Here is a 288,358-nt window from a genome sequence, read left to right on the forward strand (position 1 = left end):
AGATTCTTCATTAGCAAGGGATGAATGAATGTTCGGGGGTATGAAGGAATGTAGAGATGAGATTAAAATCAGATCGCACACGGTTTTATTAAATGATGGAGCAGGCTCGAAGGGTGTGTTGCCTACTCTTGTTTCTTGTTCATATACTTCTATGTTCAAAAACTTACAGTAAAAAGTTGGAGCTTGCATGACTAAAAGGTAATATCACCTCCTAATGGTGCAGGTCCAAAAACCAAGGCTAATATTCCTGCAATTTTCCAAAATTTTTGGGCAAGAACTGTAGCTCTTCAACTTAGACAGTTTGTACAAACATCTCACCCTGACCCTTAAGGGGGACACAAATTAAAATTGAGATCAGGAGGAACATGAGAGGAGATCATTGTCAACTTAAAAATGGTGGAATTATTTAATTAGCACTTCATATCAGGTTTCCTGAAGAGGAGAACAATGAGAAGTTTGGAACAGTAGTCAGTGAGGAAGGAAACATTGTCTCCATTTATACTGAATAAATCTGTTGTGATCGTGAACCAAGAGACTGATTAAATCTTATAAGAATGTTATCATTGTTCTTTGTTTGTGTTGTGTTTGAGGATTCTAATACATCTTGCAAACCTTCATTGTCTTCTTAATATCATTGTTGATCCCTGATCAATATATAGTCTCCAATGTGTTTCAATGACAGAAAATATGGTCAGTGGAATTTTAACTTGCATCACCCCCTGATAGTTATATATTAGACCTTTCATGACCAAAATGGTTTTGAATAAGTAAGAAACTTGGACCTAAAGTGGCTACAGTGACACCTAATCACAGAATAAGACATTTTCATGAGACCCATGTGGGATAAACTAAACAGTCTGAATTAAAAGTACCCCTTTTATTTAAATGCATTAAAACTAGCCCACTTTAATCCATATCTGAATGATAATTTCACATATTGGGAGATGAATGGTTTGTCCAGCAGTTAGCCAATCTCAAAGACAATGGAGCCAGACTCTGGGAAATGTATTGCACTGTAATTCAACAGTTTCTTTGAAGGGCTTTTGCCCGAAACATTGATTTTCCTGCTCCTCAGATGCTGCCTGACCTGCTGTGCTTTTCCAGCACCACTCTGATCTAAACTCTGGTTTCCAGCATCTGCAGTCCTCACTTTTGCCTAGTTTCTTTTAAACAGCAGAGCAGAATGAAGGAAAGTCAAATCTGGAATAGCAAGAGCTGGAACTCTCTCTCCCTGCCTGTTTCTGTGATCTTGGAAAACAATACCTGATACAAAAGCAGCTTGGGAAAACAATCATTCACCAAGAAATCAAGGTATCTACAGATTTTGTTACTATTATAAATTTGAGTCAACAATTAATCAATAATGTTTTAAAATATAATAGCACGGGGATCCAAGATGGCGGCGACCCAGTAAGACTGAGTCTATAGTGCTCCTCCCAAGACTTGGGCACAGTGGGTCACCTACCCCCTACCAAGCTCACTAAATCATTTATAAATCATTTATAATAGTTTAGTAACTCAATTAGTTGTGTAATATTACATTTAAGCAACTTTATCCTAAGTTAAAATGACTAAAGGGAAGGGAGCCCGCAGCTCTCAGCAAGCAGGAACCCCTCCCCCACACTCTCCAGCTGCAGCAGAGGCGTCCACAGCCGCCCCGGGGGACTTACCTACAGTAGCAAGTCTTGCAGAAATGCTTTCCAAGCTTGACTCGAAGATCGATGCCTTTATCGTCGAATCCAGGAATCGTTGGGAGTCGCTCTCGGCCGCGCTGCAGAAGCACGACCGTGAAATTGAAGAAATTCAACGCCGAGTCGGAGGGACGGAGCTAAAGGCCGCGACCTCGGAGACAACCGCTCAATCGGCCGTGGATCAGGTCCGGACTCTCGAGCAGCGAGTCCGGACCTTGGAAAATCATATTGACGACCTCGATAATCGAGGTCGTCGAAAAAATATTCGTTTGCTGGGCCTTCCCGAACAGGAAGAGGAAGGCCAGCTTACAGCATTCCTGGAGCAGTGGCTGCCACAACTTTTAAATCTGCAAGCTGGATCAGGCCAGGTAAGGGTGGAATGGGCCTACCGGGTAGCAATACGCGGGCCCGACTCGAACCAGCGCCCACGCCCGGTCCTGTTCCGGCTGCAGAGCTACAGGGAGAGGCAGATACTCCTAGAAGCCTCTAGAAATCTCGGAAAAGACCCCCAAGCTATGATCTACAAAGGATCCAAGATCATGCTATTTCAGGACTTTTCCCCGGATCTGGTTCGAAAGAGGAAGGCATTCGACGAGGCGAAGAAGCATTTAAGGGACTTAAATGTACAGTACTCCTTACGCTACCCAGCGATGTTACGCTTTAACCATGAAGGATCTGTATATAACTTTGGATCACCAGAAAAGGCTAAGGAATTCTTGGACTCTCTTAGATAAACTGTAGGACATAATGGATGTTGGTCTGCCATCCCCCCCCGCCGTTTTGGTTTATATCCCCTCCCTTTTTTTTTCTTACCTTATTGCTTAATATTATTATGGGGGGTGGGGAGAGGGATTTGATTTTCTCCCCCCCCCCTCCTTGGAGTTGTTTTCTGTTATTATTTTATGTATATATGAGGGGTGTATGTATATGTGTGTGTGTGTGTGTATGTATGTGTATATATATATATATATGTATGTGTATGTATATATATGTATATATAAGCTGGGGGATTTGGTTAATGTTGGTGGGGGGAGGTGGTTACCTTATTCGATTTTACCTCTGTCTTTAGGAGCGGGGTTGTTTTTCCCTTCGTTATTTTGTATTATCATATTTAATTATTATTTGTTGAACTGGTAATTTTATAGTTATATGTTTATATATGGTATTAACATTACCAAATATACCCAGGTGTTGGTAGGGGTGGGGGTGGGGTGCTCACTGTTAACTCTAGCTTTGTATTATATTTGAATTTTCCTCATTTTATTGAGGAGTGCCTGGGTCAAGGGTGGGGCATTGGTTGGGAGAGGATATGAGGGATTTTTGGAGAGGAAGTGATGCCCCCTGGGAACAAGGGGGAAAGTCTCCACTTAGATACGTTTTATATTTTTTCTATTTAGAAATAGTTTTTTACTGTATTGTTGTGGGTGTATTAAAGAGGGTTTATTTTTGTAAATTTTACATGTTCCATGCTCGGGATGTTCTGGATAGGGTTCCCCCTCCCGAGGGGTCTCGGATTGGCCCAGAGGATTATGGTTGATCAATCGGTTAAGTGGTGCACCTGGAATGTCAAGGGGAGTAATTCGCCACTTAAAAGGAAGAAAATATTATCAAATCTTAAGAAGGAAAGAGTTGATATAGCTCTCCTACAGGAGACACACCTGTCAGATAAAGAACACTTGAAATTACGACAGGGCGGATTTGATCAGGCCTTTTTTTCTTCTTTTAGCTCAAAAAGCAGGGGAGTTGTTATTCTTGTTCGGAAGAATTTCCCTTTCAAAATCCTAAAGCAGATAAAAGACGAATCTGGACGATATATCTTGATTAAAGCTCTCATAAATGGAGAGGAATATGGGATTTTAAATTTGTACTGCCCCCCGGCACACCCCTTTAAATTTATAACGGAAGCCTTTTCAAAATTGATGGCTTTTGATGCCCGTCATATAATTATAGGGGGAGACTTTAATTGTATTATGGATCCGGAAATAGACAGGATTCCCAAGAGTACTGTAGGAGTATCTCCCAGATCTAGACAATTGATGGATCTGAACAAAGAATTAGGATTAGTAGATGTATGGAGATGTCTTCATCCACAGGGTAGAGATTTTTCTTTCTACTCTAATCCACATAAATGTCATACCAGAATTGATATGTTTTTTGCCCCCTCAATTTTTTTAAATTCCATATCATCCTGTAAAATAGGTAATATAGCAATTTCTGACCACGCTGCTGTATATATGGAAACTAAGGCGAAGAACAGTGGGACATCCCCTCGGCATTGGCGTATGGACCCCTTCTTAATGAAAGATAGTAAATTTGTAAAGTACTTCTCTCAAGAATTTAAAACTTTTTTAGAAATTAATTCAGGTACAGCTAGCAACCCGTCAATGATGTGGGAGACCGTCAAAGCTTACACGCAAGGCTTGATCATCTCCTACTCAGCGACCCAGAAGAAATTAAAGGGAGAACAACAGCGTCTGCTTGAAGCCCGCTTAAAAGCGGCTGAAACAGCATACACTGATAGACCCTCTATTATTAAATTGCAAAGGATTACAGCTCTTAGGACAGCTCTAAATACTACACTCACTCAAACGGCTAAGAGGGAAATATTATTTGCAAAGCAAAGGTTATATGAATATGGCGACAAACCGGGTAGATACTTAGCATTTCTTGCAAAGAAAAAAAAGGCCCCTCAGACTATTATGTCTATCAAGGAAAGTACGGGTATTTTGACTCATGATCATAAAAAGATTAATGCGACCTTTAGAAAATTCTATTCTGAGTTATATAAATCACAGGATTGTGAAGATAGGACGAAGAGGATGCAGTCATTTTTTAAAAATTTGACTTTTCCAGACCTAACTCCGGAACAAGTATCGGTCCTAAATGCTCCTCTTACACCCCAAGAAATAGTTGATGCAATTAGGCGCCTTCAAAATGGTAAGACGCCGGGCCCAGATGGCTTTCAAGCTGAATTCTATAAAGAATTTACAGAAATACTGGTTGGTCCACTTATGGACATGTATAACTATGCATATAGTCAGGGCTGTCTCCCGCCTTCGCTGAAAGAGGCAAATATCTCTCTTATCCTTAAAAAAGGAAAGGACCCAGAAGATTGTACATCATACAGACCAATATCCTTGCTAAATGTAGATTTTAAAATCCTCTCTAAAACGTTAGCACTGAGATTAGAAAGGATACTGCCACATATTATAAAGGAGGATCAGACGGGGTTTATTAAGGGCCGTAGATCATCCAATAATGTTAGAAGGGCTCTGAATATGATTCAAGCTTGTCATCAGGGAAAGATACCAGGAGTAGTGGTTTCATTAGACGCGGAAAAGGCATTTGATAGGGTCGAATGGTCATATTTGTTTTACACATTGGAGAGGTTTGGTGTTGGACAGGTGTTTACCAAATGGATCTCAACATTGTATAGTGATCCCAAAGCAGTTGTGGTTACCAATGGATTAGGCTCGGATAGCTTCAGTGTGGGTAGGGGCTGCCATCAGGGATGTCCCCTCTCGCCATTGTTATTCACGCTAATAATTGAACCACTAGCAGAAGCTATACGAGCTGATCCTAATATAGTGGCCCCAAGGATTGGTACAGGTAAACATAAAATTACCCTTTATGCAGATGATGTTCTTCTATTCCTCAGTAACCCTTTGATGTCCATACCTCGCTTAATCCAAGTTATTAATACATTTAGTGCATTCTCAGGCTATAAAATTAATTTTTCAAAATCGGAGGCTATGCCAATGGGTGGCTTTGCTGTGATACCCCGCTTAGCGGACGGTTCCCTTTTTCCCTTTCGCTGGTCCCTGGAGGGTTTCTTATATTTAGGCATTTTTATTACTCCAGTATTTGGTCAGTTGTATAAGGCTAATTTTGTGTATTTATTGGAAAGGATAAGGCAGGACCTCCAGCGATGGGGAGACCTGCCAATTTCCTGGTTGGGTAGAATAGCATTAATCAAAATGAATATCCTGCCCCGTCTCCTATATCCTATGAGAATGCTTCCGGTGATGCTGCCGAGGACAGCTTTATGTAAATTATACGGCTGGCTGAGTTCCTTTATCTGGAACCATAGGCGGCCCCTCATTAAGCTGAAGAAGCTACAGCTTCCACAGGCAAGGGGTGGATTGGACTTCCCAGATTTTAGGAAATATCAATTAAGTTCCCTATTAAGTTATATAGCTGATTGGGTCTTGTCTGATCCACAATCAATCTGGTTGGACATCGAGGCTTCTCAAGTAAAATACCCACTTATTAACCTTTTATTCTCAGACAAGAGGAAAATCATTACAGATCACTGTAAAAACCCTATAATACTGAATACAATCAAGGCTTGGAATATAATGCGGCAAAATGGCGGGCACAGTGGTTAGCACTGCTGCCTCGCAGCGCCAGAGACCCGGGTTCAATTCCCGACTCAGGCGACTGACTGTGTGGAGTTTGCACATTCTCCCCGTGTCTGCGTGGGTTTCCTCCGGGGGCTCCGGTTTCCTCCCACAGTCCAAAGATGTGCAAGTCAGGTGAATTGGCCATGCTAAATTGCCCGTAGTGTTAGGTAAAGGGGTAAATGTAGGGATATGGGTGGGTTACGCTTCGGCGGGTCGGTGTGGACTTGTTGGGCCGAAGGGCCTGTTTCCACACTATAAGTAATCTAATCTAATCTAATCTAAAAATGAGGGTAATTCACATAAAACATCCCCCTATGCACCGATAGTGGGAGCATGGGGATTCCAACCGGGGTTAACAGATGCCACTTTTAAACTCTGGAGATCCAGGGGTATCTCATGTCTCGGGGATTTATTTAAAGATGGGGTCCTGATGTCTTTCGGACAGCTGCGTCAGAAATTCGGATTACCCAATGGAGATCTCTTTCGATACTTCCAAATTCGAGATTTTATACAGAAGAAGACTACGTTATTAGATAGTCTTTATAAATCCGATAGAGAATGTAGTGTCCTACGACCAGTGGGGGTATCTTCCGTCAGTAATATTTATCATTTGCTACATGATGAAGTATCGGGAGATATGGATAATCTGCTTAAAACATGGGATCAAGATCTGGGACTAGAAATCTCCACAGAAACGTGGAATGATATCTGGGAAAATGCTAGAAGAATTACTATTTGTAACAGAACCCAGGCTATCCAGCTGAAGATACTTCATAGGGCCCATATAGCACCGGTTCGATTGGCAAAATTTAAGGCAGGAGCATCTCCAATGTGTCCTAAATGCAAAATAGAGGTGGGCACTCTTGTACATTGCTTATGGACCTGTCATAAGATCCGTAGATATTGGACTAACGTAGCAAGTACCCTGACAGAAATTTTAGGAACAGAAATAAAAGTGGACCCCGTATCTCTCCTCTTGGGCTTTTCGAACTTTCCCTCCCTGGACACGTACGGGAAGAGACTATTTTCTATTCTTTCTTTCTGTGCAAGGAAAAATATTTTGATGAACTGGGTGGCGGAGGGCCCCCCTGGACTTTCAAATTGGCACAGACTAATTATGGAATGTATTCCCCTTGACTTCCTTACAAATATGGTGCACCGAAAGACCGAATTATTTTATAAAATATGGCAGCCCTTTTTGAATTACATAAATACAGATATTTCGGCTATCCTAACAAGGGCTTTTATTTAATTGAGACTACGAGCCTGGCTGGTCCGCGGCCCCTCGGGGGAGGAATCCCGCACGAATACGGGTTTTGTCATATCTGATGTTAACACATCCCGAGCATGTAAGAGACTTAAATATACACCCTGGTTAGTTGTAGGTTAGATTAGTAGATAGTTGAGTTTTGTTTGTTTGTTTTTTTTTCTTTTCGGTTTTTTTTTTGTTATTTTGTTTTTTTTTTGTCAAATTTTGGCTATTGTATATTTGAGCTAATTGTATATCAATGTTTATATCTGAGAGTTTTGTTTATTTTTGTAAACTTGTAAAAATGTTAAATTTCTAATAAAAATATCTATAAAAAAAAATATAATAGCACAAGGATTCTAAAGATTCTTAAACTGCACAGTCTTATTTCTCCCTAACCATATCACCCTCATTTTAAAGTCACTAACTGTGTTTGTATATCTGTGTTGGATGATGTATTTTTATTACGTTTTTCTCCGTGTGAGTGGATAATAAAATTATTTCTTCCGCCAGTCAAGAAATCCTTGATAATTGGCTCCTACATTTTTGTGCAAACTATATTTCAATTGAAATGCGATAACCACATGCCAAAAAATAAATGAAAACTAATTGTTGCAACGGACCGAGAGGGGCTCACAAAAGAGAAAAGACAATTTCTTTTCTTTACCAGGTCATAACGTGTGTGGCACAGTGGCTTGATGGTTAACATTGCTACCTCAAAGCACCAGGGACCCGGGTTTGATTCCCGCCTCAGGTGACTGTCTGTGTGGAGTTTGCACATTCTCCCTGTGTCTGTGGGGGTTTCCTCCGGGTGCTCTGGTTTCCTCCCACAATCCAAAGATGTGCAGGTTAGATTAATTGCCCGTAACATTTAGGGATGGGTAGGTTAGGTGCTTAGTCAGGAGTAAATTTAGAGTAACAGTGTTGGGGAATGGGTCTGGGTGGGTTACTCTTCAGAGGATCAGTGTGGACTTGATGGGCCTGTTTCCACACTTTTGGGATTCTATGTTCCAAGCGTCTTGTTTACTCCATACCTTTAATAACTCTTAGGAATAGCTTTAAATATATTAAATTGTTTCTCTTTATGTTTAACACCTCTTGACATACCTACATGAACAAAAACATCTGAGAGTGGATGGCACATCCTGTATTGTGTCTGGCTATCCTATCACGGTAACTTTGCATGGGATCTTCAATCGTGATTCATAGCTTTTGCTTCCGAAATTCAGTCACATTTACATCGACTGGAATTTATCAGATCAGCCTTCACTAGCCAAACTATCCATTTGCACTTGCAACACAATATCCATACGGTCTATTTGAAACTCTAGAGGAATTTCTACACATACACGTGGGCTTGTGCTGTGAAAAGGTTTGAACCATATGGAAGGGGTTGGTGAAAATGGGTAAGTATAATTGATTTCTGAACAGGACAAGTTGCAGAATTGAATGCCGCTCCCTGATCCTAGGTGTGCACATGAAGAAGGGGCAGGACGTTTAAATGAATAGCAAGGTGCAAGAATCGCACCACTTTCCAGATGACCACCAGTGACGCTGAGGTCAACCTTCCCACCCTTAGGCCAATTGCCTTTGCATGACCAATTAAGTGCTGGATAGAGGCCTCACCCTGTCTCCCCAGTGATGGTGGAAGGGCTGCTTGTAGATATGTCAGTTCACCACAAGATATGTCCTGGCAGTATGTGTGCAGATTCTGAGGGGCAGAAACCACCCCACCTCCCAAATTGTGCCTCAAAGAGGGCCATGTTAGCTGCAAGAACTCCCCTCGTTTAAAGTACCCTGTGCACCAGAAGTCCACATTGAGCTCCTACTCCTGTCTCTGCTGTGGCCAACAGTTCCAAAACTGGTCACAGGTCCAAATGCCTAGGATTCCCAGGAGAAGGCAGGTACATACATGACGGGGATTTAATCAAATCATGCGGGGCTTGTGTTTATAAGAGAAGCAAAGTTGTCATTGGCTCTCCAGCCAGTAGATGGGACCAGTGCCATTAACGTCAGTTAAAAATATATTAGGACCATGTGGTTTTTCCCTAAAAAATGCTTGCTTCTTTACACACCTCCCAAGTGTTCTGTAAAACATAAGGTTCTTGTGACTATGTGCTACATTGTTCTTTGTTGTGGTCTGATCCCTGGAGCAAGCTACAAAGCTCTTCAGTTTAAGAACAGACAAGCAGTTGCTTCAGCTACCACAAACTAAGTTGTCATTTTGCATCTTTTGTGTGTCACTCAAAATGTATATTGTCAGTGCACTGAACAAAGGTTTCACTCAAACTTATCACAACATAAATGAATTGAAATGAAAGCTACTAATCAGTGAAGAATGAACTTTATATGAAAATGAATCAACTTCTGTTGTAATATAGAATGGAATATGTCACACTGAACAACGTGCCTATTATGGTAAGATTTGAAAGACTTTTCAATCTGCAGCAGAGCTCATTTTACCAGTAAATTATACTGTCAGGGTATAGGTAATATCAAACTAAACTGAGTTGTCATTACATCAGCATCATTATAAAGAAAGTTAATACTTAATTAATCAAATTATTGTATTGAAATTGTAAGGGAGATGGAAAGAGAAATTGTAGTGTCCATTCCCAACTTTATTTCAAACTGTGGTGACAATTTAGAAGCTGATAAAGAGTTTAAACTCTAAAACAAGTTCGGGGTCATTTTGTAACTTTATAAAATCCTGTGGCCAGACAGGCGTATTGTATGTGTGCCCTGCTTTTATGCCCATCTTTAAGAAATCCTTGCGCATTCTGACTGACACTTTGTCTTCAAAAGATTTGCAAGCTGCACCCACAGAAAACATTGTTTTGCTGTAATTTCTGCGTCAAAACTTATAAAGTGTTTGACTGTTTTAAATAAACTAACTTAAATGAGCAATCAATGATCATCATTAACATGACATAGCAAACAGCAATGGAAAACAATGTGTTCCTGAGGCCGAATGTATTTGAACAGTAAGAAAGCACAAAAAATCTAGAGGTAAACCACATTGTTGACATGCTAAATTATAGAAGGCAACTTTTGATGTCTTTGTTAGTAGCAGTGTCAAAGAGTGTTGAAAACACAGCTTACTGGTAAGCAGACAAATTATGTTCCAGAGCCCAATTCAACTCACTTGAGAAATGCAAATGATCAGTTTATGCAAAATCAAGAGCAGGCCAAAGGCATATCATAGGAATATCCACAAAATGCCCTAGTTTAAATTGGGATACAGCAGACTCCAAAAAGAATTTAAAATATTTAAACAACATCCTAGCTATGGTTTCTAGGTTGGGGAGTGTTCAATACAGAAAAATTAGCTATAAAGATTGGCTTAGCAATTGGGAACAAAGGTCTCCAAAGACTTAACAAATCAGGATTAGCCCAAGAGATGAAAGATATGGATCACATTTGGAAACTAATTCAAGCCAGATCAAACTTCTGTCTTTACCAACTCAAATTCATGTGCGTTTAGAGAGAAGGCATGGACCATTTCATGAACAACGGCAGAGAAAAATAACTCATTCTCTGATTTTTCAGACAGGGGAGCTAGCAAGTAGAATTATTGAGTTGGTGATCTTACCCACTCCCATGGAAAGGATTTACTGAAAGGTGAAGACAGAATATCAAAAAGCAACTGAAGAATGAATGTAAGTACAAAGCGATCCTTTAAGGTTAATAAAGATTACAGATTGGAAATCCTGTGTAATAATAGACACAATCTCTGTAATAACCAAAGATCATAGATGTACGCAAGGTGTGATCTACTGCACGTAGCAAGAAAATGCCCAGTTTCCAATCAATTTTTCAGGCACGTGGAAGAAGAAGCCATTGTGAGTGGTAATGCACTAAAGTAAAGACCAATGCAGCTACATAGAACTCTGCACCTACACAAACAGGCTAGATAAAAGGAGTAGAAAAAGCAAAATACTATGGTTGCTGGAAATCTGAAATATAGAGAATGCTGGAAAAATTCAGCAGGTCTGACCGCATCTGTGGAAAGAGAAATTTGGTATTACTCTTCCTCACTTTCAGTTCTGAAGAAGAGTAATGCCAGAATTGAAATGTTAACTTCTGAGGAAAAAAACGCATTCTGAGGCTTTTGGCAGCTCTTCAACTGAAACCCTGATTGCCTCTACAAGATTCTGACATGTGAACCTGCATTCTTTGATGCATGTCCCTTCATTTTGTCAAGTGGTTGCTGCACTTATTTATGAGAAACACCTGCCCTCTAGATTAACCACTGTACCTTACTCTAAGGCCAGGATCTTGATAGGTGAGCTAACTGCATTTATGCCTGATATGTATCAGTTATGGCTCCTGCATGTGACAATATGGTAAAAAAAAGTTAGACCTGTGCAAGCTCATCCATTGTGTGCACTGGCTGACAGCTAGGAGCTATTGAAAGAATAATGCCATTGTTCAGGCTTACTGCCGTGCGAGCTGTCCTGTCATCAATGGAATTTGTTTTGTAAAAGAACTTCTGACAGTCCTTTGCACAAAGCAGAAATGCTGAAAGATAAGGTGTAAAGCTGAGAAACTAAAGCGAACTCAGCGATTATGAAAAACATTTAAAGGTAAAGGAGGCAGTGTTTATATCATTTTACACCACATAGCTTTGTGACCTTCACAATTTTTGTGAATCATTATATGAATAAAAGGATTAATGGAGTTCAGAGACATGTGCTGAGTGACAAGTTTGCAGGAATGGGGTAAACTGAGATTCAATCATTACAGTGATTATTTATTTTGTCTTTTAAAGTTATTTAAGTTTTTCACCAGGCAAATGCACTCATCATTTATGATCTACGCAAATATGTTATTTAGAAAAGGATAAAGTTGGAACAGTAAGTGATCCAGAGGATTCATTACCGATTTTTAAAATTTAAAATAGAAGCACAATCCAAATGGATTTGTGTTTACACAAAGATGATGGATACAAAACAAACATGTACTATTTCTTATCTGGAGCTACTTTCAATGACAGGAAATGTCTGTTCAGGCAGTGTTGAATAAGCGTTCTGTTCAGAATCCAAAGGATGAGGTTCCATTGATGTGCTCTCACTGATCCTGGAGCAGATTACATTCCCTTTAATCAGTTTTGTGCCTCAGTTAATATACAAGCTGCTCCACAAAGAATGAAGTGCACACTCATTAGTCCGCCTTATGTCTATCTACAATATGGAATTACCTTTAATCAAGTTAAAAACGGAAATTTATAGCATTCCTCCAGTGTAGAAGCAGGCCACTCAGCCTATCAAGTACACATTGACCCCTCCAAAGAGCAGCCTAACCCATCCCCCCATCCCGCCCACCAACCCTGCATTTCCCATGGCTACTTTATCTAGCGTACACCTCCCTGGACACTATGGGCAATTTAGCATGATCAATCCAACTCACCTGCACATCTTTGGACGGAAACCAGAGCACCCAGAGGAAACCAATGCAGACATGGGGAGGATGTGCAAACTCCAACAGTCACCCAAGGGTGGAATTGAAACTGCATCCCTGGTGCTATGAGGCAGCAGCACTAACCACTGAGCCACTGTGCCACCCAACACTCTCAATGCTTTTATACTCTCCATTAAAGATAAAATGTCAACGTTCATACTTGGTCAGTGTTTTGCTGTAACAAAGCCCATTTCACAGTTTCACAACCACTTCAGGGCCACTGCAGCTTTTCAGTTCCTAAATCTACTAAATCAAAGTCATTTGTTTTAGATTGGAATTTGAATTCACATCCATCCTGACCTCAGAATTACTCATCCTGACCTCCAATACTAGTCCATAAATTACCATTCTCCAGTATAATTCAAAATGTTGGCACAGTGCTAACAGATACAGGCCACTAGCAACTGCAAAGAGTAGGACCCTGATTTTCAACATGATGAAGGACGGCTCCATTACAGTGAAATGCATTAGAAAGTCGGGTGTCCTTGTCTACCCTAAACCTGGCATTACTATTTTCACTGAAAAGGATAAAGTTGGAATAGTAAGTGGATTCCAGGGGTTGGGGGAAGGGGCATGGGATAGAGGCAGTCTGTGGTTTGTGCATGAATGGTTTCCAAAGCCATCCCACGAGAATCAGATTTTGTGTTGGTACATAAAATGCGGAAATTAGATAAGGTCAGTGAATGTTTGTTCTCTCTTGGTAACCTTTGAAGTACTGATATACCACTGTGGTTAGGGTCGCAGATAACTCAGGGGTGGAAGTAAGTAATCTTTGTGGGGGAAGTGGTTTCAGGTATCCTTTGCAATGTGGGGCCTAGGACCCTTCTGGTGATCCTGTGTCCTTTGGAACTATTAACTGCTGAGGTGATTGTTTGTAAATGGTGCATAAGTCTTGTGGAACTGTCCAACTGTCAATCCATCAAGAAGTATCTTATAGTCTCAAAAGCTGAAAATAGTCAGAAAAGCAAATCAAATGCCGCCCTTTATATCTAGAGAACTGGAGTACAAGGATGCAGAAGTGAAGCTGCAGTTATACAAAACCCGGGTTACACTTGGCATACTGTGAACGGATCTGGGCACTGCACCTTAGAAAGAATATGTTGGCCTTGGAAGGAGTACAAGAATGATGCTTGGGACTTCAGGGGTTGAATAATGATAAGAGATTGTACAAATTAGGCCTGTTTTCTTGAGAACTTAGAAGGTTAATGGGTGATCTGATTGAAGTCTTCAAGATATTTCCAGGAAAAGATTGGGTAGCTAAAGATAAACTATTTCCATCAGTTGGGGATTAATTAAAGGGCTTAGATTGAGAATTAGGGCATTACCATCCAGGAGAAATGTTAAGCAGCATTTCTGCACAAAAAGGGAGATAGATATTTGAAACTCTTCTACAAATGGCAGTGAATTCTGGATCAGTTGTTAATTTTAAATCTGAGATTGATCATTTTTGTTAAGCAAAAGTACTAAGGGCTAAAAGCCCATCTCCATGACACTGTTCACTGTATCACTGGACTCCTTTGGCTATAAATTCGGTCAGCACGATCTTAACATCCACATCCACCTGATGAAAGAGCGGCACTCTGAAAGCTGGTGCTTCCAAATAAACCTCTTAGACTATAACCTTGTATTGTGTGATTTTTAACTAAGGACCAAAAGCAGGGTATGGTATTAGGCTGCAAATCAGCCAATGATCTCATTGAATGACAGAACAGGCCGAAGGGACTGAAGGCATATTTCTGTTCCCAGGTTCCTATGTTCCTAAAATATGTATTTACGAATGAAAAATCTTTTTTCAATAAGGCAGCATCTAAAAACGTGAAGAACTAGAACTTTACTTGTTCTCCTGTGTACGTGGGTACTTGTCGATACTCAATGAGTTGGCATGTAGGTGAATGGGAGAAAGGCTCGCAGGTGGAGATAGACACTAAGTTAGCGTAGAGGTTTGAGGGGTTGTGGAGAATGGGTAGATGGCTGTGGGTTGAACGGGTTGGCATGCATGGGACATGAGGGGGTGGGAGGGGTAATGGTTAAAAGAATGTTTTATATTTCCTCCCCTTTTGAGAAGGAAGATTCCCTTTGGATCTGTCCCTAAGGCACCTCTATTGGAGGTAAAGAACTGTACAATTGCGAGAAGTGTGTGCAAGAGTGTAAGTGCTGAAGGTGTAAAATGTGCTTAAGTGTAAAATGTGCTTAAGTGTAAAATGTGCTTAAGTGTAAAATGTGCTTAAGCTGGGGCTGCAAAAGTTGTCAAGAAACTATCCAAAAAATGTGAATTGACGGAAAGAAATGGCGTTAGCTATTTCAGAGTAGCTGTTCATGTAAAACCAATTTAGGATTTGTGTGGTGGGGTGGATTTTCCAAACTTCCATTTCCCAATGAGTACCTCGTGATGAACAGCTCCAATTACTTATTGAATGAAAATGTTTGTTTTCATAAGAAATGAAGCACTGTTTGCATTACTTACCTAGCTTCTCCCATAGCCCAGCTCCGTATTTTGGTGCCCAACAATGCCTTTTTTCTACCTTTTATCTGGTGGAGGGATTCTCTCTTAATGCAGCCTTGGGATATTTTTATATTCCCACAGTGACAAAATCTTTTAATGACATAACTTTATTGACTTTCTACAGAATATCCACTATATTGGTGAGGCATGATCTATTGCTTCTAACAACACCTTACATCCCCAATTCCCTTTCAATGTACATCCTTTCTAACTCTGTCAAATAATTTCTCCACAGTGAAATCTGTATTAACAGTTTTATGACTGTGGTTTCCATCTTTCTCCCATGTTAGATATCGGAGTAGTGTTTATTGTCTGTGGCCCTCAGCTGCACCTATGTTATGAATGGAGCTTCTAACAACCTTGCCTACAGTCACAGCTATGAGAGTGACAGCAGTTAGTCCAGGATCCTTGCAGATTTTGCAAGTCACAGAATTGCATTTGTACTTTGCTGAATGTGCCTTTTAAAGTAATTCTTGGTTATTTAAGAAGTGAATTATTCCCGTTCAGTGAATTTCTGTCTGTGCTTGACTCTTTTATTGTCCAGGTTTTCCAATAGGCCTCTGTTTTTGTTCTGCTGATATATATATATATAGTTTGGTACATTGAGGCAATGAGATCCTGTGCCATTCCAAATTGCTAACTCATTTGGTTTATTTGTCTGGCACATTGTAAAAATCTCAGCAATCCCTACTATTTTCAGTTGCAACACTAGCAATTTGTATTTATGCAATTTATGTCTTTCATATTGTAAAATACTCCAAGACATCTTACAGTAGCATATTCAGATAAAACGTGTGGCTCACAATGGTGAGACATGAAAATTGGGCTGCTCAAGAATCTAGAACTAGAGGAACGTGGTGCTGTCAGAGACTCATCAGGATTATACAATCTATGGCTGCCGCATGGAAGGAAAATAAGATTTTGAGAAGATTTGTAGTTCAGGTTGAGGTTCTGGATGTAGGTTTGCTCACTGAGCTGGAAGGTTAGTTTCACAATGAAAATGAACCTTCCAGCTCAGGGAGCAAACCTACATCCAGAAAATAAGGTATTGTGTTCTGACCATCTGTTCTTCCGTATAGAGGCAGATGCTAAAGTTTAAAAGTTAAATAATCGATTTCTGGGTGCCAATGAATTTTAAATTCTGATTGCAATAGTTGTCATTGTATTGTAAGAAGGATTAATGTTTCATTCGCAAGTATTCAGCCTTTTGACCATATGCTATCCAAAACAAGATATCTGATTCCATCAGTATTTTCTTTACATTTGCAAGATTGTGTTTTTGCAGGATTTATGTCTATATTTGCAAATGTATCAACATCTACTCCTAACTCGGGGTTGTTTCCTTAACAAAAGCACTTTTAGCTAACCAGACCTCGAGCCTAATTCACAATCCCCTATAGCGAGACCCATTTTATTTACTCCTACCTTGTCTGCTGTTTGGCTGGCTGACTCTATCAAGAGTTAGACTTCAGCTTGGCTCTTGGAGTCATTGGAAATAATTCTACCTTCTGTGTATGTCAAGGGGAAGTCCGAAGAGAATGAAAGAGGGAGAAAAAAGAATGATTTGAGATATCAGCAATTTAGTTTATGAGGAATGGTTCAGAAAATTGAGTTTTCTTTAAGAAAAGTAGATGTATTATCATACTATTCTGAAATAACATTTGAGTATAGTGTTCACTTGCAACTGCCTTACAGAATGACACCAGCTGATAGAGTTACAGGAAGATGTGGGACAAAGCACTGAACTGACTGTGTTAATAAAAGCAGTTATTATTCAGTGCTGTTTTGTCTTTGGTTGTTTCTAAGTCCCAAGAACCTCACACTCAGCTATAAATCTCACAGGAGGAAGTTCTTGAAGAAATGAAGGACTTTGTTTTTGTGCCCATGGTAGCATTGATGACATAGTGGAAGAAATGGGTTTCATGCACCAAATGGGCTGTGCCCTGGTCTATATTTAATCCTCAGGCAAAAAATCACTAAAATCGTTCCATTTCTGCTTATGACTGCCACTTCCTCTGTTCAAACATGATGAGACTTCAAAAACATTTTATTGACTCCGTGAAATATGGAGGCTCAGTATAAATAAAAGTTCTTTCTTTAATGTTTGACCTATTGTGTAAGTTTGTGAAAGAAAATGCTGGGATAAGAAAGGAGAGAGATGATTATTGTGTAATTTTCACAACGACGCAAGTCGTTTCAAAGCTAATGATTCGGTTGGAGTTTGTTCTGAATGCATCGGGAAATGAATTAAAGTAGGTCTGGCATCCACTCTTAAGTGTGCTTTTAACAGTAATAGCTATTCTTCTGCAGCTCATTTAATATAAAACACATCACAAACAGCAATAGCCAAGTTTTAAGAAAAAACCTGGAATGAGAAAAGGGCATTTAACGCAGTAAAGCGAACACCGCCGGCCTGCCTTCTATAACAATCAAACAAACCAGTCAATTGTGGTGTAGCTGGAAATGTCGTCAGGGTTACAACATAAAATAATAACAAACCCTAAGCCTGTATTGGCCCGTTAAACAAAGCAATGTCATTTAGGCTCCGCGTTCCTTTAGATCGAAAGAAATATGAGAATATTCAGTGTTTTATACCAAATTGTGCTTATTTAAGTGTATCTGATTTTCACAAGTACAATGATTGAATACAGATGCTTTTGTTGCAGAGCAAAGCTAATTAAAACTAACCCATGTACAGCGAGTCTGTGTGAAACAGAGTGCCGTGACATTGTACCTCTTTATCAATTAGGTTCGGTCACTCAGGTCTTAATCTGTGTTTGTTAGTGCACAGAGTTGCTACTTTATTTGCACCTTTTAAGATTAGCATGGACTACGTCCAATGAACAGGATCAAATGATTATACAAATAATTAATTGCAGAACGTTATGGCTCACCTTTTACTGCAGCGAGTATATCAGAAACATGGCGGGGATTTTACTGGGTCCTTGGGGTTAGGGTGGAGAGGTGTGAGTGAGGAAAATTGGGCAAGAACTGATGGTTTTGTGTGCTGTTGGCATTCTGCCCGGTGACGGTGGGAAACCAAACAAGGTCGCTAATGAAGCAATCAGCAGCCATTTTCCAATGGTTAATGTCATTTTACTGGTGGTTCAGGGACCCCCACAGTGTACGCTGCTCATCAGCTCTCAGCATCTGACTGGCAGCAGGTGGCCGGAGCGCCAAGGCATTCATATATGATCTCCACATTAAATCGACAAAGTTTACATGCTCCCTGAGCAGAGGTTTGCAATTCAATGATCCTCACCCGGAGATTCATGTTACGGGGCTTGCTGTGTCTTTTGCTTCCTATAATAATCAAACTTTAAACTGAACATGCTGGAGTTCCATCAAGTGTATTTCTTGCTTTTGTTCATGTGACTGATGGACAGGTTGCTACATCGTTGACAAGATTAGAGTGGTGCTGGAAAAGCACAGCAGGTCAAGCAGCATCCGAGGAGCACGAAAATCGACATTTCAGGCAGGAACCCTTCGTCAGGAAGGGCTTTTGCCCGAAACGTCGACTTTCCTTGCTCCTTGGATGTTGCCTGACTTGCTGTGCTTTCCCAGAACCACTCTAATCTTGACTCTGAATTCCAGCATCTGCAGTCCTCACTTTCGCCTGCTACATCATTGATATGATGACAAGATTACAATGCGATTGTGATAGTGACAGCTGTGATATATATATTCAAATAACAATTAGGTCATAGCTCTTCACACATTCTATGAATATTGGAATACTGTGAAGAGTTTTGCACCCTTTATCTAAGGGAAGATACACTTAGTATTGGTCCAGAGAAGATTCATGGAGGGATTTCTTATGAGGAAAGGTTGAGTAGGTTGGACATATAAAAGAATGAGAGGAGAACTTGTTGAACAGAGGACTTGACAGGGTAAATGTGGAAAGGTTATTTCCCTTTCTGGGACAGTCTAGGAGTGGAGGACATATCATAGAATAATGAGTGACAGATTTAAGACCGAGATGAAGTTTGTGAATCTGTGGAATTCTTTACCACAGAGAGCTGTTGAGGTCGGGTCATTAAGTTTGTTCAAGGCTGAGATAGACAGATTTTTAATCAGTAATCAGTAAGGATTATAGGACAAAGGCAGGAAAGTGGAGTTGGGATTATCAGATCAACATTATCTCACCGAATGGCAGAGCAGACTCGATGGACTGAATGGCCTCTTTCTGCTCCGATGTCTCATGGTGTTATTACAAACTTATAACATCATATTCCTCTTTCTTTAATACAATTGTGCCTCAATATCAATATAAATGTTTTAATCATTTTTAATATAAATAGTGACCATGAATCAATATTTATGAATAAATGAAATCCCTAGGAATCTTCTACAGCTCATTTTCTTTTCTCAGAACATTATTTACATCTTCACTCAGATGGCAGGATGGTGTGATTTTGTAGATTTGGTATTTGTTACTCTTATTAGGGAATTGGCTCGCTGTCTTGGCAAAGCTCGGCTCACTGCTTGTGTAGATTTGTAGGAATTATGCTTGATGTTGCCAGTGTTGTGGCACTTACTGGTGATGCTCTTGCTATTGAACTATTTGGTGAATGTTGTTCATGGTTTCTTGCTGCTAAGTAATGATGCTGAAGTTGTTGGTCATCACTTTTGCTTTTCCAGCTCAGACACTGGTTAAATATAGAATCTGTGACTGAAACTGAAACGCAAATGAAAATGAACAAAGATATATGATTTTGGCTTACCAACAACTTCTGCTGGCTTTCATAATTTGATCCTGTACATGGACTTTGTCCTTTCAATGACTCAAGCAGGGAATTGTCATGCTTCTTAAAGTGTTGGTTGCTTTCTACCTGTGCATCAATGAGCTGCTTTCTTACACCCACCTGGTCTCTTGGAGGAAGAATCCTGCTTTGCAGATTTTGTCTTATACTTTATTTCACAATTTTGCAGGCAGTTTTGTGTTAACACTGAGAGGTATATATCAGGGTTTGAACAAGGCAAGAGTTTGGACTTCCTTTGCCCCTAGGTTTCCTTGTCCATCTGAACATGTTTTTCTAACAATCCATGTCCCCTTCGGTAATGATGAGGTGATCATAATGTTGAATTCATATTCTTCAGTGAATTCTTCAATTCCCTGAAGGTAGATTGGATCCCTTTTTCCCTTAATTTATCAGAAATGTCTCGATCTCGAGCCTGGATGATTGTTGTGTGTCTCAAACTTTTCACTTTTCAAATAAAAGGGAATTTAGAGTCATACACCAAAACTACGAGATACCATTCTTGATTGTGTGAGACTAAATGAGCTCCCACAGTATACCGTTATCTATGTATTTCAGTAGCTACCACTTCGTCTTTCTGCTGTCTGTTTCAGTAGCTATACATTGCACGTCTACAGGCAGGAGGCTGAAAGAGCACAAGCCCGGCAGTATCAAGAGGTGTACAAATCGACATTTTGGGTGTAACCGTTCTTCATCCTGATGCTGCCTGACTTGTGCTCTTTCAGCCTCCTGCCGGTCTACTTTGGATCCCAGCATCTGCAGTTTTTTTGCCTCTGTGCATTGCCCATAGGCACCTTTCTCTTAATATCCTTGTGGATGCATAGTCAGTACACAACTGATCTGGCTCTGACCTTTCAAGTTGCCAATTTCATATGACCCTTGTATCTTCTGGAGTAGTTATTTCTGTATTATTTTAGATCTGACTATTCTTTAGCAACACTACCCTTGAGGAAGAAGCCATCTCTGGTAAATTAGTATTGTTGTATTACTGGCTATGATTGCTGCAACTTAATCATCTATTCTCCAATCATTTGCTAAGGGGACATCAGTAAATCTATCAGTAATTCTTTGCTGATCCTGTCTCTAGTTTGACTCAGTTTTGTTGGTTTTGCATCCACGAATTGGTGGATCTTTATATCAAGTTCTTTTATGTTTCTCTTATGGCACTGACAAAGATAGGGCATATGCCAGCAGAATTTCACTTTTTGCTGAATATTTCAATGTAAAATCATAAGTCTGAAACTCAAGAGTAATCTTTGGATTTGTTGGTGCATTCCACAGAGTTTCCATGCAGATCTACTCCAATGAATGACAATCATGCTCCATTATTAATTTTCTCCCATTGAAACACCTGTGTGCATGACATTTCTCAGAACCAAAAGCAACTGCCAACTACCGTCCTTCCATATTGACATATCCAGCCTGAGTGAATCTCATTGTCTTTCTTTTTCTTGTAATAGGACTGCTTCCAGTCCTTTTCTGATGTATCCACATGCAAAGTGATCCATTTCTTTCTGTTAGAGAATGATAGTCTTGTCTCCTTGCAAACTACCTCTGCTCTGTCTAGAGCTGAAAGAACGATCCCATTCACTGACTCCGTAATCAGTGTGTTGTTGTGGAAGATGATGGCTGGGTTTCCTAAGCCTAAAGTGTAAGGTCAATAATCAGCAGCATGCTTTTGTGGTTTTAAATCGAGGAACTATTTATTCAAATATTCATCAGTCACCCACCGCTCAACAATACTCAAGGAAGAAAGAACAATTAAAGAGGATTGTGTGCCTTTATTAGTTAAAATACAGGAAAAGTTTGTAGGTCCTACAATTGGCTTATTGAGGTGCAGGGCTGATACAGAAAATATTCTTTTCCACTCTTGAAACATGGCTTAATAATCAAAGGCATTGTACCTTCCCTAGTCGTCCAGCAGCTACAAACTTAGTTGCTTATTTCAGTAATTATTGGCAGGTCAGTTTTTTTTAGTACAGGTGGACTTAGAAAGGACCAGGTTCGAAGAGAGAATGATGTTGCAGTCTCGAGCTTTAAGATGGATATGTTGTTGCCTTTGCTGATGCTGTTCTTTCTTGCTATGTTGTTTGGAAACTGGCTAGTTTCTCCCTAGTGCTGATGAGTAAGAAGGATTGGCTATCTGAAGACAGTTTCAATCAGGTGACCAGATGATGAATGTCCCAGTTGCCACCCAAGAACAATTTTGAAGTTCAAAGCATTTATTAAACAATGGGGAAATGGGAATGGAGGTGGCCATTCGCACCTAGCTAATGACTTAATTGGTTTCCCTATAGATGCTTTTGTTAAGTTTTAAACTGAGAGACAGTAAGTCGAGGAATATTTACATCTTGAGCTTTAGCAAGTCCACAAGCAATAGGGTGTATAAATTCCATAAATGGTCTTGTCTTGGTATGCCTATTTAAGGGAGACACTCTACTCATAGCTATTAAATAAATAAGGTATTAAATCAAAAAAATTAAAACCTTTGTGGAAACTTGAGACACTTCCAAACCTATGCAGGAATTGCAAAAGCCACCTGACCTTTTGCCTTCCTATTAGTAAACTTTTACTGTCTATTCTTAAAAAGAAATGTCTCTACTTAATACAGTCCATGTTTAAAGTTAGGGGTTTTACATGGCTCTTTGAGTTTGTTAAATTGTACTTTTGTGACAATTGGTTCTTGTTAAAAGATCCTGTCACCAAGCCACCCTTTATTTAAACATGGAGAGTCCTTGACAGTGATCCAGCTCCCTCAGAGCCAGCTCTCCGAGTGACAGGATGTCTGACACTCCTGTTCTTATCTGTCAGCCAGGACTCCCTGATTGGACAAGATTAACAACCCCAATTGCAGAACTCATCACTGCACTCATCTTCTCTGAATACAACTTTGTGTTTTCTCTGTGTTCTGACATATGATCTATGAAAGGACTCATGTACTGGACCAAGTGTCTCAGCACTTTCTAGTCTTTTAGATGTTCTACCTCAGAGATAGCTGTGACCTATCCAGATCCTGGCTTGACTCTGTCAGGCATGTCCAACATTCCAAAGAATTAGCATTCTCTCACTTTCACAATGCATTTGTCTTCACTGACCTTGATCCCAGCATCCCTAGTTCTTTCCAGTGCTTTGTGTGGATGGTGGTCATGAACATTTTTATTGACATCATGCTATGATGTTACCTGCAATACTGACAGCTCTGTTACAACCTCAGTGTGTTTCCTCTAATTTTGCTGGGACATATCCTTGGTTAGAGACAAAACATATCCTAGGAGAAAGTGAGGACTGCAGGTGCTGGGGATCAGAGCTTAAAAATGTGTTGCTGGAAAAGTGCAGCAGGTCAGGCAGCATCAAAGGAGAAGGAGAATCGACGTTTGGGGCATAAGCCCTTCTTCAGGAAGCCTGAAGAAGGGCTCAGGAAGCCTGAAGAAGGTCTTATGCCCAAAATGTCGATTCTCCTTCTCCTTTGATGCTGCCTGACCTGCTGCACTTTTCCAGCAACACATTTTTAAGAAAAACATATCCTGGTTCACTTTCAGGTCAAATGATAGATGTAGGAATTTGTACTGGACCAAAGGATATGTTGAGTGTTGTCAACAGCAAAGATTTCTCATCGAGTCATTTTTCAGTACCTATTCTTGACATGAAGCTTACTGAAAAAGGTTGCCCCTGCCGGTGCTGATGTGATCTCTTCCAGTTTTGGAAAAGAATAGTGATTCCTCTTTATTGTTTGAATAAAGGGGCAGTTTTGAAATAAGGGGCGATTTGTATACACAGAGAGTGATCAAAGTTTGTGAGAAGATTTGTAGCTCGGGTGCTCGTTGTTGTGATTCTGTTCGCCGAGCTGGGAATTTGTGTTGCAGACGTTTCGTCCCCTGCCTAGGTGACATCCTCAGTGCTTGGGAGCCTCCTGTGAAGCTCTTCTGTGATGTTTCCTCCGGCATTTATAGTGGCATCCCACTATAAATGCCGGAGGAAACATCACAGAAGCACTTCACAGGAGGCTCCCAAGCACTGAGGATGTCACCTAGACGGGGGACGAAACGTCTGCAACACAAATTCCCAGCTCGGCGAACAGAACCACAACAGAGAGTGATTCGTATGTGGAATGAACTTCCAGAGGAACTGGTGGAAGTGAGTACAGTTACAACGTACAAAAGTCAATTGGATAAGTACAAGAAGAGGAAAGGTTTGGAGGGATATGGGCCAAGCGCAGGCAAGTGGGACTAGTTTAGTTTGGGATTATGTTCAGCATGGACTGGTTGGACCAAAAGGTCTGTTTTCGTGGCTGTATGACTATGACCTAGAAGAAGAAGGGTTATACCTGAAACATTGATTTCTTCACCTCCTGATGCTGCCTTGCTTGCTGTGTTCTTCCAGCCACAGCTTGTCTATAAGATATTTGACATCCAGTTACATTCCTAGCCATTGAGCATCTCTCTCACCACAATGGAATTTACCCGAATCTCTGGGAGTCTGGCGATCACTTTCTTCCATTGCTTTGAGCTCTCTTTCAAACTTTCATTTTTGTTCTATTGATTAGATTAGATTACATTAGATTACATTACAGTGTGGAAACAGGCCCTTCGGCCCAACAAGTCCACACCGACCCGCCAAAGCGAAACCCACCCATACCCATAAGACCATAAGACCATAAGACATAGGAGTGGAAGTAAGGCCATTCGGCCCATCGAGTCCACTCCGCCATTCAATCATGGCTGATGCGCATTTCAGCTCCACTTACCAGCGTTCTCCCCGTAGCCCTTAATTCCTCTAGACAACAAGAATCTATCAATCTCGGCCTTGAAGACATTTAGCGTCCCGGCTTCCACTGCACTCCGTGGCAATGAATTCCAATAATTCCACTAATTCCACTAATACCCCTACATTTACCCCTTACCTAACACTACGGGCAATTTAGTATGGCCAATTCACCTGGCCCTGCACATCTTTGGACTGTGGGAGGAAACCGGAGCACCCGGAGGAAACCCACGCAGACACGGGGAGAACGTGCAAACTCCACACAGTCAGTCGCCTGAGGCGGAAATTGAACCCGGGTCTCTGGCGCTGTGAGGCAGCAGTGCTAACCACTGTGCCACCGTGCCGCCCAATGGTACTTTAGTTGAAGAGATGGAGGTGTGGGGTGCTTCGTAGTAAATCATTAGTTTCACCGCTGGATCAGCTGTGAAGTATTATTCAAGATCTTCAAAACATTCACTGTCACATGGAAACACTTCACCTGGGGAGGCAATGGCCTAGTGGTATTATCGCTAGACAGTTAATCCAGAGATCCACATAATGTTCTGGGGACCTGGCTTCAATTCCTGTCACAGCAGATGTTGGAATGTGAATTCAGTTTAAAAAACCTCGGATTAAGAGACCGATGATCATGCGCCAATTGTTGGGGAAAACCTATCTGGTTCACGAATGACCTTTAAGGAGGGAAGCTTCTATCCTTATCTGGTCTGGCCTACATGTGACTCCAGACCCACAGTAGTGTGGTTCATTCCTAACTGTCCTCTGGACAATAAAAATGCTGGCCTAACCATGATGCCCTTATCCTGTGTATGAATAAAAAAAACACTTGTACCAGATTTTTTTTTCTTCTGATTGGAGGGTGCACTACCTTTGATTCTCTGTGTCACCTTTTTCACCAAGCTAAGCTGCAGCTCTTCTTAATGCCCAGCAGAGCAGCAGTGACATGTAGAGCTGCCATCTTTTCCTTCATCTAGCCTTGTGATTTGGATTGTATCTAGCTGTTGTATCTCAGTGCAACCTCCCCCCACTTCCCTGTGCAAACTCCACACAGACAGTCAAACCTGGATCCTTGACGGTGTGACGCAGTGCTAACCACTGACCCACCGTGCCACCATCACTGCACACACAGAAGAGGCTGCCTTTCCAGTCGCATGTGCTGAATCACCTTTTGTATCTCCTCAACTTGCCCACTGCCCTGAATCAGATGGTGTTGCCTTCCAAACACCTTCTGAACTGAATGCCTCTGGGTCATCCTGCTGCTGCAATGAACACGCACGTGACATGAAAATGGTCCTGTCATAAAGATAAAAATGTTTCACGTTCTGCTGCTCGTCAAAGGTGGGGAGCAAAGGTTGGCCAGGCACTTCAAACAGATAGAAAATGCCCGTTAACAATGGTCTAGCCCATCCCCTTCCTCCTGCCCACCGGTAAAGCCGTCATGATTTGCTGGTTGACCACTGGGCATCAAAGGAGCCTTATGCGAGTCCCACTTAATCCCGAAATTCTGGTGGGCTCAGGGATAATGATGGCAAGTACCTCACTGATTATCATAATCGACATTCTACTATGAACAGGCAGGACATTAGCATCAGTTCCTTTTTTTCAGTTCAACTGAGGGACATCATTGGCTGGCCAGCATTTATTGCCTGTCTTTAGCTGCTCTTGAACTGAGTGGCTTGCTCAGCCATTTCAGAGGGCAGTTGAGAATCAACCACATTGCTGTGGGCCCAGAGTCACGTGTAGGCCAGATGAGGTGAGGATGACAATTTCCTTCCTTGAAGGACGTTGGTGAGCCAGATGGGGGTTCTTTTCCCCCAGCAACTGGCAATGGCTTCACAGTCAAGAGTAGATTCTTACTACCAGATTGTATTTTTTTAATGAATTCAAATTCTGCCAACTTCCATGGTCGCTTTTGAATTCAGATTCCCCAGAACCTCCGCTGAGTTTCTGGATTTATAGTCAAACAATAATACCACTAGGCCATTCCGTCCCCTGCCCACAACTTAAGTGTTTTCCATTCACCCATCCGATTCTCCGCCATTACCTCTGATATTCCCAACCACCTCCAAAGCCATTGTGTCCCCTCCAGTGGTTGCAATAAAATTCAACCTGTTAACACCCTTTCTCCACAGATACTTCCAGATCTGCTGAGCATTTCCTTCATTATCTGTTTTCTTTCAAATTTCCTGCATTTGCTTTAGGTGTCAGACATTTTGGCCATTTCAGGATGTATGGTCCACTCAGTGGAGTGGAGTGCTTCTGAAGAGATAAGATTGGATCTTCATTCAGTCTGCATATCTATGACAAGAGCATCACATTTAGTTGCGATAGATGCATGCTTTCCTTCAACATTCTAGATCCTGTGATGGTCCCGCATGTCAGAGATTAGCAAATGCAACACCGTTTTTCAAGAAAGGACAGTGAGAGAAACAGTGAACCAATTGCCTTTTAGTCTGATGTCAGAGCCATGATTCTATAGCTTTACGAGGTGCTTTTTTGCCCTGGGGCTTTTGTTATGAAGAGTGATGAGTGGTCTGCTTAAAGCCAATAAAGTAAACAATTTGTGAGGCCTTTTTTTTAAAGATTGCCACAATAAAAGCAGCCTGAATGGGTAGAGTCAAGCTCCCACAGAACCAGGATGTTTAGCTTAGCTTTCAGTAGTAGCTGCTGTGGTATTGAAGCTGGATGTGGAAGCTGTTACTTGCTCTCTCTTTTACAGCTAAAGTCGGCTGTTCTCACATTGCATGTGAGATCATCTATTTGACTAACATTGCAGATACCAAGGGTGTGCTTATGGGATGCTATGATATTGGAACAGTTAACGAATAGCTTATTATTTTAAGTATTTCGAATAAGTTACAATTAATTGAATTCTTTTCTTTTTGTTTTGTCTGTATTTTAACTATAGTCATAGAGTCATAGAGATATACAGCACGGAAACAGACCCTTCGGTCCAACTCACCCATGTTGACCAGATATCCCAACCCAATATAGTCCCACCTGCCAGCACCTGGCTCATATCCCTCCAAACCCTTCCTATTCATATACCCATCCAGATGCCTTTTAAATGTTGCAATTGTACCAACCTCCACCACTTCCTCTGGCAGGTCATTCCATACACATACCATCCTCTGTTTGAAAACGTTGCCCCTTAGGTCTCTTTTATATCTTTCCCCTCTCACATTAAACCTTTGCCCTCAAGTTCTGGACTCCCCCACCCCAGGGAAAAGACTTTGTCTATTTATCCTATCCATGCCCCTCATGATTTTGCAAACCTCCGACACTCCAGGGAAAACAGCCCCAGCCTGTTCAGCCTCTCCCTATAGCTCAAATGCTCCAACCCTGGCAACATCCTTGTAAATCTTTTCTGAACCTTTTCAAGTTTGGCAACATCTTTCCAATAGGAAGGAGACCAGAATTGCATGCAACATTCCAAACGTGGCCAAACCAATGTCCTGTAGCCATAACATGACTTCCCAACTCCTGTACTCAATACTCTGACCAATAAAGGAAAGCATACCAAACACCTTCTTCACTATCCTATCTACCTGTGACTCCACTTTCAAGGAGCTATGAACCTGCACTCCAAGGTCTCTGTTCAGCAATACTCCCTAGGACCTTACCATTAAGTGTATAAGTCCTGCTAAGATTTGCTTTCCCAAAATGCAGCACCTCACATTTATCTAAATTAAACTCCATCTTCCACTTCTCAGCCCATTGGCCTACCTGATTGAGATCCCATTGTAATCTGAGGTAACCCTCTTCGCTGACCACTACACCTCCAATTTTGGTGTCATCTGCAAACATACTACTTATACTTCGTATGTTCACATCCAAATTATTTATGTAAATGACGAAAAGTAGCGGACCCAGCACTGATCCTTGTGGCACTCCACTGGTCACAGGCCTCCAGTCTGAAAAACAACCCTCCATCACCACCCTCTGTCTTCTATCTTAGAACCAGTTCTGTATCCAAATGGTTAGTTCTCCCGGTATTCCGTGAGATCTAACCTTGCTAACCAGTCTCCCATGGGGAACTTTGTCTTACGCCTTACTGAAGTCCATATAGATCATGTCCACATCAATCCTCTTTGTTACTTCTTCAAAAAACTCAATCAAGTTTGTGAGACATGATTTTCCACGCACAAAGCCATGTTGACTATCCCTAATCAATCCTTGCCTTTCCAAATATAGAGGAACCTCGATTATCCGAATGAGATGGGCGGGCAATATTTTGTTCAGATAATTGATTATTTGGTTAATCGATTCAATGCCTCGCCCTCTGGGGCTCAGAGTTTTCTATTAATTCTGCTCCCCATTCAGGAAACTAGCAGCAACACAAGCCCTTGCCCGACTCAAAGCCCGTCCAACACTGCGCCCCCCACCCAACCCCAACACTGCCCCCTCCCGCCAGCCCACAAACCCCGTCCAACACCACCCAACCCAAAGCCCAGGCCAACACTGCTCCCCTGCCTGACCCTAAACCCCATCCAACATCGCCCCCCCCGCTCGCCCCCAACACTGCCCCCCCTGCCAGCCCCCCAAACCCTGTCCAACACCGCCCCCGCCCACCCCAACACTGCCCCCCCTGCCAGTCCCCCAAACCCCGTCCAACACCGCCTCCCCGCCCACCCCCAACACTGCCCCCCTGTCAGGCCCCCAAACCCCATCCAACACCGCCCAACCCAAAACCCAATCCAACACCGCTCAACCCCCAAACTCCGTCCAACCCCGCCCACCCCCAAAACCCAGTCCAACACCACTGCTCCACCCACCCCCAAACTCTGTCCAACACTACCCAACCCCCAAAACCCAGTCCAATACCGTCCAACCCCACCCACCCCAAACCCTGTCCAACACTGCCCCCTGCTCCTGCCCGCCCGCACCCCCACCCGCCCCCAACATCAACCCCACGCACATCCCAAACACCACCCATCCATGACTGACCCCACACCAATCCCCTGTGCGACCCCTGATCACCTCCTCCCTCCCCCTCCCGGGGCAGCTGAACTGGACACGAACAACAACACTACTTGTGCTGCTACTGCTTTTTGGGGGGGGTGAATCTCTAAATAGCGCACACACACGCACACACACAACTTCTTGACAGATTCCACCTTTGCCTGGAATAGGACAATGATAGAGAGATTATCAGGGGAAGGGGGGTTTAGGGTACACCCCTGTGTAGAACTCCAGGGAAAGTGTGGGAAGAGAGAGAGAGTGGTGTGGAAGGTCAGTCATTTAGAGATGATGCCTGCAGTCCCAGCAGTCCTGGACTGTTCTCAGCAGCACTTTTAATCACTGTAACCAAAAGACGCGATCAGATTTGACACACATCTTTGATATAATGTTTCTGTTGGGACCTTGAGATCTCCATCGGATTATCTGATTTTCGGATAATTGGTATTCAGATAATCAATGTTCCCCTGGACATGTACATCCTGTCTTTCAGGATTGCCCCCAACAACTTGCCCACCACCTATGTCAGGGTCACTGTATAGTTCCCTGGCTTGTCCTTACCACCTTTCTTAAACAGTGGCACCACGTTAGCCAACCTCCAGTCTTCTGGCATCTCACCTGTGACTATCGCTGATACAAATACCTCAGCAAGCACTTCTCTAGCTTCCCACAGAGTTCTGGGGTACACCTGATCAGGTCCTGGGGATTTATACATCTTTATACGTTTCAAGATGTCTAGCACTTCCTCCTCTACAAAATGGACATTTTTCAGTATGTCATCGCTTTTGTCCATGGTATCTCTTGGAACTGCCAGATTGAGAAGATCATGTTTACTGTAAGACTTCCAGTTCTGATAATACGCTGTGCTTCAAATCTTCAGGCAGCCAAATCTGGATTTAAATCGCTATTACATTTCAATGCCTCCAGGTATTTTGGCATATACTCTTCTAAAATTGCCTGGAATGGTTGAAATTTTGATGGGTTGATTTCCACTACCTGGACTTGGGAATGTCTCCAAAACTGAGCTCAGTGTCAGAGACTTGGGTCAGATCTGTGGGACTTTGTTGCATAATTACCCTGGAAAAGTTATACTAGTTAAGACCTCATCTAACTCAGTGAGTAGCCAATGTTACTGATCCGAGCATCTCAACCAAATACCCAAATCTTGCTCTCCAGACCACTTCCTAAAGCCAATTATCCCCAACACAATGACACACTGACCCACCAACAATGCACACAACCTGACTACTACCCCAACCCAACAAATTCCCAAGCCAACTATAATCCTGACCTGACTAAATCTGACTATCCCCTAGTTACAAAAGATAGGTTGAGTGAGAATGATTTATTATTAATTACTTCATTTCGGGCTTATGCCCGAAACGTCGATTCTCCTGTTCCCTGGATGCTGCCTGACCTGCTGCGCTTTTCCAGCAACACATTTTCAGCTCTGACCTCCAGCATCTGCAGACCTCACTTTCTCCTCCTAGCTCAACTACACTGGCTGACCTGACAACTGAAAAAACAGTAGGAACCACAGGAATATTTCATAAACTAAATGAAATAGTTAATAATAAATCATTCTCACTCAACCTATCTTTTGTAATTAGCTGTCAAAATAAAAGTCTGGTTAAGGTGAACAGTTTGAGGACATTGAGGAGAAAACATTAGAAAGTGTGCAGTTAGTAAATTATAGTTTTAAAAGCTGTGCATCCAGCTTCGTAAGAAAAGTAGTAAACCCGCAAAGCTGCATATTGAAAGAATCTAGTCACAAATCCTTTCAATTATTTGCATGAGACAACCATAGTGATGTCTTATTCCGAAATGGGTTACAGCTGTTAAAGTCCTGTCAGGTAAACATTTCCGTTGAGGTATTCAAAGTTAAGTGCAACCATACCTAAGTACATTCACAATTTCACCCTGTGACACTTCTAAGTGATGCTACAACAGTACTTGGTGTGCCTACCATGCCTGGAAATGACTGCGTCTCTCAAATGTCCCCATTAAAACTTTTGGTTTGAATCTGTGTGTAGTTGTAGACTCTGGCCACCAGATGTCACTGTGGAGCAGGTATGCGGTCCTCCACTTAATTTGTCCTTTGAATTCAATGGGTCTGATGTGGTGCAGTGGTACTGTCCCCACCTGTAGGGCTGGTGGTTCTATGAGTGTGTGTCAAAACATATCTGAATAACTTGTTTAAAATTAATTTCTTGACTCTTGCAACAATGTGGTAATGTACATACCTCTGGGCCAGAAGATCCAGGTTGAAGTCCTCCCTACCACAGAGGCCTGAACAGGTTGACTAAAAGTCTGTTGAATTGGAGGCTCTTCTGGCACAGTGTCAAGGACTGAGTTCAAGTTCTACTTGCCCCAGAGGCATATCATTAATAGTGTCACCAAAAGTTATATTTATTTTACCTATTGGATTGCCTATTGATTCTTTTTAGTGCCTGTGCTAAACTTGCTACTTGTAGGCCTCAGCCTCGCCCAAGATCCTAGGCCTAGAATTAAGGACTGAGACAATTGATGGGGCCTCCACCCCAGCTTTTATACTGCGCTTGTGGCTCACTCTGAATCGCTGTTGCTGACCCTGGGATCATTAGAAGGACTGTCCAGTGGCAGGCACATGTAAAGGACCCTTCTGGTGAAGGTGGTCAGATTTCTCCTCCTTTCTGCCTCTCCAGCAGTACTACCTGGCTCTCTTCATGACCCTTCACAAAAGGCTTTGAAACATAGATAAAGGACAGGTCTCTTCTGATCTGTGGGGTTGGGGGGGGGCGGGATATGATGGGAGATGGATCTTTGATCCTTAGGCAGGGTTTAACTATTGCTAGTTTTGATGAGGCCACAAGGGGAGACCTAGAAGATCTGATCCACCCCTCACTGGCCGCTGAACCTTATTGGGCAATGTATTCACTGAATACCACCATCTCCTCCCAACTTTAAAGTCAGTCAGGACCCTGCCCACTTCAAATCCAGCTTCTCCGCAGCCATTTTACACTCTGAATATTTTTAATTATCGAAAGGTGAAGGTCCACCCTCATTTGGGTAAGAAGCCCTTGTCAAAAAAATTACTGAAGGTTAACATGTAGGTGCAGCAAGCTATTAGGAAGGCTAATAGAATGTTAATCTTTATTATAAAGGTACAGGAATAGTAAAGCCATGCTGTAAATATACAGGAGCTTGGTTAGATCACACCTGGGATACCATGCACAGATTTTTGATTTCCTTACCATGTGGAAGATATTATTGAAATAGAGGGAGCGCAATAAAAGTTCGGCGAACTTGTTCCTGGGTTGGCAGGACTGTCCTATGAAGAGAGATTGGACAAATTGGACCTGTATTCTCGAGAGTTTTGAAGAATGAGGTGATCTCATTGAGTCTTACAAAATTCTTAAAGGAGTAGACAGTGTGGATGCAAGTAAGAAGTTTCCCCTGGTTGGGGGGGGGGTCTAGAACCAGGGGAAACAATTTAAGAAGAATGCAAATACCATTTAAAGCTGAAATGAGAGAAATGATTGGTGGTGAACGTTTTGAATTCTCTGACGAATTATTATTCCTTAAAGAATAGGGATGTCAAAGCTCAGTCTTTGAGTAGATTTAGAGATTGATAAATTTTTGATTATCAATAGTGCAAAGGATTATGGGAACAATATGGGTAAAGGTATTGGAGGATTCGATTAGTCTTAATGATATTAAATATTAGGGCAGGCTTGATGGCCTGCTTCTGTTCCTGTATTCCTATGTCCCCATGTCCCACCTTGGTGAACTGTCAGCTGTGTGTGACAAAGTCAGGAACAGGTAAGAAGCCAGTGGGAAGGTCACACACTGCCCCTTGTCTGAAATGCATTAGCAATGAGCTGTCAAATCAAGGCCTAGATTTTGGCTGAGGGCTGAGGTGTAGGAACAGCAGAGCTAGAGAGTTGTTGCCCTCAGCCCTGACCACTCTGACCTCAATGGTCTTTTATGGATAAACACAAGAAACGCTGAACTTAAGGGTTGGGAGCCAGTCTATATGGATCCAGACCATGTCTTCCAATGTCCTCACTGGATCCAAGTTGGTGGGAAGATCACCAGAATCACTGAGCAACTTTTAGGCTGAAATTTTTCCCCTGCATTCTGATCTGAATTCTAATAGTGCCATCTGAACATGTGTTTAATTACCCACAACGTATCTGAAAATGCCGTCGGGCACAGGGGTAGGAGGCTATAAATATCAAGGCAGGGCCCCCCTAGCTTTTTGGCCTCTCATCATGGCTCCTACCCCTTGTTGAAAAAACTCCAGCCATGGCGTGTCAACAAGCAAAGGCCATGGCTCAAGTCCAGTAAATTTAGACATATTTAATCTATGAACAGGCATGTTTATGCCGGGCCTGACTCATATTGAAAATAAAAGCGTGAAAATTGTTGTGAGTGCTGATGTTTTCTCTGTAGCAGATGTATGATCTGCTACAGCTAGAGCCTTTATCACAGCTCCCGAGACTGATCCATTTCTAAACTTACTGTCAGCAACTGCATTTCTGTCACAATCCACTGAATACAAATTCATTTCAAACGAAATAGGACATCTATTGCCGAATTCGTCTCCTCTGTCTCTCCCTGTCTCTGTCTCTCTCTCTCTCTATATCAAGGCCACACATTTTTTCCACTGCTTTTACCTCAAGGGGAATGTGCTTTCAGTTCTTTTCTTTTTAGTTGGATGGGCTGACACACAATTTCCGAGCAGGAGAACCGACAGGGTGAAATGGGGCTTGACACTCCACCCGTGCCAGACGCAAATACCCTGCTGGATGTACTTGGAGGTGGAAATGCTGTCTACCACGTGCCAGGACTGTCTCAATGATCAAAGGAAGGGACAATACCACTGAGCCATAGCTCACTAACCATGTAGCTGTCAAGATGTGATATTGTGAGGCAGACAGCACTCAGCATCTGGGAAAAGGCTCACTGGAAGGGGCTCACTGTATGTACATCACTTCAGGTCCAAATACCAACTGCATCACAGCACCAGGGTTCCGGGTTCAATTCCCGCCTCAGGCGACTGTCTGTGTGGAGTTTGCACATTCTCCCTGTGTCTGCGTGGGTTTCCTCTGGGTGCTCTGGTTTCCTCCCACAATCCAAAGATGTGCACTTAGGTGAATTGGCCTGGCTAAATTTTCCACAGTGGTCAGGGATTTGTAGGTTAGGTGCATTAGTCTGGGGAAATGTAGAGTAATAGGGTGGGGGAAATGGATCTGGGTATGTTACTCTCTGGATGGTTGGTGTGGACTTGTTGGGCCAAAGGGCCTGTTTCCACTTGCTAGGGATTCTATGAAAACAATCAAGTGAGTAAGTTTTCAAGTTAAAAGCCAAAAGAACTGTGGATGCTGGGAATCAGAAGCAAAACCAGAAATTGCTGGAAAATCTCAGCAGGTTCTGGCAGCATCTGGGGAGAGAAATCAGAGTTAACGTTTCACATCCAGTTCTGAGAAAATGCTCCTGGACTCTCAGTTCAGAAGAAGGGTCACTGGACCCCGAAACGTTAACTGTGATTTCTCTCCACAGATGCTGCCAGACCTGCCGAGTTTTTCCAGCACTTCCTGTTTTTGTGAGTAAATTTTCAAGAATCATTTTCTTTTTGCAAATTTTTGCCATATTATGTTTACATTTTATATTTTACATTTTATTATTCACAACCACATGACATCTGTGACCACCAGCAAAGTTGTTTGATTATAAAAGTTTACCGGGACGCAGCCAAGAGGAATATCTAGCTGCGCCATGCAGAGATGGAGAGAAATAGTAAATGGCCCAAGTGAAATGCGAGAAACTGAGAGAAGAAAAGGTCCATTTGTATTTGGACAAGAGAACCTGAACAATGTAATAAAATCTTGCTAGATAACATAAAAGCTGTGCAATCCTCTCTATCAGATAGTAGACATCTATCATCATCTGATTTGCCCAGAAACCTCTTTGGGAATTAAGTGGTCAACTTTGGGCTTAGTCCATTTTCAGTGTAAGGCAATCTTCTAGAGTCAAGATTTGGAGATGCCAGTGTTGGACTGGGGTGGACAAAGTTAAAAATCATTAGAGTCAAAGAGCTTTTACAGCATTGAAACAGGCCCTTCAGCCCATCACTCCTGTATTCTAATCTCATTTTTTCAGCACTTTCAGCACTTGGCTTGTAGCCTTGTAGGTTATGGCATTACAAGTGTTTATCTAAATAGTTTCTAAATGATTTGAGGACTTCCACCTTTAAAAAAGGTTTCTCCCACCCTTTTAAGCAGTGAGTTCCAGATACCCACAACACTCTGGGTGAAAAATTGTTTTCCTCAAATTCCCTCGAAATCTCCTGCTCCTTACCTTAAAACTGTGCTCCCTAGTTGTTGACCCCTCTAGTAAAGGGAAGAGTTTCTCCCTATCTATCCTCTCTGTACTTCTTAGAAATCTGTACAGCTCAGTCTGATTTCTCCTTCAGCCTTCTCTGTTCTGAGGAAAACATATTGGTGAAGGAGCTGAAGCACACACTATGAACAGTGCCCAGAGGTTTATTAAGGGTCAGATATTCAACTGAAATGCCTTCTAGTATAGAATTTTGGTGGTCACCGACTCAATGAACAATCTCTCCTGACAGTTCACCCAAGGTCAAATCCTTCTTTGACCACCACATAAAGTCATATCTAGTTTTCCCCATATATTTGCCAATGTAAATCTGTAGAGGTTGTTTAAGAAATACTTCCGTCAACATCTTACCTGGAAATTCTGTGAGACTTCAACTAAATAAAGGGAATATTGTACTACTGCATTTTGTCAGAAAATGTATTGGAATTGTGAGAAAGGATTATTATAATGCCAATTAGAATGTGATTTGATTCTCCTTCAGCCCAACAAGTCCATACCGACCCTCCAAAGAGCAAGCCATCCAGACCCATTTACCCCTGACTAATGTACCTTATACCATGGCCAATTCACCTGACCTGCACATCTTTAGATTGTGGTAGGAAACCTAAGCACCCAGAGGAAACCCATACAGACACAGGGAGAATGTGCAGACTCCACACTGACAGTCTCCCAAGATGGGAATTGAACCCAGGTCCCTGGTGCTGTGAGGCAGCAGTGCTAACCACTAAGCCACTGTGCTACCCATGCATGTAGATAGTTCAGTATGCACCATCCGAGGAAGTGTTGCAAGCTAAATTGTTGAATCATATTTGGAGCGGTGTTAGCTAGCAGGGTGGTGTGTCTAAATGTGAAGAACACTTCACACAGTTTTTCAATTATCATTACAGTACTTGATATGTTTGTATCATTAACACAACAGGGATCTTGTGAGGGGACTCTTTGGTGTTGAGGAGGAATGCCAAGAGGAGACATTGTCCATGATGGCAGAGCTTACTGGAGGAGTAAGAACCCAAACGGAGAGGTGGACTTTCTGCCAGCCCTTTAGGGGGACAGGTCATCCCCCTGTCGTCTGGGCCTCGTCCTCTTCAATTGCGGTGACCAGAATATTTTATATCGCCCCCATTGGTGCCTGAGACAACCTGCAACTTCCTGTTGTGTCTTAGCCCACATACTCCACACCTTCTGTACGTGCAGCAACATTTATTGCTCCAGAAAATCATTCCTCGTCAATGGTTTGGTACAAAATGAGTAAGTGTCCATTTTAGTGTCTCCAGGCACTTTTTCAGTCACAAGAAATCAGCAAGTAACTTCAATATTTTCAGGCTAAATCGGGATTGTTACCTCAGCACCTGCTTTTTCTCTGGGCCTGACTTTGACCCATTCAATTAAATCGCATTCACTAAACTAACCAAGATCTCTCTCTCTCTCTCTCTCTGTCTTCCATACTTTTCATAGATCCACAGATTCATCCAACCCAAACAAGGCTTTTTGGCCCATTAAGTTTGCACTGGCATACCTACCACTAAAAGTGTTCGAATCCCAATTTCCTACACTTGTCCCATATCTGACTTATCACCTCCATGTTAAACCTGGTATTAACTTTTGAAGGGGGCTGGATTCTGTCCAGAGTTTGAAAATCTAATTTCTGGGTTTAATCTGCACTGGGTCAATCTGTCAGTCTCCCATCAAAATAGATGGAAAGCGAAAGATGGAAACAGAGGAAGTTTAAAAGGAAGAGTCCTTAAAACCCTGGGAAAGACATTCTAGGAGTGCTTATAACTGGGGAGACCCTGGGAAAAACCTTAACTTTTCTTTTGAGGAGAAATTCGGCTGCTTTGGCCCTCACTCAAGAGGTCAAAAAACTTCACCTTCCACAGGTGCCCTCTGGCCTTGCCTTCTCTTCATGGAAAGGCTTCAGCGGTTTCACAGCCGAGGCATCTGTTAAAATAGCAGCCAGGTCCTGGAGGTACCATCCAAGCCCTATCTGTGTATTTATGAAAGATCCTGAGGTGGCAATCTCTGTTATCAGTTCTGGTTCGAATTCAGAATTGAGTGTGTGTCATATCAGGAAGGATCCACAGGTTGATTTTAAATGCCTACGCCCCCTGCCTTTACATGAAATGAGAGGTGATTAAAATCACCTTTTCAGAAAGCTTAGATTTGCAGCAGGGGCTCGCATACTGACCACTGCTGAACGTTGGAATGCTGTTGGAGTGTCATGATTATATTCTAACTCTGCAGATGATGGCCATCCATGCTCATCTTGAAGCCAGTTGGCTGGAGACACATCTCTCAGATATGTGATCCAACAGGCGCTTTGTACAGCCAGAACCTCACCCTGGCAGGCTTCCATCAGACTGATTTCACACTGACAAACCAGACTGAGCTCTCGAACCTCAATGGCACAGAGAGACACACACACACACACACACACACACAGCCCGGGAAGCAAGCTGCCATTTTGTTGCTGTCCCGTTTTGGCTTCGTGGGTGTGACACTTAGCCTTTCCCAATCTCTCAAGGAAGAAACATTTTTCATTTTCTTTATTCTTTCTGAACCAGCAACAATTACAGCATCAAAGAGCCCTTCAACTTTTGTGTGATCAGCCAAAGCTTGTGGCTTGTGCTTTATAGTTAAAGGAATTTTATTATAATCACAGAGATTTGCTATAAAATCTTGAATTGCTCTTTGTGTTAAGCTGTTAAACAAGGTTATCACTGGTCCTTATTCTCTAGTTTAGTTTTCATGAACAGGTAATTACCAGAGTGTAGATTGCACCTTGCACTTAACATCTTTGCTAATTAAGTTATGATCTTCCTCCCTTTTAAAGATCATACTTGGTGCTACACAGTTTCTTGGAACTATTAGTATCTGGCATCATACTACTCTGTGGAGTCTATTGAGTGTGCCAGTCAGTGTGTACATTTCTCCGATGAAGTATCGAATACCATCTTTTTCTCCATCCAACCTCAAAATTCCTAAATTCTAAAGTATATCTTGGTCAAGGTGAAGTTTCAGAATGCCGTTTGAACTTTAAAAATAAGTTCAGATGCCAGGATATAAATCAGAGAATGTGAATGCACTGTAAGAGAAGGGTTAAGATGTTGATGACAAGACACTGACATCCATTTTAATGAATGGTTTTATTACTGATGCAGATGATTTGGAGGTGCCAGTGTTGGACTGGGGTGGACAAAGTTAAAAATCACAGAGCACCAGGTTATAGTCCAACAGGTTTACTTTGAAGAACTAGCTTTCGAAGCGCGGCTCCTTCATCAGGTGGTTGTGGAGCATACGATCATGTGTCCTACGATCTTATACTCCACAACCACCTGATGAAGGAGCAGCTCTCCGAAAGCTAGTGCTTCCAAATAAACCTGTTGGACTATAACCTTGATGCAGATGAGAAACTGAGATTATCACTTGATAGTCTTCTGATCTCCTACAGTGTATACGCTAATAGAATAACAAATACTCTCTACCAATGTTACAGTAGGACATCAGGGGAATTCTAATTGTAAATGTTCATTCACTAATGTTACCAGTAGCAAATTGGAGTCTTATATCTGTTTTCAGTTGTGTACTTCAACAAGTTCATTACAGAATCTTTATGCAATCTCTTGTGCATGGATCCTGCAGTTTCCCATTATAATTTTTGAAGTCACTGAGTAAATGCTTTGAAGAAATGGTGTGAGGTTTGAGTGGGATATTAGACCATAGGATCTAAGAGCAGGACTAGATCATTTGGTGCTTCAATCTTGCATCATCATTCAATAAGATCATGGGTTATCGGAATATTAGACAAATACTCTCAGAATTTCCAAACACTACATGTTTCCCTCATTCTGACTATCCATTATAGCATTAACACTGATTGGTACAGATTCTGGATTATCACTCAAGCAATTGAAAAGTAGAAGTTTTTTCACATGTACAGGCAAGAAAGGAACATTAATGTGATAAGAATAGAATGCTCTCATGAAGATTTAGTGCTAACAGAGGGAGGAATAGTGTACATATTAACTTCTTTATGGTTCATTAAATCGACCTTCTTAAGTGCACTGTCTAGACATTGACATTTTAAGTTAACTCCATTCAAAGTTTAACATATCCACTGTCCAAATAGTCTCCCAATAACTAAATGCTCACCATGTTGTTCAGGAAACATTTGTGTTCTTGTTTTTTTTCCCCCGTTTCTCTGTTTAGGCCTTAATAGTTTTTCCATTCTACTTCAAAAATTCCAGCAAATTCCCAGTTTGGCAGCATAACCTGAGGTGTAATTGTTCAAGAGTTTTGACCCTTGTGTCTTTCTATTGTCTCATGGGATCTGCCTCCATTTACAAATGAACGTAATGTGCTGTTTGGATTATAGAAAAATACAGCAACCATACAGTTTCGAAAACAGGTTGTGCCAAAGTACTGCAGCAGATAATTTTAATTACTTCAGGAAGATTGTGTCCAATTTCAGATAATCTGATCAGGATGCATGAAAATAAGCACTAATGTGAATTCATAAAATCTACTCAGCTTTTTCCCTCTAGCTCTCTTATTAATACTGATAAAACTTTCACGCCACTTTCTCCCACTAATCAACTTCTGAATTTGACACTCGCTGACATCTACTTCTGCGGTATTAAAAATGATTGCTTACCTCCCACTGCTAGCTACGTGACCCTAGATTCCAGGAGGACTGGATTTTGTTCTGAGCAAGTTATTGTTAGACTCACATATGCCCAGGGATTTCCTTTGGGGATCTGCATGGCATATTACTGTCCCCCCAAATATCCAGTGTAATGCCCTCTCCAGGTTATATAGGATCTGTGTGAATAGGACGAGAAACAGTGCATCCCTTCACCCATCATAAGGATGAAGCAACATGTGTGAACATTGTACGGCCTGACTCAAGTATTATCAGTTTGAATGATAAGTTGAATGCTAACACAGGTATGGAAAGCAAAATAAATAGACAGGAAGAAAGATTAGTTGAAGTAAAGAGACAAATAGAGGGAAAGGAAAATAAGTAGAATACATATTATTTAAAAAATCTTGGAATCTCAATCAATTGTTAAAATTTGATGGGATGAACCGGCATAAGTGAAGAGTTAATTTTCACCACTAGAGAGTTTTTTTTGACAGTAGATAAGAAGTACATACTATTTAAAAAAAACATATAAACTGAAAAGAACAAGCTCTAAGTTTTTTGTTTGATAATTTTAGCTTGTCCCTGGTTCTAGCAGTTCACATTGTTCTGTTCATCTAAACAATGCGTCAGACAATGCAATGTCATTTTTGAGACAGTAGAGGCACATTTTATGTAGTAACATCTGGATTTCAGTACTTAACTGCGCACATGTAGTCATAGGAGGTTACTGTCTGATTTGCACATAAAATACAGTCAGCATTCTTACAATCACCAAAATTGGTCCAAATGTGATGAAGCTGATCAATGGGAAGTTGGGATTCCTAGATAGTGGGACAAATGTTCCCAGATGTGAGAAATGTTGTGCTATACAAAGAGAAAGAGGCATCACTTTTAAACCCAATTTTGCTGTCAGCTAGAAGCTATGATTTTCTGTTTTGTTCCAAACCAAGGGCCAACTGTCAGGATCCAATGAGTTCAGCACCCTCCTGTTCCAAGTGGCTCAGATTCACTGAAAGCTACACATGAAAGGTCTAAAATTAAAAGGTGAGTATCCAACCATACTCACCAACCCATTGTAATTTTTTTTTGCTTATTGCTTGTATATCTCTTCTCTACTTTTATCAACTTCTGGAGGTTTCTGAACAGTTCATGGTCAACATGAACTTAGCCATCAGATTCTAAAGAACATTCACAGAGTGTAAGCAAGTTAAAAAAAAGCTGTTCTGTTTATGGCCAGGTATTGTCAGACTATAATATTTGCATCACAAATAATATACAACATTCTTGGAATCATCATTAATATTTCTTTTCATTGGGTGCATCTCAGCACTGGAATTCTGGTGAAACATGCCACTGACAACAATTCAATTCTTTAGACAGAGTGAAGGAAAAGGAATTCTTCTCGATGATGGACAAAGTCTCCAAAAACATTTGTGTCTGTTGTCTCCGCAATCCAGAGGGAAGTAACTATGGTGGAAGAAGACCTGCAGAGGAACCTTCCACTTTTCACAGAGAGAGTGAATGAGGAAGAGATGGCTCAGAGAAAATGTGCTCGGGGGACTTGTGCCAATCAGTAGGTGACAGGACTTTCACTAAGCTTATAAATGAGGGCCTGCATGAACAGTCCTCATCACAATACAGTGGCCTTCTGAACACCATGCCCTTCATTGTAAGCTTCTCACTATTAACAGACTTAAAGGAAACAAAGAGCTGATGGCTTTGGCTTGAACTACAATAACAGAAGTTGATGCTGTTGTTTTAATGTCATGAAAGTACCTGCTGACTCCAACCAATAATAAATTACAACTGAGCATGCTCAGCACCAACGTTCAATATGAAGGTGATTGTTAATTTATAAAACGTCTAAATTATTTAAGTTTTTCCTCTTTACCTGTATATTTTTACATTTTGTTTTCATTTTGAAGGACTTGTTAAGTTTTTAATCATTCTTTATTTCAGAGAATCTGCTGGTACTGGCTGGTAGTTAAGATGGCTTCATTTATATCCTGTTCACTGTTCGATATTTACTCAAGTGATGGTTTGTGATGTTATACTCATTATGATGTCTGGACTTTTAATATTTAACATGAGTGGCAGAGTATGAGTTCATTTTCCTTGGCACAGTGTCTATTAAGGTGAGAGTGAATGGATGGTAGTTTAGTCCAGTATCTATTTATTGCTCATCACAACTTCTCATTCCTCCCTTCTTGAATAGTGTGACACACATAGACATTTAGGACAACATTGAACCATTCTGCCCCTCGATTCTGTTCTGCCATTTAATTAGATCATGGTGGATCTGGACCTCAACCCCATTTCCCTCACCATTTTTCCATATCTGGCAAATACTCTTATCTAATGAAGACTGCTGATCTCAATCTTGGAACTTTCAATTGAGCCAATATCTGCATTCTTCTGTGGAGAATATATGAATTTTCCACAACAGCTTGTGTGAAAAATCTCTCCTAATCTCATTCTTAAATGGGCCTGCTCTCATTTTAAGATGATACTCTTTTATCTTGGATTCTGTCACGTGGCGAAAAGGCCACCCGGTATCCACTCTATCAAATCCTTTCAAAAACCTTAATTAGATCACCTCTCAATCTTCTGAGTTCAGTCTGGGTTCATGCAACTTGCTGTCACAACCCAGCCCCTGTAAACTCTGGTGTAATTTCATCTGAATCTGTAACATACCCCTCAAGCTCAATTTATGTATTTCTGAAGGTGCGGAACTAACTGAAAGCATTATTCTCAATGTGGTCTGACCAAGAGTCTGCAAAAATAAGCACAAATTCATTCTCTCTGTGTTCCAGCTCTCCTGAGAGACAGGTCACAGAATCCCTGCAGTGTGGAAACAGGCCCTTTGGCCCAACAAGTTCACACCGACCCTCCAAGACCCATTCCCCCTATCATATATTTACCCCGATCAATGCACCTAACCTACGTATCCCTGAACGCTACGGACAATTTAGCATGGCCAATTCACCTAAGCTGCACATCTTTGGACTGTGGGAAGAAACCGGAGCACCCGGAGGAAACCCACACAGACACGGAGAGAATGTGCAAACTCCACACAGTCAGTCACCCGAGGCTGAAATGGAACCTTGGGTTCCTGGCGCTGTGAGGCAGCAGTGCTAACCAGTGAGCCACCGTGCCGCCACATGTACATCTGAGCGATGTACATACAGTGAGGCCCTTCTCGGATGCTGAGTGCTGTCTGCCTCACAATATAGCATCTTGACAGGCTACATGGTTAGTGAGCTTTTGCTCAGTGTTTTGTCCCTTCCTTTGATCATTGAGACAGTCCTGGCATGTGGTAGACAGCATTTCCACCTCCAATTACATCCAGCAGGGTACTTGTATCTGGCATGAGTGGAACATCAAGTCCCATTTCACCCTTTCGGTTCTCCTGCTAGGAAATTGTGTGTCAGACTATCCAAATAAAAAGCAATGAAAGCACATTCCCTTTGAGGCAAAAGCAATGGGAAAAAATGTGTGGCCTCGTGAAAGAGAGAGAGAGAGAGGAGAGAGAGAGAGAGAGAAGAAGAACGCCTAAGATTACCAGTCCTGGTCAGTCACACAAAGCCCATGAAGATTTGTCAGATAGATCATGGAATCTCCCTACATGTGGAAACAGGCCCTTTGGCCCAACAAGTTCACACCGACCCTCTGAAGAGTAATCCACCCAGACCCATTCCCCTACCCTTCTATCCTATATTTGCCCCTGACCATTGCATCTAACCTACACATCCCTGAACACTAGGGTCAATTTAGAATGGCCAATTCACCTAACCTGCACATCTTTGGACAGCGGGGGGAAACCAGAACACCCAGAGGAAATCCCCACAGACACGGCGAGAATGTGTAAACTCCATATAAACAGTCGTCCAAGGCTGGAATCGAACCAGGGTCCCTGGCACTGTGAGGCAGTAGTGCTAACCACTGAGCTGCCTTTCTGTCATCATTCTATTAATCACCATTCATTATTTATTGTAGCTGGTGACTAATAGGAGATTTGGGGTGTAATGGTAATGTCTCTGAGCCAGGTAGTCCAAAAGTTCAGGACCTGGGTTCAAATCTCACCAGGGCAGCTAATGGAATATGAATATATGAATCTAGAATATAAAGCCAGACTCCGCAATGGACAGTGTGTCAATGGTTATTCATCAAGTTTACTAAGTCTTCTTTCGATAAGGAAATCTGCCACTCCTTCTTGACCTGGCTTGTGTGTGACCCCACACCAATGTAGTTAACAGCTCTCCGACATGAGCTAGCTTACCATTTGTTGCAAGGACAATTAGGAGTGAGGAGGAAACACTGACCTGGCTAGTGATGCTGACATAACAACAAGAAGAAAGGAATTAAATCAAATGGTAATAGAAAAGTTTGCAGCCCATGACTGACAATGATGGAGGAGCTCCTCCCAAGACGATCACCTTTTTACCAGCCAGGAAGGTGGCTAATACTCTTTAACAGAAGGGTTTTTACAAGTTCCTTTTATCCTCACAGTGACAATGGGTGCAACCTATGCTCATCAGATGCAGCTAATGGCTGGACGTCTGCCTAGAGTTCTGAGCTATGATCTCCACATGGCTGGGACTGTCTGGAATGACTTCAAACCCAACATTCTTTGATTCAGAGGCTGGAATGCTGTCACTAAGCCTAAGGCACTGTCCTACTCCAATCGTATTTTTGGGAAATACAATACATCACATTCTGTGTGATTTTATAAGGTCTCATGTTTCAGTGGAGAGGATCTGATTTAATTTTACATTCAGTTGCTGAATGTTGTAACACTAGAATCTCTTGGAAAATCCAAACCCCCTGCCCCCCCCCCCCCCAACTTTCAACAGGTTATGCAACAAAAAACTGCAGAAAGAAACACGGGAGTTAAATTGAAACAATTTCTTTATTATTTTACTCTCCATTTTGAGAACAACACAAGTTTGGGATGCAGAGCTCTGGCTTAAAGGACATAAATTACAGATCAGCAACTGTGCTTACAACAGAGATAATTTCATTTTGAATAAATGGGATTAGTTTTATTAAACTATTCATTTAAGGAGGATACAACCCACTCAGTTTTACACTTCCGTTTAGGATAGAAAGCTATCGTGACCTTTAAATTTGGTGCAAAATGGCAAAAGAATTTAGCTAAAAGGAAATTAAGATTAAGAGATATTGTGAAGAAAGGGAATAGGGGAGGCTTACAGAATTTGGTGAGAGACACTATGAAGGCTGGATGACCTGTGAGGAAGGCAACTCAGTCTGAGCTTTCTACTCGGTGAATTCATAGGCATGGAGAGAGAGCATGAGTGAGAGAAAAGACAAAACAAGCAATCTGTGCTGATATATGAAATTAGGGAGATTCTGTGGAGGAAGGCGATGTGGAGGAAGGAATCACATCCTGAATGGACTAAGGCCAATAATTTTCTAATGTACTCCCCAAACTATCTGGCCTTCAATTTCATTTAATTACTGGCGCAGTTATCTATAAAGAAGGTCAGGTTTAGAACTGTCAATCAGCCATCTAACAGCAAATAAATGTAAATAAAATCACATCATTAGTGAAAGAGTGATTTGTGTTATAGAAAACATTTTAGTATTAAATCATTGAATTTACAGGCAAATTTAATGGGATTTACTCTCTATATTCATTCTATTACACTGAGAGAGTACTCCTGGTTTAAATTTTACTAAGTACAAAAGACGATGCAAAATTTAATTGTTCTTTCCTCCCTCATATAATCATGTAGTTCATCATTCAGGAACAGCTGTGTACTTTAGAGAATTCAGCTCGTGCTAAACTAAAGGAGGATGACTGGATTTCCAGTGTTTGAAGATGGATTTTTGGCTTGAATTAGTTTTAAAAAAGGACAAGTCCTGGGACAATTTTCAGAGAGGTCAAATCTCCCAATAAACTGAGTTCAGGGATTTGCGGTAACAGTTAACCAGCATTTAGTTGCACTGGAAAATGTGATTTACAGAATTAAGTTTCATTATTTATGTGTCCCCACTCTGCAAATATAACACTTAGCACCACAGTGCACAGCTCCACCACCATTACTGTCACGATGAGGTCGTGTCATGTTTCTGTCTCTCTCTGTTAATGACGAAAGACAGAGAGAGGGAGACAGGTAACTCCTTGTAATCTGCAATGTAATACAAAACACTTCCATCTGCCACGTGGATATTAGCCGATCTCACATAGTTTGTGCACCATTTGTGATTGACAATTTGCAAAACTCTTCATCTATTTTCAGTTTCTTTTGTGCATTTTTGTGCTCATCAAGGTAAATATTGTGACCTACGATTAGAACTAGGTTATGTTCCTTTTCCTGCACACACTGGCAGTTTTGAGCCAGCAACAAAATTGAACTCCTTCTATCCTGCGCTAATAATCTATTCTGATCAATAAATGGTTAAAAATGATCAATTTTCAAAGTAAAGCAGGCAAAACTTGTGTCTTTCCATTACAACACTGTTGAACCTTAGTTATATTGTTTCAGTCTAAGAGTGAGACTTAACATGCAGTACTGCTGGGTCTTGGTTGAGCAACAGGTTTTTGGAAAATTCTGGATGAACCGCCTATGATTTTCTGCCTATAGATTAAATAATAGGGACAAGTAAATAGCGTCTTGTAACATCTGCACATGATGTAGCCAAAGGCTAAGTTTGCATTCTTTCTTACTGTATCTAAGAAAAGAATTTCCATTAATCCTCAGAGCATACACTTCGCAATAAATAGATTAGTTTTTGGAATGCACTTCTCTTGTTCTGCAGGCATGTGTGGTTGCCAAAGTGTGCACAGCAAGAGCCCACACAAGCAAATGAATTAAACGGCTCAATAATCAGTTTTACTTTTGTGTTTTGAAGTAGTCGCTTGAAGGATGAAGGGCATCCAGGACATTTCTTGCTTTTCTCTGAATGTTGGCTTTGGCATCTTATATTCGCAACTGAGCCAATGGGTCTCCATTTGACATTTTGGGGTGAAGATTTTTCTGGCATGTTTCCAGGTCTGCAATGGGAAATGTGCATTGAGCATGTGCCCAAACAACAGGCCTGGGAACCTCCAGAATTGGGCCTGAGCCTTGTAAAGGTTTCCTCAGCAAAGCTGTTCTTGTCCACACTGATATCTCATCCATTATTTAAAGATCAACATAAGACAGTAATACTGACAGCAAACCAAAGGCAATTCCTGCGATTGTTCCAACCCTATGCTGACAGTGACTATCAGGAGCCGGGGAATTTCTTGACAAACAGGTTTGAACAAAATTACATTTCTGATGGCAACCACCTGTTAAACTACATCCACCCTTGGAAAACTTCCATGGAGCAGATCTCTGCACTTGGAAAATGGTCTATGCCGATATCGGGTCCTTACGGTGTGGGACTTCAGTCCCTGAAGTTAGGTCTCTTTGCTCCCTCGACAACATCATTAACAATGTAACGCTACCTTAGCAGTAAAGGGTTAATGCAAATCAGCCGGCCATTGGACACTCAGAGAGAAGCCCATTCTCCGTACTAGACTTCAGCAATGTAAGTTGTGTGAACCGAGTTGGAATCATTTCACCATGTCTATGCTCAGTTTACTGGGGGCAGATAACCGTGTCAACACCAAGGGACCGGGGATAACCAGAATGACTGAATTGTTATGGTAGGCAAAAGTGAGGACTGCAGATGCTGGAAATCAGAGTATAGATTAGAGTGGTGCTGGAAAAGCACAGCAAGTCAGGCAGCATCCGAAGAGCAGGAAAATTGACGTTTCGGGCAAAAGCCCCTTTCATCAGGAATGAAGGCAGGGAGCCTCCGGGGTGGAGAGATAAATGGGAGGGGGGGTGGGGCTGGGGAGAAGGTAGCAAAGAGTACAATGGGTGGATGGAGGTGGGGATGAAGGTGCTAGGTCAGAGGGGAGAATGGAGTAGATAGGTGGAAAGGAAGATTGGCAGGTAGGGCAGGTCATGAGGACAGTGCTGAGCTGGAAGGTTGGAATTGGGGTAAGGTGGGGGAGGGAAAATGAGGAAACTGGTGAAGTCCACTTTGATGCCCTGGTTGAAGTGTTCTGAGGCAGAAGATCAGGCGTTCTTCCTCCAAGTGTCGGGTGGTGAGGAGGTGGCGGTGGAGGAGGCCCAGGACCTGCAAGTCCTCCGCAGAGTGAGAGAGGGAATTGAAATGTTGGGCCACGGGGCAATGGGGTTGATTGGTGCGGGTGTTTCGGAGATGTTCCCTAAAGCGCTCTGCAAAAAGGCGTCCAGTCTTCCCAATGTAGAGGATTTACTGCTCCTCAGATTCTGCCTGACCTGCTGTGCATTTCAAGCACCACTCTAATCTAGATTCTGAATTGTTACAGTGCTGAACAGAGGCCATTCTGCCCATTGTGATTGCACCAGCTCTTTTGTCCATTCTGGCTTTAATATCATTGACCAATCTCCTGCCTTTTCCCCATATCCCAGCACACTATTATGATTTGAAAGAAAACATTCATTGCCCTCTTAGATAACTCAATTGAACTTGCCTCAATGCCTAGAAGAAGGACAGACTGGACTATGGTATAGAGTTCCAACCAATGGCACTCCTCATGCCCTGCCTCCCATTCCAAAGCAAGGTACAGCTGAAATAGCCTAGGATCCAATACCCCTATAGAGCAATCAATGGAAATCAAGTACAGGCAAGTCCTGACAAAGTGCAGCCAGTGGAGCCATCACCCAGAAGTAATGGTTCCCTTTATGTAGAGGATTTGGGTTCAGAAAAGATTTACAAGGATGTTGCCAGGGTTGGAGGATTTGATCTATAGGGAGAGGCTGAATAGACTAGGGCTGTTTTCCCTGGAGCGTCGGAGGCTGAGGGGTGACCTTATAGAGGTTTATAAAATCATGAAGGGCATGGTTAGGATAAATAGACAATGTGTTTTCCCTGCAGAGGGAAGTCCAGAATGAGACGGCATAGGTTTAGGGTGAGAGGGGAAAGATATAAAAGGGACCTAAGGGGCAAATGTTTCAAGCAGAGGGTGATGCGTGTGTGGAATGAGCTGCCTGAGGAAATGGTGGAGGCTGGTACAATTACAGCATTTAAAAGGCATCTGGATGGGCATGTGAATAGGAAGGTTTAGAGGGATATGGACTGGGTGCTAGCAGGTGGGACTAGATTAAGTTAGGATATCTGGTCGGCATGGACAGGTTGGACCGAAGGGTCTGTTTCCATGCCGTGCATCTCTATGACTCTATGCTTCTAAATGCAGTGTTAGCATCCATTTCAAATGGCTAGAGTGCAAGAGCAGAGACGTACTGCTGAGGCTGCATAAGGCTCTGGTCAGACCACACTTGGAATATTGTGAGCAGTTTCGGGCTACGATTCTAAGAAAGAATATGCTGGCGTTAGAGAGAGTCCAGAGGAAATTTCCAAGAATGATCCCAGGGATGAAAGGCTTGTTAATTGAGGAAATAAGTTGTCTCTCTCGCTTAACGGAGTCTTGCATCTGGCATTGGCATTCCTGATACCATTTCACCCTCCCACCCCAGGTCCAGGAAGATCAGATTTAACTTGGTGCAGAGTCTTCTCCCCATCAGCAACTCTGCTGGGGCTATCCCTATAGTTGCATGAGGGATGGTCCCTTTATCAAATAACAACTGAGACACTTTGGTATCCAGTAAAGTTCAAGGCTCTTTCTTTTAAGCCTGCCTTCAAAGTTTGAACTGCTCTTTCTGCTGGATCATTGGATGATGGATGGTATAGTTTACACCACTACTTTTTTCTCCCTAAGTGCACAACCTTACAGTTACCCATATTGTATTCCATCTACTACTTCTTTACTCACCCTCCTAGCCTGTCCAAGTCCTTCTGCAGGCTACTTGCCTCCTCAACATTACCCGTCCCTTGAACTGTCTTGTATATCATGAATAGTTATGATCCCGACACTGACCCTGCAGAACTCCAATGATCACAGGCTGCCATCCCTTTATCCCCACTCTCTGCCTTCTATCAGTCAGCCAATCTTCTATTCATGTCTGTATCTTGCCTATAACATCATGGACTCTTATCTTATTTAGCAGCCTCCTGTGCCTGGTACATCAGATATACAAAATCTAAGGTCCATTCTCAAATTTTTCAACCTGCCTTTCCATCTTCAACAATTTATTCACAACTACCCCCAGGGTCTCTCTGTTCTTGCACCCCCTTTAGAGTTCTACCCTTTATTTTGTATTTTAACTCCAAGTTCATTTGAAAAAAAATGAATCTCTTTTGTATTTCCCTGCATTAAATTTAATTTGCTACCTTTCTGTCCATTGCACCAACCTTACCTCTTGAACTCTCTCACTATCCTCCTCACAATTCACAATTCTTGCAAGATTTTCAACATTGTAATTTAAAAAACCTTTATCTCCACTCTGTTTCCTATCATTCAGCCAAAACTATATCCAGGCAAAAGTGAGGACTGATTCCTGATAAAGGGCTTTTGCCTGAAACGTCGATTTTCCTGCTCCTCGAATGCTGCCTGACCTGTTGTGCTTTTCCAGCACCACACTCTAAACTATATCCAGGCCACAATTGTCACTTTTATTCCAGGATACTCAACTTGGCTGACACTATTTCTCTTAACCGATCTGTGCTCAGTTTCATTAATTAGTCCAATCTTAATTCATTAATCTCGTGGAGCAATGTATTCACACATGACCAAAGTGGGCACCAGTACATTTGAGCAACTGGCAATCAAGTGAGAAGAGGGGAAACTATCAGTTTTCTGTACAGATGAGTAGGAAGGAAAAACATTCTCTGCTCTGGCCTGGGTAGTTCCACTTCTGCCTTCACCATAGAAGCCAGATAATGCCGGGAAGGGGAGGACAATGTCTCCTTGAATTCCTGAGATTGTTCCATCCCAAGTACCAAATGGACCAGAGGCTGAAAATAAGTACAGGTATTTCTCATATAAAGCGGGTTTCGGGTGTGTGATTTGGCTATAATGCTGCTGAAGAATTAGGGAACAGTATTTTCGAGAACACTTACCTCTGTTCACAATAGCGCGATTCCAGTGGCTAACATTTTGCATGCTTCGTTCTATGCGTGCACCGATATCAGCTGCCATCACAGTATGTGAGAGGCAGTGTATTATATACAGAGGGACCTTGATTATCCAGCATTTGGTTATCTGAATTTCAGATTATCCGGCAAGATTGCAAGGTCCCGGTGCTTGGCTAAACTATGTTATCTGACATTTGATTAACCGAACGAAAAACTCTCTGTCCATGTCTTTCTGATAATCAAGGTTCCTTGGTATTGGGCAGCTTCATCTCAAAAATTAAACCAATGAATGTTCTTTACTCTCCCTCTGAGACAAGAATATTTTTGTTTAATTCCTGTATAAGTAGAAGGTGAGGACTGCAGATGCTGGAGATCAGAGTCGAGAGTGTGATGCTTGAAAAGCACAGCAGGTCAGGCAGCATCCAAGGGGCAAGAGAATTGACGTTTCGGGGCGTAAGCCGTTTATCAGGATTATTCCTGATGAAGGACTAATGCCTGAAACATCGATTCTCCGCTCCTCGGACGCTGCCTGACCTGCTGTGCTTTTCCAGCACCACACTCTTGACCCTAGATACTGTATAAGCCCTGCGTAATTCCTGCAGGACTGCATTACTTTTATATATATACCAATTGCCTTTCTAATTTGTTCTTATACCTGCATTTCACGCAATCTACTCCTAGATTATCCTTTTCTTTGCAGAAATGGACAAGAGTGCAATATTAGCCTTTAAAGCTTATTAAGACGCACGTTCAAGAGGCTGATTGCAGCTACTGACGGGGATTATAAGGACAGTGTTCTTCAATTTTGGAAGAGCTTTAATATCAAGAATGCTATTGACATTATTGTGGAGGCCTGGGGAGATATCAGTAAGGACTGACTACATGCAGTTTGGCGGCAGCTTCTCCCGGACTTTTTTCAAGATGTTAAAGGATGTGAACCATCAGAGGAGCTCCCAAAAATCAAAGAGCATTGTGTTGCCCTTGCAAAGCAGGGTTGGCTCTGAAGAAGTGGTAAGTGAGGATGTTGAAGAGCAGCTTCAGTTCCACTGTGAAGACCTCTCTACAGCTGATCTATAACAGCTTGTCACTTAAGGGAAGTGGAAGCTGGAGATGATAAAGATGAAGTCCAGGATGCAGCACCACAAGAACTTTCCACTTGTCTTTTGTCTTCTCTCCTGAGGGGAATTGAGAGGCAGTTGCAGCTCTTACAGGACAATGATTACAATGCTGAACACAGCAGGGTAGCACTTCATTCAATAAGATATCATCTGGCACCCTGTGAACAGCTTCTTCAAGACAGAAGCATAAGGGCAAAACATCAACAACTGGATATCTTTTTTAAACCAACACCCAAGATACAGTCAGAAGACCATCAGCCACAGCTGTCCACTTCTGCAACCATAACTGCACCTGAAGGCGGTGAGGATGATCACCCTCTGCCCCTGCATTAACAATACTTTTTCAATGTAATGTGTTAAATTTACTTTTGTTTCATCAATAAATATGGATTTAAACTTCCAATTAGACTGTGCTATATTTTGTGTTAGGCTTCTGAGTGTTTTTTGAGTGATCATGAGTGATATTTTACTGGTCTGCCCCAACCCCACTTTTCCCATAGTCTCCATTATTTCTATGAAGCAATTTTCTAATAAGCGAGGTTTCTCTGGAATGCAACCACAGTGTTATAGGAGAACTACCTGTGCTGGTGATTGCCCAGATCCAAGATCAAGTAGGTTTTGCTTGGACTAATCATTGATAAGGGCTTTCTACTTCCTTATCAAACTTGCACTATGCCCTTCACTTGGCAATTAATGATTCAAACACTAAAATTAACCCACTTGATTTGGTGCCCATGTAAATGTGATCACCCAACACAATAAGACTTAATGAAAGACCCAACAAGCCCTCCTTTCTGCTGGTTGTTGTTTTCTTCTGTTCATTGCAGATGTAACAATCATAAAAGAAGAACTGATGAAACAATAACGTGGGTTCTTTATTTGAAGATATGATAATATTAACTGGGAGGCTAATTAAACATGGCCGACCTGTGGGACAGCTGCTGTAGCAATGGTGAAGTCACAACAGTCCGACTGGACTATTAGCTGCTATCTCATTAGAGACAGACGACTGGTGGTGACTTAACCAGTGGGTCACCGTGCCTCAGGCAAGTGGAAAGGTTGAGAAAGGGAGGTTACCATGGAGCCATCAGCAAGTGCAGGAAGAGAACCCATACTGTTAGCATTACTCTGCATTGCAAACCAGCTTCTGGATTAGTGGTGCTGGAAGAGCACAGCAGTTCAGGCAGCATCCAAGGAGCAGCGAAATCGATGTTTCGGGCAAAAGCCCTTTATCAGGAATAAAGGCAGTGAGCCTGAAGCGTGGAGAGATAAGCTAGAGGAGGGTGGGGGTGGGGAGAAAGTAACATAGAGTACAATGGGTGAGTGGGGGAGGGGATGAAGGTGATAGGTCAGGGAGGAAAGGGTGGAGTGGATAGGTGGAAAAGGAAATAGGCAGGTAGGACAAGTCCGGACAAGTCATGGGGACAGTGCTGAAGAGCTTCAGGGCAGAGGAAATGACCTGGGAGTTGCAGTGGGAGAGGGACTCCCTGAGATTCTTGTAGAGAGAGGAGGAAAACTTCTTCAAGGCAGGCATCCTTGCAAGAGGATTCGCAGATTGCAAACCAGCTGTCTAGCCAACCAAACTAACTGACACTGCAACTGTATCAAGTCTGCAGGGATCTGGGATTATGGACAACATCCTGCTTTGTGATGGATTAAAGTAATTAAGTAATTTAATTAATTTAAGATATGCTCCCTAGAAGGTACATACAGCCTCAATACTCTTGAAAGTTTTTCTAAGTCTGAATTTTTATGACACCCTTTCTTTAATGCCAGCATTTTGCAGTGGCAGATGTTTAGTGCAAGACCAACAAATATGGAATAATTGATTCTATCCCAATTGACTGTAAAATCTGAATTAAATGTTTTAGCCTACACTTGAACTATTCTTAGAGAGAAATTGCAATCTAGCTCATGGGCTGTCAATGTGGAAATGTTACCATTTTCTACGTGTCCACAAAGCACCTTTCCTAATACACACTGATATCAGCCATGATCATAATGAATGGTGGTGCTGGCTCAAAGGGCCGAAGAGCCTACTCCTGCACCTATTGTCTATTGATAGATGACATCAGATGTGAAGATTGCTCTTTGCAAAACAAGGAATACAATACCGTCCAGGACAAAGCAGCTGACTTGATCAGCACCCCATCCAACATCTTCAACATTCACTTCACATACACCGATGGACAGTGGCTGTGGTGTGCGTAAGATCCATTGCAACAACTCATCGACGCTCTGCTGACTGCAGCTTCCAACCTGTCACTGCTAACACGTAGAAGGGCAAGGGCAGCTGGTGTATGAGAATGCCATGTACGCTCTTGCATTGTCTCTGTCCTCCCCTCCACCATCAGCCCTGCTCCCTTCTGAAATATCTGCACGGCTCAAATGCTGGCCTTGTCATTTGAACCCTTCCACGATTGGCAGGGGCCTTCAGCAGCTGAGGCGCTAGGTTCCGGGATTCCCTCCAAAAACCTCTTAGCCTCTCCACTTCCTTTTCAGAGGCTCCTTAAAACCTGCCTCTTCGATGGTGTCCTTTTGTGATCTAATCTGGTATTCCCTTTTGCAGCTTAGTGTCAAAGTTTGCCCAATCACATTAGAAGATGGGGAGATGGAGCAGAAGGAGGGTGCTCGGATAAAGAATGGAGTTGACAAGAGGTGGTGGTGAAGATGCTGAGGATGCCAAGGCAATAGTGCTATGAGGCAGACAGATCTGCAAGCAGCTGATAGTGACTGGACTTGAGGCCCAGCATGATCATTTTCTGGACATTCCAAAGTATTAATCAATTGCAGTGCACTAACATTTCTGCCTTCAAAGGCATTCTTGTTTCTTAAATATTAACCACCAAGATACTTTGATTGTAAATGTGTTTAGTTTGTTCTTGTGGCACCAACAATCTCCTGACCTGCTTCCAGGCCAAGACATCAATTGTAGAGTATCACAAACTTACATGGGACTGTGCTTGTATGACTCAAACATTTGTTTGCAAGTGGCATCAATCTATTCCTGAGATGTAGATGGTCTGAAATATGCTGATTGATTGCTGAAACCCAACCATGTAACTTAACTTCCTGCTTGCCAGATGTTATGTCCCTCCCAAGGGACAATAGTGAATAAGAGCCTTAATGCCCTTCGCACTGCTGCAGATATTGAGCATGTGAGGGACACGGGGAATCATTTCCCATTAAGGATGGTCTCCAAGGAAAACGCGGAACAGTCAGGAGTCTTGAACGACTGAAATATACCACGGCAATTTGGACTTGTTCAAGTGTGCTGCACAGAAGCTGACACCCACGCGTCCAAAGTGACCTCAATGTTTATACTCTTGCTTTTCCTGCTGCTGCAGGGCGCTGCCACCTCTGCAGCTTGAGGAAGCCTGCTAACTGCATTGCCACTGCCTTTGGCAGAAATCCTCTGGTGGTCTGGGGCCAGATGAGCTCCAGCTTGCTGGGGGTGGGTGGGGGAGGGGGTTTTGGTCTTCTGCAACCTCCTCAGCCTGACCTGATGGAGATGTCTGTGTCCCAGGTGTGGAGGAGAGGTGATGCAGTCACTCTCTGAAGTAGCCCAAGATGACAAGCCCTGGGTGTCCACCTGTTGTCCTGCTCTGTGCCCATGAGCAATGGCGTGTCCTTTATCCCTTGAGACAATTGGGCACCTAGAGGAAAATCAAGGTCCTTCAACACCCCCTCCTCCACCCTTGCTAAGCCAGTGAATGAAATCATCCACAGCTCAAATGATGGACTGAAGCTCACTGTGCAGTTACAGTAGATAGTCCTGCCGAACCTGGCTCTCCATTGTAACTGCCACCAGATCCATGGAGCAGCCCCTCACTTGCATTCTGGAGCCATACCATCAGATGGAACTTGGGCAGATCTCCCCACCCTTCACTCCAATCTGTGCATGATCTTCGTCACCTCCGCCAGACATTCCCCTGCTTGCCTTAGTTTATCCATCGGCTCATTAATGGCCAAGTCCAGAAGCTCATCATCTGCACCTGGGGCCAATAGGAAACCTGTTTCGCAGCAGGCCTCCAAGGTATGTTCCACCTCCAGCTGCAGGCCTGTGTAAGTACTGTGTCAGTGCTGCAGGCCTGTGTAAGTGCTGTATCAGTGCTGCAAGCCTGTGTCAGTGCTGCAGGCCTGTGTCAGTGCTGCAGGCCTGTGTAAGTGCTGTGTCAGTGCTTCAGGCCTGTCAGTGCTGCGTCAGTGCTTCAGACCTGTGTCAGTGCTCCGTCAGTGCTTCAGGCCTGTGTAAGTGCTGTATCAGTGCTACAGGCCTGTGTCAGTGCTGCATGCCTGTGTCAGTGCTTCAGGCCTGTGTCAGTACTGTGAGAGTGCTGCAGGCCTATGTCAGTACTGTGTCAGTGCTGCAGGCCTGTGTAAGTGCTGTATCAGTGCTGCAGGCCTGTGTAAGTGCTGTGTCAGTGCTGCAGGCCTGTGTAAGTGCTGTGTCAGTGCTGCAGGCCTGTGTCAGTGCTGCGGGCCTGTGTAAGTGCTGTGTCAGTGCTGTATGCCTGTGTCAGTGCTTCAGGCCTGTGTCAGTGCTGCAGGCCTGTGTCAGTGCTGCAGGCCTGTGTTTGTACTGTGTCAGTGCTTCAGGCCTGTGCCAGTACTGTGTCAGTGTTTCAGGCCTGTGTCAGTGCTTCAGGCCTGTGTCAGTGTTGCAGGCCTCTGTCAGTACAGAATGCACCCTTGAGCCTACTCTAGACATGACACCCACTGACCTTGATACTGCTTCCTCTGAGGGCCCTGCCTGTTCCTCCTCTCAGGTATGCTACCAGAGCGAGGACTTTTCTTGATCTCTTTAACCTGGGAGTGGGAAATGGAGGCTGCAAAGAGGAAAATAGGGGTATTTTTATACCCTGTATTGCCACCATTACCCAAGTTTTATTAAGATGCTTCATGTTGAATATGTAGCTGGGAGCAGCTGCGTGGAAGTCCTCTCACTAGATAGCTATAGACTTATCCCCTTCAGCTCAGGCACCTTCCCAATGATCTTCTGCCATATTACAGGCCTTTTCCTTGCTGGGGAAGGAGGAACATTATGTCAGGACCCCTCTCCCTCTGTACACATGTTGATTGTGCAGGGTTTCTCTTGCGGAATACGGTCAGCATTACAAATCATTAGCCTGGATACATGAGTACTTTGCCTGCTTTTCAAATACAGATTAAGAGATCCCAGGCCATGTATGTCACTTGTAAACATAATTTGGTATGTGGCACATAAAGGGTTAAAAGGTTCTGATTGAAGGAAGGTTCAGTATCACCAGAGAGTTGGCGGCACGATGGCTCAGTGGTTAGCACTGTGTTCAATTTCAGCCTCAGTTGACTGTCTGTGTGGAGTTTGCACATTCTCCCCCATGTCTGCATTGGTTTCCTCCGGGTGCTGCAGTTTCCTCCCACAATCCAAAAATGTGCAGGTTAGGTGAATTGGACGTGCTAACTTGCCCATGGTGTTCAGGATGTGTGGGTTAGGTGCATGAGTCAGGGGTAAATGTAGGGGAATGGGTCTGGGTGGGATACTGTTTGGAGGGTCAGTGCGGACTTGTTGGGCCGAAGGGCCTGTTTCCACACTGTAGTTGGAATTGACAGGATCCAGCAAAGCTTCACGTATGTGTGTGCCTGGTACTCCTGTGACATGTTCATTCTGAAGGTACCTTTTGTGGTGGTGTCTTTGTCTCATTAACACCATTGCTAAACAGGCTATCAGATTCTCCTAGTAATGATGATGGAAGGACAACAAGTTGGTGATGCATGAGTTGCTAAGTGTTGTAGCAGCACGAAGCGTAGATCAGCAGCAGGGCATACCCTTGGTGGTGAACAGCAGTTTGTTTAGTCTCTGGATCTGGTCTCCCTGAGGTGCCCACAGGCACGGCCCTCTGCAGCCACCTCAGTCCAAGCTGTCTTCATCATGCACGTGGCCTCCTGTTGGTCAGCCCTCAGAAACAGTGCAATGCTTTGATCCTGGTTGGCCTGCAGGAGAATGTGTAAGGAGGCATAGATAAACCATGGGGCTATCCTTTTGGAGAGGGTTTCCTGTGCTAGTGTGTTTCATGAGCAGAGGATGAACGATGGTCCTGGGTAACAGAGGGAGAATTGCTATCTGTGTTCCTTTTAAATTTGGCGCCTGGAAAGTGGAGCCCAGAAACTTCCAGAGGGCTTCAGGAATTTCTGCGTGCCTGGCTACCCATAATGCTCAGCATTTTACCTGTGTGGGTCTGAACTAAGAAGAACGTAATCAGAAGAGTTAGTCAGCTCGCTTGTCCCTGAGTAGAGATCTCTTTTGTTTTCTCACACAACTCCGCACTCGGTTTAAAAACAACAACATTCCATTGTGAGTTTCTGTGTCTATGTGGTTATGGTGGAGATGTGTACTCCCGGCTGTAAAATGTTAGTGATTCTGATTTATGAAAACAAGACAGCTAAGAGTGGAAGCTAACAATATAAGAAGCTATTTGAAAAATGGTCAAAATTACCCACAGTCAAGTATTTCCTGCATTCTCTTATTGAAGTTACAGCATTTTTTTGCCACCTTCCTGTCGGACACAACTTTCAACCTCCCAATTCTGCCTTCACTTTCCATCACTCTCTTTCTGTCTGTTTTCCTTGGCATCTCTGCCTCTCACCACTCAATCCATTCTTCCTTTCCTTTTTGTCTGCACTCTCGTTCTGCTCTTTTGCTTTGCTTTTCTCCCCAATGAACGGTTTTACACAAACGACTGCCAGTGTAAACAAGTCAGCTGTTACTCACTCCCGATGCCTGATGTTGAATGTGACATATGGGGATGGAAAGCTGCTTAACCTGATACAAAGCCAACAACACTTACATTTCTTGCTGTTTCTGTACATGCAGTTAAAAACATTTTCAGACAGGCAGGGGTTTCTTTATTAATTTACAATCAAATCGCACAATCATATTGCACCTTTAACATGAAGCATCAGTTGAAGCATTTTGCTCTGGGAACATTGACCACGTCTACTGGTGGTACTCCCTTCTCAATCGTGAACAAGACCTGGAGATGGTATGGTGTGGGACAAACATTTGAAGAAGTTGTGCAGAATATAAGTGTCATGACTGCTCACTGGATAGCTGGTGCACACTCGCAGGAATAGTTGCCATGCTCATGACCGAGCTGGATAATGAGAGAGTGAAATCCCTTCCTGTTTAGGAACCTGGCTGGAGGATGTCTTGGAGCAGTCGATGGACCTTTGTACCTGAGGGATACCAACGATGGCTAAAAATCCATTGGCTTGAGCATCTTGGCTCTTTGGGTCCATGGTGAACTGGGCAAACTATATTGCTCTCTTATACATGTTACCAATTAAGGTTTGAAATGAATCAAGTTGCGTGGTTGCTGAAATCTTTATGAGCACAGGCATAGTGCTACCTACCAAGGTGTGTGGCTGTCGATCAAGCTGCAGCAGGTTGCAGATGTTGGTGGTGACTTTTCTAGTTATGTGAAGATGCCTCCGACCCTCGCTCTCACTCCTCTGCAAATAGCTTGAATATCCACCCTTTCTCTGTAGGCCGGTCAATATTGCTGAAGTGTCTGGTGGCCCTCTTCATGTGCTGTTTGCTTACCGATAGCTGCAATCCCATGTCTCTTCTCCCCCTCTTGTCTTTGATTCACTTGTTATTGCTCTTCTCTTCTCCTCCTTGTCCTTCTCTTCAATCCCAGGAAAGCTAAGACAGCTGCTGGGTTAAGTAGGTTAAACATGTGGCATGGGGATCATTGAAGGAACATTAGGAACATTAGGAATGAGATGTATGCTCTCCATTTGAAATGTTGACATAGTCAATGTAACGCTTAGGGACTTTTCAAGCAGCTCATGTGTTGGCTAAAAGCCTGTGCTACCTCTAAATGACTGATATTTGTGTTTTTAACTTTCATAGTGATTTCCATGCATGTGGCAGTTGCCCTACATTATGCCCTGTATTGCAGCACTGCAATCTTGGAAACAACAGTCTGTGTAACAATGGTTTAAGGCTGACGATCTTCACCTTCATTAGCCTGGCTCTGTGAATGATCCAGCACAATTGAATAGGCAATAAGCCTAGCAGCACTCACCACTGCTGGTGATTATTTGGTGCCGTTCTTGTTAAAGTTTAAATGGATAACAGGACATAGTTCATCTTCATTCTGCTGTGAGTTCTTCCTTTCGGTGCATAGACCCTAGCCGAGTGCTCGCTCAACAGTATTTTGCAGGTTTTGTTTGGATTTCTCCATTTTTATGTGTTTGTGTTATGCAGGAACACATGCAAATAGAGCTGCGTCCCTCCTATTTACAATGTATATTGTCGGCAAGTCCTCAAGTTGAAGACCAATTCAGAGAAAGATGGTATATTAAACATTTCCCATGAGGAGCTCATCCATTGTCATTTCCCTTTAGATTACACTTTTACCCCATGACTGTACGTGATCTTTTCCTTTCCTCCGACTTCTCTCTCTGTCCTTCGTCAGTCTCCCATGTGACTAGCAGCCCATTACTATCTCCTTGGATTTTTCTACGTTTCCTCCAATCACCCTCCCATTCAGATCCCCGTATTCAGCCTTACCCTTACAGCTTTCTCAGTTCCATTGTGCTTTCTTTCTCCAAAACACAGCTATTTATCCCATTGTATCCCCATTATTAATATCCAGCTTTCTTGTTTCCATTGCACCTATAACTTTCACTCTCTCCTCTGTATCCCACTTCGCTCCCTTAATTATCTTTCCAATGTGCCCTATAAGTTCCATTTCCAACATTCCTTTCCAGCCAGTCTCCTTTCTAACTATCTTCTCTGTCAAACCCTCTTTTGAGTTGATCCTCTTTTCAGGCTGTAGGCCTTGCCTGCCCTGGTCAGGTTTACAGGCATGAGCCAGTGTGGCTGCCTCATTTGGGCAGGGGAATGATGTGTTACCATGTTATAAGCCGTTACCTTCAACACGGCATTTGTACTTGCTGAGGCAATACTTATGTCAGCTCCTGTAACACAAGAACTCGATGTAGGTAACGTTGTAATGACAGCTTCAACACATGGTTATTACAGCTCCTCCCATCTACATGTATTACAACTACAGACACCTCAGCGTTTGGGCTAATGCTAATATATCCTTTGACAAACACTAGCACGTTTCCATTAGTGGACTGTGTTTCAAGTGGCCCCAGCTGAGATGGAAACAGATCTTTATACCCTTAGATCACACACTATGATATAACATAACATGATAGGGACATCACATCCACCTTTTTCCAAAACAAAGAAAGAAATCTCAAATAGATATATATGTTTGTACATAGACATGTGTAGTCAATTTCATAATTATACAAGAGGTAAAACTAGAAATAGGAAGATTAATAATTCAACTGCAAAGTAATGCTTTGGAAGTTTGATCATTCTTCCTGATCTGGTGATTGTATATGTCTCCAGATAGGAACGTATTGTCTCGTTTGCTATTGATCAATATTTTGGTCGTCTTGGTGCTGGTTGCTGTCACTGAACTTCATTGCACAATCATTACCGGAGCTTTCTGTCTTACTGTCCTGGCGTGTGCTTGGCATATCATTGCTTGGTCTGAGTTGGCTTCTGTCCCTTGGCAATGTAGCAGAGTGATCAATAATTACTTTGTATAATCTGGGCAGGTTGCATATTTTGGTAAAATTGCTGGTATTCACGTGTTTGTATCTGGGTTTCTCTCCCTCCCACTCTGCCCAATGCACAGTTGGGATCATTCTCTACCTGTTTGCTGGCATGATATTGCTTTCATTCTCCTCTGTCTGTGAAGAAGAATGCCTGTGCCTTCGAACGGGTAGATAACTGATTGCTGGGCAATGTCGAGTGCACTTGTTTTCTGAGCATAAATTGTGCTGAAGAAGGTAATTCTTTCTCCATTGGTGTTGCTTTAAAAGACAGCAACACAATGTGAGAATCTAGTTTTGTTGCTCAACACTTGATGATGTTGATGTCTTTGATAGGATGTACCATATGTTTTGCTGGATTGTTTGAACAGGTGAAAATGTGATATAGGCCTCTCTCCACTCAACACATACGGCTTGAAATACTTTCCAGTGAACTGTGGTCTGTTGTGAGGCCATATGTTGAATAAACGGAAAATGATGCTCATTATTTCCTGAGAGTTGAACTTATTTTGTTGCTAAGTTGTCAAACAATGGGAAATCTGGAGGAATGCTCCATCAAAGGATGACAAATTGGGAATGTGGGAATTTAGTTTAATTTAATTAAAGTCCAAGGAGTGAAAGGGATATTGTGTCCAAGTAGAGGATCCCTCCACTGCAAGGGTTGATACATTCGGCATGCTTTACATGCAATCACAAATCATTGAATATCCTGATTCGCCCCTGGCAAGTACAGTACATGTGCTAACTATCTCGTGTGTCCCTAATGTAGCATGGATATGATATCCTGGCAGAATGCTTTCAGGATTAGGACTTGTTAGCTCTTGAAAATTATTTGCTGTGATTACTTATTCCCCATGTTCTCAGGAACTTTTTTCAGTATTGTCAGGATCATCTTAGATAATGGTGTTTATCAACTGCTAATGTTAATGGGGCATTCTGGTTAAAATGGAACTGATTAATCATAAGGATGTAGTCAAGAGCTCCAATGGTTAGATCAAATGGATACCTTTGCTTTTATTGTGGGTTGGGCAATTTGCTCAGCATGTCTGCTCTAATCCCTGGCTTAGTGAGCACTTTCTGTGGTGTGGCTTAACTTTTGGAACCAGATTTTATGTGCATGCTCAATATCCTTGGGTGCCATCCACATTGCAGATCTGAAGAAAAGCTAGACATCTTTTGGGGAGGTGTGACAAATTGTATCCATGCCCAAACTTGTCAGCACTTCACTGACCATAACAATAGTGATGGTTGTTCCTAAAGCAGGTTATTGATGTTGGCCTGCTACTATAGCTTTACACTGGCATCCATCTTAAAACAAGGTGTCAATGGTATAGCCCTTTTCCTTGTTCATTGGATAATTCCTGAAAGCTTTAATTCATGTAAAGGTGATTACCAATGAACATCTCTGAGAATTCTTCTCAGGAAAAATCATATTTATGCCCTTTTCAGTGACATCTTGTGACAAACTAGCAATGGACTCCTGGATTTCAGTCTTTAACACATATTTTGGAGTCTGTTAATCTAGCAATTAATTCTTACTTGGATCTGATCTTTGAGTACTGTACAGATCTTTTCTAGGAGAAAGTGAGGACTGCAGGTGCTGTAGATCAGAGCTGATAATGTGTTGCTGGAAAAGCGCAGCAGGTCAGGCAGCATCCAAGGAGCAGGAGCATGAGCTTTGGGCATGAGCCCTTCTTGAATCCAAGGACCTGCATGTCCTTGGTGGAGTTCTATCCCGGGCGACCGAATAAACACGGACATTTACTATAAACTGACCGACTCCCACAGCTACCTAGACTACACCTTCTCCCACCCTGCACCCTGTAAAAACACCATCCCATATTCCCAATTCCTTCGTCTCCGCCGCATCTGCTCCCAGAAGGACCAGTTCCAATACCATACAACCCAGATGGCCTCTTTCTTCAAAGACTGCAATTTTCCCCCAGACGTGATCGACGATGCCCTCCACCGCATCTTCTCCACTTCCCGTTCCTCCGCCTGTGAGCCCCGCCCCTCCAATCGCCACCAGGACAGAACCCCACTGGTCCTCACCTACCACCCTACCAACCTCCATATACATCGTATCATCCGTCGTCATTTCCACCACCTCCAAACGGACCCCACCATCAGGGATATATTTCCCTCCCCTCCCCTATCAGCATTCCGAAAAGACCACTCCCTCCGTGACTCCCTCGTCAGGTCCACACCCCCCACCAACCCAACCTCCACTCCCGGCACCTTCCCCTGCAACCGCAAGAAATACAAAACTTGCGCCCACACCTCCCCCCTTACTTCCCTCCAAGGCCCCAAGGGATCCGTCCATATCCGCCACAAATTCACCTGCACCTCCACACACATCATTTGCTGCATCCGCTGCACCCGATGTGGCCTCCTCTACATTGGGGAGACAGGCCGCCTACTTGCGGAACGTTTCAGAGAACACCTCTGGGACACCTGGACCAACCAACCCAACCATCCCGTAGCTCAACACTTCAACTCCCCCTCCAACTCCACCAAGGACATGCAGGTCCTTGGACTCCTCCATCGCCAGACCATAGCAACACGACGGCTGGAGAAAGAGAGCCTCATCTTCCACCTAGGAACCCTCCAACCACAAGGGATGAACTCAGATTTCTCCAGTTTCCTCATTTCCCCTCCCCCAACTTGTCTCAGTCAAATCCCTCGAACTCAGCACCGCCGTCCTAACCTGCAATCTTCTTCCTGACCTCTCCGCCCCCACCCGCACTCCGGCCTATCACCCTCACCTTGACCTCCTGCCACCTATCGCATTTCCAACGCCTCTCCCCCAAGTCCCTCCTCCCTACCTTTTATCTTAGCCTGCTGGACACACTTTCCTCATTCCTGAAGAAGGGCTCATGCCCGAAACGTCGATTCTCCTGCTCCTTGGATGCTGCCTGACTTGCTGCGCTTTTCCAGCAACACATTATCAGCACAGATCTTTTCTAGACCTTTCTGATATTTCAGAGAAATTTTGTGAAGTCCCTCTATGCCAATAGCAAGTAAGATTTCTACTTGCAAAATAAAGCCACATATGTTCCTTGAATAGCTGTAATTCAGTAACAATATCATTTACTGCCCAATCTGTAAGTAACTGTTTACCTTCCATTGTTTGTTGAGAATCTTTCTTTTCAACGGAAGTGCAGTGCAGGGTTTGTTTCTTTCTTTAACTTGTTTTCCTTTGGTCTCTTTATTTTTCCATTTTTTTTCGCTTCTTTTTCACTTTACTTTTCACTGTTGCTGTCCCTTTCTTGAGTTGCAATCACTTTGGGATTATGCTTTAAGAAATACAATTTGGTGGTAGCAAGTTTCAGCCACTCCATGGTATTGATGTCAAATAAGGTATGATGACATCACACAGGCTTCCCTCTGTTTTGCTGTTGAACTGAAGGCACAAAATGACAGAACCAACTGACCTCTGCACACAGGTGAGCTGCCTTAATGTGAGAAAATACTTTTTAATATCTAGTGGTTATTTTTTATTCAGATAGGCTCTGTATCTAAAGTAGAAGTAGCCTTTGACTGCTGTTTTGTTTTATAAAACGATTTAATGTTGTAAGAAGCCTTTGACTTCTAGATAGAAAATTATGCAGGTACTTTTTATTTTAAGAATAGAGAGAGAACTTCTGACTTTATAAAGTAGATATATTGAGAAGAAAACCTACTGGCCACTTAATTTGTGGGTCTGTATTTGGAGAAATTGGTGCTGGTAGTTTTCTAGGAGAAAGTGAGAACTGGAGACACTGGAGATCAGAGTCGAGAGTGCGGCGCTGGAAAAGCACAGCAGATCAGGCAGCACTTGAGGAGCAGGAGAATCAATGTTTTGGGCATAAGCAACTCCTGATGAATTATGCTGGAAACGTCAATTCTCCTGCTCCTCACATGCTGCCTGACCGGCTATGCATTTCCAGCACCACACTCTCGACACTGGCAGTTTTTGAAAGCTTTGGAGTCCAGAGTTGTCAATCTTCATTGAGGATTCCAAGTGTCTATCATCAAGAACTCTATGATAAGTGGTAACTTCTGCTCGCCAGCATGTTGTCATCAAGATCTGCCACCATATTGTGGTCTTTTACCTTCAACTGGTTAATTACACCCAATGAAGCAATACTTTTGCTGGTTCCAGGAACATAATAATTAAACGTGGGTAACCTCATACTGAAGATTAATGGACATTAATGACAGGACCTTGTTTATACAGCAAATTTTATTTTAACAGGCACCTTATGAATTGGTACTCTTGATAAACCAACAGAAATTATATGTCTCAAATACTGCAAAGTTTACTGTATTATTCTGTCCAATTATGATAGCTTTAAAATTTATTTATCTCAATGTAAACATACTTATTGTTCAATCGAATGGCCACATAAAATATCAACAGTTGATTCAATTTCAAGTCAATTTGTCCTCAAATGCTGCAATCTACTGCAGGTCTGAGTAATCAGTTGAGGGTGTGAGTGAGAAGGCTCTCTGCCAATAAGTTTTACTTAAATCAAAGTTGCATTATGGTTTATGCTGTAATCAAAGTATAACAGTGATGTGTATACTCCTTACATTACTTAGTGTGTGTTTTTACATTGATTATGTGGACCTCTTAATTATCTGGAATGTTTGATCAACCAGCACACTTATGGTCCCATTGGTGCAGCTTAATAAAAAAGATTGCTGTACATATATTCGTGACAGGCATTTCAGTGCTTACTCACAAGAAGGCAGACAACATATGGATAAGTCTTCCCATGAACTATTTAACATGGAGAGACTACATTGCTTGCATTATAAGTGGTTAACTATAAGAAAGCAGATTGCTTATGACTGAGGTTTCTCCTGAGCTGCTTGACATGGAAAGGCTTCACCACTAACATTCAAAGTGTCTATGCAAAGGAACACTTGTTTGTGAAGAGCCAAAGTTCTTGGAGAAGTTTATATTGACTGGAACTTGGAAGATGGAGTCTACCTCAATGGGTACACACCTCATGGATTTAGCTGGGTTTGGGAACACATGTGTTTCCTACTTTTAGCTAATAAAATGGTGTTGGTGAGAGCTATTCCAGTGGTTGTGTTGTTAACAAATATTCATGATGTCCTAATGAAGTTCCCATTGATGTAGGTTGGATGACCAAACCTACCTGAATGTTTCTGTGACCTTATCAGCAAAAATGTAACTGTCTGCCAGGAAACTGAATTTTTGCCTCCTGCCCAACTAAGTTCCCCGTCCCACTTTCTAAGAGCTCTGAGCAGTCTTGAAAGATTCCAACTCATAGGGTTTCTCAAATCCCAGAGAAAATGGTCATCTCCAAATGATAAAGATACTGCCCAAAGACCCAGGCATGGATGAGAAATAGAAATCGGTGAGAAATTGATGAGAAATGTCAGCAAACCAAAGGAGCTGGTCATTGAATTCAGGAAGCAGAGTGGAGGGAATGCCCCTGTCAACATCAATGGTGCTGAGATGGGAATGGTCAAGAGCTTTAACTTCCTAGGAGTAATATCACCAACAACCTGTCCTTGTTCATCTGTCTTTGTTGACACTATAGATAACAAAGCACACCAACGCCTCTACTTCCTCAGAATGCTAAGGAAATTCGGCATGTCCACAATGACTCTCACCAACTATTGTACAGGCACCATAGAAAGCACCCGATCTGGATGTATCACACCATGGTTTGCCTACTGCTCTCTTCAAAACTGCAAGAAATTACAGAAAGTTGTGAATGCAGCCCAGTCCATCACGAAAAACAGTCTACCTTCCGTAGACTCTGTCTACACTTCCAGCTGCCTTGGGAACGCAGCTAACATCATCAAAGGGTCCTCCCACTCCGGTCATATTCTCTTCCACCCTCTTCCATTGGGCAGAAGATACAAAAGTTTGAAAACATGTGCCAACAGAATTAAGAAGCTTCTTCCCTGCTGTTATCAGACTAATGAATGGACCTCTTACATGTTAGAGTTGATCTTTCTCTGCACCTTCTCTGTAGCTATAACACTATGTTCTGCATTCTATCCTATTATCCTGATGTACTTGTGTAAGGTATGATCTGTCTGGTTAGCACGCTGTATCTCCATACATGTGACAATAATAAATTAAATCAAATCAAAACAAATCAAAAGGATAAATATTGTTCAAGGCCAAAGTGTCCAATTCAAGGTCATTTCTGCCAGTTAAGCATAATTTGGACTGCACTGTGCTAACTTTCTTCAATACTGATAAAAAAACAGAAATTGTGTTCGGGGAGGCTGTGTCTGCTGCATTCTTTGTTTCTTCCATTATGATGCATTGTCCAAATTTTTTGCAAGAACATTAAACATTTTATTAGGTGTCTCTGGGGATTCTCGTGAATTCCTGGGCCTTACATCTGCTGAAATCAGGTGTAGATTCCATTCTTAGGCTTAACCTGCAGCTTCAAACAGCAAACCAGCTGAATCCCAGAAGGATCAAAAGGCAATACATTGTTCCTTCAAATTTAAATTTCATATTACAGGCTCCTTTATCTTCAACCCATTCTGGTCTTTCAGATTGCTAACCTGGAAATTGAACCGCAGATTAAAGATGAAATGTAACTGTACTGTATTTCTGAAAGCAGCAAAGGGTCCTAGTGTAAATCTTCTGCGCTTTAAATGTTACCAATGTACTCTTCCAATGCCAGACCCCTTAACCAATATAACAATTATTACATATCCTGCTCTTAGACTATTATCTGAGCACTGCTGGGTTTTCTATCTAATTAATTGCAATTCTGCCCTCTATACTGTTAACAGAGACAATTTTAAAGTAAGTTGCAAACATGATTCCATTTTGGGAAAGGTTCTCAAATCACTTACATTTTCCAAATGGTTCCCTGTGCTGGTTAACCCTGTTGGCTAGCCGCAAAGTTGGAAGTTATATGGAGTCATAGAGTTGTGCAGCAAGTCTGCCATACATGAGAAAGGGCACCAATCTTCCAAGGAAACTCAGCAACCCAGGCTGTCCCTCCAGGATGGAGGATGACTTGCTTCCATTCCTGTTGATGGGGTTCTTAGACAGTGGAGAAGTCTGGTGTTTCTATCTGTCAACTCTGCCTCATGATGGTGCTTGAACATAAGAACATCAGAACTAGGAGCAGGAGTAGGCCGTCTGGCCCACTCCGCCATTCAATAAGATCATGGCTAATCTTTTCGTGGACTCACATTTTCACCATATCCCTTAATAAGAATTATTAAGGGATATTGAGGGATGGGGTTGGTGAATTATTTGGCGGGTTTAACCGTACCCTCACTCAGGTGACTTGATTTTTTTTTACCTCAGTGCGTTCTGGATTAAATCTTTCGGTGCTTTTGCTTTCTTCCTGAATAAACTTCTTTCATTTCAGTCAGTTAAAAGCTGGGAACGCTTGAGACCAGATGCTGCCATTTCCCCCCCTTGACTACTGCAGCCAAGAATCCACACCCCCACCCATCCACCCCTGTTCCCCCTACCCCACTTCACTGGAGTCATTGTCCCATGAAGCGTTTGGTCTCTCCCAGCCGCTGATGAAGGTGCAAATGAAGGCAAGAAAATGACTGAATTGGCCACTTAAATGACGTAGAAACATAGAAAAGAGGAGCAGAAGTAGGTCACTCAGCCCTTCGAGCCTGCTCTATCATTCAAAATGATTGTGGCTGAACATCCAACTCAATACCCCGTTCCTTCTTTCGCTCCATACCTTTAGATCCCTTTCGCCCTAAGAACTATATCCATCTCCTTCTGGGAGCCTTAAATGGGTTATTGGCAAAAGGGTTGTCCCCATCTTCTCTGCTGCTGGGGTGCTCTGCTCAAGGTGGCATGAGCAGAGCACTCCATCCGCTGCCTACCCATGACCCTAAACCCTCTGCCCCATTCCCCCAACTAACACCAGGGCCTCTCTCCCCAGGGGCTCCTGTTACTCTCTCCACAGATGCAGTCAGTAGTTTCCAACACTCTCTGTTTTCAAATAATTTTTCTGGTCTTTTTTTTCTGACAGTCTTCGCTCTGACCTCCATGGCATCACAGCTCAAGGATGGTTTATTACAGTCAAGGCTCCTCCAAGTTTCTCACTCAGTGGCAGCTTTAACTGTCAAATTTTCGAACCTGTAAATGCCAAATATGGCAGTTACAGAGTGTAGAAGCAGATTTACAGCAGCTGTGACTATGTGGCACACTGGGTTCTGGATTAATGCAAAGCTGTAGGATTTGTGGAATGAAGTTGTGCAAATAAGACGATAGGTGATAAAAAATGGAGTTAAAAGAATTTCAATTTATTATGCTCTCATGAGATAAAGGCCAATTAAATTTGGTACAAATGGCAAATAAATGCAGAAATGATAAAGAAAGTGTTTTGAGATTGAGGTTTTACAGAATAAGCAAAAAAAAACCCACCTGTTTAATATTATTTTTGATTTGTGGGAGTGAAATTTGGGCTTGACCGAATCCAAGCTGCTTCAAGTTGATACAATATTTCCTCATGAAATGTGAGCTTTTGTGGTGCAGTGGTAGTGTCCCTACCTCTAGACCAGGTTCACATCCTGGCTGCTCTCAATGTATGTAATAACATCTCTGACAGGTTGGTTAGAAAATACCTTCCCTTATGAAGTGGATGTACAGGGTACTATTCTCTTGTTGATAGGGTGTTCTGAAGGGCTGCAATCTTTTAGCTCCTCTGACAGCCCCTATCTGGTAAGATAGGTCAGGATCTCCTTAAGTCTCTACGATGGGTTCCTGATAGGATCCCTGTCACCAAGAGAGAGCCTGCCATTGTCTGACCATGAGTGTACAGATGGTGTTGGTGTAACAGAAGAAAAGGTGGGAAGCCCTGTGACATGTAGGACTTGAGTCAAGATTAGAGTGGTGCTGGAAAAGCACAGCAGGTCAGGCAGCATCCGAGGAGCAGGAAAATCGATGTTTCGGGCAAAAGCTTTTCATCAGGCATGTGGGACTTGGCAGAGCCAGAGGGCTGATCAAGATAAGATGAGGGGAGCCAGAGGGAATAAATGAAGGCCATTTCATGGTCCTAATTTATCACCGGGAATGTAGGCACTTTAAAATCACTTCCCAGGTAGTTTAATAGTTACGTTACTGCACTAGGAATCAAGATGACTTCACTCATGTCCACACTCCACCGAGCTGATTGAGGGATTGAGTTCACTTTTAAACATCAGGAAGCAAAAAGCTGCAACTAGTGAAAGTGACCGTAAAGCATTAGGGAAGGTAACACGTACAGTGACAGCAGAGATGTTTGGAAATTCAGATTGAAACACATTAGTCTGGCTCCTCGATATGTTCCCAGCTCTGTATCCTTTTCCCAGCAGCAACACACCCATGGTGACAGTGGCCTGTCGTCAAAGCAAATTATTTTAAAAAGCATTTTGTTCCCATCTTAATAGTTCAATAAATGTTGTAGAGTCATACAGCATGGAAACTGACCATTTGGTCCAACCAGTCCATCCAACCATAATCCCAAACTAAGCTAGTCCCATTTGCCTGAACTTGGCTCATATCCCTTTAATCATTCTAATTCATGTATTTATTGAAACGTCTTTTAAATGTTGTAAATGTACCCACATACACTACTTCCTCTGGAAGCTCATTCCACACTTGAACCACTCTCAAACTTAAAAAATATGCTCCTAGTCTTGAAATCCCCCACCCTAGGAAAAAGACACCTTATCTATACCCTTTATGACTTTATAAACAACAATTGGGTCACCTGTCAACCTCTTACACTCCAGTGAAAAATGTCTCAGCCTATCCAGTCTCTCTCAACCCCTCCATTCCTGGCAACATCCTGGTAAGTCTCTTCTGAACCCTCTTCAGCTTAATAATATCCTTCCTATAACAGGGCGAACAGAACTGCAGACTGTATTCCAGAAGAGGCCTTACCAATGTCCTGGACAACCTCAACATAACGTCTGGCTCCTGTACTCAAACTAAGACTTTTTTCTTTAGAGCGTAGGAGACTGAGGTGGATCTTGTAGAGGTGCATAAGACTTTGAGACACTGAATGCACTCAGTCTTTTCCCAGAGTTGGGGAATCAAGGACTAGAGAGCATCCGTTTAAGGTTAGAGGGGAAAGAATAAAAAGGGATCTGAGGGGCAACTTTTTTTAAACTGAATATGGTACGCATATGGAATGAGCTGCCAGTGGGAGTGGTTGAGGTGGATACATTAACAACATTCAAAAGGCATTTGGAGAAGTACATGGATAGGAAAGGTTTAGAAGGATATGGGCCAAGTGCAGGGAAATGGGGTTAGTGTGGATGGACATTTTTGGTGGCATGGACCAATTTAGGTTAAGGGACCTGCCTCCTTGCTGGAAGACTATCAGACTCTATGAGATATATTGGAGCACATCATTGAACAACCAAGAAAAGGCAGGTGATGCTGTTTTGGCAAAAATGACTCCCAGTTGGGAAGATCTGCTGCAATGTAAGGCTTGAAAGAGTCTGGGGCTTACACAGGGAAGGAGACAGATAGGTGATTCTTCATTGATGGCAGGATTTGTACCATCACTTCCCAGCTCATGTAGTGTTGGTAACTCTACAGTACATGGGAGAGCATTTTTTTACACCATTATTGCTCAGTGTGTGTGATCAGGAAATTGGGCTTTGAGCCTCATCCTCAAGCTTCTTACCCTGCTGTGTACCTCAGTAAAGATATGTTATCATTGGAGGCGCTGAAGCAGTGTGATACCAGAGCTAAAATAGCAACTTAATGAGGAAAGGTTGTGTGGAAAAGGCTGGTACTCTCTCCAGCAGAGAATGGGTGCTCTACTTGAGGTGTTTTAATGAGTAATGGAGTACATAGTGTCGATGAACTAATTCCTCTGGTGGGAGAGTTCAGAATGGAGGGGGGATTACCTTAAAATTTGAGCTAGATGATTCAGGGTGATGGTATTTATCTACACATTTATTTAGAGAGTGAGAGCACTTAATTAGATGAGCAAGAATCTGAAATATCATTCCAGGAACATACCTCCCCACCCCTCCTCAGTCCCCAGCAATCCACTGCTTTATTAGGGCAGTACGGTGACTCAGTTGTTAGCACTGCTGCTTCATAGTGCCAGGGATTTGGGCTTGGTTCCAGCTCTGGGTGTGTATCTGTGAGGAGGTTGCACATTCTCCCCACATCTGCATGGATTACCATCAGCGCTCTGGTTTCCTCCCACAGTCCGTGGATTGACCATGCTAAATTGCCCTGTCATGTCCAGGGATGTGTAGGTAAAGTTGGGGGAATAGCTATGGTAAATGGTGGGTGAGGGCTAGGTCTGGGTGGAATGCTCCTTGGTGCAGAATCAATAGGTTGAATGGACATTGTAGGGATTCTACGATTATGATCATTGGTTGCTTCTGCATTCAACATGTTACTTGAAATCACCACAATGCTGCACCTTCTGTTCAACCATCACTTTTTAGGATTTGGCAGGATATCCTTCTTATCATTAACCACCCCCATTTCTCCAGGCTGGGCACTGGCACCGCTACCCACCAGTTTGCTTACACCAGTGGCTGGGCCAGATCTTTATTATATTATTAAAGTGAAATGAATCAAGCTACTCATGAAAACACGTGGCATTCTCACCTGACAGTTCTGAGCACTAATGTTACGTGTAGAAACATTGCAGAGAGGTTCTCTTCAACATGGACAAGGTGATAAGCTTTAAATGGAACCCAAAATTTCATTTGAGGTAGAAAATTGTGGAGCATATTTTCACTGGTGTGTTTTTGTCAGGTTACCTTCACGGGTTTGGATATCCAGTTGTCTGAGATTATTTTGGACTGCATCACATGAACATCTGATGGGACCATGATATCTCAGTGTTGTCTGGAGGAAGGAAAGATGTGCTGCTCAGCTGAGTAATCATACCTGAAAGGCATTGCCTATATAACTATATCAGCAGTTAGAAATACACTTACCTTGTCATATATGGGGACACTACAAGCTGCACTTCTTACCTTAAAAAGTGAGAGAGTAAATCATTTTGAACTCAACAGCTGCTGCCTGAGCTGATGAGCATCTCCTGTGTTTTCTGTTTTTATTTCAGATCTCTAACACCCACAATCCCCCAGAGATATACCACTTTTGGGAAGATCCTACAGTTGTCCGATTGCACACATAATCTAAATGGACATTTCAGTTACATCCTGATTGTATATGAATTGTGGGATGGCAACATGGTATCAAGAAAAGTCATATTCTAAACTTTATTTATATAAATGCCAATAATGATGAAAAACAGACAGCTTTTAACAAAATTTTACAAACAAGTTTTGTTGACAGAATTTTATTTTACCAAACATTTAATGTCAATAAAAGTATGTTTTTAAAGAATAAAATTACCAACAAAATAGGTTTGATCAAACAATTGGCAAGGCAAATCCGATCAGGATGTATACACTTAATGGTAAGATCCTGGGGAGTGTCATCAAACAAAGAGACAGTGGAGTGCAGGTTCATGGTTCCTTGAAAATGGAGTCGTAGGTAGACAGGATAATGAAGAAGGTGTTTAGCTGCCTTCATTGGTCAGTGCATTGAGTATAGGAATTGGGAGGTCATATTGCAGCTGTACAGGTCATTAATTAGGCCACTTTTGGAATACTGTGTTCAATTCTGGTCTCCCAGCTATAGGAAAGATGTTGTGAAACTTGGAAGGGTTCAGAAAAGATTTATAAGGATGTTGCCAGGGTTGGAGGGTTGAGATATAGGGGATACAGTATAAGCTGGAGTTATTTTCCCTGGAGCGTCAGAGGCTGAGGGGTGACTTTATAGAAGCTTATAAAATCATGAGGAAAATGGATAGGGTGAACAGCCAAGGTATTTCCCCCAGGATGGGGGAGTGCAAAACTAGAGTATTTAAAGTGAGAGGGGAAAGATTTAACAGGGACCTAAAAGGCAACTTTTTCACACAGAGGGTGGTGCATGTATGGAATAAGCTGCCAGAGGACGTTGTGGAGGCTGGTACAATTACAACATTTAAAAGGCATCTGGATGGGTACATGAATAGGAAGTGATCAGAGGGATATGGGCCAAATGCTGGCAAATGGGTCTAGATTAATTTAAGATGTCTGGTCGGCATGGACAAGTTGTAATGAAGGGTCCGTTTCCATGTTGTATGTTTCTATGATGCGACAACCATAAGACCAAGTCCTTAATGAGCTGCAAATGACTTTGCAACTGAAGTTTGCAGATCCCTGTAAAACAGAAGCCATGTTTGCCTAGTCAGATGGATGAAAATGATCCTGTGCCACTATTTGAAGAATAGGAACATTCTCTCAAATTTCTAGCAAGCATTTATCCATTGATCAACAACTCCAAGAACAGATGTACATGTTATTTATATCATTTCTCTTTACAATGCCTTGCTACACACAAATTAGCTGTCATGCATGCTTCCACATAGAGACTCCCCTATTACCCTTCAAAAGTACTCCATTCGCTGTGAAGAACTTTGCATAGTTCTTCAGACAGAGCTGGGTTTATATAAATCTTTATTCTAATGAAAAATTGTGCTGGCAAGAATCAGGAACAAAGCGTCTAAAAATAAACAAACTGGAACACCTCAGAGAAAAAACAAATCTTGAAAACATTAGCTACGATGAACTCAAAGATAAAACCAACTTTTTGAAACATGCTAACTAAAAATATCCAATTTGAAATTCTTCCAACTTTCATTCCTCATTTACATGGGTGAGCACATTCCCAGTGACTAGATCGTGCCTGGATCCATTTTGTCTCATTACTATTCCCTGACATATTGACAGATAGCACTTGAAAATCTTATGCATGAGCACTTCAGAGCTGCATTAGAGGGCTGAGTGGAACGTTACATGTGGACATCCAAGCAGAGTAATTTTGCTTGAATTTCTGGATCCCAAATAGTTCTTGCAGCACCAGCCATGTGATGATTGAAAGATTTACCCATTCTTATAGATGCCTGAAAAAGAGGAAATCTCACATTTAGTCTTTCTGTGAGTAATATGTAGTGTTGGTCAGTATTGATATGGATCTGTGTGGGTAGTCCTTCAAGGTGGGAACGATGCTCGTTTGTGGCAAAATGCTGTGTGAGGAATCTTTTAACATGAGAGAGATTGTTGCACTGTAGTTACCTGTTCCCATCCGCCATGGGCAAACCAGGGAGATTTACAGGTTGTTAATCAAAACAAAAGCTCTTAATCAAACTATTATGGCACACCAGTGGACCCTGATCCCAGGCCTTCTTGCTCAGAGATAGGGACACTGCCATTGTGCCACTGAAAACAGTGAAAGGAGTGCATTGTCATATCTCGTCCCACCCATCCCTTCCTGCGACCATCTTCTGCCCCTAGCGTAACAGAGCCTGCGGTATCGGTCTGTGCAGCTACCTACAGACTCATTCTCAGAGGGGCTGGGGCTGGGGAGAAGATAGCCAAGAGTACAATAGGTGGATGGAGGTGGGGATGAAGGTGATAGGTCAGAGAGGAGGGTGGAGCAGATAGGTGGGAAGGAAGATTGGCAGGTAGGACAGGTCATGAGGACAGTGCTGAGCTGGAAGGTTGGTGAGTCTGTTTCAGGACATGGTTGAAGAGCTTCGAGACAGAGGAGATGACTTGGGGGTTGCAGTGAGAGGGAGACTCACTGAGATTCTTGTAGAGAGAGGAGGAGAACTTTGTCAAGGTAGGCATCCTTGCAAGAGGATTCGCAGTAAGGTTAAAATCAACTAGGCAAGAGTGAGGGCTGCAGATGCTGGAAATCAGAGTCTAGATTAGAGTGGTGCTGGAAAAGCACAGCAGGTCAGGCAGTATCCAAGGAGCAGGATGCTCTCCACCTCCATCCCCTTCATCCCCTCCACCTTCATCCCCACCTCCATCCACCTATTGTACTCTTGGCTTCCTTCTCCCCAGCCCCACCCCCCTTCCCATTTATCTCTCCATCCCGGAGGCTCCTTGCTTTCACTCCTGATGAAGGGCTTTTGCCCGAAACGTCGATTTTCCTGCTCCTTGGATGCTGCCTGACCTGCTGTGCTTTTACAGCACCACTCTAATCTAGACTCTGATTTCCAGCATCTGCAGTCCTCACTTTTGCCTCGTTCTGAGAGTGGAAGAGAGTCATCTTCGTCTGCAAGGGACCACCGATAATGATGATGATGATGATGGTGGTGGTCACAAGAGCTTTAACCACATTTAATAAAATATATTTTTTCAAATCAACCTGTTCAAGAATTATTATGTACGTATGGAACAGGTGGGATTTAGAATCCAGGTCACCTAGTTCAAAGGTAGTAACACTACCACTGCATCACAAGAACCCCTCAGATTGATTACTAACCCATGTGTGTTTACAGAACTTCACTTTTACAAGGAGTTAACTGAACCCAGAGGTCTGTGACTACCACAACACTTTCTGGCAGAGCTCCCAAAGTAAGGGGTTGACATTTCAGGCAGGAATTGGGAGGTGGAAATTTAGGATTGTGCCCCTGTGCTAACAATGGCCAACCTACCTTCTCACTTCAATCAAAATGGGGTCACAGTGGGTAAAAATTTGGGGAATTCTGGATCAGTGGTGCTGGAAGAGCACAGCAATTCAGGCAGCATCTGACAAGCAGCAAAATCGACGTTTCGGGCAAAAGCCCTTCATCAGGACCTGATGAAGGGCTTTTGCCCGAAATGTCGATTTTGCTGCTCGTCGGATGCTGCCTGAATTGCTGTGCTCTTCCAGCACCACTGATCCAGATTCTGGTTTCCAGCATCTGCAGTCATTGTTTTTACCTCAAAAATTTGGGGAAGCCTCACCATCGGAGCCGAAGGTATTTAGGAGTCCAAACCAAAAATGCTGGAAATAATCAACATTTAATAGTCAATAATTAAGCTAGACAGGGCTCAGAAGAGATTTAACAGGATGTGGCCAGGAATGGAAGGTTTGAGTTGGAAAGAGAGTCTAGATAGGCTGGGACTTTTATCGCTGGAGTATAGGAGGTTGAGAGGTGATCTAATAGAGGTTTATAAAATAATGAGGGATATAGATAAGATGGATGGTAGCTGTCTTTTCCCTACGATGGGGGATTTGAAGATTAGGGGACATATTTTAAGGTGAGAGGAGAGAGATTTTAAAAAGACATGAGGGGCATGTTTTTTACACAGATATTGGTTCGTGTGTGGAATGAACTTCTAGAGGAAGTGGTATGCCTGGGTACAATGTTTAAAAGACATTTGGATAAGTACATGAATAAGAAATGTTTGGAGGGATATGGGCCAAGAGCAGGGAGGTGGGACTCGTTTAGATTGGGATTGTGGTCAGCATGGACTGGTTGGACCGAAGGGTGTGTACCCTCTTTGTATGACTCTATAACAGGTCAGGCACCTAGAGAGAAACAGAGTTTCAGGTCCAAGGAATGGACTTTTTCTGACATGGTTCAGGTGGGGCTAGGTTGGACCTGATCTGAAAGCAATAGAAGCTTGCCTCTGGCTTGATTATCAAACCAGAAATGAAGAATGTTTGGCTTCTGTCTGTGTGTGTGTGTGTGTGTGTGCTAGAATTGACTGGATCTATGTTCGATCACCCGAAGACATGTGCAAGTAACCCAGACACCAGCAGTGTGTCTGGGGAGGGTTAGGGTCACTGAGGTACCGTTAAGGCAGCAGGGCAGGTACAGGAAGTGGACTGGAGCTGATACCATGAATGAGAGTCGCTCGAATCAAGGAGTGGGTTAGTTTTCCGGCGCAGTGCGGTTCAGGTACAGAGCTGCAGACCTCGTGTCTGTGTGTGTGAGAGAGAGACAGAGTTACTCCAGTTCTTTCTGGATGTGGGCTTCATGTACTGTGGGGATTTGCTTGTCTGGAGTTTCTTTGTGGACACTTCTGCCTTTTTGGACCAGTGAAAGGTCGGGGTGGAGAGTAAACAGCCTTTCGGGAACCTGCGGCGCGCACTCAGGGCTTTTTTTTCCCCTGCTGGACATGATCAGGTAAACTTGCACTCTGACTTTCCGGGTGTTAAGCTGCTGGTTTATTTAAAGAGGGGCGGGTAAGTGAACCGAGGAATCAATGCTGTTTCTTTTCGCACAGTTTGGAAAACAAGTTCCTGTTATTTCTCAGTAACTAGTTTCTCTCCCCTCGCGTTGCGCTCCTTTTACATTGTAAAGTTAATTTGGTGCAGCGTGTGTCACTTGGGGTCTGCCATCTACTGGTTACTGGACGGTGGGGAAAGGCACTGAAGCAGAATGGAATTTTGTAGCTGTCTTTATTCACAGGGGGTGAATGAGTGCGTGAGGTCCAAACCGAATGCAGATTTTTACAGGGATGAGAAGGGAATGAGGTAATTTCTAAATAGACATGTTCAGCAGATTTGAGCTATTTTAAAAATAGATTCAGTGGTTATTTATTACAGTAGTTGGCATGTGGAGATGCCCACGTTTTATTGCATGTTATAATATCGACGTTGCTCTAAACTACAGCCTGTAACTAAGGACTACACAGTTTTCTGCACTTTTTCTGACTAAACAACAATTAAACTCTGACTTATCACAGGCTGTGTGTGCTTACAGCAGTTAGACTCTGTAAAGTAACAGGTCCCCTAGATTTTTATAACTTACATTAGTGTAGTCTGTTAATCTGTTTTAGTGCCTGCAAAACAAAATACACATCATCTGATTTACCAAGAATGAGAGATCCATTTTTACATGAATCACCTATGAACAGAGTTGAGTTGAATTTAGTTTGCGGACAGTGTGAATTTGAAAGATCTTGCTTTTTGGAGAGTTCCAAAACCCTTCACAACTAATTAAGCATTTTTTGAAGTGTTGCCTCTGTTTTAATGTAAGGAAATTGAAAATGAAGCACATATTTGTTTGGACTTTTTAAGAGCGGTCCTTAATTATGAAGGTCTTCTGGTGCAGTACCCATGAGTTTAGCACTTAAACACAGGCCCCCTTGGATTTGGCATCTTCTAGTGTTACAAATGGTTCTGAATTTTCATACACTCAAAATGGAACTTTGAATTTGTCAGTATCCATGAACACATGTGAGTACTTGGTGAGTTTTGGGTGTTTATCAAGAATGTCTTGTGAAAATGTTTTCATTAGAGATGTTTATTTGCTCTGGAGAGTTTTACAGAGGGTTGGGGGAAGTATACCCTGAAAAGTGGAGGAAAATATTTGGAATACTGTTGACTTTTTTAAAAAAGTATCCATCATCTTGCTTTTGGTTAATGGAGCAGATGAGTGCATTGTGAATTTCAGAGCTGGGTAACCCACTGTGGTCAAATTACTAGAGGCTTTTTGGAGTTGTTGTTTGTTTGAACAAAGACAGTGTTGTCCATTTTTAAGGAAATAATTCAGATAATAGACTGAGAGGCAAGTTACTCGTACAGTTCATGGAGAACAAAGAATAAGTAACCAGGTATCAGACAAAACAAGAGAGAATGAGGTCAATCTTTTTAAAGTTAAACATGTCAACATCAAAACTTGTCTTGCATTCTTGACCAACCAGCAGTAAAGCACAGAGGCAGATTTGAAAATAAAGTTATCTTTGCTTCCTGGGAGAATTTAAATGTGCAGAATTTAGAGATGGTCAGTAATTATATTCCAAAAGACTCCTTTGACATCAACGGAATGTAAAATAAAAACAGAAAATGTTGGGAATACTCTGCGGGTCTGCAACATTTGTGGAGGAGATGTTCCACTGGTTTGTGAATCACTGGAATGCATCTGCTTTGGTGACAAGTTGGGTAAGCAGCATTTCATCCATTGGCAGGTAAAGGTGTCTTCCTCAGTCAGGCTCTGACCACAGACTGAATATAAAAAATGTATTCACTTAAACTTTTTTTTCCATAACTCTGCTATTACCTTGCAAATATGACACCATAAACAAATTTTAAACACATTATGCATTTTTAATTGCAGTCAATACATTTTAAGTTCTGTTTAAAGACTACTGATTTACTTGGTCAATTTTAAACTTCAGTATTTTCCATATGTTTTCATCAATAAAGGAATTTAACACAGAGCAGTCTATCCTTTGCGTCTGCATTTATGTAAGACAAAGTAAGAGATTAATCATATCTGCTCAGAATATATTCTCACATGTGCATCACTTTGTCAGTGGAACTAAATTAGCTCAAAAGGTGTCATTGAAAATACTCAAATGTGATTGCGATTTTAAAACTTCTCTTTTTACAAGTGTGTTTTGTTCTAAGTAAGGAGGTTATGAACTTGCATTGCTTTATCAAAAAAATGTTAACTATTTTAGGAAAAACTATTAGAGCTTGGAAAATTACCAACTGGCACATTTCACATTCCAGTCAGTCAGACAAAACTATCTTATGAGTCAGGGATTGATGCATTCAGAAAATGCAAAGATGATTGTTTTTAAATTATTTTGTGCCTTATAATTTTAATGTTCTCTTCCTGCATCCTTCTCAAGCAGCTGTCATCAGTTTTGACCCAAGGGTTTCTTTGTTTAACAGGTGCTGATACCTTAAGCTCAATTTCCCTTGTCCGAGGATCATGGTCCTGTTGAAATGTGTCGATAGATTTTCATATCTGTCAGGTGCTAAGCCATGTGTTGTGTTTAATGTTTTCCTGCCTAAAGTCAGCTTGTTGATGGTTCAAATCATCAGAGTAGTGTCTGTTCAAAGGAGGATTAATTTTCTTTAAACTTGGAGGTGAGGGTGCTGAAATCATTAGACTCAGTGGCTGATATTCAACCTTCTATACACCATTCTGCAGAACGGGCAGTTTGTGACACAGGATCATCAATTTAAAGTGTCACTGTAAGTGAGTGGATGGGTCAAGTGAAAGCTCTCTCCAGATAGATTTGTTGGAACATGGAATGTTGTGCCACAGGGAGTGGTTGTGGCAGAGCCCTTTGCATTTTTCAAGGGAAAGTTGGACAAATATATGAAATAGGGCAAAATACAAGACCGGGGGAGAAGGAACAGTGGGATTAGTTTGAATTACTCTGGCAGTGATTTAACACAAATATCATGGGATGAATGATACTTTCCAATGTTACAAACTATGAAGGGGTCTAAGTGTTCTTGACCCATTTATCCACCAGCAAAGCAAGTAGCCAGACAAAGTGGAATTGGTTGTGATAGATAAGGAAACGGGCAGTGGTTGTAAAATGACACTGTCTTTCTATCATTGGCAGGCTACTGTTGAAGTCAGATTTATTGGTCTCTGAGTAGGATATCAGTTTTAAAGATATATTGCCTACCTTTTATGTTTTGAAAAAAACAGGAGATATGTCTGTTTTTTATAGTTAATGTATCTTTGGTGACATTGTGAAGTAAGTGGTTGTAAAACTTAATCTTTTCTAAGCTTTGCTCATCCTTAATTTGTTTTACATTGATATTTGGTGGATCTTCACAAATTCTTTTCAAACATATGTGATTAAAATGTAGAATTTTAAGTACTATTTTCATCGCTAAAACAGCAGAGGACTGCCCAGTGGTTATTTCTCAAAGTTAAAGCTATGAACTCTGAGAGGGGATGAGTGAGGCTTTACGAAATGCATGTTGTTGGAAAGCTCAGTTAGTTTGGGATTGCAGCCTCTTTCACAGTTTAGGGATCAAACTTCTGTGTCACGTATGAAGTGGAACCAGTTAGCCAGATGGCTACTGGAGGCGTTTCATAACATCTCTCAACGGGTTAATTAGAAAAAATCCAATCGTGGAGTCTATTGCCTCACCCTGTCCATAGTTTTTAAAAAAAAGACAAACAAAGGCCAAGATTGCTGGAAAAGCTCAGCTGGGCCAGGCAATATCTGTGGAGAGAAATCAGGGTTAGTGTTTCGGGTCAACCTAAATCATTAATTGTAATTTTTCTCCACAGATGCTGCCAGATCAGTTGAGTGTTTCCAGCAACTTCTGTTTTAGTTTCTGATTTACAGCATCCCCAGTTCTTTCACTTTTTCTTAAAAAAAGAGATTTGGTTTGTCTGTAGGCAGAAAATTGAAGAAGAAACATGTAAAGAGTGGTCAGTACCTTAATTGATTAGTGTGTCAAGGATAACAATGAAATGTACAATTCCTTGCTTTCAACGATACAATGCTCATCTACTTGTTTCATTCAATTAAATCATTTATTGGCTTAGAGCCTGAGTCTTGTTTCCGTAGTGTATATATTCAATTCACTTTCAGGAAGAGCGGGATCATACAGTGCCATATGATACATTCCAGCTGTGCCTGTATAGCGTAAAGATTGTCCATTATGCTCCCTACGTCTGTATCTCTTACCTAATGTATCCTAGATCATAGGACAAGCACGTCTTTACTGCAGGAGCTGGTGATGTCAGTCCCAAAGGATAAGGAATTGCAGTTATGAAGACAGGCTGGAGAAGCTGAGATTGTACTCACTGAAGAGCAGGCTGAAAGGAAATTTGATAGAGCTATTCAAAACCAGGGCAGGAGTTCTGGACCAAGTAGATGGGGAGAAGCTGTTCCCACACGTGAAAGGATTGAGAATCAGAAGGCACATTTTGAAAGTAATTAGCAAAAGAAGCAAAAGTGACATGAGGAAAATGTTTTTACATGTACTGAGTGGTTAAGAAATTCCATGCTTGAGAATGTGGTGGGGGAGGTTTAATTGAGGCATTGAAATCCTTTCACTTCTCTTCAGTGAAAACAGTTTCAGTTTCTGCAGTCTGTCTTCATAACTGAAGCTCATTATCCCTTGGGACTGATATCACCAGCCCCTCCAGCTATGTAAGGTTATAGGTAGGAGGTGGAAGAGTGAATGACTCAGTCAAAGAGCCAATTCGGATATGATAGGCCAAAGTGCTATAATAATTTTGTCGTTCTGTGATGCTTCTGCAATATTTAGCACGAGATCCCAAAACTATATAATAAAATGGATCTCTGGGTGACCAAACTAGACAAAACATTTGAAGTCTGATCAGATTGGACAATGTTGGTTCAACATAGCCTCTGTTGACATTGCTTTTCAGTTACAGCCACACAATCTTAGCATTCTATTAGTTTTCCAAGTGAAATTATTAATGATAGACTGAAAGTACTGATTACACAATCACCAGGTTTACACGTCTTCAGGACAACAAGTAATGGTGAACAATGTTATGGCATTTAAAAGAAGATCTTTTAGGAAATTTGACCAACACATGGCAAATAAAGGTTAACTAATGATTTTCTAAACTAATTCATATATGACAAGAAGCCTAAGAGAGAACGAGTGTTAATTGGAAAAATGAAGCAACTCATTTTCAGGAGGGGGATTTGGGGTAATATTACAGTTATATTAAATGTATCACAAGGACAGGGTGCGAATCAGTAGATATATGTCGAGATAATAACCTGTGTTAAACATGCCTGTTGCCACTTTCTAATTTAATAACAGTGGTATTTAAGGCTATAGTGCTACTTTCTATATAGTTAAAAATCACACCACCAGGTTATAGTCCAACAGGTTTAATTGGAAGCACGAGCTTTTGGAGCACTGCTCCTTCATCACCTTTGATTTTGTAAAAGAACCCTACACATTATCAATAACCTATTGCCTAATTATCGAATTACAGACTGTACCAATGAGGGGCAGTGTAAGAAAACCCAGCTCTCTCTTCAACCAAGTTATCTAATCACCCAATTAAAGACACCAGCTCTTTTCAATTTAAAAAAAACTTTGGAAACCAACCATCAATCACCCAAAGAACACCAAGACAGTACAACAATAATTAAAATCAAGAAGGAATTGAGAAAAAGGCTCAATCAAAATGTGGTTGTAAAGGGAAGTAAGGCACTACAACCCCAGCTGTGCCCACCCCCATCTAAAAACCTTCAGGTGTTGCATGCTCCCATTCCAAGGCCACCCAGACATGAATGTAGCTGTGGAAGAGAGGCATTTTGACTCCAGCCATGGATCGCTGTCAGGACCTGTTGATAGTTTTGGAAATCTCATGTCATCTGACTTCTCTTTTATTTTCCATCAAAAGCTTAGAGACATCACTGTTTTGTTGCCTGGGCAATGACTCTAACAGATAAACAATATACAATGCCAATGTTGCATCGGTATATCTGCTACCCACATGTGACATTTGTATTGACACCAGCTTATTGTTGGCATGACAGCGCGCTCCTCACTCACTCCGTTTATCTTCACATGGCCTGGAGTAGTCACAAATGAGTGGATAACCTGGACTAACTTTTAAAAAATGCTGAAATCCATTATTATGAAAAGGAATTAAATGTCTTCAGTTGCCTCAGATGTTGCTTTGGCCACAGGTATTTATTCAGTGTTGTCTTTTAGTTGTAAACTTTGAGTAGTTAGCTTTTGGGAAACACTGTCAGTGTTCTTGAAATTTTCTGAGATTCAGCCATGTATATATTCGCTAAGGATGAAGCACTCTCACAATAGTTCTTCATTTTAAAGTTATGAATGTTCCCATATTGTCCAATTTTTGACCATACAATAACAGGATGTGCTTGTGATTTTTAACATTGTACTTGCAAATTATGCTACTGTTCTTTAGCTTTTGTTCAAATGTAGACTGAGAAAATATATAGTGAGAATGTTAAAAATATTCTTACATGCAATGAAAGGGTCACCAGCAAGGCTAACATTTGTTGTTGTTCTAAATTGTCCCTAGTACTTATTTTAATCATCTTGTACAGACCTGTTGTGACCCATATCTAGGACATGTAGGACTTGAACCCAGGCCTTTTGGCTCAGAGGTAAGGACACTACCACTGTGTCACATGACACTTCCTAATAACATTTATAGATGATGGTAGAGAGCTGAGTGTGGCGCTGGAAAAACACAGCCGGTCAGGCAACGTTGAAGAACAGGAGAATTGACATTTCAAGCATAAGGCCTTCATCAGGAATGTGAAGGGGTGGGGAAGAAATCTTTCTTGTCCTCATCCTGGCAGTTGTAATTTAATCCTCTTAGTAAGACGGCTTTTTCGGTGTCTGTTAAGGGTTGGTCAGATAAGTTTTTTTTTGATCCATGCTTCTGTGTTGTCAGTCTTGTTACTTTATAAAACGAAGCAGCATCAGAACATTATTTCAACGAGCCGCCACACACTGCAGCACAAAGGAACTACACAGAGCAGAGGAAAATCACTTATACCATGTATTCAAAAAGAATGGGTACCCAATGAACACAGTCCGCCAATTTCTCAACAACAAACCCAAACAAGTAGACAAAACACGTCCAGAAACCCCAGCCACTCTCCCCTACATCAAATGCATCTCAGAAGTGACCACCAGACCGCTCAGACCTCTTGGCATCATTGTAGCCCACAAACCCACCAACACACTAAAACAGCAACTAATGAACTTGAAAGACCCTATACAGACAACAAGCAAAACTAATATTATTCACAAAATACCATGCAAGAACTGCAACAAACAGGCAGAAAACTAGCCACCAGGATACATGAACATCAACTAGCCACAAAACAACATGACCCTCTCTCACTAGTATCCTTACATACAGATAAGGAAGGACACCAGTTCGACTGGGACAACACATCCATCCTAGGACAAGCCAAACAGAGACACGCACGAGAATTCCAACCGGAACATCGAGTTAGACCCCATCTACCACCTCCTGAGAAAAGAACAGGAAATGACATCGCCAACCCAAAGAACCCCAAACATAAATAGATCTCACTCTATAAAAGATCAACACCGACTTTACATGCTGTTTTCTCCTTTAGATGCTGAGAAAAACTCTTGCAATCTGTTATTACATTTCTAGCTAGCTTCCTCTTCTGCCCTAATTTGTTTGTTCTGATTAACCTATGGTCATTCTTTGTATTCTGCTCAGTCACCTAATTTGACACTTACCTTTGTGCAATTATATCTTCTTTCCTTAAGGTTGCTGCTTTCCCTAACTTGATTAGTTACCTATTGATAGAGTATCCTTTCTTATAAATGTTTTTAACAGTAGGCCTGAGTATTCTGAAATATCCCTTTAAATATGTGCTTCTCAATTGATATATCTCAGAGTCTACTTTTTTAGTACACTTCACTTAGCTCAGCATCCATACTCACATACATATATTCTCTGCCCTTTGTTAAGTTTAAAATACTAGTCTTAGACCCAACTGTTCTCACTTTGAAACTTGATTTAAAGTTCAAGCATATCATGATTATTGCTAGCTGTATGTGCCTTTACTTTGAGGTGATTGGTTAATCCTGTTAGCATTACATAATGCAAATTCTAGTATAGTCAATTTTGTGGTCAATTCCAGAGTGTGCTGCTCTAAGGAACTATCACAAAAGCATTCCATGAACTCCTCATCCAGGCTGCTGTCATCAATTGCATTTTTCAAGCATTCATGTCAATTGAAATCACCTCTAATTATTGTCATCACTTTATCACTGACACCCAATAGTTTTTCTTATCGACTTCTTCCTGTATCATAATTAATGTTTGGGGGCTGAGTGATTTTTCTTTACCCATACTTTTCCTTGTCTCTACCCAAACTGATTCTACATCCTGATCTCTTGAACTAAGGTAATCTGTAACTATCACACCAATGCCATAGAACATAGAACATTACAGTGCAGTACAGGCCCTACTGTCCTCGATGTTGCGCTGAACTGTGAAACCAGTCCAAAGTCCATCAAACCTACACTATTCTATTCTCATCCATATGCCTATCCAATAACCATTCATTTGTCCATTAAGTTAGCAAGTCTACTACTGTTGCAGGCAGTGCATTCCATGCCTCTACTATTCTGAGTAAAGAAGCTGCCATCTTTCATTAAGAATGCTTCCTCACCACCTTTACTGAGCATCTTATTCTTCTTAGATGCTATATACCCCTCAACATTCAGAACCCATTCCTTGTCATCCTGCAGCCACAATGGTTATTAGATCCTAGTTACTCACTCCGTGTATTATAATTTTGCATACTCCCTTGGCAGAGCTGGTTTCCTTGTCCTACCTACCTTTTGGTACTGAGGTGGACACAACCACTGGATCTTATCCTTCTGTGTTCTTCTTCAGCCTGAAGAAGCCATCCTAAACTCTGGAATCATTTTTATCCCAAATAATTTTCTCAAGAGAATTGGTCACAAAAAAAGCGTAAAACAGTTTTGTTTTTTCATGTTGAAAATTGCGTTTGATAAATAAAAAACCAAGTAGGGCAATGTCTTAACCAGGAGCTTGATCTAAGGATTATAGTGGGAATTTTATGATTCCATTTACAAATGGTTTACTGCAGTGAAAATGAGAAATGGGGTTATTGGGTGCCACATTACTGGAGTACAGGATGTTCTCTCGCTCTTTCTATCTGACACTTCTGTAAATAAGCACAGGGTCTGACTCCAATTGTGGACAGGTCACCCAGTCAGTGGAAGGATACCACCTCCAACACATCATTTCCCCCTCCCATGGCACCCTCCCATGCTAATACAGAAGATGTGATACATGTCCTCTTACCTCTCTGCCTCTTCACAGGCCAAAGCCCAAGACGTCCATGTGAAGCACTGATTTACTGTGTATCTACAACTCATAATGCAGTCTCTTCTACAGACAAGGTGAATGCTATATAGAGTACCTATGCTTAGTCCTTAAGCATAGCCCAAACTTTCCAATGCTTGCTATTTCGATACACTATCTTGATCCCATGCTACATGTGTTGCTGTGTTCCAGTAACAGGAGGGCAGCATTTTTTTTTGGGTACCAAGTGGTTAGGATCTGGAATGCACTGTTTAATGGAGACAAAATGAACTGCAGATGCTGGAATCCAAAGTAGACAAACAGGAGGTTGTAAGAACATAGCAAGCCAGGCAGCTTTAGGAGGTGGAGAAGTCAACATTTTGAGTATAACACTTCTTCAGGAATGGAGGTGGGTGGAGGAGGAACTGCAGATAAAGGGAGAGTGGGGGAGGGTTTTGGGTGTGGAGAGGGGTGGAGTGGTGAGGTAGTGATAGATGAACACAGAAAGTGGAGGCAAATTCCCTCATGGTTTTCAAAAGGGAATTCAAAAAGCACCTAAAGGGACAATATTTGGAGGGCTATTCGGAAAGGGCAGAATAGTACAAATTGCCATAGTCGTCTTGTAGAAAACTGGGTTGAACACAATAGTCCAAATGGCTTCCTTTTGAGCTATAATCATTAAGTAACTCTGGTCAAGGTACATCCTTTTGCATTTTGCCTGACCTCAAAGTTTTCATAACATTGGATACCTGACGTGTAAAAGTACCATACTTGGTACTGACATCCTCTTCCTTGATGATTTTTTTTGATTTTACTCTTGTGATGAGAAAAGTAATGGCTCTGGAGGAATAATTGTTGTGAAGTGTTTTATGCTGTGTCCAATCTGATGGTGTCATTCAGTCTCGGGTGGGGATATCAGGAAAATGGCTCTGTATCTTCAAGGGAATAGATGTGCCAGCTGTATCGAATAGAAATGCAGGAGTGGAGAGCTGTCTTTTTTTAAATAGATATTTTTATTGAAAAAAAATTTTCAAGATTTCTTTACAAAATTAGAAAAATAATACAAACTGGTATATTCCACTTTACAATATAATAACAACACCAATATGAAATTTAAAAAAAACTAACTATAATCTATTCTACAAACAAACAACCTAAATATAAAGTAGGATATCATACATTGCTAACAATAAACAAATCAGTAAATAAATAACTAAATACATGCTCAAAATAGATTTATATCACGTCATAACAGAACCTGTATTTATATGGGATTCCGCCTCCCGGGGGCCCCCGAACCAGCCAGAACCACTACCACGGCTAAACAAAGGCCCTGGACAATATGGCCGAGATAGTCAAGGGGAATATATTCCATGACTATCCTGTGCCAGTTTGAAAGTCCTGGGGGACCTTCGGATACCCAATTCACTAGAATATTTTTCCGCACACAAAAGGAAAGGATAGTAAATAATTTCTTCCCATATGCATCCAAAGAGGGGAAATTTGGGGAGCCCAAGAGTAGGGACACTGGGTTCAATCCAATCTCTGTACCCAATCCAATCTCCGCATTCACGGAGAGCTGTCTTAGCACACTGGCAGTGTTCTCACTGTGAACCAGAAAGCCTGGGTTCAAGTCTCACCTGCTCCAGATGTGTGTCATAATATGTCTGAACAAACTGATTAAAAATATATCTGTAACCGCAAGCTTTGCTATATATTAATAGTTCCTGATGAAGGGCTAATGCCCGAAACGTCGACTCTCCTGCTTCTTGGATGCTGCCTAACAAGCTGTGCTGTTCCAGCGCCACACTCTTGACTCTGATCTCCAGCATCTGCAGTCCTCATTCTCTCCTAGTATATATTAATCAACTGGAGAACATGAGTGGCGGTTAATAGATGGGAAAAAAGTACCACAGGTGATTTGGTGATGGGAAAAAGAAAATATTCACTTGTGCATAAGAACACATCATCACCGTCACCATCATCATCATCATAGAATCCCTACAGTCATTTGGCCCACTGAGTCCACACAAACCCTCCAAAAACATCTGGATAGAAAAGGAAAACTAGGAACAGGAATAGAGCATTCTTGTGGCACATTGGTAGTGTCCCTATCTCTAGGCCATGGACGCGTAGCTCCAAATCCCACCTGCTCCAGAGGTGTGTAATAACATCTCTGAAAAGATTGGTTAGAAAGTGTCTGTCGGAGAGGGGTCGACCATTTGAGTCTGCTGCACCAATCAATATGATCAAGGCAGATCATTGAGACTCAGTCCCTGTTCCCCATACCCTTTGATCTCTTTAGCCCTAAGAACCTTATCTAACTCCTTCTTGATCTCAACTGCTTTTGGTGGCAGAGAATTCCAAGGCTCACCACTGTCCGGGTCAATATTAGTAACAGTGCCTAACTTGCTCATGTATGTTGTTAGACATGTCTCATAATATGTCTGAGCAACGTAACCGAGGTAAAGAAAACATCACTTGCCAATGTAATTATTACCTAATTGTAATCATTCAGCAAACTCCATCTTGTTAAAGCAAGGGCCACGTCTTGTTAAAACTCATTAGAGGTTGTTCCTCTGCTGTTACGAACCAAATAGGCTCTTAGACCCAGTCAAGGAGAGAGGAATGGTGGTAACATCCTTTTACTCTCAGATATCACATTTCCCCCTGTCTCTCAAAAACAAAATATATTGCTGTGGGAATTTCTGTTTTGTATATATTTTAATTAAAACATTTCCATCCATGGCCCTGAAGATATTCCCAAAGTGCATGGTCAGGTATAAGTGTCAATTGTTGGAGTGCATTTCCCTGGTCAGTGCCTGGAGGGAGAACAGCTCCCACCCTTTGAGATTTACATTTTTCTGACTTTCACCGTCTGCGCTGTGACCACCCCCAACTGACCACCGCACAGCAGATATGTTCCTTCATAATGGAATGGGATTGAAACTTGCCACGTGTGAAGCAATTTCTCAGAACTTGGGGCTGTGGGTCCATCAACTTTCCATGAGTAATGCTACTGGCTGTGGGCCAGGTTGAGGGGCTCTTAATCCAAATGCTGTAGGAATTGTTCAGAGTGTAATGACGGTACTTAGCTGCATTGTTTTCCTTCTTGGTATTTTCTGAAGGCTGAGTCTCAATGTGGAGGAAGACTTGTAGCTCTTGATGGAATAGTGGGCAGACAACAGTGCAGAATGGGTCTCAGCAATGTGGGTTTAATTGCAGTTTCAAATTCCAGCCAATTCCCAAGACCCCCAATAAATATATTACAGCCTCTCCTACTGGGTAAGCAATCTGTTTAGACTGGCCTTTCGATAAAACCTGTGCTCCAAAAGTTAATGCTTTCCAAATAAACATTTTGGTATACTTATAAATACCAAATTAAAAATTACACAACATCAGGTTATAGTCCAACAGGTTTATTTGAAAGCACTAGCTTTCGGAGCGCTGCTCATTCATCAGGCACTGATAAATATCATCTTCCATTCCAAGCAAAGTTTTTCTATTCACTCACGGAACACGGGTGTTGCTAGCTGGGCCACGATTCATTGCCCACACTCAGTTGCCCTTGAGAAGGTATGGTGAGCTGTCTCCTTGAACTCTGCAGTATATGTGCTGTAGGTAGGCGCAGAGTACCACTAGGTAGCGAGATCCAGGATTTTGACCCAGTGACCCCGAAGGAAGGATATTATTGTTCCAATTCAGGGTAGTGAGTAATTGGAAGGGAATTTACAGGTGCTGTATTGATTGCTGTTGTCCATCCACATGGAAATGGTCATGGATTTGGTAATTACTACCTAGGGAGCCTTGGTGAATTTCTGCAGTGCATTTTCTGCACTGCTGCTACTGAGTGTCAGTGGTGGAGGGAGTGGATGTAGTGCCAATCAAGTGAGCTGTTTTGTCATTAGTGATACAAAAGCTTAAACACATGCCCAACAAATTCAAGAACAGTTTCTTCTCTGCTGTTATCAAACTTCTGAATAGACCTCCCAAATTTTAAATTTAAAAGTTGACCTCGCTTTTTGTGCATCTTCTCTGCAGCCATAACATTGTATTCTTCACTCTGTTCTATTACCCTAATGCACTTTGTATGGTATAATCTGCCTGTACTGCATGCAAAGCAAAATTTTTCACTGTACCTAGGTACATGTGACAATAATAAACCAAATCAAATCAAAAAGGTAGTGTCGATGGAGCTGAGCTCATCCAGGCAAGTGGGGACTATATCATCACACTATTTGTGCCTTGTAGATGGTGGATAGGTTTTGGGGGGTCAGAAGGCGAGATACTTGCAGAAGGGTTCTTTGCCTGTGACCTGCTCTTGTAGCCACTCTATTTTATATGGCCAGTCCACTTCAGTTTCAGGTCATTAATGATCCCCAGGATGTTAATCATGGGAGATTCAGTTTTAGATAATACCGTTGAATATCAATGGTTAGATTCTCTCTTATTGGAGCTGGTCATTGCTTGGAATTTGTGTAGCATGAATTTACTTGCCATTTTTTAGCATGGTTATAAAGTATCATGAGGTTACTTGTCTTTTAAGCTGTGATCTATTCTAGTCTAATGAAGATTTTTTTTAAAATCAGTACCTCATCCTAGCACTTTAGCCTGGATATTGACTCCTGGCCGGAGTCATATGGGCAGTGTTCTACAAAGCTGGAGGACTGTCTATCTGTCCCCGAGTAAGCCCCGAGTAAGTGTAAATGAGCAAGGCCTCTGCTATCTCCTGTCTGAACCTGAAAGGACTGTATTAGCTGGCAGAATGCTGAGGGCAGCTGGTAATGGGCTCCCACCCGGTGAAAAGAACTGTATTAGTCAGGTATGTGCTTATAGAAGGTAATCAAGAGGACATCATTGTGAGGGGAAGGAAGAGCAGTCTATGGCAGGACAGGTTTCTTTCTGGGACTCATCCCAGTCCTTTAGGAGACCAAATATCCTAATTTAAATATAAATTACTTGCCCTTCTGGGCATCTACCACACACACACACTTGCTCACTTCCTGGATTGTTCAAGAGGAGAAGCCATGATGGATTCCTTGTGCAGGCCTGAGGTTAAAATTTTCTGATCAGCCTCAAATGCCTCTGTTTGTGAGTCTTTGTAAATCTCTTCTCTAGAGATTGGTAGAGGCTGAGCAATTGAATATGTTTAAGGTACCGATAGGTAGATAGTAGATTGACTAGCGAGGGAATTAAAGATTGTCAGGCGTAGTTGGGACCAGGAGTTCAGGCCATAATCAGATTAGTCATAATCCTGTTGGATGGTGGAGCAGGCTTGAGTGGCTGAATAGGCTGAAATGTTCCTAATTTGCAAGCTTATATCGCGTTAGTGTTTGACATACTTAAATCAGAAATGGACAAATCATTTGCCTGCTTTTGAACAGCAGAATTACATACTGCAGAACACCAGTAATATCAGAGAGGATTAAGTGTAATAATTACTGCTTAGCCCTCTGTTTTACCCTTGGCAGGCAGTGTTAAAAACAAACTTTTTTTTGCTTTCTTAAGCATTGTTTCACTTTACACTCTTTCAATTTAAGAAAGTTAAACATTATTTAGCTTCACGCATTATGGTCTCAGTGAATGTTCTGAACGTGGATTCAATGATTGAAACACAAGAGTACATTTGGCTAAGGGCCACATCCCAAAAGATATTATGAGCCTTTGAGCATTAAAAATCTATTAATAAAGAGAGTACTGGTTGTAGGTTTAGATTGTGAAAAATGAGGGAGTGATGCATCCAGGAGAGATAAATTGCATCCTTGAACAGCAGAACTAATTAAGCAGGTGGGCTAAAGAATAGCAGATGGATTTTAAAGATAAATGATGGTGATGGAAATGGTAAACAGGTGTACCTGATAAAAAGACCCTGTTCTGAGAGGCCAAGAAGAAAATTATTTCAATGCAATTATTGATCATCACTGGAAGTTACCAGCCAAGGTGAAGCTATCAGAACTAATCAGCGGCTTGAATTCATCTTCAGAGTCTTGCATTTATGCAGGTCATTGGTAAGGCCATAATCAGAATAATTTGGGGACTCTACCTTAAAAATTATATTACTACAGAGAAGGTCTCCAGAGAAAAATGGCAGAGATAATTCTGGAATCTGATGAAGAGAGACAGGTTGAGCAGAGTGTGATTTGTTTTGAGTAAGAGGTTATGATTCAGATCTTCGCATACTGAGAGGCAGTGCTGTTACTATGCAGATGTGAGCTAGCCATCTGTCTTGGATGGTGAGTACAGAATTAACCATCTAAGTTTTAACTCTTACATTACCATCTTCCCTTCTCATTTATTCCGTTTTTATGTTCTGCTCACCAACGCAGTCAAATTTCCATCAGTAAGAGAAGCTGTTGCATCTGCTATGAAACCCATTGATGTGACTGCATTATATAAACTTTAGGCATTTTTTAAGCTGGTCGAAAATGTATGAAACATTATCAGTCAGTCCCTTAGTTTGAAGCAATTTTTTTAACACCATTTTTTTTTGTTGTGAATGTAAATAGTAACTGGTGTGTAAAACGTTTGCAGGCTATGAGAGAATCATTACTGCAATGGAATAGAATCAATTGTGATGAAATTCTGATAGGAAGGAAGTTTAATAAATCAACCAGCCAGAGTCGCTGGTGCCCTAATGAGTGGAGTCTCCTACTCTTCATGGGCTTTCTCCTTTTAACAGCTAATTACACTGCAGTCTTTGTGTGGCTCTGCACTTCTCCATCACTTCAAATGTTTTCCGAAATGTTCTGTTTATCCCTCACATCTATTGGGTTCCCTGCCAGAAATTACTTAAGTTGAAGTACTCACTGTCTGCTGCGACATTCCTGGAAAATGATTGAGTGTGATATCCTGCAACAATTTAGCCGCATGTGGTAAGTGGCAGTCAAGGTATTTAAACAGCATTTTAGCTGTGTTAGTGATGGTTCATAAATTCTGACGGTTTTATTGAGGTGACAAATCAGTTCTGCTGGTAGACCAAAAATAGCAGTGTTTGATGAGAGTGAGATAAAAGGGAGGGTTTGGATTTTAAAGCTGCAAATTTGGACCAAATGTGTACTGTACCTGAGCTCAGGGCATTATGCTATTCATTGTAGCATTTATGTAAAGTGGCTTCTTTTGGCGCTGATGCTGCAGTCACAGTGGAACTTGCATTGGACCGAATCCCGTATCCTACCGCCAGGGGTGGGTAGCTGGTGGGCAGGTCGAAGGGTAAGGATGTAAAATTGAGTGCTAAGGCAACAGCACATAGCAAATGAGGCACTTCATTGATGAACTAATGGCCACTTAAGGCCCCCTAGCCCTTCTGGCTATCTGCTACTATCAGAACTGGGGCTACTCCAAGAATAGGTGAGGGAGTGCATCAAATATCTAGACAACTTTGTAAGAGTGCAGGCTTGTGTTTGAGAGTCCCTGTGTGCATTGGAAGCTTTCCCCAGCCCAGCTGCACTCCCCGTGTTTTTCCCTTGAGTTCACACGCCTCTCCTTCAGATATGTCAATACGTTTTCCTCTGAGCCCAAGAACTCACTTGCTGTGGGCTCCTCTTCATCAGGGAGACCCGCTGCAGTTCCAGCATTGGCCACTGCTCCCGGTGGTGCTGCTGGGCTAAGAGAGCCGACGGCCTTTCCATTGTCCGGCAAAGTGAGGCTTCTTCCCAGGTTCCAGCGGAAAAGCCGCCTCCAGCATTCTAAAGGCCTGATGGGTGTTAAGTGGCTATCTTATAAGCTGACCAATGTGTCAGAGGTAAGGGCCCTTTGACATGTAAAACTCACCCTGTGCAATAAGAATCAGTACTGTCATCAGGACAAAGTGGATTGATGGCTCCCACCTTCGGTTGCTGAAGCTGCCCTTCCTTCCCAATCCTGGAGCCACTTCACATGTGTTTGTCCAACTGCTGCACACGCTGAGATACTTGGATGGATGCCAAAGAAGGCACCCCCACCCCAAGCAGGTCCCCTTCCACTCCCAGCCTAAGCTTGCCAGCTCTGACTAAGTTAAAAATCGCACAACACCAGGTTATAGTCCAACAGGTTTAATTGGAAGCACACTAGTTTTCGGAGCGCCGCTCCTCCATCAGGTGATAGTGGAGGGCTCAATCCTAACACAGAATTTATAGCACAAATTTACAGTGTGATGTAACTGAAATTATACATTGAAAAATTGATTGTCTGTTAAGCCTTTCATCTGGTAGAATACAGTGATAGTTTCACTTCTTTCATGTGTAAATCACAAAACTTTTTTTAAAAGTTGCATTCTCGGGTTAGCTGTTAACAATGGTGATAGCTAGACAATATGTTGAAGGTGTTGGCCCCATGTTCTCTGTCTATACCATGATGTTTAGATTGATTCTAATCTAAAAAGTGAGATAACGGAGTTTTACGTAAATTCATACAGTTTTTGAGCTCAGAGTTCTATATGAATGCATGCAGTTGTGTATGTGTGTCCGTGTGTATATGTGTATAGGAGTGCCTGTGTGTGTGTAGGAGTATCTGTGTGTGTATATAGTGCAATGGTGGTCACCTGTAGTGTGACATGAACCCAAGGTCCCGGTTGAGGCCCTCCCTATGGGTACCGAACTTAGCTATCAGCCTCTGCTCGGCCACTATTCCCTGTTGCCTGTCCCGAAGTCCGCCTTGGAGGATGGTCACCTGAAGGTCCGAGGCTGAATGTCCTGCACCACTGAAGTGTTCCCCAACTGGGAGGGAACCCTCCTGTCTGTTGATTGTTGTGCGGTGCCCATTCATCCGTTGTCGTAGCCTTTGTTCGGTTTCCCCAATGTACCAGCCCTGACTAGTCGCACAAAGTCCATGAAGATTTGTCAGATGTTGTCAGCCCACGATGTGCAGGTTAGGTGGATTGACCGTGCTAAGTTGCCTCATAGTGTCCAGGCTGGGCGGATTAGCCATGGGAAATGTGGGGTTATGGGATTTAGGGTGGGATGCTCTTCAGAGGATTGGTGCAGAATCAATGGGGAGAATGGCCTATTTCTGCACTGTAGGGATTCTGTGATTCTATAATACTATGTAAAGTCAGTACCGTTTGAGTTATCCCGCAATAAATTCACTGGCGAGCAAAGTAACAGTACACCAAATATTCTTTGGAATCTGAGAGTTTACATGGAGCTGCAAAGAGCAAGGTGGCTACTCTCGGGTCTCTTGTAGTGTTGTCTCGGAGATTAATTTCTAATTCCTGGAGTCACTAGGGCAATCCTGGAGGGCTGACGATCTGACTGCCTGTCCTGTTGCTCCTTGGATTAGCAGGGGGGAAAGGAATTTTATACCTTTTTAAACTTAACATTCTGTCACTGTCATTGCAAGAGCTAACCTATGCAGAAGCTCAGGTTTCAGCTGATATCTCTGAAAGGGATATCAGTGGCACGGTCATGAGATTTAATTTAAAAACCATAACAGGTAACGATCCATTTTCACCCAGTAAATTTTAATTTTTACACTTTTTATTACAGTTTTAGACATGTTGGAGCCTACCACACATTTCCCCTTCAAACCAGAACTAATTTCTCCTGGAAGAGTTTCATATCTTTCAAAATAAAAGTAATTGCTGCCACTTCAACTTTGCAGGTTATTGTTCCTTTCTTTGGGAATCTAACCGCAGTCACATCACATTAATTTGCGAACTGGAACCTTTTAACAACATTCAGCGATTAACTATCCCCATGGATGACATATTCAATGTTTACAAGGTGGTATTGACTCACTCTGTCCTGGATCCCCTGTCCACCCAGAGGCTATAAATCACCTGCATTGAAGCTGTTCTTAGTTAATTATCCCTGAATGATTTTTGCTTTAAAGGGAGGGCAGGGATGAGTCAAAGCAAAACATTAGGAATAGAGTGCTGGTGAAGGATCACAAGCCAATCTGTCATTTCTGAATCAACTTATAAACATTTCATTTAAAAACCGAAAGATTCAGTGAACAAAATACTGTTGGTGACAGTAGTGGACTGATCCTTCTACATGAAACTATATAATGGAAATTTTAACCCATGAATATTAATGTTGTGGAATATTTTTTAATTATGTGAAGCACTTGCCCATTATAATCTTCTGCAATCATTACAAATGTAGACTTTTTGTTTTAACAATGTCTACAGTATATGGAAATCTGGTTGAGATTGTTCACAGTTGGCATTTTGGTCAGGGAACCTGTGATCAGTGATTATTTCTTTCATCAGTGATGTAAGGTAACTGAAGCTTGAGCAATCAGGAAGGTACAAGATATGATATTATTGCCAATGTCCTGTTGTCAGTGGAGATGTTTGCCCTTCTTGAGCCGCTGCAGTTCATATGCTCATATTGTTGTTAGTTTCACAGAATCGGAGAAGGGAAGGATTTGCTATTGGGAAAGGCACTGTAAGCATCACATCAGAATCTGACAGTCTGCCAGTTTATAATAAACTGAACATCACTGGAGTGTAGACATGGAAAGAAACAGCATCATTTACAGTGGGGAGACATTGTACTTGTGTCCTGTGTGTGGACAGGGTTCCAACCAGTCAACTGAGCTGTCACAAATGGAAGAGATCGTGGAAATGCGATGATTGTGGGAAGTGATATGGATTGTTATCTGATCTGGAAACTCATTGACGTATTCACACCGTAGAGAGGCCAATCCCCTGCTCCAAATGTGGGAAGGGCTTCCCGCAGTCATCCACTTTGGTGATATACCAGTGAATTCACACTGAGGGCTGACAGTTCCCCTGCTTTGAGTTTGAAAAGGATTCACTTTATCATCTCACCTGCTGAGACACCAGTGAATTCACACTGGGGAGAGGCCTTGTAAATTTCCCAACTGTGGGAAGTGCTCTAATAGTTCTGACAAATTGATGTCCCATTAACATGTTCACACCGACAACAGACTGTTCAGATACTATCGCTGTCAGACTGGGTTCTGGCTTCCTTCTCAACTCACTGCATGTCAGCAGGTTCACACTGGGGACAAAGTATTCACTTGCTCCATCTGTGGAAAGGGATTCGCATGCTGTGAGATCCAGAGATCCACGTTGTTTAAGATCATTCCTAGGCAAATGTCCCAAATCTAAACCCCCCAAAAAACCTACTCAAAGCACCAATGGTGCTAACATCTTGCCCACAGAGCTAAATGATCACACTGCTTGGCTGATGCTTAGTACTGGATGAGTAGGAATATCCTCTGGTTAAATGTTACGAAGACTGACAAAATTGTGTTCCCCTCGGTTCCATTAAGGTTGTATACCCTTGAGTTTAGAAGACTGAGAGGGGATCTGATTGAGACATATAAGATTATGAAAGGATTGGACACTCTGGAGGCAGGAAACATGTTTCCGCTGATGGGTGAGTGCCGAACCAGAGGACACAGCTTAAAAATAAGGGGTAGGCCATTTAGGACAGAGATGAGGAGAAACTTCTTCACCCAGAGAGTGGTGGCTGTGTGGAATGCTCTGCCACAGAGGGCAGTGGAGGCCCAGTCTCTGGATTCATTTAAGAAAGAGTTGGATAGAGCTCTCAAAGATAGTGGAATCAAGGGTTATGGAGATAAGGCAGGAAGAGGATACTGATTAGGAATGATCAGCCATGATCATATTGAATGGCGGTGCAGACTCGAAGAGCTGAATGGCCTACTCCTGCACCTATTGTCTATTGTCTATTGTCTATTACAGCCCTCTCTAACCCTCTAGCTGGCAGCTGCCTAAGGCCAGACCAGACTGTGTTTGTAAGCTTTGATCCCGAGATTTACCTCCAACCACATTTCTGCATTAATCAATAGCCTGCTAGAGGAAAACTGTTGTTAAACTTGATCGGATTCATAAAGGATTTACAAGGATGTTGCCGGGGTCGGAGGATTTGAGCTATGAGGAGAGGCTGTATAGGCTGGGGCTGTTTTCCCTGGAGCTTTGAAGGTTGAGGGGTGACCTTATAGAGGTTTATAAAATCATGAAGGCAAAGTCTTTTCTCTGGGGTGCGGGAGTCCAAAACTAGAAGGCATATGTTTACGCTGAGAGGGGAAAGATTTAAAAGGAACCTAAGGGAGACCTTTTTCATACAGAAGATGGTGTGTGTATGGAATGAACTGTCGGAGGAAGTGGTGGAGGCTGGTATAATTATAACATTAAAAAGCAATTGGATGGTATATGAATAGGAAGGGTTTAGAGGGATATGGACCAAATGCTGACAAATGAGCCACGATCAGATTGACCTGTCTGGTCAGCATGGACAAGTTCGATCAAATGGCATGTTTCTCTGCTGAACATCTCTGACTCCCTGATTCTATGACTGCCTGTTTCAGCTTCCAAAGCATCGCCTGACCTCCAAGGCATCATCTGACTTTCCTCTTCACCCAGTTCCCCCAGCCTACATGCAACCATCTTGGCTCATCTGCTGTTGAAATCCTCATCCTTACTGTTGTTAAAGCCTCAATATCCCAGCGTACCCCTCACCACCATTCTATTGTATATCCTCAATAAGCTAGAGGCCATCCAAAATTCTTCTCCCAGGTCCTTCACACCAAGTCCAATTCTTTTTGCACTTGTTGAAATATTTGTCTTTGGGATAAGTCATTCTTCAATTTTAAAATCATTGTTTTCAAGTCTCTCTTGTCGCTCCATAACTTTGTAACCTCCAGCCCTCTCAACTCCCCAAGATATCTGTGCTCCTACAACTCTGGCTTCTTCATTAGCCCAGTTTTAATTATGGCGCTATCAATGACTGTGCCTTCATGTGCCCAGCTCCTGAGCTCTGGAATTTCTCTATCCTTCCATCTGTCTTTCCTTCTTTGAGACCTTCATTAAAACCTCCTCCTAGGTATCTGCTCTAATATTTTCTGAAGTGCTTTGGCAACCCTCAACTTCACTTCCTTGCCTTTTTCCTATGACCCTTGATTCACTGACTGATTAAAAATGTGCCTTAAATGTATTTAACGGCCCAGCATCAGCAGCCCTCTGGGGTAAAGATTTCCACAGATTCACAAGTCTTTGAGAGAAGATATTCCTCCTCAGGTCTATCCTAACTGAGTGACCCCTTACTCTGAGATTGTCCTCTTTGACCTTAGACTCTCCCTCCAGGGAAAGAACAGCATTGTGGGTCTAGCTACACCAGCTGACTAGCAGCAGTTCAAGGAGGCAGCTCACCACCATTTTCTCAAGGACAACAAGGATTGGGCAATGAATACTGGCCCAGCTATGACACCCACATGCTATGAATGGATCAAAAAATTCTCAGCGTCCATCTCGCCAAGCCCTCTAAGAATCATATGTTTCAACATAGTACGTCTGTGAAGTGCTTTGGGATATGTGTGACGTTAAAAGGTGCTATATGAAGACCAGTTATTGCCTGTTGATGTGATTACTTTTATGAGTCGAGTCCAAATGCAAATCTGATTAATTGATTGCAAGTTTCCATATGTCTGCAGATTGTAAGATTCCAACGTAAACTCGAAGGCCAACCTTTTTTCAATGTAGGAGAGCTTGCTGAATGGAGCATCACTAGTACCTGAAAATGAAGTGTCAACCTGGACTACATGTGTGCTAAACAGAGTTAAAAATTAAGCAATACCAGGTTATAGTCCAGTAGGTTTGTTTGGAAGCACTAGCTTTCAGAGCTTTGCACCTTTGTCGGGTAGCTAGCTGGTGAAGGTGCAGCGCTTCTAAAAGCTAGTGCTTCCAAACAAACCTGCTGGACTGGAACTTGGCGTTGTGTGATTTTTAAACTTGTCCACCCCAATCCAACACCAGCTCCTCCACATCATGTGTGCTAAACAGTAAAACCATCATGTTTAAAGACTGACCTAAACAATCCAAAAGGAAATGGGTCTCTCCAACATTCTGAAACCCCACCACTGTCAAGCTGTTAAGGATAACAAAACAATTGCAACTTTTAGGAAGAAGGGACTCCCAGAATGTCATCATCCTTACTGATGGTGAGCCTAACAATAGCATTCATTGTGCCTCTTCTTGAGAACCTCATTATCACAGATATGAGCTTGTGGCCAATTGAGTTCAATCCAGATGATGCCTGAAAGGAGCAAGTGTCCTAGACATAGTAATGGGCCCTGACACGTTCTCAGCTATAATGCTGTGGACTTGTGTTCCAGATCTAGCCATGTGCCCTAGCCAAATTGCCAAATAAATATTAATGTCCTATCCACAAAAAGGAACTAAATTACTGAGCCCTGAGTCTTATTCCAATCATCAGCAAAGCAATAGAAAAGGTCCTCACCAGTGCTCCATGCACAAAAGTAACATGTTCACCAGTTTTGTTTTGTGAATGTGTTTATTAGCAATTTTTTTTAACTTTACAAACATGTAAAATTATTGAAAAAATACAATCAATAACAAATATCAGTATAATTAAAAGAAAAAAAACACAAATTATAATACTACTGTCTACTAACTACTAACCTACCCTATAATACAAAACAAACCCTAACACTGTGCAAAGCAACACCAATAAATAAGTAAAAACAGAAAATAAAAGCAAAAAAAAACACAGAATGCAGAACAGCTATGCTCGGTGCAAAGCGCCCAAACAAATGAACGGGAGCAATGTATATATACCCATATTAACTCAGGAGACCCCCTCCAGGGCCCAGGGCTTGACAAATCTAACCATCCTGGTTAAACAAATGCCTTAGTTAAGATAACTGACAAATCTATATCCAAATAACTCAAGTGGGGCTGCCATGTCTTATAAAAATGGTCTGTTGTGTGGTGCACCATGTTTGTAAAAAAGTCCAAGGGAATGTGCTCCAAAATTAATTTCTGCCATCCCAGCAAGCCCGGCAGGTTCTCAGACACCCAATTCATCAGAATATTCTTCTGTGCACAGTATGCAAGAATATTAAATAGTTTCTTCCCATGCCCGTCTAAAGATGGTAAATTTGGTAGACCTAAGAGGAGAGATATCGAGTCTACTTTGACTTCAGTCCTCACTACCCTCCCTATCTCTCCCGCCACAGCGCTCCAGTAAACACGGAGCCTGTGGCATGTCCAGAAGCAATGGGTAAGAGTACCTACACTTCTTTTACGTTTGGGACACACTGAAGATGCCCCTTTTTTAAACTTCGCCAGACAGTCTGGTGCCAGATGAACCGTGTGCAGAACTTTTAACTGCGTAGCGCATGTCCTATTATAGATTGAGATCTTTCAAGTATTCTCCCATGTTTCAGAAGAGATCTCCACTCCCAGCTCTTGCTCCCAGACCTCACATAACCAGTTAATATCCTGCCAGGCCCACTACCCAGCAGGCGATAGAGGGCACTAACCGAAAGGGTGTTTGTGGAACGTAGCAACAGCCTCTGTATCGGACTTATAGGGCGTTCACCAGTTTTATGTTTGGATTTTGGCAGGAATACTTTCCCCCAGCCTTTATTATACCCTTGAGAACTGAGGTGAGAGTGACTGTCCTTGATGTTAAGCCGACTTTGTGCCGACAGTCCTTGGGCATTACCTCCAGTAGCTGGAGTCACAAACTTGGTACAAATAAAGGTCAGCACTCTGGGGCAAACTGAAGCCGTATCAGTCTCAGTGATCTCTGTTTCTGTCTCTACAGATACTGCTAAACTTGCTGAGTTTCTCCAGCGATTTCTGTGATTGTTTCTGATTTCCAACATCCATAGTTGAAATAATTCCATACAGGCTGGTATTCCATCATCAAGTCACCTCTTATTTACATTTGACCCTGACCCAGCTTCCTCAGAGCCAGCTCTCGGAGTGAGCAGAACCTTTGACAATCCTATTTATATCTGTCAGCCAACACTCCCTGATTGGGACTGTTAATCTGGTCCAATCAGGGACCTCCATATTCTGAGGTCCATCTGGCTGACCTCATTACAATCAGTGCATCCTTCTCCCTCTGAGTCCAATAACATAGGCTGGTTTTTCTTTGTGTAGCTCCTCCCAGGATATTATAGCACCTAGTCAGGATCCTCCGACTCTGCCTCGGATATGGGCGGAATTTAATTCGCAGCAGCTTGCCTCTTGTGCCTGAAGCGTCTTGGAAGAAATTCATTCTCTTCTTTCGACAGTAAAGGGTCAAGCCTGTGACATCCACAATGCCCATCTCAGATTCTGAGGTCTCTTCAATGCTTGACAGAGAGGGAGAACCCATGGGTTCCACCAGCCCTTCTGGCTGGATCAAGGAGTCGAGGATATTTTGCTCCCTCTCTGCTTGCAGCTTTCATGTGGTCCACGTGCTTGTCCAGGGCTAGTGTTACACCCCGAACTGCTGATGATAATTTTGTCCTTGTTGCTGCTAATGCTGCTGTATCGTCATCCAATCCTGGCCACCAAACAACTTCTCACCAACATCTTCATTTTGGAAATCCCTGGATGACCCTGGTAGAGTTCAGCCAGTATCTGGAAGCGACCTGTGCCCGGGGCAATCACTCTGCTCCCCATAACACTATGCCGTCCTCCACTGTGATCTGTCCGGGTCCAAAAGGATTTCAGTTCTGATTTCTTGGTTTCTCCCATCACCACAAACATTTCAGTTTGGCCAAGACCGGATGTTTCTGTGTCCAAATTCTGATATTGTCGACTGTGACTGTAAGTGTGTCCAGAAAATTGAAAATCGTTATGGACACTTCCAGTGGCAGTACCATCAGCAATGTATCTGCCAGTAGGAGGTAGCTCAATGCAAATGCATTTACCATTTGGCCTCCCAGACGGTGTTCCAACTTGTCATTGCAGTACAGTTCACCACTGAATTCAGCCTGTAACTATGGGCGGCGCTGCCTTGTCCTATTGAAGTAGACATAGCAGGGGTTTATGGTCTGATATTATTGCAAATTTACATCTGTAAAGGTATTGGGCGGAGCTTTCTTACTCCAAATTTGACTGCCAAACCTATCAGAGCCTATTTACCCTCTGCATCAACCAAAGTCTTTGGTGCATACGCTATTGGGTGTTCCTCTCCTTTGGGCTAATCCCACCCAGATGCCGGACGGGGATGCCATATTGCATGTCAGCACCAGATCTCACTTGGGATCATAATGTGCAAAAACCTTAGAGGATGTAGCTGCTTCTTCACTCCCCTGAAAGCTATGGTTTGACCTCATGACATTTCCAAGGCTGATCCCTTTTTTAGGAGTTGATGCAAAGTTGCCAGGATGGAGGCCAGGTTAAGTATCAACTTTCTGTGATAATTCACCAGCCCAAGGAAAGACGTAAATTCCAGTACAGACGCGTGAGCCAGGGCACATTTGGTTGTACTAATTCTATCTTCCAATTGGTGTAATCTTGTCAACTCTGTAGACCAGGTAGGTGAATTGGAGTGTCTGGAACATACTTTTTTTTCCCTTCTACGGCCTGGGAGAAAGATCGAAGGGCTATGTCCAGTTTCTCTAAGTGCTCCTTATTGGTCCTCTCTGGTATTAGTACGTCATCTAGTTAAATGTTGACCTGGGGTGGACCTTGTAAAACGTTTGCCATTGTCCGCTGAAACGTTGCACAGGCTGATGATACCTGATAACAGTCTCATGTATTGGGTACAAACCCTTATCGGTATTAATTGTAGCACACTTCTGTGAATTCTCATCTAACCACAATTCCAGTACACATGGCTCATGCCTAGCTTTGTGAAGGATAGACCCCTGCTAACTTCGTGTATAAATCCTCTATGCAAGGGACTGAGTATTTATCCAGTGGCAAAAAACGGTTTACTGTTTGTTTAAAATCCTCATAAAGGCGAACCAACCCATCAGGCTTCAAAATTGGTATGACCAGTGCTGCACTTTCCAAAAATTATACTGGTTTAATGATTCCTTTGTTTCCAAGTCTCCTGATTTCTCCCTCTACTTTTGTTCATAAGGCATTGGGTGTGCCTTGCAGAGTGGTGGAATTGCTTCCTGTTCAATGTGCAAGAAGGCCTTGGCTCCTTTGATAGTCTCTAGACCTTCTTGAAAAATATCTGGGTACTAAATTAGGACTTCTCTCAGTCAACCATTTTCTAATTGACAAACGTTGAGCCAATCAAAATGAATCTTTCTCAAGCAATTTCGCCCCATCATGCTTGGCCCGAATGTTTGCTCCAATCAGCGGTATTTGAACCGGCTGCTTTTCATAAGAGACTGGAACCGAAGTTGTACCCTGAATCTGTAAAGGTTCCCAATGTAGGCTCTCAATGTAGCCAAGGTCTTGCGCAAACTTAAGAGTTGGAGACCAGAGCAAACTTTGGTTCTGCAATCACTGAAACAGCCGTGCCGTTATCAACTTCCATTAGAACTGGGTGACCATTTAATCAGACATTTATTTTGACTGGTTCTGATTTGCATGTTGCTAGGCAATTTACTTGTTCGAAGCCAGATGTAGGTGGGCTTTCCAGTGTGTGCACTCTCCTGGATACCGGTCTATGAGATCTGTTACTTCATTCAGGCCCAGTGGGAATCTTTTGCTTTCTCGCGTCTGCATACTGACAGCAACTACACTGGCCTGCCAGTCCAGATCCTCAAGAAAACTTTAACCTTTTGACCAAGGCTTGGCTTTGCTTTGCTGTGTGCTGACCTCGTGTCCCTTTGTTCAGGTTATGTCCTGAGTGAGGCTATGTAATTTCCTTCACTCAAGTGGTGTCCCCCAAGCTCAATCGGCCTGGCGAGGGTATCCACTTCCATCAGAATACCCTGTAGCTCACGTGCTCTACTCTCTGCATTTTCCAATGATAAAGCCAGATGTAGCATCTGTTCAGAGTCCAATTGAGCTTCAACTAGTAGTTGCTTTAACATGTTTACATAATTAATCTCATGTACCAAATAGTGTCTCAGCAACTCATTGAGGGTTAAAAACAAAGTCACATGCCTCTGCAAATTGTCTTAATCTAGTCAAAAATCCTGATATGGATTCACCTATTCTCAAATTGCTGAGTAAAACCAATAGCATCTCAGAATTAGAGGAGGCATGAGGTCATAATATTTTTACCTAAATCTGCCAACTCTTGAAAGGTTTTAGTACCTGGTGTCTCGGGGAAAGTTAGGCTCTACTAACTGAGAAAGCTGTGGGTACACAGGCTTTCGGGAGAATTACTTGTTGCTTTTTATAAGCCCTAATGTCATTTTGCCTGGAAAAAAATAACATCACGATGCAAGCAATGCTGACCCCAACTTGAAGACAACTGTTGTGAGTGGGTTTCTTCAGGACGTGCTTTATTCTTGTCCACTGAAAGAATTCCACAGAAGTGGTATTCCGTTACCAACTCATCCAGTATTTACACAGGGAGAGTCCTTGACACTGATCCAGCTCCCTCAGAGACAGCTCTGAGTGGATAGAACCTCTGCCACTCCTGTTTCTTTTTTTTTGAAGGGGAGGGTAGGGACTAAATCAAAATAGAGTTGGAGGGAGAAATGATGCACTCCACTCCCTGCGGCGCCCACCTCTTTCCTCTGAATTATTTTTTTTAAATTTTTTTTTCTTATGGTGTGTGTGTGCAGGTATGAGACACAGTGAAAGACACAAAATGCACGAATCTTTATTCAAATTCCACCACCAGGAAGATAGGAAAACACCCGGGTGGCCAGTGACAAGCACTGCCCTTCACATCAAAGGGCAGTGCTGTGTGATCAAAAACAGTGAAGGGGAGGGGAGGAACTAAATCAAAATAGAGTTGGAGGGAGAAACGATGCGCCACTCCTGTTTCTTTTTTTTCTTCTTCTTTTTTTCTTCTTTTTTTTTTGGAAAACACCCGGGTGGCCAGTGACAAGCACTGCCCTTCACATCAAAGGGCAGTGCTGCCCTACTGTTTTTTTTTTATTTATTATTTTTTTTATTTTAATCCCCACACTACCACCTAAGTGCGGTAGTGCTTATTTTATCCCCAGAACCCATGGTGTGTGTGTGCAGGTGTGAGACACAGTGAAAGACACAAAGTGCACCAATCTTTATTCAAATTCCACCACCAGGAAGATAGGAAAACACCCGGGTGGCCAGTGACAAACACTGCCCTTCACATCAAAGGGCAGTGCTGTGTGATCAAAAACAGTGAAGGGGAGGGGAGGAACTAAATCAAAATAGAGTTGGAGGGAGAAACGATGCGCCACTCCTGTTTCCTTTTTTGTTTTCTTTTTTTTTCCCTTTAACCCCCACACTACCACCTAAGTGCGGTAGTGCTTATTTTATCCCCAGCACCCATGGTGTGTGTGATCTCCTGGTTTTCTTTTTAGGTCCCTGTTTGTTTCTCTTTTTTTCCTTTAAATTTAACCCCCACACTACCACCTAAGTGCGGTAGTGCTTATTTTTTCCCCAGTACCCATGGTGTGTGTGTGCAGGTGTGAGACACAGTGAAAGACAAAGTGCACGAATCTTTATTCAATTTCCACCACCAGGAAGATAGGAAAACACCCGGGTGACCAGTGACAAACACTGCCCTTCACATCAAGGGACAGTGCTGTGTGATCAAAACAGTGAAGGGGAGGGGAGGAACTAAATCAAAATAGAGTTGGAGGGAGAAACGATGTGCCACTCCTGTTTCTATCTGTCAGCCAGGGCTCCCTGATTGGACCAGATTAACAGCCCCAATTAGGGAACTCATACTCTATGAAGTCCACCTGGCTGACCTTGCTACAGTCACTAAAGTCACATGTTGCTTTTATCTGGGCTTTAAGGAGGCAAGAGGAACAGACACGTTTGAGGGAGGAATTACAAAGCATGAACTTAAGAGTAGAAGTGTGATCATTAAGTTAGGAAGTATATTTTCTGTATTAAACCCATGTAACTGTAATTCGCCAATCTGAAGTCCTGAGATCCCATTTGAAGATTAATGAACAATCATAGTTGCTTTGTTGACTGTTATAAAAAGTGAAATCCATCTATTGTTTAAATTGATGAGACAATTCATGTTGCTCACACCCATTCGACAGAAAGAAAGGTTAAGGTGGAAAAAGCAGTAGAGAATAAAGCCTATCCTCAATCTAGTTTGATTTTCTAATATTTTCTAAAAAAATTGAACACTGTCGAGGGAGTCACATGGAAGAGTTGAGGGAGATGAATAAAATATGAAGAGGCTTGTGACCTTTTGATAGCTGCTGTTGTGGGATTTGGTTAGCAGATGAAGGTGTATTCATTAGAGTTTAGAAGGTTGAGGGGTGATCTAATAGAAACTTACAAGATAATGCATGGCTTAGAAAGGGTGGACGCTGGACAATTGTTTCCATTAGGTGGGAAGACTAGGACTTGTTGACACAGCCTTAGAATTAGAGGGGGTCAATTTAGAATGGAACTGAGGTGACATTTCTTCAGCCAGAGAGTGGTCTGCCTGTGGAATTCATTGCCACGGAGACATTCAAGGCAGGGATTGATAAATTCTTGATCTCGCAAGGAATTAAGGGCTATGGGGAAAGTGCAGGTAAGTGGAGTTGAAATGCACATCAGCCATGATTAAATTGCGGAGTGGACTCATTGGGTCAAATGGCCTTACTTACACTCCTATGTCTTATGGTTTTTTAGTCTAAATGTGATGCGAATTAATGGGAGACTGAGAGGGGGAGGAGAATTCCATTGATGAATGGGATGTTCTAAGCGGCACGGTGGCTCAGTGGTTAGCACTGCTGCCTCACAGTGCCAGGGACCCGGGTTCAATTCCCATCTCTGGCAACTTTCTGTGTGGAGTTTGCACGTTCTCTCTGTGTATGGGCGGGTTTCCTCCCACAGTCCAAAGATGTGCAGGTTAAGTGAATTGGCCATGCTAAATTGCCCATGGTGTTAGGTGTAGGGGAATGGGTCTGGGTGGGTTACTCTTTGGAGGGTTGGTATGGACTTGTTGGGCCGAAGGGCCTGTTTCCACACTGCAGGGAATCTAATCTAATCTAAAATAGTATGAAAAGAAGCTGAAGAGTTCTGAAAGGTTCCAGTCGTGAGGGGTGGCTGAAGGTATAGATGATAGTGAAAACCTTTGAGCCCCAGGCATCACCAGAAATTACCCCACAATTCCCAACCCAAATATAGTTTACCACAGTGAGTGGCACTTTACTCCTTTTTTCATGTGACTTACAATTTTTCACCAGATGCAAATAGAAAGATGAATTTGGGAGTAGAAGCTGAGGACAAAGAAGAGAGAAAATGCAAGCGATGAGATGTTTAGACAAAGATGAAAGGGACAGACAAAAAAACCAGGCAATATTCTCTGACTTATTGTCTTTTACTCCATAAGAGAGAGACCAAATAATAAGAGAAATAACACGTGTATTGGTGTGCTTGAGAAATCACTGTAACCATTCAGAATGTCAGCAAAATCACTGAAGGGAATCTCCAGTTTATAATGGCCCATGAGCTGTTCTTGCCCTTCAAGTACTCTCGCCATTAAATGGGCTGATAAACACGTTACTGGGATTTTAACTGAAGTGTTTGAGTGCTCCATACCCATCAATGCTGTGGTGAAGTGAGGTATGTTGGATTATTGTAAGACTTTACTGTTTCCTGACCCGTGCCCTCTGCTTGTTTTCATAATTCAGCAAACACAATATCCTGGTTTTTCAGGTTTGTTATCCACTTGACTGCTATAATGGCATTCCTCAAAGGACAGGATTTCAGCACTTCATATCTACGTGTCATTTGAGTAATGTCTTGGCAAGATTACTCTTTCTTTTACAACAATCTGCAATCTTTTTATGGAATACTCTGAACTAAGTTACAGCAGCAGGGGGTTTCTTAAATAAGCTGGTGTGTCCCAGCCTAACATCATTATAAATATACAAACGTGGATTTGTGACATAAAGCTGTGATGTCTGGAAGTCTGTGGTTGAGGTGATCCAAGCGGAAAATAATTTGATATTCAAGCAGTCTATTTGACCATTTTTATTGTATCTGTGTAAAAGGGCCTACACCCATGCCTTGTAGCACCATTCAATTATTTTTTTTAATGATTCCAATAGTTTTGCCTCTACCACTCCACGTGGAATCCATTGCATATGTTGACCACACATGTTTGAAGAACAGCTTGACAGCAGTCCTAAATCTACCTTTTACTAGCTTTCTCAGCCTTGAACTGTTTTCAATGTCTCAACTATACAAGATCACTCTTTGGATTCTGTCTGTTAGGGTTGAGAATCTATCTTACTTCAGTCATTTCTTCTCTTAGCATGGTTCAGTGATAGCAATTCTGCTTTGCATGAGTTGTAGCATCAAGTTTCCACTCTGGAGATATGACCACAGAAGCTCGGCTGACTTTTGGGATATTGGGGTAAAAGCTGAGGAAACCTTACGTGGGTGTAATCTCCAGTCGGAGGTTTTATTTGACCTGACAATGTTTGCGTTATCTCCGGTAACATAAGAAACTGGATGTGGATATTGTGGTATTTAAAAATCCAATGGATATTTATTACACTCAGTTATTATGTGCAAACATTGCATTCACAAGCACGTCAGTGTTTAGGCTAACATTAAGCTATTAAGTTACGCAACGCAGCTTGTAATGTGTCATGTTTCAAGTGATCTCTGGGTAAGATAGACCATGAGATCTTTCTATTCTTAGGGCACATGTTATAATATCAAGAGCATGTCTCTTAAAGGTATATTGACATACTGGCCATGAGACATGATACAACACCCCTGTTTTTCCAAAGATGAAAACTTATCTCAAATAAATACTGGTGGCATGGTGGCTCAGTGGTTAGCACTGCTGCCTCACAGCACCAAGGACCTGGGTTTGATTCCAGTGACTGTGTGGAGTTTACACGTTCTCCCCGTGTCTGCATGGTTTCCTCCAAGTGCTGCGCTTTCCTCTCGTAGTCCAAACGTGCAGGCTAGGTGGATTAACGATGGGAAATGGAGGGTGGGAGGTAGGTGAGATGCTGTTCAGAGGGTCAGTGTGGACTTGATGGACTGAACGACCTGCTTCCGTACTGTAGGGATTCTGAAATATCCATGATTCTGTGTCAATTTGATAATTATAGAAACATGTAAAACAGAATTTACAAGACTAACATTTCAAAGTTCCATGCAATATTTGGAGGGTGGGTAGTTCATCCTAACCTAGTGATTGTACCTGAAGAGGCACATGGTCTCAGTTGCATTTGTTTGAAAACTTGGTTCTCTTGCCACTGGTTGCTGTCACTCATCACAACAACATCACCATGAGCAAGGTGTTCTACTTCAGTCTTTTTGCACGTTGTTGTTGTGATGTACATTGGTTTGAGCTGGTTCTGTTCCTTCACAATGTAGCACCATAATCTGTAATGAAATAGTATAATCTAGGCTAGAAACTTTTGCCACTGTCCAAGTGAGGAGAAAGCGAGGACTGCAGATGCTGGAGATCAGAGTCGAGAGTGCGGTGCTGGAAAAGCACAGCTAGTCAGGCAGCATCTGAGGAGCAGGAGAGTCGATGTTTCAGGCTTTTTCAGGACTTTTCAACTCTGACAGTCCAAGTGTGTACACTTGGATTTCTATCTCACGCTCTCTGCCCAGTGCACATTTTTGGTAACTGCATACTAGCCATATGTCTCTACCATTCTCTTCTGTTTTTGAAGAAGAATGTTCCATGTCTTGGAATGATTAGGGAATTGGTTGCTGGGCAAGGCCATTTGTGTCAGGGATGGCCATGTTTCCATGTCATTGTACAATGGCAAATTTAGAGAAATAATCTGTCAGAGACTTAATCTTCCCTGTGCACTGGGAGGAGGTCTGTTGTGACTTTTCTGCAAATAGTGGTTGGAACATATGGGATGTATAGGCTCCCTCTGTTGCTTGTGTTGATCTGTTTGGCATGCATCATGTGCATTTATGATTTATGGAATATTTTGATTCTTTCTTGGCCAATATATTGATTCACATTGCAGCCATCCTATGCTTTTAATAACCATATGGCCCTGGTGTAACAACATGCTTGTTAATTTTCTTAAAAGTTTTTGATTTTTTTATTTTGTCTCTTTTTCTGCTTTGGTTTCCCTTTTATGTTTCTATGCTGTTACTCCTTTGCTAAACTTGATCATTTTTTTAAAAAAATAAGCCAATTTGGGGAAAGAGAATGGCACAACTGATCGAGATCTGGACACAGATAGGGCTTTTCTATATGGAGGATTAGTAGAGCGATTGGTGTAGGTGGTGTCGGCAAACAGTATTTCGAAAACCCCATCTCTATCAAGGGTAAGTCTTTACTGAACTCTCTAATCCTGCCAGATGGTTTTGGAATCAGGTATATGGCTGTTTTGGCTGAAGTTCCTCTCTTTATTTCTTCTGTAGATTGAGTGAATCTGTGGAGGTCAAGAACTCTTTCCCATGATTAGTTTGTTTTCAACTGAATGTGGACTTATTGGGCCTTCCAACTAGAGCTCTTGAATCAGGAGGATGAGCTGCAAGGAAGGCAGTTGTTGAGGAGAAGGTGAAGGGGCTAACAATGCAGGAGCCTGCAGGAATTTAGAAAAGAACCCACCATACTTGAACCTCCCAGAAGAACAGTGCGTCAAGGAAATCACATTCAGCTTTTTGTCCTGTGTGGCCGATTTAAATCTTTAGCTTCAACAAAAAGGACAATCAAGGTTTTCTGATTAGGTCCACAAGGATTTTATCATCACTGTTGCTCCAGTTTCATTTTGTTGCAGTGCTTAGAACTCAGTACCAGGCTGTGACAGAGAAGAACACCATGTCTTTTATGCCTCTAGCTTCTTCCAAACTGGTTCAGGCGATACCAGCAATATTGGTCACTTTTCTGAGACACAGCTGGTCAAAGTGTTGATGGTTCATTACTAATCCCACAGAAGTTACTTGCAAGAGAAGAAGAGCTAGAGATTTTGCGATGCTGGCTATCTGTAGCTGGCATCAAAATTGCAAGCATGGAGCTCTGTCTGATCTTCCTCGCAATAAGCCTGATTTTGTTTTTGTGAACAGTAGGGTCTTCCATTCACTCAGTGTCAGCTTGTTTGAGATCATAGGCAGTACATCATGCAAGCCTGTGCCTCTTTATCCTGGCACCACACATGACTTTTCGATTTTGTACCTGGTCCTCTATCCCCTCTGCTGCACTCTTTAGGTGGCACGTTGGGTACTGGAAGGGTAATTCCTTCCTGCCAACTGGATCCTGAATCCTGTCAGGAACAAGGGCACAGATGCTGAGATAACCAGGATTCTGTTGAACAAACCATTAGAATTCTGAAACATTGGTGCCATATAGCTTGTGCTCTGAGGACAGTCTGGAATGAATACAGGTCGTTCTCCTATAATGCACGTTTTGTCAGCGCGATTTGGCTGTAACACGAGTGGTGAATTGGGGACCGATTTTTCTTAATGGGGGCTATTAGGTGATTCTATCCCTGGTTATCTTAAGTCCACTCTAGGTATTTCCTTCAGGTCAAGCAAAAGAGGTTGGATGACAGGCTAAATTTTCCCTGATCTTGTCGATGTTTTTTTACTTTACATTTGGGGCATACTGAAGATGTCCCATTTTTAAACTTCGCCAGACGGTCTGGTGCCAGATGAGCCCTGTGCAGAACTTTTACCTATTACAGTGCAGAACTATTACAGATTGAGATCTTTCGAGTATTATCCCATATGTTCTCCCATGTTTCAGAAGAGATCTCCACTCCTAGCTCTTGCTCCCAGACCTCACATAACTGGTTAATATCCTACCAGGCCCTGTCACCCAGCAGGCGATAGAGGGCACTAACTGAAAGGGTGTTTGTGGAACGTAGCAACAACCTCTCTGTGTCGGGCTTATTGGGCTTAGTGTGAAGTGTAGTCTTCTTCTGGATGAAATCCCTAACCTGAAAAAAACAGCAAGTCCTCTGCTGGGCAACCCATATTTGCGGCTCAGTTGCTCAAATGACATCATAACCTCCCCCTCAAACAAGTCTCCCAAACTAGAAACTCCTCTTGCTGCCCATAGTTTGAACCCTGAGTCCACCATCCCTGGTCGGAACCCTGGCATGCCAACTATAGGTGTAAGTGGCGAAATCTTGGATAAACCACCCTCACTCTGACGCATCGCCTTCTGTGCCTTGACTGTACTAATGACAATGGGGTTTCAGCAATGGTCCATAACTGTCCTCATCTTATCCATGAACAACAGGTTAATAAGAGGGCACTTTGCCTGCGAGGCCTCAATATCCAGCCATATTGAGTTTGGATCGTTACCTACCCAATCACAGACAAAGGACAGCAGGGAACTCTATTGATACCTCCTGATGTCTGGGAAATCAACTCCTTCCCCTCCTTGAGGCAACTGCAAGTTAGTAAGTTTGATGAGAGGCGGCACATGATGACAGACAAAGAAACCAAACCACCCCATAAGCTTCCGCAGTGTTGACCTGGGAAACATTATAGGGAGCATACACATGGGATAAAGCAAACAAGGAAGAACATTCATCTTAATGAGAGATATTCGGCCCAGCCATGAAATTGGAAGAGCCTCCCATCTCTGGAGATCTCGCCTAATATTGTCGAGCAAGTGAGCAAAGTTAGTCCGAAATAACAAATCAAACTTGGTGGTAATAAAAATGCCTAGGTATCAGAACCCTGCCCGTGACCACTTATAAGGGAATTTAGGGCCACCTTCAACTTCTGGCATATCCTTAAGATTCCCCATAGGCATAGCTTCCGATTTTGCAAAGTTAATCTTATATCCTGAAATAGCCCCAAATATGTTGATACATTGTATCAAATGGGGTACGGAGGTCATTGGGTTCGATAAAAACAGAAGGACGTCATCCGCATACAGCGTAATGTTGTGTGTCCTCGATCCCACTTCCGGAGCAGTTATGTGGTCGTTCTGACGAATGGCCTCTGCCAGCGGCTCTATCACCAACGTAAACAACAATGGTGAGAGGGGGCAGCCTTGCCAACTACCCCTACCAATCGTAAAATTCCCAGACTTCACCCAGTTGGTGATAACCGCAGCCAGAGGGTGGCGATATAAAACCTCCACCCACCTAGCAAAGACCCCACCCAACCCAAACTGTTCTAAGACATAAAAAAGATATGAAGAGCGCCTCATCTTCCACCTAGGAACCCTCCAACCACAAGGGATGAATGCAGATTTCTCCAGCTTTCTCATTTCCCCTCCCCCCACCTTATCTCAGTCCCAACCTCGGACTCAGCACCGTCTTCTTGACCTGCAATCTGCTTCCCGACCTCTCCACCCCCACCCCCTTTCCGGCCTATCACCCTCACCTTAACCTCCTTTCACCTATCGCATTCCCAACGCCCCTCCCCCAAGTCCCTCCTCCCTACCTTTTATCTTAGCCTGCTTGGCACACCCTCCTCATTCCTGAAGAAGGGCTTATGCCCGAAACGTCGATTCTCCTGCTCCTTGGATGCTGTCTGACCTGCTGCGCTTTTCCAGCAACACATTTTTCAGCTCCGATCTCCCGCATCTGCAGTCCTCACTTTCTCCCATAAAAAAGATACGGCCATTCCACCCGGTCAAATGCTTTCGCTGCATCAAAGGAAATCACCAACTCCTGAATCAATCGTTGCTGACAAACTTGGACCATATTCAGCAACCTTCTAATATTATTAGAGGATCTACGGCCCCTTATAAAGCCTGTCTGGTCCTCTTTAACAATATGGGGCAACACCCTTTCCAATCTCAGCGCCAGGATCTTGGACAGAATCTTGAAATCTGAATTTAATAGAGAGATGGGCCTGTATGAGGCACAATCCTCAGGAACCTTCCCCTTCTTAAGAATTAAGGAAACATTAGCTTCTCTCAAAGATGGTGGTAGGCATTCATGCGTATAGGAGTGATTGTACATCTCCAACATTGGCTCTGACAAATCCAGGTGCACCATTTAATAAGACAGGTAACCATATCCCCTTTTTAGAGACCCTATAAACTCCTTATAAAACTTACCCGGGAGACCATCAGGGCCAGGTGCCTTCCCACTCTGAAGTTGCCCAACTGCCTCCTGTATTTCCTGAACTGTCAAGGGGGCATTAAGGAGAGATGCCCATTCCAAGGTTACCCCTGGGAGGTCCAAGTTCTTAAAAAAAAAAGTCTCCATTTTAGCCCTCCTGTCCTCACAGCATTCAGACCAATACAATTCAGAGTAAAAGCTCCGAAAAGCCTCATTAATCTTTTTAGTATCATATGTAAGGACCCCGGTGCTGTCTCTGATTGCAGCAATGGATTGGGGAGCACGCTTTTTCCTAGTCAGGTATGCTAAATACTTCCCTGGCCTATATACGAACAGTCTTTTTCTAGCAAAAGCAAGTTGTTTCTTTGCGTTTTGTGTCAGTATTGAATTCGAGACAGCCTGGAGGGCCGTGATCCACTGTAGCTTAGTCACCGAAGGCCGCGCAAAATGTGCTGCCTTGGCGGCTTTCAACCGCGTCTCAAGTAGACGCTGCTGTCCCTCCTTCTGTAGTTTCCAGCTAGCCGAATAGGAAATAGCTAATCCCCTAGCAAAGGCCTTAGCAGTCTCCCATAGCATGGACAGACTACTAGCCGTGCCTGAGTTGATGGGCAAGAATTCCTGAAACTCCTTCAAAAAGTATTCCACAAATTTGGACCCTTTTCTCCTTAAGGATTCCAAACGCCAGTGCCACAAACCTAGCCCTTTACTCTTGGTCTTAACCTCCAAGTATTCTGCCACGTGATCAGAGATAGCTATATTCCCAATTTTACAACCCATAATCGAATCCAGAAGGGCCAAGGGAGCCAGAAAGAGGTCAATCCTCAGATGACATTGATGTGGGTTTGAAAAAAAAGGTGAAGTCCCTGTCGGTAGGGTTAAGACATCTCCAAATATCCACCAGCCCCAAATCCTCACATAAGTCAACCACCTGGAGTGAGAGCCCGCACCTCTCACTCCAGCACCTGGATCTGACTGGATGAGGACTCCATCACAGTTTCCGAGGCCTTAGTTCGACCCTCCACCTCCAGCCTCTCCCCGAGGCCATGGATTTCCTGCTTATGCTTCTGCAGCATGGACGCGATAGGCTGGATCTGGGCATGAATCTCCTTAATCGCAGCCCCAACTTTCAAGGTAAGTCTCTCCATTGCCGCAGTCAATTCCTGTGAGTCTGTCAGGTCCCCGGGGGGTTCAGGAGAGGCTGCTGCTGCTGCTGCTGCTGCTGCAGTTTCTGGTGTGGTAGATGCTGCAGGGGAGTGTCCTCCCTGCTGCTGTTTGCATGCTCCTTTTCCTCATACTGATGAGGAAGGACACCACTTCGACTTCAACAATACATCCATCCTAGGACAAGCCAAACAAAGACATGCATGAGAATTCCTAGAAACATGGCATTCCAACCGGAACAGTATCAACAAACACATCGAGTTAGACCCCATCTACTACCCCCTGAGAAAAGGAACCGGAAGTGACTTCACCACTGGAAATAACATCACCATAGGAAATGACATCACCAATCCAAAGAAACGTAAACATATAAATAGAAAGCAGGAATTTTCAGCATTGCTTCACATGAGGTCCACTTGAAGATGTTACCTAGTAAGGTAACGAAACGTCTGGAAATGAACTTTTCAGCTCTGCGAGCAAACCTACATCCAAAACCTCAACCTGAGCTACAAATTGTCTCAAAACTCGCTGCTCCTTTTCCCTTTGGCATCCTTCCCACTCCCAAATATTAACAAATATGTATTCTGTAAGGTTTTAAACTAATAATTCCACCACTTAAGTTGGCCAGGGATGGCAAAAATCACCTGTATGTCTTGGCTGTTAGAACTGCTGTGGACAGCTCTGCCTACAGAATTGTCGCCATCTTGCCAAGTCCCAGCTCCTGTTTTAATACAGTATTGTAACTCAGTAAAGTCAGAAACCCCTTAAAGTGTTAAATTTATTGTATTATTTCATTAAATACTTAATTTTAACATTTACTTAAGACTATCGTTTGTGTTATGCTAGCAGCAATTTTCATTTCGTTGTTTACTGATGTATTTAGTGGTTTGCCCCAATCCTGTTTTCCCCATAGGCCCCGTCATTTCTATCGGGTGATTTTCTATAACACAAGATCGCTTGAGAATGCAGCTACTGTGTAATAGCAGAACAGACTGTATTGAGCAATCTTATTGTTTGCTGCATGGTTCTTGCTGTGGTTATTTGGGTGGAACTGAGAAATAAGAAAGGGATGATCACCTTATTGGGATTGTATTATCAACCCCCTAATAGACAGCGGGAAATTGAGAAACAAATTTGTAAGACTGCAGTTATCTGTTAGAACAATAGGGTGGTTATGGTAGGTGATTTTAACTTTCCAAGCATTGACTGGAACTGCCATAGTGTTAAGGATTTAGATAGAGATGAATTTGTTAAAGAGTGTACCAGAAAATCTTCTGAGTTAGTTTGTTGATGTACCTACTGGAAAAAGTGCAAAACTTGACCTACTATTGGGAAATAAGGCAGGGCAGGTGATTGAGGTGTCAGTGGGGGAACACTTTGGGGCCAGCAACCTTAATTCTATTAGTTTAAAATAGTGAAGCAAAAGGATAGATCAGATCTAACAGTTGGAGTTCTAAATTGGAGGAAGGCTAATTTTGATGGTATTAGGCAAGAACTTTCAAAAGTTGATTGGGTGCAGATGTTCACAGGTAAAGGGACGGCTGGAAAATGGGAAGCCTTCAGAAATAAAATATCAAGATCCAGAGAAAGTATATTCCTGTTAGGGTGAAAGGAAAGGCTGGTAGATGCAGGAAATGCTGGATGACTAGAGAAATTGAGAGTTTGGTTAAGAAAAAGAAGGAAGCATATGTCAGGTATCGACAGGAGAAATTGCATAAAGGCAGTAGATAAGCATGAGATAGCTTTGGCAAATAGGGTTAAGGACAATCCAAAGGGTTTTTACAAGTACATTAAGGACAAAAGAGTAACTAGGGAGAGAATAAAGTCCCTCAAAGATCAGCAAGGCAGCTCGTGTATGGAGCTGCAGGAGATGGGGGAGATACTAAACGAGTATTTTGCATTAGTGTTTACTGTAGAGAAGGACATGGAAGATATAGAATGTGGGGAAATAGATAGTGACATCTTGGAAAATGTCCATATTACAGAGGAGGAAGTGCTAGATGTCTTGACATGCATAAAAGTGGATAAATTCCTAGGACCTGATCAGGTGTACTCTAGAACTCTGTGGGAAGCTAGGGAAGTGATTATTAGGCCTCTTACTGAGATATTTGTATCATTGATAGTCACAAGTGAGGTGCTGGAAGACTGGAGATTGGCTCACGTGGTGCCACTGTTTAAGAAAGTTGGTAAGGATAAGCCAGGAACTATAGATCAGTGAATCTAACTGTGGTAGGTAAGTTGTTGGAGGGAATCCTGAGGGAAAGAATTTACACGTATTTGGAAAGGCGAGGACTGATTAGAGTCAACATGGCTTTGTGCATGGGAAATCATGTCTCATGAACTTGATTGAGCTTTTTGAAAAAGTAACAAAGAGGATTGATGAGGGCAGAGCGGTGGACGTGATCTATATGAACATCAGGAAGGCTTTTGACAAGGTTCCCCATGGAAGTCTGGTTAGCAAGTTTGGATTTCATCGAATACGGGGAGAACGAGCTGTGTGGATACAGAACTGGCTCAAAGGTAGAAGACAGAGGGTAGTGGTGGAGGGTTATTTTTCAGACTGGAGGCCTGTGACCAGTGGAGTGCCACAAGGATCGGTGCTGTGTCCACTACTTTTCATCATTTATATAAATGATTTGGATGTGAACAAAGGAGGTATAGTTAGTAAGTTTGCAGATGACACCAAAATTGGAGGTGTAGTGGACAACAAAGAAGGTTACCTCAGATTACAACAGGCTCTGGACCAGATGGGCCAATGGGCTGAGGAGTGGCAGGTGCAGTTTAATTTAGATAAATGCGAGGTGCTGTATTTTGGGAAAGGAAATCTTAGCAAGACTTATACATTTAATGGTAAGATCCTGGGGAGTGTTGCTGAACGAAGAGACATTGCAGTGCAGGTTCATAGCTCCGTGAAAGTAGAGTCACTTGTTGGATAGTGAAGAAGGCGTTTGGTATGCTTTCCTTTATTGGTCAGAGTATTGAGTACAGGAGTTGGGAGGTCATGTTGTGGTTGTACAGGACATGGGTTAGGCTACAGTTGGAATATTGCGTGCAGTTCTGGTCTCCTTTCTATTGGAAAGATGTTGTGAAACTTGAAAGGGTTCAGAAAAGATTTCCAAGGATATTGCCAGGGTTGGAGAATTTGAGATACAAGGAGAGGCTGAACAGGTTGGAGCTATTTTCCCTGGCTGAAGGCTGACCTATAGAGGTTTATAAAATCATGAAGGGCATGGATAGGGTAAATAGACAAGGTCTTTTCTGGGGGGTGGAGGAGTCTGAACTAGAGGGCATAGGTTTAGGGTGAGAGGGGAAAGATATAAAAGGAACCTAAGGGGCAACTGTTTCATGCAGAGGGTGGTACGTGTATGGAATGAGCTGCCAGTGGAAGTGGAGGAGGCTGGTACAATTGCAACATTTAAGAGGCATTTGGATGGGTATATGAATAGGAAGGGTTTAGAGAGATATGGGCCAAGTGCTGGCAAATGGGCCTTGATTAGGTTAGGATGTCTGGTCGGCATGGACGGGTTGGACTGAAGGGTCTGTTTCCATGTTGTTTATCTCTATGACTCTAAGTTTCTTCAGCAGCGGGAGGGTGAGGAAGAGGAGCACAAAGCAGCAGAACGGAGCCATGAGGTATTGAGAGGAGATTTACCTGAACAACCTGTCTGCTGCCCAGATCATTCCAATTCCTATATGACCCATATGGACACCTCCTTTATACTCGCAGTACAATTCCATGGCTGTTCCTTGTTAAATAATTAAGATTATGAAAACCAATCACTGAACAAAAAAATAATTTTCACTACCAAAGATTTTGATTTTACAAAATGGTTGATGGCTACATATCGACTGTTCACTTGTGTGTGGCTTTTACTTGCTCTGGAGTTGTTATTTCTCAATGCCCACAGCTTGAGAGAGAGAAGGCTGCAAAACCTTTACTGTGCAGACTCGAAATGGTCGCGGAGGGTAACGTCAAGGAGCTCTTGGCCTTTTAACAATATTCCATCTCTCTCCAACTGCAGATGCTTGGAATTTAGTTTTTGCTGGGGGCGGGGGTGGGGGGTGGGGGTGGTCTTGTTCGGCTGCCTAGCTGTGATCATCCTGAAGAGGGACAGTGGGATGCCTATCATTCATACATCGGACACTGACCCTCAGCAAGCTCCCTCCCAAACCACGCGTTGTGCCTGGACAGAGCACAGCCCATGGAGATCAGGAGGTTAACGCGTTCAGTTGGAAACGTGCCTGCTGCTCTCGAATGTACTTCTCTTTATTCCCAGGCTTCATTTAAATGTGACAAATGCTTTTGGAAGTCGAAATACACCACTTCATAGAGTTTTCCGCAGATCCCTAGAGTTGTCACTTCCTCAAAAACTGGCGAAGATTTATTTAAGATTGCAAATATAATTTTATACTGTAGCTGCTCAGTGCACGCATGCTCTGAACTTTTAAATGCAATCCCAGCTGGATTTGAAGAAGCAAAGGCCCAGTACAACACATTTGAACACTCATAACACAAAATTAAAATATGACAAGCAAGGAAACTAAGGCAGTGGTTTTCAGCCTGCTGCTTCCTGCTGTGCTAGTCAGGAGTGAATGGGAAAGATGTCTCGACTGATCTAGATGCCTCATAGCTGGTCAGCCTTCACCAGGCGTGAATTTTTTTTATTCAATAATGGGATGAGGGTGTGGCTGGCTAGGCAGCGTTTATTATCCATCCCTAACTGCCCAGAGGGCAGTTGAGAGGCAGCCACATTGCTGTGCGTCTGGAGTCACATGTATTGAAAATGTGTTGCTGGAAAAGCGCAGATCAGGCAGCATCGAAGGAGCAGGAGAATCGACGTTTCGGGCATGAGCCCTTCCTGATCCTCCTGCTCCTTGGATGCTGCCTGACCTGCTGCGCTTTTCCAGCAACACATTTTCAGCTCTGATCTCCAGCATCTGCAGTCCTCACTTTCTCCTGGAGTCACATGTAGACCAGACCAGGTAAGGACAGCAGATTTTCTTCCCTAAAGGATATTGGTGAATCAGATGGGTTTTCTCTGACAATTGGCAATGAATGTTTCATCGTCTTTGGGTTCTCAATTCCAGATGCAGAACAACCTTGATTATCCGAACGAGATGGGCGGGGAGGAATTTGCTCGGATAACTGATTATTCGGATAACATGTTTACGGGACCTTGAGATCTTGTTTGGATAATCTGACATTTGGATAATTGATAGCACGGGTTTTTCTGTATTTTATTGAATTCAAATTCCATCATCTGCCTCAGCAGGATTTGAACCTGGCTCCCCAGAATGTTACCTGGGTCTCTGAATTAACAGTCCAGTGATTATAGGACTAGGCCATCAATTCACTTGGCTCAGGGTGAGAGTTGTGCCTCCATTTGGGGAGGAAGCTGTAAACAGAGAGCTGTGGTCAAGCAGACAACAGACAATCCTGTCACGTAATTGGTGCCAGTTTTGACTGGTGGGCCACTGCTGGGAGTTCAACCAAGCGCTGAAGAAGAGGGGAAAATGGATGTCAGGCAACAAATACATTTGGGATGTTGGTGGGATCTGGTTGGCAGACCGCAGCAAGGAGAGTAAGGGGCTTGGGGGCTAGTAAGGAGAGGCTTGTGGGAAGGGTTAAAGGGGGAGGTATAACCATGTGGAAGTTGACCAAGGGACTCACATCCCTCCCTATTCAACAAGGTACTTTGCCGAACACCAACCTGCTAGTGAAGATTCTCAGATTTCCTACTGGGCATGGGTCCAGGTGAAATAGTGGGGCTGCGATGAAAAACCTCAGTGGGCATTCATTGATTACTTAAAGGTTCAGTGGACCATGGGAGGTGAGTGCTGCCTGACACATCTGTCGCCCTGTGTAAAATCAGAGACTAGGTGTGAACAGGCAGAAAGGCTACAGACCTCAGCCCACCCCCACCCCCTTGTATAAAATACAATCCCTCAGATGGGTATTGAAGAGTATGGAATGCTCATGGTACTTGTTACCCAGGTTGAGTTGACAGAATCTTCAGATTGACAGGGTGTAGAACTATACAGTGCAGAACAGGCTCATCGGACATTTCTCACCATTTGCTGTGGGATCTGTACCTTGTTTTGTTTTGCATTTTGTGCAGTTGATGAGGACAGACACTAGGGAAATGATGTCAAAGTCCACCGATTATATCAAACTGAAGAAAAACTGAGAAAGATTGAAGGAGAACGTGTACAGTTTAAAACAGGTGGGAAGAGAAGTAGCAGACATAGATCAATGCAAAGAAACCTAGTCATCCTGGTGTAAACTCACAGGATCAAATATCTGAATTACAACTTGCCTGATTTTTACACCCAGCCTGGATGAATGCATCAGGAGTAATTAGACTAACACTCCTCGTATCTTATTTTTTTCATTTTGCTATTGAATTCCTCTTTAGAGGTGTTTCTGCACACTGCTTGACCAAGGCTTGTGGTTCCAGTCTTTTACTTGATGTTGAAGTGCTTTCTGTCATTCAGATACTGAATAATTCACGGGCTCACTTTGAGCGGGAAGGATGTTCCATTGCACTGTCCAGTTGTAATTTATGACCAGGAATTTCCTTGGAGCTGTCTTTGCTCGCTTTCGGAACTTTGCCAGATGTGCTACAGAAATCCCGTTTACACATGTAACAGAAATAGCATTTACATGTGTACGGTAAAATCTCCAAGGAAATTCCTGAGTAGATTTGATCTATATTCTCCTGTTCTTATGATAATTTAACCATCTCTTCGTATTGACTTCCCCTACAGGGAACTACTGTCTACAACTAATCTAATTCAGTGTATTCTGCACATGTAATCATTTGCAAGTAAATATTGGTAATATGACCGAGCTATTTAATGTAACTTAGAGACTTACGTCGTCATGTCTATTCTGTTTTATTCTGCAGCCGGACCAGTTGCTCCAGATAAATATAATTCAGTCTTGAGGCACCGATTCCCTCATGTTTAACTCTTATTTCCAGTTGCAATACATGTATTGCTTTTATGAACTGTTTTGAGAAGAATTGCTGCATAGTGGGAGGTACAAGAAATTATACAGAGACTTAGAAACAGATTCAGCAAATAGGTCCAAAAACAACAGTGAATGATATAATTGCTGATCAGCGTGATTGTTTTTACTAGTCTTGGAATTCTTGAAGTAAGAAGAGATGTTGCAGCTGCCAGGATATGGACAACTGGTCACACATCACTGGGTGACTATTAAATAAGATCTTGAATGCTTTTTATTTTAATTATATCTGTATTTCTACATAGCATCTGCATGTTGCCCCTGACTGTGTTTATTACTTCATACTTCTTGGAAGTATAATGAATTGTATAAGGACTAACAAAATGTGAAGAAAAATATTTTTTTCCGGTCGCTAACAATGTTGGTTCATCAAAATTAAGAGCTCTGAATTTCCATGGAGATTGTCCTAACCTCCTGCCTGACAGGAAATGGATGTAACACCCAGAGAATTAGTGTAAAGAGGAATTCCTTCATGGATTGTGTTAATCTGCAGCCAATGTTGCAGCAGGTGATCAGGGACAGCACAAGTAGAAATTCAGAGCCAGGTCTCCAAAGGCCTTTTACAAATATGCATGCTGTTATTCTAGTGTACTTACAGATAGGGCACGCAATAACTTTTAATTGTCTTTCAGGGTTTGCAAGTTACTGTTGGGAAGCTGATGGTGTACAGTCAGAAACACCGAGCGGACAATGTTACACGCACCAGAATGGTTGATCAGGTGAGTGATTACTTTCAGAATAATGATCCTAAATTGCTATTGGATTTGTTTGATCTCCTGCTGTGACTTGTGACAGGAGATTGTCTGGCACCTGAGAGAAATGGTGCTAGTAGCTGTTTATAGCTGTTTATGTATTTTACACTGAGAAAATCCCTGCAGAAAGTGAAACTCATCTCCAGTGCTCCTTGGATTTATAATTTCTATAATCCCAGCATGAACTCAGTTATTTGCTGTATGCCTCACTCTGTTACAAAACCGTGCAAACTGCCCTGGCAAACTCCAGATGTTACCCATTCATTCAAATATAATATTTCACAGCCCACTATCCCCTCCCTTAGCAAGTTCTACCGATTCATTTCTGGTCGCCACATTACAGAAAGGATGTGGAAGCTTTGCAGAGGGTGCAGAAGAGGTTTATCAGGATGCTGGCTGCATTCAAGGGTATGAGGTATAAGGACATGCTAGGAACACCCAGGTTGTTTTCTCTGGAGCAGTGGGGGCTGAGGCTGGACTTGGTAGAAGTCAATGAAGTTATGAGATGCTTGGATAGTGTTGACAGTCAGAATCTTTTTCCCAGAGTTGAAATGTCTAACACTAGTTTGGGGGGGGTGGGGGCATACATTTAAAGTGAGAGGGGGCAAGTTCAAAGGAAATGTTAGGGGCGAGTCTTTTACACAGAGAATGGTAGGAGTATGGAATGCACTGCCAGGGGTAATGCTGGAGGCATTTAAGGGACTTTTAGATTGGTACATGAATATGTAAGGAATGGAAGGATATAGACCAACAGTAGGCAGAAGGGATTAGTTTAATTTGGAGTCATGCTCAGCACAATATCTTGGGCTGAAGGGCCTGTTCCTGTGCATATAGTTCTTTGTTTGAATTTCTTCTGCTGCTAGCTAAACCCATCATACCAGTCATAGAGTGTCCTGTGTTGTCTACTATATTCCTGTGCATCTTTCCCTTTGAAAAGGAGAAAATTAAATAAGAATTAAACATTAAACACGAAGATGAAAGAGTTGTAAAGGCCACTGTTAATAGATACCACAGAAAAACAGAGAGACTAGTTGAATTTAATCGCCCATATTACTGAATAATAAGGTGCCTGATATATGGATCACAAGAGGTTAATTTGGATTAATAAAGGTTATGGGGGGGGGGGGGTGTGCAGACAGGAATGTGGAGTTCAGATGAGAATCTGACCAGCCTAATTTTAGATTAGATTAGATTACGTTACAGTATGGAAACAGGCCCTTCGGCCCAACAAGTCCACACCGACCCGCCGAAGCGAAACCCACCCATACATTTACCCCTTACCTAACACTACGGGCAATTTAGCATGGCCAATTCACCTGACCCTGCACATCTTTTGGACTGTGGGAGGAAACCGGAGCACCCGGAGGAAACCCACGCAGACACGGGGAGAACGTGCAAACTCCACACAGTCAGTCGCCTGAGGCGGGAAATGAACCCGGGTCTCAGGCGCTGTGAGGCAGCAGTGCTAACCACTGTGCCACCGTGCCGCCCACCAATTTTGTTGAATGGAGGAGCTGGATGGAGAGCGAATGGTCTACTCCTATCCTAAATCCTGAATTCTTAATAACACAGGAAAATTACATTTTGACTTCTTTAGTACTCAGAATTGTCTACTTTAGAGAAATCCAGGTGCTCCGTTATTAAGTTTGATTTGATTTCTTATTGTCATTTATCTGAGTACAGTGAAAACTTTTGTGTACACTACGGGCAGACCATAACACACAGAGATCACAGGGCGATTGAACAGAGCAAAATATACGAAGTTACGACTGCAAAGAAGGTGCACCAAAAGGCAAGATCAACATTAGATTTGAAATTTGAGATAACAGTGGGGAGGAAGCTGTTCTTGAATCTGTTGGTACGTGTGTTTAAGCTTCTGCATCTTCTGCCTTGGACTAAAGAGGTTGGCAGAGATCATAACCAGTGTGGGAGGGGTCTTTGATAATGTTGGCTGCCTTTCTGAGGCATTGAGAAGTGTAGATGGAGTCAATGGATGGGCAGTTGGATGGAAGGTAAGTATATTGGATACTACTGGATCTATGATATGGAGTTAGTGTGGAATGGTGTGGCTGGGGTAGAATATCAGCCATGACCTTATTGATTGCCAGGCACTGAGCTGGAGGGGCTGTGATATCCCCTATTTCTGACATTCATAACCTCCCACTCTTCCCTTCCACCTTAATCTTCTTCTGCCGGTGATAAGTTTTGTGATTTTTCTCCCTGCTGTTCCTATGTGTCCCTTACATCTTGGTGACCAACGCTGGAACAGCAGGGCTTTATGATTGCTAGCTTACAACTATTGTTCTTTCTTTTCAAGGTTGGTTGTAACTGGTGCCGTTTTCAGCTTACAATTGGGAACTGGGCTGGTTTCCGTAAATGCAAGCAGAGCGGTGAGTTTCTCTGTATTGTTCTTTTCTAGTTGGTTGAATAACAGCACATTTATACAATATCCTGCCTATTATGAACCATCCAAGGTGACCGTACATGCAAATTGGTGGACACTGAGCTGAGAGCTGTGGGAAGGTTTCTGATGACACATCCAGGAAGCAAGGTTTCTGCATAAGATTTGATGGTCGGAAGTCACAAAATGTACAATCTAGTGTGAAAATTCCAGGGCTGCGTTGGCTAAGGAGTATTACCCCATTTTTATAGCCAGTGTTGAAACCAAAGAAGTTGTGAGGTAGGAAAAAGTTTGAAGAAGATTGTGGATTGCAGATTTAAAAGGAATCTAAGAGGCAACTTTTTCACACTCAGGGTGGTGCAGATATGGAACGAGCTGCCAGAGGAAGTGATAGAGGCAGGTACCATTACTACATTTAAAAGAAACTTGGTCAGGTACATGGATAGGAAAGGTTAAGAGGATATGAACCAAATGTGGGCAACTGGGATTAGTTTAGTTTAAGATGCTTGTTTGGCTTGGAAAAGTTGGATTGAAGGATCTGTTTTTGTGCTGTATGACTCTATGATGGAGGTGGAATGGAACAAGGGAGTGTTTAAGATTTAGGTAGTGACTTTGAAGTTGGTATAACGGAGGACAAGGAATTAAAAGTCAGTGAGAATATGAATAATGGCTGTTTAAAATGGAAGGCAATGGGAGTGACAAAGTATTGGAATCCGTCCGAACTTGTGTAAAACAGAAGTGAGGAGACTATTGAGGAAAATGTTGGGCTGAGCACTGCCTCTCTGGGAAATTCTGTTGAGTAAATCAACTCAACCATCAATTTATGTTCCATCTTATTGAAACATTCATTACAGGAACAGTTCGGTGATATTGAGGCAGGACTGATATCTATAAGCAGGTTATAAGAGTTTATTTTACATGCTATGCTGCACACAAGTTTAGTATGCAGGTACAGCACATGATCAAGGAAGCTAATACAATTCTTTCCTTTATTATGAGAGGAATTGAACATAAAAGCAAGGCTTTCATTCTTCATTTATGTAGAGACAAAAGAAACTGCAGATGCTAGAATCCCAAGTTGATAGGCAGGAGGCTGGAAGAGCACAGCAAGCCAGGGAGGAGGTAGAGAAGTCAACGTTTCAGGTGTAACCCTTCAACCCTTCTTCAGGAATCGTTTATATAAGGGATTGGTGAGATTGCACCTCGACCACTGTGTGCAGTTCTGATCTCCTTATTTAAGGGAGGCGGTAAATATGTTGGGGATGGTTCAGTGGATGTTTACTGGACTGATATCCAGAATAAGTAGGGTTGTTGTCTGAGGATAGATTGAACAGTCTGGGCTTGCTTAGAGTGGAGTTTGTTGCGTGAGGGATGATTTTGTTGAAGTGCATAGGATACTGAATATTCTGGCCAAGGTGGATGGGCAAGGATGTTTACTGTTGTGGCTGAATCCAGATTGAAAGGGCACTGTTTTAAAACTAGGAGTTGTCCCTTTATTACAGAAATGAGAGAAATTCTTTTGTGTGACTTTGCAGTCCTCTGTCTCAGAGGCTTATTGAATATTTTTAAGATGGAGGAAGATAGATGCTTGTTAGGAAAAGGACTCCAAGGTATCTGGGGTTGAGGGGAATAGGAGGTTGAGGGGAATTGTGAATGCAAACAGATCAGCCATGATTGTATTAAATGGTGGAGCAGGCTTAAAGGGCACATGGTCTGCCGCTGTTCCTAACTCATGTCTTCATTTTAAAAATTACTGTGGGGTAGGTAAATTTTCAACCTGCTGGTGAACTTTATAAACTATGTATTCTGACCAACCATACATAATCAGTTTAATAGCCATGAAGGAGTTGATTACATCTGGATACCTCTGTGGAAACCTCATGAATGAATAAATAAACAGAAATGTGGACAACTGTAATCTAAACACATGATGCATCTTCAATAATCGTTTAATGATAAAGTCTGCAATGTCTTATGAGCCAAGGCAGATCCAGGTGATTTTATTTGGAGAAAGATTTGTTTTGTAGCTTTTTATTTGAAAATGGAAGATTTAAAGCTTTGTTCACCAACTTTCAAATTTGAAAGTATTGCATGCTAAACTCGGGGGATTTTTCATCTCCCAGTCGAGTGGGCAGAATTGAGTGGCTTCCTGATTCTATGAATTCAATCTTTTGAAATGGCCACCTGCACTGTCCATTTTCAGTCCTGTGGAGGGGGTCAGGTTGGCTTGGAAGTCAGGCCAGGCAATCTGGAAAGTTCCAAGAAGGTTACTGTGTCCCAATATGGTTTTGGCATTGTGTCCAAAGATTAAATATTGAAACATTAAAACATTCTTCCAACTCTTACCCCCAAGCCCTATCCATGCCAACCTGCATCACCTAATGGTTTTTACCCGCATGCTATGGTCTATCCTCATGGCTACTTTTACCCCCATGCCATCAATATATCACTCTGTTCATACCCCATGGCTCCTCAAACCCATGCCAACTTAATACCTAAAGCCATCCGTTCCCCCTTCACCTATCATGCCAACTCACCATGTATTCACAGGTCCTATTTACAAATAAAAGGTTGCATTACTTAAAGTTCCACATTACAAGACTTATTGTGTTGGAAAAAGCATTGCAATTAATCAAAATAGTTTTTTGACAGATCTTAATGGCTTTGACACTTCCTTAAAAGCCCTGACAGGTTTTACGTGTCCAGACACTCCTTAACTTTCTATGACCTGCCTTGATGCTCCTTAATACTTGTTTTCAGATTATAACATGCTTTGAAAGATGTGACAGGTCACTCCTATGTTTGACCATTCCAAATGGCTGACCACTTCAACTCCCCCTCCCCCCCCCCCCCGCCCCCCAACTCTGCCAAGGACATCCAAGTCCTGGGCCACCTCCATCGCCAAATCCAAGCCACCCGAAGACTGGAGGAAGAATGATTCATTTTCTGCCTTGGGACTCTTCAGCCATGTGGCATCAACATCGACTTCGCCAGTTTCCTCATCCCCCCCCACCACCCACCTCTTCCCCTCCAGCTTAGCACCGCCCTCTTGAACTTGTCCTACCTGTCCATCTTCCTTCCACCTATTCACTCCACCCTCTGCTCAAACCTATCATTATCATCACCATCTGCATCTACCAATCGCCTTCCCAGCTACCCCCCACCACCACCCCCAACCTCCTATTTATCGCTCACCACCCCCCTCATTTCCCACCCCCCCCCCCCCCCCCCAATCCTGATGAAGGGCTAATGCCCAAAAATGTCGACTCTCCTGCTCCTCGGATGCTGCCCGACCGGCTGTGCCTTTCCAGCGCCAACATTTTTCGACTCTGATCTCTGGCATCTGCAGTCCTCACTTTCTCCGATGGTACTCTAGGCAATGCAAAGCAAATGCATTAATAACAGCTTGTTCTTACCTGATCTGTTCTTTGCACTCCGTGTTTCAGACTGTAGGGACTCCAAAGTCTGATTTGAGTGGTGGCAACATGTTGTTTGCATACACGGAGCTAACTAACCCCCATCACCCCATCCCTGTGAAAATGGGAAATCTGAGGTTCAGGGGCCTGACGTGGAATTTCCAGTCTTGTGCCAATTTCACTGCAATGGAGAAGTTCTCTGACATGGCAGTGATCTAGACCAGCGAAAGAGGGAGAAGACTAGGAGAGATGGGAGGACGATGGGAAGGGAAGGAAGGAGAGGTGGATAAAGGAGAGGTGGAGAGGGTTTGGGGGGAGATTCAAAAGAGTGGGATGAAAAGATGGGAAGAATTGAGAAGGAAATGGAAGAAGAAGAGGGGGGAAGTTACAGGTAAGAGAGGAATGTCAATCAAAGGTGGTGGGTAACTAGGGAAGGAGGGTTTGTAGTCGAGGATGAGGAGGGTTCTGAATAGATTTAGGTGAGGGTTCTGAATAGAGGAGGATAGAGTGGCAGGTAGAGAGGGATTGAAGGAATGTTCTGTCCCGGACTATATACAAAAGTTCATCGCAAACTCCAAATGAATGTTTTACTAAAGATTTACAGCCTTAAGACAGCAAAAATGCCATTTAAATATATTGGTACTATCTGTGAAATGCTTGTAAACATGAAAGAAATTTAAACTGACATTCTGGAGGGATTAAGAGCTCATAACCCGAAGCAACAATTGAGAAATCTCAGAAGACAGAGACAGCTGGGAAAAGGATAGTGATTGGGACCAGGTGGTATAAAAAGGCAGGAGGTGTTTGGAGGAAATGAAGGCTTAAGTGGGCGGGATGGTGATAACGCCAAGGAATGTGGGAAGAACATGCTGAAAATAGAGAAAATGAAAGACCCAAAGGATGGCACGCCAGCCTCTTAAGGTACAAACCATGTACACAGGGGTTAATAATACTGGGGTCAGAATTTATGGGAGGCCAAATATGTGGGAAAGAAAACAGGCCCTGGGAGTTCAGTCGGATGGACTGAGAAACTAAAACCTTACATCAGTTATATTCAGGAGAACTCATTGTCAACTCAGCTCCTGGGGATACAGGAGCTTGAAGCCTAACAGCACCAAAAGTGGCAGCACGGTGGCTCAGTGGTTAGCACTGCTGCCTCACAGTGCCAGGGTCCCAGGTTCGATTCCAGACTCGGGCGCCTGTCTGTGTGGAGTTTGCACATTCTCTCCGCGTCTGCGTGGGTTTTCTCTGGATGCTCCGGTTTCTTCCTGCAGTCACAAAGATGTGCAGGTTAGGTGGATTGGCCATGCTCAGTTGCCCATAGTTTTCAGGGATGTGTAGGTTAGGTGCAATAGTCAGGGGTAAATGTAGCGTAATAGGGTAGGGGAATGGGTTTGAATGGGATACTCTTAGGAATGGACTTGTTGGGCCGAAGGTCCAGTTTCCACACTGCAGGGATTCTGTGATAACAAGTGGGCAAGTGCTATGATTTCATGGCACCCCATAACAAGCGATGTAATTACCACAGAACGGTCATATTACGAATGTGAATGGTGACATTGATGATGCATAAAGACAATCACAGGAACACATACTTTTTATAGATTACATTTTTAAAGTAAAAATAAAAGATTTGACAAAATTATGAGGAAAAAATCAAGCTATCACTCCCCTGATTATCAGTTGAAATTTTTATTTTTACTTTTGTTTTTAAAGTTTTTTCTTTTGCTTAAAATGTTAGCCTATTTCAGAAGTCAGGGCTTGTGCTAATATATTTTGTAATTACTTCAGCTCTGAACTTATCTGAACTATGTTGTCTGAACATCTGCAGTGTACCTCGTTACCCAGGATGCACCAGTGTCACTCATTCAGCAGTATTAAAGAAATACTTGTCTTGATCTTCAGGCAGTTTCTGCTCAGTTATTTGCTCAAAATTATTTTAACAAAAGGCATTGGACAAAATCTGTAATCTCTAGTGTGGCACAATCTCAGCGGCACAGTGGTTAGCACTGCTGCCTCACAGCGCTAGAGACCCAGGTTCAATTCCTGCCTAAGGCGACTGACTGTGGGGAGTTTGCACATTCTCCCCGCGTCTGCGTGGGTTTCCTCCGGGTGCTCCGGTTTCCTCCCACTATCCAAAAAAAATGTGAAGGCCAGGTGAATTGGCCATGCTAAATTGCCCGTAGTGTTAGGTGCAGGGGTAATCATAGGGGAAATGGGTCTGGGTGGGTGCGCTTCGGCAGGTCAGTGTGGGTTTGTTGGGCCGAAGGGCCTGTTTCCACACTGTAAGTAATCTAATCTAATTTAGGCTAAATGTTTTCAATCTTGATATGCTGTATGTATGAGATTTTTTTTAAAAAATGGCCTCTTCAATCACTTTTGGAATATTGCATTCAATTCTGGTTTCCCTGCTATAGGAAGGATGTTGTGAAACTTGAAAGGGTTCAGAAAAGATTTACAAAGATGTTGCCAAGGTTGGAGGGGTTTGAGCCATAGGGAGAGGTTGAATAGGCTGGGGCTGTTTTCCCTGGAGCGTCGGAGGCTGAGGGGTGACCTCATAGAGGTTTATAAAATCATGAGGGGCATGGATAGGATAAATAGGCAAAGTATTTTCCCTGGGGTGCGGGAGTCCACAACTAGAGGGCATAGGTTTAACGTGAGAGGGGAAAGATTTAAAAGGGACCTAAGAAACAACTACTTCGTGCAGAGGGTGGTGAGTGTATAGAATGAGTTGCCAGAGGATGTGGTGGAGGCTGGTACAATTACAACATTTTAAAAGACATCTGGATGGGTATATGAATAGGAAGGGTTTAGAAGGATATGGGCCAAGTGCTGGCAAATGGGACTAGATTAGGATATCTGGTCTGCATGGATGAGTTGGATCGAAGGGCCTGTTTCCATGCTATCTCTACGACTCTGACTCTAAATCGTGATCTCTGATTTCTGACTTCTTTCACTTGATCTTCAGAACTTCTACTCTTCTTTGTCCTGACAAAGCTAGTATTGACTAGAGAAGGCTTATACAAACTGAATTCCTCACCAAGTATTACCTCTTCTGTATGCCTTTTACCAAAAGTTCTTTCACAAGTATCACTAACAAGGCCAGCATTTGTGATCCATCCCTCATTCTCTTGAATGGAGTATTGCTGGGCCAGTTCAGAGAGCAGTTGAGAGTCACTCACATTATGTTTCATTCTGGTGTTACCTGTAGGTCAGTTGGGTAAAGATTGTAGATTCTTTCCCTAAATGGCATTAGTGAGCCTGATGGCTTTTCATGACAATCCGTGATAGCTGGCATGGTGAACACAACTGAGATTAGCTTTATAACCAAATTTATTAATTGAATTTAAATCCAACCAGTTGCCATAGTAGGATTTGAACCCATGTCCCTAAAGCATTTGCTGGATTGCGAATCAAGTGACATTACCATCTGCCATCTCCAAATCACCAGTTGTTAGCCTGGTAACTGTGCTGTCAATGATTGATTAAAAGCTGATTTGCTGGAGAGCAATTTTCTCAGTGTTTTCCCTGTTCTCCAGCTGCAATATTGTGTGAAGTTTGTTTTCTGCTGTAACCTCTGCCAAATGCTCAGGATCACAATGACATGATTCATTGTGGTTTATTTGGAGCCAGTTTTGGTGTCCATTATTGACCAACACACTGATCCAGCCAATTAATGTATTAAAAACCAGACAGGTAAATTCCTTTCCTTTCAGACACAGGGTTCTCAGAAAAAGTATTTTTGTCAAGTTTACAATTCCTCACCCGGCAAACAGATTCTTCTCTAATCCCTTCTTGCAATCAGAATGTACAGATCAAAGTATTTACTGTTCTTAAAAGGTTTGGAGACAGCTTAAATTTCTGATTCATTTGTGGAGGTGCATCAAGTGGCCTTTTGCTATTTGCTCTTCACAGACAGCAGAAGGTCATTGAGTAGACAGGTAGATTTGAACATCTGTTTGAAGATCAGCACCACATTCTTCCGAGGTTCAGAATTATTGCTTCACACAGTGACTCCTTTTAACATTGTTGGCGTTATTAGAATGTGAACGAAATCTGGAAGAGGGAGCTCTCGAGCTTATGCCTCACTCCACAGACCTTTAGTCTGACCCCAGTCTTTAAATTGCCACGCTGAGCCAGACAGTTTCACTGTAGTTTCTCTTTCAGATGACAAATTCTTAGCAATTGTCTGAATCTTTTTGCGTGAGGTTGTCGATGTTTCAAAGCACTTATCATCCAAAGAATGTTTCCATCACTGATCCCTCTGAGACTGAACCTGATCTAAATGTTTTTGGAACTCTAGATCGCTGGACCAGTGGGATAACATTTAGTTATGAACGTTAATAATTATTTATTGTTGTTTGGCATTGATATTTTGTGGCTTCAACAGTTGAGTAATACTTTGAATATATCTTTGTTATGAACATTAGCTGCTGATAAAGAATGCCTGTTACTGATAAGGATACCTCTTGATGAATGTAGCGAATTGATATCAACTCAGCTTCTAGGAATGAGGTGAAGCAGTCTCTTTTGTTTTTAAAAAAAAAACTTATTGAATTTTTCTTCAGTTTACGACAGATGATTGGACTCTAGCCAAGTGAGTAGATACCAATTCTTTAGCACAACTTTTTGTGGTTGTCGCTGTAGTTTTCTTGGATAGAAGTGGAGTCAGGATAAGAAGGGCATTTTCAGGCTGGCAGCTTATAACTGTTGGTGTGCTACAGTGATTGGTGCAGAAGTCACAGTTACTTACAACATATGTTAATGTCTCCGATGAGGAAAGTGAATGAACTATAACCATGTTTGCAGATGACACCGTGCCGTGCAGATGGGCGGCACGGTGGCCCAGTGGTTAGCACTGCTGCCTCGTAGTGCCAGAGACCCGGGTTCAATTCCCGACTCAGGCGACTGACTGTGTGGAGTTTGCACGTTCTCCCCGTGTCTGCGTGGGTTTCCTCCGGGTGCTCCGGTTTCCTCCCACAGTCCAAAGATGTGCAGGTCAGGTGAATTGGCCATACTAAATTGCCCGTAGTGTTAGGTAAGGGGTAAATGTAGGGGTATGGGTGGGTTGCGCTTCGGCGGGTCGGTGTGGACTTGTTGGGCCGAAGGGCCTGTTTCCACACTGTAATGTAATCTAATCTAGATGGAAAGGCAAATGGTAAGGATGACACACAGAATCTGCAGAGAAATATTGATAAGTTAAGCGAGTTAAACTTGGCTGATGGAATATAGTATGGGGAAACCTTAGGTTATGCAGAAGAATAGAGGAGCTGAATATTAATTAAATGGAGAAAGACTGCAGAAAGCTACAGAGTGATTTGGCAATCTTTGTGCATGAATCACAAAAAAAACTAACACCCAAGTTCAGTGGTTAATGGGGAAAGCAAGTGGAATATTGGCCTTTATGTCTGTGGAGATGAAGAGACAGATAGCAACATCAGCTTTTCTACCTCCATATTCGCAATATTCGTAATATTAAAACCTTCAAAGACCCTCAAAATTGACCCCAAAGGTTCTGAACCAGATTTTTGAATACCCAATTCCTTCTCTGCAAGTAATCTACTCCAGACACTGGTTTGTATCTTATACAAAAGACTTAACAGTTCATTAGCAATGTAGTGAGAGTTGAGAATGTGATGCGAGAAAAGCACAGCAGGTAAGGCAGCATCCGAGGAGCAGCAGAATTGATGTTTCAGGAATAAGCCCTTCATCAGGAATGAGGCTTATGGGCCGGGGGGGCTGAGAGATACATGGGAGGGGGTGGGGTTCGGGTTAATTTCAGCAGAACAAAATCAAAAACAAAGTAATTCAATTGTTCTATTCTTTAAATCCCCAAACCTTTGTTTTCAGCTGCATTCCCACAAAAGACAGACAGACAAAGTTCAGGAATAAATAATAGAAAATAACAAAACTAGACAGATTAATTACGTGATTTTCATGCTGCGTCGTTCCACAGGCATGGATGCTAGTTTCTTGCATTGATGTGCTGAAAGTATTGATCATGGTCACCTTTACACCTTCACGCAGATAAAAGCAGTAATAGTTTATAACTTAGTTTTCTATTCTCTGAGCTTCCAAAAGCTACTCATGGGAGGTTAGGCAGCGAGCTTTCAAATCTTCGTGCTGTAGCATCTATAGCCAAATTCCTTTTCCACAGAAAACACAGTCCAAATCCAGTTCAAATTCCAGGTCTACCTGACAAACTGATTGTCTCCGCTGTGATATCCCAGTTAGCATTCAACATTTGCCATCTGCTGGAGCATGAGGTCTTTTTCAGACACTCTGGAGCCAATTCTCAGATACTGACCTTGTTCATAGCTTTTTTGTGCTCTCTGTTTAAACATAATGCTCTTCCCCAGTGATAAAGCATCTGCAGAACCTTTAGATCAGGAACCAACCTGCAATTAACGTCCAGGCCTGACCTTAGAAAGAGACAAAAGCTTGTTCGATCTGGTTTCCATTTAACACAAGCTATAACGCAAAACACCTTTAGCTAATGGTCCCAGTTTACCCTCCAAACCAAAATTGATAAAAGAATAAAATAAAAATAATGAAAGCATTTCAAAGGGAATGGAGTATTAAAATCAGGAAGGTTTGACTGAAACTGCACAGGGCATTAGTCAGACCATAGCTAGAATACTGTGAAGAGTATTTTGGGGTCCTTGTTTAAGGCAATTGGAGCTAGTCCAGAGAAGGTTACTTGGCTGATACCAAGGTACAGAACAACCTCGATTATCCGAACGAGATGGGCGGGGATTATTTTGTTCGGATAACTGATTGTTCGGATAACTGAGCAGGATCTTAAATTAAATGTCTTAAATTAAGTTAAAATGAACAGGAGGTTGAATTAATTTAATATTTAAACACTTGCACCAGACGGAGACAATTCAGCCGGTGGGAAGACCTCCCTCGGGTGTAACACCGAGTTGCCGTCTCCAACCTTTTCAGCCAGACTCCAAGGCTACCTTTTTCTCTCCTCTCCTTTGCTTCTTCTCCTTCGGGTCTCTCCCCTTAGCAACCACCAGTCCTGCGCTTCCTCGACTGCCACCGGTTGGAAACTGCAGCCTCGCACAAACGGTCCTAGGGCTAAGGCACAAAGCGGGTGCAATGCCGTCCACCTCTAGGTCCTCGCACAACAGTTCCACCCCCTTCTGGAAACCATCGCAGGAGATAGACAACCATATCCTCTACTGTGAAATTTATCTCAATCATTTTATATTTTAAAACACGAAGCAGGAAGAAAGAAAATAAATGACAGATGCAGAGTGAGAGAGAATTTGCTGAGTTCACTGGTGGGCTGTCTGTCTTGGAAAGAAAGTGTGTGCAGGTAGTGACAGAGTCCAGTTTCCAATCTCAAACTTTGGGAACTTGAGATCTTTTACGGATAATCCGAAATTTGGATAATTGATGATCGGATAACCGAGGTTGTTCTGCATAGAGGGACTGCCTTATGAAGATTTGGCATGTACCCATTGGAATATTAGAGAATGAGAGGTGACCTTATTGAACTATACAAGATTCTTGAGGGACTTGACAGGGTTGATGTGGAAAAGTTGTTTCCCTTTGAGAGAGTCTAGGAACAGAGGGAGTAATCTCAAAATAAGGGGTGACACATTTATGACTAAGATAGGAGGAATTTCTCTAAGGGGGGTAATGAATCTGTGGAATTCTTTACCTCAGGTGGCTGTTGACGCTGAGTCATTAAGTATATTCAAGGCTGAAATAGATTTTTAAGCAGTAATGGAATCAAGGGTTAGAGAGAAAAGCCAGGAAAAAGTAGTTGAGGATGGTGAGGATCAACCATGACTATACTAAATGGCAGATCAGACCTGATAGACTGAATGCTTCTGCTTCTGCTTCTGTGTTTCTTGCTTTTGAATCCTGTCCCCGAGTCGTACCTTCAGAGTGATTCACGACGTAACTTGTGCTAAACTGTCCAATAGCAATGCAAGGGAAGCCCAAGTGGGCATTCACCCCCCTATGAATGCTGGAGAGTATAAAGCCACTCTCCTGTCGAAAGCAATTAGAACATCCATTTCACAGAAGCTACGCCTTTGAGCTTTTGATTCGACATGTGGTCGAACAACTGTGTGGCAAAGTGGAAATTGGGAGAGGAAAGCAATCCCCTCACTGCTCAGAAACACGCCAGTTCATACAGCACAGCAAACTAGTACTCCATTGTCTGCCTGACTTTCTCTGTCTGTGCTGGAGAGACGGGGTGGGAGGTGGGTAGGCAGTACCCCAACTGGGGACAAAGGAAAGCACTTCTTCTCCCTAGCAATTTCTCAATCCCATGTATGGAATTCATTGTGTTATTTGCACTGATATCAAGGTAATTTTTGGCTATGCCTTTGAAGTAGAAATGCAAGTGTATACAATACATATTTTAATGCTAATGTAGCTGTAGTTGAAGAACAAAGAATACCCTCACCCCCAGCCGTTGATTTGGCTATGCTCCAGATTTGCTGATTTCAATTTAAAATTTACCACGGTGGCATTTGAACTTGCAACCTCAAGTATAAGTTCAATTCCATAACCACGACACTATCACGCATGAGAAAGCCATCTGTTAGTTTATAAAGGCAACCTTTATTTTTTCAGCTTATTGAGTGTTTTCTTTACTTAAAACTGCTACGAATAGGGAGGAAAAAAGCTGGGTCGTTCCTTCAGATCAACAAACATAATCAGGCAGAGGGAAAGTGTCTCTGTGAAATTGTAGAGAGTTTGCTTCTTGTGAACTGAAGGGTGGAGGTCAGAGAGACACAGTGAGATGGGAATTTGACAACCGTGGTGAATTGCTCAGATCAGGAAAGGAATATCATGACATCCCTGGACGCAGAGCACTAACAGGCATGTGTCAAGTTTAGAAAACCTGCCTCGGCTCTCTGCAACTTCAACCCAAATGTTTTGGAAGACCCTCATCCCTCGGTCCCCTCACTGGTCCCCACGCACTCTTCATAAGCTCCATACCTTTCAGGTCAACAAATGCGTCTCATCCCCCATGCCACTTCCATAGCCATACACCACATCAACAGACCCCAGACGGAATGTGAAGATGAAAAATATTAAGCTTTGATAATCTAACACATCTATAATCCTACACACTTGATAGTGAAAAACAATCCATTCAGAGCTTTCATACCTAAAGTGTTTCCTATAAAAAAAAACTTTTCTTCAAACACAAATCAAAGACAGCTTATCCTTTAATATCCTCTTTAAGTTGTTAATCAACTTGTGAACTCAGAATCTCCAGCTGAGATAATAGTCTTGTTTGAAATGAAAATAATGAATTAAAAAAAATGAATTGCTCCCCCATTCTGACATGATAATATTCTCAGGGAGATGTCAACAAAAAACTTTATTGAAGCCATATGATCAGATACTACTTTTCTCTAACCTATACTGTCAATCAAAGTTGGGAATGTGACAACTGTGATGGATTGTTCGGATCAGGAAGGTCCAGTAGAGGGTTTTTAAAATAATTCTCATTGAGGGCTACAGCCTTTTTTTAAGTTTAAAGATTAAGGTATGATAATGACTGTGTACCAAAGATACTCATTAAGGTGAACTGACCATTGGATCACAACCCCCTCTAAACTTCAGCTAGAAGTGGGATATGAAGGTGGCAGAACACTGACACTGAGAGACAGTTAGCAATGGCAGGGTGACTGTTTGGTAGGATATTAGTAAGGCAAGCAGAAATGAAAAGCTTAGCTGACAAGAGAGGGCCCAGAAAAAGAAATGCAGCATCCAGTGAACCATGCACTTTCTGGGGCCACTATCTTCCTACACAGCACAGGCTGCTAGGGTAGAGTGGGGCTAATGTGGTGCTGACCACAAGAGATGACGATCACAGTACAAACTGTTGTCTTTTGAGACAGTACTGACTGCAATGTGATCTTTTCACCCATGTATTTTTTTCACATACTCACATTCGTTCATTTGAGTTGACGGTTCTGATCTGAGGTATTCTCTAATTGTATACTGTGTAGGTGTTGCCTGTTTTCCAATCTGTTTCCTTCTCAAATGGATTGAGTTTGGCAGTGTGCAACAATGAGGGAATTGTGGACACTGGGAGAGTCCAGTAGAATTTCTTGCAGGATTGGGAAACTTGTGTTGGTTCTGGAGTAAACCGGTTCTGTTGAAAACCTCAGATATATGCTGTTAGGACAGTGGGTTCTGTTCGATGGGCTGAAGGAGATGGGTCAGAGTCCAAGCAAGCCGTAAACTCCTGCCACTGCCATCTCAACCTGTTGAATCATGTGTCGGAAAAGCAATGTGTAGCCATCTAGCAGAAAGACAGCCAATTAGTTTTGTGGAGGATGGCTCCATACTTCTTTGGGAGTCTGGGCCAAGACGTGTGGCTCAGGTTATTCTGTGAGCAAGAAGACAGCCACAGCGAGAAATTGAAAGGCCCCTTCCTCTTTTGATGTTTTTGTTTCCTATGGCAGCCTCTAAAGATGAGAAGCACACTTGGCCACCCTCAGCAGAATTTCTGATATTTAGCTGCAGTCCTGGTACAAGGCCCTCTCTCCCGCCGCGTGCCACCAGATGACAAAACATTATCGAACTGCCTTGCATTTTGAAGTCTGGCACCATGTCATATTGCTGACCCGACGTGATTCTACCCTGCTTCCTGTCATGGGGAATGGATGCAACTCGCTCACTTTGTGGCTGTAAAATATAGGTCTGATATAAATTTGACAATGAAACTTTACTATTAATTGTTGCTTGACCAGGAATAATAATAAGTGACCAACTTCTGTATTCTGTGGAAAGTGAGCAAACACATTGATTTCCCTTGAACTTATTGTTGAAATTAGCAAATGTCTTCAGCGGATAATAGATTTATAAATCCGGGTACAAAATGCAAATGAAAAGAGGTTGGCATTTCTTATGCAGTAAAACGTTCCAAGGCACTCCGAAGGAACTCTTTTGAGCAGGGACAGATGGAGGTATTCGAACAGGTGATCGAAACCCTCATCCAAGACAGAGGCTTGAAAGGAGTATCTTAAAGGCAGAAAGATGTGGAGAATTTGAAGGGGAGAATTGAAGAGTTTGCAGTCTAGAGAGCCAGAAGCATGGCAACTAAAGACAGGCTCAATACATTTGACCCGAATTGAAGGTGCATCGAATTGGAGGATTGTAGGATGGAAGACATTACAGGGCTAGGAAGAGATGAGCCTGGAATTATTTGAACAAAAGGATAAAGAATTTAAAATTGGGGGTGTTTCTGAATTGGGAGCTAATGTAAGTCAGGAATGAGGGAGGACTCCATAGGTCTTGCTGTGTGCCAAATTTTTACAAATCACTGGTCAAGGGACTATTTGGAGTATTATGATCAATGGTCATCATTCTGTTATTTGAAGCATACATTTAGCAAGATTATTTCGGATATTTAAGGAAGGTCAATGGCAAAGTGGTCATCTCACCAGCCTAGTAATCCAAACGGAATCCTGTGTGAGCTAGGTTCAAATCCCATCATGGTAACTGGTGGGAATTGAAATTCAAGAAAGAAAGTTGGCCTCTGTAATGGTGACCTTGAAACTATTATCTGTTTTGAAATGTGTGGTGCTGGAAAAGCACAGCCGGTCAGGCAGCATCCAAGGAGCAGGAGCGTTGACATTTCAAGCATGAACTCTTCAACAGGAATAAGGGGTTGGCCCAAGGGGGCTGAGAGAGAAATGGTTGTGTGGGGGGAGGGGGAGCGGTTTGGGGCTGGGGGGAAAGTAGCTGGGAATGCGATAGGTAGATGAAGTTGGGGGAGGTGATGGTGATAGGTCAGAGAAGAGGATAGAACAGATAGGTAGGAAGGAAAATGGGCAGGTAGGACAGTTCAAGAGGGTGGTGCCGAGTTGGAAGGTTGGATTGGGATAAGATTAGATTCCCTACAGTGTGGAAACAGGCCCTTCGGCCCAACAAATTCACATCGACCCTCCAAAGAGAAACCCACCCAGACCAATTTTCCCTCTTACTAAAGCACCTAACACTATGGGACGTTTAGCATGGCCAATTCACCTGACCTACACATCTTTGGACTGTGGGAGGAAACCAGAGCACCTAGAGGAAACCCACGCAGATACGGGGAGAATGTGCAAACTCCACACAATGGTTTCTGTTAAGGTGCAGGTCCCTGACTAGAAAGCCTACAGTTAAGATCACCAAAAGCATAAAGGGGGAGGTTAAGCAGAATTGTTCTTAGTCATTCTATATAAAGACTGTTTGAATATCAAATAACTTGCCAGAACCATCAATGGAAGCAAAATGCCAAACAGGTTTTGAAAACAGATTGAACAGTTGAAAAATGAAACACAAATTAAAAAGGATGTGGGAAAAGGAACTTGAATGGGATTCCATGGGTATTTTTTTGATGATTTTTTTTTTGATCAAAAATGACATTGGAGGCACGAATCTGTAGATCCTGGCCCCTGCTATTACACCAGGGATTAGAAATCACAAATCCATGTCTAAGATTTTGGTGGTCCTTGAAAGCAGGAAGAAACTCAACAGTAAAGCTTTATTGTGAATGGACTTTATTAAGATGAAGTTAGGACAAGTTTATTTAGTTCTCAAATAATCAACCTCAACAAATTTGGATAATAATATGCAGTTTAACCCAGAATATACCACCAATGTACAAATCTGGATGTCAGAGTGCACAAAATGGTTTCACACTCAGATTTGGCCTCTAGCTGCGGGAGCCTCTCTCCCTTTGTCATTTGCCTTGCTTTGTTCTTGTCTCTGGATCATCTTTCCCAGCCTCACACAGAAACAAGTTGACGATCTCTTTTATTCTAGCTGTGATTCAGTTAACCCCGCTCTAATTCTAATCACCTTCAGCTCCACATGTAAGGATACCACTTTTGATCAGTCAGGAACGCTGCATGTGACTGCTGTTAGCTGTACATACGTACCTAATGCAATGTTCTTTGTATGTAATATTGTATCAATGCTTTTACATGCCATGATTCCTTATCCAGTGGAAAGAGACCTCTACATTCTGTTCTGTCTCACAAACAGTTTTCCTTCAGACAACCTTCTCAAGATCTTGTCCTTTTGCTGAGAATACATTCTTTATAACTTGATGTATACTCCCAAATGTAGGAATTGTAATGAGGTCAGACAGGTGGGTGTCATAGAATATGAGTTCCCTGATTGGGGCTGTTAATCTGGTCCAATCAGAGAGCCCTGGCTGACGGATATAAACAGGAATGTGGGATTTGAGGTTTGTCCTCATTTCCCCGAAAACCGGTTGAATGTCAGGCTTTGGGGCCTGGCTTTGCCATTCATCTCTCTTGTAAAATTGCTGTTTCTCTGTACACAACTGTAAATGTTAATTGTTTTGTAAACTGTGAATTGTTTAATAAAATATATTTTAAAACACAGGAATATCAGAGGTCTGTTCACTGACAGCTGGCTCTGAGGGAGCTGGATCAGTATCAAGGACTTTCCACATGTAAATAAAGGGTAACTTGGTGTCAGGATACCGGCCTCTGTGGAGTTATTTCACCAGATTCCCTGTACCTTGCTGTCTTTCCTATACTATCCCCTACTTCTAAAACTTCCGACTTAACTGTACGACAAAGAAGCAAATCTAGTAAAGGTGTTGGGAAGCTATAAGCTTAGATGTTAGTTTCTAATAATACCATTACATTTTAACAATTAGTATGCTTGCTGGTAACTCAGTCCAGTCTTCCACGTGGTTCCCAGAGGCAGCTGCATATAATGAAGTGTAGCTGCCTTTCGATTGGATTACTTCTCATTAGTGGTCTATCCAAAACATGACTTTTGCACTTTAGACACAAAAGACTAAGGCGAAAGTGAAGACTGCAGATGCTGGAGATCAGAGTCAAGATTAGAGTGGTGCTGGAAAAGCACAGCAGGTCAGGCAGCATCCGCGGAGCAGGAGAGTCAACGTTTCGGGCAAAAGCCCTTCATCAGGAATGAGGCTTTCCTGATGAATTCCTTCATTATTCCTGATGAAGGACCTTTGTCTGAAACGTTGGTTCTCCTGTTCCTCAGATGCTTTTCCAGCACCACTAATCTTGACAATAGGCTAAGGTCCAAACTTACAAGAGTTTTTCAGAGATGGAGAGCACCATTTTGAAGGGGCATGGTGGCTGCTTTGATGTCGTCCTTGTTTAGAGAGGTTAAGAATTCTTTGAGAGGTCAGGTGCCCTTTAGAGTTTGTTAAACATTGACATGAGTGTGCATAGAAAGTGCGTAAATGCATTGGAGCTGTCAAACGGAGCTATCGAGGCATTGAAATCTCATTCCCTTAAACCATTTGAAAGTCTATTTGCAGCGCATTTTTACAACAAAATGTCAGTGCTTGGTATTTCACTCTGTCAATTGACATAAACCTGAGGATTATCATCCCAGGATTAATGCTGAATGATGGATTTCATAACCTACCAGTTTGATTATAGATGTGATAAAGTCTTTGAAGTGGGACTATCAACACAAGTGTTTGCTCTTTGTGCTGTGATGAAGGCTCACTGCACCTGAAACAATGACTTCGTTTTCTCTCCACAGATGCTGCCAGATCTGCTGCGTTCCTCCAGCAATTTCTGTTTTTGTTTTGGATTTCCAGCATCCGCAGTTCTTGGTTTTATAATTGTGCTTGTTCTTATGAATGATTAAAGGAAAGCACATGCAATTAATGATTTTTTAATCCTTTAAAAATGAATTCATCCACAGACACTTAGGATTTTAAAAATTTCAGTATGAGTCCTAAGGTCTGCCTATTGTGGAAACTACGTGAGTTGGCATGGTATAAAGAGGTGGATGGCAAGGAACTGAGTTAGAGTCATAGGGTCATACACAGCATGGAACTAGGCCCTTCAGCCCAACTCAATCATGCTAACCAGGTTTCCCAAACCTTTCCTATCCTTGTATCTCTCCAAATGTCTTTTAAATGTTGTGATTGTACCTGCCTCTACCACTTCCTCTGGCAGCTCCATCCACTCACCATCGTCTCCGTGAAAACATTTGTCCACAGGTCATTTTAAATCTTATCCCTCTACTTTTGGCGACACCTACCTTAGGGAAAAGACCTTGGCTATTCATCCTGTCTATGCTCCTCATGATACTAATGAGTTGCACAGATGCTACAAAGGCAGGCTGGGTAGATAAAGGGACATATTTTGACATGAGGGGCCATGGGAGATTGGTATTGGAGAATTGATTGGCATGTTGGGTGGATTGGCATGGAGGGCATTGGGAAACTAGGCTGGGTGAAAGGGCACATGCCAACATGGGCTGAAATTGAATGTGCATGGACAGAGTGTGAGGGATGAAGACTGGAGGCTGTTTTTATTTATTATTTTGTTCCTTCTCTCGCAGATGGGACAACACTAAGGCTGGTTCCTTGGCCAGTCTCTGGGTAACCTCTGCATTGCACCTGGCAATTCAAACTGTCTGTGTGGATGGTGCCCATGACTACCAGAAAACCTGATGTTAATATCCACCACAGAGGGTTGGGGGGCACTTTGGGGCTGGGTTTGTGAAAGGAAGGCTTTTCCCTGTTTTTTTTTTACTTCTGATCCAGTAAAACCTCAGGCCTGTGCCTTGCAGAGAGCCAGCATAGAGTAGAAGGGACAAATAACCAATTTTCGCGCAGTAAATCTGATACTGTATTTCAAAATAACACAAGTAAGATCATTTGGGTTTCCTTTTGTCATCAAAGGTTCCAAACCAAGTGAAGCATCAAACTGCAGACGGCTTTACAGAGGAAGAGGCTAAAGGTTCCTGGGGTAGGTGGGGCCCATGGTCCTCCTGCACCAGGACATGTGGTGGTGGAGTAATGCAACAGACGCGGCCCTGCCTTCCTCGGATAAAGCAGAGAGCCCAGCCAACATTCCAGTTTGCAACAGGCGATCAGTCTCTGCGAGCATTTCACATTCCCCTCGGCCGAGTGCTCTCCAGTGTTCGCCACTCTTACCCACTTCATCGGAGTCCAGCCTACAAGCTGACAGGAACCAGCGTGAACCAGATTTATCAGATCTCTAACAGGTAAACCTCGATGAAATCTTCTGTTTACAGCTCCTTATCCGTGATCAACTGCGGTTTTAAAGACCATTTGAAATCTCCTGTTAGGCCGCAACCTCTTATGATGGGATTTGCAAAGGGTGAACAATAATGATGGCCAGGAGCCAGGCATGTTTTGATGTATTTGAACAAGGATCGGATTCCCGGGTCTTGTGAACTCCCATCCCACTTTCAGTTTCTAAAACGAAAGGGCATGGATAGACAGATTAATTCAGATTTTTTAAAAAAAGTGAAATCACCCAAGTTGAATTAGAATCCCTAAGTGTGGAAACAGGCCCTTCGGCCCAACAAGCCCACACTGACCCTTCAAAGAGTAACCTACCCAGATCCATTCCCCTACCCTATCATTCTACATTTACCCTGATTAAAGCACCTAAATGAGACATCCTTGAATACTCTGGGCAATTTAGCATGGCCAGTTCACCTGACCTGCACATCTTTGGGCTGTGGGAGGAAACCGAAGCAAACACATGCAGACACTGGGAGAATGTGCAAACTCCACACAGTCGCCTGAGGCTGGAATCGAACCCAGGTCCCCAGCACTGTGAGGCAGCAGTGCTAGCCACTGAGCCACCATGCCACCCTAGTTATGCTGCCCAGCTGTGAGCTGAAAAGCTAATTTCAGAATTGCCTTTGTGCCAGGTTTAAGAGCAGATGTCCTGATGTAACTTTAACACTTAGTCTGAGTTTTCCAGCACTGGTTGCCTCGACAGCAGTTTTGCCAAGGCTTGAATGAACATTTTAATGATGTTTTGATTATGAGGCATTCTGTTTTATATGTGTCTGTTTTTAACTTCAAGTCAGTTAAGTAACATGTTTTGCAAGGTGCCTGCGTCGTTTTTCACAGGGTATTTTCTGATGTCTACATTATGCATATAATCTCAACCACCCACGTAAGGTTTTCACTCGGTGTCTGAGTGGTGAGACAGCCCACAGCCTTCCTACCCTGGAGTAACCAAGGGTACGGACACAGGGAGGTGGTGGAAACCTTTCCCACCCATGACCCGAAGAACACACAGCCTCCCAACTGAACAAACAGACTACTCTACCTCAGAACCTGCCTCTGGCAGAGTTGGGGGTGGGCATGTGGTTAGGCATTAAAAATCTTTTCAAAGAGACAGGGACAAGTCAGGTTCTCAGGTGAAATAAAGTTAGAAAATGAACCGGAGTGGGCAGATTTTAGTCTGCCTGAACTGCTGTGCTCTTCCAGCACCACTAATCCAGATATGAGTCTGTCCCCATCCTAAAGTTGCATATTCTCAGCTCAGTTGTATTTGGTGTTTTGATTCTATACTGGCCTGGAATTTGCAGTGAGTGGGAGTGGGAATGGCTTTCACCCTGCACCTTGTGTACATTTGGGTACAGAGTTTTCATGGGTTTGTCAGCAAGGATTTCCAGTCAATCCACATCTGTTTGAATGTGGCACCCTCTACAGGGGATGGCTGGCATTTATTAACAAGAAAGCAGCAGGGAAGTCTGTAACCCAGGGAGATTTTAGAGTCCCCACTGAGGCATGCAAACCACAGAGCAGTAATTTTGGAAAAAGAAATGTAAGTTACAATTTTAACCATTATACTGGAAGCGAAATAATGATTGGGACATGTGCATGGGATTAAGGCAAAGACTTGATGCTGAAAGGCTGTCCTTAAAAAGATTAAAATTTCAAAAACTCTTGCCACATTAATTTTCTTCAGGGGAATGAGTGTCTATATTTATTAAATTAAATTTATCAAAAAGGTTCTTCAATTTATTCAACATATTGAGCCACTGCAAGTTTAAGGCTTAACTTTTCATTGTAAAAAAATCACACAGCACCAGGTTATAGTCCAACAGGTTTATTTGGAAACACTAGCTTTCGGAGCCTTGCTCCTTCATCAGATTAGAAATTAAACAACACCAGGTTATAGTCCAGCTCCTCCACATCATGACCTTCATCGGGTAGCTGTGGAGCAGATGAGACACAGAAGTTATAGCAAAAGATCACAGTGTCATGTATGCAACTGATACAATACATTGAGCAAACCTAGATTGCTATTAAGTCTTTCATCTTTGAGAATGGGTTGCAGGTTTCAGTTCATTAATATGTAAATCCAGGAACTTCTTTCAAATCACATTTTTGAGATAACAATGTTTTATATATTAAAAAAAAGTGATACCTCAGGTTAGACAATGCATTAACAGTGTGAGATTAGAGTCTGTCTGTGTCCCAATCTTGAGTCAGACTGGTTCTATTTCCAAACTAGGAATTTATAAAATGTTACATGGGTTGACTGCCTGCAGATTGTGTTCTTCTTGACCAAAATAGAATGTGTCTGCAATCATAATTCTGCAAATGCAAATTCACCCCATAGACTTATATGTGTGTGTGTGTGTGTTTTGTGTATGTGCACCCTCTTGGGTTGTATGTGTGTGTGGTTGAGAGAGAGCACGTGTATGAGAGAGGGTCTGCGTGGGCATGTAAGTTTGTAAGAGTGTGTGTGAGAGAGTGTGTATCCTGTAGTGGGGTCACCTGTAGTGTGACATGAACCCAAGGTCCCAGTTGAGGCCGTCCTCATGGGTACTAAACTTGGCAATCAACCTCTGCGATGGCCACTTTGCACTGTTGCCTAACCCCAAGACTGCCTTGGAAGATGGTCAACTGAAGATCCGAGGCTGAATGTCCCTGATCACCTGAAGCTGAAGGCCAAGTCTCAGAGAGAGAGAGAGAGAGAGAGAGAGAGAGAGAGAGAGACACACACACACCACCTGAGAGGTGCGTACATACAAACACACTCGCACAACTCACACTTCCACATTCACATACACGCACTCACACTCTCTCCCACTTTCTCTCTCTCTCTCTGACTCACATGCCCGCGCGCACACACACACACACACACTTAAGCCGGTGGGGTGAGTATGCATTTGCAGAATTGTGATTGCAGATACATTTTATTTTGGTCAAGAAGAACACAATCTGCAGGCAGTCAATCCATGTAACATTTTATACATTCCTAGTTTAGAAATAGACCCAGTCTGACACAGGATTAGGATACAGACAAACTCTAACCTCACACCTTTAATGCATTGTCTGAGCTGCAATGTCGCCTTTTTTAATAAAACATTAGGTTATTTCTAGAATGTAACTTGAAAGAAGTTCTGGGATTTACATATTAATGAACTAAAACCTGCAACCCATTCTAAAAGACTTAACAGTAATCTAGGTTTAACATATCACATCAGTTGCATATATGATACTGTGATCTTTTGCTATAAATTCTGTGTCTTATGATCCTGTTCCATAGCTACCTGAGGAAGGAGCAGCGCTCCGAAAGCTACGACTTCCAAATAAACCTGTTGGATTATAACCTGGTGTTGTGTGATTTTTTAACTTTTTCCACTCCAGTCCAACACCAGCTCCTCCTTATCATAACTTTTCATCAATCACTACTGTGGGACAGTGCGATTGTAATAATGTTACAGACTGGAAATCCAAAGGCTTGGCTTGACGTTTTGGAGAAGTGAGTTCACCTCCCGCCACGGCACTTAATTTAAATTCAATTAATTAATCTGGAATAAAATGCTTAGTAATGATTGTACTGAATTGCTCTAAAAATGTATCTAGTTCACAAAGGAAGGCTATTGTTTTTATTTAGTTTAGCCCACTCATCACTTACTTCTCTCTCTCTTTCTCTTAGGATTTCCCTGAGCCCCAACAACGCAGAGCAATTCATCTGCTCATGACTTGTCACTAGGTCCGCAACTATACAGACTTAGTTCAGTAGTTCAATTTTCTTCTGTCACTTGAATGCACAAGTAGACAATTGAGTCCATCAAATCTTTTCCCCCATTCATTGAGATCCGATAATCCACAATTCCACTTTCCTGCTCTCTTCCTGGAACCATTGATTCCCTTACTGATTAAAAATCTGTCTATCTCAGCCTTTAATATATTTAACGATGTAGCCTCAACAGTCCTCTGTGGTAAAGAATTCCACAGACTCATGAGCCTCTGAGAGAAGAAATTCCTCCTCACCTCTGTCTTAACTGGATGATCTGTTACTCTGAGGTCATGCCCTCTGGTCATAGACACCCTACAAGGGGAAACAACCTCTCTGTATCTACCCTGTCGAGTCCACCTAAGAATCTTATAGTTTTCAATAAAGTCACCACATAATCTTCTCAACACCACTGAGTACAGCCCCAAACTACTCAACATCTCCTCATAAGGCAGAGCCTCCATACCCAGGATCAGCCAAGTGAACTTTCTTTGGACTAGTTCCAATACCAGAATATCTTCCCTAAAAGGTGTGAAAGTATTCCAGCTGTGTTCTGATTCGTGCCTTGTACAGTTTTAGCAAAGCCTCAATATTTTGTACTCCATTCACTCTGAAATGAAGGTCAACGTTTCATTTACCTTCCCTTACCTTACCTGCTGAGCCTCCCTGTAGTATAGCTCAATGTCAGCGCTTGACGAGTACATCTCTTTCTATCTCATAACCCATTGCCTTTCAGACTCCAGCCGTAATGTTTGGAACTGCTCTTTGTTATCCCCAGGTTAACAAGCTTGCAATAAGCCTCACCTCTATTGCAAGGTAGAATCGAATGTTGCCGTCTAACAACCTCTCAAACTGCCTGTTGCCCTAATGTTACTAGTTGCAGGTGCTAGCTTGCTCAGTACAATAGAAATAGATATAAATAGAGGTTTTCACCTCAAATGGCATAGCAAAGCTGATTTGGTGCATCAAGGCAGTACAAAATATAAAGCATTGTAGGCAAACCCACACATCACACGGAGAGCAGCAGTTCAAAAAGTAGCTTCTGAAGAGGAGTAATTACCAGCATTAACTGCAACACCGAGTTGTCAGGAATAAATAACATGACTGCCTGAGTTCGCATCTTCGCAGTGAGCTCTGTTTCATTCCATCTCTGAAGGCAGCAACAGCGCTCCCTGTGGAGGAATTGAGTAACACAAACAACAAGGAGTGAGTTTCCACAGCTCAGTACAGACTCTGAAGCCAGAGGTTGCTGTCAGTTTTATGCTGGAGTATTGCCATCTCTGGCCATTACTATTGGCGCAAAACCTGGGCCAATATTCAACAATTAGGATAAAGTGGAGACTGCTGATGCTGGAGAGCCAGAGGTGATAGAGCGTGGAAAAAATACAGCAGGTCAGGCAGCATCCGAGGTGCAAGAGAGTTTTGGGCATAACCCAAGAAAGCTACACTTTATCTGACTCCAGTATTCAGCAAGAACTGTCAAACATCTTCAAAACCGAGAATTACACCAGTTGACGTTTAAAGTTCTGTGATGTTTAAAGCTGAGAAGCAACAGAATCACAAATGGCAGAAGCTTGTGACACTATTGGTGAACAATTTATATCGAACATTTGCATTATATGATCCTATAGGAATTTAAACTAAAAAAACTGTAAAATAATTATCAATATTCTTTTTTATTCATTTATGCAATATGGTGTTTGCGTGCTTGACCAGGATTTTGTTGCCCACTCCTAGATGTTCATAGGAAGGTGGTGCGGTCCTTCTGTCTTAATCCACTGCAGCCCATGTGGTGTATGTGTACTCACAATGCTGTTAAGAAAGGAGGTCCAAGACCCATTTACACTAATGGTGATACATTTCCAAGTAAGGATGATGAGTGGCTTGGAGAGAAATTTGTGGTGTTGCCATGTATCTGCTGCCCTTGTCTTTCCAGATGGTAGTCATTGTGGACTTGGAAGGTGCTGTCTAAGGAGTGTTGGTGATTTTCTGCCTTGCCTCCTGTAGATCTTGGAGAGAGTGAATATTGTGGATGGGGTGCCAATCAAGTGGGCTGCTTTGTCCTGCAAATCTCTTGAGTATTGGGGCTGACAACAGGAGGAAATATTTTTAATTCAATATTGATGTTTCTCCTTCTTCCTCCCTGTGGTGTGCTTATATCTCTTTTGATCCAATCAGAAACTTCGGGCAACAAAAAAAGATTCTTAAAGAAACCCCAACAAATTAACTTTAAACAACCTTTCTAGTCTAATGACGCACCCCAGTGAACGTGGAGTCCACCTGTTTCTGAAGGTCCATGGTGTTCCAATACATACAGATCTGGATGCACTTTAGATCAACACTTGGCTTCAAATCCATAGTAACATGGGAGACTGTTAAATGCCCTCTGAGAATAATTAGGGATGGGCAATAAATGCTGGCCTTGCCAGGGGCACCCATATCCTGTGAAAAGATAAGAAAGATGCCCAGCTGTGAAAATTGCTGGTGTCATTGGGCAAGCTCATAGCTCATCTGATTTGCCCCAAGAGTTAAAATGACAATCACACCCATGGAGATTTGGGGTGGCATCTTATTGGGGTGGTATTGTTTTGCAAAGGGTCTGAATTACTTGAATCGGATTGTGATGGGACAGTTCGACAGTGCTGGGAAAATATGTTTCTTATGCTACTGTTTAAATGGAATTGATGCTGTAAGTAGCTGGACATGATTGACTGCATGCACATGGCTGAAAATGTGTTGCTGGAAAAGCGCAGCAGGTCAGGCAGCATCCAAGGAGCAGGAGAATCGACGTTTCGGGCATAAGCCCTTCTTCAGGAATTGGCTGAAGAGCTTCTATGCAGAGCAGATCACCTGGGGTGTGCAGTGAGAGAGGGACTCACTGAAATCCTTGTAGAGGGAGGAAGAGAGCTTCTTCAAGGAAGGCATCCTTGCAAGAGGATTCGCAGTAGGTTAAAATCTTCAAGGAGAAAGTGAGGACTGCAGATGCTGGAGATCAGAGCTGAAAATGTGTTGCTGGAAAAGCGCAGCAGGTCAGGCAGCATCCAAGGAACAGGAGAATCGACGTTTCGGGCATAAGCCCTTCTTCAGGAGGGCCATGCATGCACATGGTGCTCAGTCAGGAGGCAGGACCTGTGCTGTCCACTTCAGTGCCTGAAGATGCAGCAGGCCTTCCTTCCAAGTATGAGTACCAGGTTCTCCAAACTTTCGAAGAAGTAGGGTAGGTACCTGCCTAACAAAAAGGATTCTGCTCTCTCATTGGGTGGGGAGATAGAATACCCATGGATCTATTGAACATCAAGAGTAGGCCATTTGGCCCCTCAAGCCTGCTCTGCCATTCATTAAGATTCATCGCTCACATTGAGTCATAGTAATACAGCATGTCAAACAGAACCTTTGGTCCAACCAGTTCATGTTCCCAAACTAAACTAGTCCCATTTGCCTACATTTGGCCCATATCCCTCCAGACCTTATCCTGATCATGTACTTATTCAAATGTCTTTTAAATGTTGCAAATGTACCTGCATCCACCACTTCCTCTGGCAGTTCAATCTACACACGAACCACTCTCTGTGTGAATAAAGTTGCCCTTCTGACTGTGTTTAGAAGTCCACTTTCCTGTCTACCTCTTACAGTCTTATATTCTTATTGGGCAATGAAGTCAATCTACCACCACTTTAAAAATATTCAATCATTCCAGCTCCACTGTCTTCTGGGACAGAGTTCCAAAGTTGCACCAGCCCGTTGAGAGAGCAAAACATTATGCTCAAAGGGAGATCCCTCCCCTTTGAATTGCCCCTTAGTTCTGAGTCCATTCATCAACATCTATCCCATTGTCTCCTCATGAGTGATGACTTACTTACATTTGGAGCAAGTAACACACTCATCTGCCATCAGGTCTCAAAAGGAAAGTTTTTGGCCTTTCCAATCTTCCACACTGGCTTTTGAAGCACACCACAATAACGTGGGAGGCTCTCTATGGGTGGGGATTCCCCCAGACTTATCCAGGTACCTGACCCCTTGAGTGAAGGGTAGAATAATTCACTCCTTGTTTCTGATGATCTGTTGGTTGTGGTAGTACCAGAGCTGTTTAGGAATGGTAATGTTACAGAGAAACACCATCAGCCAAATCGCAGTATATAATGCCTATTGGTGGCTAGAAGGATGGTAACGTATTGCTTGGTCTTGGGGAAGTAGGTCACACATTTGTGCAGAACAGGGAGGTATCCCCAAAGCATTGTGGAAGGAACCTAGAGGTAAAATTACTGAGGTGGTGGTGATTTTTCATAGCCATTGGTGATGTTCAGTCACTCGCTCCAATATGGAGTAGGTAAAAGTGAGGACTGCAGATGCTGGAGATTTAGAGTCGAGAGTGTGGTGCTGGAAAAGCACAGCAGGTCAGGCAGTATCCGAGGAGCAGGAGAGTCAATGTTTCCGGCAAAAGCCCTTCATCAGGAATGTGGAGCAGGTCATGTTGCTGAGCTTCCCGGAATGTTGGAACCTCCACATGCATTACTACTGAGGTATATCCACTGATGCCTAAATTGACTCTCCAAGCAACCATCTCCCCACCTGCCTTCCAACAAGCTATTCCTTCTGTTGTTCAACCTCTTCCTGTTCCTTCATCCAATACAATGATGGGAGAATGACCCCCGCCCCCCCCATGCCCTGCGAAGCTGTCAGTGCCTATTCCAAGTGAGTGAAGCAAAAGGGAAAATCAGAAATGAGTGGCATCCAAGCTCAAGAAGATACTGTAAGGCCAAAAAACACATCACTCTCAATAAATTGAGAATAGTACTTCTATAATATACATGCTGTCGATGGGAGTCTAATTTGTCACCCAGACTGCAAGGGTTAAAGTTGCAACCAGTGCAGTGCTAAGGCAGGAGTCTTTTTTTCATTTATTTTATTCTCATGGACATCCGGGTCTTGTGTGCCATGGGTTAAAAACAGTCTTATCTTGGTGCTCTACAAACCTGACTGCTCAAAGGTCCTGCTGCTCAACAGATACATATCTATGCTCTAAAAGTGACACATTAACTTCTTCATTTAATATATCAATAACTTGCTATGCCTTTTTGCTTTTAAGTATAAGTTAATCCACAAATAAATCTGACCTTCAGCTCAGCCTTTGTGCATTGATCTGTTTTCTTTGCCCTTTGGAAAGGGAAGGAGAATATAAAGGATCATTCTCCAATGAACAATATACTGGGTATGCAGGTTACTTATTAAACCTGAGCACATTGACCCCATGCACTGCACATCTAAAGACACCGTCTACCCCCTTGACTCTTGCTGAGTTTCCACCCTGTATTCATCAACTTCCTACATATCATTCTCCTCCAGTTCCCGTGATCATCTCAATACACTGAGTGAGTCACTGAAAGGAGTGTCGCCTACATTGATCAGCCCCTTCAATTCATCCTGCCTGGGTTTCCTTCAGTATAATATACAGTGTTTTCCTTGTGGATGTTTAGTCCTTTGTAGTCACTGCAATAACTCCTCGTTCCCAGTCTCCTGGTTACTCCATGAGCCAAGATCTTTACTTACAAACCATTTTGAAAGACCTTTGCACACTATCAAATGCTGCAGAAATCAAAAAGTGTACAAGGACGCAGGGTTTTGTGTTTCTGTCCTACAAATTTGATCTAATTGTCCTGTATATAATTGTTTGCATGTTGATACAATTTTATATGGCATTCATATTGCCTCCCTACTACCTGCGATTAAATCTAATGGCATGCATTCCAGAGTGTTCAATTACCGTACACTGAGCCCTCAGGCTATAATGTTGCTGGCTGTACAGTTCCTTTACCAATATAATAGATTAAGAGTAATGACAACTCTACTTTATTTTCCTTTCCTCTCCTTGCCATTTTTTTGACCTTTTTCACAAAACCTGTCATCCATTACAATTCGTCATATCGCTGACAGCTTTTTAGTTAATTGATGTGTAGATGTTGTGAAATCTCGTTAGCAGTACAACCCAATGTTTTTTCTTTTGTGGTTTTTCAGGGCTGGAATTTTTCAAATGGTGAAATTCTCCAATCGAAAATGCCTCGTGTTCCTTCCCTGTATTTCCTTTCTCTCGTGCTTGATTGTGTTCTCTTCTTTTGTCCTTACCTCTCCTCAAAGTGTCGGTTCTTTGCTTGTCTATATTGCCACACCTCTTGTTTATTCCTGAGTCATCTGTGAGACTTGATAGTGATTGTCACCAGGCCACCAGGATTAAAAGAGGCAGCATGGTGGCTCTGTGGTTAGCACTGCTGTTTCACAGCACCAGGGACCCAGGTTTGATTCCAGCCTCAGGCAGCTGTCTGTCTGGAGTTTGTACATTCTCCCCGTGTCTGTGTGGGTTTCCTATGGGTGCTTTGGTTTTCTCCGCCTGTCCGAAGATGTGCAGGATAGGTGGGTTGGCCATGCTAAATTGCTCCCTGGTGTCCAGGGATGTGCAGGCTAGATGGATTTACCATGGAAAATGCAGGGTTAAAAGGATAGAGTAGGTCTGGGTGGGATGCTCTTCAGAGGGTTGGTATGGACTTCATTGGCCAAATGGCCTGATTCTGCACCAGACATAATCACACCTGGAGTTAAACGATATTTACAGTTCCTACATGAGATGCATGTGTCATAATGAAAATAAAAGGAAAATCTAAGAATTTCAAAACATGTACCTTCATTAGAGAAAAAGGCCTAAATCTCCTTGAAGCTGCACATACTAAAGGTCAGCAATCAGGTGTATTGAAGTCTTGTAGTTGTAAATACCTTGTTTTTTTATTTTTCTATGTTTTTAATTTTGGGCTGAAAGAAGAAAAGAACTATTTTAAAACCTGGGATTGCTGCATGTTTTGAAGGCAACTACCCTGACGATCATTGTGATCACTGTTTGCACAGCTGCTGTCCAGCACTGGTTAAAGTGGTTGCGGGTGAACTGGAGTTGAGGAGTTGTGTACGGATGGATCTTTCATTGGTAGAAATAGCTGGTTAGCCTGGGGCCTATTGACCAGATATCAATGAGAAAGGCGTTCTGTTTGTCAACAGCTGTGCAACTGGTTTACAGACAGCTGAACAGTTTGGAGCTGTGAACAAGATACAAGAGTTCCTGACCTGCTGCAGCTTTGGAGTGCTCTCTCTGTTCTCTGTAGTAGATGACACATTAAGCCTGAAGACTAGTTTATTTTGCTTCCAACAGTAACTGCTGTAAGTTCTTACTTTTAATTTATTAGCTGCAGACATTTTATAAGTGAACCAGCCACCCTGTGACTTTTGCAAACCATTTGAAGCGGCTGGTAAAGGAAGTTGAGAAGCAGCATTCTGATCAGCATGAATCATCTCACTGAACACAGACCACTGAACAGCTTTCCCAGTTTTCTCTTCATCCATAGCATCTGTCCTCATGTGTCTGCATCTGTCTTTATCTATGTGTGTCAAAGGAAGTGGATAAGTGAGTTCTAGTTGTACTCAGTTGAGTTCTATACCAGTGGTTCATTATTGTTTATCTATGATTCTATAGCTACAGCCCAATTACTTGTAATAAAAAGGAACTTTTATTCCATGCAAAAAGCTGTCCATGCTTCCTGCCTACTTATGTCTTAAAAATGGGCAACTTGGGGAATTTAACACATTTTTAAAAAAACCTAAACTTTTGTGATGACCCTCAGAATAGCAGGGCCTAATTCAGTGCTACCCCAGTGAGGTATGACAATATCTCGATGCTGATAGGTAATTTTGTTGCCCATTTGCTTGTAACTAGATCGGGGCAGCCATGTTAGAGGAAGCAATGAAGAGAAAATATTAAAGGGAAAGCGCATGGGTGTGGGGCTAACTGAATTGCTCTCCAAAATTGGCAGCACAGACTTGATGGGCTAAATGGCATACTTCTGTGCTGTTCCATTCTATCATCATTTCTAAATCTCATTGATTGGAGCCTCCCCTTTGGAGTATTTGATTACTTCTGATAGGCTTTGTCAATTCCTTGAGGTTTGATCAATACTCACTTTGTCCAGTGTTTTTGCCATGTTTCAGTTACGCATGCCTCCTCACTCATCAGTCTTTCTTTTGCATCTCACTCAACAATTGTTTTATTACCCTGGAGCAGGGCTCTCCTTTTTTTTTAATGCAGTACTTCTTATTATCACTTTTCTATAGTCCCTTGCTCTAAGCTTCATTATTTTCCTAGATGTACATGAGGTGTGTTCCCATCTTCAGTCAACCAAGTTATGGAGCTTCAAAAGTAATAGCCTGAGCTATTCAATCAACATTTCTAAGCTCTAGTGTTCTATCCAGGGTTTTGATAAAGTTGGTAGAGAGAAACTGTTTTTATTGACAGAAGGGTCAATACTCAGAGGACTGAGATAATTGTCAAGCAAAATCCAGGTGAGGAATTATTTTGTCGCAGTCATTATCATCTGAAACACAATACCTAAAAAGTTGATGGAATTCAGTAACAACTTTCAAAAATGAATTTGATGTAGGCTTGAAAAGCAATAATTGCAGAGATGTGGAGAAGGTAACTAAATGGACAGTTCTTTCAAAAAGCCGGCATAGACACAATGATCAGAGAGGTTTCCACCAGCATCGTTTGATTCTATAATCCTGCATCCCATTGTGCTTCGTGCTGTAATGCTTTGAGATCTTCCAGAACATATTCCTTGCTGACCTCTACATATGTTATACATTCCTAACACAGTTTGAATGGTTTGGAACTGGTTTACGGTATTCTTTGAGTAAAACTAAAACCTCATTCTGCATGTGTACTGATTTCTCCCATGATACTTTGACTCACATTGGACCTTACAGAGCCTTGCTCTCCCTTCTATTTTTCTCTTATTCAATCAACACTTTTTTTGTCTTTACACGTATATAAAATATGATTAGGTTGCTCAATTGATTTTAAATCGTTTCCAGTTCAAATTCCTTAAAACATTCTTAGCCTTGCAGTTATTTTTGAGTTCATTATTCAGCTATTCTCTCCTTAGCTCAGTGGTATGTTTCATTTATACAGGTCTTGAAGTTGTCTTAAAGCATTGAACTTTTTTTATTTTGCAATGCCTCCTAGACCAGCAGTCATATCTTCTCCAGAGCTCTGCATCTTCCCTAAAATGTGCTGTCTGATCTTTACAATCACTGTTGGGTTACTTTTGGTTTTAGCCAATTCCAAACCCAAGTTCAGCTGTGAAGTTGCACTAAGGGTCCCTGACCCTTGACTTTTATGGATTATGTGAAGCATGTTCGTGTGTGAATACATGGTACCTGTACTATGTTTCTGCGCTGATGAGCATATAGTGGTATCTTTACAGGGGCAACCTGTCGGTGGTCTAGATGGTACCTTTCAGACTGATGAGTGGCCACATCTTAATGGGAACTTTGAGACCCAAATGATCAGTTCTTTCAGCTGAGTGGGGGCTGGATCCTCTGGCACTCAAAAGTTTGAAAATAAAGATTTAAAACTTCCTGGGTAATTATTGTGTAGTTAATGCATCTGGACCTTTGCATGGCCCCAACATGAATCTTTCAGGATATATCCAGTCTCCATTTTATTGAACGCAAGAAGATTAGATTAGATTCCCTACAGTGTGGAAACAGGCCCTTTGGCCCAACAAGTCCACACTGACCCTCCAAAGAGTATCCCACCCAGTCCTATTTCCCTCTGACTAATGCACCTAACACTATGGGCAATTTAGCATGGCCAATCCACCTGACCTGCACATCTTTAGACTGTGGGAGGAAACCCACGCAGACAATGTGCAAACTCCACACAGATAGTTGCCTAAGGCTGGAATCGAACCTGGGACCCTGGTGCTGTGAGGCAGCAGGGCTAACCACTGATCCACCATGCCACCCCAACATCTGGGCAATGATTTCTGTCAAAGGGAGAGAAGCTTACAGGAAACAAACGAATGTGCACACTACTAAAGCATTAAGAGGCTCTGAGCAAAACAGTCCAGACAATGGGAAAATCGAACAAAAGAGGCACAGACAGCACACCTGAACAGAAAACAGTGTATCCTGGAATATCATTAACCCTAAAGAGCAAAACAAACCTTCAGGGTGTAGATGGCGTATCATTGTCCTGGATATCAATCTGCTTCTGCTCAATCTTGGTGCAAACAAAACGGTTTCTCTGTAATCAAACAAATAGAGCAATATAACTGAATTGAAAAGTCAATGTTGAGAAAGGCTTCAGTACTTTTCAGGGTGCAGCTCAAACCTAAGCCGACGCGGGAGTAGAAGGTGACCTGACGAATTTCACAGTGTACTCTTCCCCAGAGCTGACATTGAGGTGTACTGGAGGACTGCGGCAATCACAGAGTGAGAGGGGTGACAGAGTAACATGTGCTGTAGGGGAAGAGAGAATAACAACTCCAGTATTTATGTAGTACCCTTAGCCAAAGAAAACGTTACAGGAAACTTCACAGAAGTATGCCAAAACAAAATGTGACAAAGGAATGAAACAACAACATTCAACAAAGTGATTTCTTTGCAGGTTATTGACATATATATGAATGAACCTCCTATATGAGTCATCTGCTATCAAAAACAAGATTAAACCTGCTGTGAAGTGCAGAGGAACATCCATCTCCCCTTGATTTTAACTGCAGTTCTGTCCTGTTTCCAATGGCAGAGAAAATTAGAATTCCCTCTCATGCAGTCTCCAGAATTTAGATAAAGTAATACTTAAGAGCTCAAACATGAACTCAGCATCAGTTCTGTGTCTTACTATCATTATCATGCAGTACTCGGACATTGTGAAAATAGTCTTTAGATCAGTGCAGGAAATGAAGAGGTAAATCTGTGATTCATTGATGTATATCTGGAAGACATTGTAAACCATGAAAGGGGTCTTTGGGGTGCAGTAGTGGTGATTTGCCTTTATTACAGTAAAAAGAATGATTTGTGTTCAAGGCAACAGTTTGCTATTGAGTACTGAATGCTTGATGATTGCTTCTAAATGGCACCAGTGACCTTCTCTCTGTGATAAAATCAAAAGTGGGAATGTTAGCAGATTATTGCAGTGTTCAGTTCCATTTAAAGCTCCTGAGATTCTGAAGCAGCCTATACCCTGATGCAATAAGGCCTGAACAGCCTTCAGCCTCGGACTGGTAAATGGCAAGTACCATTCAAATCCCAAAAGTGCCAAAGAACATTGCCGTTGTTGAAATTCCTACCAACAACACCCAAAATATAACTCAACCTGCCACCTACATACTGGTGCTACAAGAGCAGAGCTTGGTTTATTCTGTGGTGGGTAACTTGTCTCCTCACTCTGAGTCTTTCCACCACAGATTAAGAGTATGAATAAATACTGTCCACTTGCCTCAATGAGTAACATTCCAACGTTTCTTAACTAGCATTAAATCATCCAACTCACTTATTAGGCATTCCATCTACTACCACCTTAAATATTACTCCATTCTCCACCATTTCACTGTGGTTTTAAGGGGCATTGCAGAAACTCACAGAGACGTTTTTCACAGCACCCCCAAACCCACGATCTCTGCTGTCTGGAAGAGCATCTGTAACTGATGCATGGGAGCACCAATTCTACTCCATTCCCTTTCAAGTTAAGCACCATGATAACTTAGAAATAGATTGCCATTCATTCATTATCACTGCATCAAAATTTCCATAAAGAATGGTGTAGTTCAAGAAGGTGGCTAAATATGATCAGTTGTAGGGCAATTACTGATGGGCAATAAATGCTAGCCTTGCTATTGGTGATCCCTCTAAAATAGTATTGTGTACAGCCACTATTTTCAAGCACAGTATCTAAAGTGTTTGCATGGTTACATATAGATCAGAGACTGTGTTGTGCCTTTTAAGCTGCTGCACAGCAGGCACAGCACTTTGGCAGAAGCATTGATTACCAACGACTGTGATTCATTTAAAAAAAAACGTAGTTAATCTCAAATAGGCAGCCAGGAAAGTGGCAGGAGAGTTGTACGTAACCCTGAAGATGAAATCACTGGTGGATGTGAATTGGGAATGGTCTTATGAATGCAAGCTACATTCTAAAACACTGCATAAAGATCAGCTTTTCACAGCAAGCATCATAATTTGCAATAACGCAGTTCTGGGTTATGTTTCCATTTATTTTCCTATGTGTCTTGGTTTCATATAACTACAGATGGTTTTCAGCCGTAACCAGAATGGCACATAATTCGGCCAATTAAATAATTTGACCTTATCTTTAAACTTAACAAAAGGCATTAAATAAAGCAAGGCAAAACATTGCTATTTACTCTTATTATTAAATTAATGCATGTCAGCTTGCCCTAGGCTTTTATTTAATATCCTTCTTAGTTTAAAACTACTATCCGTATATTTGCAGGGCGCCATTGAATACACTGAGACCAAGGACATTGCGGGCAAAAGATTCTGTTCAGAACACCCCCTCTCACCAATATTCAGACCAAGTAAATATCGATGAGTTGCCGGATCACTTGCATCCGACTCCCAAGCAGTCAAGTAAACCAATGGCGGGGCCGGGTCACCGGAGTCAGCTCCCGCTGCATCAAACTGAGGAGTCGACAATGAAGACACCATTCGAAGCCAAAGTTCAAACTGATAAACACACCTCAACAGAACAAATCTTAGGATTGCAAAAGCAACACCGATCCAGAGTTTCAAGGAGCCCTCCTACTCAGGGATTTAATTGTCTTGGAGATTTCAGACAATACAAATCATGTAACTCTCAGGTATGACCTAACCTCACCACACGGTACGGTGTCCTAATGCTCAAATATTTGTATCTTGCAGGTATCAAAGACCATTGGTCCGGTTTAAGTGTAAAGGTGGCGAGGGAGTGTGATGGAGGGGAAATGAAGGGGGCCTGATACAGGGAAAACACAGCTATGGTGGAGAGTACATCAAAGGTTGCCATTGAAGAGAAATGCAGAACTGTGATTGAGGATAAATAAAATGTGTAATTCAATACAAAGGGTGTGGGACATTTCTCTAAGGTTGTACTCCATATAAACCAAAAGTATCCCTCTTAGAAGCTCAGCTCCTTTGGAGAACTAAACATTGTTGAATAAGTTCCACAACCTCATATTCTCTATGTTCTCACTGTTGTTCAGGCACAGCATCTGCTTTAAGCAAGAGATTAGCAAATTTTTAAAAGTTTTTATTCTGACCTAATCTTCATTCTTGCATAATCTATATAATTTCTCCCAACATACCAATCCCATACAATCTGTTCTTTCTTGGTTTATAGAAATTCCACACAGTCATGTGTCTGAAATTATTTACTCCTCCGCATCCCCACCATTATTAATCAATTCAACTAATTGATGCAGCTACTCCATTAATGACATCTATCTAGTATCTGAGGTAATGGTGCTGTATTCTATTATCAGTCCACTTCATACATAACTTATTTTGATTATTCAAGTGAAACTAGGTAGTACTCGTCAGAGTTCATTCATTTACTTTTAAAATTTCAATTAAGCCACAATTTCTACAGCCCAGAATAATTTGGAAATTCTGAATTAAATAAAACATGACCTCAGGATGAATTGTGAGCAGAGCAGAGAAACTCCAACAGTAAGGTCCTACGTGGAGCAAATTTGATCATCTTTTGGTGAAGCTGCAAAAGGAGACTACCATTGGATTTATTTTTACATTCACCTCAGCAAGATAAAATCATGATTTAGTGTCTCATTCAAGAGATGACAATGCAGCCCTCAATCCTGTACTGAAGCATCAGCCTGGATATGAGCTTGAGTCCTGGAGTGAATGCACCATTTGCTTACTGAAAAGGCAATAGTGTTAACATTGAAGTCAAATGCCATTTAAATGCAGCGTAGAGGATAGTGAAAAATCACTGTGAAACAGCGTTCACTTATAGATTCATAGTCACACAGCATGGAAACAGACCTTAACCCTCTCTCTTTAACCGCACAACCTTTCATCCTCTGATGCTCAGCCAATTCCATTTTGAAAGCCACAATTTAGTTTACCTCCACCATAGTCTCGGGCACAATTAACTATCAATTTACAGCGAGGTAAAAAGTGCCAGCTGGAAAATTGTGCAAAGGATCATAGGAAATCAGGTTTCAATGTTCTAATGACAGGAATATAAGCTGTGGTGTGTATTTTCTGTACATCAGGGGAAAATGATCTGTAGAAAAGTAGCAGCGTGATGTGTTCCAGATTGTCAGAATAGAGTCATAGAGATGTACAGCATGGAAACAGACCCTTCGGTCCAACATGTCCATGTCTCTTAGATAATTGTCAGATCCTAACCACTTGCTTTTTTAAAAACTGATTTCCTCAAAGTATCATTAGTTGTTTTCCTATTTGCCTTTATTTTGGTGTCCTTTGTTTCACTTCCACGAATGAGAACATTTTCCTCCTCTACTCAGTACATTCCTGTTGTGGTTTTGAACACTTCCATCAAACCTGCTTTCCAGCGTTAGCGTTCTAAGGAGAATGACACAAGTTCACCAATTTATTCACATAACTTTCATTCCCAACAGTGTGCTTTTAAAACCTTCACCCCATTCCTCCCCCATCTTCATCCCTAGTTTCAACCATGGTGTTAATTAGCTTCATGTTCCCAGATCCATTGTATTATGCCCCTAAAGAGCCCTCAATAAATTTGAATGTGTACAGAAATGTGGTTATAATGTCTATGACCAGTTCATTATTGGTCTCTGAGGTTACCTGGTGACTCTCATATGGTACTTGAAGCTTGCAGTGCCCATAAAGTCATAAATCAGGATTAACTATCAATTTACAGAGAGGTAGAAAGTGCTAACTGGAAAACCATACAAAGGATCTCAGGAAATCAGGTTTCAATGTTCTAATGACAGGAATATAAACTGTAGCGTGTATTTTCTGTTTACTAGGGGAAAATGATCTGTAGAAAGGTAGCAGTGCGATGTATTCCAGATTGCCAGAATAGAAGTAGAGAAAATTGTCTCTTAGAAAATTGTCAGCTTTAATTTACAGAGTCTCCCATTACAAACAGACACCATCAAACTAAAACCCAGTAAGCATAGTTTCAATCTGCTCCCTTTGAGAGAAGAACAAGTAAATGCCCAGTTAATGTCCTCAATTACTAAACCATTAACACAATGTTTGGCTGAATTGAGAGTCAACATTACAATGTACTTTTTAAATCATTAATATTTTGTTGCATGATTTAATGTTGAAGACTGCATTAAGCTCTGGTAATGGCATATAGTCTTCGATGGGAAAGACAGGAGAATAGCTATGGATCTGGAAGGGAATAGATGTTCCATTTGTGTCTCCCAGTGGTATTAGTAGGAATATACAACCGACTAATGTAACTAATACCTAATTGTTATTGTGTAATAGGTACATCTTGATAATACATGGGTCTCTATAGTTAAAACTCACTAGCAGCTATTCCTCGACTACTGCAAACCAAATAGGCCCTTCAACCCAATCAAGGGAAAAGGGATAATGGTAGCACCTTTCCCACTGTGTTTACACTCCACCACTGTCACCCCTCACCTCATGATTGTCTTGAATATTTAGAAACTCTGTTCCTTCTGGACATATTTTTATTCATTCAATAAATTACCATAGTGTTAAGGGTTTAGATGGAGAGGAATTTGTTAAGTGTGTATAAGACAACTTTCTGATTCAGTATGTGGATGTACCTACTAGAGAAGGTACAAAACTTGACCTACTCTTGGGAAATAAGGCTGGACAGGTGACTGAGAAGCAGAAAATGGGGGAGATACTAAATGAGTATTTTGCATCAGTATTACTGTGCAAAAGGGTATGGAAGAAACAGACTGTAGGGAAATAGATGGTGACATCTTGCAAAATGTCCATATTACAAAAGAGGAAGTGCTGAATGTCTCAAAATGGGTAAAGGTGGATAAATCCCCAGGACCTGATCAGGTGTACCCTCGAGCTCTATGAGAAACTAGAGAAGTGATTTCTGGGCCTCCTGCTGAGATATTTATATCATTGATAGTCATAGGTGAGATGCCGGACGACTGGAGGTTGGCTAACATGGTGCACTGTTTAAGAAGGGTGGTAAGGACAAACCAGGGAACTATAGACCAGTGAGCCTGACATCAGTGGTGGGCAAGTAGTTGGAGGGAATCCTGAGGGACAGGATGTACATGTATTTGGAAAGGCAAGCACTGATTAGGGATAGTCAACATGGCTTTGTGCGTGGGCAATCATGTCTCACAAATGTGATTGAGTTTTTTGAGGAAGTTACAGAGAAGATTGATGAGAGTAGAGCAGTAGATGTAACTTATATGGACTTCAGTAAAGCGTTTGACAAGGTTCCCCATGGGAGACTGATTAGCAAGGTTAGATCTCATGGAACAAAGGGAGAACTAGCCATTTGGATACAGACATGGCTCAAAGGTAGAAGACAGAGGGTGGTGGTAGAAGGTTGCTTTTCAGACTGGAGGCGTGTGACCAGTGGAGTGCCACAAGGATTGGTGCTGGGTCCTCTACTTTTTGTCATTTACATAAATGATTTGGATGCGAGCATAAGAGGTACAGTTAGTAAGTTTGCAGATGACACCAAAATTGGAGGTGTAGTGGACAGCGAAGAAGGTTACCTCAGATTACAACAGGATCTGGACCAGATGGGCCAATAGGCTGAGAAGTGGCAGATGGAGTTTAATTCAGATAAATGCGAAGTGCTGCATTTTGGGAAAGCAAATCTTAGCAGGACTTATACACTTCGAGAAGAAAGTGAGGACTGCAGATGCTGGAGATCAGAGCTGAAAATGTGTTGCTGGAAAAGTGCAGCAGGTCAGGCAGCATCCAAGGAGCAGGAGAATCGATGTTTCGGGCATGAGCCCTTCTTCAGGAATGAAATTCCTGTGCACAACTCTTTTACTCTGACTGTCCTGAAATATAGGCTTTAAAGGCAAGTGTTGTTCGAAATGTCAGGTAACAATTGCTTAAACTAGTTCCTTTGTTAAAGTGTGACTATAAATTTTAAACACACCATTGGCTGGAAAGCTTTGAAAAGTGCTTTCTTTCATTCCTGAAGAAAGGCTCATGCCCGAAACGTCGATTCTCCTGTTCCTTGGATGCTCCCCTACCTGCTGCGCTTTTCCAGCAACACATTTTCAGGACTTATACACTTAATGGTAAGGTCCAAGGGAGTGTTGTTGAACAAAGAGACCTTGGAGTACAGGTTCATAGCTCCTTGAAAGTGGAGTCGCAGGTAAATAGGATAGTGAAGAAGGCGTTTGGTATGCTTTCCTTTATTGGTCAGAGTATTGAGTACAGGAGTTGGGAGGTCATGTTAAGGCTGTACAGGACATTGGTTAGGCCATTGTTGGAATATTGCATGTAATCCTTGACTCCTTCCTATCAGAAAGATGTTGTGAAACTTGAAAGGGTTCAGAAAAGATTTACAAGGATGTTGCCAGGATTGAAGGATTTGAGCTATAGGGAGAGGCTGAACAGGCTGGGGCTGTTTTCCATGGAGCGTTGGAGCCTGAGGGGTGACCTTATAGAGGTTTACAAAAGTATGAGGGGCATGGATAGGGTAAGTAGGCAAAGTCCTTTTCCTGGGTTGGGGGAGCCAGAACAAGAGGGCATAGGTTTAGGATGAGAGGGGAAAGATATAAAAGAGACCTAAAGGGCAACCTTTACACACAGAGGGTGGTACGTTTATGGAATGAGCTGCCAGAGGATGTGGTGGAGGCTGGCACGATTGCAACATTTAAGAGACATTTAAATGGGTATATGAGTAGGACGGGTTTGGAGGGATATGGGCCGGGTGCTGGCAGATGGGACTAGATTGGGTTGTGATATCTGGTTGGCATGGATGGGTTGGACCGAAGGGTCTGTTTCCATGGTACATCTCTGTGACTCTATGACTCTAAAGTGCTTAGTTTCTGCATTAGAAATGTAATTTTTCTGAATTAAAGTTTGCCTTCTGGTAGCTGGGAGAGTGGGCATTTGGGTGAGTAATGGATCTGTTTCCTCTAGAGGCATTTCTGTCAATGCATGGCAAATCTGTATGACAGTAAATTGGAGGTAAAATTAGGTAGACTAGAAAATGGGTGGCTCCTGCAATTCTATCATTTTCCAATTGGATGCTTTTTGTTAAAATAATTCTCACAGCATCCATTTCAAAAGCTCTAAGAGCTCATAAACACAAACAGAAGTTATAAACATTCAAGGGTGATTCAACCCATTACATTAATTCCAGCAATTACCCACAATGTTTCTCATGGAGTATTAGTGGCTTAACAGACAAGCAATGAGGTAGAAAGCAGACTGCTGAATAATGGTATCCTTACTGTCTCCTTGAAGTCACACTGTTACAAAAGGCAGAACTGAAAATGCATTTTCACATCTAATCAATGCTGTGAAAGTTTTGAGAGCTCCCTGGCGTATTCATGTAACACCTAATTCTTTAGCAAGTGCCTCAGTTCAGCTCTGCCAAGATGTGAGAGAGCCAATTTGAAATCGTCAATGAGATATCAATCCAATTTAATCTAATTTCCTGAATTGTGCACAACTCTTTTACTCTGACTGTCCTGAAATATAGGCTTTAAAGGCAAGTGTTGTTATGAAATTTCAGGTAATAATTGCTTAACCTCGTTCCTTTGTTAAAGTGTGACTATAAATTTTAAACACACCATTGGCTGGAAAGCTTATGAAAAGTGCTCTCTTTCCCTTCTATAACTTTTCTTCCCTTTTCATTTTTGACCATGGCAACTAAAGTTGTCAAAATGATTATCGTATTTAGTACTTGTCTCGGCACGGGTTTCCCGGAGATAAAGACATGATTTGATGATATCTCTGCAATTACTTTCCTGAAAGGTACTCTTCTATTGTCACTCCTTTGCCTCATAATAATAGCTTTGAAAATCCTTTGAAGGAAATGCCCTTCTCAAGTGGCTCAGTGGTTAGTACTGCTGCCTCACAGTGCTAGGGTCCTGGGTTCAACTCCAACCTCAGGCAACTGTCTGTGTGGGCATCCTCTAAGTACTCTGGTTTCCTTCCACAGTCCAAAAATGTGCAGGTTAGGTGGATTAGCCATGGGAGATGCTGAGTTGCAGAGATGCTTGCTCTTGTTGAGAGGATCAGTGTAGACGTGATGAGCCAAATGGCCTCTTCCTGCACTGTAGGAATCCTTTAACTTGTCATAGACAGTTTGGCTGCATATGTCATTTGCTGCAGAGCCACGTTTACATAGTCAAGGGCTGCTCTGGGGCAATCTGAAGAGAACTGTCTTCACAGACTAGAGGCAATAGTATCATTTATTGCAGCATGACTAGAGAAAGTCCCAACCATTGGGGCTGTAGTCATCACACTGCTATCCTCAACTCCTAAATAACTGGGTTCTTGCAGGTTACTGAAGACGATAACGTTTGTCAATGATGTTATGTTCACCCAATCAAATACATTTTCTCAGAGAAAGGTGATGGAAGGTAGGAGGATGCTGCTAAAGACCTAAAGGCCTGATCCTATAGGTGTTTAAAAACAATTCGTAGGTCTATGTTTTAAGAGAAGGGAATTCTTCAGGTGTCATGGGCAATATTTCTCCCTCAACCAAATCCTCATTCCTGAAGAAGGGCTTATGCCCGAAACGTCGATTCTCCTGTTCCCTGGATGCTGCCTGACCTGCTGCGCTGTTCCAGCAACACATTTTCAGCAAATGCCATTACTAACAAGAATTGCTGGTTATTTGTGTCATTGCTATTTGTGACATTGCTGCGTGCAAATTTTCTAACATTTGTCTGCATTACAACAGCGACTGAACTTCAAAAGGAATTAATTTAACCTGTGGGTACTGGGGTTTGAACAATATGCAAGTGCAAGTTGATTCAAAAAATGTTGGTCTGCAGTATTGTCCTGCTTTCCTTTACTGGGAGTGAAATACTGTACATTGTTAAAACTTGATTGTATAACAGGATGATGTTTGTCATAACATAAAATATAATTAGGTCTATAAATTCTAAAAATCTAGTTTTGCAACAGTGCAGTATTGTTTGCACCATAACAGTTGTGGTTTATTCAGTAACCCCACACAGAGCCCTATTCACTAAAGTGTGGCTCAGGGAATCTCTGCTAGAGCTCTACTGTTAACCTCATCTAGCAAAGTTGCCTGCTGAGAGTGTGGGCTCATTTGCCCAAATTAGCAGCTGTTCAAGTGGAATAATACGCCTATTTGCAAGGTAAAGGGCTACTTCTTTAACCAAACTGTCTTTGCTGCCCTCCCAACCTTTTTAATTGTGTCCAGAACAAAGTAAGCCTGGTGGTCCTTGCTAAAAATAGATTTTACGCTTCATTACTCAATGCAGAAAAGTATGCTCGGTTATATTGTAACCCATTTGTTTTTTCACTATTTGTGCTGCCTAATGCCACTCACTTAAATTATTTCTTGTTATTTTGAGTATACCTTCAAAGAAGTCAAATCATGTTTTGTCCAAAAATGATGTGTCTAACAGCACCTACTATATGCAAGCTCTGTAAACTTTAACTCTGAATTTTAGTGTCTTGTCTGTGACAGCCCTGCCCCCATGGGAGTCGAGACTTTCGGGAAGTTCAATGTGCTGCTTATAATAACAGAGCCTTTACAGGGAAGCATTATGAGTGGGAGCCTTTTACTGATGGTGAGTACATCTCCATCTTCTACTTCTTAGAACAAAAAAATTGTTTTTCTATCGATAATCTGTAACTACTTCTTTACCAGAACTTGATCGACATCTGCATACATTGCATGCAAAAATCTGCAGTTTTTGTCCCAAATTTCTGATGCCATGATTATTGAGCAAGGCTTGAAAGGTATTTTTCATTAACCTGTTCCAATGTACTATTGTACACCTGCTTGTGAGACATGAGCTCAGATCTTCTAGTCGAGAGGCAGGAGTGCTAACACTGCACTACAATACATTTATTACTTCCAGTGTTTGTAATAGGGATTCCCTTTTTACATCTCTCAACAAAGAGCCAGCATGGTTCAGATTTCTGTCTCATAGGGAGTGCTATGCACATCTTTCGTCAATTTAAGTTTTATTATTGATACCTGGTACTTCCTCTGTCTTGCTATAGCTTTCTGCACTGGTCTATTCTTAGGAACATTTATTGCATCTTTAATATATTGTTATACCTTTGATCCCTGTGAAGGAACCATAATCCAAAGTATTCAAATTTATTAAATGAGCCCCAAATGGAGAAATTGCCAATAAGGTTCCATTTTTTGTCGTGTTAACTTTGACAGGAATCTGAATCAATTACCATACAACTAATGCTTCAAATGAAAAGGTCAGTTTTACTTCAAATAATCAGTATGACAATGATGCATGTTTCAGAGCCACAACCATGTGGCAACGTTTAACTCCACAGTGCCACAACATGCTGTTCTTTGCTGATACAGGCTCGGTTGTAACTCCTTTCTAACAATTACACTTACTTTCAACTTTCTCATCAGCAAAGCACAATTCCGTTAAGCTTTTTTTTATCCTTTGCTCCATGACAATCCTGATGGTGTTGCTTTCCAAATTTGATTTTCAGTCGATCAGCCTTTAAGACCCTGGTTCATGGTGTGGCCACTTTTGGGAAAGCTCCAAACTCTTTACCATCATCAAACTATTGACATAGCTTGCCAGGCTTTGGACATTTATAACCAGCTCATGCGTTGCCCCCAAGAACTCCTGTTACCTTTTCTGCCAAATTTACAAAATGACCTGACCAATGCCTGAGAATGTTTTGCTTCTTCACACAAAAAAAGCTCCTGCTTCTGTCACTCTCTGGTTTCACTTTGTGTGTCTGCGTCTGGGCCTTCACTGTCCAGCTCCTCTGATTGTAGTTCTCCTTTTTGTCTGCACACGTGACCATATTTTAGCATGCTTTGCCACATCACATAAGCCAATAGTTCTTAGGAAGAAATATACAAGAAAATCACAATGAAGTCCTTCACAACCTTCACAATTAATAAAAACTGTTTGAAGTTGTTTTCAAACATTCTTAAAACCAATTACAGATTCTACAAATATTTCAAGGAAATTCTTTTTTCCTTTTCTGCACTGTTTCCAGATCAAAGGTTATCACAGATCCGGATGTGCTTTCCTTAAACCACACAGGCACACGCTGGTATTTGCTATTCTAGAATTAAGTGTTGTGTGTATGTGTATTCAGTTCTTCACATAGTGCATCACTTAGATAAGCTTTGTGTTCCCAACTGCCAAGAACAGGTCAGACAATTTTTCCTTAGTGATACAGAATACAGTACATTAGAGGTAAAGTTATTATAGGTGTCACTGAAGTCCACCTGGCAGTCAGTCAGACTGTATTGTTAATGGAGAGGTAGGACGAACTTAACCCACCTCACTGGACTGGAGATAGACACAACTAAACATCAAGAATTTGTGTTAGATGTTTTCTATCCATACAGTAGTCCTTTAACGTAAAAGCAGTTGAAAATATTGAAAAGAAAATGTCAATTTTATTAATGTGAAGAAAAGTAGATGACTCTAAGGATTACTTCGGACATGGTCCAGAGGAAACAGACTCAACAAGTTTGTGGTTCACCAGATTTTGGCACGCGCGCTCTGCCTTGCTGTCAGCTCAGTCCAAGAAGCATATGCTGATAGTTTGCCGCTGACTTTTCAGGCTAAAGAGCTTCAGGATAGAGAACAAAAACACTCATCTCACTGAAGATCCATGTTCTCCAGAAACCTACTTCAGAATATGGAGACATTGACCAAGACTTCTGTGCAAGCCATCTACCTGAAATTCTGACGGCCAGCAAAGAACTTCATGTGCATTTCTGTGTCCCAGGAATCACCCATGACCCAATACCAATATTGATATGAACAAATGATAGGGAGGCGATGGCCTAGTAGGATTATTGCTGGACTGTTAATTCAGAGACCCAGGTAATGTTCTGGGGAATCCTGCCATGGCAAATGGTGGAATCTGAGCTCAAAACTGGAATTAAAATTTTAAAAAATTGAAACCCCAAAAACAAATCCATAACAACTGAGAATTGTGCATGTTTTGCTCTGCAGGGCAGTATACCATCTCACATTGACCTGCCAACACCATCTTGATAACCAAGAGGAGGCAAGAGTGTATCACATATGAATGCTGATGGTATCACTTGGGGCAGTAAATCCAACTGATTCACATTGGTCTACCCAACAACAGAGTGCTGGCGCTCCAGCTGGCACAGAATCCACCAGTGATTGCAAAATGTTCCGATTACAGAGGAGGAAGTGCTAGATGTCTTGAAACGGTTAAAGGTGGATAAATCCCCAGGACCTGATCAGGTGTACCCGAGATCTCTGTGGGAAGCGAGAGAAGTGATTGCAGGGCCTCTTGCTGAGATATTTATATCATCGATAGTCACAGGTGAGGTGCCGGAAGACTGGAGATTGGCAAACGTGGTGCCACTGTTTAAGAAGGGCGGTAAAGACAAGCCAGGGAACTAGAGACCAGTGAGCCTGACCTCAGTGGTGGGCAAGTTGTTGGAGGGAATCCTGAGGGACAGGATGTACATGTATTTGGAAAGGCAAAGACTGATGAGGGATAGTCACCATGGGGAATCATGTCTCACAAACTTGATTGAGTTTTTTGAAGAAGTAACAAAGAAGATTGATGAGGGCAGAGCAGTAGATGTGATCTATATGGACTTCAGTAAGGCGTTCGACAAGGTTCCCCATGGGAGACTGCTTAGCAAGGTTAGATCTCATGGAATAAAGGGAGAACTAGCCACTTGGATACAGACATGGCTCAAAGGTAGAAGACAGAGGGTGGTGGTGGAGTGTTGTTTTTCAGACTGGAGGCCTGTGAACAGTGGAATGCCACAAGGATCAGTGCTGGGCCCTTTACTTTTTGTCATTTAAATAAATGATTTGGATGCGAGCATAAGAGGTATAGTTAATAAGTTTGCAGATGACACCAAAATTGGAGGTGTAGTGGACAGCGAAGAAGGTTACCTCAGATTACAACAGGATCTTGACCAGATGGGCCGATAGGCTGAGAAGTGGCAGATGGAGTTTAATTCAGATAAATGCGAGATGCTGCATTTTGGGAAAGCAAATCTTAGCAGGACTTATACACTTAATGGTAAGGTCCTAGGGAGTGTTGCTGAACAAAGAGACCTTGGAGTGCAGGTTCATAACTCCTTGAAAGTGGAGTCGCAGGTAGATAGGATAGTGAAGAAGGCGTTTGGTATGCTTTCCTTTATTAGCCAGAGTATTGAGTACAGGAGTTGGGAGGTCATATTGTGGCTGTACAGGACATTGGTTAGGCCACTGTTGGAATATTGCATGCAATTCTGGTCTCGTTACTATCGGAAAGATATTGTGAAACTTGAAAGGATTCAGAAAAGATTTACAAGGATGTTGCCAGGGTTGGAGGATTTGAGGGAGAGGCTGAACAGGCTGGGGCTGTTTTCCCTGGAGCATCGGAGGCTGAGGGGTGACCTTATAGACGTTTACAAAATTGAGGGGCATGGATAGGATAAATAGACAAAGTCTTTTCCCTGGGATCTGGGAGTCCAGAACGAGAGAGCACAGGTTTAGGGTGAGAGGGGAAAGATATAAAAGAGACCTAAGGGGCAACCTTTTCACGCAGAGGGTGGTACGTGTATGGAATGAGCTGCCTGAGGATGTGGTGGAGGCTGATACAATTGCAACATTTGGATGGGTATATGAGTAGGAAGGGTTTGGAGGGATATGGGCCGGGTGCTGGCAAGTGGGACTAGATTGGGTTGGGATATCTGGTCGGTGTGGACAGGTTGGACCGAAGAGTCTGTTTCCATGCTGTACATCTCTATGACTCTTTGATAGTCACCCTAAGAGAGCCATGAGGATTGTATTAACAATGCTGAGTCCATCACATCTTTAATGGTTTCTTGGGACATCACAAAGTGAGCCACCTGATAAGAGAACCATCCTCTTTAAAGAATATGTGTGCTGACACCTAATGAAGAACTCCCAATGACATTGACCTCCAAAAGAACCCTTGCATCTATTTAAAATGCTGTAGCACTAATTGTAACATACTCTACACTCTCCGAGCTGACAACACCTTACCATGGTGCACCTGCCCGCACTCCCCTCTTCTCTTTTATGACAAACATCACGAGCTCAACCCGATAACTCTCAGAACTGCCAAACCGCCAGGTTTCAATCTTCCACAAAGACAGCCGTCCAAAACTTGGGCGACCAAGGGAAATGTGGAACATGAGGAAGAGCCTAACTGTGAATGTGTCTGTTCTGGTCAGATCCTGTCAACGACATACTAAATCCCTGCTTTGAGAGATCCATTTCCTGGTGCCAGCATGACCATTCACACTGCGTCAAGGGAAGACATTGAATGGATTATTAACTGTGACATTGAACCATAACTTTCTCTAGCCAGATGAATGGTATATTGGTCAAGAAACACAATATGCTGAATGGTTGAGTGAACTGGATTTTATGCATCTATGTTGGTGGGTTCGCAAATAGGAAGACTCATAAAATCCAGCAGGATTGGGTGGGTCTGAGGGTTGGGGAGGCATTAAGTGGCCCAGCCAGTTATTGAATGGCTTCTTAAGAATCCCATGGCAGTGTGATGAATAATGTGCAAAGTATAGCTGTGCTGTGTTAGGTGTAGGTCAGTTGGTAGTACGCTTAACTCTGAGTCATGAGGTAGTGGGTTCAAATCCCACTTGGGCCTTGGGTGCAAAGTTGTAGCTGAAGTTCCAATGTAGCACTAAGGACAATAAATGTTTGGTTGTGTTTAAGCATTATTAAAAACAGACATGAAGTTAGTGCTTTTTGTCTTGCACTCATCACAAATAAAATGCAAAAACTAACTTTAGAAAATAAAAGAAAGATTTTTGCTACATGAGAAACAGATGCTGATTGGACTGTAATTTGCTCTAAAGTTGGTTCCCTTGTGTTTCAGGCCTCATGAGTGTAAGACAAAAAGCATAATTTTTAGCAACGTTTAAGTTCTGATGGAGTACTACACTGCTGGTACAAGTTTTGAATGAGATGTTAAATTGAGACTCTAACTGTCCCACAGGTGGATGCAAAAGATCCCATGATGTTATTTCGAAGAAGAGCAAGGCAGTTATCACTATCCTGGTCAATATTTATCCTGTCAGCAACATTACAAAATTGAATGATCTGATCATTATCACATTGCCATTTTGGAGGAAGCTTGCTGTGTGCAAACTGGCATTTAATTGTTCTACTTGGTGACCAGAGTTCGGAAATATTCTACACTGTCAGTGCTCAATTGGTTAAACAGGTTGATAATTTCGAGCTAGAATAAGCATGAATTGAGTTTTTTTTGTGATTTCTGCGATATCTTGAAGCTCTTATTAATGAACCTGTTGTACACTTAGAAACTTGTTTCAGCTCTGCATTGCTCTGAGATGTGAAAGTATAAAACTGATTACTGCATTTCCTATATTATAACATGAGTATACTTCAAAGTACTTTTACGGCTGAGAAGTGCTTTAAAAATTCCAGTGATTAAGAAAGGCACTATATAAATGTAAGTCTTTTTTCCTCCTCGAACATGCAGCTTTCATTCTTACCTGTAACTCTGACCTCTACCAGGACCAGACCTTTCAAGCACCAGTGTTTATAAAAAATATGTAAGATGTCCTGCTTGAATACTCCATTGTTCTACTAATTCACCTGCTACTTCCACCACTCTCTAACCTTGAAGTCATCCAAACTTTTGCCATCCGTGTCGTATTCGATAACACTCTCATTGGTCTGCAACCACCTATCCATAAAACCATAATGCTCACTTACACCTTGCTACCAATTTGTGGATGTGTCCAGCAACCACAGACAGGTCACATACCTATCACTCTGGCTTCCATCCATACAGCCACGATCAATGGACCTTGATAATTAATGTTGAACGTTGCCATCTATTAATGGGTCTGAATGTGTACCCATAGGCATGTCTCAGAATCAGAAAACCAAATACCTAGCCATGAAAACTGCCATACTTCTTAACAATGGAATGAGCTGGCTGTTTATAAGCGCAGTGTCATTTATGAGTTGGTTCCCTCCAGCAACATCGTTACCTGCTTTAGCAGGGAGATGGCACTGATGAACAGTGTGACCAAACTGTACATGAAAAGCTATTGTGAGGTTTAATGTTTCTCTTTCCCTAAAATGCAGTTGTTCCTGTCATTGCTTCATAAGGGGCTGTTATTTTGTAGTTGAAAAATGTCTTCTCTTGCTTTTAGCTGTTTAAGGTCACACAGTGTCTTTGTTTGAAAGTTCACTGCACATCTGTTCATCGCATTACATGAACTATGGAAACATGGGACATTTTTGCTTTCAGGAAACTTGCCCTGTTGAAAAGCCATTCATCACGGGTTAGACAGAATATTTTAGAAAATGGTTTGTGAATTGTTTAACAAATGCCGTATTGACGGATATATTTATTTGAAAGCCTGTTAAAAATACATTAAATAGAAGAGAGAGGCTGGGCTTTTGTGATCATTGTAAGATTATGAAGAAAGTACAAACAGCTGCCACTCTGTTTATTATCGAGCCATGGCTGTCACTGCTAATTATGCATTTAACTGAATATTCTAACCTGATACTTTACATTCCATTTACTTGAACAAATTTTATAGGAATCAGTGATTTACTTTGTTCTGTCTCTCTCAGGCTTTTCCAGTGAAAGGCTTTTCTGTAGTTTTCTTGCCTCTTGCAGGACAGGGATCCTGGGTCAAGCTGAAACTCCTATTTACATTTCTCTTTAAATGCTTCATATTGTTCTCTGGAATTCTTTAAGCTCTCTCATGAAGATAACCCCTTCGATTGTACTCAACTTACCTTTGAGTCACGGTAGTGAATTATTGACTGTCTGGAAGCTAACGTGTTCCCAGTTACGTCTGGTATGTAGAGGGCACTAACAAACCATTCCACGCATTTCTTTTCAGCAGCGTTCCTATTAATATTGTACACATATGGTTACGATCATAATTCTCTCCTGGCCTGGGTACTGATACAGAGTCTTTATGAAGACCCATTATTCTGGCTGTTAACTTGTTGCTAAGTGAATGCCGTGTAAATGACATGTCTCGGTCAGGTTTACTTGCTCCCAGGCCATAATCAATGCCTTGAGCGCTTTCTTTTGCTCTCTTATTTTTCTCTGGAATCCATACCCTCTCAAAATGGGAAAATCAACTTGCTGTGACTAGGAGTTCCTATTTCATGCAGAAAGGCAGAATGGAAGATCACCAGAATTGCATTTTCCATGACCGCCAGACATCTGAAAGCACATTACAGCAAATGAAGTATTTTCTGAAGTGTAATCACTGCTTTCATGTCGGAAATGATGATCTGATTTGTAAGCTTAATTGCGTGATAATTGTTGACCAGGACACTTAGGATTGAGCATAGGAATTGGGAGGTCATGTTGTGGCTGTAAAGGACGTTGGTGAGGCCACTTTTGGAATTCTGTATTCAATTCTGGTCTCCTTCATATAGGAAAGATGTTGTTAAACTTGAAAGGGTGCAGAAAAGATTTACAAGATGTTGCCAGGGTTGGAGAGTTTGAGCTATAGGGAGAGGCTGAACAGGCTGGGGCTATTTTCCCTGGAGCGTTGGAGGCTGAGGGATGACCTTATAGAGGTTTACAAAATCATGAGGGGCATGTGTAGGGTGAATAGTCAAGATCTTTTCCCAGGGTAGTGGAGTCCAGAGCGAGGGGGCATAGGTTTAAGGTGAGGTGAAGATTTAAAAAGGACATAAGGGGCAACTTTTTCACACAGATGGTGGTGTGTGTATGGAATGAGCTGCCAGAGGAAGTGGTGGAGGCTGGTACAATTACAACATCTGGATGGGTATGTGAATAGGAAGGATTTAGAGGCATATGGGGCCAAATGCTGACAAATGGGACTAATCAGTTTAGGATATCTGGTCAGCATGGATGAGTTGGACTGTAGGGTCTATTCCCCTGCTGTACAGCTCTATGATTAATCTCTTCTTTTTCTTTAATGTTGTGCTGTGGGGCCATTTACATCCATCCAAGCAGGCAGATAATCACTCTGTTTAACCTGCCAAAAGATAGCAGTACTGCAGGGCTCCCTCAGTAATCTTCAGTCCACTTCTGAACTGGGAACAGTGGGGCATGAATCAAAAGGGAGGTTAAACTGTCAATTTAATAAATAAACATTTCACTGTGTAACATGGAATGAAAAACGAGTCAACCAGACTCCTTAAATGAGCAACATATAACATGGAACAGTACAGCACAGGAACAGGCCTTTCGGCCCACTATGTTGTGCCATGCATGACGCCAAATTAAATTAATCCCTTCTGCCTGCCCTTGGTCCACAATCCCTCCATTCCTTGCATATTCATGCGTGTATCTAAAGGTCCTTTAAACACCCCAAACATTTTATTTCTAAACTCTCGCTCTCTCACTTACATGTAGAAATTATTAGCAAAAGGTTTAAAATGTACAAGTATATTCAACTATCCACTACCGTAAATATCAGGGCACAGCACAATCCCAGACGTAAACTTCTGCACAGCATCAAATCATAGTACTCAGTCAAATGAAATTTAAAATCAGGAGGTAATTGTTCATGGATTGCCCAGATGTCTGTTTACAGCTGAAAGGCCATTTTTCCCACAGTAGCTTGTGGATCCAGGCATCTGACTGGACAATGTGGTGGCCGATGGATCTCTCTCATTCTCCATAAACAGTCGAGTTGTTTCAGAGTTCTCACTTTAGGACCTCATGGCTTATAGCATTGAAGTCTTATGGTGAGTTTTCAACTCTCAGACTTTGGTGGGAAAGATTTCAGAGAGAGAGTGAGGAATGATGCTGTTGCTCCTGGAACATTTCTCTCTGACTGTTAGTTCAAAACCCAGTAGCTTCATAGCATCCACACACCGGGCTGTATTTTCTCTCTTTCTAAAAGTTTTAAAGAAAGTAAATGGAACATTTTAACTGTTGTAGCCAGTGTCCATTGCTTTGAAACATGTTCTTTTCAAAAATAAACCTGTGGACGCACACACGTCCAGCTGATTATATTGTAAATTAAGGAATCTATACATCCAGCTAATAACGTTATCAATTATAACAGTATGGTTGGTGACCTGGTACTGCCAAAAATTGTTGAAGGTATAGCTGAGGCAGCGAAGGTGGGAACTGGTCGACCTGTCCTTCTGCCCACCTCACCGGTACTTACTATGTCAAACACTCTGCTGCCAAGGTTGCACCTTCACGAAGCTTCAATCAGTTGTTAGCTAACGTGCAAATGTTATACTGATGAGATTCTGCTGCATGTTTCCAATAAGTGAGGCAGTGGCTAAATGGGGATTGGCTATTTTATAGACTGCAATGTCAGGCTTTGGTTTTTGCGATCCAGCATGAATAATGAGCACATTGCATGCCCCATATAAATTGTGAACACTAGTTAAAAACTACTGTGTGAATCAATAAACACGTCAAAGACAGTGTCAGACAATTTGTCACACGCTATAAATTGAGCTGCTGGTTACAAGTCCCATCTTAACATTGGGAGCAATAGCACTTGATAGAAATGACTTAATATAGCCAAAATTAACCAGCAGTTTAGCAGCAATGTAAAGAGGCATTAGCTAAATAAGTATCTGAGATTGAACAAGCAACTCGTATGGTGCAAAAATGGATGATGAATGTTAATTGTAGACATGGAGTCATAGAGATGTACAGCATGGAAACAGACCCTTCGGTCCAACCCGTCCATGCCGACCAGATATCCCAACCCAATCTAGTCCTACCTGCCAGCACCCGGCCCATATCCCTCCAAACCCTTCCTATTCATATACCCATCCAAATGCCTCTTAAATGTTGCAATTGTACCAGCCTCCACCACTTCCTCTGGCAGCTCATTCCATACACGTACCACCCTCTGTGTGAAAAAGTTTCCCCTTAGTTCTCTTTTATATCTTTCCCCCTTACCCTAAACCTATGCCCGCTAGTTCTGGACTCCCCGACCCCAGGGAAAAGACTTTGCCTATTTACCCTATCTATGACATCTGGTGAGCTTAATTTCAGGTTAGATCCTGAGATGGCCGGTATGGGTGTTTGAGTTGTCACTCCATGGGTGAGAATTTCCTTTAGTTACTGGTGATTAACAGAACTATTGAAGCGGATTCTGAAGAGTGATGCGCTTGAGGTGGTCTTCCTTAAAGTTGCAGGAGTTAGCTTCTGGTTGGTCAAATTGATGAACTTCCTTTGGCAGCAGGTTTAACTTTGGTTTTCAATTTGAGCTGAATGCTAGTTGCACGAGACACAAGATCTGAGCTACTGGCTTCTCTCTTACCTTTCACAATTTCAGAATGTTCGGAATTCAATGGCACGTTATCGCTGCCATTTAACTTGGTTGTGCTAATTTGCTGCCCATTGTAAATACATTTGTACAGGTGTCCCTTTTTAAAACATGAAAGTTGTTTCAATGAGATCAGAGGAAAAAGTCTCCAAACAAACAGAGGAAATGTCTATCTACAAGAAACTGCATCTAACAATGATAAAGAGTATCTGCCAATGCACCTGTTTTGATCAGAGTGGGTGCGGCACACCATATTTCTGTATCTGAATTGCAAAGGGAATCCCTTACATGCAGTAAACCAATCAGAATGACACATTTGCCTACTTGTGGGTGTAATGATAATGCCACTTGACAAGGATTTTGGTGACATGGGATACAATTTAACCGTGGCAGTTTTGTAAAATCTGGAATGTAAAGGTAATCTCAGTAATTGTGACTGTGAAACTAAAACCCATTTGGTTCTCTAATGTCCCTGAGGGAAGGAGGTCCGTAGCTGGTCTGACCTACCTTTGATTCCAAACCCACAGTTTTTTTTCAAATATCCTCTAAAGTGGCCTTGCAAGCCATTTGGTTCAGGAGCAGTTAGGGATAGGTGATGAATTTTGGCTTTGTCAGTGATAGCCACATTTCCTAAAAGAGTAATTCAGAGCAGAAATTCCTGAAGACTTTGACTTTGCACTCTGCTTCTCTAGGACCTAGTGAAAAGATAAAGGGATGGGTTATGATTGCATAGGGAAGGTGACCATATGGAGGTGACCATCTTGAAGATATGGCTTTGGGTTGTAAAGCGTGTTGTATTTTTACTGAGGTGAACAAAGTAATCTTCAAGTGCTTTGCTCACTAAAGCTTGTCTTCCCTAATGCTCATGGCTTTGGCTGAATCACTGATCTCCCTTACGTACGTCTCTGCTTGGCCAATGACTTTGTTGTTGATCGCTGCTCTATCTGCGTAGTTCCTTTAAACTTACTGTGGTATTTTCTTACGGGAAAGGTGTTATTGAGTGCCTATTGAAAAGATCTATAGAGTCATGTGACACTTGTAAATGTAGTCAGAGCTGGAGAAGAAACAAGATAGGATAGTGATGGTGTGGGGATGAATCGAATGTGAGGAAGGAGTGAATGCTATTTGTGTGTAAGGTGAAGAGAACAAAGGAAAAGGTGACTGAGTTTGAATAAGAAGAAAAGAGGTTTTCTGGTGCACCTCTGCAGAGGAGGATGTTATTGAGAGTTGTAGGGAGGGATTAAAGAGTCAGTGTGTTTTGGAGAGAGCTGTCATATTAGGGATCAATACTTTACTCTTCACCATGACAATCACCACCAGTGTTAGGGTGGGAATGAAAATGCAGCAATCTGACCCACTGCTGTTACAATAAGACTTTCCAGCACTTTTTCAACTGAAAGCCAGAACAGAGAGGTTCCAGGTTAATCGTCCAGTCCAGGGTCAGCACCTTGGAGCAGGGTGAGACATGCTTACATTTCCTCTTCTAGAAGGTGCACAGGGAGAAATGTGTGCTCAGCAGGATGAAGAAAGGTGATGGTTCGGTAATGTCATCTCAGTCTGACATCCTGAGGATCAGTAAATCCATTTATACCAGACTGTATAATATGGAGGTTTATCAAGATGTTACTTGGTATGGAGGGAAAGCCTTATGAGGAAAGGCTGAGGGATTTGAGGCTGTTTTCATTAGAGAGAAGAAGGTTTCGGGGTGACTTAATAGAGACATACGAGATGATCAGAGAGTTTGATAAGGTGGGCAGTGAGAGTCTTTTTCCTCAGATGGTGATGGCTAGCATGAAGGGACATAGCTTTAAATTGAGGGGTGATCGCTATAGGACAGATATCAGAGGTAGGTTCTTTAATCAGAGTAGTAAAGGTGTGGAATGCCCTGCCTGCAACAGTTGTACACTTGCCAACTTTAAGGGCATTTGAACAGTGTAGGTTAGATGGGCTTCAGATTGGTTTCACAGGTTGGTGCAACATCGAGGGCCTGTACTGCGCTATGTTCTGTGTTTTATGTTCTAAGCCCACAGCACGGCCTCCCAGCCATCCCTGATCTCTATTATGGAGGTCTTAGATGACCGCATGCGGGAAAGGCTGGACCAGTCACTACCTCTGGATGAGCTGACCAAGGCCCTTGAGTCCTTAGAAAAGAATAAAACTTCCAGAAGGGACAGCTCACCAGTCGGGTTGTATTCAGCTCTGTGGGACTTGAATAGCTCTGCTGGGGTCCACGGCAGTATGCTTCTGGCTGATAACGTGTGTGAATCCATGAGGAAAGGTGTCATCACCCTCATCTACAAGTGTAAGGGGGAGAGGGAGGAAACTATAGAGGAAAATTGGCAACCAATTTCATTGCTGAATACATGTTACAAAATCCTGTCTAAGGTCTTTGCCAATTGGGTCAGGTCTGCTCTGGGCTTGGTGATTCACTCCAACCAAGCCTGTGCTGTACCAGGCAGGACGATCTCTGAAGTCTCACGCTCCTCAGCGATACAGTCGCCTACGTGCAGGACAGGGGATGTGAATGCCTACTTCATCAGCCTGGACCAGGAGAAGGCCTTTGACAGGAGATTGCACACCTATCTTTGGGACGTAGCCTCTGACATGGGCTTTGAGGAGGGAATCCACAATTGGATCCGACTGCTCTACACCAACATCGTTAGCGCAGTCTCAATTAAGGGTTGGGAATCAGAAAGCTTCCCGATCAGATCCAGAGTCAGGCAGGGCTGCCCACTCTCTCCTGTCTTGTGTGTGTGTGTTGTATAAAACATTTGTTGAGTCCATCAGGAAGGATGTGAGCCTGAGAGGGGTGACTACTCCAGGCAGTAGAGACCTGTAGGTTAAAGCCTCCTGTACATGGATGACGTCATCGTTTTCTGCTCGGACCTGCTATCAGTACACAGACTCATGAGCATCTGCAACCAGTTTGAACTGGCTGAACTGGTGAACTGAGGCAAGGTTGAGGCCATGTTCTTTAGGAACTGGGCTGACTGATCCTTTATCTCTTTTACTGTCAGGCCAGCTTACTTGAAGGTGCTGGAAATATGGTTCAGAGGGTCTGGGGTATGAACTTGGGAGGAGCATATTGCCCAGATGAAGCAGGAACTAGGTTTTAGAGAGCACCGTTCCCTCTGCATTTCGGGTAAAAACCTGGTCATCAGGTGTGAGACACTCTCTCTGTCGTACCTGGTGTAGGTCTGGTCCATTCCCAGTCACCCGAGCCATCTTCCACTTCATCAGGAGGTCTGAGATGGACTATGTTAGCTGCGGCACCATGTACAAATCTCTGAATAAGCGGGGGTGGCGGGGTTGGGTTGGGGGGGGTTACCTTACCCAACGCTGCCCACATCCTGACAGCCATCTTCAAGTGTGGCTGCATCAAGCCATGTGTAGACCCTCTACACAACCACTAAGTGTCACTCCATACTGAGGTTTTGCGAAGGATGGGGCTGTCCTTGTTGCGACGGCACACTCCAATTAGTTGGACCGTTCTGTACCACCAGTCTTTTGTGGAGAAATGTGCACAGGAAAGCTCCTTCAACCATAAGTCCATCAGGAAGTGGTCAGCACATAGTGTCCTCAAAACGCTGCGGGAAAAGGAGAGCGTGCATTCTGTCAGGTTGTTCCCTGAGCAGACTGTCAAAGTCATTTGGCAGAATGCCTCATCGCCGGAACATTCCAACAAGCACCAGGACATCGCTTGGCTGGTAGTGAGGAGCCACTACTTGTCAGATCCTTCATGTACCCCTGGACTCTATACCACCATGCAGTGCCCTCGAAGCAGCTGCATCTCCTGCTGGAATGTGCCTTTGCAAAGGAAGTCTGGAGGGAGATGCAGTGGTTTTTGTCGAAGTTTGTCCCGAGTAGCTCCGTGACGCAGGACTCTGTGCTAAACGGTCTGTTCTCCGGGATGCACACCAAGACAAACACTGAGGACCATCAGCTCGGTGGAGGATGCTCTTTGGAATGCTCAAAACATGTTGGTCTTCCAGGGCAAGGAGTTGACCCCGACCGAGTGTTGCAGACTGGCACATTCAAGATCCAGGACTACGTGTGTGGGATGCACTAAATCTTGAGGCAGCTGCTGCCAAGGTGCAGTGGGGAAAGACCATTAGCTGAGGTCCTCCTGCCAAAATACTGTGGGATTCCGATAAGTAATCGGACCCTCCTGGTGCCTCTAAAGTGGGTAAATATCACCTTGTATAGGTGAGAAATGGCTTGCATTTTTGTTTGTTCTTAATATGCAAAGACTGTAGAGGATTGAACTGCTCTAGTGACTAGATTTTTTTATGAATGAAGTATATTTTTGTAATAAAAAGAACAAACCTGTCCTGAAAATGTGCATTACTGCTTTCATCAGGCGTTAAGAGGCCCACTGTAAACTATGTTAGCATGTAGGTACGCTGCAGACTCTCCAACACATTCACAAGGGCAGCCGGTCAGTTAGATGGAATTGAAAGACTCGAGATTAAGTTGCCCAGGCTACCTTGTGATGGCTTGCAGTCCAGTCCCCGCTCACCTGAGTTGTGTTGAAAACTGAGGCGTTACAATTGCACAGGTAAAAAGAAAAGCACCTTTAATGATGTTGCAGACGTGGGAGTAAACAGTGCAATGTTTGCTTTGAAGAACAGTGATATGATTGCTTTTGTAACTGGCACATTCTCAGCTTATTTCACAAGAGCAAAGTTTTCATTTCAAGCCTGCATATGTTGGAGAGCTGCAAAACAAAATTCTTCGAAAACCTAGGTTGAACCTATTGTTGTTGCAGCATATAAGTTAATTGCCTAATTATTATAGTCGTCTTCAGTTCATATCCCACTTTGTGATTTTAACATTGATCAATGACTCTGATGAAATATATTCCACAAACTGTTGCCAGGACACACTATTGGACCCAGTCTGTACGCAGTTTCAACTATTGCTGAGTGCCCATTCAGACAGGATTCAGATTTCTTGTTTTCACATCAGAGAATGAGCTTGCATTAATCCAGGCTGGAGAGCAGGCAAGCATAGGATTGACGTTAGCCCATAGGTTTAATGACCCAGATTTTACTGTGCTAATGTAAACAAAGCTGTCAGCATTTGCTGTCATTATTCCACTAAGACTAATAGCAATTTTAGGAGCTCAGACATCCATAGAATAACATGGAAATCTAGAAGTTGCCGTCAGCGAGTATGTATACTGCTCCATGGAATGCCTGGGCGAGATTCCCACAAAGTGCAATGTCTCTTGGAATCATGGCTTGATGACAACTTTCACTTCACTCACAGTGTTAAACACAAAAATTCACCGAAACATTATCACTTTGCAGCTTGTCTTTAATTTACTTTTGAATCTCAACATCAGTAACATTTACCTCAGCACCTTGAAATTTATACATAATGATCTTTTACCTTTTTTTTGCTGTTAAGTGAACATATCCACGCGGTTGTCTCCAAAGCTGTTTGCTGTCAAGGGGGTGGGTCTAGCTCAGTTGGTTGGATGGCTGGTTTATGAAGCTGTATGAGACCAACAGTGTGGGCTTAATCCCCGCACTGGCTGAGGTTACCATGAAGGACCCACATTCTCAGCTTTCCCCCTGGCCTGAGGCATGACGATCTTCAGAAAAAGCTTCACCACCAGTTGCCTGACACTAATGAGAGGGCAGTCATCTGGGACGACGGTGACTTTTATTTCTTCCGACTGTTGATGCACACCGAGACGTCTCTACTTAAAATCCGATTTAAACACGATCAACAAAAGGGGAAAACCACAACACAGAAGTAGGTTTGTTCTTTCTAGGCCTCTTCTTTGAGGTCAGTGTCAAGAGCCTGAGAGAAAATGAGGACTGCAGATGCTGGAGATCAGAATCAAAAAGTGTGGTGCTGGAAAAGCACAGCAGGTCAGACAGCATCCTTGGAAGCTGCCTGACCTGCTGTGCTTTTCCAGCTCCACACTTTTCGACAGTGTCGACAGCCCTTGATTTGCTGCTGGCCTGGACAAGGCCCAGGATTTGGCTCCTTGAATCTTCTCTGCCGTTCACTTAAATCCTGAGTGACCTTCCACCTCAATTCTAATTTTCCTGTGCTATTCCGATATTCCTTGAATTTGATTCCAAGCTGATGCTAGCCCCTCCCTTTGCTGTTTTTGTTGTTTGGGTTGAATGTAAATTGAACCCTGATACATTTCAAACCGTGTTATATTTTGCATAGTGTGCCTGATTGATCTCCTGTATATTGTAAATACCCATAAGTTGTTCTTCGCTAATTTTAGTACATGCACATATTGTGTAAAAGCCTTTGCTTTTAATAAATGGCCCAATTAAAATATCCAAAGCCAGCTACTGAAATGCCGCCTCTCATGTTATTCTGTTTCTTCCTGCTGTTCAGTATCAGACAGCCAAAAATGTGAGCTGAATTGCAGAGCCATTGGTTACAAGTTCTACGTGCGCCATGCTGCTCAAGTCATAGATGGAACCCCATGTGAATCTGGATCTTTGAATATTTGTGTCAATGGAGAATGCAAGGTAAGCCAGCAAACTCTCTCCTCAAATTGAACGCTGTTACAACTTCATCTTGTGTTTCATGGTTGCCACGCTGGCCGTCTTTCAGCAAGCAAAGCTGCACTGTGAAGATAATATCAGGAATTTTCTGTTGTCAGGCCAGGAATTCTTTGCCAGAAGTCACTTGGTGCATGTGAATAGGGTCTACCTATTGTATGTAAAACACCGGCTCGAGACTTCCTAACCAAGCTGCCCAGAGACCACTGGAGCAGATAAGACTTGAACCCAGGTCTCCTGCAAACAGGAGAAAGTGAGGTCTGCAGATGCTGGAGATCAGAGCTGAAAATGTGTTGCTGGAAAAGCGCAGCAGGTCAGGCAGCATCCAGGGAACAGGAGAAGGGCTTATGCCCGAAATGTCGATTCTCCTGTTCCCTGGATGCTGCCTGACCTGCTGCGCTTTTCCAGCAACACATTTTCAGCTCCTGCAAACAGGGTCAACCTGGTGTATGTTAATGGGATTCATCGGGTGGATATAAACAGAATTTTTACTGTGTTCTGTTGTAGTTCCCTGGCAGAGGGGAACAGCTCCTGAGCACACCCTACTCTAGACTTCCCCTGCTCCATTTAAAATTCAACTCAGAAGGACAAGCAGCCAAGATAGGTGGGGCGGCACAGTGGCTCAGTGGCTAGCACTGTTGCCTCACAGCACCAGGGCCCCAGGTTCGACTCCCGCCTCAGACGACTTTGTGGAGTTTGCACATTTCCCCGTGTCTGCTTGGGTTTCCTCTGGGTGCTCCAGTTTCCTCCAAAGATGTGCAGGTTAGGTGAATTGCCCATAGTGTTCAGGGATGTGCAGGTTAGGTGCATTAGTCTGTGGTAAATGTAGACTAGCAGGGGAATGGGTCTGGGTGAATTACTCTACAGAGGATTTCTGTGGGCTGGTTGGCCCAAAAGGCCTGTTTCCACAGTGCAGGAATTCTAGTTCTGAGTAGTGGGTGTCTGTATCTTTTCTCCTATCCTCATTCCTGATGGTTGGGCTACAGATTTTCCTTGGATTTGTCCACCCTCACGGGCTAAATCCTGGCTGACCAAGAAACTCTTGGTGAAATTGGATTTATGGTTTGATTGCTGTGGGAGCAAAATTTCTCACATGGGTTCCTCTGCCTCACATTCTTGTCACTTGTCCCCAGTACACGCAGATACCACCCATGTTAGTCAGGATAGAGGAAGTATTTACTTTTAACCAGTAATATTTTTGTCATCTGCTGTGGGTCTGACCATCTGATTCTGTGTTTCAGTTTTCAATCAGTACTTGGATGACTAGTAAGTAAGGACAACAGTTTGAAATATATTATCCACATTTAAATTATCAAAAACTCATGTATTGTAAATTTTCAAATTAATGTACATGTATAATGTACTGCATGTCTTCAATTGTAATGCATTCACTACAAATGGACTACAAATTGTCGGAAGCAATTCATTCATGCACTAGATGCATTTTTGCTCCAAATTTCAGTGAATAATGAAAGCCATATCTGCTGTGGAAATTGGAGGGCAAGATCAGTGAAATTTTGGGTCCCTCAATATATTTGCTTATGTTTGTAAAGTGAAGAACAAAATTCAGAAGTATATAAAGAGCTTGAAAGCACAAAGTACTGACGCAATCTACTGTGTTAATGCCAAAAACCCCAGTAAGAATTGGGTTGCTGTGCAATACATGCTGCTGCAGGGCAACAGGCTAGTCACGTCTACCACTCACCTGGACAGGAAACTTCCCATGCTGTCCAAATGTCAAATTAGTGTTTGCTGCCAACAAGGTGAGTGTCTGATTTTATTCACTGCTGGCATTTAGCTCCTTAAATCACTGAAATAAGCAGGTAGTTCCAGATGTAACGAGGGGAAGTGGTTTCCTTTGACAGATATATTTTCTTATTGTCCAGAATTTATAGTTTGAAACAGATGGCTAGTTTGCTGTTTGCTGACTGTAATGATGAGTTAAAACAAGTAGAACAGAATGGATTAACTCTTCAATACTGGTTCTTTTTGCAATCGTTCATGCTGTTTGCGCCTTCGAGTTGATCTTGCAATGCAAAGCTCGTCAAAAAGAGGTGTTTGCTGGGAGTGGATCTCAAAACATTGTGAGCTGCATGCCTGCATCTTCCAAAGATGTGTTCCTGCTGTTCAGTTCTTCCCCACTGTCGATGCTAGATTGTGGAAGCAGCCCTGCTGTCCTTGAACCTTAAGCAAACGTCTACAGAATGCTTTCTCTGTGACCCACTGATTTTACTCTTGTGCCTCACAAAGCCACTTATTGTAAAACAGAGACGAAATTGAGAATCTCATCAGAGTGGTTGTTTCTTCCCTGAATAAACCAAAACAATGATATTAACATGGACGTGACATTGCAATCCTCTGGGGTGCCTGCACCATCAGATATTGTATGTGTGTGTCAGATCTTTGCCTCTCCTGCTTCTGTTATCTGGATAAGTATTGCCTCGATGCATCCTACAGCTGTTTCTTTTGAGTTAATATTTGTTCAATTCGTTAGTTTAAAAAAAAACGCTTTCTTTACTGCTTTGAAGGGCATACTAAGAATGGAATATTTGAGAAAATTTGAATTTCAGTTAGCTTTTGTTTCTTTAGCTGTCTTTGAGTTGCCGTTGTCATGAACTACATGACTCAGCCACTAAACTGGTTACATGCAGGCATAACCAGGGACAAAGGGGCTAAACCAGATGGAGATAGAGACAAAATGGACATGTATGTTGAAACGGGCAAACACTATAGAAAGGAAGGAAGGTTGGAGGGGGTGGGGGTGGGTTTTGGGAAGACAGATGAATCTGCTGAAGATACAAATTGACCCCAGAGGAATGAGTTGCTGTTTCCAAGTGGATCCCAAATTCATGAAGTAAAAATGTTTGAATTTTTGTTTTAAACCCAATTAGGGCCTAGGGCTCCCCCTCTTGGAGCCTCAGAGCCTGGCTAGATATAATTCTGGGTATAATTACATGATTATTGTGAAAAAGACCAAGGGAAAACTATGGTTAATATTTATCACCTGAAAGATATTTTGATCAGGGACAAAGCTCCAGCGTCATAGGATTGATTTGGATAAATGTTTGGAAAGGTCATTGTGAAAGGGCAATGTAAATTAGTATAGTGAAATATTCAACAAAGTATCTAATTTGACAGTATTTGGCATTCATTAATGTTAAGTTGTACAGTAATTAGTTTGGCATTACTTGGCAAGGATGTTTTTGGCAATAAGCGTATTTGGTCCAGTAAAATAATTGCATCTTTTGACACTACTGTGTTTGACAGTACAGGTTTTGGCACTGTGTAATGTTTAGCACACCATATTTGACATTACTGAATGTCATTTTATAGTTTGAATGTCTAACTTTAGAACTTGAACTCAATTATCTTTTCATAAACTGTCAGAGGGCTGGGCCCCATGTTTACTTTTTATTACTATGTAAATATTCTCATATTTTTACAGCTAGATATGTTTCTATGTAATGCAAATCAATGCTTACACATGTCATAGTTTTGTGCATGTATCTATCTACCTGCTGTGTTCACGTCCACAGAGTAATAGGTAGAGCAGCAAATATGCATATGCACAAATACAATGGTAATCTAATGGTCAGGACCAATGCACAAACTTATTAATGCTTCAATCATGTTTGTATTGATAGCACCATCAATAATGGAAGTGGAGAACATTCCTAGTGTACCTTAAGGATAACCCTTCCATTTTACTCCTGTTTCTTGATTTTTGCCAATCAGGGTCGAAGAGTGTGATGCTGGAAAAGCACAGCCTGTCAGGCAGCATCCGAGCAGCAGGAATTGCTGCCTGACTGACTGTGCTTTTCCAGCACTACACTCTTCGACCCTGATCTCCAGCATCTGCGGTCATCACTTTCTCCTTTTGTCAGTCAGGCACTTGGGTTCCATAATGTTTGGGGTTGAAGAAAATGTCAGCCTTCACAGGAAGGCAGTAGCCCTGAACTGGCTGTTGGTACCTTGCATTTTGCCCACCTGCTGCTTTGGATTGCACACTCGGCATCAATAATATTTAACCGAGCTGTCCTTGTATCAAAATGCAATGTCAGCTCATTCAGGTACAGACATGCTTAGAGCCTAATGACCTACCGCACTGTGGGACCGCAATGTCTAACACTTCAATAGCTTCAGTGAAAATCAAGGATCCATTTTTGATCAGAAGAATTCAGCCTACTCTGTGAAAATCTCCCATCAGGTATCCTATTATGCCTCTATAGCAACATGTTTCAACATGTTAAAATTGAATGCTCTTTACTGAATGTAAATAAATTGCAGTCACAATGGAGTAAAGGCTCTGAGTTGCCAGTATCACGCACAAAAGGTCTTTGATGTTATACAGTGACTGTTAATCCCTTGTATCACCAAGAATTGCTGCATTATCTTGAAATCTTTGAAGAGTTTGCAAGGCTTTATAAAGTCATAGAGTCATACAGCATGGAAACAGACCCTCAGTTCACCCACATCGACCATGTTCTCACACTAAACTAGTCCCACCTACTTGCGTTTAGCCCATATCCCTCTATACCTTTCCTATTCATGTACAGTAGAACCCCTGTATCCGTGGATTTGGTTTCCTCGGTTTCAGTTATCCAAGGTTTACCACGGTCCAAAAATATTACATGGAAAATTCCAGAAATAATTCTGGGATGGGGGTTAAGTTTCCCATTTAAATGATAGGGTTTGCTATTATCTATGGTTTCAGGCATCCATGGTAGTTCCTGCAACATATCATCCATGGATACGGGGGGGGTCACCTGTACTTATCCAAATATCTTTGAAAAGTTGTAACTGTACCTGCATCCACCACTTCCTCAGGCAGTTCAGTGCATAAAATGTTACCCCTCATGTCCTTTTTTAAATCTTCTTCCTCTCATGTTAAAAATATGCCCCCTAGTTTTAAATTCACCCCACAATAGGGAAAAGACCTTTAATATTCATCTTATTTGTGCCTCTCATGACTTTATAAACTCCTATAAGGTCACGCCTCAATCTCCTATGCTTCAGTCAAAAAAAGTTAAATATGTTCTCCAGTTTTAATTAGATGATAACTTTCCTGATCCCACACTGCCAGTTGGATAACCACATCTGATGAGGGCGATGAGATAAAAACAGGGCTGTAAGCTTGTAGACCCTGCTCTCTGATTAATGTTTCTTTTAAGGATAGCCTTTTGTTGGAATTATATGATCAAGGATAAACCTTTAATCCTTCTGAGTATTAACTCTGTCATAGAAGGTTAAAGAACATTTAATAAGTAGCACCCAAGTTAGTGAATTACAGAGCAATGATTGAAAAGATAAAGCTAAGCAGAAATTAAAAGCTCACTCCTTTTGAACAGTGTGATTTATAATGCTGAACAATCGCTAAAGTAACTGGTGCTATCTTAAAGATCTGGCTAAAAAGTTCCAGTTATTCATTAATCTATAGCACATAGTAAATGTCTGGATAAGAAAGCCTGAAATTTAGATAAGGGAATTAAGCTCCAGGTAGATACAGAAAAACGCTAAAAATTCGAGTATCACACAATAAGTATATGTAAAGAAGGACATTTAACCCATAATAATTCACATATTCAGCAAATATTTTGGTCTTTTCTTTGTAACTTCCAATTCTATTTTATATGTTGGGTGGCATGGTGGCTCAGTAGTCAGCACTGCTGCCTCACAGCGCCAGGGACCTGGGTTTGATTCCTCCAATCTCGGGTGACTGTCTGCGTCGAGTTTGCACGTTCTCCCATGCATCTGTGTGGGTTTCCTCCCACAGTCCAAAGATGTGCAGGTTAGGTGGATTGACCACGCTAAATTGCCTGTAGTGTTCGGGGATGTTCAGGCTAAGTGGATTAACCATAGTAAATATAGGGTTAGGGCAGTGGTGTGGGTCTGGATGCAGTGCTCTTCAGAGGGTTGATGTGAGCTGAATGGCCAGCTTCCACACTGTAGGGATTCGATAATTTATTGATGTTCAACACTAGAAATTCCAATCTTCTGTCTGACGAAACATTTTCTTGGTAAAAAAATTTAAAGTTTCCTTTCACTTGTCTCTGTTTGTTTCCCTTTGTCCTACATCTGAAATTTAAACAAATATTCCAGGTTTACTTTTTTGATTTCCTCATGTAATTGTAACATTGCTTTTTTAAGGTTATGTTTCAAGGCTACAGAAAAGATTTTCCTTACAACTCAGACTCTTGATACCATGAATTGGCATTGTAGCTCTTCTCTGGACTTCTTCCAAAGCACTACATGTCTCCATGCCTCCTTGTGACCAGAACAAAATATAATATTTAAAGAACATCCTGACCAGAGTGCAGGACAATTTGCTTGCAGCATCTTCAGATGTACACTCCACAGCTTTGCAAATGTTCCAGAGTTCTATTCTTATTTGTTCATGGAATATCGAATTCACTAACTAAGCCAGTTTCTATTCCTGTCCATAATTACCTTTGTGCAGATAATGGGAGCTGCCATTTTGAATCGCTGCAGTGTATGTGGTGAAGGTATACCCACAGAACTTTGAGGAAGAGAATTCCAGAATTTTAACCCAGCCACAATGAAAGAACAGTGATATGGTTCCAAAGTCAGGATCGTGAATGGCTTGGAGGAGAACTTGCAGGTGATGATGTTCCCATGCATCTGCTACCCTTGTCCCTCTAGGTAATAGTTGTTACGGGTTTGGAGGGTGCTCTTGAAGGAGATTGGGTGAGTTACAGAGGTGCACCTTTAGATGGTACATACTGCGGCCACTGTATATTGCTGGTGATCGGAGTGCAGGTTTAAGGTGGTGGATTGGATCCTAAGCAAGCAGACTTGCCCAAATCGTGTAAACATTCTTGAGTGCATTTTTTCAATTAGGAAGAATTGCATCACGCTGACTTGTGCCTTGTAGATGGTGAACAGGCTTTGAGGAATCAGGAGGTGAATTACTTGCTGCAGGATTCCTAGTTTCTGACTTTCGCTTGCAGCTGCATTATGTTTATGACTATTCTAGTTTCATTTCTGGTCAATGGTAATCCCCAAGATGTTTATAATGGGTGATTTAGTGTTGGTAATTCCATTGAATGTCAAGGAATGATGGTTAGATTCTCTATTGTTGGAGACATTCATTGCCTGGCACAAATGTTGGTTGGCTATTGTCCAGGGCTTGCTACATTTAGACTTGAACTGCTTCAGTATCTGAGGATTTGCAAATCATGCTGAACATTGTACAATCGGTAAGCATCCTCAACTCTTACCTTTATAATGGAGGGAAGGTCACTGATGAAGTAGTTGAAGATGGTTGGGCCTAGGACGCTAGCTAGAGGAGCTTGTACAATTAGGTCCTGAGAATGAGATGTCAGACCTCAACAAAGCACAACCAAGAATTTCCTTGTGGTGAGAATAACTCCAGCCAGTGGAGAGTTTCCCTCCGATTCCCATTGACTTCAGTTTTGCTGAGATTTCATGATGTCACCTTGTGTTAAGTATTGCCTTGATATCAAATGCAGTTACTATCACCTCACCTGGTGAAATTCAAAGTGAGCATTAGTGAGCAGGTTATGGGTGCCACTTGATGGCACAGTTGTTGTCACTTTCCAACACTTTGCTGATGATTGAGAGTACGCTGATCAAACAGTAATAGGTCAGATTAAATACATCCTGTTTTCACGGAGAGTTGCCAGACAGATGCCATTGTTGTACTAACAGTTTGGTTAGGCGCACAGTTATTTCTGGAGTACAGGTTTTCAGTGCTATTTCTTGAATGTTGTCAGGGACTACAGCCACAGTTTCTTGATATCACATATTTCAACCTTGTTTTGTACAGATGTGTTGGGTTTCCCTGTCATTGAGAATGGGAATATTTGTGGAGCATATGCTCCAGTGAATTGTTCATCTGGCCACCACCATTGGATGTTACAGAACGTAGGTCTGATCCATAGATAGTGGGATCTTTCAGCCCTGTCTATCACATGCTGCTTCTGTTGCTTGGTATGCAAGTAGTCCTGTCTTATAGCTTCACCAGGATATACTTAGTGCTACTCCTGGCCTGCCTCTCCATTGAACCAGGATTTTCCACCATATTAATAAGAGCACTTTAGAGGTTTTGTAGCTGAGTCTTTGTGAGTCCAACCTTAAGCTCAGGTGGGCATCGCTCCTGTCACTAGTTGTGCCTCCATCAACTCTACGCTCTTCCAATGACAGCTCAGTGTCTGGAAGCACCTGAGCCTGGACCTTATTGCCCCCACCATGCTGTGTTTTCGGGGTCAGGACAGGGAAAACATTTATATAATTCAATTTGCCTGCCTACTACCTTTGTGCTCACCCCGACCTGTTCCCGTAATATAGGGTGTGGGAACATTCCTCATTAACATCCGTTCTGAGGTCTGGTGAGAGCGTTAAGGCTCCCAATTCACTTCCATTGCCACAAAATGCTGGAAAATATCGTGTGTCAGGACTATTTTGTTTCTTCTACGTGTAATGAAGGGTCTGTAAAGGAGGAGGAAGCACATCATTTTGGGGGTGGAAGCAGTTTCCTGTGTGCTTTGGGCCCACCAGCCCAGCTTCCACTACCCCAGTGAGATGCTAAACCCCTTTGATCCTTCCTGTTCACCTCCAAAGCCCACCTGGAGCCTCTTCCCTTGTGGTGAGAATAACTCCAGCCAGTGGAGAGTATCCCTCCGATTCCCATTGACTTCAGTTTTGCTGAGACTACATGATGTCACCCTGGGTTAAGTATTGCCTTGATATCAAATGCAGTTACTGTCACCTCACCTGGTGAAATTCAAAGTGAGCATTAGTGAGCAGGCGTATGAAACGTTCCCACCCTAAAAGCTCATGGTATACCTGATCCAGAACTCCATCTGGGATCTCTGTCTGCCTTTTGACAGCCAGGTCAGTGGAAAGCCTGTTCACAGAGCAGTGTAAGTTCAGCCCTGAGCTTGTTCAGGCTGCCTCCAGTGTGTTAGCAGTATGGGTGCAAGCCTTTAAAAGTCAGTTAGTTTTATGTATGTGTAGAAATATACCCTCCACACTGGGTAAGATCCATCCTTCAGTATGCAACTCCTATTCCCCAGCAGCAGCCCCTTTCTTGAGAAGGTCCACATTTAAACTGTCTGCATTCTCTTTCCTCCATCAAGGGACATGTTTGCTTCTCTCCCTGGGTGGCTTGGTGGCTCAGTGGTTAGCACTGCTGCCTTACAGCACCAAGAACCTGGGTTCGATTCCTGCCTTGGGTAACTGTCTGTGTGGAGTTTGCGTATTCTCCCCGTGTCTGCATGGGTTTGCTCCCACAGTCCAAAGATGTGCAGGACAGGTGAATTGGCTGTGCTAAATTGCTCATAGTGTTAGGTGCATTAGTTAGGGGTAGAATATTGGGGAATGGATCTGGGTGGGTTGCTCTTCAGATGGTCAGTGTGGACTTGTTGGGCTGAAGGGCCTGTTTCCACACTACAGGGAATCTAATCTCAACAAGCAACTCTGGAATCGCCAACTTTATTGCAGATCCTGCTTTTCTGAAAGTACCAGACTAATTCCATCTACTCTGACAGATCTTCAATCACTAAAGTCTGGATAAATATTCTTCATTTTACTCTCACGTGGACATCTAAAATACAGAACTCCCTTGAATGCCTTAAAATGTACTCGAGCAAGTAAACCCCTAGTAGGTCTTTAAGGCCTCACCTGGATAATTTCCTGTTTGACCACAGGCAAAGAATGTCATTGAAAGAACATATTTTCACCACTGCAGCAGCACCTACAAACAGGGCATTGGAGTGTTAATGTGTGGTTTCAGGTGAAGTGGAGGTATGCTTTATTTGCTCCAGCTTTGTAATCCCCCGAAAACGCCACCACCTCAAACCTTTTGCAATGTTACCTCCCTGTTGTGCTACACTGCACACTCGAATAGCATACCAAACTCCCCCATCTCTTCGAAGATTATTGTTCTGACTTTGATGATTAAGTGAAGGTTTTAAACCTTTAGGGGTTGCCAAGGTAATGTCCACTGTGGACTTTTACATTATTCCCAAACAATACTGGTGGATTTATGTCATTATCTCAATCAGTATTGTGTTGATGCATAAAACAGATGGGTGATAGTTTTAACAAACAAACTAACTAACTCTTTCCTCCCTGTTCTCATGGTAAGTAGGCCTGAGGGAGCATTATATTTTTTGTATGTTACCAACTTCCTCAATGTGCTGGGTAACCCCTCTCACATATGCATCATTCCTGGGATTCTATTCTAATAAATGTATAACTATATTCCAAATTCCTACACAGATCCTAGCTGCAAAATTCGAAGAGTGATCTCCCATTATGAACAAATGGGTTAAAATTGGGAAGATCTCCCTTTAATTAAGCTGTTCCTGTCTATTATATGTGGCTTTTTCCAGTAAATGAATAGAAAACTTAGCTAAATTGGGACTGGGAGGTGCAGAGATTGCGGTTACCCAAGTACATGGTTTATATGTCAACTTGTGTAAATGAGTAAACCTGTGTGAAGGTAATTTTGCTGGCAGTTTGTTTGGTTATTGCATGATTTATGCAGTATGTCACATTGGAAATATATTGAGCAAAGTCCATCCTGCAGAATGTGTAAATTCTAAAAAGCCAGAGATTGACTGTTCTGCACACTACCTTCAAATTGAGAATGAACTCTTACCAACATTGATGTGAGAAATAGGCAAAGTCTGGATGCTCTTAGTTTGACGGTCACCTATGTTCTTAACTCCTCCTTCAGTTTCCCTGGATCTATGGCTATGACCTTTTTCTATAGCCACTGGGCAAGGCTTAGAGCATAAGGTAAAGGAGCTGAATTTGGTCCATCAAGTCTGCTCCGCCATTTGATCATGTTTAATATGCCATTCTCCTCTTAACCCTTAATAATCAAGAATGTATCTAACGCTGTCTTAAAGACACTCAATTACTTGACCTCCACAGCCCTCTGCAGCAAAGATTCACCGCTGTCTGCTGAAGAAATCCCTCCTTATCTCCGTTCTGAAGCGTCCTCTGTTCACTCTAAAGCTGCTACTAGTGGAAACATCTTCGTCATGTCCATTCTATCCAGGCCTCTCAGTATTCTGTAAATTTCAAGCAGATTCTCCTCGTACCCTTCCTAACTCCATCCAGGGCAGAGCTGGAGCCCTCGACCACTCCTTGATATGGTTCTGACAGGAAGGTGTTGGACAACTTCAAAGAGTTAGCCTTTTCTGTGCAACATCTAATGCTGCATTCAGTGATTGTGTATTATAAAGGGGCAAGTTTGGAATTGATTGAGTTAACCCTGTAATCAATCTTCCTGAGTTCTACCATTCCTCACTGATTCTGGAGTTGGATATCAGTAGTCCTTCTCCTGCCAGCCTTGACAATAAGCTACCAGTCCATGCCAGGGGATGGCATGTAGCTATACCTTCTCTGTGCCTACTGCAATGTCGCTGTACCTGCTCATTGCTGTTGGGACTTTCCACTGATCCCAGGATTGTCTTTGAAAAAGGTTAGCAGCAGGCACAATTCCAACCTGATTATCAAATCTCTGACGAATTTATGGGTCAATGTATGAACTTTTGGAATCACTTTTTTGGTGGCCATTTTGACTCGCTCGTTACATCACATCGCTTGCAGGTAGCATCCTGGGGTGTTTTGGGGTAAGGGAGATGAGATGATAAAGCGAGTGGCACCAGTTTTGGGTTGACGTTGTAATTTCAGGTAGTGCTGATGCTGAACCACGACAGGAGCATTGATTTTTCGTCGATATTTGTCACTGCCTAATCCAGATGAATGAATAGAGTTTGAACAAAGTAGTTTTGGATCTGATGCATTAGTTCTGTAAATCAGACAGTTCAAATTGCTGTATGGCCTGATTGTAGATTTCAGTCCACATCCTTTATCATCAGCTTCCTGAGTAAATTATGGCACTTTTGTTATTTGAGGTGGATACAGTGAACAATTTCACCTAACTTTTCTGACTTAAATTATTACTGACGGTAAGATGAGACGTCGCGCATCAGCCAATACTTATTGCTCAGGCCAAATGGTTGTGAGTGCATTTATCATTTTTCTTCTGCCCCACTCTTGGAAGTCTTTCCTCGGCACAATGGTTTAAAACTTGCCCCCTGGTTATCAAACCTTTCCCTCCTTCTTGGGTGCTGTCACTTTGAAGTGTGTTTAAAGCAGCTGGAAACTTTGAAAGAAGCTTTAATTTAAAACAGGCTGTGACATATCTTGAAAAATGGTTGAGAGTATGGAAGTGTTCTTTAGAAATCAAGTGTTGCCCGAGGGGATCGAAAAGAAGATGGATGACACTTTTATTTTTGTAGACAAAAGGTTGTTCAATAAAGTTTAACAGAAACTTGGCGCCTACCAGTGGATCAGTACAACCCGTCCTTTAATAAATCACCTTGTGGCTTAATGCTAATCTATGAAAATTATATTAACCCATTTGATTTTGGAGACAAATAAAGCTTAACATTGTAATTTAGGATGTAATGAATCTCTACGTCTCATGGACACAGGGAAACATCTCATGGTCCGACTTTGTTAATTATGGCAATAAAACTACAAATTCTGTTTTATAACCAAAAGTTAAATCACCCTGCTACACAGAAAATGACATATTTGGCTTTGATTCTCAAAACCGTATACAGTACATTTTTAGAAATAAATAAATGAGCTCTGCTCAGTCAGCAGAAAGCGAAAGGCTGCTTTAAACATTGGAGTCGGAAAAAAAAAAGTGTCCAGTTCTGATCAGAGGTATAGATTCTGTGGTAAAGATGAGCTGGTTATTAGGAATATTAATCAGGAAATAAGTAATTAAGTTTGTAAATTCTCTTGTGCCTATTGAATGTTTTTAAAAAGTCTGAGACAGAAACAAATGGCATTGAATCGACAAGGCACAATACAATCTAACATGGACTTTACCCAGTTTGGTTAATTTCATGGTAAAGGATCTGCAACATCCTTAATGATAAGTGATTTGTAATTTGCTGTTAGTTATTTGATCTTATAATCCACACACTTATCCAAATCTTCCCATGTCCATGTTCTCAGCAGCTCAGAAATGATCAAATCTTAAGCAGCATTTCATTTCTCAATTGAACTTCAGGATAATAATTGATTAAAAATATTTAAATACCTCAATGCCTGTCAGTTATTAGTCATGGACTCCTGCACAGAATGCCTTTTGCTCCCCCAAACCCATCAGATATCTTCTGAGGCACCTCTCGCTTCTTCAGGCAAATTCCTATTGCTGTCCTTCACGTATATCCCTAATTCCACCCTATCGTTCTGTTCCTACCTCCAGCTCCTTCAGTTTTGATCCTGCTTTATCAAGTGTAATTATACTTTAGATCCCTCTGTACACATGCATAATACAGAGCTCATGCTTTCTACAACAAGTGCCAGTTTATTCTTGTGTTATTGTTTGCTACTGTCTGCTTTCTCAGTCTCAACATAATGTGGGGTAAATTAATTGGCCATCTGATTAAAGTCTACATAATAATACATAATGCAATGATTCAAAATACTTTTGAGGTAAATTTTGCCAGTGTAAGCTCTTGGTACAAATTTATCATCATCATAGAATCCTTACAGTGTGGAAACAAGCCATTTGGCCCAACAGGTCCACACTGACCCTCAGAAGAGTAACCCATCCAGACCCATTCCCCTACCCTATTGTAATACATTTACCCCAGACTAATTCTGAGGTCTGAATGTTTCTTGCCAGGATCGGTTCAGATTAGAAACAAATAAGGCCATAAGATGTAGGAGCAGAAGTAGAGCATTCAGCCCATCTAGGAGAAAGTGAGGACTGCAGATGCTGGAGATCCTTGGATGCTGCCTGACCTGCTGCGCTTTTCCAGCAACACATTTTCAGCTCATTCAGCCCATCTAGCCCACTCCAAAATTCCAAGACACTGGCTGATCTGATAATCCTCAATCCCACTTTCTTATTGTTTCTCCATAACCCTATGATGAAATAAAATGGTGACATCATATAGGATGATGCTGTGTGACTATAACTGTGCTATTTTTCATTGGAATGGCTGAAAAGTGTAATCACTCAGATTTTAATTGGATGTATTTAAGTCGTTAAAAGTGGAAGTTTTGAAGTACTCCTATTCTACATTTCAGTACCATTAACATTTCTCTCCCTGATCCCGGCTTCCAACTCTCCATGTGTATGTTGTCAGGACCTGAGTTTGAATCCTACCATGACAGATGGTGGAATTTGAATTCACTTTTAAAAAAATGTCTGGAATTAAGAGTCTAAGGTGACTATGAAAGTATTATCAAGAAAAATCCCATCTGGTTCCATCTGTTCCTTGGGAAAGAAAACAGCTCACCTTACCTGGTCCGGCTATATTGACTCCAGACCCACAGCAAGGTGGTTAACTCCTAATAATTAGGGGTGGGAAATAAGAATTGGTCCAGTTAGCGACGCCTACATCCCGTGAATGAATTTTGATAAAAGCCACTATTCAGCTATCATTCCAGACTAATTACCAATTAACTTAGAGCCTCCATCAGAATCTGAAATATTTTCAGGGTGAGTTTGTGACCAGAAGGGATCCCTGACTCCTGGATCCTGTCTCCTTTGGTGAAAATCCATCGGCCCAGGTGTAAAATCCACCGGCCAGGTGTAAAATCGATCGGGCCGGATGTAAAATCCATCAGCCTAGGTGTAAACTCCATCGGCCAGGTGTAAAATCCATCGGGCCAGGTGTAAACTCCATTGGCCAGGTGTAAAACCCATCGGGCCAGGTGTAAAACCCATCGGGCCAGGTGTACAATCCATCGGGCCAGGTGTACAATCCATCGGGCCAGGTGTACAATCTATCGGGCCAGGTGTAAAATCCATCGGGCCAGGTGTAAAATCCAGCAGGCCTACCAATCCTGGTACCTCCTTGGGGGCACTCCCATTAAGTGAGTCTACTACAGTTCCAGACAGTCCGTTCCACGCCCCTACTACTCTCTGAGTAAAGAAACTGTCTCTGATATCTGTCCTATATCTATCACCCCTCAGTTTAAAGCTATGTCCCTTCATACTGGCCATCACCATCCGTTTATATAAGTGACACATAATGGTGGACAAACAACAATACCAATCCTCTGCTCCTTTTTCTTATGGTCTTAACAATCTGAATCACTGTACATCACAAATGGGTCAGGAAACAGTGCAGTTGAAGATGTTGTGATAGCTTGTGTAATTTTGAGAGGTAAAAGGCTCATATTTTGTCATTGAGTCATAGAGATGTACAGCACGGAAACAAACCCTTCGGTCCAACTTGTCCATGTCGACCAGATATCCCAAATTAATCTAGTCCCATTTGCCAGCACTTGACCCATATCCCTTTAAACCTTTCCTATTCATATATCCATCCAGATGTTGCAATTGTACCAGCCTCCACCACTTCCTCTGGCAACTCATTCCATACACGCACCACCATCTGCATGAAAAAGCTGCCTGTTATGTCCCTTTTATATCTTTCCCCTCTCACCCTAAACCTATACCCTCTGGTTCTGGACTCCCCACCCCAAGAAAATATCCCTCATGATTTTATAAACCTCTATGAAGTCACCCCTCAGCCTTTGATGCTCCAGGGAAAACAGCCCCAGCCTATTCAGCCTCTCCCTATAGCTCATGTCATCCAACCCTGGCAACAACCTTGTAAATCTTTTTTGAACCCTTTCAAGTTTCACAACATCTTTCCAATAGGAAGGAGACCAGAATTGTACGCAATAACCAAATGTTGTCCTGGGGTAATGGGTCCGTTAGTGATTAGGTTTCTCTGAAGCATGATTTCCATAGCCAACTATTTGCTTCCATTGCTGATCATGTGACCAAACTGCCTGAGAGCCAACACAATAGAGGAACCAAGGGTTAACAAGAAACTAACTATTGGTGTGAGTAGGTTCCTAGGTTGGACCCTGATCTCAAGCAGGCTTTTACATATTAATTTAGAACAAGCTCAGTGCATGAAACATCTTTCACACAGGCTTCAGTTGAAATTTTGGTTACAAGAGTTGAACAGAGTTGATTCCCATTGTGAATTGAAACTCTAGGGATAGCCAAGCTGAGAAGAGAGTCATGTTGATGCAAGACTCCAGAGTTAAAGAATGTTAGAACCAGAGGAGTTATGATCAAAGTGAACATGAACTAGCAACATCTGTAATGAAGTGGGAGTCTATAACTAAGAAGATTAAAGGTGCGCTGAAGGAACAGCCTTGCTGGAAGTAGATGCAAAGTCTACAAAATCTCATTCCTTACAGGAAACATTAAAGCAGTATTCAGACCAAGTGGCTTTCTGATAAGTAGGAGAAAGTGAGGACTGCAGATGCTGGAGATCAGAGCTGAAAAATGTGTTGCTGGAAAAGCGCAGCAGGTCAGGCAGCATCCAAGGAGCAGGAGAATCAATGTTTCAGGCATAAGCCCTTCTTCAGGAATCATTCCTGAAAAAGGGCTTATGCCCAAAATGTTGATTCTCCTGCTCCTTGGATGCTGCCTGACCTGCTGCGCTTTTCCAGCAACACATTTTTCAGCTTTCTGATAAATACCTGACTGAGGTTTATGGGAATGTAACTCATATTGGTGTGGAAGGAAATCTGAGTTATGTACTTTGGTTCTGAGCATTTGTTACTGTTTTTACTCTACTTTAGACAACTTTAACGTAGCCACTTAACTTGACTGAATAAGATATAGATGTACCTAATAGGATCAACGTTCTTTGATTTTGGTTCAGTATTTTTTTTTAAACAGCCAATTCTTTTAATAAGTATCTGGATTTTCAAACTTAATTCTGAAGAGTCATATCAGACTCGAAATGTTGACTCTGTTTCTTTCTCCACAGATGCTGCCAGACTTGCTGGGTTTCTCCAATATTTTCTGTGATTGTTTAAGTGGCATTTTGTACTTATTCACTAAAGACTTCATGCGTGTGGAAAGTGATGTACGCAGACAGAGAAAGGCAGCCTCCAAGAAAGCGTTATAGTAAGCACGCATGAAGAAAACACGCTAAGAGCCTTAAGATGTATGTGTCCATGTCAGCACAAGAACACCCTGTGCAGATGTATGCCTGTTCCTGCAGAGTGACATCGTTGAAGTACACGAGTTGGAAGTGTCCAAAGTAGAATGTTAAAGGTCTGAAGTGAGTTTATCTGACAGTAGGTATAAGGATGTGCTGAGGCTGATCATTCTCCAGTCCTGAGGTATGTGAACACAGGGTTGACAAGGATAGAGTTGTGCAGAAGAAGCATTGGCTGGCATGGGCATTCAAAGTAGACAGACCGGAGGCTGGAAGAATGCAGCCAGCATCAGGAGGTAGAGAGGTTGACGTTTTGGGATGAGACCCTTCGCCAGGATGGGCATTCAAGCTGCTGCCATGAAAAGCCCACCTCATTTTACCTGTTAGGTTTTTGCATTGTCTAGCTTCTGAGTGGAGGGGTTGAGAATTGGAACTGGCATATAAATTGGTCAAGTTGGGCTTTAATGAGCTGTGAGTGCATGGAAATAAAAGTCTCCACTCACAGGTAAATTTCTGAAGTCACCATTTATACTTAAGAGAAAAATCATGCAAGTTTTGCTCAATGCTGAGAACTTGATTCTTTTCATTCTCGCCGTAATTAATCGTATTTTTCATTAAATCAGGGCAAGGAAATTTCCTAACATTGTGTCTGTCTTCACAGAAAAGAGATACGGAAGACCTGCCACAAATACTAGAGAACTAATTTGACGAGCAAGAATGAGGAGCTGAAAGGAACTAGCTTTAGAAAAAGTGATACTGGATAAATTAACGAGACTGAAAGTTAATGAATTCCCTGGATCTGGTGGTCTACATTCCAGAGAGTTGAAAGAGGAGGCCATAACTATAGTGGATGTATTAGTGATTATCTTCCAAAATTCTGTAGATTGTGAAAGGATTTCTACAGATTGGAGGTTAGCAAATGTAACCTCATTCTTTAAGAAAGGAGCAAAAGAGAAAGCAGGGCATGGCAGATGTGCTAACATGGCATTAGTAGCAGGAAAGACCTGTGAGGCTGATGGGATCTATGAGGCCTATTATCCTGGATCTGTATTTATCCTACTTGAAATATTCAGAAAGTCAACATCAATGAAATTCCACGAGCTTTTTAAGAAAATGAAACTTTGGAATCTCGATAGAACACTTTGGGAAAGTCTTGTACACTGTATCAAAGAATACCAATGTTCCTATTAAAATAATTCTGCCAGGCTAACCATCTACAAATAACATTATCCACCTCATTAGTTAGTGTCCAGCAATTAATAATGACTTGTTTATTGTGGTGAAGAAGGAAAGTGTGTCATAACTGGACCATTAAAAACAATAATAAGATTTAGTCAACATGCATTTATGAAAGGAAAATCATATAAATATGATAAATCTAAAAATACGATGAGGTATTTCTTCACTGAGGGTGGTGAATGTTTGGAATTCTTTACTGTATAGGATTGTATAGGCTTAGTCATTGAGTATTTTTAAGACCACAGATTTCTGGAAATTAATGATATGAAGAGATACCGGGTATTGTGCAGGATAATGACATGGATGGGGAAGATCAGCCATAATCTACATGAATGGTGGAGCAGATGCAAGGAGCTTAAAGGTCTACTCCAGTTCCTGTTTCTCCTCTCTCCCCATTTAGCAAGTTCCTCTACCAAACAATGTCACTGGGGCTAATATCGATCTGGCCCGTGTGTGCTGTGTGACTGGAGCCATTCCCAGCTTTCATCCATGTGTTCAGTTGCCTGGAGTTGCTCTCCCCGTTGTTTCAGTGTGTAGTGGAAGCAAAGCCAATCACAGCTGCATGCAGAATAACTGGAGGCATCCCAGCTTGGAACATGTGTGCGTTGTCACTGAAGTCAATCCCAGGATCCTGGCGTAGATTAGAAGCACCCCAACAGAAACTTGAGACAGTTCTTTTTCACATTATCATTAATTATTAACAAAGAAAAGGAATGCCTGAAACCAGCGCTACTCATAGGTGACTGTCTGTTCGCCCTTTCAACACCATTGTATTCTCTAATTTCATTTGGCGCTGCAATTTGTTGCGCATTGTAGTCCAGAAAGCAACCGTGCAGCCAGACATGCCTGTACCTTAAAGCAAGCATCGGTTTGTTCCCAGGGTGATCAATCTTTGATTGCTGTACTGCACGCTCTCATGCACTTGGTGGAAGCAATGCATCGAATTTCAATTGAGGCTTTTTCACTGACATGTTAAAAGTGGGAATAGTAGAGAGCACTGTCTCCATGTTAAACCTATTTAAACTGGCTGCATTTTTCTATCAATTAGTTATGTGAATTTATTAGCCTGTGAGTGAGGAAATGTGTTCTTAACACACTTTCCTTCTTCACCACAATAAACAAGTCATTATTAATTGCTGGACACTATCTAATGAGGTGGATAATGTTATTTGTAGATGGTTAACCTGGCAGAAGTATTTTAATAGGAACATTAGTATTCTTTGATACAGTGTACAAGACTTTCCCAAAGTGTTCTATCGAGATTCCAAACTTTCATTTTCTTAAAAAGCTCGTGGAATTTCATTGATGTTGACTTTCTGAATATTTCAAGTAGGATAAATACAGATCCAGCAGAGGGAGACAGACACTTCGAATAATAAAACAGAAAGTCAATTAGTGTGCAATGTAAGGAAACAGTTCTGCTTTTTATAATCAATCCAAGACCAAAGGCACTTATCTATTAATTAATAGCATATTTGGCATGTTGGTATCAATTTCATCAGTAATGTCATGTCATATATCACAATTTTAGTTGTATTTTGATCTTAAACCCTTTAAAGAAAACAGCATTAATATGATGTTGATTGTACAACACATTTAATGTGGCAGAAGAGACCAAAATGTTTCACAAAGTGTCAGTCTGACTTGTGGGAACAAACAGAAAAGTTGGAGAAGTTAGCCAAAGGCAGAACACGTAAACCTTTTAAGTTGGAAAGAGTTGTAACATGAGGGAGTTTAAAGGCAAGAGTTGATGGCTGATGATAGGGGTAGAGCCGTCGACTATTTTCTAAACGGGGAAAGGCTTCAGAAATCTGAAGCACAAAGGGACATGGGAATCCTAATTCAGGATACTCTTAAGGTTAACATGGAGGTTCACTTGGCAGTTAGGAAAGCAAATGCGATGTTAGCATTCATTTCAATTCCCCTTGAACTGTTACAGAATACAAGAGCAGGGATGTATTGCTGAGGTTGTATAAGCATCTGCTCAGATTGCATTTGGAATATTGTGAGCAGTTATGGCCCCCTATTTAAGGAAGGATATGCTGGTATTGGAGGGGGTCCAAAGGAGGTTTACGAGAATGATCCTGGGGCTGACAAAGAACTTGTCATATGAGGAGTGGTTGAGGGCTGTGGGTCTGTATTTAATGGAGTTTCGAAGGATGAGGGGGGAATCTGATTGAAACTTATAGAACACTGAGATAGAGTGGATGTGACAAAGAGGTTTTCCTAGTAGGAGAGACTAGGACCTGAGGACACAACATCAAAGTGAAGGGACGATGCGTAAGGACTGAGATGAGGAGGAATAGTCTTATCGATCGGCTTCTGCTAGAAAAAAGGACTTGAGTCTCTTTAGCATTTTCTTGGTAATTGATTGCCTTAAAAATCTTAGCCAGTGAAATGCTGTGACTGGTATCCTGACAGGGTAACCAAGGTGACATGACTGCCAGGTTTGGATGGGGGCCTCCATTTACTCCAAAAGGGGGCACAGATGATGGAAAAGTGGGTGACCCATGCTTGGATCCCTGCCCAATGGTCTTTAAGACCCAGAAGCTGCCTATGTCCGAATGGCTGGCAGCATTTGGTGAGTTGGACTTCAGTGATGAGGCCTGTGATTGGCTGAGAAACTTGCTCTGAAGCTGAATGGCACATGACTCAGTGAGCTTTCTTTTTGCTGGGAGTGGCTATTTAATCAACATCTGACACAGCTGGCCCACAATTACTCCAGAAAGGAATGAACTTTGGCCTTTCATTTCTAACATGATTGAGTGCCAGATTCAAGGTTTGATAAGCCTGAATTTTATTCCATTATTCACTTCTGAAGTGTTTGCTGTGGAAATGGGTTTTTTTCATACTCCAGGGATGCAAGCATCGCTGACTAGGCCAACATTGCTTGTCCATCACAATTTTCCTTGAACCGTTACAGTCCACAAAGAGAAGATGCAACCACTCTGCTGTTAGGCAGAGAGTCCCAAAAATTTGGCCCAGTAGCAGTGATAGTCATTCCAAGTCACAGAACCAACAAGTCCCTACGGTGTGGAAACAGGCCCTTCAGCCCAACAAGTTCACACTGACCCTCTGAAGAGTTACCCACCTAGACCTATTCCCCTACTCTACATTTACCCCTGACTAATATACCTAACCTACACATTCCTGAACACGACGGGCAATTTAGCACGGCCAACTCACCTAACCTGCATATCTTTGGATTATGGGAGGAAACCGGAGCACCTGGAGGAAACCCACGCAGGCACAAAGAGAATGTGCAAACTCCACACAGTCACCTGAGGTTAGAATTGAACCTGAGTCCCTGGTACTGTGAGGCAGCAGTGCTAACCACTGTATCACCATGCCACCTCAAGTCAGGATGGTACGTGACTTCGTGGGAAACTTGCAAGTGTTCCAGTGCATCCGTTGCCCTTGTCCTTCTTTCAAGCTGTTGGAGGTCACAGGTTTGCGAGGTGCTGTCACTTGTGTGTTGGGATTTCATTTTCGTTGAGGGCAGGTCTTGGTAAACACTGACAAAAGAGTTGGATTACAGAGGTGAGGTCAGTGTGACACACCTTGATATCAAGCGTGCCAAACACATCAATGGGAATCAGGGGAAAGCTCTCTTTGGAGTCATGCCCGGCACATAGGAAGATGGTTGTGGTGGTTGGAGGTCAGAAATCTCAGCTCCAGAATATTCCTGCAGGAGTTCTTCAGAGTAGTGTCCTAGGCCCAACCACCTTCAGCTGCTTCATCAATGGCCTTCCCTCAATCATTAGGTCAGAAGTGGGGATGTTTCCCGATGATTACACAATGTTCAGCACCATTCACGACTCCTCAGATACTGAAGCAGTCCATGCCTAAATGCAGAAAGACATAGACAATCTCCAGGTTTGGGCTGAGAAATGACATGTAACATTTATGCTACACACAAATGCCGTGCAATGATATTCTCCAGCAAAAGAGAATCTAACCACCACCCCTTGACATTCAATGGCATCACCATCTATCTTCCCACTATTGACGTCCTGGGGTTCTCATTAACCAAAAACTGAATTGTACTAGCCATTTAAATACTGTGTCTACAAGGGCAGGTCAGAAGCTAGGAATCTTGCAGTGAGTAACTCACCTTCTGACTCCCCAAAGTCTGTCACCATCAACAAAACACAAGTCAGAAGTGTGATAGAATTCTCCACTCCACTTACTTAGATGGGTGCAACTCCAACAACACTTGAGAAGCTTGGTACCATCCAGAACAAAGCAGCCCACTCAATTGGCACCACATCCACAAATATTTGCAACCTCTGCCAATGATATTCAGTAGCAGCAGTGTGTACCATCTACAAGATGCGCTGCAGAAATTCATCAAGGCTCCTTCAACAGCACCTTCCAATGCACAACCAATACCACCTAGAAGGACGGGACCATCACATACATGCGAACATCACCATCTGCAAGAGCCCCCTACCCACCCACCAGAGAAGAACTGGTGACCATCTTGACTGGAGATATGTTGCTGTTACTTCACTGTCATTGGATCAAAATCTTGATATTCCTTCTCCAACTGCATTGTGGGTTTACCTAAAACAAATGGACTGCAGCATCTCAAGAAGGCAGCTCACCATCGCCTCCTCAAGGCTGGATAGAGACAGGCAATAAATTCTGGCCAGCCAGAGCTACCCACGCCCCGAAGTGGATTTTTAAAAAATGGTTGGAAGGGGGTCATTCATACTTAACAGTGATGGCCAAAAGAGCAAGAGAAAGCCTGCATTTTAAAACATCTCGCAGGTGATTCTATGACCAGTACATTTGCAAGAATAAAACAGCCTGAATTTTATTTTGTCTTCTGTGGTTGGTGTTTGGAGAGGGTGCGCGGGATAAAGGGAAAAGCTGAAGTTAATCAGATGTGTCGTATATTCAGTTACACTAGATGGGGCCATTTCTTTATGGAACAGGCTGAACAGGCAGCTTTATTTAAGGAATTAATCCTAAATGTTTGGAATTGACTGGGGATTTCTTGGGGGTCTCTCCTGATTTGACTGCAATAACTTCAGGGAGATAGCAGAGACCCGTTCCCAATTGCAGGTTGGGTCTCTGCTGACCACCCACCGAAGGTACACTGACTGTTTCAGAAAACCTTAACCCCAAGTCTGAATAGTTCACCAAACATTTGTTCATCAACAAATCACTGTAGTAGAATTTGTTTCTCGGATTAAAAGTCACCATGAAAATCACACAGTTTGAAGAGTGGCATTAAGAATAATGCAGGAATGTCTGCAACCTATGAATCATTGAATGAATATTTCTTAAAAGTCATTATTCTCGGGCCATGTCTCATTATTCATGAGAAACCTGACCAGAGATCATCTGTTCATGTCACTTTTATCCATGTTGCTTCAGCCCTCCAACCTAACTTTCCCTTCACGTTTCCTCAGGTCCGACCTTGAGCTCATACCTTTATCTCTGCTCAAGCCCGTTTAGATTCCCTACAGAGTGGAAACAGGACCTTCGGCCCAACAAGTCCACACCGACCCTCCGAAGAGTAACCCACCCAGACCCACTTCCCTCTGACTAATGTACTTAACACTTACGGCAATTTAACATGGCCAGTTCACCTGGCCTGCACATCTTTAGAGTGTGGGAGGAAACCCACACAGACACAGGGAGAACGTGCAAACTCCACACAGACTGTCGCTTGAGGCTGGAATCGAACCTGGGTCCCTGGCGCTGTGAGGTAGCAGTGCTACCTATTGAGTCACCATGTTGCCCCGTTCTTCAGACACCATCTCCTGCACCTTTGACATTCTTCCCACTAAACTATTGATTATCTAACTTTCATTCCAGCATTCCCTCGCTCCTGTGTTGGCTTTTATTAAAATGTTCACTACTAATTACAGTATCAACACCTTTACCACCCTTCAAATCCAATGTAATTACCCTCTGCTCAATAGAACAATCCCCAATGCCATTGCCTTTGCAAATTACTCCAACTCTAATGTAAAACAAAGAACTGCTGATGTTGGAGACCTAAGACAAAAACAGAAATTGCTGGAGAAACTCGGCAGATCTGGCAGGTTTCGTGGAGAGAAAACAGCATTAATGTTTTGGGTCCAGTGAGCCCTCCTCAGAACCCTGCAGACTTCTACCTCTCAGCCCAATCTGACAAACACCTGATCCCACAACCCATTGTCCCACCTCACACAACATTCCCCCGCCCCCAACCAGATCCAAATCTGCTCTACCCTCCCATCCGACCCTCAGATCAGAATTACCTGGTACCCGGCTGAGCCAAATGAGATGGTACTGGAATTCCAGTCCTTTGACTCTCCTGTTTTAACCAGAGAATCGCCTGCAATGCCCATGGGGTTTGTGCTGACTTATCTCTGGAGTGTGGTCTTGAGGATCGATCTTGGTACCTTGCTATTTCTCACCTGTGCCTTCATGGTGCCATTATATTAGATTCCTTCTGCAGTGACAGCAACTTTTCCCCCATCTTTCTCGATCCCTGCACTGCTCCTGCCTTTGTCACACCACTTGTCTGGTACCCAGTACTGGGCGAGCAGAATTTTCCTGCAGCTGAATATTGGGAAGGCTATGGCTGTTGTCTTCAGTTGCTGTGACAAACTCTGTTCTCTACCCTCCCCCTCTCTCATGTAAGACTGAAATCAGGCTGTTGACAGCTTTGGCATTCTATTTGATCCTGAGGGAGTTCTCGACACCATATCCATTCAATTACCTCGTTCTGTAACATTGCCCACCTCGACCCTGCTTCAGTTGCATTGCGGACGCCATGCTGCAGTCACTGCCCTGCAGATCCAACATTCTCGATGCCACACTGCCAACACCGCAATGCAGACCATTTATTTGCAGCCCTAATGTATTTGTCTCTGTATTGCTAAGGGAATTTCAAACAATATATGATGGGAGTGTTTCCTCAGAACTCCATACACTTTACTGCTGTAACTTCACTGCAAGTTCGACATTACCCTGATTTTATTTTGATGTAGGCATTGCTGGCAATCACTAATTGCCCTCAAGTCGGTGGTGCTAGGCTGCATTCTTGAACTGCTGCTGTCCATGTGGTGTAAGCCCCTCCACAGTCCAGTTAGGGAGGGAGATCCAGGATTGACCACATTTACCATTAAAATGTGCTTGTGAGACGCTGAGCAATTTCAACTTGTTGCAAAGTTTCTCATCTGCGATGCGATGTCTGTGACTGCTAACAGGCCTACTTTGTTACTGGTGGACCTCCTGTGGTGTTGCTCAGGATAAATCCGATGGGATTTTATGAGCACAAGAGAGCCAAAACCCAGGCTGAGCCAAACAACCTGAAGGCAGTGAGTTGTTACGCCATCTCAGGCTTAGGCTAGAGATTGCTGAAGAGATTGTGAAAAACAAGTGTCGCTTAAAGCTGTGATTGAGCCTGAGCAGACAGTGTCCCATGTGGCAGCCACTGGGGAAGAAGTGCTTCTATATCGAAGCAGCATAGCGGGTAACAGAGAGCTTCAGTCAGGCGGTGGGGGTTCAAATTGAGGAGACAACAAGGGGGCAGGCCCTGCCGAGTGCCAATAAACCTGAAATGCTATTTTCAGACTCTGTCTGCAGACAGTGTTGTTTTTGTTCTGGCAATTGGCTTCAGATCTTACAGAATGGAATGAAACCAACTTTCTATCCACGCTGCTCCATTTCCTCTCAAACCAGATGCTTGAGATTTATTTTGTACAAGCGTTGCCGTGAGCCACCTTTATCGAACATTTTTTTAAGCGATCCATGGATCCTGGCAACAACAGGGAAGATCTGGTTAAAAGCCCCATCACTCCTCCAAAGGATTTACTGATGTGTTGGGACTTTGATAGCACTGGACCAGGGACTAATACTGTGTCCTGCTTTTATGGTGCACCGTCCCATACTTCCTGTTGATTTCCCGCCCTCCTCACCTTTTTGCGGTTTCTTGGATCTAGTTACCAATTGGTCCAATTTCCTAAGGGTTGATTCCCTGATTGATGCCCTCCTGGATTAGAGGCACATGCTGAAGATTCTGAGCAGGAAGTGGGATTCCTACAATGCAGTTCAGAATGAGGCAGAAAACCTGAGCCCCAGGCTGCCACAGAAACTACACGTCAGTGCCTCAGATTTGAACAGGTACATTTCCAACAGGGATTTAGGAGCTTCTGCTGGTCAGTTTTAATTTTGCACTCTCCGATCTTTCCTTTCCTTTCGCACTTGGGCTGCAGCCATCACCAGCCAAGCTTGCATTTATTACCCTCCATAAGACCATCAGAGATTGGAGCAGAAATTAGGTCATTCACCCTGTTGAGTCTGCTTCACCATTCAATCATGGCTGATAAGTTTCTCAACCCATTCTCCTGCTTTATTCCCATAACCCTTGATCTCCCTTTGATACTCAAGAACCTATCTATCTCAGTCTTAAATACACTCAATGACCTGGCCTCCACAGCTTTCTGTGACAATGAATTCAATAGTTTCCCCACTCTCTGGCTGAAGAAGTTTCTCTTCATCTCCATTCTAAAAGGTCTTCCCTTTACTCTAAAGCTGTGCCCTCAGGTCCTAGGCTTTCACACCAATGGAAGCATCTTTCCATCATCCACTCTGTCCAGGCTAATCAGTATTCTGTAAATATCAATTAGATTCCCCCCCTCACCCTTCTAAACTCCATTGAATATAGAGCCAGAATATAGAGCCTCAAACGTTCTTCATACGTTAAGCTTTTCATTCCTGGGACCATTCTCGTGAACATTATCCAAGGCCAGAACATCTTTCCTGAGGTATGGGGCCCAAAACTGTGCACAATACTCAAATGTGGTCTGACTCCTACACTTGGTGAACCACTGTAGCAGATTTCTACAACCGAGTAACTCTACAGGGCAGTTAGGAGTCAAACACATTATTGTGGAGATACATGTAGGCTAGATCGAGGCAGTGATTACAGGGTTTATACCATAAAGGTTATAAGTGAATCAATTTCTCTTTTACAAGAATCCAGAAACTTTTATATTACATTCCCTGATGCTAGCATTTCAGTTCCTGGTTTGATTTATCTTATTCTCAATTCAAGCTTGCAAGCTGCCAACCTGGGATTATTGGTTCAAGTTTCTGAATTGCTAATCCAGAAACCACAACCATTTCATTAAAGTCATGTCAGTTATATTTTTTTTAAATTTTTTTTTAATGAAATTGTGTGACTGAGGAGATGAGAAGTTATATAGACACAATCAATGCCACCTAAGATTGAGGAACAGTCACCATCTCCCAAAAAAAAGCCTTTCTCTTATCTGGGTGGTGGAGTTAATTTAAGAAATTCTATTCTCTGGAGAAAGCCTTGCTTTTCAGGGGATCGGACAGGAATTTGTGAATGCTAACCACTGCTTTCTGCAGCCGGGAAAAGCGTGGAGGATGTGTGCCCAAGTCTTTCGCGATTCCAAATGAGATCTTCCATCCACTTCACAGGATTGCAGACAGTACAGGAAATATTTCAGAAAAAATGAATACAATTTCAAGTATAGTTGTACAGCTGAAGGGTACAAAGAAACAAAGTGACCTCCAAAAACATTATTTTGCAGGGAGTGCCTCATTCTGCTGAAGCACATTGTGAAGTATGGAGTGCTTCCTAGCTGCCCTAAACACAACATGCACCGCTGTGTGAGATGCCATTGTCGCTGAAATAAATTAGTCTCCTTAGGTTGACAGTGGTGGCTTGAAACCAATACCAACAAAACCAGACTGCTCATTTCATTCCTGAGTTTGACCAGTAAATCCAGAGCTTTAGTGGGGATGATATAAAAAAAGACTTGACCCATATTTTTTTTCCATGTTCAAGTAAATTTAACAGTGTGTCGGAAAACTAACACAGCACATATTTGTGGACAGCAGCCTACAACTTCAATATTAACTGGTTTTGCTATGATGTATTTTGATCCGACGTGCAGACCAACTGCACATCTTTTTTGTCAGCTTCTGGTAAAGAAGTCTGTTTGGATCACGCTGTGAAAAGTTTTTTTTTAAGGCGTGTGTTGGAGGCGGGAGAAGGGGTCCTGGTAAAAGGTTTATGCCCGAAATGTCGATTCTCATGCGCCTTGGATGTTGCCTGACCTGCTGTGCTTTTCCAGCACTACTCTCTCGACTCTGAGCTCCAGCATCTGCAGTCCCCCTTTCTCCTCACCCTTTGAAAAGATCCTGCACAATTTCTGTGATCCCGAATTGAGATTTTAATCCCAGAGCTACTTTGTTAAACATTAGCAAAGTCCGTGGGAAATGCCCCCTGCCATTTTGTTGCCCCCCCCTCCCCCCAAGTCATGTGAAGGAGTCACCCACATCCTGGAGAGGGAGGCACAGGCATCAGAGATGGGAAACATAAGAAACAACTCGATTGTGTGGATTAGAATCTCTCTTAGTCACTTTCAAAGTGATGTAAAACAAAGAGGCTGGAAATCAGAAACAAAAGCAGAAATCGCTGGAGAAACTCAGTGGGTCTGGCGACATCTGTGAAGAGAGAAAGCAGAGTTACCATTTTGGGACCAGTGACCCTTCAGAACTGGAAGTGAAGTTTAGCATTGTGGAGCAAATGTTTGAAGGTTCTTGGTAATGGTACAGATTAGAGAATAGGGTGTTTAATTCACTAAGAAATCAAAGGAAGTGTAGCAGCCAGTTTCCATGCACTCCAATGGTGCAACTTTCAAAACATTTACAGTGGGGAGTTAGAGTATTAGAAGACTTGCATGTGGTGTCTGGAGCTCCCCTTTACCAGGTTCCACAGCAGGTTCAAAGGTTGATGCCAGATCTTGAAGGCCTGCTTTCTTCCTTCAGATGGTCGATTGTCTCCCTGAGCACTTCATTTCCCCCTCTCCCCTTTCCCCAACCCCCACTCTTCCAGTCAGCTCTCCAATCCATCCACCTCCCCTCCTGTTGCTTCCTTCCTTCACACAGAGATTGCAGCAGCTTCCTAAGAAGCAACGCTCACCCACTCAGTCAAGTGGCGTGAAGATTCAGTGAGACCGGTGAGGCATTTAACGTAAGGGAAGGAAAGCAGAATGTCATCACAAACCCACACTAATGCACGCGCTCTGATGTTTCCCATCTCTGACACCTGTGCCTCCCTCTCCAGGATGTGGGTGACTCCTCATGAGTTGGAGGGGACAGGGTGTTGAGGAAAGAGAGGAAACGTTTGGAGATTTTGAGAGGGAGGTGCTAAAACCCATTACAGGTTTTGTGCTGGCACTGGAAAGGTCAATCAGTCTGTCTGATGTGATGGAGCCTTCACATTGATCCCACCCAACTAATGTTCATTGGAGGCTTAACCGGAATACTTGCCTCAACTATAGGTTCACTTTATGTATGTGTTGAGAACATTAAAAAAAACAGAGCAGAACTTAGTTTTACGATCCCGCGTGCCTGCTCTCGTAACTCCATGACCGATCTACTACAACTTCACTTTCCAAATTCATCCCCCTATCCCTTTATTTCCTTTGTATGAAAATCAATTGACGGATATTGTGGCTCAGCGATAGCATCCGTAGCTCTAAGCTAGGAGGCCTGGCTTCAAGTCCTAACTGCTCCATAAGTGTGTAATAACATCTCCAAACAGGTTGATCAGAAAACTGCAAATATCTATTGATCTCAGCCTTGAGTACATTCAATGACTAAGTGTTCATGATTGTAAAGATCTACTCCCTCCTCGTTTCAGTCCCGAATGGTTGACCCCTTATCCGGGCACTTTGACTGCTATGATATTGAAGTGTAAAATTCCGCTGTCTCACTACTGGCACCTGTTTGGCAGTCACAACAAGAGAGTATATATTCCCAAGGTCATCATTTCCTGTCTTCGAATACATCAGGAGCAGATGCAGTGGAATCTTAACTAAGTATATGTTAATCAGCTTGGTCTAATGTTTCTGGCTCATACGGAAATATGAGTCTGGACATTTTGTTTCCTCTTCACTTCGTTTGCCAAATGATTGGTTACACCCTTTTCAATTACACCTCTGTCCTAAAAGAGCTGGCAGTGTTTTCTAAGATATACAGCATGCTACAAATATTAGGCATATTTTCCACATTGAATGATGAAGCCATCTGAAATACATTTTAAAAGTGCTAAAGGTCTCCTCCGTCACAGACTAAGTAAAACATTGCACCTCATCACTTTTTTGCTGAACTGCAATATGAAATTAGAATTAAACCCAGACTTTTTCCACCAATGTTGCCCATGGACTTTAGCACCTGTACATTCTTCAGCCGTTATGTCCGGGACATGGAAAAAGTAAAGGCTGTAAAATGAATTTAAATATTATTTAAATAACATGGCTCCAGCTTTAGTCAGCACTGTCTCTTTTGCCATCATGTCCACACAGACAGGGGAGAAGTGTCAATCTCATAATCACGGGCCAGTCGGTTTAACATCTTCAATAGTAAGAAAGTTCTTTACAAAGGACAAATGAAGAAGAAATCAGCAGTCACATTAGATTAGATTCCCTTAAGTGTGGAAACAGGCCCTTCAGCCCAACCAGTCCACACCAATCCTCTGAAGAGTAACCCACCCAGACCCATTTCCCTCTGACTAATGCACCTAACACTATAGGCAATTTAGCATGGCCAATTCACCTGACCTGCACATCTTTGGACTGTGAGAGGAAACCCACGAAGACACAGGGAGAATGTACAAACTCCACACAGATAGTTGCCTGAGGAATTGAATCTGGGACCCTGGTGCTGTGAGGAAGCAGTGCTAACCACTGAGCCACCATACCACCCACAATGAGACGCATTAATTCATTGAAGCTAAATGGTCTTTTTTCAGTAATTTTCATCAACCTGTTCAGGCAGGTTGTAGCCCTGACCCCACCGCGGAGCAGGTGGGACTTCAACCTGGGCCTTCCGGTTGAGAGGTAGGGCTGCTACCACTGCACCACAAAAAGCCAGACCAAAGACTGTTTGATTGGGTTTCTTGATGACGATAGCAGAAGGGCTCAGTGAAGGTTATGCAATCAATTTTGTGTCTGTAAACATTCAAAAGATAGCATTGGCTCATTAGCAAAGTTGAGGCCCACAGGATAAACAGGGAAATAGCAGCACAGACACAATATTGACAAAACGTAGAAAACAGAGAGTTGTAGTGAAGGTCTATTTCTTCGATCAGAGGAAGGTAGATTGTGGTGTTTGTAAAGATTTCTTAATTTTGGATGGCACGGTGGCTCTGTGGTTAGCACTGCTGCCTCACAGTGCCAGGGACATGGCTTGATTCCACCTCCAGCGACTGTCAATGTAGGTTTCCACCAGGTTCTCTGATTTCCTCCTACGTTTCAAAGATGTGCAGCTTGGGTGGATTGGCCATGCTAAATTGTCCCATAGTGTTCAGGGATGTGCACGCTAAATGGATTGGCCATGGTTAATGTGGGGTTGTAGAGATAGAGTGGGATGCTGATTGGAGGATTAGTGCAGACTTGATAGACTGAATGGCCTCTATCAGCACTATAGGGATTCTATGATTCACTGTTATGTCCGCTGCTGGTTTTGATCTAATTTAATAACTTGGACTTGTATGTACAGGGCTCTATTTCAAAGACACAAAACTTGGAAGTGAAGTAAACAGTAAGGAAAATAATTAAACATTTCAAAAATATGTGGGCTGATGGAATGGACGGACATGTGGATGATTACATTCAGCACAGAAATTGTGAGGTAATGTGTTATGTTAGAAGCATGAGGCGAAATAACGCGAGTAAATAGTGCAATTTTAATAGTGTGACAACAGCAAGATGTGGGCTGTTTTTGCACAAATATTTGAAGAAGCCAAACAAGTTAACAAAGCAGTGAGTGCAACGTATGGAATTCTGGTTTATAAATAGAGGCATCAATTATAAAAGCCAGGAAGATAAGCTGAGCATTTATATCAGTGTGAATCTAAGCCAGCCAATGGGACACAAAGCAAGGCACCTTTCATTGTGAATAGAGTTTATGAAATACTCAGTCTCACAACTCCTGCACCGCACCAGTCAATGAATCAATAAATTAAACCTGTTCATCTGCTTAACTACTTGTTATATTAACATTACATAAAACATTAGTTTGATAAGGCACCATCTTGTGATGCAGTGATGCCCCTATCTCTGGACCAGGGGGCCTGGGTTCAAATCCCACCTGCTCCAAAGCTGGTAATAACATTCACACAGATTGATTAGAAAAATGCGTTAAATAAAAAAAATTAAGAGCCTTGGTTTGTCCCCAGCTGGAATATTGGGCTGAATGTTTCAGCTGGCATTGACTCCCCAATGGGGTAAAAACAATGACTGCAGATGCTGGAAACCAGATTCTGGATCAGTGGTGCTGGAAGAGCACAGCAATTCAGGCAGCATCCGAGGACAGGCAAAATCGACGTTTCGGGCAAAAGCCCTTCATCAGGAATAAAGGCCCCAATGTCAGAACCAAATACAGGGCCTAATCTGAGTGGTTCCTAAGTCCCACCGATGTAGACAGCTTTCTCTCAAAATGAAAGCTCCATCTGAAAATATCAAATGCTTGCAACACCAGGTTTGGTCACGAGTGTCAGGTTGGCAATGTAGAAGGGGTGCTCCTCCATAACGTGGCCTACAATTGCACGTGAAGCCTGCTTCAGGAGTTTTAGTGGGGGGGGGGTTGTGGTGGGAGGAGCGCAAGGAATTGAGGAAAGTATTAAAAGGGGCTCACCAGCCTCTTGGCATGCTTTGGGGGTGTGGGTGCAGTTCTGGCATCGTCCAGGCAACAGTCAGGCTTTAGCTTTAACTTCAGCTTCTGTTCAGGGGCTGATGCACCATTAACAAAACTGCAGATGTGAGGAACTAGACCAGTCAATTCGATGGACAGTGAAGATGCCAGCTCCGGAAACATTGCTCGGAGGTGATGACAGATTGGGCAGCTGATTGGCTGTGCTCTTGGGCAAATTTCCATCACACCCGCTCTGAACCCACCCCACCCTCCGCAAAGACATCCGGCCCCTGTGTCCAATCCTGAAGAAAGAATGTGAAGGCCTTGGAGAGGACACAAAAGAGATTCATTGGAATGCATCCAGGACTGAAGGATTACAGTTACTGAGATTAACTAGAAAATTGTCCTTGGAACATAGAAAGCAAACAGTGAGGTTCAATCAAGGAGCTTAAAATCCTGAAGAGTTCAGACAGATTAAATAAAGAGAAAATCTTCCCGATGGTTGAAAGATCATTAAAGCAGAGGGCATAATACGAAAGGGGATTCGTGAAAGAACTGAAGTTGGGTTAGGATTTGGGCACTCCTTGGATGGATGGTAGAACCAGATTCCCTATTACTTGCCGAAAGGGAATGGATAAATTGAATCCCTACAGTGTCAAAGCAGGCCATTCATCCCATCAAGTCCACACTACCCCTCTGAAGAGCATCCCACATAGACCCACCCCATCACCTAAACCCTGCATTTTCCAGGGCTAATCTACTTAACCTACACACCCTCAGACACTAGGGTGATTTCCCATGGTCAATCCATCCAACCTGCACATCTTTGGACTGTGAGAGGAAACCAGGGCACCCGCAGGGAACCCACTCAGAGAATTTAGATTAGATTAGATTAGATTCCCTACAGTGTGCAAACAGGCCCTTCGGCCCAACCAGTCCACACCAAACATCTGAAGAGTAACCCACCCAGACTCATTCTCCTACTCTATATTTACCCCTGACAAATGCTTCTAACACTATGGGTAATTTAACGTGGCCAATTTACCTGACTAGCACATCTTTGGATTGTGGAAGGAAACTTGAGCACCCGGAGGAAACCCAAGTAGACATGGGGAGAACATGCAAGCTCCATACAGACAGTTGCCCAAGCCGGGAATCAAACCTGGGTCCCTGGCTTGCAAACTCCACACAAACGGTTACCCAAGGGTGGAATTAAACCGGGTGCCTGGCACTGTGAGGTAGCAGTGGAAGCCACTGTGGCACCCCAAATACTTGAAGGAGAAATGATTACAGGAACATAAGGAAAGGATTAGTTAGTGGGGCTAACAGGTCTTCTATGAGTTGTGGATCTAGATTCAATTACGATAGCAACTTTGCTCTTTGGAAGAATTGTAACAGAGCAGATGGGTTGAAATCCATCCTCCTCTTCTCCATTATTCAATAGACTTCTGCACTTCTCTGCACAGCAGAAAATACACATCTCCAGGGCCCAAAAATGTTTTCTAATGAAAGTTCAATGAAGATTAGATATCTCAGAGGGGGGTCTCCCTGCTGCAGGACCCTGTAGAGATGGGCCTGGAGGCTAGGGATCACCCTCCTTCGGTCCTGGCTTTGGAGTGGGATGGCAAGCTGTACCTCAACACATCAATGTTCTGTTTCTGTCGTGAGTACCACCCCTACCCAAGGTCTGATTAAGATGTTGGTGCTTGATGTATCACTAGAAGAAGCAGATAGGAAGTCTTCAGCAGAGGAAGTGGATCTCCTGCCAACGTGACAGCTTCTCATTGTGGGTGTGTGCTGGAGAACGAGCCAGGGGTGGGGTGTGTGCAGGGGGAGGTGTTCAGGGACCCTTAAGACTGCCTGTCTGAAAGTTTGCATTTATTGTGAATGCTTGTCTTCTATGCAAGGAGAGAATCGTTAAGAGGACGTGGGCGGCACGGTGGCACAGTGGTTAGCACTGCTGCCTCACAGCGCCAGAGACCCGGGTTCAATTCCGGCCTCAGGCGACTCTCTGTGTGGAGTTTGCACATTCTCCCCATGTCTGCGTGGGTTTCCTCCGGATGCTCCGGTTTCCTCCCACAATCCAAAAAAAAATTGACCATGCTAAATTGCCCGTAGCGTTAGGTGAAGGGGTAAATATAGGAGAACGGGTCTGGGTGGATTACGCTTCGGCAGGTCGGTGTGGACTTGTTGGGCCGAAGGGCCTGTTTCCACACTGTAAGTAATCTAATCTAATCTAAAAGAGACATTAGCAAGGATACATGAACACTTTCCCTACTTCAACGCATACAGGTAGACACTACAATCCCCAAAGCTGTCTCTGACTGTGTGTGTTACTCATGAGAAGAATGTGGAATGGGGCAAATTGGATATGATTGAAAGATGGTTCAGAGTTGATAAAACATCAATAAAGCATTATATGATGTGTGTGCCTGAATCATCTGTGAGGTTTTCATCCTGACGCCATGCTTTGTGCTGGTGTGCTTGGCTCTTGCAGGACTTTGAGGAAAAGCTAACAGAGCAGTCCGTTCTCCGGATTGTGAATGAAAGCTCAGTGAGCCCCTGAATGGTGTAGCTCCTTTAATGATGTAAGCGTGAGTGCTGGCAGATGTGGGAGTAGCAGCATCACTGTGTCAGCATAAAGTGATTAACATTGATTGCACAGAAAGTAATTCCTGGCAACTAACGTTTTGTATATGAGAAACCTCTGCAGTGGCAACCATACCATGATAACTCACATGAAGCATGAATCACAGTGATACCACCTCATCTTGTGAGTGTGGAGCCAGGTTCCTTTGAGTTGCTCATGGGGACTGACCTCTGCTACAACGTCTGCCTTTGTCAGTGCAGGTGGCCTCTTGCTGCCATCATATAAAAAGAAGCTTCTCTTCTCTCCCAGAGGAGAAACTCTAGTGAGGTGTTGCTAAAGCCTGGTGCCACTTTTGGCTGCGTCTCTGGCATCTCCAGGGGATTGATGGGGAGAGGTTGAGTGATGCTCCTCAGTGGCAGACAGTAATGTGCTAACTGGCTGATGTTTAAATGTGACATCCAGAGGTTGAAGCTAGAGGGATATGTTGGGAGGGATGGATACCCATCAGATTACCTGCAGCTGAGTATGTAATAATTTGAGAAGAATCTAATTTTGCAAGAAAACCCATTCCTGAGCCAAAGTTCCTCCTGCTTTTAGGCCCACTTTCACACTTGGCCTCCAAAAGGTCAGGATAGCCCTGCAGTTCAATCTAGATCCACAACTCATAGAAGACTTGAAGATAAAGATGTGTGGTTAAAGCAAATGGTAAGTACTCAATTCAACTCTTTTGAGAGGAAATGAAACTGAGATGTTCCACTGCGCTAATTTCCAAAGGTTCATGGACATCAGAAAATTATGATAAATGGTTCTGATCAAATAAAATACAGAAAGCGATATAAAGGTCCCAGAAAAGATGCCAAGATGTGCCACTGGTTTAATACGCTTAAAATCCTGGATGGGCACAGCACGTTCAGGAAACTGGATCTTCTTTCGCTAGAAATAACTGAGACTTCAGTGAGACATTTTTAAAATACTTTAGAAGAAGAGACCAGCATTTGCCCGTGTGAGCAACTCATTTCAACAGAAAGCAGCGCAGGTTGGGAGTTTGAATTTCAAGCCTGAATTAGATGGATTTTGATTCGGGGAGCAGATTATTAAGAGGAGCAAAGAGGAAAGGGGGTGTTTGACATGATCTTAGCGAAAGGCAGAAGAGGCTTGAGAGGATAAGCTGCCTATTCCCTAAATCCTATATCCATAGCTAATTTGGGAACAAGGTGGAGATTGTGTATGAAGTTCCATAAGCATAAAATGAGGACCGACATGGAGAGGATTTTCTCATTTGGAATGAGTTGCAGCTTTGTGTGCTTCATTGCAAAAGGGAAACTAAATGGGTTCCTGGAGAAGGCCAATATTATTGAAAACAAAATGCAATGGGATATTGGAAGTCTATAAGGGGCTCACTGCTATCTTCTTATAACTTGTTTGGATTAACCTAAGGGCTTGGAGTTAACTTTGCAAATTTAATCACTTTGAATTGGCCCAGAAGGCAAAATGTTTCTGTGCATCTTGGAAGTTGTAAGGCTGCCGGTGTTGTGTTCTTTGGCATCTACTGAGCCTCGTTTCACGACAGCTGACTGGAAAGCATCATTTTCTGGAACACGTGAATCAACATTTGGGAGTTCCTTAGAAAAGCAAAGCTGGTCAATGGCAAGACAGGTCACCAATTTAAAAAAAAAACTACCTAACATGGTCACATCTCGTCTCCATGGTAGCCAAAGTGCCATTTTTTTTTAGCCACTTTCTTAACATTGGTGAATTGCCGTACTCTTTCTGTTGACCTTCTGAGTCCCATGAACCTCTCCCTTGTTCTGCTGCACACCTGCTCCTTGTCAAATGGTAGAATTGAGCATCTGGGAGACCTTGAGGAGAGTGCAAGGACCTGCAAATGTGGCTCAAATCATAGAAAGGTTACATCGGTCACTCTGTCTCTCTCGCTTTCACTCTTTCATTCTCTCCCAACCTCGTGTGATCGAAGGACTCTTGAAAGATGCCAGAGGGATTGTTTTTTTTTAATTTTGCTGTTGTGTGCGAATTTCCAGCCAAGCAAAGGCACCTCAGTGTTTCAGTTGAGCAAGGTTTGGAATTATAAGCCAGCGTTGTGTTGCCTTTTCTTATCTACAACTTGCAGGGTGAAAAATCAGGGCACCCGTTGAATAGGAACCGAGATTAGCACTCGCTGTTAGCACAGTGCTGGTATATCATTTGAAAATCAGGACTGAAATCTGCGACATAACTGGACTACTAATAAAATAAACCTCGAGCCTGTGTTGTGAATAATTAATGGGAAAATTCACACCATTGTTCAGCTGGTACAGAACTATTGCAGTTAATGGTTTGGCTCCAAATCTGTCTTTTGGTTACAGAATATATAATTGCTTTTTATTAAATAACAGAAAAGTGATTATTTAGTTGGCAATTGTGATGGTTAGGGTGGCTTTGCTGGGAACTCTGGCATGCTGCAATTCAGTTCGCAAAAACAAAATGCCTTTCTCTTAACAGCCTCACCACTGCCAATAACTTTCCGGCTGCTGGCCATTAGATAGAATAATACAGTACCCCTTGAGACTGTCCGCTATATGGCAGGAATATATAATACCCCTGGAGACTGCCAGCTATATGGCAAGAATATACAGTACCCCTGGAGACTGCCTGATATATGGCAGGAATATATAGTAATCATGGAGACTGCCTGCTATATGGCAGGAATATACAGTACCCCTGGAGACTGCCTGATATATGACAAGTATATACAGTACCCCTGGAGACTGTCTGCTATATGGCATGAATATACAGTAACCCTGGAGACTGCCTGCTATATAGCAAGAATATCCAGTAACCCTGGAGACTGCCTGCTATATGGCAGGAATATACAGTACCCATGGAGACTGCCTGATATATGACAAGTATATACAGTACCCCTGGAGACTGCCTGCTATATGGCATGAATATGCAGTAACCCTGGAGACTGCCTGCTATATGGCAAGAATATACAGTACCCCTGGAGACTCCCTGCTATATGGCAGGAATATAAAATACCCGTGGAGACTGCCTGCTATATGGCAAGAATATACAGTACCACCGGAGACTGTCTGCTATATGTCAGAAATATACAATACCTCCGGAGATTGAATGCTATATGGCAGCAATATACAGTAACCCTGGAGACTGCCTGCCAGATGGCAGGAATATACAGTACCCCTGGAGACTGCATGCTATATGGCAAGAATATACAGTACCCCTGGAGACTGCCTGCTATATGGCAGGAATATTCATTACTCCCAGGGTCTGCCTGCTATATAGCAAGAATATACAATACCCCCGGAGACTGCCTGCTATATGGCAGGAATATACAGTACCCCTGGAGACTGCCTGCTATATGGCAAGAATATACAGTACCCCTGGAAACTGTCTGCTATATAGCAGGAATATACAGTACCCCTGGAGACTGCCTGCTATATGGCAAGAATATACAGTACCCCTGGAGACTGCCTGATATAGGACGTATATACAGTAACCCTGGAGACTGCATGCTATATGGCAGGAATATACAGTACCCCTGGAGACTGCTATATGGCAAGAATATACAGTAACCCTGGAGACTGCCTGCTATATGGCAAGAATATACAGTAACCCTGGAGACTGCCTGCTATATGGCAGGAATATACAGGAACCCTGGAGACTGCTATATGGCAAGAATATACAGTACCCCTAGAGACTGCCTGCTAGATGGCAGGAATATACAATATCCCTGGAGACGGCCTGCTATATGGCACGAATATACAGTACCCCTGGAGACTGCTATATGGCAAGAATATACAATACCCCTGGAGACTGCCTGCTATATGGCAGGAATATACATTACCCCTGGAGACTGCCTGCTATATGGCAGGAATATACAATACCCGCGGAGACTGCCTGCTATATGGCAAAAATGTACAGTACCCCCGGTGACTGCCTGCTATATGGCAGGAATATACAGTAACCCTGGAGACTGCCTGCTATATAGCAAGAATATACAGTACCCCTGGAGACTGCCTGCTATATGGCAAGAATATACAGTACCCCTGGAGACTGCCTGCTATATGGCAAGAATATACAGTACCCCTGGAGACTGCCTGCTATATAGCAAGAATATACAATACCCCTGGAGACTCCCTGTTATATGGCAGGAATATACAGTACACCTGGAGACTGCCTGCTATATGGCAAGAATATACAGTACCCCCGGAGACTGCCTGCTATATGGCAAGAATATACAGTACCCCTGGAGACTCCCTGCTATATGGCAGGAATATAAAATACCCGTGGAGACTGCCTGCTATATGGCAAGAATATACAGTACCCCCGGAGACTGTCTGCTATGTGGCAGGAATATACAGTATCCCTGGAGACTGCCTTCTATATGGCAGGAATATTCTGTAGCCCTGGAGACTGCCTGCTATATGGCAGGAATGTGCAATACCCCTGGAGACTGCCTGCTATATGGCAGGAATGTACAATACCCCTGGAGACTGCCTGCTATATGGCAGGAAAATACAATACCCCTGGAGACTGCCTGCTATATGGCAGGAATATACAATACCCGCGGAAACTGCCTGCTATATGGCAAGAATGTACAGTATCCCCGGAGATTGCCTGCTATATGGAAGGAATATACAGTAACCCTGGAGACTGCCTGCTATATGGCAGGAATATACAGTATCCCTGGAGACTGCCTTCTATATGGCAGGAATATTCTGTAGCCCTGGAGACTGCCTGCTATATGGCAGGAAAGTACAATACCCCTAGAGACTGCCTGCTATATAGCAGAAATATACAATACCCGCAGAACCTGCCTGGTATGTGGCAAGAATGTACAGTATCCCCGGAGACTGCCTGCTATATGGCAGGAATATACAGTAACCCTGGAGACTGCCTGCTATATGGAAGGAATATACAGTAACCCTGGAGACTGCCTGCTATATAGCAAGAATATACAGTACCCCTGGAGACTGCCTGCTATATGGCAGGAATACACAGTAACCCTGGAGACACCCTGCTATATGGCAGGAATATACAGTAACCCTGGAGACTGCCTGCTATATGGCAAGAATGTACAGTACCCCCGGAGACTGCGTAAGATATGGCAGAAATATACAGTACCCCTGGAGACTGCCTGCTATATGGCAGGAATATACAGTACCCCGGACACTGCCTGCTATATGGCAGGAATATACAATATCCCTGGAGACTGCCTGCTAAATGGCAGGAATATACAGTACCCCTGGAGACTGCCGGCTATATGGCAGGAATATACAGTAACCCTAGAGACTGCCTGCTATATGGCAGGAATATACAGTACCCCTGGAGACTGCTTGATACATGACAAGTATATACAGTACCCCTGGAGACTGCCTGCTATATGGCAAGAATATCCAGTAACCCTGGAGACTGCCTGCTATATGGCAGGAATATACAGTACCCCTGGAGACTGCCTGCTATATGTCAAGGATATACACTACCCCTGGAGACTGCCTGCTATATGGCAGGAACATACAGTACCCCTGGAGACTGGCTGCTATGTGTCAAGAATATACAGTACCCCTGGAGACTGCCTGTTATATGGCAGGAACATACAGTACCCCTGGAGACTGGCTGCTATATGTCAAGAATATACAGTTCCCCTGGAGATTGCCTGCTATATGGCAGGAATATACAGTAACCCTGGAGACTGCCTGTTTTATGGCAAGCATATACATTACCCCAGGAGATTGCCTGCTATATGGCAGGAATATACAGTACCCCTGGAGACTACATGCTATATGGCAATTATATACAGTATACCTGGAGACTGCCTGCTGTATGGCAATTATATACAATACCCCTGGAGACTGTTTGCCATATGGCAAGAATATACAGTACACCTGGAGATTGCCTGCTATATGGCAAGAATATCCAGTAACCCTGGAGACTGCATGCTATATGGCAGGAATATACAATACCCCTGGAGACTGCCTGCTATCTGGCAAGAATATCCAGGAACCCTGGAGACTGCATGCTATATGGCAGGAATATACAATACCCCTGGAGACTGCCTGCTATATGGCAAGAATATCCAGTAACCCTGGAGACTGCATGCTATATGGCAGGAATATACAATACTCCTGGAGACTGCCTGCTATCTGGCAGGAATATACAGTCCCCCTGGAGACTGCCTGCTATATGGCAAGAATATACAGTAACCCTTGAGACTGCCTACTATATGGCAGGAATATACAGTAACCCTGGAGACTGCCTGCTTTATGGCAAAAATATACATTACCCCAGGAGACTGTCTGCTATATGGCAGGAATATACAATACTCCCGGAGACTGCCTGTTCTATGGCAAGAATATACAGTACCCCTGGAGACTGGCTGCTATATGTCAAGAATATACAGTTCCCCTGGAGACTGCCTGCTATATGGCAGGAATATACAGTAACCCTGGAGACTGCCTGCTTTATGTCAAGCATATACACTACCCCAGGAGACTGCCTGCTATATGGCAGGAATATACAGTACCCCTGGAGACTGCCTGATACATGACAAGTATATACAGGATCCCTGGAGACTGCCTGCTATATGGCAAGACTATCCAGTAACCCTGGAGATTACCTGCTATATGGCAAGAATATACAGTACCCCTGGAGACTGGCTGCTATATGGCAGGAATATACAGTACCCCTGGAGACTTCATGCTATATGGCAGGAATATACAATACCCCTGGAGACTGCCTGCTATATGGCAATTATATACAGTACACCTGGAGACTGCCTGCTGTATGGCAGGAATATACAATACCCCTGGAGAGTGTCTGCCATATGGCAAGAATATACAGTACACCTGGAGACTGCCTGCTATATGGCAGGAATATACAATACCCCTGGAGACTGCCTGCTATATGGCAAGAATATCCAGTAACCCTGGAGACTGCATGCTGTATGGCAGGAATATACAGTCCCCCTGGAGACTGCCTGCTATCTGGCAAGAATATACAGTACCCCTGGAGACTGTCTGCTATATGACAGGAATATACAATACCCCTGGAGACCGCCTGCTATATGGCAAGAATATCCAGTAACCCTGGAGACTGCATGCTATATGGCAGGAATATACAGTCCCCCTGGAGACTGCCTGCTATCTGGCAAGAATATACAGTACCCCTGGAGACTGTCTGCTATATGACAGGAATATACAGTCCCCCTGGAGACTGCCTGCTATATGGCAAGAATATCCAGTAACCCTGGAGACTGCCTGCTATCTGGCAAGAATATACAGTACCCCTGGAGACTGTCTGCTATCTGGCAGGAACATACAGTAACCCTTGAGACAGCCTGCTATCTGGCAAGAATATACAGTACCCCTGGAGACTGCCTACTATATGGCAGGAATATACATTACCCCAGGAGACTGTCTGCTAGATGGCAGGAATATACAGTAACGCTGGAGACTGCCTGCTTTATGGCAAAAATATACATTACCCCAGGAGACTGTCTGCTAGATGGCAGGAATATACAATACTCCTGGAGACTGCCTGTTCTATGGCAAGAATATACAGTACCCCTGGAGACTGCCTGCTATATGGCAGGAATATACAGTAACCCCAGAGACTGCCTGCTATATGGCAGGAATGTACAGTAATCCCAGAGACTGCCTGCTATATGGCAGGAAGATACATTACCCCTCAAGACTGCCTGCTATATGGCAGGAATGTACAGTACCCCTGGAGACTGCCTTCTATATGGCAGGAATATTCTGTAGCACTGGAGACTGCCTGCTACATGGCAGGAATGTACAATACCCCTGGAGACTGCCTGCTATATGGCAGGAATATACATTACCCCTGGAGACTGCCTGCTGTTTGGCAGGAATATACAGTAACCCCAGAGACTGCCTGCTATGTGGCAGGAAGATACAGTACCCCTAGAGACTGCCTGCTATGTGGCAGGAATATACAGTAACCCTGGAGACTTCCTGCTATATGGCAGGAATATACAGTACACCTGGAGACTTCCTGCTATATGGCAGGAATATACAGTACACCTGGAGACTGCCTGCTATATGGCAGGAATATACAGTAACCCCAGAGACCCTGCGATATGACAGGAATAAACAGTACCCCTGGAGACTGCCTGCTCTATGGAAAGAATATACAGTACCCCTGGAGAATCCCTGCTATATGGCAGGAATATACAGTAAACCTGGAGACTGCCTGCTATATGGCAAGAATATCCAGTAACCCCAGAAACTGCTTGCTATATGGCAGGAAGATACAGTACACCTAGAGACTGCTTGCTATATGGCAGGAATATACAGTACCCCTGGAGACTGCCTGCTATATGGCAGGAACATACAGTACCCCTGGAGACTGGCTGCTATATGTCAAGAATATACAATACCCCTGGAGACTGCCTGTTATATGGCAGGAACATACAGTACCCCTGGAGACTGGCTGCTATATGTCAAGAATATACAGTTCCCCTGGAGACTGCCTGCTATATGGCAGGAATATACAGTAACCCTGGAGACTGCATGCTTTATGGCAAGCATATACATTACCCCAGGAGACTGCCTGCTATATGGCAGGAATGTACAGTACCCCTGGAGACTACATGCTATATGGCAGGAATATACAATACCCCTGGAGACTACCTGCTATATGGCAATTATATACAGTACACCTGGAGACTGCCTGCTGTATGGCAGGAATATACAATACCCCTGGAGACTGTCTGCCATATGGCAAGAATATACAGTACACCTGGAGACTGCATGCTATATGGCAGGAATATACAATAACCCTAGAGACTGCCTGCTATATGGCGAGAATATCCAGTAACCCTGGAGACTGCATGCTATATGGCAGGAATATACAATACCCCTGGAGACTGCCTGCTATATGGCAGGAATATACAGTAACCCTGGAGACTGCCTGCTATCTGGCAGGAATATACAGTCCCCCTGGAGACTGCCTGCTATCTGGCAAGAATATACAGTACCCCTGGAGACTGCTATATGGCAGGAATATACAGTCCCCCTGGAGACTACCTGCTATATGGCTAGAATATACAGTAACCCTGGAGACTGCCTGCTATCTGGCAAGAATATACAGTACCCCTGGAGACTGCCGGCTATATGGCAAGAATATACAGTCCCCCTGGAGACTACCTGCTATATGGCAGGAACATACAGTAACCCTGGAGACTGCCTGCTATCTGGCAAGAATATACAGTACCCCTGGAGACTGCCTACTATAAGGAAAGAATATACAGTTCCCCTGGAGACTGCCTGCTATATGGCAGGAATATACAGTAACCCTTGAGACTGCCTACTATATGGCAGGAATATACAGTAACCCTGGAGACTGCCTGCTTTATGGCAAAAATATACATTACCCCTGGAGACTGTCTGCTATATGGCAGGAATATACAATATTCCCGGAGACTGCCTGTTCTATGGCAAGAATATACAGTACTCCTGGAGACTGGCTGCTATATGTCAAGAATATACAGTTCCCCTGGAGACTGCCTGCTATATGGCAGGAATATACAGTAACCCTGGAGACTGCCTGCTTTATGTCAAGCATATACATTACCCCAGGAGACTGCCTGCTATATGGCAGGAATATACAGTACCCCTGGAGACTGCCTGATACATGACAAGTATATACAGTACCCCTGGAGACTGCCTGCTATATGGCAAGACTATCCAGTAACCCTGGAGACTGCCTGCTATATGGCAAGAATATACAGTACCCCTGGAGACTGGCTGCTATATGTCAAGAATATACAGTACCCCTGGAGACTGCCTGCTATATAGCAGGAACATACAGTACCCCTGGAGACTGGCTACTATATGTCAAGAATATACAGTACCCCTGGAGACTGCCTGTTTTTTGGCAGGAACATACAGTATCCCTGGAGACTGGCTGCTATATGTGAAGAATATACAGTTCCCCTGGAGACTGCCTGTTATATGGCCGGAATATACAGTAACCCTGGAGAATGCCTGCTTTATGGCAAGCATATACATTACCCCAGGAGACTGCCTGCTATATGGCCGGAATATACAGTACCCCTGGAGACTTCATGCTATATGGCAGGAATATACAATACCCCTGGAGACTGCCTGCTATATGGCAATTATATACAGTACACTTGGAGACTGCCTGCTGTATGGCAGGAATATACAATACCCCTGGAGACTGTCTGCCATATGGCAAGAATATACAGTACACCTGGAGACTGCCTGCTATATGGCAGGAATATACAATACCCCTGGAGACTGCCTGCTATATGGCAAGAATATCCAGTAACCCTGGAGACTGCATGCTGTATGGCAGGAATATACAATACCCCTGGAGACCGCCTGCTATATGGCAAGAATATCCAGTAACCCTGGAGACTGCATGCTATATGGCAGGGATATACAGTCCCCCTGGAGACTTCCTGCTATCTGGCAAGAATATACAGTACCCCTGGAGACTGTCTGCTATATGACAGGAATATACAGTCCCCCTGGAGACTGCCTACTATATGGCAAGAATATCCAGTAACCCTGGAGACTGCCTGCTATCTGGCACGAATATACAGTAATGCTGGAGACTGCCTGCTTTATGGCAAAAATATACATTACCCCAGGAGACAGTCTGCTATATGGCAGGAATATACAATACTCCCGGAGACTGCCTGTTCTATGGCAAGAATATACAGTACCCCTGGAGACTGCCTGCTATATGGCAGGAAGATACAGTAACCCCAGAGACTGCCTGCTATATGGCAGGAATGTACAGTAATCCCAGAGACTGCCTGCTATATGGCAGGAAGATACATTACCCCTCGAGACTGCCTCCTATATGGCAGGAATATACAGTACCCCTGGAGACTGCCTTCTATATGGCAGGAATATTCTGTAGCACTGGAGACTGCCTGCTATATGGCAGGAATGTACAATACCCCTGGAGACTGCCTGCTATATGGCAGGAATATACATTACCCCTGGAGACTGCCTGCTGTTTGGCAGGAATATACAGTAACCCCAGAGACTGCCTGCTATGTGCCAGGAAGATACAGTACCCCTAGAGACTGCCTGCTATGTGGCAGGAATATACAGTACCCCTGGAGACTTCCTGCTATATGGCAGGAATATACAGTACACCTGGAGACTTCCTGCTATATGGCAGGAATATACAGTACACCTGGAGACTGCCTGCTATATGGCAGGATTATACAGTAACCCCAGAGACCCTGCTATATGGCAGGAATAAACAGTACCCCTGGAGACTGCCTGCTCTGTGGAAAGAATATACAGTACCCCTGGAGAATCCCTGCTATATGGCAGGAATATACAGTAAACCTGGAGACTGCCTGCTATATGGCAAGAATATCCAGTAACCCCAGAAACTGCTTGCTATATGGCAGGAAGATACAGTACCCCTAGAGACTGCTTGCTATATGGCAGGAATATACAGTACCCCTGGAGACTGCCTGCTATATGGCAGGAACATACAGTACCCCTGGAGACTGGCTGCTATATGTCAAGAATATACAATACCCCTGGAGACTGCCTGTTATATGGCAGGAACATACAGTACCCCTGGAGACTGGCTGCTATATGTCAAGAATATACAGTTCCCCTGGAGACTGCCTGCTATATGGCAGGAATATACAGTAACCCTGGAGACTGCTTGCTTTATGGCAAGCATATACATTACCCCAGGAGACTGCCTGCTATATGGCAGGAATATACAGTACCCCTGGAGACTACATGCTATATGGCAGGAATATACAATACCCCTGGAGACTGCCTGCTATATGGCAATTATATACAGTACACCTGGAGACTGCCTGCTGTATGGCAGGAATATACAATACCCCTGGAGACTGCCATATGGCAAGAATATACAGTACACCTGGAGACTGCATGCTATATGGCAGGAATATACAATACCCCTAGAGACTGCCTGCTATATGGCGAGAATATCCAGTAACCCTGGAGACTGCCTGCTATATGGCAGGAATATACAGTAACCCTGGAGACTGCCTGCTATCTGGCAGGAATATACAGTCCCCCTGGAGACTGCCTGCTATCTGGCAAGAATATACAGTACCCCTGGAGACTGCTATATGGCAGGAATATACAGTCCCCCTGGAGACTACCTGCTATATGGCTAGAATATACAGTAACCCTGGAGACTGCCTGCTATCTGGCAAGAATATACAGTACCCCTGGAGACTGCCTGCTATATGGCAAGAATATACAGTCCCCCTGGAGACTACCTGCTATATGGCAGGAACATACAGTAACCCTGGAGACTGCCTGCTATCTGGCAAGAATATACAGTTCCCCTGGAGACTGCCTGCTATATGGCAGGAATATACAGTAACCCTTGAGACTGCCTACTATATGGCAGGAATATACAGTAACCCTGGAGACTGCTTGCTTTATGGCTAAGATATACATTACCCCAGGAGACTGTCTGCTATATGGCAGGAATATACAATACTCCCGGAGACTGCCTGTTCTATGGCAAGAATATACAGTACTCCTGGAGACTGGCTGCTATATGTCAAGAATATACAGTTCCCCTGGAGACTGCCTGCTATATGGCAGGAATATACAGTAACCCTGGAGACTGCTTGCTTTATGGCAAGCATATACATTACCCCAGGAGACTGCCTGCTATATGGCAGGAATATACAGTACCCCTGGAGACTGCCTGATACATGACAAGTATATACAGTACCCCTGGAGACTGCCTGCTATATGGCAAGACTATCCAGTAACCCTGGAGACTGCCTGCTATATGGCAAGAATATACAGTACCCCTGGAGACTGGCTGCTATATGTCAAGAATATACAGTACCCCTGGAGACTGCCTGCTATATAGCAGGAACATACAGTACCCCTGGAGACTGGCTGCTATATGTCAAGAATATACAGTACCCCTGGAGACTGCCTGTTTTTTGGCAGGAACATACAGTATCCCTGGAGACTGGCTGCTATATGTGAAGAATATACAGTTCCCCTGGAGACTGCCTGTTATATGGCCGGAATATACAGTAACCATGGAGAATGCCTGCTTTATGGCAAGCATATACATTACCCCAGGAGACTGCCTGCTATATGGCCGGAATATACAGTATCCTGGAGACTTCATGCTATATGGCAGGAATATACAATACCCCTGGAGACTGCCTGCTATATGGCAATTATATACAGTACACCTGGAGACTGCCTGCTGTATGGCAGGAATATACAATACCCCTGGAGACTGTCTGCCATATGGCAAGAATATACAGTACACCTGGAGACTGCCTGCTATATGGCAGGAATATACAATACCCCTGGAGACTGCCTGCTATATGGCAAGAATATCCAGTAACCCTGGAGACTGCATGCTGTATGGCAGGAATATACAATACCCCTGGAGACCGCCTGCTATATGGCAAGAATATCCAGTAACCCTGGAGACTGCATGCTATATGGCAGGGATATACAGTCCCCCTGGAGACTTCCTGCTATCTGGCAAGAATATACAGTACCCCTGGAGACTGTCTGCTATATGACAGGAATATACAGTCCCCCTGGAGACTGCCTGCTATCTGGCAGGAACATACAGTAACCCTTGAGACAGCCTGCTATCTGGCAAGAATATACAGTACCCCTGGAGACTGCCTACTATAAGGAAAGAATATACAGTTCCCCTGGAGACTGCCTGCTATATGGCACGAATATACAGTAATGCTGGAGACTGCCTGCTTTATGGCAAAAATATACATTACCCCAGGAGACTGTCTGCTATATGGCAGGAATATACAATACTCCCGGAGACTGCCTGTTCTATGGCAAGAATATACAGTACCCCTGGAGACTGCCTGCTATATGGCAGGAATATACAGTAACCCCAGAGACTGCCTACTATATGGCAGGAATGTACAGTAATCCCAGAGACTGCCTGCTATATGGCAGGAAGATACATTACCCCTCGAGACTGCCTTCTATATGGCAGGAATATTCTGTAGCACTGGAGACTGCCTGCTATATGGCAGGAATGTACAATACCCCTGGAGACTGCCTGCTATATGGCAGGAATATACATTACCCCTGGAGACTGCCTGCTGTTTGGCAGGAATATACAGTAACCCCAGAGACTGCCTGCTATGTGGCAGGAAGATACAGTACCCCTAGAGACTGCCTGCTATGTGGCAGGAATATACAGTAACCCTGGAGACTTCCTGCTATATGGCAGGAATATACAGTACACCTGGAGACTTCCTGCTATATGGCAGGAATATACAGTACACCTGGAGACTGCCTGCTATATGGCAGGAATATACAGTAACCCCAGAGACCCTGCTATATGGCAGGAATAAACAGTACCCCTGGAGACTGCCTGCTCTATGGAAAGAATATACAGTACCCCTGGAGAATCCCTGCTATATGGCAGGAATATACAGTAAACCTGGAGACTGCCTGCTATATGGCAAGAATATCCAGTAACCCCAGAAACTGCTTGCTATATGGCAGGAAGAAACAGTACCCCTAGAGACTGCTTGCTATATGGCAGGAATATACAGTACCCCTGGAGACTGCCTGCTATATGGCAGGAACATACATTACCCCTGGAGACTGGCTGCTATCTGTCAAGAATATACTATACCCCTGGAGACTGCCTGTTATATGGCAGGAACATACAGTACCCCTGGAGACTGGCTGCTATATGTCAAGAATATACAGTTCCCCTGGAGACTGCCTGCTATATGGCAGGAATATACAGTACACCTGGAGACTGCATGCTATATGGCAGGAATATACAATACCCCTAGAGACTGCCTGCTATATGGCGAGAATATCCAGTAACCCTGGAGACTGCATGCTATATGGCAGGAATATACAATACCCCTGGAGACTGCCTGCTATATGGCAAGAATATCCAGTAACCCTGGAGACTGCATGCTATATGGCAAGGATATACAGTCCCCCTGGAGACTTCCTGCTATCTGGCAAGAATATACAGTACCCCTGGAGACTGTCTGCTATATGACAGGAATATACAGTCCCCCTGGAGACTGCCTGCTATATGGCGAGAATATCCAGTAACCCTGGAGACTGCATGCTATATGGCAGGAATATACAATACCCCTAGAGACTGCCTGCTATATGGCGAGAATATCCAGTAACCCTGGAGACTGCATGCTATATGGCAGGAATATACAATACCCCTGGAGACTGCCTGCTATATGGCAGGAATATACAGTCCCCCTGGAGACTGCCTGCTATCTGGCAAGAATATACAGTACCCCTGGAGACTGCTATATGGCAGGAATATACAGTCCCCCTGGAGACTACCTGCTATATGGCTAGAATATACAGTAACCCTGGAGACTGCCTGCTATCTGGCAAGAATATACAGTACCCCTGGAGACTGCCTGCTATATGGCAAGAATATACAGTCCCCCTGGAGACTACCTGCTATATGGCAGGAACATACAGTAACCCTTGAGACAGCCTGCTATCTGGCAAGAATATACAGTACCCCTGGAGACTGCCTACTATAAGGAAAGAATATACAGTTCCCCTGGAGACTGCCTGCTATATGGCAGGAATATACAGTAACCCTTGAGACTGCCTACTATATGGCAGGAATATACAGTAACCCTGGAGACTGCCTGCTTTATGGCTAAGATATACATTACCCCAGGAGACTGTCTGCTATATGGCAGGAATATACAATACTCCCGGAGACTGCCTGTTCTATGGCAAGAATATACAGTACTCCTGGAGACTGGCTGCTATATGTCAAGAATATACAGTTCCCCTGGAGACTGGCTGCTATATGGCAGGAATATACAGTAACCCTGGAGACTGCCTGCTTTATGTCAAGCATATACATTACCCCAGGAGACTGCCTGCTATATGGCAGGAATATACAGTACCCCTGGAGACTGCCTGATACATGACAAGTATATACAGTACCCCTGGAGACTGCCTGCTATATGGCAAGACTATCCAGTAACCCTGGAGACTGCCTGCTATATGGCAAGAATATACAGTACCCCTGGAGACTGGCTGCTATATGTCAAGAATATACAGTACCCCTGGAGACTGCCTGCTATATGGCAGGAACATACAGTACCCCTGGAGACTGGCTGCTATATGTCAAGAATATACAGTACCCCTGGAGACTGCCTGTTTTTTGGCAGGAACATACAGTATCCCTGGAGACTGGCTGCTATATGTGAAGAATATACAGTTCCCCTGGAGACTGCCTGTTATATGGCCGGAATATACAGTAACCCTGGAGAATGCCTGCTTTATGGCAAGCATATACATTACCCCAGGAGACTGCCTGCTATATGGCCGGAATATACAGTACCCCTGGAGACTTCATGCTATATGGCAGGAATATACAATACCCCTGGAGACTGCCTGCTATATGGCAATTATATACAGTACACCTGGAGACTGCCTGCTGTATGGCAGGAATATACAATACCCCTGGAGACTGTCTGCCATATGGCAAGAATATACAGTACACCTGGAGACTGCCTGCTATATGGCAGGAATATACAATACCCCTGGAGACTGCCTGCTATATGGCAAGAATATCCAGTAACCCTGGAGACTGCATGCTGTATGGCAGGAATATACAATACCCCTGGAGACCGCCTGCTATATGGCAAGAATATCCAGTAACCCTGGAGACTGCATGCTATATGGCAGGGATATACAGTCCCCCTGGAGACTGCCTGCTATATGGCAAGAATATCCAGTAACCCTGGAGACTGCCTGCTATCTGGCAAGAATATACAGTACCCTTGGAGACTGTCTGCTATCTGGCAGGAACATACAGTAACCCTTGAGACAGCCTGCTATCTGGCAAGAATATACAGTACCCCTGGAGACTGCCTACTATAAGGAAAGAATATACAGTTCCCCTGGAGACTGCCTGCTATATGGCAGGAATATACAATACCCCTGGAGACTGCCTGCTATATGGCAAGAATATCCAGTAACCCTGGAGACTGTCTGCTATATGGCAGGAATATACAATACTCCCGGAGACTGCCTGTTCTATGGCAAGAATATACAGTACCCCTGGAGACTGCCTGCTATATGGCAGGAATATACAGTAACCCCAGAGACTGCCTGCTATATGGCAGGAATGTACAGTAATCCCAGAGACTGCCTGCTATATGGCAGGAAGATACATTACCCCTCGAGACTGCCTCCTATATGGCAGGAATATACAGTACCCCTGGAGACTGCTTTCTATATGGCAGGAATATTCTGTAGCCCTGGAGACTGCCTGCTATATGGCAGGAATGTACAATACCCCTGGAGACTGCCTGCTATATGGCAGGAATAGACATTACCCCTGGAGACTGCCTGCTATATGGCAGGAATATACAGTAAACCTGGAGACTGCCTGCTATATGGCAAGAATATCCAGTAACCCCAGAAACTGCTTGCTATATGGCAGGAAGATACAGTACCCCGAGAGACTGCTTGCTATATGGCAGGAATATACAGTACCCCTGGAGACTGCCTGCTATATGGCAGGAGTATACAGTACACCTGGAGACTGCCTGCTATATGGCAGGAATATACAGTACCCCTAGAGACTGCCTGCTATATGGCAGGAATAAACAGTACCCCTGGAGAATCCCTGCTATATGGCAGGAATATACAGTAAACCTGGAGACTGCCTGCTATATGGCAAGAATATCCAGTAACCCCAGAAACTGCTTGCTATATGGCAGGAAGATACAGTACCCCTAGAGACTGCTTGCTATATGGCAGGAATATACAGTACCCCTGGAGACTGCCTGCTATATGGCAGGAACATACAGTACCCCTGGAGACTGGCTGCTATATGTCAAGAATATACAGTACCCCTGGAGATTGCCTGTTGTATGGCAGGAACATACAGTACCCCTGGAGACTGGCTGCTATATGTCAAGAATATACAGTTCCTCTGGAGACTGCCTGCTATATGGCAGGAATATACAGTAACCCTGGAGACTGCTTGCTTTATGGCAAGCATATACATTACCCAAGGAGACTGCCTGCTATATGGCAGGAATATACAGTACCCCTGGAGACTACATGCTATATGGCAATTATATACAGTACACCTGGAGACTGCCTGCTGTATGGCAGGAATATACAATACCCCTGGAGACTGTCTGCCATATGGCAAGAATATACAGTACACCTGGAGACTGCCTGCTATATGGCAGGAATATACAATACCCCTAGGGACTGCCTGCTATATGGCGAGAACATCCAGTAACCCTGGAGACTGCATGCTATATGGCAGGAATATACAATACCACTGGAGACTGCCTGCTATATGGCAGGAATGTACAGTTACCCTGGAGACTGCCTGCTATCTGGCAGGAATATACAGTCCCCCTGGAGACTGCCTGCTATCTGGCAAGAATATACAGTACCCCTGGAGACTTCATGCTATATGGCAGGAATATACAATACCCCTGGAGACTGCCTGCTATATGGCAATTATATACAGTACACCTGGAGACTGCCTGCTGTATGGCAGGAATATACAATACCCCTGGAGACTGTCTGCCATATGGCAAGAATATACAGTACATCTGGAGACTGCCTGCTATATGGCAGGAATATACAATACCCCTGGAGACTGCCTGCTATATGGCAAGAATATCCAGTAACCCTGGAGACTGCATGCTATATGGCAGGGATATACAGTACCCCTGGAGACTGCCTGCTATCTGGCAAGAATATACAGTACCCCTGGAGACTGTCTGCTATATGACAGGAATATACAGTCCCCCTGGAGACTGCCTGCTATATGGCAAGAATATCCAGTAACCCTGGAGACTGCCTGCTATCTGGCAAGAATATACAGTACCCCTGGAGACTGTCTGCCATATGGCAAGAATATACAGTACATCTGGAGACTGCCTGCTATATGGCAGGAATATACAATACCCCTGGAGACTGCCTGCTATATGGCAAGAATATCCAGTAACCCTGGAGACTGCATGCTGTATGGCAGGAATATACAATACCCCTGGAGACTGCCTGCTATATGGCCGGAATATACAGTACCCCTGGAGACTTCATGCTATATGGCAGGAATATACAATACCCCTGGAGACTGCCTGCTATATGGCAATTATATACAGTACACCTGGAGACTGCCTGCTGTATGGCAGGAATATACAATACCCCTGGAGACTGTCTGCCATATGGCAAGAATATCCAGTAACCCTGGAGACTGCCTGCTATCTGGCAAAAATATACATTACCCCAGGAGACTGTCTGCTATATGGCAGGAATATACAATACTCCCGGAGACTGCCTGTTCTATGGCAAGAATATACAGTACCCCTGGAGACTGCCTGCTATATGGCAGGAATATACAGTAACCCCAGAGACTGCCTGCTATATGGCAGGAATGTACAGTAATCCCAGAGACTGCCTGCTATATGGCAGGAAGATACATTACCCCTCGAGACTGCCTCCTATATGGCAGGAATATACAGTACCCCTGGAGACTGCTTTCTATATGGCAGGAATATTCTGTAGCCCTGGAGACTGCCTGCTATATGGCAGGAATGTACAATACCCCTGGAGACTGCCTGCTATATGGCAGGAATAGACATTACCCCTGGAGACTGCCTGCTATATGGCAGGAATATACAGTAAACCTGGAGACTGCCTGCTATATGGCAAGAATATCCAGTAACCCCAGAAACTGCTTGCTATATGGCAGGAAGATACAGTACCCCGAGAGACTGCTTGCTATATGGCAGGAATATACAGTACCCCTGGAGACTGCCTGCTATATGGCAGGAGTATACAGTACACCTGGAGACTGCCTGCTATATGGCAGGAATATACAGTACCCCTAGAGACTGCCTGCTATATGGCAGGAATAAACAGTACCCCTGGAGAATCCCTGCTATATGGCAGGAATATACAGTAAACCTGGAGACTGCCTGCTATATGGCAAGAATATCCAGTAACCCCAGAAACTGCTTGCTATATGGCAGGAAGATACAGTACCCCTAGAGACTGCTTGCTATATGGCAGGAATATACAGTACCCCTGGAGACTGCCTGCTATATGGCAGGAACATACAGTACCCCTGGAGACTGGCTGCTATATGTCAAGAATATACAGTACCCCTGGAGAGTGCCTGTTGTATGGCAGGAACATACAGTACCCCTGGAGACTGGCTGCTATATGTCAAGAATATACAGTTCCTCTGGAGACTGCCTGCTATATGGCAGGAATATACAGTAACCCTGGAGACTGCTTGCTTTATGGCAAGCATATACATTACCCAAGGAGACTGCCTGCTATATGGCAGGAATATACAGTACCCCTGGAGACTACATGCTATATGGCAATTATATACAGTACACCTGGAGACTGCCTGCTGTATGGCAGGAATATACAATACCCCTGGAGACTGTCTGCCATATGGCAAGAATATACAGTACACCTGGAGACTGCCTGCTATATGGCAGGAATATACAATACCCCTAGGGACTGCCTGCTATATGGCGAGAACATCCAGTAACCCTGGAGACTGCATGCTATATGGCAGGAATATACAATACCACTGGAGACTGCCTGCTATATGGCAGGAATGTACAGTTACCCTGGAGACTGCCTGCTATCTGGCAGGAATATACAGTCCCCCTGGAGACTGCCTGCTATCTGGCAAGAATATCCAGTAACCCTGGAGACTTCATGCTATATGGCAGGAATATACAATACCCCTGGAGACTGCCTGCTATATGGCAATTATATACAGTACACCTGGAGACTGCCTGCTGTATGGCAGGAATATACAATACCCCTGGAGACTGTCTGCCATATGGCAAGAATATACAGTACATCTGGAGACTGCCTGCTATATGGCAGGAATATACAATACCCCTGGAGACTGCCTGCTATATGGCAAGAATATCCAGTAACCCTGGAGACTGCATGCTATATGGCAGGGATATACAGTACCCCTGGAGACTGCCTGCTATCTGGCAAGAATATACAGTACCCCTGGAGACTGTCTGCTATATGACAGGAATATACAGTCCCCCTGGAGACTGCCTGCTATATGGCAAGAATATCCAGTAACCCTGGAGACTGCCTGCTATCTGGCAAGAATATACAGTACCCCTGGAGACTGTCTGCCATATGGCAAGAATATACAGTACATCTGGAGACTGCCTGCTATATGGCAGGAATATACAATACCCCTGGAGACTGCCTGCTATATGGCAAGAATATCCAGTAACCCTGGAGACTGCATGCTGTATGGCAGGAATATACAATACCCCTGGAGACTGCCTGCTATATGGCCGGAATATACAGTACCCCTGGAGACTTCATGCTATATGGCAGGAATATACAATACCCCTGGAGACTGCCTGCTATATGGCAATTATATACAGTACACCTGGAGACTGCCTGCTGTATGGCAGGAATATACAATACCCCTGGAGACTGTCTGCCATATGGCAAGAATATCCAGTAACCCTGGAGACTGCCTGCTATCTGGCAAAAATATACATTACCCCAGGAGACTGTCTGCTATATGGCAGGAATATACAATACTCCCGGAGACTGCCTGTTCTATGGCAAGAATATACAGTACCCCTGGAGACTGCCTGCTATATGGCAGGAATATACAGTAACCCCAGAGACTGCCTGCTATATGGCAGGAATGTACAGTAATCCCAGAGACTGCCTGCTATATGGCAGGAAGATACATTACCCCTCGAGACTGCCTCCTATATGGCAGGAATATACAGTACCCCTGGAGACTGCTTTCTATATGGCAGGAATATTCTGTAGCCCTGGAGACTGCCTGCTATATGGCAGGAATGTACAATACCCCTGGAGACTGCCTGCTATATGGCAGGAATAGACATTACCCCTGGAGACTGCCTGCTATATGGCAGGAATATACAGTAAACCTGGAGACTGCCTGCTATATGGCAAGAATATCCAGTAACCCCAGAAACTGCTTGCTATATGGCAGGAAGATACAGTACCCCGAGAGACTGCTTGCTATATGGCAGGAATATACAGTACCCCTGGAGACTGCCTGCTATATGGCAGGAGTATACAGTACACCTGGAGACTGCCTGCTATATGGCAGGAATATACAGTACCCCTAGAGACTGCCTGCTATATGGCAGGAATAAACAGTACCCCTGGAGAATCCCTGCTATATGGCAGGAATATACAGTAAACCTGGAGACTGCCTGCTATATGGCAAGAATATCCAGTAACCCCAGAAACTGCTTGCTATATGGCAGGAAGATACAGTACCCCTAGAGACTGCTTGCTATATGGCAGGAATATACAGTACCCCTGGAGACTGCCTGCTATATGGCAGGAACATACAGTACCCCTGGAGACTGGCTGCTATATGTCAAGAATATACAGTACCCCTGGAGAGTGCCTGTTGTATGGCAGGAACATACAGTACCCCTGGAGACTGGCTGCTATAGGTCAAGAATATACAGTTCCTCTGGAGACTGCCTGCTATATGGCAGGAATATACAGTAACCCTGGAGACTGCTTGCTTTATGGCAAGCATATACATTACCCAAGGAGACTGCCTGCTATATGGCAGGAATATACAGTACCCCTGGAGACTACATGCTATATGGCAATTATATACAGTACACCTGGAGACTGCCTGCTGTATGGCAGGAATATACAATACCCCTGGAGACTGTCTGCCATATGGCAAGAATATACAGTACACCTGGAGACTGCCTGCTATATGGCAGGAATATACAATACCCCTAGGGACTGCCTGCTATATGGCGAGAACATCCAGTAACCCTGGAGACTGCATGCTATATGGCAGGAATATACAATACCACTGGAGACTGCCTGCTATATGGCAGGAATGTACAGTTACCCTGGAGACTGCCTGCTATCTGGCAGGAATATACAGTCCCCCTGGAGACTGCCTGCTATCTGGCAAGAATATACAGTACCCCTGGAGACTTCATGCTATATGGCAGGAATATACAATACCCCTGGAGACTGCCTGCTATATGGCAATTATATACAGTACACCTGGAGACTGCCTGCTGTATGGCAGGAATATACAATACCCCTGGAGACTGTCTGCCATATGGCAAGAATATACAGTACATCTGGAGACTGCCTGCTATATGGCAGGAATATACAATACCCCTGGAGACTGCCTGCTATATGGCAAGAATATCCAGTAACCCTGGAGACTGCATGCTATATGGCAGGGATATACAGTACCCCTGGAGACTGCCTGCTATCTGGCAAGAATATACAGTACCCCTGGAGACTGTCTGCTATATGACAGGAATATACAGTCCCCCTGGAGACTGCCTGCTATATGGCAAGAATATCCAGTAACCCTGGAGACTGCCTGCTATCTGGCAAGAATATACAGTACCCCTGGAGACTGTCTGCCATATGGCAAGAATATACAGTACATCTGGAGACTGCCTGCTATATGGCAGGAATATACAATACCCCTGGAGACTGCCTGCTATATGGCAAGAATATCCAGTAACCCTGGAGACTGCATGCTGTATGGCAGGAATATACAATACCCCTGGAGACTGCCTGCTATATGGCCGGAATATACAGTACCCCTGGAGACTTCATGCTATATGGCAGGAATTTACAATACCCCTGGAGACTGCCTGCTATATGGCAATTATATACAGTACACCTGGAGACTGCCTGCTGTATGGCAGGAATATACAATACCCCTGGAGACTGTCTGCCATATGGCAAGAATATACAGTACACCTGGAGACTGCCTGCTATATGGCAGGAATATACAATACCCCTGGAGACTGCCTGCTATATGGCAAGAATATCCAGTAACCCTGGAGACTGCATGCTGTATGGCAGGAATATACAATACCCCTGGAGACCGCCTGCTATATGGCAAGAATATCCAGTAACCCTGGAGACTGCATGCTATATGGCAGGGATATACAGACCCCTGGAGACTGCCTGCTATCTGGCAAGAATATAAAGTACCCCTGGAGACTGTCTGCTATATGACAGGAATATACAGTCCCCCTGGAGACTGCCTGCTATATGGCAAGAATATCCAGTAACCCTGGAGACTGCCTGCTATCTGGCAAGAATATACAGTACCCCTGGAGACTGCCTACTATAAGGAAAGAATATACAGTTCCCCTGGAGACTGCCTGCTATATGGCACGAATATACAGTAATGCTGGAGACTGCCTGCTTTATGGCAAAAATATACATTACCCCAGGAGACTGTCTGCTATATGGCAGGAATATACAATACTCCCGGAGACTGCCTGTTCTATGGCAAGAATATACAGTACCCCTGGAGACTGCCTGCTATATGGCAGGAATATACAGTAACCCCAGAGACTGCCTGCTATATGGCAGGAATGTACAGTAATCCCAGAGACTGCCTGCTATATGGCAGGAAGATACATTACCCCTCGAGACTGCCTCCTATATGGCAGGAATATACAGTACCCCTGGAGACTGCTTTCTATATGGCAGGAATATTCTGTAGCCCTGGAGACTGCCTGCTATATGGCAGGAATGTACAATACCCCTGGAGACTGCCTGCTATATGGCAGGAATATACATTACCCCTGGAGACTGCCTGCTATATGGCAGGAATATACAGTAAACCTGGAGACTGCCTGCTATCTGGCAAGAATATCCAGTAACCCCAGAAACTGCTTGCTATATGGCAGGAAGATACAGTACCCCTAGAGACTGCTTGCTATATGGCAGGAATATACAGTACCCCTGGAGACTGCCTGCTATATGGCAGGAGTATACAGTACACCTGGAGACTGCCTGCTATATGGCAGGAATATACAGTACCCCTAGAGACTGCCTGCTATATGGCAGGAATAAACAGTACCCCTGGAGACTGCCTGCTCTATGGCAAGAATATACAGTACCCCTGGAGAATCCCTGCTATATGGCAGGAATATACAGTAAACCTGGAGACTGCCTGCTATATGGCAAGAATATCCAGTAACCCCAGAAACTGCTTGCTATATGGCAGGAAGATACAGTACCCCTAGAGACTGCTTGCTATATGGCAGGAATATACAGTACCCCTGGAGACTGCCTGCTATATGGCAGGAACATACAGTACCCCTGGAGACTGGCTGCTATATGTCAAGAATATACAGTACCCCTGGAGACTGCCTGTTATATGGCAGGAACATACAGTACCCCTGGAGACTGGCTGCTATATGTCAAGAATATACAGTTCCTCTGGAGACTGCCTGCTATATGGCAGGAATATACAGTAACCCTGGAGACTGCTTGCTTTATGGCAAGCGTATACATTACCCCAGGAGACTGCCTGCTATATGGCAGGAATATACAGTACCCCTGGAGACTACATGCTATATGGCAGGAATATACAATACCCCTGGAGACTGCCTGCTATATGGCAATTATATACAGTACACCTGGAGACTGCCTGCTGTATGGCAGGAATATACAATACCCCTGGAGACTGTCTGCCATATGGCAAGAATATACAGTACACCTGGAGACTGCCTGCTATATGGCAGGAATATACAATACCCCTAGAGACTGCCTGCTATATGGCGAGAATATCCAGTAACCCTGGAGACTGCATGCTATATGGCAGGAATATACAGTAACCCTGGAGACTGCCTGCTATATGGCAGGAATATACAGTCCCCCTGGAGACTGCCTGCTATCTGGCAAGAATATACAGTACCCCTGGAGACTGCTATATTGCAGGAATATACAGTCCCCCTGGAGACTACCTGCTATATGGCTAGAATATACAGTAACCCTGGAGACTGCCTGCTATCTGGCAAGAATATACAGTACCCCTGGAGACTGCCTGCTATATGGCAAGAATATCCAGTAACCCCAGAAACTGCTTGCTATATGGCAGGAAGATACAGTACCCCTAGAGACTGCTTGCTATATGGCAGGAATATACAGTACCCCTGGAGACTGCCTGCTATATGGCAGGAGTATACAGTACACCTGGAGACTGCCTGCTATATGGCAGGAATATACAGTACCCCTAGAGACTGCCTGCTATATGGCAGGAATAAACAGTACCCCTGGAGACTGCCTGCTCTATGGCAAGAATATACAGTACCCCTGGAGAATCCCTGCTATATGGCAGGAATATACAGTAAACCTGGAGACTGCCTGCTATATGGCAAGAATATCCAGTAACCCCAGAAACTGCTTGCTATATGGCAGGAAGATACAGTACCCCCAGAGACTGCTTGCTATATGGCAGGAATATACAGTACCCCTGGAGACTGCCTGCTATATGGCAGGAACATACAGTACCCCTGGAGACTGCCTGCTATATGTCAAGAATATACAGTACCCCTGGAGACTGCCTGTTATATGGCAGGAACATACAGTACCCCTGGAGACTGGCTGCTATATGTCAAGAATATACAGTTCCTCTGGAGACTGCCTGCTATATGGCAGGAATATACAGTAACCCTGGAGACTGCTTGCTTTATGGCAAGCATATACATTACCCCAGGAGACTGCCTGCTATATGGCAGGAATATACAGTACCCCTGGAGACTACATGCTACATGGCAGGAATATACAATACCCCTGGAGACTGCCTGCTATATGGCAATTATATACAGTACACCTGGAGACTGCCTGCTGTATGGCAGGAATATACAATACCCCTGGAGACTGTCTGCCATATGGCAAGAATATACAGTACACCTGGAGACTGCCTGCTATATGGCAGGAATATACAATACCCCTAGAGACTGCCTGCTATATGGCGAGAATATCCAGTAACCCTGGAGACTGCATGCTATATGGCAGGAATATACAATACCCCTGGAGACTGCCTGCTATATGGCAGGAATATACAGTAACCCTGGAGACTGCCTGCTATCTGGCAGGAATATACAGTACCCCTGGAGACTGCCTGCTATCTGGCAAGAATATACAGTACCCCTGGAGACTGCTATATGGCAGGAATATACAGTCCCCCTGGAGACTACCTGCTATATGGCTAGAATATACAGTAACCCTGGAGACTGCCTGCTATCTGGCAAGAATATACAGTACCCCTGGAGACTGCCTGCTATATGGCAAGAATATCCAGTAACCCCAGAAACTGCTTGCTATATGGCAGGAAGATACAGTACCCCTAGAGACTGCTTGCTATATGGCAGGAATATACAGTACCCCTGGAGACTGCCTGCTATATGGCAGGAGTATACAGTACACCTGGAGACTGCCTGCTATATGGTAGGAATATACAGTACCCCTAGAGACTGCCTGCTATATGGCAGGAATAAACAGTACCCCTGGAGACTGCCTGCTCTATGGCAAGAATATACAGTACCCCTGGAGAATCCCTGCTATATGGCAGGAATATACAGTAAACCTGGAGACTGCCTGCTATATGGCAAGAATATCCAGTAACCCCAGAAACTGCTTGCTATATGGCAGGAAGATACAGTACCCCTAGAGACTGCTTGCTATATGGCAGGAATATACAGTACCCCTGGAGACTGCCTGCTATATGGCAGGAACATACAGTACCCCTGGAGACTGCCTGCTATATGTCAAGAATATACAGTACCCCTGGAGACTGCCTGTTATATGGCAGGAACATACAGTACCCCTGGAGACTGGCTGCTATATGTCAAGAATATACAGTTCCTCTGGAGACTGCCTGCTATATGGCAGGAATATACAGTAACCCTGGAGACTGCTTGCTTTATGGCAAGCATATACATTACCCCAGGAGACTGCCTGCTATATGGCAGGAATATACAGTACCCCTGGAGACTACATGCTACATGGCAGGAATATACAATACCCCTGGAGACTGCCTGCTATATGGCAATTATATACAGTACACCTGGAGACTGCCTGCTGTATGGCAGGAATATACAATACCCCTGGAGACTGTCTGCCATATGGCAAGAATATACAGTACACCTGGAGACTGCCTGCTATATGGCAGGAATATACAATACCCCTAGAGACTGCCTGCTATATGGCGAGAATATCCAGTAACCCTGGAGACTGCATGCTATATGGCAGGAATATACAATACCCCTGGAGACTGCCTGCTATATGGCAGGAATATACAGTAACCCTGGAGACTGCCTGCTATCTGGCAGGAATATACAGTACCCCTGGAGACTGCCTGCTATCTGGCAAGAATATACAGTACCCCTGGAGACTGCTATATGGCAGGAATATACAGTCCCCCTGGAGACTACCTGCTATATGGCTAGAATATACAGTAACCCTGGAGACTGCCTGCTATCTGGCAAGAATATACAGTACCCCTGGAGACTGCCTGCTATATGGCAAGAATATACAGTCCCCCTGGAGACTACCTGCTATATGGCAGGAACATACAGTCACCCTGGAGACTGCCTGCTGTCTGGCAAGAATATACAGTACCCCTGGAGACTGCCTACTATAAGGAAAGAATATACAGTTCCCCTGGAGACTGCCGCTATATGGCAGGAATATACAGTTCCCCTTGAGACTGCCTACTATATGGCAGGAATATACAGTAACCCTGGAGACTGCCTGCTTTATGGCAAAAATATACATTACCCCAGGAGACTGTCTGCTATATGGCAGGAATATACAATACTCCCGGAGACTGCCTGTTCTATGGCAAGAATATACAGTACCCCTGGAGACTGGCTGCTATATGTCAAGAATATACAGTTCCCCTGGAGACTGCCTGCTATATGGCAGGAATATACAGTAATGCTGGAGACTGCCTGCTTTATGTCAAGCATATACATTACCCCAGGAGACTGCCTGCTATATGGCAGGAATATACAGTACCCCTGGAGACTGCCTGATACATGACAAGTATATACAGTACCCCTGGAGACTGCCTGCTATATGGCAAGACTATCCAGTAACCCTGGAGACTGCCTGCTATATGGCAAGAATATACAGTTCCCCTGGAGACTGGCTGCTACATGTCAAGAATATACAGTACCCCTGGAGACTGCCTGCTATATGGCAGGAACATACAGTACCCCTGGAGACTGGCTGCTATATGTCAAGAATATACAGTACCCCTGGAGACTGCCTGTTTTTTGGCAGGAACATACAGTATCCCTGGAGACTGGCTGCTATATGTGAAGAATATACAGTTCCCCTGGAGACTGCCTGTTATATGGCCGGAATATACAGTAACCCTGGAGAATGCCTGCTTTATGGCAAGCATATACATTACCCCAGGAGACTGCCTGCTATATGGCAGGAATATACAGTACCCCTGGAGACTTCATGCTATATGGCAGGAATATACAATACCCCTGGAGACTGCCTGCTATATGGCAATTATATACAGTACACCTGGAGACTGCCTGCTGTATGGCAGAAATATACAATACCACTGGAGACTGTCTGCCATATGGCAAGAATATACAGTACACCTGGAGACTGCCTGCTATATGGCAGGAATATACAATACCCCTGGAGACCGCCTGCTATATGGCAAGAATATCCAGTAACCCTGGAGACTGCATGCTATATGGCAGGGATATACAGTCCCCCTGGAGACTGACTGCTATCTGGCAAGAATATACAGTACCCCTGGAGACTGTCTGCTATATGACAGGAATATACAGTCCCCCTGGAGACTGCCTGCTATATGGCAAGAATATCCAGTAACCCTGGAGACTGCCTGCTATCTGGCAAGAATATACAGTACCCCTGGAGACTGTCTGCTATATGACAGGAATATACAGTCCCCCTGGAGACTGCCTGCTATATGGCAAGAATATCCAGTAACCCTGGAGACTGCCTGCTATCTGGCAGGAACATACAGTAACCCTTGAGACAGCCTGCTATCTGGCAAGAATATACAGTACCCCTGGAGACTGCCTACTATAAGGAAAGAATATACAGTTCCCCTGGAGACTGCCTGCTATATGGCACGAATATACAGTAATGCTGGAGACTGCCTGCTTTATGGCAAAAATATACATTACCCCAGGAGACTGTCTGCTATACGGCAGGAATATACAATACTCCCGGAGACTGCCTGTTCTATGGCAAGAATATACAGTACCCCTGGAGACTGCCTGCTATATGGCAGGAATATACAGTAACCCCAGAGACTGCCTGCTATATGGCAGGAATGTACAGTAATCCCAGAGACTGCCTGCTATATGGCAGGAAGATACATTACCCCTCGAGACTGCCTGCTATATGGCAGGAATATACAGTACCCTTGGAGACTGCTTTCTATATGGCAGGAATATTCTGTAGCCCTGGAGACTGCCTGCTATATGGCAGGAATGTACAATACCCCTGGAGACTGCCTGCTATATGGCAGGAATAGACATTACCCCTGGAGACTGCCTGCTATATGTCAGGAATATACAATACCCCTGGAGACTGCCTGCTATATGGCAGGAAGATACAGTACCCCGATAGACTGCCTGCTATGTGGCAGGAATATACAGTACCCCTGGATACTGCCTGCTATATGGCAAGAATATACAGTAACCCCAGAGACTGCCTGCTATATGGCAGGAAGATACAGTAACCCTGGAGACTGCCTGCTCTATGGCAAGAATATACAGAAACCCTGGAGACTGCCTGCTCTATGGCAAGAATATACAGTACCCCTGGAGACTTCCTGCTATATGGCAGGAATATACAGTACACCTGGAGACTGCCTGCTATATGGCAGGAATATACAGTAACCCCAGAGACTGCCTGCTATATGGCAAGAATATACAGTACCCCTGGAGAATCCCTGCTATATGGCAGGAATATACAGTAAACCTGGAGACTGCCTGCTATATGGCAAGAATATCCAGTAACCCCAGAAACTGCTTGCTATATGGCAGGAAGAAACAGTACCCCTAGAGACTGCTTGCTATATGGCAGGAATATACAGTACCCCTGGAGACTGCCTGCTATATGGCAGGAACATACAGTACCCCTGGAGACTGGCTGCTATATGTCAAGAATATACAGTTCCTCTGGAGACTGCCTGCTATATGGCAGGAATATACAGTAACCCTGGAGACTGCTTGCTTTATGGCAAGCATATACATTACCCCAGGAGACTGCCTGCTATATGGCAGGAATATACAGTACCCCTGGAGACTACATGCTATATGGCAGGAATATACAATACCCCTGGAGACTGCCTGCTATATGGCAATTATATACAGTACACCTGGAGACTGCCTGCTGTATGGCAGGAATATACAATACCCCTGGAGACTGTCTGCCATATGGCAAGAATATACAGTACACCTGGAGACTGCCTGCTATATGGCAGGAATATACAATACCCCTAGAGACTGCCTGCTATATGGCGAGAATATCCAGTAACCCTGGAGACTGCATGCTATATGGCAGGAATATACAATACCCCTGGAGACTGCCTGCTATATGGCAGGAATATACAGTAACCCTGGAGACTGCCTGCTATCTGGCAGGAATATACAGTCCCCCTGGAGACTGCCTGCTATCTGGCAAGAATATACAGTACCCCTGGAGACTGCTATATGGCAGGAATATACAGTCCCCCTGGAGACTACCTGCTATATGGCTAGAATATACAGTAACCCTGGAGACTGCCTGCTATCTGGCAAGAATATACAGTACCCCTGGAGACTGCCTGCTATATGGCAAGAATATACAGTCCCCCTGGAGACTACCTGCTATATGGCAGGAACATACAGTAACCCTGGAGACTGCCTGCTGTCTGGCAAGAATATACAGTACCCCTGGAGACTGCCTACTATAAGGAAAGAATATACAGTTCCCCTGGAGACTGCCTGCTATATGGCAGGAATATACAGTTCACCTTGAGACTGCCTACTATATGGCAGGAATATACAGTAACCCTGGAGACTGCCTGCTTTATGGCAAAAATATACATTACCCCAGGAGACTGTCTGCTATATGGCAGGAATATACAATACTCCCGGAGACTGCCTGTTCTAAGGCAAGAATATACAGTACTCCTGGAGAATGGCTGCTATATGTCAAGAATATACAGTTCCCCTGGAGACTGCCTGCTATATGGCAGGAATATACAGTAACCCTGGAGACTGCCTGCTTTATGTCAAGCATATACATTACCCCAGGAGACTGCCTGCTATATGGCAGGAATATACAGTACCCCTGGAGACTGCCTGATACATGACAAGTATATACAGTACCCCTGGAGACTGCCTGCTATATGGCAAGACTATCCAGTAACCCTGGAGACTGCCTGCTATATGGCAAGAATATACAGTTCCCCTGGAGACTGGCTGCTACATGTCAAGAATATACAGTACCCCTGGAGACTGCCTGCTATATGGCAGGAACATACAGTACCCCTGGAGACTGGCTGCTATATGTCAAGAATATACAGTACCCCTGGAGACTGCCTGTTTTTTGGCAGGAACATACAGTATCCCTGGAGACTGGCTGCTATATGTGAAGAATATACAGTTCCCCTGGAGACTGCCTGTTATATGGCCGGAATATACAGTAACCCTGGAGAATGCCTGCTTTATGGCAAGCATATACATTACCCCAGGAGACTGCCTGCGATATGGCAGGAATATACAGTACCCCTGGAGACTTCATGCTATATGGCAGGAATATACAATACCCCTGGAGACTGCCTGCTATATGGCAATTATATACAGTACACCTGGAGACTGCCTGCTGTATGGCAGAAATATACAATACCCCTGGAGACTGTCTGCCATATGGCAAGAATATACAGTACACCTGGAGACTGCCTGCTATATGGCAGGAATATACAATACCCCTGGAGACTGCCTGCTATATGGCAAGAATATCCAGTAACCCTGGAGACTGCATGCTGTATGGCAGGAATATACAATACCCCTGGAGACCGCCTGCTATATGGCAAGAATATCCAGTAACCCTGGAGACTGCATGCTATATGGCAGGGATATACAGTCCCCCTGGAGACTGACTGCTATCTGGCAAGAATATACAGTACCCCTGGAGACTGTCTGCTATATGACAGGGATATACAGTCCCCCTGGAGACTGCCTGCTATCTGGCAAGAATATACAGTACCCCTGGAGACTGCCTACTATAAGGAAAGAATATACAGTTCCCCTGGAGACTGCCTGCTATATGGCACGAATATACAGTAATGCTGGAGACTGCCTGCTTTATGGCAAAAATATACATTACCCCAGGAGACTGTCTGCTATATGGCAGGAATATACAATACTCCCGGAGACTGCCTGTTCTATGGCAAGAATATACAGTACCCCTGGAGACTGCCTGCTATATGGCAGGAACATACAGTAACCCTTGAGACAGCCTGCTATCTGGCAAGATTATACAGTACCCCTGGAGACTGCCTACTATAAGGAAAGAATATACAGTTCCCCTGGAGACTGCCTGCTATATGGCACGAATATACAGTAATGCTGGAGACTGCCTGCTTTATGGCAAAAATATACATTACCCCAGGAGACTGTCTGCTATATGGCAGGAATATACAATACTCCCGGAGACTGCCTGTTCTATGGCAAGAATATACAGTACCCCTGGAGACTGCCTGCTATATGGCAGGAATATACAGTAACCCCAGAGACTGCCTGCTATATGGCAGGAATGTACAGTAATCCCAGAAACTGCTTGCTATATGGCAGGAAGATACATTACCCCTCGAGACTGCCTGCTATATGGCAGGAATATACAGTACCCCTGGAGACTGCTTTCTATATGGCAGGAATATTCTGTAGCCCTGGAGACTGCCTGCTATATGGCAGGAATGTACAATACCCCTGGAGACTGCCTGCTATATGGCAGGAATAGACATTACCCCTGGAGACTGCCTGCTGTTTGGCAGGAATATACAATACCCCTGGAGACTGCCTGCTATATGGCAGGAAGATACAGTACCCCGATAGACTGCCTGCTATGTGGCAGGAATATACAGTACCCCTGGATACTGCCTGCTATATGGCAAGAATATACAGTAACCCCAGAGACTGCCTGCTATATGGCAGGAAGATACAGTAACCCTGGAGACTGCCTGCTATATGGCAGGAAGATACAGTAACCCTGGAGACTGCCTGCTCTATGGCAAGAATATACAGAAACCCTGGAGACTGCCTGCTCTATGGCAAGAATATACAGTACCCCTGGAGACTTCCTGCTATATGGCAGGAATATACAGTACACCTGGAGACTGCCTGCTATATGGCAGGAATATACAGTAACCCCAGAGACTGCCTGCTATATGGCAGGAATATACAGTACCCCTGGAGACTGCCTGCTATATGGCAAGAATATCCAGTAAGCACAGAAAATGCTTGCTATATGGCAGGAAGGTACAGTACCCCTAGAGACTGCCTGCTATATGGCAGGAATATACAGTACCCCTGGAGACTGCCTGCTATATGGCAGGAACATACAGTACCCCTGGAGACTGGCTGCTATATGTCAAGAATATACAGTACCCCTGGAGACTGCCTGTTATATGGCAGGAACATACAGTACCCCTGGAGACTGGCTGCTATACGTCAAGAATATACAGTTCCCCTGGAGACTGCCTGCTATATGGCAGGAACATACAGTAACCCTGGAGACTGCTTGCTATATGGCAAGCATATACATTACCCCAGGAGACTGCCTGCTATATGGCAGGAATATACAGTACCCCTGGAGACTGCCTGATACATGACAAGTATATACAGTACCCCTGGAGACTGCCTGCTATATGGCAAGACTATCCAGTAACCCTGGAGACTGCCTGCTATATGGCAAGAATATACAGTACCCCTGGAGACTGGCTGCTATATGTCAAGAATATACAGTACCCCTGGAGACTGCCTGCTATATGGCAGGAACATACAGTACCCCTGGAGACTGCCTGCTATATGGCAAGAATATACAGTAAACATGGAGACTGCCTGTTATATGGCAGGAACATACAGTATCCCTGGAGACTGGCTGCTATATGTGAAAAATATACAGTTCCCCTGGAGACTGCTTGTTATATGGCCGGAATATACAGTAACCCTGGAGAATGCCTGCTTTATGGCAAGCATATACATTACCCCAGGAGACTGCCTGCTATATGGCAGGAATATACAGTACCCCAGGAGACTTCATGCTATATGGCAGGAATATTCAATACCCCTGGAGACTGCCTGCTATATGGCAAGAATATACAGTACACCTGGAGACTGCCTGCTATATGGCAGGAATATACAATACCCCTGGAGACTGCCTGCTATATGGCAAGAATATCCAGTAACCCTGGAGACTGCATGCTGTATGGCAGGAATATACAGTACCCCTGGAGACTGCCTGCTATATGGCAAGAATATACAGTACCCCTGGAGACTGTCTGCTATATGGCAGGAATATACAGTCCCCCTGGAGACTGCCTGCTATATGGCAAGAATATCCAGTAACCCTTTAAACTGCCTGCTATATGGCAGGAATATACTGTCCCCCTGGAGACTGTCTACTATAAGGAAAGAATATACAGTTCCCCTGGAGACTGCCTGCTATATGGCAGGAATATACAGTAACGCTCGATACTGCCTGCTTTATGGCAAAAATATACATTACCCCAGGAGACTGTCTGCTAGATGGCAGGAATATACAATACTCCCGGAGACTGCCTGTTCTATGGCAAGAATATACAGTACCCCTGGAGACTGCCTGCTGTATGGCAGGAATCTACAGTAACCCCAGAGACTGCCTGCTATATGGCAGGAATGTACAGTAATCCCAGAGACTGCCTGCTATATGGCAGGAAGATACATTACCCCTCGAGACTGCCTGCGAAATGGCAGGAATATACAGTACCCCTGGAGACTGCCTTCTATATGGCAGGAATATTCTGTAGCCCTGGAGACTGCCTGCTATATGGCAGGAATGTACAATATCCCTGGAGACTGCCTGCTATTTGGCAGGAATATACAATACCCCCAGAGACTGCCTGCTTTATGGCAGGAATACACAATACCCCTGGAGACTGTCTGCTATATGGCAGGAATATACAGTAACCCTTGAGACTGCCTGCTATATGGCAGGAATATACAGTAACCCCAGAGACTGCCTGCTATATGGCAGGAAGATACAGTACCCCGATAGACTGCCTGCTATGTGGCAGGAATATACAGTACCCCTGGATACTGCCTGCTATATTGCAGGAATATACAGTAACCCCAGAGACTGCCTGCTATATGGCAGGAAGATACAGTACCCCTAGAGACTGCCTGCTATGTGGCAGGAATATACAGTACCCCTGGAGACTTCCTGCTATATGGCAGGAATATACAGTACACCTGGAGACTGCCTGCTATATGGCAGGAATATACAGTAACCCCAGAGACTGCCTGCTATATGGCAGGAATATACAGTACCCCTGGAGACTGCCTGCTCTATGGCAAGAATATACAGTACCCCTGGAGACTGCCTGCTCTATGGCAAGAATATACAGTACCCCTGGAGACTCCCTGCTATATGGCAGGAATATACAGTAAACCTGGAGACTGCCTGCTTTATGGCAAGAATATCCAGTAACCCCAGAAACTGCTTGCTATATGGCAGGAAGATACAGTACCCCTAGAGACTGCCTGCTATATGGCAGGAATATATAGTACCCCTGGAGACTGCCTGCTATATGGCAGGAATATGCAGTACCCCTGGAGACTGCCTGCTTCATGGCAAGAATATACATTACCCCAGGAGACTGACTGCTATATGGCAGGAATGTACAGTACCCCCGGAGACTGCCTGCTATATGGCAGGAATATACAATAACCCTGGAGACTGCCTGCTTTATGGAAGTAATATACAGTAACCCTGGAGACTGCCTGCTTTATGGCAGAAATATACAATACCCCGGAGACTGCCTGGTATATGGCAAGAATATACAGTTCCCCTGGAGAATGCCTGCTATATGGCAGGAATATACAATAACCCTGGAGACTGCCTGCTTTATGGAAGTAATATACAGTACCCCAGAGACTGTCTGCTATATGGCAGGAATATACAGTACCCCTGGAGACTGCCTGCTATATGGCAGGAATATTCATTAGCCCTGGAGACTGCCTGCTATATGGCAGGAATGTATAGCACCCCGGAGACTGCCTGCTATATCGCAGGAATATTCATTAGCCCTGGAGACTGCCTGCTATATGGCAGGAATATACAGTACCCCTGGAGACTGCCTGCTATATGGCAGGAATATTCATCAGCCCTGGAGACTGCCTGCTATATGGCAGGAATGTACAGCACCCGGGAGACTGCCTGCTATATGGCAGGAACATACAGTAACCATGGAGACTGCCTGCTATATGGCAGGAATATACAGTAACCCTGGAGACTGCCTGCTATATGGTCAGAGTATACAGTAACCCCAGAGACTGCCAGCTATATGGCAGGAATATACAGTAACCCTGGAGACTGCCTGCTATATGGTCAGAATATACAGTAACCCCAGAGACTGCCTGCTATATGGCAGGAATATACAGTAACCCTGAGAATGCCTGCTTTATGGCAGGAATATATAGTACCACTGGATACTGCCTGCTATATGGCAGGAATATACAGTACCACTGGATACTGCCTGCTATATGGCAGGAATATACAGTAACCCTGAGAATGCCTGCTTTATGGCAAGAATATACACTACCCCTGGCGACGGCCTGCTATATTGCAAGAATATACAGTTACCATGGAGACTGCCTGCTATATTGCAAGAATATACAGTAACCCTGAGAATGCCTGCTTTGTGGCAGGAATATATAGTACCACTGGACACTGCCTGCTATATGGCAGGAATATACAGTACCACTGGATACTGCCTGCTATATGGCAGGAATATACAGTAACCCTGAGAATGCCTGCTTTATGGCAGGAATATTCAGTAACCCTGAGAATGCCTGCTTTATGGCAGGAATATATAGTACCCCTGGATACTGCCTGCTATATGGCAGGAATATACAGTACCACTGGATACTGCCTGCTATATGGCAGGAATATACAGTAACCCTGAGAATGCCTGCTTTATGGCAGGAATATTCAGTAACCCTGAGAGTGCCTGCTTTATGGCAGGAATATACAGTACCCCTGGAGACTGCCTGCTATATTGCAAGAATATACAGTTACCATGGAGACTGCCTGCTATATTGCAAGAATATACAGTACCCCTGGTGACTATCTGCTGTATGGCAGGAATATACAATACCCCTGGAGACTGCCTGCTATATGGCAGGAATATACAGTAACCCTGGAGACTGCCTGCTATATGGCAGGAATATACAATACCCCTGGTGACTGTCTGCTATATGGCAGGAATATACAGTACCCCTAGAGACTGCCTGCTATATGGCAGGAATGTACAGTAACACTGGAGACTGCCTGCTTTATGGTAGGAGTATACATTACCCCTGGCGACTGCCTGCTATATGGCAGGAATATACAGTACTGCTGGAGACTGTCTGCTATATGGCAAGAATATACAATATCCCTGGATACTGCCTGCTATATGGTAGGAATATTCGGTAACCCTGAGACTGCCTGCTATATGGCAGGAATATACAGTACCCCGGAGACTGCCTGTTATATGGCAGGGGTATACAGTACCCCTGGAGACTGCCTGCTATATGGCAAGAATATACAGTATCCCTGGAGACTGTCTGCTATATGGCAGGAATATACAGTACCCCTGGAGACTGTCAGCTATATGGCAGGAATATACAGCAACCATGGATACTGTCTGCTATATGGCAGGAATATACAGTACACCTTGAGACTGTCTACTATATGGCAGGAATATACAATACCCCTGGAGACTGCCTGTTATATGGCAGGAATATGCAGTTGCCCTGGAGACACCCTGCTATATGGTAGGAATATACAGTAACCCTGGAGACTGCCTACTCTATGGCAGGAATATACAGTACCCCTGGAGACTGCCTGCTAAATGGCAGGAATATACAGTAGCCCTGGAGACTGCCTTGTATATGGCAGAAATGTACAATACCCCTGGAGACTGCCATATGGCAAGAATATACAGTACACCTGGAGACTGCCTGCTATATGGCAGGAATATACAATACCCCTGGAGACTGTCTGCTATATGGCAGGAATATACAGTAATCCTGGAGACTGCCTGCTCTATGGCAGGAATATACAGTAACCTTGGAGACTGCCTGCTATATAGCAAGAATACACATTACCCCTGGATACTGTCTGCTATATAGCAGGAATATTCGGTAACCCTGGAGACTGCCTGCTATATGGCAGGAATATACAGTACCCCTGGAGACTGCCTGCTATATGGCAGGAATATACAGTACCCCGGAGAATGCCGGCTATATGACAGGAATATACAGTAACGCCCGAGACTGCCTGCTATATAGCAGGAATATACAGTTCCCCTGAAGACTGCCTGCTATATGGCAGGAATATACAATAACCCTGGAGACTGCCTGCTATATGGCAAGAAAATACAGTTGCCCTGGAGACTGCCTGCTGTTTCGCAGGAATATACAGTTTCCCTGGAGACTGCCTGCTATATGGCAGGAATATACAGTAATCCTGGAGACTGCCTGCTATACGAAAGGAATATACAGTAACCCAAGAGACTGCCTGCGTTATAGCCGGAATATACAGTAACCCTGGACACTGCCTGTTATATGGCAGGAATATACATTACCCCTGGAGATAGCCTTCTATATGGCAGGAATATACAGTAACCCTGGAGACTGCCTGCTATATTGCAGCAATATACAGTAACCCTGGAGACTCCCTGCTATATGGCAGGAATGTACAATACCCCTGGAGACTGCCAGCTATATGGCACGAATATACTATACCCCTGAAGACTGCCTGCTATATGGCAGGAATATACAGTAACCCTGGAGACTGCCTGTTATATGGCAGGAATATACAGTACCCCTGGAGACTGCCTGCTATATGGCAGGAATATACAGTAACCCAAGAGACTGCCTGCGTTATAGCCGGAATATACAGTAACCCTGGACACTGCCTGTTATATGGCAGGAATATACATTACCCCTGGAGACAGCCTTCTGTATGGCAGGAATATACAGTAACCCTGGAAACTGCCTGCTATATGGCAGGAATGTACAATACCCCTGGAGACTGCCAGCTATATGGCACGAATATACTATACCCCTGAAGACTGCCTGCTATATGGCAGGAATATACAGTAACCCTGGAGACTGCCTCTTATATGGCAGGAATATACAGTACCCCTGGAGACTGCCTGCTATATGGCAGGAATATACATTATCCCTGGAGACTGCCTGCTATATGGCAGGAATATACAGTACCCCTGGAGACTGCCTGCTATATGGCAAGAATATGCAATACTCCCGGAGACTGCCTGCTATATGGCAGGAATATACAGTAACCCTGGAGACTGCCTGCTTTATGGCAGGAATATACATTAACCCCAGAGACATCCTGCTATATGGCAGGAATATACAGTAACGCTGGAGACTGCCGACTATATGGCAGGAATATACTGTACCCCTGGAGACTGCCTGCTATATGGCAGGAATATACAATATCCTGGAGACTCCCTGCTATATGGCAGGAATATACAGTACCCCCAGAGACTACCTGCTATATGGCAAGAATATACAATACCCCAGGATACTGCCTGCTATATAGCAAGAATATACAATACACCTGGATACTGCCTGCTTTTTGGCAGGATTATACAGTACCCTGGAGACTGCCTGCTGTATGACAGGAATATATAGTACCCCGGAGACAGCCTGCTATATGGCAGGAGTATACATTACCCCTGGAGACTGTCTGCTATATGGCAAGAATATACAATATCCCTGGATACTGCCTGCTATATGGTAGGAATATTCGGTAACCCTGAGACTGCCTGCTATATGGCAGGAATATACAGTACCCCGGAGACTGCCTGCTATATGGCAGGGGTATACATACCCCTGGAGACTGCCTGCTATATGGCAAGAATATACAGTATCCCTGGAGACTGTCTGCTATATGGCAGGAATATACAGTACCCCTGGAGACTGTCAGCTATATGGCAGGAATATACAGTAACCATGGAGACTGTCTGCTATATGGCAGGAATATACAGTACACCTTGAGACTGTCTGCTATATGGCAGGAATATACAATACCCCTGGAGACTGCCTGTTATATGGCAGGAATATGCAGTTGCCCTGGAGACACCCTGCTATATAGTAGGAATATACAGTAACTCTGGAGACTGCTTACTCTATGGCAGGAATATACAGTACCCCTGGAGACTGCCTGCTATATGGCAGGAATATACAGTAACCCTGGAGACTCCCTGCTAAATGGCAGGAATATACAGTTCCCCTGGAGACTGCCTGCTATATGGCAGGAATATACAATAACCCTGGAGACTGCCTGCTATATGGCAAAAAAATACAGTTGGCCTGGAGACTGCCTGCTATATAGCAAGAATACACAATACCCCTGGATACTGTCTGCTGTATGGCAGGAATATTCGGTAACCCCGGAGACTGCCGGCTATATGACAGGAATATACAGTAACGCCCGAGACTGCCTGCTATATAGCAGGAATATACAGTTCCCCTGGAGACTGCCTGCTATATGGCAGGAATATACAATAACACTGGAGACTGCCTGCTATATGGCAAAAAATACAGTTGGCCTGGAGACTGCCTGCTATATGGCAGGAATATTCAGTAATCCTGGAGACTCCCTGCTATACGAAAGGAATATACAGTGACCCCAGAAACTGCCTGCTATTTCGCAGGAATATACAGTTCCCCTGGAGACTGCCTGCTATATGGCAGGAATATACAGTAACCCAAGAGACTGCCTGCGTTATAGCCGGAATATACAGTAACCCTGGACTCTGCCTGTTATATGGCAGGAATATACATTACCCCTGGAGACAGCCTTCTGTATGGCAGGAATATACAGTAACCCTGGAGACTGCCTGCTATATTGCAGCAATATACAGTAACACTGGAGACTCCCTGCTATATGGCAGGAATGTACAATACCCCTGGAGACTGCCAGTTATATGGCACGAATATACAATACCCCTGGAGACTGCCTGTTATATGGCAGGAATATACAGTATCCCTGGAGACTGCATGCTATATGGCAGGAATATACATTATCCCTGGAGATTGCCTGCTCTATGGCAGGAATATACAGTACCCCTGGAGACTGCCTGCTATATGGCAAGAATATGCAATACTCCCGGAGACTGCCTGCTATCTGGCAAGAATATACAGTATCCCTGGAGACTGTCTGCTATATGGCAGGAATATACAGTACCCCTGGAGACTGTCAGCTATATGGCAGGAATATACAGCAACCATGGAGACTGTCTGCTATATGGCAGGAATATACAGTACACCTTGAGACTGTCTACTATATGGCAGGAATATACAATACCCCTGGAGACTGCCTGTTATATGGCAGGAATAGCAGTTGCCCTGGAGACACCCTGCTATATGGTAGGAATATACATTAACCCTGGAGACTGCCTACTCTCTGGCAGGAATATACAGTACCCCTGGAGACTGCCTACTATATGGCAGGAATATACAGTAACCCTGGAGACTCCCTGCTATATGGCAGGAATATACAGTAACCCCAGAGACTGCCTTGTATATGGCAGAAATGTACAATACCCTTGGAGACTGCCATATGGCAAGAATATACAGTACACCTGGAGACTGCCTGCTATATGGCAGGAATATACAATACCCCTGGAGACTGTCTGCTATATGGCAGGAATATACAGTAATCCTGGAGACTGCCTGCTCTATGGCAGGAATATACAGTAACCTTGGAGACTGCCTGCTATATAGCAAGAATACACATTACCCCTGGATACTGTCTGCTATATAGCAGGAATATTCGGTAACCCTGGAGACTGCCTGCTATATGGCAGGAATATACAGTACCCCTGGAGACTGCCTGCTCTCTGGCAGGAATATACAGTACCCCGGAGAATGCCGGCTATATGACAGGAATATACAGTAACGCCCGAGACTGCCTGCTATATAGCAGGAATATACAGTACCCCTGGAGACTGCCTGCTATATGGCAGGAATATACATTATCCCTGGAGACTGCCTGCTATATGGCAGGAATATACAGTACCCCTGGAAACTGCCTGCTATATGGCAAGAATATGCAATACTCCCGGAGACTGCCTGCTATATGGCAGGAATATACAGTAACCCTGGAGACTGCCTGCTTTATGGCAGGAATATACATTAACCCCAGAGACATCCTGCTATATGGTAGGAATATACAGTAACGCTGGAGACTGCCGACTATATGGCAGGAATATACTGTACCCCTGGAGACTGCCTGCTCTCTGGCAGGAATATACAATATCCTGGAGACTCCCTGCTATATGGCAGGAATATACAGTACCCCCAGAGACTACCTGCTATATAGCAAGAATATACAATACCCCAGGATACTGCCTGCTATATAGCAAGAATATACAATACCCCTGGATACTGCCTGCTATATGGCAGGATTATACAGTACCCCGGAGACTGCCTGCTGTATGACAGGAATATATAGTACCCCGGAGACAGCCTGCTATATGGCAGGAGTATACATTACCCCTGGAGACTGTCTGCTATGTGGCAAGAATATACAATATCCCTGGATACTGCCTGCTATATGGTAGGAATATTTGGTAACCCTGAGACTGCCTGCTATATGGCAGGAATATACAGTACCCCGGAGACTGCCTGCTATATGGCAGGGGTATACAGTACCCCTGGAGACTGCCTGCTATATGGCAAGAATATACAGTATCCCTGGAGACTGCCTGCTATATGGCAGGAATATACAGTACCCCTGGAGACTGTCAGCTATATGGCAGGAATATACAGTAACCATGGAGACTGTCTGCTATATGGCAGGAATATACAGTACACCTTGAGACTGTCTGCTATATGGCAGGAATATACAATACCCCTGGAGACTGCCTGTTATATGGCAGGAATATGCAGTTGCCCTGGAGACACCCTGCTATATAGTAGGAATATACAGTAATCCTGGAGACTGCCTACTCTATGGCAGGAATATACAGTACCCCTGGAGACTGCCTGCTATATGGCAGGAATATACAGTAACCCTGGAGACTCCCTGCTATATGGCAGGAATATACAGTAACCCTAGAGACTGCCTTGTATATGGCAGAAATGTACAATACCCTTGGAGACTGCCATATGGCAAGAATATACAGTACACCTGGAGACTGCCTGCTATATGGCAGGAATATACAATACCCCTGGAGACTGTCTGCTATATGGCAGGAATATACAGTAATCCTGGAGACTGCCTGCTATATGGCAGGAATATACAGTAACCTTGGAGACTGCCTGCTATATAGCAAGAATACACAATACCCCTGGATACTGTCTGCTGTATGGCAGGAATATTCGGTAACCCCGGAGACTGCCGGCTATATGACAGGAATATACAGTACCCCTGGAGACTGCCTGCTCTCTGGCAGGAATATACAGTACCCCGGAGAATGCCGGCTATATGACAGGAATATACAGTAACGCCCGAGACTGCCTGCTATATAGCAGGAATATACAGTACCCCTGGAGACTGCCTGCTATATGGCAGGAATATACATTATCCCTGGAGACTGCCTGCTATCTGGCAGGAATATACAGTACCCCTGGAAACTGCCTGCTATATGGCAAGAATATGCAATACTCCCGGAGACTGCCTGCTATATGGCAGGAATATACAGTAACCCTGGAGACTGCCTGCTTTATGGCAGGAATATACATTAACCCCAGAGACATCCTGCTATATGGTAGGAATATACAGTAACGCTGGAGACTGCCGACTATATGGCAGGAATATACTGTACCCCTGGAGACTGCCTGCTATATGGCAGGAATATACAATATCCTGGAGACTCCCTGCTATATGGCAGGAATATACAGTACCCCCAGAGACTACCTGCTATATAGCAAGAATATACAATACCCCAGGATACTGCCTGCTATATAGCAAGAATATACAATACCCCTGGATACTGCCTGCTATATGGCAGGATTATACAGTACCCCGGAGACTGCCTGCTGTATGACAGGAATATATAGTACCCCGGAGACAGCCTGCTATATGGCAGGAGTATACATTACCCCTGGAGACTGTCTGCTATGTGGCAAGAATATACAATATCCCTGGATACTGCCTGCTATATGGTAGGAATATTTGGTAACCCTGAGACTGCCTGCTATATGGCAGGAATATACAGTACCCCGGAGACTGCCTGCTATATGGCAGGGGTATACAGTACCCCTGGAGACTGCCTGCTATATGGCAAGAATATACAGTATCCCTGGAGACTGCCTGCTATATGGCAGGAATATACAGTACCCCTGGAGACTGTCAGCTATATGGCAGGAATATACAGTAACCATGGAGACTGTCTGCTATATGGCAGGAATATACAGTACACCTTGAGACTGTCTGCTATATGGCAGGAATATACAATACCCCTGGAGACTGCCTGTTATATGGCAGGAATATGCAGTTGCCCTGGAGACACCCTGCTATATAGTAGGAATATACAGTAATCCTGGAGACTGCCTACTCTATGGCAGGAATATACAGTACCCCTGGAGACTGCCTGCTATATGGCAGGAATATACAGTAACCCTGGAGACTCCCTGCTATATGGCAGGAATATACAGTAACCCTAGAGACTGCCTTGTATATGGCAGAAATGTACAATACCCTTGGAGACTGCCATATGGCAAGAATATACAGTACACCTGGAGACTGCCTGCTATATGGCAGGAATATACAATACCCCTGGAGACTGTCTGCTATATGGCAGGAATATACAGTAATCCTGGAGACTGCCTGCTATATGGCAGGAATATACAGTAACCTTGGAGACTGCCTGCTATATAGCAAGAATACACAATACCCCTGGATACTGTCTGCTGTATGGCAGGAATATTCGGTAACCCCGGAGACTGCCGGCTATATGACAGGAATATACAGTAACGCCCGAGACTGCCTGCTATATAGCAGGAATATACAGTTCCCCTGGAGACTGCCTGCTATATGGCAGGAATATACAATAACACTGGAGACTGCCTGCTATATGGCAAAAAATACAGTTGGCCTGGAGACTGCCTGCTATATGGCAGGAATATTCAGTAATCCTGGAGACTCCCTGCTATACGAAAGGAATATACAGTGACCCCAGAAACTGCCTGCTATTTCGCAGGAATATACAGTTCCCCTGGAGACTGCCTGCTATATGGCAGGAATATACAGTAACCCAAGAGACTGCCTGCGTTATAGCCGGAATATACAGTAACCCTGGACACTGCCTGTTATATGGCAGGAATATACATTACCCCTGGAGACAGCCTTCTGTATGGCAGGAATATACAGTAACCCTGGAAACTGCCTGCTATATGGCAGGAATGTACAATACCCCTGGAGACTGCCAGCTATATGGCACGAATATACTATACCCCTGAAGACTGTCTGCTATATGGCAGGAATATACAATACCCCTGGAGACTGCCTCTTATATGGCAGGAATATACAGTACCCCTGGAGACTGCCTGCTATATGGCAGGAATATACATTATCCCTGGAGACTGCCTGCTATATGGCAGGAATATACAGTACCCCTGGAGACTGCCTGCTATATGGCAGGAATATACAGTAACCCCAGAGACATCCTTCTATATGGCAGGAATATACAGTAACACTGGAGACTGCCTACTATATGGCAGGAATATACTGTACCCCTGGAGACTGCCTGCTATATGGCAAGAATATGCAATACTCCCGGAGACTGCCTGCTATATGGCAGGAATATACAGTAACCCCGGAGACTGCCTGCTTTATGGCAGGAATATACATTAACCCCAGAGACATCCTTCTATATGGCAGGAATATACAGTAACACTGGAGACTGCCTACTATATGGCAGGAATATACTGTACCCCTGGAGACTGCCTGCTATATGGCAGGAATATACAATATCCTGGAGACTCCCTGCTATATGGCAGGAATATACAGTACCCCCAGAGACTACCTGCTATATAGCAAGAATATACAATACCCCAGGATACTGCCGGCTATATAGCAAGAATATACAATACCCCTGGATACTGCCTGCTATATGGCAGGATTATACAGTACCCCGGAGACTGCCTGCTGTATGACAGGAATATATAATACCCCGGAGACAGCCTGCTATATGGCAGGAGTATACATTACCCCTGGAGACTCCCTGGTGTATGGCTGGAATATACAGTAACCCTGGAGACTGTCTGCTCTATGACAGGAATATACAATACCCCTGGAGACTGTCTGCTATATGGCAGGACTATACAGTACCCCGAAGACTGCCTGCTATATGGCAGGATTATACAGTACCCCTGGAGACTCCCTGCTATATGGCAGGAATATACAGTAACCCTTGAGACTCCCTGCTTTATGGCAAGAATATACAGTAACCATGGAGACTGCCTGCTATATGGCAGGAATATACAGTACCCCTGGAGACTGTCTGCTATGTGGCAAGAATATACAGTACCCCTGGAGACTGTCTGCTATATGGCAGGAATATACATTAACCATGGAGACTCCCTGCTATATGGCAGGAATATACAGTAAACCTGGAGACTGCCTGCTATATGGCAGGAATATACAATACCCCTGGAGACTGTCTGCTATAAGGGAGGAATATACAGTACCCCTGGAGATTGCCTGCTATATGGCAGGAATATACATTATCCCTGGAGACTGCCTGCTATATGGCAGGAATATACAGTACCCCTGGAGACTGCCTGCTATCTGTCAAGAATATGCAATACTCCCGGAGACTGCCTGCTATATGGCAGGAATATACAGTAACCCCGGAGACTGCCTGCTATATGGCAGGAATATACATTAACCCCAGAGACATCCTGCTATATGGCAGGAATATACAGTAACACTGGAGACTGTCTGCTATATGGCAGGAATATACATTAACCATGGAGACTCCCTGCTATATGGCAGGAATATACAGTACCCCTGGAGACTGTCTGCTATGTGGCAAGAATATACAGTACCCCTGGAGACTGTCTGCTATATGGCAGGAATATACATTAACCATGGAGACTCCCTGCTATATGGCAGGAATATACAGTAAACCTGGAGACTCCCTGCTTTATGGCAAGAATATACAGTAACCATGGAGACTGCCTGCTATGTGGCAAGAATATACAGTACCCCTGGAGACTGTCTGCTATGTGGCAAGAATATACAGTACCCCTGGAGACTGTCTGCTATATGGCAGGAATATACATTAACCATGGAGACTCCCTGCTATATGGCAGGAATATACAGTAAACCTGGAGACTCCCTGCTATATGGCAGGAATATACAGTACCCCCAGAGACTACCTGCTATATAGCAAGAATATACAATACCCCAGGATACTGCCTGCTATATAGCAAGAATATACAATACCCCTGGATACTGCCTGCTATATGGCAGGATTATACAGTACCCCGGAGACTGCCTGCTGTATGACAGGAATATATAGTACCCCGGAGACAGCCTGCTATGGCAGGAGTATACATTACCCCTGGAGACTCCCTGGTATATGGCTGGAATATACAGTAACCCTGGAGACTGTCTGCTCTATGGCAGGACTATACAGTAACCCGAAGACTGCCTGCTATATGGCAGGAGTATACATTACCCCTGGAGACTCCCTGCTATATGGCAGGAATATACAGTAACCCTTGTGACTCCCTGCTTTATGGCAAGAATATACAGTAACCATGGAGACTGCCTGCTATATGGCAAGAATATACAGTAAACCTGGAGACTGCCTGCTATATGGCAAGAATATCCAGTAACCCCTGGAGACTGCCTGCTATATGGCAAGAATATACAGTCCCCCTGGAGACTCCCTGCTATATGGCAGGAATATACAGTAACCCTTGTGACTCCCTGCTTTATGGCAAGAATATACAGTAACCATGGAGACTGCCTGCTATATGGCAAGAATATACAGTACCCCTGGAGACTGCCTGCTATATGGCAAGAATATACAGTACCCCTGGAGACTGCCTGCTATATGGCAGCAATATACAGCACCCCGGAGACTGCCTGCTATATGGCAGGAATATACAGTAACCATGGAGACTGCCTGCTATATGGCAGAAATATACAATACCCCTGGAGACTGTCTGCTATATGGCAGGAATATACAGTACCCCTGGAGACTGCCTGCTATATGGCAGGAATATACAGTAACCATGGAGACTGCCTGCTATATGGCAGAAATATACAATACCCCTGGAGACTGTCTGCTATATGGCAGGAATATACAGTACCCCTGGAGACTGCCTGCTATATGGCAGGATTATACAGTTCCCTTGGAGACTGCCTGCTATATGGCAGGAATATACAGTACCCCGGCGACTGCCTGCTATATGGCAGGAGTATACATTACCCCTGGAGACTGCCTGCTGTATAGCAGGAATATACAATACCCGTGGAGACTGTCTATGAAAAGGCAGGGATATATTTTAACCCTTGTAGCTGTATGCTAAATATTCCTAACTTTTTGGTTTCAAAGGTGTTCTTTTCAGCGAGTCAGTTTTGATGCTTCTGATGCATCTGACGCTACACCTGAGCTTCAATCAAATGTCACAGACAGTTAGCTAGAGATGCTCCGAATCACGCAGCATTTGATAAGGTAATTGAGGGTAAGCCACTCCAACAGTAGAAGGGTTGGTAACCAGAGGACGCAGAATTAATGCCCAAGAATTGAAGGCAACATGAGTTTTTTTATTAATGTGTCGATTTGCTTTGATCATGAATGCACTGCCTGCAAGGATATTGGAAGAATATTTAATAATAACGTTTAAAGAAGGAATTTGATACAAATGTGCACGCCTATGGGGAAAGAGCAAGGCACTGGGGGTAACTAGATACTGCGTCAAAAAGCTGGCACAGTCCGAGAGATCAACCAGCCTCCTTCTGCACTGAATCATTCCATGATTTCGGTGTTCTCTTGTAGACGGTTGTAAATTGCAATGAAATAAATGGAAAATAAATAAAAACAGAAATTTGTGAAAATAGACAGAAGGCCTGAGGCCTTCAGTAAAGGATAACGGTTCCTGAGGACGGTTTTGATCTGGTTTTGCTGTGGTGGGTCGTGACTGTCCTGTTGTGCAATGCTTATCTGTACACATTTTGTGGTCACGAAGAGGAAGCATAATCTTGCGTTGAGAAGTGGCCCTAAATAATCCGAACACTGACCATCACCATCAGATTGCTGCCCTACTCCAACTTCTCTTGAGACTAAGAAAACTGCAGATGCTGCAATCCAAAGTCGGCAAGGCAGGAGGCTGGAAAAAACAGGCAGAACTGAAGGGTCACACCTAAAACGTTGCCTTCTCCTACTCCTGATGCTGCTGCCTGGCATGCTGTGTTCTTCCAGCCTCCTGCCTGTCTACTCCAACTTTTTGGTGTACCAGTTTCCATTTCAGGGCTTCTAACCCCAGCCTCTTCTGAAGCGCAGAGTGGTATTTGTAACAAAGTCAGACAGGTGGACCTCATAGGTGGACGTCACTGCGCCCTGAAAGCTAGTACTTCCAAATAAATCTGTCAAAATATAAATCTGGTGTGGTGTGATTTCAAACTTTATAAACGGGAGCGTCAGAGGTTCTGCTCACTCTGAAAGCTGGCTCTGAGGCAGCCGGACCAGTGTCCAATCCTATGCACGTGTAAATAAAGGGAGATTTGGGGACGGGATACCAGCCTCTGTGGAGTTATTTCAAGTGTTCCATCAGAGAGCTTCATCGTAGCACTGGACTTTTGGGGAACGTAGGTGAAGCTAATCATCCTCGTTACACCACTAGCTTCCATATTCCGGTAAGTTCCTTAAAAACTTTTAGACTTTTGAATCGCTCTCAGTGTGTTGTTGAATCAGTGGGGGTGAGTAAATATGTATGTGAGTGAAAAGGTGAGTGAATCTGTAGGGGTAGAGGTTAACAGAAGTTGTTAGATGGAAGATGGGTAGCCTGGTAGGCGTTAAGTGCCAGGGTGTGAGGGTGGACGAGGTGGGTAGTTGGGTCTAGAGGGATTTGGGGTGAGAAGAGTTGTTGAATCAGGCCATGGAGCTAATTCCAAAGGTCATGAGAGAGTTGATGTTGCTGGGGCAGTGTTAGGGACAGTCAGGGGAATTGGTTGGGGGTTTGAGGAGAGTCTTTTATAATTATCCTGCAGTTAGTCCAGGAGCTTTCTGTCTGACATTCCCTGGGTAACTAATCAGTGAAGTAAATCATAACTCCGACATATTCAACTCTAATTCAGAGTCAGAGGTTTATTCAGTGGATCCAAGGGTGCAGGGAAATGGCCTATTAAAAGTGCAGTGTTCCCAAGCAGTTCCCATGGAGGCAGGGCACTGGCACATCCGAAGTGACATCCAGTCTGTAGTTGCTGACTGGAAGATCGAGGGCAGAGTCATTTATACCCACAAGGGCCATGTCTTCCATGGAGGAGAAAATGAGGATTGCAGATGCTGGAGATCAGAGCTGAAAAATGTGTTGCTGGAAAAGCGCAGCAGGTCAGGCAGCATCCAAGGAGCAAGAGAAGAAGGTCTTATGCCCGAAACATCGATTCTCCTGCTCCTTGGATGCTTTCATGTCTTCCATGGACCCTACTTGACTGTTTCAACCGTGGACTCCTCTGAAACATATTCCTAACTTTGTGTGATTCAGATAGAGGGCTGGCAAAGCTTCATGTGCTCCACTGCCTGTTACCCCACGCTGTTGGATTTCTCTCGAGTTGCCTTGCCAACGATACCTGCATCCTACGCTAAATAAAAGAGGAACTGGATTGCATTATATGGTTTTGTTTGTATATTGAGAAGTCGTAATCTCCCCGTCATGTTGTCTCCGACACTGGAATAACAATGATGCAGAGTCTAGAATTATCAAACAACTGAGGGATGGGTTATAAAAACTAATGCCATATGGAGGATTATGAGAATACAGGGTGTATAAAAGTCAGCGATGCTCAGTGTTTGTGCATTGTGGATGTTGTTTTGTATCCTGAAAGGAGTCCACACCATGCTTGCTTGCCCACTTTCATGCCAGATATCATAGCTTGGATTTTCCGTTTTTGATTCTGGATTAATGGGGCTGGAAAAGCACAGCAGTTCAGGCAGCATCCGAGCTTTTCCGTTTTTGAGTCGAAGTGTGCGGTTGGGTCTAATTATGAAGCTAGATAGCCCACCGCCACCCCCCAATATAACCAACATTGAGAACGGCTACCGGATCCAGAAGTTGTCAGCTGACTGGCTCACTTCCTGGAATGTGATGTCATGTGAACATGTAAATTAGGGGTGGGATTAGGCCACTCAGTCCCTTGAGCCTTCTCCAAATTTTGATAAGACCGTGACTGATCTGATTACCCTGGGTTTCCGCCTACCCAATAACTTTTCATCCCCTTTCTTTTCAATAATCTCTCTCGCTGTGCCTTAGAAGTGTTGAAGGATTCTGCTTCCACCATCTTTTTGAAGTAGAAAGTCCCAAAGACTGTCCGCCCTCAAAGAGAGAAGAACTCTCCTCATCTCTGTCTTAAAGACGGTGGCAAACCTTGTTTTTAGAGATCACTAATTTGATGCCAACAATACCATTCTGGAGCTCAGCTCTCCAGCTAATGCCCTTTCTTTAACTTTGTACAGTAAATGTAGGCACTTGCCTTGGAAAGTTGCATGATGTGATGAGCGAGCAGAGTCAAGCAGAGTAGGACAAGCTGCTGGAAGAGGAAGGAGGGAGAGATAGATTCTCAGCAGAAGGTCACGATTACCCAGGGTGTTCACAGAGCATTTTGACCACCTGGTCCTGAATGAGGGACAATGTGTTTGATGGTGGCGCTTTGTTAGGTCTTCCTGATGGAAATCTGTCATCTGTTGCAGTCACAACTACAGCCTCAGAACAGGGCAGTGTTGATCATAGCAATGAACCTCTTTGTGCCAAGCTCCTTCCAGGTTAGAGCTGGATGCATGTGCAATATCTTGCAGTTTATTCTTCACTGTTGTGTGAGAGAGGTCACTGGATGATGTGATGAGCGAGCAGAGTCAAGCAGAGTAGGACAAGCTGCTGGAAGAGGAAGGAGGGAGGCACGGTGGCACAGTGGTTAGCACTGCTGCCTCACAGCGCCAGAGACCCGGGTTCGATTCCCGACTCAGGCGACTGACTGTGTGGAGTTTGCATGTTCTCCCCGTGTCTGCGTGGGTTTCCTCCGGGTGCTCCGGTTTCCTCCCACAGTCCAAAGATGTGCGGGTCAGGTGAATTGGCCATGCTAAATTGCCCGTAGTATTAGGTTAAAGGGGTAAATGTAGGGGTAGGGGTATGGGTGGGTTACGCTTCGGCGGGTCGGTGTGGACTTGTTGGGCCGAAGGGCCTGTTTCCACACTGTAAATAATCTAATCTAATCTAAAAGAATCTCGGAACATAGGGAGCATAGGAACAGGAATAGGCCCATTCCGCCCCTTGAGCCTATAATGGCAATCAGTGAGATCATGGCTGATGCGTGGCCGAACTCCATATATCTGCCTTTGGCCCATATCCCTTAATATGATTGCTTAACAACAATCTCAGATTTAAAATTAACAACTGATCCAACATCCATTGCCATTTATGGAAGAGAGTTCCAAAGATCTACCAACGTTTGTGTGTAAAAGTACTTCCTAACGTCTCTCCTGAACAGTCTGGCCCCAATTCTCAGATTATGTCCCTCATACTATAATCCCCTAGTTCTAGAATCCCCAACTGGTGGAAATAGTTTATCTACCCTGTCTTTTCCTGTTAATATCTTGAACTCTTTGATCGTATCACCACTTAACCTTCTAAATTCTAGAGAAAACAAACCTACTTTGTGTAAACGCTCCTCCTAATCTAACCCCTGATGTGCAGGAATCATTCTTGTAAGTTTACATTGTTTTCTTTCCAAGGCCAGTGTACCCATTCATAAGGTGTGGTGCCCAGATCAGCTCACAGTGCTCCAAGTGAGGCCTAACCAGGGTTTTGTATAACTGCAGCAAAACATTTAAATCCGTATTCTCCAACCTTCTGATATAAAGGCCAGCATTCCATTTTTTTCTTGATTATTTACTTCACCTGTTTGTAACATTTTAAGGATCAATACACCTGAACCACCAATTATTTAACATCATACCATCTGGATAAATACCCTGATATATCCTATTTTGGCTCAATATGAATAACCTCACATTTGCTGATATTGAACTCCATCTGCCACTGTTTTGCTCATTCATTTAGTCTATCAATATCCAGATGTAGGTTAGCTCACTGAGCTAGAAGTTTTGTTTTCAGATGTTTCGTCACCATACTAGGTAATATCTTCAGTGAGCCTCCATTGGTGATGTAGCCCGCTTTCTATTTATGTGTTTGAGTTTCCTTGGACTGGTGATGTAATTTTCTGTGGTGATGTCATTTCTTATGGTACCTCATCCTGAGCTACAAATATTCTCAAAACTCGCTATCAACATCCTTTCATAATTGTTTGTTATCAGCCTCACTGTCTACAATGGCACCCAAATTTGTGTCATTACTGAATTTCGACAAGCTGTTAATGAATAATGTGAATAATTGAGGCCGAACACAGATCCTTGCGGGACACCACTGGTCACTATGTACTTATTTGAGAGCTAACTAGCTACATTAGTAGGGCAGATGGAGAATTGAACACAGATATCTGCAATCCTAATTTGTAACTATCCTAATTTGTAAAATCTATCCTAGTATTCTTGCATAAAATGCTCAGTGCTCTCCATTTGAGAGGAAAATGCATTTTGCTTGTTTGATTGTATCAGGTGAACTATAGGGCTTCACCAGGTTTACAGTCTTCGTCATGGTGCAGTGTGGACATTGCATTGTGGGAGCCACATGCCAGCTCTCAATGCCTAGCTGATGTCTATGCAAAGAACCATGCAGGTCAGTGCCAAGTAGCCAGGCAGCAGTGACCATGTCTTCATTCTTTGAATCTTCAGTCCATTTGCACTTGAGTCACCGTGGAGATCCAACAGGTGGCTGCTGGGTGATTTGTGCTCTCTGTTGTCCAGCTGACTGTTTCCTGTTAACAATCCCTGCGTGTGTGCACAGTGTGCTGACAGCAAATACCAAGCTCCCACACAGAATTTAATATTAGCAAAAAATACTCCCGTGTTGCCTGGTCCATTTGACAGGAGCTCTACAGTACGTGGCAGGGCAGATGTAAAATTTGATGTTCAACCAGTGTCACATGTTCTTTCTGAGTATCTCAAGTAGTTAATCAAGACAAACGTCCAACCAAATTCCTCACCAGGTATCTTTCTCTTCATACTGTTGAGGTATTGGGTAGTTTCAACAGTCCTGTACATCAAGAGAAATGTCATTGGTGGAGAGTGAGTGAACTCCAAAAGGATTAACAAGTTGGTGGAGTGGGCATATAGATAGCAGATGATGTTCAGTGCAAGGAAATATCAGATGATGCATTTTGTTATTAATTCATTCATGGGATGCAGATATCAGTGCCCAGGCCAACATTTATTACCCATCCCCAATTACTCAGAAGGCTATTAAGAGTAAACGACATTGCTGTGTGTCTGGACTCATATGTAGGCCAGACCAGGTAATGACAATTGCTTCCTTTGCTGAAGGACATTAGTGAACCAGATGGGGTTTCCAATAATCAACAATTGTTTCACGGTTATCATTAGACTTTTAATTCCAAATATTAGTGAATTCAAATTGCACCATCTGACATGGCAGGATTCAAACCCAGGTTCCCAGAACATTAACTGGGCCTCTGGCTTAATAGTCTCATGAGAATACCACGAGGACATCATCTCCCGTTTGGTAGGAAGAAGATAGACAGACAATAGAAAATAAGGGTTGCAGTTTTAAAGGGGATACAGGAGCAGATATGTATGTATATATATGTGCACAGACTAAGACACCTGAAGACAGCAATTAATAAAGTATATATTATCCTGGGCGTTATTAATGGAGACATTGAGTACGAGAGCAAGGAGGTGATGCTGTACCTCTACAAGACACTTGTTAGATCTCAACCAGAATGTTACGTATAATTCTGTGTGCCATAGGAAGGGTTCAAACATGTTTGGGAGATTGCAGAAGACGTCTCCAAGGATGGTTCCAGGGATGAGAAACTTCAGTTATTGGAAGGTTGGGACTGTTCTCTTTGGAAAGAAGAAGGTCAAGAGGAAATTTGATAGACATTTTCAAAACCATGAAGGGGCTGAATAGCATTGATGGAGATGAACTGTTTTCACTCATAAAAAATATCAGGCAGGTGCAGACTTTGTGTTTTGAAGAAGAAGCAAATGTGTTGTGAGACTTTTTCGCACATCGAATGGTTTGGGCCTGGACTGCACTGTCTAGAAGTAACATGGAGGAAGGATCAATTGAGGCATTAGAAACGGCATTGGTGATTGGTTCTGTTTAAATAATGTGCAGGAGAATGGCACAAAATCATGGTGCTCCTTTTGTTATGGACTAGGCCAGACCACTCAAAACATTCTAAAGCAGGCAGCCCAGACCATAACTTTGCAATTTGTTTCAGTAAGTGTACAGTGAAAATTACCTGGATTAAGTTAGCAAGGTTGACTACCAGATTTAAAACTGATAAAAACAATTATTCACAAAATTACACAATGAAGCACGAAGAACAGAATAAAGAACCTCTACAGAACTCAGTCTATCCAAACTAGACTTAAGTATGCTGTTCCAAATATACACAACTGTCCCAATAAGCAAACCCCTTTTAAAACACCATACAAAAAAAGGTCAGATGCTTACAGGTTGAAGTTAGAAGGGCAGAAGAGAGAGTTTCCACACAGCTCACTGTTGAACTCCCAACCAGTTCTGGACTGAACTAAACTGCTCAGCTCAGCTCAGCTAGACAGCTGAGCACTCCCCTTTCTTTATACAGGTCACTTCTAAAACATGACCACTTTGGCCTGAAGTCTCATCTGTTTACATATAAACAAAAGGCCTCTCAATACTCTTTAATCTTTGTACTAAACCAGTCTGACCAGAGCCCGGCCTGGTTTATTACCCCTCTGAAAAAAATCAAGAACAGAGTATCCTTGAGCCAAGGAACAGCTTTTAGTAAAAAAGGGACTAGCTTTGTGACACTTTGGAGAGCTGATGCAGATAAGGTGAGTCAAATGGTCTTTTTCTGTGCCTTAACAATTTTGTACTCCTAAGAATTTGTAATTCATGCAAAAACAGTATTGACTGGGAAGAATACAGTGTATGTCCCTGTTTTAAAGGTACTCATCTCCAACTTTCTCCAGGGGTACATGACCTGACTGTCTCCATCTTCAAAACCGCTGCCTGCCTGGCTGAGCACCTACTGTTGTGATTTCATCGTTTGACTAGATTTCTTTGGTTTCGAGTGGGTCTGTGCATGATTTGTGTGTGTAAGTAAAAGGAACATAGTTTAATGACACCTTGCACAGGCCAGTATGATGTGGTCTCTTGTGTTTATGCATCTATTTGCAATGGGAGCAAGGGAAATTCTGTGTGGGGAGTGGTTACTTTGAACATTTCCCTGGAATTTTTGCAGTACTCCTTGAGGTTTTCTCTAAATGGTTTTTCCATATTCTGACATTTAGGTTGGTATTAGCTGCATCAGTGATTTCATTATAATTTGCTGTGCCACTACATATTTGAGATCCTTTGACTGATGACTTTCCACATTTACAAGACTTCTCATTCATTTTGGGAGGAAAACAAGTTAATGATTTTATTTCAACACAAGTTTACCCGTGACTGTAATCTTTGCAAAGTTCTGAAGTGCTGTAGTGAGGCGCATTGCACAGAGCATCAGGGTAATCACAATGAGGGGCATTACACCAAAATCAAGGAGGAATCTTTAACCTTTAGTTCAACGAGCTTTGTTAACAGTTGTCGGTCAGAGATCCTAAAATGCACTGCTGAATCAGGGAAACCAGAAAAACCACTGTCAAGAATGAAAAGTAATGCAAATACCACAGTCTAATGATATTACTCTTAAAAATAATGGAAGCTCTAAGAGTAAGGCTAGATATAAATAGAAAGGTGCAGTGTCCACACCCCTCCCTACCCCTGGCCCATGTACACTCCTCCACCTCCCCGAACCCAGCAATCTACAGCTAGGAGCAGTATTTATTGCTATCAGGCGAGGCATATTCCGTAAGCTGTAAGGGCAGCAATAGGCCATTCAGCCCATCAAGTTTTCTCTGGCATTTAATGTGATCATGGCTGATCTGATCATCTTCAACTCAACTTTCATGTTATCTCCCCTTAACCCTTGATTCCCTTACAGATAAAAAAATCTGTCTGTTTCAGCCTTGAATATATTTAATGACCCAGCCTCGACAGCCCTCTGCAGTAAAGAATTCCACAGATTCACCACCGTCTGAGAGAGGAAATTCCTACTCATCTCTGTCTTAAATGTGCAACTGCTCATTCTAAGATAATGCCGTTTGGTGCTAGACTCTCCCACAAGGGGAAATCTACCCCAAAAACTCCACAAAGAACCTTATAGGTTTCAATAAGGTCACCTCTCATTTTTCCAAATTCCACCGAGAACAGGATTAATCTATTCAATCTTTCCTCATAAGACAGTCCCTCCATATCTGGTGCCAGCCTAGTGACCTTTCTGTGCTCTGCCTCCAATGCCAGTCTATCTTTCCTTAGACAAGGGGCCTAAAGGTATTCACGGTACTGCCGCTGTAGTCTGACTAGTACCTTGTTTAGTTCTGGCATAACCTCCCTTCTTCTATATTCCATTCCCTTTTAAATAAAAGTCAACCTTCTGTTCACCTTCCACTGAATTTAGATGCCAGCATTTAGTGATTCGTTGACAATCCACTCCAAACTTGGGCAGAGGTCCCACCAAACATTGACTGCTTCGTCGTCCTACCAGCCCCTGCTGGGAACTGTGGTACGTGCGGTGCCACTACCCTGAGCAGTCCAGGTAAGTCCTGGGCTTGGCGATCTCAGTAAGGTGGGGTGAGGCAGGTTTAAGAGGCCTGAGGGATAGTTAAAGATAGCGGGTGGATGACGTCTAGGGCTGAATGCTGCCAGTAGTTCCAGGGGCCCACAGCATCTTGCCATCCAGCAGCCTGTCTAGCTAAAGCTGTCACACTTTGCATATTCCGTGTCTTTTTTTCACCCTCCCCCATTAAAGCCTGCTTAGGAATGTGATATTAGAATGACATGTTGAGTCCTTGCAGCTCCGATGAAAGGCTATGAACCTGAAATGTTCACTCTGTTTCTCTCTCCTTGGGCATCTCTGGCATTTTCAGTATTTATAATGTTTATTTTGGTTGTAATATTACAACTTAGTTTTTGTTTCAATGCTACACCAACTCCTGGCATTCAACATTCTGTCATTTTTTGTGTTTAACCACATTATACATTTAAAATGGGGACAGACAATCCATGGCTATTGAGGGTAAACTTAAACCAAAACTTTTAAAGTCCGGTTTGAAAGCATCGATCGCTCAGGATTGGAAACCCTAGAATAGAGTCTCCATGCGTGCTCAATTGCTCATGTGAGGCCAGTCACTTGTGTGTGTGTTCTGAGCGGCTTGATTGAAGACCTGCCCCCTGCTGTTTGCACAGGGACCTGCAAACTGCACAGCCTGGGAAACAGTGTTACAGTGACACAGGGACACCTCAGAAACTGAGCTGTTTTGAAATGGTCACTGTCCAGCTGCTTTGATCCATACTTACCTCGCCACTAGGATACTGGACTATATCACTGCTACTTACATTTTTACAGTGTTATGAAGAGGACTCATAAAAAGTAGAAACCCTTATCACTAATCGCTCCCAGCTGTGTCTATATCTGAAGCTATCTCTAGCTCCTCATTGACCTCGCAGACACTGGATGTGCATGAGTCGCATACTAATTATTGTTGATGGTTTTACAGGGATACTTTGTAAAACAGAAATTGCATATAACTTAGTGGCAAATGTAGCTGCCAACAAAAAGTAATTGCTAATTGAATTTTGATAGTGTAAGTGATTCTTCTCTCATGTTATTGTAGTGTGTGGTGCATGTGAAACTGTTTTTCGAGCCTGTCATAAAATCCCTGATGTTTTCCGTATGTGCGGAGGCTTCAATTACTGCTGCTTGGATTTTAGGAATGCCATTGTTTGCTCTTTGTTCAGTCTCAGATTGTAAGGAATTTCTATTATTCAGAATATCTGGTGTAAAGAGAATAGAATGCAAAAAGCAGATGTTGGTTTAGACATGTTCTGTGTTATCACAAACACTTAAAGGGTGTTCAGGTCGAGAATACAATAGATAGTTCGTAGGAAGATTTACAGCAACAGTATAACACAAAATGCATTCAGCTGACCAAATTGGAGCTGTGTCCCCATTTCTGACCGTAGAATGGTAACAACTGATTGAGCACCGCTTCCTAGACACAGTGTTGGTGCCAGGAATCTCAAAACGTTTCGGGATCCTGGCAGCCAACATGACTGATTGCCACTTACATCAATTGCCATGCAGTCTGCTAAGATTTGCGTGGGAATGTAAAGGGAGGTACGGTTTGTCATGCACACCTAGCTGCCTCGAGTTGGAGGGTTATTACAAGTGCTGATTGTGAAACATTTGCGGCGAGAGATTGATCAAAATCCAATCCACTAGAATGACTGAAGAAAGCTGGTTTGTAATGATAACTCAGTCTTGATATAAAGTTATTTGGATGACCGTTAGCATGCAGCAAGGTAATATTGAAGCAGTGACTAGTGCTATTTCAAAAACATTCCACAGTTTAATTATTTTTTTCTCTAAAAAGTCCCAAAGCACCCAAACTTGCATAATTTTTCACTGAAGAAGACACATAGTTCAGTAAAACAAGCAAGAAACAGGCAGGGTCATTGGGGCCGTTGTATGTAACTTGCAGTTGAAACTGTACACCACAAAAAAGTTTGGACCTGTCCTTTGAGTGTTCAGCTTAACTGTGATGCTTAATTTAAGTGGAGCTGTCTTTTTTTTTGGCAAATTAGTGTTATTCAGAAGAACGTGGAAATCCATTAGAATTAGATGAGTTAGGCATAATTGATTCTTACAGCAGATGCTGGAAATCTACATCACAAGCAGATGACATGCCTTCCAGCATATATGAAGAGAGCAAGCAGGTCATCATTTCAGATACAGGCCAAAGAATGTAGGTGGAAAATAAGGGGCGGATAGGTATACTAATCATAGTGTGGAAACAGGCCCTTCAGCTCAAGTCCACCATGACCCTCCGAAGAATAACCCACCTAGACCCATTCCCCTACCCTATTATGCTATATTTATCCCTGACTAATGCACGTAACCTACACATCCCTGAACACTATGGAAATTTGTAGCATGGCAAATTCACCTAACATATACTGTATGTCTTTGGACTGTGGGAGGAAACCAGAGCACCCAGTGGAAACCCACGCAAACACAGGGAGAATGTGCAAAACCTACACAGACAGTGGCCCAAAGCTGGAATTGAACCTGGTTCCCTGGCTCTGTGAGGTAGCAGTGCTAACCACTGAGCCAACATGCTGCCCCATTGCAATCAGGAAAAGGGCAATTTCAGACAGACACACAGCACAGTTAGGTCATTGATATAAAAGTCATTTCAGTCAAGTAATGAATGGACATATTAAGATATTAAACCAAGGCTATGTATATTTGATGGGGGGGGGGGTGACATTTGGAAATGTGCAAAAATGAAAAAAATGTAAAAGCTGGGGGGTTAGCTGTGGAATTAAAATGAGTTGAAAAGTGCGGATGCAACTAGTATCTCAAGTTACTGAAATCAGTGTTCACACCAGATGGTTACAGGGTGCCTCTATGAAAGATGAGATATTGTCCTTGAGGTTGAGTTGAGCTCTGTTAGAATGGTGTGTGAGGCCAGCTCCAGGTCATAGTGGCAATGGACGAGACAGTTAAAAGTGGTGAGCTACATGTAGCTCAAGGTCATATTAATAATTCATAAAAATTCTCATTGATCTCTGTTCCTGTAAAATGACACGGCTGTTGAAAGGCAGTGTCTTCACAAGTATATGCCGAGAGTCAATGTTTCTTGGAAAACGTCATTGATTTCCATTGGAATTAGTTCAGTAAAAACACATTTGAATTGAAAAACAATGGTTTTGTTTGAACCCAGTTCCAGCGTAAGCACATACCATTCCGTCTTTAATGAGCATCAGCTGCTTTAAGACAAGATAGCTGTAAGCTGATGGGCAGAATGGCCTAATTCTAGGTTGTAACGTTGGGTAGCTTTCATCATAATGTAATTCTGAAAATTGATATTCCTCACATTTTGGAGGAATGGGGTGTTAAATAAGGAAGGAATCTGAATCTCATTAGGCTCATTTAATTTAAATGCGAGATCTCAGCCTTCCTACAAAGATTCCAGATGGAAAAAATGGATACGTTGCACTTTGGCTTAGTGGGCTCGTTATTTTCATCACCTAGAACTTACTTGCTGTCCTTTAGTGGAGGTTTGGAAAACGTACCCGTACCTAAGTACTTAGGGGGGGAAGAAAATAGCAAAGTGAAAGTTATATTTGGAAATGAGCTGGACC

The 288,358-nt window shown here is 43.2% G+C and overlaps 1 protein-coding gene across 1 annotated transcript; it reads left to right on the plus strand.

Annotated features, from left to right (window-relative positions):
* Positions 1–79,150: 79,150 nt before the first annotated feature.
* Positions 79,151–227,767, plus strand: LOC148139908 (thrombospondin type-1 domain-containing protein 4-like). The gene is made up of 9 exons (XM_087979829.1): positions 79,151–79,510; positions 126,533–126,619; positions 128,970–129,042; positions 148,158–148,483; positions 164,606–164,972; positions 172,757–172,859; positions 189,917–190,053; positions 226,195–226,302; positions 227,726–227,767. The coding sequence occupies exons 2-9, from the start codon at positions 126,591–126,593 to the stop codon at positions 227,765–227,767; spliced, it is 1,185 nt and encodes a 394-aa protein (XP_087835955.1). The 5' UTR covers positions 79,151–79,510; positions 126,533–126,590.
* Positions 227,768–288,358: the final 60,591 nt, after the last annotated feature.

This window comes from Chiloscyllium plagiosum, unplaced genomic scaffold, assembly GCF_037043375.1.
Source record: "Chiloscyllium plagiosum isolate Xiang-an unplaced genomic scaffold, Cpla_swu_hap1 HiC_scaffold_36, whole genome shotgun sequence".
NCBI lineage: Eukaryota > Metazoa > Chordata > Chondrichthyes > Orectolobiformes > Hemiscylliidae > Chiloscyllium > Chiloscyllium plagiosum.

Excerpts from the sequence above, each read along its gene's own strand:
- LOC148139908 (XM_087979829.1), top strand. The coding sequence starts at position 126,591 with ATGTTACACGCACCAGAATGGTTGATCAG. Across the intron at positions 164,973-172,756 it reads ACAAATCATGTAACTCTCAG|CCCTGCCCCCATGGGAGTCG; the intron begins GTATGACCTAAC and ends TGTCTGTGACAG. Across the intron at positions 226,303-227,725 it reads ATGTGTGGTTAAAGCAAATG|GGTGAAAAATCAGGGCACCC; the intron begins GTAAGTACTCAA and ends TACAACTTGCAG.